Source organism: Parambassis ranga, chromosome 16 (assembly GCF_900634625.1).
Source record: "Parambassis ranga chromosome 16, fParRan2.1, whole genome shotgun sequence".
NCBI classification, from domain to species: Eukaryota; Metazoa; Chordata; class Actinopteri; family Ambassidae; genus Parambassis; species Parambassis ranga.
The window spans coordinates 14910669-15157164 of NC_041036.1; the positions used below are offsets into that span (position 1 = coordinate 14910669).

General features: G+C 43.3%; 23 protein-coding genes, 2 long non-coding RNA genes and 1 other non-coding gene across 40 annotated transcripts in view; 9 read left to right on the forward strand and 17 right to left on the reverse strand.

The window, feature by feature from the left end:
* The window catches only part of crabp2a (cellular retinoic acid binding protein 2, a), a 5770-nt gene extending 3140 nt beyond the window's left edge, over positions 1-2630 (forward strand). Inside the window, exons 2-4 of the mRNA XM_028425668.1 lie at positions 1-24; positions 583-699; positions 2005-2630. The exon at positions 1-24 is cut by the window's left edge and continues 155 nt beyond it. Coding sequence (XP_028281469.1) covers positions 1-24; positions 583-699; positions 2005-2055 — 192 coding nt within the window. The 3' untranslated portion in view covers positions 2056-2630. The remainder of the gene's footprint in view (positions 25-582; positions 700-2004) is intronic.
* An 8073-nt stretch (positions 2631-10703) lies between these two features.
* Positions 10704-30091, forward strand: itga10 (integrin, alpha 10). Its single transcript, XM_028424530.1, has 30 exons — positions 10704-11521; positions 15485-15596; positions 15679-15788; positions 15864-15952; positions 17706-17820; positions 17918-18045; positions 18633-18781; positions 22679-22829; positions 24529-24694; positions 25181-25254; positions 25333-25477; positions 25753-25901; positions 26049-26192; positions 26294-26500; positions 26582-26712; positions 26871-27037; positions 27161-27303; positions 27383-27493; positions 27585-27670; positions 27781-27922; positions 28009-28101; positions 28220-28296; positions 28371-28460; positions 28550-28634; positions 28729-28842; positions 28917-29024; positions 29120-29233; positions 29317-29412; positions 29495-29608; positions 29695-30091. The coding sequence occupies exons 1-30, from the start codon at positions 11470-11472 to the stop codon at positions 29746-29748; spliced, it is 3516 nt and encodes a 1171-aa protein (XP_028280331.1). The 5' UTR covers positions 10704-11469; the 3' UTR covers positions 29749-30091.
* An 18-nt stretch (positions 30092-30109) lies between these two features.
* On the reverse strand, positions 30110-34346 carry polr3c (polymerase (RNA) III (DNA directed) polypeptide C). The gene is made up of 13 exons (XM_028424531.1): positions 34221-34346; positions 33447-33593; positions 33038-33302; positions 32444-32745; positions 32236-32340; positions 31977-32150; positions 31834-31885; positions 31674-31734; positions 31445-31595; positions 30847-30948; positions 30706-30755; positions 30456-30605; positions 30110-30367 (listed from the first exon to the last, which is right to left on the reverse strand). The coding sequence occupies exons 2-13, from the start codon at positions 33591-33593 to the stop codon at positions 30283-30285; spliced, it is 1644 nt and encodes a 547-aa protein (XP_028280332.1). The 5' UTR covers positions 34221-34346; the 3' UTR covers positions 30110-30282.
* A 31-nt stretch (positions 34347-34377) lies between these two features.
* rnf115a (ring finger protein 115a) lies at positions 34378-39311 on the forward strand. Its single transcript, XM_028424533.1, has 9 exons — positions 34378-34534; positions 36361-36419; positions 36623-36677; positions 36900-37183; positions 37267-37335; positions 37422-37494; positions 37578-37671; positions 38203-38318; positions 38549-39311. Exons 1-9 carry the CDS (start codon positions 34457-34459, stop codon positions 38672-38674), a joined length of 954 nt encoding a protein of 317 aa, XP_028280334.1. The 5' UTR covers positions 34378-34456; the 3' UTR covers positions 38675-39311.
* A 385-nt stretch (positions 39312-39696) lies between these two features.
* On the reverse strand, positions 39697-44183 carry gba1 (glucosylceramidase beta 1). Its single transcript, XM_028424532.1, has 12 exons — positions 44072-44183; positions 43898-43976; positions 43631-43822; positions 43413-43559; positions 42533-42666; positions 42282-42454; positions 42098-42187; positions 41866-42013; positions 41259-41483; positions 40666-40829; positions 40472-40588; positions 39697-40215 (listed from the first exon to the last, which is right to left on the reverse strand). Exons 2-12 carry the CDS (start codon positions 43968-43970, stop codon positions 40110-40112), a joined length of 1569 nt encoding a protein of 522 aa, XP_028280333.1. The 5' UTR covers positions 43971-43976; positions 44072-44183; the 3' UTR covers positions 39697-40109.
* A 529-nt stretch (positions 44184-44712) lies between these two features.
* dap3 (death associated protein 3) lies at positions 44713-49311 on the reverse strand. Its single transcript, XM_028425245.1, has 13 exons — positions 48693-49311; positions 48405-48446; positions 48129-48251; positions 47623-47724; positions 47422-47530; positions 47238-47330; positions 47012-47142; positions 46805-46885; positions 46101-46265; positions 45939-45998; positions 45778-45867; positions 45014-45131; positions 44713-44938 (listed from the first exon to the last, which is right to left on the reverse strand). Exons 2-13 carry the CDS (start codon positions 48441-48443, stop codon positions 44853-44855), a joined length of 1197 nt encoding a protein of 398 aa, XP_028281046.1. The 5' UTR covers positions 48444-48446; positions 48693-49311; the 3' UTR covers positions 44713-44852.
* A 941-nt stretch (positions 49312-50252) lies between these two features.
* LOC114448334 (histone-lysine N-methyltransferase ASH1L-like) lies at positions 50253-65956 on the forward strand. Of its 7 annotated transcripts, XM_028425238.1 has the most exons (15): positions 50256-50678; positions 51807-51929; positions 53247-54066; positions 54868-58945; positions 60263-60614; positions 60774-60947; positions 61026-61120; positions 61203-61276; positions 61413-61476; positions 61569-61609; positions 61710-61780; positions 61876-62051; positions 62534-62625; positions 62742-62878; positions 62960-65956. In XM_028425238.1, exons 3-14 carry the CDS (start codon positions 53419-53421, stop codon positions 62862-62864), a joined length of 5988 nt encoding a protein of 1995 aa, XP_028281039.1. In that variant the 5' UTR covers positions 50256-50678; positions 51807-51929; positions 53247-53418; the 3' UTR covers positions 62865-62878; positions 62960-65956. The 7 variants fall into 7 exon arrangements, 5 of the variants coding, with proteins under 5 accessions (XP_028281041.1, XP_028281039.1, XP_028281038.1 ...); XM_028425237.1 differs by lacking the exon at positions 51807-51929; XM_028425239.1 differs by lacking the exon at positions 51807-51929 and having other exon boundaries at positions 61413-61458.
* A 413-nt stretch (positions 65957-66369) lies between these two features.
* On the reverse strand, positions 66370-80488 carry rusc1 (RUN and SH3 domain containing 1). Of its 2 annotated transcripts, none has more exons than XM_028425244.1 (12): positions 80389-80488; positions 75320-78648; positions 71986-72861; positions 70971-71093; positions 70809-70885; positions 70100-70274; positions 69703-69808; positions 69552-69598; positions 68999-69477; positions 68671-68912; positions 68409-68570; positions 66370-67678 (listed from the first exon to the last, which is right to left on the reverse strand). In XM_028425244.1, exons 2-12 carry the CDS (start codon positions 78522-78524, stop codon positions 67513-67515), a joined length of 5658 nt encoding a protein of 1885 aa, XP_028281045.1. In that variant the 5' UTR covers positions 78525-78648; positions 80389-80488; the 3' UTR covers positions 66370-67512. The 2 variants fall into 2 exon arrangements, with proteins under 2 accessions (XP_028281045.1, XP_028281044.1); XM_028425243.1 differs by having other exon boundaries at positions 71986-72864.
* A 369-nt stretch (positions 80489-80857) lies between these two features.
* On the reverse strand, positions 80858-84678 carry fdps (farnesyl diphosphate synthase (farnesyl pyrophosphate synthetase, dimethylallyltranstransferase, geranyltranstransferase)). Of its 2 annotated transcripts, XM_028425766.1 has the most exons (10): positions 84538-84678; positions 83944-84096; positions 83725-83865; positions 82996-83076; positions 82786-82908; positions 82576-82664; positions 82423-82495; positions 82192-82269; positions 81932-82066; positions 80858-81418 (listed from the first exon to the last, which is right to left on the reverse strand). In XM_028425766.1, the coding sequence occupies exons 1-10, from the start codon at positions 84538-84540 to the stop codon at positions 81218-81220; spliced, it is 1077 nt and encodes a 358-aa protein (XP_028281567.1). In that variant the 5' UTR covers positions 84541-84678; the 3' UTR covers positions 80858-81217. The 2 variants fall into 2 exon arrangements, with proteins under 2 accessions (XP_028281567.1, XP_028281566.1); XM_028425765.1 differs by lacking the exon at positions 84538-84678 and having other exon boundaries at positions 83944-84431.
* A 505-nt stretch (positions 84679-85183) lies between these two features.
* On the reverse strand, positions 85184-91782 carry fam189b (family with sequence similarity 189 member B). Its single transcript, XM_028426413.1, has 14 exons — positions 90723-91782; positions 90574-90630; positions 90015-90122; positions 89776-89889; positions 89568-89675; positions 89277-89437; positions 89079-89178; positions 88922-88994; positions 88198-88495; positions 87764-88113; positions 87640-87681; positions 87226-87401; positions 87014-87160; positions 85184-86921 (listed from the first exon to the last, which is right to left on the reverse strand). Exons 1-14 carry the CDS (start codon positions 90954-90956, stop codon positions 86676-86678), a joined length of 2214 nt encoding a protein of 737 aa, XP_028282214.1. The 5' UTR covers positions 90957-91782; the 3' UTR covers positions 85184-86675.
* An 869-nt stretch (positions 91783-92651) lies between these two features.
* On the reverse strand, positions 92652-96985 carry LOC114449069 (protein FAM189A1-like). The gene is made up of 6 exons (XM_028426414.1): positions 96151-96985; positions 96002-96058; positions 95443-95550; positions 95201-95317; positions 94993-95100; positions 92652-94862 (listed from the first exon to the last, which is right to left on the reverse strand). The coding sequence occupies exons 1-6, from the start codon at positions 96382-96384 to the stop codon at positions 94683-94685; spliced, it is 804 nt and encodes a 267-aa protein (XP_028282215.1). The 5' UTR covers positions 96385-96985; the 3' UTR covers positions 92652-94682.
* A 4851-nt stretch (positions 96986-101836) lies between these two features.
* Positions 101837-102884, reverse strand: LOC114448387 (protein FAM189A1-like). The gene is made up of 2 exons (XM_028425304.1): positions 102028-102884; positions 101837-101935 (listed from the first exon to the last, which is right to left on the reverse strand). The coding sequence occupies exons 1-2, from the start codon at positions 102259-102261 to the stop codon at positions 101837-101839; spliced, it is 333 nt and encodes a 110-aa protein (XP_028281105.1). The 5' UTR covers positions 102262-102884.
* Positions 102885-103929: 1045 nt separating this feature from the next.
* Positions 103930-112225, reverse strand: LOC114447866 (protein FAM189A1-like). The gene is made up of 6 exons (XM_028424365.1): positions 111166-112225; positions 111017-111073; positions 106717-106824; positions 106475-106591; positions 106267-106374; positions 103930-106136 (listed from the first exon to the last, which is right to left on the reverse strand). Exons 1-6 carry the CDS (start codon positions 111397-111399, stop codon positions 105957-105959), a joined length of 804 nt encoding a protein of 267 aa, XP_028280166.1. The 5' UTR covers positions 111400-112225; the 3' UTR covers positions 103930-105956.
* An 817-nt stretch (positions 112226-113042) lies between these two features.
* Positions 113043-118177, reverse strand: rab13 (RAB13, member RAS oncogene family). Of its 2 annotated transcripts, XM_028424367.1 has the most exons (9): positions 117683-118177; positions 117091-117151; positions 116756-116816; positions 116562-116639; positions 115677-115766; positions 115416-115481; positions 115243-115293; positions 115013-115119; positions 113043-114844 (listed from the first exon to the last, which is right to left on the reverse strand). In XM_028424367.1, the coding sequence occupies exons 1-8, from the start codon at positions 117804-117806 to the stop codon at positions 115048-115050; spliced, it is 603 nt and encodes a 200-aa protein (XP_028280168.1). In that variant the 5' UTR covers positions 117807-118177; the 3' UTR covers positions 113043-114844; positions 115013-115047. The 2 variants fall into 2 exon arrangements, with proteins under 2 accessions (XP_028280168.1, XP_028280167.1); XM_028424366.1 differs by having other exon boundaries at positions 113043-115119.
* A 1085-nt stretch (positions 118178-119262) lies between these two features.
* Positions 119263-121811, forward strand: rps27.2 (ribosomal protein S27, isoform 2). The gene is made up of 4 exons (XM_028424368.1): positions 119263-119390; positions 119943-120051; positions 120369-120479; positions 121541-121811. The coding sequence occupies exons 1-4, from the start codon at positions 119385-119387 to the stop codon at positions 121567-121569; spliced, it is 255 nt and encodes an 84-aa protein (XP_028280169.1). The 5' UTR covers positions 119263-119384; the 3' UTR covers positions 121570-121811.
* On the forward strand, positions 120739-120870 carry LOC114449182 (small nucleolar RNA SNORA13). The gene has a single exon (XR_003671956.1). It is a non-coding gene; the product is annotated as a small nucleolar RNA SNORA13 (small nucleolar RNA).
* Positions 121812-136060: 14249 nt separating the features above from the next.
* kcnn3 (potassium intermediate/small conductance calcium-activated channel, subfamily N, member 3) lies at positions 136061-178586 on the reverse strand. 2 transcript variants are annotated; one of them, XM_028426223.1, is made up of 10 exons: positions 178053-178586; positions 176273-177399; positions 166561-166656; positions 152933-153229; positions 151830-151951; positions 149512-149653; positions 144905-145015; positions 138834-138961; positions 137672-137741; positions 136061-136909 (listed from the first exon to the last, which is right to left on the reverse strand). In XM_028426223.1, exons 2-10 carry the CDS (start codon positions 177371-177373, stop codon positions 136493-136495), a joined length of 2484 nt encoding a protein of 827 aa, XP_028282024.1. In that variant the 5' UTR covers positions 177374-177399; positions 178053-178586; the 3' UTR covers positions 136061-136492. The 2 variants fall into 2 exon arrangements, with proteins under 2 accessions (XP_028282024.1, XP_028282025.1); XM_028426224.1 differs by having other exon boundaries at positions 136493-136909; positions 176273-177442.
* Positions 178587-186228: 7642 nt separating this feature from the next.
* On the reverse strand, positions 186229-198752 carry adar (adenosine deaminase RNA specific). Of its 4 annotated transcripts, none has more exons than XM_028424933.1 (16): positions 198637-198752; positions 194096-195941; positions 193074-193381; positions 192641-192809; positions 192269-192459; positions 191782-191917; positions 191399-191637; positions 191066-191222; positions 190522-190690; positions 190242-190335; positions 190000-190116; positions 189771-189898; positions 189469-189651; positions 189225-189337; positions 188620-188747; positions 186229-188200 (listed from the first exon to the last, which is right to left on the reverse strand). In XM_028424933.1, the coding sequence occupies exons 2-16, from the start codon at positions 195839-195841 to the stop codon at positions 187876-187878; spliced, it is 4203 nt and encodes a 1400-aa protein (XP_028280734.1). In that variant the 5' UTR covers positions 195842-195941; positions 198637-198752; the 3' UTR covers positions 186229-187875. The 4 variants fall into 4 exon arrangements, with proteins under 4 accessions (XP_028280734.1, XP_028280733.1, XP_028280735.1 ...); XM_028424932.1 differs by lacking the exon at positions 198637-198752 and adding an exon at positions 197227-197627; XM_028424934.1 differs by lacking the exon at positions 198637-198752 and adding an exon at positions 197132-197627.
* A 1357-nt stretch (positions 198753-200109) lies between these two features.
* Positions 200110-206996, forward strand: LOC114448493 (neuronal acetylcholine receptor subunit alpha-7-like). Its single transcript, XM_028425467.1, has 10 exons — positions 200110-200245; positions 201349-201488; positions 202577-202621; positions 202940-203049; positions 203131-203210; positions 203424-203591; positions 204407-204601; positions 204848-204934; positions 205047-205156; positions 205240-206996. Exons 1-10 carry the CDS (start codon positions 200194-200196, stop codon positions 206113-206115), a joined length of 1863 nt encoding a protein of 620 aa, XP_028281268.1. The 5' UTR covers positions 200110-200193; the 3' UTR covers positions 206116-206996.
* Positions 206997-209901: 2905 nt separating this feature from the next.
* On the reverse strand, positions 209902-218752 carry snx27b (sorting nexin 27b). 2 transcript variants are annotated; one of them, XM_028426328.1, is made up of 13 exons: positions 218286-218752; positions 215526-215757; positions 215250-215442; positions 215042-215106; positions 214839-214943; positions 214672-214750; positions 213684-213847; positions 213501-213590; positions 213077-213226; positions 212862-212990; positions 212492-212551; positions 212356-212404; positions 209902-212251 (listed from the first exon to the last, which is right to left on the reverse strand). In XM_028426328.1, the coding sequence occupies exons 1-13, from the start codon at positions 218615-218617 to the stop codon at positions 212184-212186; spliced, it is 1716 nt and encodes a 571-aa protein (XP_028282129.1). In that variant the 5' UTR covers positions 218618-218752; the 3' UTR covers positions 209902-212183. The 2 variants fall into 2 exon arrangements, with proteins under 2 accessions (XP_028282129.1, XP_028282130.1); XM_028426329.1 differs by having other exon boundaries at positions 212342-212404.
* Positions 218753-219163: 411 nt separating this feature from the next.
* LOC114448854 (protein S100-G-like) lies at positions 219164-220156 on the reverse strand. Its single transcript, XM_028426061.1, has 3 exons — positions 219997-220156; positions 219556-219695; positions 219164-219479 (listed from the first exon to the last, which is right to left on the reverse strand). Exons 2-3 carry the CDS (start codon positions 219688-219690, stop codon positions 219345-219347), a joined length of 270 nt encoding a protein of 89 aa, XP_028281862.1. The 5' UTR covers positions 219691-219695; positions 219997-220156; the 3' UTR covers positions 219164-219344.
* A 1754-nt stretch (positions 220157-221910) lies between these two features.
* LOC114448798 (protein S100-A6-like) lies at positions 221911-223534 on the reverse strand. Its single transcript, XM_028425982.1, has 3 exons — positions 223459-223534; positions 222401-222531; positions 221911-222300 (listed from the first exon to the last, which is right to left on the reverse strand). The coding sequence occupies exons 2-3, from the start codon at positions 222524-222526 to the stop codon at positions 222187-222189; spliced, it is 240 nt and encodes a 79-aa protein (XP_028281783.1). The 5' UTR covers positions 222527-222531; positions 223459-223534; the 3' UTR covers positions 221911-222186.
* Positions 223535-232308: 8774 nt separating this feature from the next.
* Positions 232309-236210, reverse strand: LOC114448724 (nucleoporin GLE1-like). The gene is made up of 15 exons (XM_028425858.1): positions 236027-236210; positions 235536-235775; positions 235295-235453; positions 235070-235209; positions 234926-234986; positions 234538-234801; positions 234239-234461; positions 234016-234128; positions 233707-233919; positions 233394-233584; positions 233184-233313; positions 232995-233099; positions 232828-232910; positions 232678-232741; positions 232309-232539 (listed from the first exon to the last, which is right to left on the reverse strand). Exons 1-15 carry the CDS (start codon positions 236123-236125, stop codon positions 232471-232473), a joined length of 2154 nt encoding a protein of 717 aa, XP_028281659.1. The 5' UTR covers positions 236126-236210; the 3' UTR covers positions 232309-232470.
* LOC114448725 (uncharacterized) lies at positions 232679-234581 on the forward strand. Its single transcript, XR_003671918.1, has 3 exons — positions 232679-233300; positions 233413-233554; positions 233701-234581. It is a non-coding gene; the product is annotated as an uncharacterized LOC114448725 (long non-coding RNA).
* Positions 236211-239746: 3536 nt separating the features above from the next.
* On the forward strand, positions 239747-241929 carry LOC114448739 (uncharacterized). Its single transcript, XR_003671920.1, has 3 exons — positions 239747-240648; positions 240761-240902; positions 241049-241929. It is a non-coding gene; the product is annotated as an uncharacterized LOC114448739 (long non-coding RNA).
* Positions 239747-243473, reverse strand: LOC114448738 (nucleoporin GLE1-like). The gene is made up of 15 exons (XM_028425878.1): positions 243375-243473; positions 242884-243123; positions 242643-242801; positions 242418-242557; positions 242274-242334; positions 241886-242149; positions 241587-241809; positions 241364-241476; positions 241055-241267; positions 240742-240932; positions 240532-240661; positions 240343-240447; positions 240176-240258; positions 240026-240089; positions 239747-239887 (listed from the first exon to the last, which is right to left on the reverse strand). The coding sequence occupies exons 1-15, from the start codon at positions 243471-243473 to the stop codon at positions 239819-239821; spliced, it is 2154 nt and encodes a 717-aa protein (XP_028281679.1). The 3' UTR covers positions 239747-239818.
* Between the last annotated feature and the right edge of the window lie 3023 nt (positions 243474-246496).

Consider the following 246496-nt stretch of genomic DNA (forward strand, 5'->3'; position numbering starts at 1 on the left):
ACAGTGGACGGACGTCCCTGCACGGTACACAACACATGGACATAAATACAATGCTAAATGTTCCCTCTGTTTGGTTTTCTCTGCACACACACACACCCAGCATACAGTACACACAGATGTAATGGGCCTATTGGGAGGGAGCTGTCCAGATTACATCAATCTATTTAATTTGGCTTTTCATCATATTTAGACTGATCCCCCTCCCTTGGTCTCTGTAGGCCTGTCATGCTGCAACTCCTTCATACTCCTTTCAACCTCCCGTCTCCCCTCCATTCCCCCTTCCTGCCCTTTCTTGCCCTCCGTCCCTCCCTAATTCTCCCTGTTCCTCTCCCCGTTTTCCCATAGATGGCCTCTGTTTGGCCGTCTCCAAAGCAAACACATGCAACAAGCCAGTGCTTCACTTCACTAACGATGAGCGCATCACAACTTATCACCTCTCAGTGATCACCCTGCTCCTGTGGTTTCTCTCCATTAGACACTCCCTCATTATGTCCCTTTCCCCGTTAAATGCATCATTAGTTATGGTGTTATAAATGTCCAAGGAATAATGTATTTGTTCCCTTCTTTTATTTCTGTCTCTAGAGTTTTCCACATTGGGAAACAGACAATAAGATCAGCTGTGAGCAGACTCTCCAGAAGGGAGAGGGGCCTAAGACATCCTGGACCCGAGAAATCACCAGTGATGGCAAACTGATCCTGGTAAGACACAAAAACTATTCACAAGAGATCACATTTCAGCAAGGTTGCACACACTGTGTAAAATATTTAGACTTTTTTCAAAGCAAAATAAATCTTATAAAACAATGTGTTTTTTTCCAACAACACATAAAAGAATGAATAGGTTCAACAGTCTCATTAAAATTCGACCACAACCATAGTTTTACTGCTAACACGAGCTTAATTTCAACTCGTTAGTTGACTTCATTAGTTCCCAGTGCTGCCAACCCCATAGCCTAGTCTTCAACAACAAACAGTTTACTTCGTTGTCGTGGAGATAGGTTAGCAGACATCATGACCTCAGTGTGAGACTTGAGTCACGCTACATCTGATGCTGATAGAGCAGATTTGTTGAGAAAAAAATAATGAGGCACTTTTAGTAAGATTTAAAGCAGAAAGCAGCCTAAGGCTTGTTGCAGTTTGAATTATGCGGACGTTTAATGTGTCATCTTCACTCACTTGTCTTGAACAGATCTTGGTTTGACTTTTATTGGGACACTATTTGTAACAGTAAATTGCACTGTAATTTGAAGGATATTTTCTATGTTGTGTTTAAATTGTGTAATTGTGCTTAGAGTACCATTACGCCAGTCTCATTATTCTCCTGGCAGAGGATGAAACGGTGTCTGTCAAGATTACAAGCACCAGCTTGAGTCATAAAAGCGAAAGTGTGAACGGCATCTGATCAAAAATCAAAACGAACAGGGCAGAACAGAAATCGGCGATGTCAGTCAGTTTTATGGTTTAGGCTGATAAGGCTGCTGTCAAACATGAGTTTTACATTTTAAAGTCTTCCTGTTCTGCTGTTGACAAATATCACAACACGGTTTATCGTTATTAGAACAAGCCGCTCCAGAAACCAATCTGACACCCCACCCAGCAGGCACTTCAGGTTGAATTAAACAAACTCTGTGAATTCAAACCAAGGTCTACCAGAAAACCTGTCCAACTGGAGATGGCACACACTTCCCTCACAGTCTTCTCTGGAATAAACTGTTTTTAATTTGAGCAAACCGTTAACGTAACAAACATTTTATGGGAGAGGCCTGCTTCAGGGCTGGCAGCAGATTCACATTTAAGACTCTACTGTGCTTTTTATTACCAACCCAACATGGATCCAGCAAACACTAACTGTGTATAAACAGTGTTCGGCACAGTCTGATTATGCTGTTGGAGACATTAAAACCCTAAATTAGGAGGTGTAGACATTGATGAGTGCCCTGAGAAATACATAACTTTAACTCATTCTTAACTGTAAATAACCGTCCTCTCTTTCTCTCTTTTCAGACTATGAAAGCAGATGATGTGGTATGCACCCGAATCTACGAACGACAATGAACAAGAGCACTTCTGACTTTTCGTCGTTCCAGCCGCCAAACCCCCCCCGACCTCCTTCTTTCCTGCATCACTGCTTGCATTGCTGCTCCTCTTTTATCAGTGCTGAGAGTTGACAGATTTTATATTTTTTTGTATTCCAATATCTCCCCGTTAGCGTCACTATGTAATAAGGGTGGTAACTGTACACTATACACTATAGTCTTAGCTCCTGTATTATCTCTAATTCCAGTCCCATCAAAACGTGACCAGCTGGAGTTTTAACCATGAAAATGTATGTTGCATTGTATGTTGCTAAGTGACAGCTCATGCATTTGGCAATGTGTGTGTATGTGTGTGAATGTTTGTGTGGCAGCAGATGAGGTGTGAGTCTATATTTGTAGATGTGTAAACCTATCTATGAGCTCTTCCATTTTCAGGTCAGTTCTGTAGCCCTGCCCCGCGACTTTAACCCTTTCTATCTCATGATGACATTTTATATTTATTACTACACTAGAATGGGTTTTTACATTGTATCTCTTTTATAGCAAATGTGATCATAGGAAACAACACATTCTATAGGGAAAAAAACAATAAACCATGACATTAACTCAGCTTGACATTGACTCTTGACTTTCCTGTGCTGAAAATCATTCGGTGCATAAAAACATTTAACAGTATGTGTGTTTTATGGTTTGTGAGTGTAGCTGGTAGAACGTGTGCACATTAGACGGCTCCATCTTATTTTGGGCTTTCTGTCAGCTGTCTGCAACTAGAATAACTTGTCTGTCCCCTCCCTTTCAGTCACTCTCGTTCCCTTCTCAGTTTTTCTGTCCTCCCATCTCTCCACTCCTTCTCTCTCTCTCTCTCTGTCAGTCATCTCTGTGCCACATGTCTGGTTATTCCTCTCTCACTACATTTTAAGCCTGCAAATTACCCAGTTCATGTGGACTTGCTCATCTCACAATTTTCCCTGGCAGCACTGGGAGCCAGGAGCAGTAATGCCTCTTCCATTTCCATTTTGTTTTGCCAGTTTGTTGGTTCATATTTTGAGACCTTAAAGCTTCCTGAGGAAAAAGAAGTCTTTATTTTTTTTAAGCTAAATACATATTATTCACACGAAGTTGCCATCTAGCACCAAGTGAAAGTATCACAATGGTGAGGACCAGCCAATAAAAAGTCCTTGAAGTTACAGAGAGGATAGGTGGAGAAAACCACAACAGTCTGTAACTCACCTGTCTGTATTATTCTCTGCTAGTTAAAGTTGCTATGCTCAAACAAACAAACAAAAAGAACCGTCAAAATGGAGGTGTGTCACTGGTGCCAGCTGCCAACTGACTTACAGTGTCATACAGGGGACACTTTACCACATCATATCACCAAAGATGTTGCCAAAGCAAACAGATTACAGTTCTGTTGTGTTCACACATGGCAGGATTGGTATGTCTGGTTTTTAACTGTCGGTCTATTCGATTAAACATTCTCATTTACAGAAACTCTGTTTTAATGGTAAGCAGAAAGGGTTAGAGCACAAATAGAGGTGAGCTTAACACCTTTTGACCCTCTTGACCAATCATCAAATGGTCAGACTGCAGGTCAGTGGGTGTGTTTCCAATGGCAGGAAATGCCAATTGGATTACAGGGTACAGCTGATTGACAGCAGATGTGTGTAACAACAAGTGGGTTGTTAAGGGACCTGGAAGTGAAACAGGGGCTGGGGGTAATAAAAGATGGATGACAGACTTAACACACACCTACACACCTACAGTTAGACAAGTAAAGACTCAATAGGGATGGTATTTTCTGAGAGAGGAATTTAGCGATGATAAAACTGTTTTTTTAAAGAAGTATCTCTTCTTTATTTCTCCTCCTGCCCTCCAGCTGTGTGTAGTTACAGAGTGACCCCAATAAAGTCCCCTCCTCTGCCTCCTGCCCTAATAAAAGAGGTAAATAACTGCCCCTCCCTCTCTGTTTATTACCCCCTGGGGCAGTAAAAGGCAGCTGTCTGGCCCCCTTCAAAACAGCCGGCTTGCACTGGACCCCTGTAAAAAAAAAAAAAAACACACACACACATTCACATGCCAAACTAAAAACACACATTCTGGGAACTGTTCACACATACCATCAAACACTCACACTGTACATGCAGCTCATAAACTCTGATGTGCTCACCCAACAGGCGAACAGACAAACTGTCCTCTGCATGAAAACCTGTGAAAACCTCACAAAGAACTAACGCACACCACCTCTGGTGTTGACATCATGACTGCATTATTCAGCAATAAAGCAAAGAAGACCTGAGTGATGATTAAAATATTGCAGATCATCCATCAGATGTAAGTAGAAAGCTGACACCATTTGAACATGTCTAACAAGGTAACCATAGGCAATGGATGGATATTCAAATATACACCCGACGTTGGAGCTACTGACATTTGTGGGAGAGCAGGTTAGTTTAGGTGCCCCAAGGCCATAGCTGACTCGGGTGCACACTTTGATAGATGACTGACGTACAGGGAGGAGCAGAGTGTGCGTGTCTGCATACTTGTCACAAAAGTCAAGACGAGTGATTTGTGATCTGGTTGAAGCAATTATCAGCAAAAGGGTCAAGTGCATTCTGGGTGAGATAGTAAAGGAGAGGGAGGCCTCATAGAAAAATGCCCTGCAGTTGGTTGAGCTGGAGAGCACATCTTCATTATAGTCACGCACACACACGTTCATGGAAAGCGTGTTCATGAGATGGTGTGATGACAGATGTGTTTCATTCATCACATACTGTACTATTGATTTACACCCATGCACACCTGCATGCCTGATATCTAACAGGCATAGGCAGAGGAAAAGTGCACCAATCTCCTGTGGCGAAAGCAACTGGACCACCCAAGAACCTTTGAGGTCTCTTGTCAAAAATACTGCATCTGAAGACATACCACACACACACACAGACAGACACACAGACAAATCTTATGGACATAGGAGTTAGTAACAGCAAAAGGAAAGAGATGAAACGGTGTGGAAAGCATGCAGTAAAGGGCACAGGAAGAAGTCCGGAAACCAAGAGTATATGGCTGCCACCATGGCCCACTGAGGCACACAAGACACTCAACCCAACAACCTTCTCTTCACTTTAATGCCTGGGCAGAGAATCCTTCCATGAGGGAAAATAAAATCAAAGAGAAGTGCAACCAAGAGACACGGAGACACTGAGTCACAGACTGCTGCAGGAATGAGGCAAGTATAAATGCCTCCTTTAACTTCCTATTCTAATGTTATAAAAGATGATTCACTCAGTTACGCAGAAAGCGGCCAAAGGTTTATTCATGTACTTTGCTCAGACATCTACAGATCTACTGTCAGGTCAGCGAGGGGAATCTCCATGCGCATCCTCAGCCATCTCCTCCTCTAAAGCAGGACAATGGTCTTACAGTATGCTGGAGGTGGACTGAATGAAGTCTTTGTAGAGATGAAGAATGTAATAACAAATCTGATTACAGGCTCTTGACGCTGAACTCTGGATAAACTGAGGGATACGGAGAAAATGGAAGATGGTGTTTGAAGAGTGAAATTTAGGAGAAGGCAAAGAGTCAGTCACATTTTACCAAGAACTGACTGCAGAACGGTTCTTTGCTTGATTTTTACTTTCACTTCAAGACAAGCAAGAACTGAATCCATTAAACGTCAAGTAATCCCTGAGGGCTCCTTGAAAGAATCAAAGACAGACGTGGAAGAACAGTTTTAATAAATAATAGCTGCAGTGGCATTTATAGAGGCATTAAGAGTCAGAGTTCTTCTTACACAAGGTTCAACTTATCACCTTTACTCCTTTCCTGTTTTTTGCTCCTTCCCTCCCTCACTTCATTTCTTTCCTCCTAGAGCAGCATGTCATAGCTGGACACAGCGTAATGCTGGTTGAGGTGTGCTGCGGTGTTATTTGATTGGTAGCAGACTAGCACTGTGCATTGGGAAACAGGGGCGGAGGAAACACACCTTGCGAAAAACCGAATGGCTGCTGCAATGCACCCAACATGAAAAACATGTGTGTGCACGAATATCCCAAAGCTGCTTCCAAAAAGCTGGTGCATGTGAGAGAGTTATCTCATGGGGTAACTGTTTCATGGGAATAAAAGAAAGAAAAACTCTGCATACTGACAGGTAATTGTGTGGGAAACCCACAGGTGTATAAAGTTGGCGTAGTTCCTGCCAAACCCAAGAGGAGTGACGTTTACGAAGCACCTGATGACAGAGAGGAAAACAGGCTTGTCTGCTAACACTACACTGTCACTACCGTCTAACATATCTACAAATCACAGCTACTGTACTGTACAGGGCAAAATGTAACACACTGGTGATATGGTCTCCTGCTGCCCTCCATCTATCCATCTATGGAGCCAGACTCAATGTCTGACATTGATTTACTGATCATCCAACAGGCAAAATATCCCATGGACATGCCAACTAATGCAATACACCCAGAGGACATTCCAGTTTCGCCTTATCCTGAAATGTGCATTTGTCTGGAGAAGAAAAAGTGTTTTAGATTTCTAATACACTTAAAAGTAAGCTGTCAAAATTCAGTATTGTGGTTTGTAATAGCCGTAAAAGTGATTTTCACTGCACTGATTTAAGTTGTGTTGTTACAGCAGCGTGACTCTGCAAAGTTGAATTTTATGCCTGACGTTAATGGGCTGCTGCATAGCTCCTGCTAGTGTGAAACAGTGTGTGTGTGTGTGTGTGTTGGCGCTCACACTTGTTCCACCTCAGTGCAGGAATCTGTCTTTGTGTAGTAGTGAGGTTTGGTTTGCGTGTGAGCGACTGCATCAGACTTAAAATGCTGCTGCCACTCAGCATGGCTATTCTGCCAGTCGAGTTACAGTAACCACTGCATGCCAACACTTCAGAAACAAAAACATGTCTGTGTCTCTTTGCATGGCTTGTCTTCAAATCCCTGCACAGCAATGTCACAGGAGTATTCAATGCTTTTCACTTGATATGAGAGCTACGACAACTAAGATCTAATGGGAAGAAGAAGGAGGCGGCAATAATCACAAGGACAAAGTCCAAAGTCAATTATGCAGTAACTGTAAGAGAAATGATGGAGAGTCTGAGGGCATTTTCCAATAATCATCATCTTTGCCCCTTCTGGACTCATGAATCAAAGCAAATGAAGTTCTTTCGTTTCAAGATGTGTTGGCCACTCACTCACTGCACTCACTTACTGAAATCCATCATGATGAGTCTCGACTGGGAAAGAAGACGAAAAAAAAGACATTCTTACAAATGTGAAAGGAGAAATTCAGCATAATGTGAATCCAATATCAGCTGACCATCAGGAGTCATTACACTGGCAGGAAGAAGACAAACTGGGTTTGGATGACCCGTGCAATTAACTGTAAAAAGAACCCCCCGACCCCGATAATTTAAGGGAGGCTGTTAAACCATGAATGCAACCCATGAGATGGCTCAGGAAAATACATTGGTTGGAAAAGGGCGCCATCATGTGGTGAGGAGTGAGTAGCAGTAGTATCTTGATCATAAATTCTGTTTCAGTCTGAGATACAAAAACAGTTAAAGCAAATGCTTTTCTAAAAATGTTACCAAGTCCAGTCACTGTAAAAGCTGATTGTGGCTCTGGTAGATCTGAACGGCATATGGTTACTCCACCCGACAATCACAACACAAAAATGACATGTCTTCACGAACAGTCTCTACTCTCACCTCTCCAGCTTTAACCTTAAGGCATATATAGCACTAACTGAAGGATCTGTTAATTCATATCATATACAATACAAATGCAGAAACAGACCAGAGGCTGCTGCCAGGTTCTGCCATTGGAGCTCTGTATCACAGCCGGCCAATGAATGAACAGCTGTTACTACGACACACTGTCCCAGTACCAACAAACAAAACCTGGCATGTGTTTTTATATTATGCCTTTGGTATACTGGTGCTCCAGTTTAAATGGAGATCACATTGTCTGGTGCTGTTTCAGCTCAGCAGAAAGCGTCATTAAAAAAAAGGGAAATAAGTTAAGATTTGACAAAAAAGGGCAAAAAGTGGAGAAGAACAGGGAGACAGGGAGAACATGGTGGCACATAGAGAGCAAAGTTATCATAAAGAAATCATTCACATCATATACAATACAGATATAAATATGAGCACCCTGTAAGGTTTCTTCTGTTCAACCACAAAACCTTTTAGCAGCACAATATTGGGGTAGTTTGCATAAAGAGGAAACAAACAGCAACATAAAATATTCCATTAAATGATTTTTTTCTAATAAGGTCACTAATTAAAGGCTGCAGGCAAATCATAAATGCTGTGACAGTGCATAAGGTTATTCAAATGACGATGACAATATTGCATGTGGTCAATTGAAATATTTTTCTTTTGCCAGTCAGCGAATAATTCAACATTAATTCATTAATTCATTTAATGTTAAAAAGGTGGAAGCTTCCACAGCTGGACAGCTACAGTCTATATTCTCACCTTTCTATCCTGGGCCGTGGCATGTAGCTCCAGCTGACCACTTCCTGGCGGTGGTTCTTGGAGACACTCTCACGTCCCTTCAAGAAACATAACAGAATGTTCTAAACAACCCAAAGACACCGTCACAAACTACAACTGAACTACAGATGGAGCACAATCCCACACGAGGATAAGGATGTCCACCAGATTCCTTCATCAAGCTTTTATTTTGGTACGTCCTCTGACTGACAGTATGAATATGCATGTTTGCCAAATATTTGGATTCAAACACCTTTTAATATTTAGGTTTAAGTAAGAGAAATGATGGAGAGTCTGAGGGCGGTTTAACATTTGGATTGATCATTTAGATTTTACATTTACATTGTAAGATTTATATGGTGAAGTTACCTTGTCATATTTAGAGTGAATCCTGGAGAGATGAGACCACTCTGGCTATGGAGGTGAGGCTTGAAGGCTTGAAGTGGGCTGAGGGGTTACAGGTACACTGCAGAGTTAGCATGGCTGCCACCATTACTTTAAAAAGTAAGCATGTCAGCAGGACTGCAGGGACCAGCTGGTTGTACAAGTGCAGCTGTTTGGAACCTAGTTAATCTGGATTAAAGGCCGCAATGGCCACGTGGGAGGCCGCAGGTGAGCCTGCAGGTGAGCATCTAGCTGTGATGGTGGAATAATGGTAAGAGCTCCAGTGGCTGATAATGAGAGAACCCCGGACCACCTCACTGCAGAGACACAAGGACACAGGGGAGCCTTAAATCAGAGGAGAGGAGAGGCGCTGATTGGACGGAGAAGACAAGCTGGTTGGCCCACAACGTGACCAAGAGGCAACATCGCGGGCTGAGAATTCAGATCAATGCGGAAGTGGCTTAAATGCATTACCGCCGTTGGCCTGTAGGGGCTGTAAAACAGGCTTTGAATAGATTGCAAGATATTAAATCAGCTCACGTGTATTTTTAGGAGATGAGAATCTTTGCGCCTGTACTCTGATCAACACAGCCATGTTTGGATGGTTTGAAGACTTCGCCTGTCCTCATCTGTCCTGTCCTGAGCCACAGGGTCCACGCTGGAGTGTCACCATATAATAAACGCCTTTGTTGTCATTACACAGAAGTGTAACGGAATGAATGGTTGTTTGGAGGAGGCTGGGAGGCTCTGAAACCCCCACACCGGAGTTAAATGTTCCTTATTTGAATTAAATGTTCTTTTCTGGTTTGTGAGTGTAAAGGTTTTTGAAACTTGAGTCCATATACACCACCAGGACAGACACCAAGCCCAGGACAGCTGACAGGAACCAATGTAAATAAATAAATACATTTTTATTGTACACTCCGTTCTTATCTCTGAAATAAAAGAAAAGAAAGAAAAACACTGAACTGCGCTCCACATCACTGCGTACCAGCAATAGGTACCACACGTCCCTAATCCACAAGACTGTCTCTTACTCCTCACGGCCTGTAGGTGGAGCCATTGTCGTCCTGGAAAAGATGCCCTTTCATTCAGCGTCAATCTGTGGGAGATTTCAGAGGAAGTCCCGTAATAAGGAACATAAATAGAACCTTCCTATGTGCTCTAGTTCTTTTTCATTCACATATAGCCTTAATCAGATTAACATTTGAAACTGTTTCAGGAGTTATAGCAGCACAGGTGGAGTTAATAAAACCAATGACAGCTGAAATGCAGCATGTAATATATTGTGGCATGTAGCCAGAGTTAGGACTGTGTTTGACAAATCAGTGGACCTAAGCATGCCGGAACAATGAGCCCTGCAGCATAAAGACAGAGGTCCATAATGCAGACCTGCACCAGACAGGAGAAGATGAATTTGTAATATGTTACAGATTAACTGAGGCATTAATAATATTATTATTAATAATAATCTTTGTGGGTTGGCAGTTTGAAGCAAACTCTCTTCCAAGATGTCTCTCACTGTTTGAACTATGAAGGAAAAATAAACTTGACTAATCAGGCTGAAAGGCCTCTATTAAAGTGAATTTTACTCGTGGCCAGCTTAGGCTTTAATACACCATATTTTCAGGACATGTCAAAAACAAAAAGCGGAGTCAAAAGTAGCAGAAACTGTAAGAGTGTTTTTGAAAAAAGTGAATCAGAGAAAGAGAGAGAGCGAGCGGGGGAGAGGGAGATGTGGGTTTGAGGTTTGTCAGTGTGAGCGCTCAGAGTGGAGCCTGGTGGATGGAGGGAGGGAAGCCGAGTGGATAAATGCGCTCTTTCATTACAACTTGAGAGAAATCCGTTACCAGAGGCACATATTCACACCGGCATAAACGCACGTTATTTTTTTGTGAGGAAAACAATCGGAGAGGATTATGGATAATAAACCTAGAGGGAGCGCGCACAGCAGTTGACCTTACACGCTGGGCTGGTGAGCGGAGTTTCTGTCCGCAGGAAAGTTTGATCTTCAAAGAGGCGCACCAGCGTCCGGGGGATAAAGCCTGCTGCTGACGGACTGTTTGAGAAGGTGTTCCACATTTGTAATGGTTAATGACTTTGGACTGCGGCCTCTGGTTGGATGAGACAGGTGCCGTGATTTTCACGGCTGACGCATGGGTCAGTGAGGTGTCAACCAAGTTCTACACAAGACATTTTGCCCACTAAAAGAATCAAATAGACTACAGACGGCACGACTCACATACAGGACTTAAACAGCTTAATTTCATCATTTAACCATATTTACCAACCAGAGTCTGCTTTTGTGCACTAACCTGTCCTAAAGTGAGCCCCACGCAACGTTAACAGAGACATGCCACTGCAACGTTTGCAACGAATTTACGCATCTCCTGTGAAAAGAGAGAGCTGAAAACGCGCGTTTATGTGTGTGTGTGGTGAACGTCGACGCACTCCATTTCCACCAGCTCAGGGGAGGCCACTTTGTAAACAAAGTTGGGGGGAAAAGAAAAAAAAATAGACAAGAGAGACTGCTTTCATTCGTGTTCATAAATGGAGCTGCGTAAATACCTGCTGTGCCTGGAGTTCATCCTCCTTCTTAAAGGTAAGAGGCACTTTAAAGTCTTATTTTGTTCATTTTTATTAAAAAAACAGATTATTGCAGTCTGAGGTATTCCTTCACTGATGCTTAAGCTATGAATTATTCATCTGAACCTGTGGCACACCTCTGTGCCCTGTGTGCAGGCCTCTGCTGCCCAGTTCCCCTCATGACTCCAGCCATGGCCTCACTCAACTTTTGCACTTTAACACACAACATGTGCGAGTAACCGTGCCACACACAGCCTCTCTGAGTCCCACAGAGCCTTTATCTTGTGTGACAGTAAATGCTGACCATGACATTCTACAAAAATATTGTGTACAAAGGAGAAAACATGAGTATTATAACACCTGGCCACGCTCCATTTGCCAAATAGATCAAAGTATAGGAGGTTATGCATGAGTTCTCAGTCTCCTTTAGTACATCTTTCAGTAGTCCTGAGGACATATTTCATTTTTGTTGGAGGCCCTCAGCTACCAGAGGAAGTTTGGAGCCATCAGAGATATTTGTATGTATCCTCCTATTTGAAAAGGTTACTGGTTCATCTCCTCTTACAGCTGACACCCTCTGGCAGCTGTGTAACACGACCTCCCCGGTCACATCAGCCATTTCCATCTCTTAGACTTGATGTCTAAAGTTCCCCCTATTAGGGTGCCAGTGCCATGTGTGTTTTCCTCATGGAGCATGAACATCAGCACATGTTCACTGTGGCAGAGCAGCCTCGCTCAGCTCATTGGGCCTTTTTCACTCCCCTGAAAGAAAGAAACAGACCATTGTTGTCTACCAAAACTGTGTGTTTGTGATGCTGATAAGCAGCCAGTTAGCTGCTGTTTAAAGCATGCAGCCATGAAGCAAAATTAGATCAATGGACTGAGAGATTGTGTGGCGCAGAGGATGTAGCCTTTGGAGTTAATCTACAGATTGAAATGCTGCTTGTTTTTACGTTGGTTCAGAAACAGAATGAACAAGGAGCACATGAGGCTGCACTCACAGGCACATACAGCATACCAAATGTTCTCTGTGGTTACACTCTATGCACTCCATTACCTGATACCTGTTTAAATCAAGCACAAACAGGCTATGTACTGTTTTTGCTGTAATTTGTACAGCAGCTTTTTGTGTTCAGGTTTGAGTCATAGGTGAGGGAGTATGTGTGTAATGTTAATGGTTTCAACAGAGCTCCCATGATGCAGGCAGCAGGCATCCCATGTCTGTTACACTCTGTTATGCTTTACTGAGATGTCAAACGCAGGTGTGTGTGTGTGTGTAATTCATTGGTCATTCATAAATTCTTGCTATTATTCTCCCAGCTATCTTCTTGTGTTTTTTTAATATTTTCCCATAATTCGCTGACTTTCATTCCTACTCCCCCTCATCTTCCACCCCCATTCCCCACGAGGGGGTGACAGAGATGAGAACAGAACACGATTGAGATAATGGAGAGAAAATCTGTGAAAGAGGTGAAGGAGAGAGTGGGAAACATTAAAGATGATAGAAACAGACACTCAAGAAAACATCTCTACTGCAGGCCATTCCACAGAGGTGCTACAAGACACAGTCCAATTAGAGCTACATACATACACACTATGTCAGTGCTGCCATGTCTCTATAGTATCCAGAACACTGTAGTGTCAAGTTCAGCTCCTTCCCCCCCAGCATGTATGCACACACACGTACGCTCACGCTACACAATCACAGCCACTCACATCATGCAGCAGTAGCGGCCAGAGCCGAGCGTGTGGTTGAGAGAATCTGGACCTAGTTTGGCTTCATAAATGTTTGCTGCTAGTTGTCATGGCAATGGGTGGTCAGACGGCCTGTGGTACAGTGTCATATATAAACCCCACTGGAAATGGAACCAGAGGAGGCAGGACAGGACAGGGGGAAAGCAGGGAACCATGGTATAGTTTTGTAAAAGCTGGAGGGGTAGAGAACAGAGAGGGGCCTTGTGGTGTTAGAGAAGAGAAGGCAAAAAATAAAAGCAGCAATTTATGGTTTATGAGAGAATAGGAAAATGAAGGAGAACATCAGTAGCAGGGCATGTTATCTGAGGGCTGCCTTGTTGTGGAAAGTAATTTGGAATTTCAGTGTGGGTGATGTTGCCACAAGAAAAGACTGAAACATTTTACTACAGTGTGTGTAAGAGCGGTGGTGGGAGCAAAGAGTTCAGAAAGATACGTTTAATTCTTTCTGGCAATTAAAAGGGACGTTTTAGTATTAAGGACTCCACTTTGCCTATGGATATTCTCACTGATGAAGTGTGTTATAGATGTTTAACTACATGCATACATCTCTTCATAGTCACTGGAGGTGTGGACGTAGAAATACCAGAAGCTTGCACAGGTCTGCAGAGCAGAAGAGTCTACAGCCATGCTTGTACATCTGCACTAATTATTGCTATATGATTGGTACAGTGGCCCCTGACCCTGTTCTCCAGATGAAAACACAAACATGCTGTTGCCAAGAGGGGCTACAGTAATGCTGAACAAGGACAGCTACCTGCTAGGATAGCCACTCATTTGCCACTGCTGGGCACACATTTGGATTAACCAGGAGTTGGGCACGCTCAGGAACTGCTAAGATGGTGATGGAGCCGCCACACTGAGCTGTACAAAATGTGCTAAAATGTACTAAATTAAAATGGCATGCAATGGTTGTTGAGATGTTTCCGTCTGCATCAGAGCTGTGAACAGACTGACAGACTAACATTGTCATTTCTAGAACCAAGGTCATAACATAAGTTATTCTTGGAACAGAGAATGTGACTGAAAATGCAATGAGGTTGCACAAAAACATCAGGAAAGAAGAGAAATGTGAAAGAGCAGGTAGAAGAAACAACAGTATGTGAGAAAAGCAGGAGATATGGAACAGAAACAGTGAAGATATCCAGTTTCCCTCTCAAAACCAAGTGGAATCCCCCTCTGATTGGCCTGGCTGCGATTACTGTCTTTTTGTGTGTCAGTGTGTATTTGTGGGGAAGTATCTGTATATAAGTGCGTGAGTAGCTGGTGCATAATCATAGCAGCGGCGTTCTGGTCTTGCTCCCTGTCCTGGAGTACTTTTCTTCAGTTGGATCACTGTGTTACAGTAGGAGAGACACAGTAGAGGCTTCAGGATGGCACTAAATTGCATGTCAATGCAAATGTATTTAGACAGCCCCTAGAGCACAGCATCAACACACCCTACAAATGACATACTGTAGACACACAAGTGGGACGAGCTAAGGACAGACAGTCAACAGACAGACAGGAATAGTGTTTCTGAGAAAATACTGCATGATGATGCTCTTTGATTTAGGTGTAACTGTAGGAACAGGTTACAAAAAAGGTAAAAAGGTTATCTGACAATTTTTACCTTGATTATACTGAACAACAATAATAAACAAATGTACTATTCCAAATAATATTATTCCATTCATCTTAACCTTGTATTAATGTATATTGTAATTATCAGAGCAGAAAAATGAGCTGTGTGTATCATTCTCAGTTTCACCAAAATATTGACTTTATGAACTGACGGCCATCTTGCTGCTCTCTGTCTCTCGCTCTATGTATGAAGGGCAGGCTTGTGTGTCATAACAGGGGGCTTACTATGCTTCATAGTTTTTCTAACCCACACCCTTCCCGGCTTTGCTTCTTCTCTTCCCTCTCCTCTAACGCTTTCCCCTCAGACTGAACTCCCTTTTTCCTCCGGGATCGCCTCTGGCTATCTCCACCCCTACTTCCCTCCTTCCAATCCCCTTCACTCATTGCAAAGACGTCAAAATAATAATCTGAACTAGGCAACAGTTACCTAACAGATTAATGCACTCTGGATGTCTAATAAATAACATTCAATTCAAAGTTGGTATCTTACAAATTTCTGGGTCTTGGTGTAAATTTGGTGTTGATCCCAAATTTCGCCTGCATAGCAAATAGTAAAACATCATGTTGTCATCTTTGTATACATCCTCTTTCATATGTCTTTCAGAGTTGTGTCAGTGTTTCAACATAGATGTAAAGAATCCACGCATCTTCAGTGGTCCAGAGGACGCTCTGTTCGGATTCTCCGTCTTACAGCATGAAGCAGATGGAGAGAAATCGTAAGTGTGTGAAAAACAAACACCTGATGATATGCTGACAATAGTCATAATGTCATATGTGTTTATGCATGCTCTGTTGAAGGATGCTAGTTGGTGCTCCCTGGGATGGCCCACCCAACAACAGAAAAGGAGATGTGTATAAATGTATGGTGGGAGAGCAGAAAAACTCAAACTGCATCAAAGTGAATCTAGGTGAAAGAAAACACCTCAACATTCAAGTCCAGATGTGTTACCTTGATGCTAAGCTGACCTGTCTGTCTCTCCCAGGGGAAACTGCTCTCCAGAATGTTTCTAAAAACCTGAGGAATTCTCACCTGGGAATGACCCTGACACCAGACTCACCTGATGGCTTCCTGGTAAGTTGAAACAACAGACAAAACACAGACTTCTATTTTTGCTATGTGGGCATTGGGCTGGTGTGTGGGAGAACTGTGTCTAGGATCATTCAAATCTGAACCCACATGACTTAAAAAGCAAATAATAACTGCAGATATGAGACCTCTATGAGGCTTTTTTCATTTCAAAATTATAGAAAAGAAGCAAAAGCTGTGAGCTACAATAATTCAGGCACTCTACTTGAGTCTGCTCAGTTACTGCAAACAGACAGTATGTATTTCTCTGATGATCTATATCATACCTCCCAGAACCTGGGAGATGCTGGAGTTCTAACACTTTCATGTAGTTCAACACATCACTAAACACAACAATCAAACCAACTCTCCTAAATCAAGGCTCCAGGTTTTTTTTATAACTAAAAAGGTTAATTAAAACATGGTAAAAAAAAAACAATACACAGAGCGTTACAGCTTCACTGACCTTTTAACCTTTCTGACAGAAGGGAAGTGTCACTCCCACTTCTTGCTCTGCTTATTCATTTTCTTGTGGGTAATTACAAGGTCAGAGTCTGCACAGATAACTATCTTCATATTCTGTAACTGCTGGATTGAATGATATAGCATATGGAGCTAAATGTGGATGATCTGTTGCATTCAAATCTAGGAAGTGAAGTCTGAGCAGTCCAGTGCAAGCCCTCACTTCCATCACAATCCTAGTCTACAGCTCTGATGCTCACATCTTCATGACTTGCTGCTGCTCTCCTAATGTCCTAATTTCTCCAGTTCTGAGGCTGCTGGCTCACAGACTAGCACACTGCTGCCCAGCCAGGCTGCAGCAGCGTGTTTGTTATGTGTGTGTTTTGGTGTCTGCCAGGTTTTTACGGGTGTGGAGTCGTGTACAGTTTGCAAACGTTAGCCAGCTTTAGCCACTTTAGTGTGTATTTGTGTGTGTGCATGTGTGTGTGTGTTTATCTTAACCCCAGTGGTCTGGTCTAAAACAGGATCGGAATGCGTCTCCGGCCCTTTGTTAATGACAGACCTACCAAAAGCCATAACACCTCTCTCGCTTTTCACCATCCTCTCCCTCCATCATTTCCTCTCATCTCTCTCTCTCTCTCCAGCTCTTCTTCTCTGCTCGTCTGTTTGCCTGAGGAGAAACCCGTCCATAATGACAGGCCGAGAAAAACCATGATGTTTCTTTTTCTCTCATTCTAAGTTTCACCCCACTTTCAGTCTCCCTCTTTTGTCTCTCCCTTCTGTATGCATGGATTTGTCTTTTATCTCCATTCTTCCCTCTTCCCCTTACTTTCCCCTTTATATAAGCCAAATAAACTGCATGCTTTGAAGACTGGAGTATTTTTATAGGATGACCCACCCACCCCCACCACCGAACCTACATTTAGCACAATCAGATTTAAATTGCTTTACTTGTCTAGTGTTCCAGCTCTGTTAAACCACTCATGACAACACTGACTGCCAACATGTCAACAATACTCTCTCTCTCTCTCTCTCTCTCTGCCTCTCCCCCATTTTTGTCCTCCAAACCACACTATTGTAGTTTTTCCATGACTTATCCCCGCTTATGACTTGTTTTCTTTTTGTTCCATCTGCCCTGATTTGGAGTATGTGTGTTTATACAGGGGTCACTCGGCTCGGTTTGTCTATGTGTTTAAACTCTTTGATACCAACATCCCACCTACACATCTTCTAAGCAGAAAACAAATACTCAGTTCAAATGAACTGTAGATGCTCCTAATGTGCTTCTATTTGGCAGGCATGTGCCCCTCTGTGGTCACAGGAGTGTGGTACGTCTATGTTCAGCAAGGGCATCTGTGCATCTGTAAGCGACAACCTAGAACCAAGGAAGACCATTGCTCCAACAGCGCAAAGTACTCACACACACACACACTTACATTGAGGTAAAAACGGCATGCTGCAGATGCCTGCATTACCCAACCAAATATGTTTATACTCCCTCTGTGGCAGGGTGCTCCACATACATGGACATTGTGATTGTGCTGGATGGCTCCAACAGCATCTACCCCTGGTATGAAGTCCAGAACTTCCTAAGCAACATCCTGAGCAAGTTCCACATTAGCTCGGACCAGATGCAGGTAAAACAGCCAAGCCGATGTGTATTTACACTGCCTATAAATATTATTTACATTAGTAATGGAAACTTGCGGCTTTGAATTTGTATGAGTCTCCTATTTAAACTTCTGGAGCCCCTTAACTGTTGCCCAGAACAGTAAGACGAGCTAGTCCCCTGAGTGAAAACATGCGCAGAGTGACATATAATGAACCAGTTTGGCAAATATGACCAGAATGAATTGGTTTTGTAATGTAAAGGGACATGAGCCCAGCTTGCTTGAGGTTGAGGAGGAATGGAAGTTGGAGAGAGGGGTCTGGGGACATTATTCTGAACTAAACAACATGAGGAGTGAGAGGGGGTTGGAGTTATGAAAGGGAAGGTTGGGGGTGGTAGGGGGAGCAGGCAATGTGAGGTGAAGAGGAAATACCTCTGGTTTTTGAATGAATTCAAAAATTCCCCAAGTGCACTGTTTGCTTTAAGAAGAGGATTGGTACTTAAAGAGATAGTTCACCCCAGAAACACAAGTCTCTGTTCCACAATTATGTGCCGGCACAACTATGAACATGTAGTATTGATGACATGCTTGTGTGTTTGTATGTGCATATTCAGGTTGGGATACTGCAGTATGGTGAGGTAGCAGTTCATGAGTGGTCTCTAAAAGACTACCAGACCACACAGGAAGTAGTGGAGGCTGCCAAGAACATCAGCCGCCAGGAGGGACGAGAGACACGCACTGCCTACGCCATCCACATGGCCTGGTAAGCCTGTCAGTCGGTGTTGCTGCCTCATCTTTCTCACTCAAAAACATTGTGTTTTGGCTGGCTGACTGGAAACTGTCTGACTGTTTTGATTTTGGTGTAACATTCTTCTGTGGTCTCTCTAAATATATCACTTTTTAATTTGTAGTTACAATGACAAACAATGTTTGTGTTCATCTAGAATGCTCTTCTTTGTAATGAGATGCTTGAGGCTATGTCAAATTTAAGGATGACTAAGCTTACAGATGATTAGATTAAGAATTCTCTTAACAATGGATGACTACATGTGACAAAACACCCCCAACAGTATGATTGATTGATAAATCCTGACTGATCGGGAGCAGTTTAGCATCTTTTAATTCATTGATTAGGTTTTTTCACCTTGATCTACTGTACACTATTTTCCCAGGACCATAACAGCTGAAAGTCACATTTTCCACACAGCTTGCTCAAAGAGTCTACCATTATATTTGACATGCTACAAAAGACACTGATGTTGTGACACCTCTGATTACTGAATGTGTAAATGTGGCAAATACATCGCTGCATTAAGGCCACATGACAACTTCAAGAGCCTGAGAAATGAGAAAACTGCAATTCCTTTAATAGCCACTTCAGACTGGCTCTGATCAGACCTCATATTAGAATGGTCAACTTTACAGCAGAATTAAATGTGTAAGCAAGAAGTGCTTCATGCCTACCAGCACCTCTTTGCCTATATTACCAGGTGTGATACTGATTCTGCTAGAATGATTATTTCTGTTGTAGTGAGAATATGTGAAATCACTAATTGTAATAGCAAAATAGCAGTTGGTAAACATAGTGGAGCATTTACAGGCCTTTTAACAGCTAAGTCCAAACAATCAATGAATGCGAGCAGAGTGTTTGCTTTTAACTAATTAATCATATGGTGCATGTGCATTCACTGGGCAGTTAAATAAAATCCAAATACCATCTAATAAAGAACTCTTATGGTATGTTTGATGGGGGTGGAGGGTTGTAATTGAAGTCTAAAGAATACAGCTCTATAGGCTGAGGGTCAGTGAAAAGTCTTAAAATACATCTTTCCTTTTCAAAATAAAATTCCTTCTTTATTAAAGACATACCCACATAGAGCACCACACCCAGACCTGATGTGTGGCCATGACTGCCATTTTTGGATGTGTGTCTTGGAGCAGTGTGCTGCACACACACACACACACAGCCAGGTAATTGGAGAGTTCCTGTTTTCTGGTACATTTAAAGGTAAACATTGGACAAGTTTAGAAGGAACATTTAAAAGGTAGTTAAAACGCGGTGACTGGAAATGGTACCTGTAAAAAGGCTTTAAAACGCCAGTGATGAGACATCCAGACATCACTATTACACACTGTCTCTCCACTCCTCACCCTTCACTGCTACTGTCACCATTCCCTCCCTGCTAGATGTGTGAGTCACTCACACACACACACACACGTTTTGATAGACAGATAGCAGCACTGGCACCGGGCAGTGACGGGGCAGAATAACAGTGAGATTAGCTGAGCTGGGCTCGCTGGCTGCTGGCTCAGCACGGCTGCAGGTGTGGCACGGCCTGACCCAGCCTGGTTTGCCAAGAAGTGCTCTAACAGCTGTAAAAATACACAGAGAGACATGTACAGTATATGCACACACATCACAGACTCTCACACATTACTCAGTCATTTCATAAAACGCCTTTTGACTGAATGTTTGAAGGGCCGACATTCACAGCATTCGTTCTTTCACCTCTTAACCCCAACTTTTAACCCTCTTCACTGCATGTTTGACCTTTAACCTAACCTTGTCCTTATTATAAATTTAACCCAGCACTCCTAAAACAGGAGAGGGCAATTCTCTCTCTCTCTCTCTCTCTCTTTGGAGGCTTTTAATATTCAGGCATTCATCCTCTGTGACTACAGACTTTAGTCAGACTAATGCAGCAGAACTGAGAAATTGTAAATAGACATCATGACTGATTTAGCCGAGACTTGCTCTTGCTTCTCTGGGAAGATGGCAGAACAAATGGTAGTTTATTCAAACAATTAATTAAAGTTTCACCCTCAATTTGGCATAAATAAATCCTCTAGAATCCAGTGTATATAACTCAGTAGACACGCTATAAAAATGGGAAAAACAAACAAATAAAATGCCAATATAAAGCTGAGCAAAGATTAATTGCACAAGAAGAGTTCCATAAACTCAATGTAAATGAAGATGAGGATGCCATAGTGAGAAAAAGTAGATGATATTGCGACATTGTGAACTGGGCTATTAGATGTGATGATCTTATTCAAAGACCAATATTCTCTCTCTTCATAGAACACTAACATCATCGATGTGTGTATGAGGGAAAATACTCAAATAAATAGAAAATGATGATAATATTGAAAGGTAGGTTGTGTTGTTGTCACTTAGCGTATTTGAACTTTCCCCTCAAAGATTTGACCTGATCTTGAACTCACTAAAGACCTAAAAGCATTTCTGTGGTTGCACACTGAACCTTCCTTACACTTGAAGTATTTTACTGTACACAGGCACCAAAAATAGTTACATATAGTTCCTTGTAGTCTAGGTCGCTTGATCGTCTGTAATGTTGACATAAAGATGACAGCAATATACTGCAGGCTACAATCTGAATGCAGACTAGATGACTGCTTCATTAACATGAAACAACCCTTCACAATTTGATTAGCCACCGATCTCTATAACGCTCCACCCGTCTGAGACACTCTCTCCCACCCACACTCACAAAAGTACACACACAGACCGCCATGCCGTGTCATTACCACACTGCTGTGACTCCATAAAATGGGTAGTAAATACAACCAGGCCTCCCAATTAGCTCCACTCACTTTCTCTTCTCTTTCATCTCCCCTTCCTTCTTCTTTTCCGTGTTTCTTTCATCGTACTGTTTCTGTACCGCCATCTTTTCTATTCTTTACCTGTTTTCACCTGCTCCTCATTTTTCCTGTTTTCTGTCTTCAGCTGACCTAATTTTTCTGCTACCACACAGAACATTTTCAGCCATTAAGAGTTTAACCTGTGTTTTACCACAACTTACTCAGCATTATGTTAGTTCTTTTATTTGGCATTAGTGATCTTTTTTCTCTGTTCTTTCCCTCGTCTGTAATTATTTTACTCATCTTTCACTGCTTTTGTAGTTCAGTTTTGCCCTTCATTCCTCATGTATGTGCTTTTTCTTTATTTTACTTCCACTCCTCTCTTCTGTTCCTCCTCTCCTTTTCTGCACCGTATGTAATTTGCAGACTGCATAGGGGAAATGGTTGTTTTTAACTCTGAGTTTCTTGTGGCTCACCACAATGTTATATTTAGGCAAGGGTTGGAGTTAGGTTGGCCTGAAAATGACTGAGTTCACCAGCAGTGACTGCTCTCCACCATTCACTGTGTGTGTGTGTGTGTGTGCATGCTTGCTGGTTCTGAGGCTTACCAACCCTATTCAAAAACTGAAGCAGGTCCCACTGAGAACAGGTTTCCTGCAGACAAACAGGGTGTGGCTAGAGTCTGTCCGTGTGTTTGTCATTTAGGGTTCCTCTTTGTATCATGGCACAACCGGATAGAAATGCACAGATGCGGTCAATGACAAATGCAAGCTGCATGTGATGACCACTTTAAGTCAACTGGCAGCTAATGAATGTGGGTCAAGCATGACTAATACAGTTCTCGAAAGGTCCCCTCCTGATTTGGTCCATTTATATTGTACTTAATGGGAAGGAACTCTAATCCAAAGTCATAGTGTTTTACTAGCTTTTCATTTTCCCAGACAGGCACTTGTTATTGTATTACTATTGTGTATTATTACAGAGTGTGTTTATTTAAGTTTAAGTGACTGGATACTCTACCCAGGATTTTTACTTGTCTCATTTTCTGTCTTGAAAGCACTGAGGCATTTAGTGCTGAACGTGGAGCGAGGGAAGGCGCCACCAAGGTGATGATTGTAGTAACGGACGGGGAGTCACATGATGGGGAGGAGCTACAAGATGCTTTGGGGGAGTGCGAGAACAGAAACATCACCAGATATGCCATCGCAGTGAGTACACTTCAAATCACCGTCATGTCTGGGTTTTACATGAGTTTTACTGCCACATGTTGCTCACATTGGTGAGTCAGGAGCTCTTTCTACCCTTACTGGTAAAGACTATAGTTGAAAACACACAAACAACTAACCTACGTTATCAGTGGGTGTGTGTAGCATCCCTGACATTCCTTTCACATTGCGTGTGTGCAAGTGGTATAGTGACTATATACACCCACAAGGAACCACACAGTATTACCACCACTCTCCCAAAAATAACATCTGCAAATTACCAAATGAACCCCTTGGGTCTCCTGAAATAGTCGACTGGGAACAAAAACTCTTCCTCTCCAGCCCCACCCGACCCCCTCAACACACAACGACACACTGAGGGGTGGCATCCTGAGCGATTAGTATCACAGGGGCAAACAGGCTTTACAGTGGCAGGTTCTTCTGTTCTAGAAGAGAGAAGCTAAGGAACCTTTAGACTTCACTGGAACCTCAGAAATTCTGTGAAATTTAAGGTTCGGACAGTGAGGCTGCAAACATGTATGTTATTTGTATAAATGCACAGAAACGTGTGGTACTGGGAGGTTTAGCTCCTGACTGTCCTAGTAAACTGCCTTAAAATGTGTTATTATGGCTGTATAACTATGTGCTAATGTAACCTGCTAAGTAAAGAAAAGTTTGATTTGAGGGAAGGAATCAGACAGCTAGAAACCTTGTACAGCCTACAACATCACTGCCCTAAAAAGGAACAAAGTGGATGAAGAAACAAGGAAAAATGAAGTCGGTGTGGTGGTTAAAGGTTTGGCCAAAATCAATGTGGTGACAAGTCATTACTGCTTGTAACAGCAGCCATGTTTTGATGTAGTTTTCGGCGCTCTGTGTGTTTAGTTTGTGTGTGCGCGCAGTGTAAATGGCTCACAAGGGGCGTCAGTGCAGAGTCTCAGCAGACTATGTTTTAGACATCAGTGCAGCACGCAGGGCAAAAAATGTGTTTTTTCAGCACCATGTTTGGACACATATATTTAAGCATATATTGTATTTCCAAAAAGCACTAAATGTAGCTTATAGACTTCTTTTCTTCTCTCTTATTCTCCTTTGTCTGTCCATGTAAAACCCAGCAGCAGCTGGCAGCCTGAGAGGAACTTCTAGGATCTTAATGTACATATTTGAATGTAGGCTCTGTACCCGCTCCATCCCCTACGCTTTGCAAACAGAGGATTTCCTTAGTTTGCTTGGCAGCAGAGTCACAGGGGGAGATTCTTGGGTTTGGTTTCTCTTATGGAATTTTCTCATTTGTACTTCAGGCGTTAAGCCATAGGTCGATGCTGCTACAGTATATCATCTGCATCAGTCATTTCTTCACCTCTCAGCTACGCCTGCACTCCGCATTTAGCTACAAATCTCTGGTGGCTGCCATTTCCTCCCATCTTATGTTTTCCAGTCGATTTTTTATCACTGGTTTGAATTATTGTTAAATTACACAGGCTGTGGCACATCTCCGAAGAATGCTTATTTTGATTTTGGACAGTTAAAGACAGTCGCTGCCAATCAGAAAAGTACTGTACATCATCTGTGTATGCGGTCTGTATCTCCCTTAACCTGCTTTTCTGCTTGTAGCTGAATTCATTTGTGTGTTTTGTTAAACTTGCTTATCTTTTACCACCTTCCCCTATGTGAAAACTCCTCTCCTTTGCTCTTTCTTTAGGTTCTGGGCCATTATATTCGTAGACAGCAGGACCCAGAGACCTTCATTAATGAGATCAAGTACATCGCCAGTGACCCTGATGACAAATATTTTTTTAATGTGACTGATGAAGCTGCCCTCAATGACATTGTGGATGCTCTGGGAGATCGCATCTTCACTCTGGAAGGTGGCTAAAGAGTCTAAAGTTTTTAATTCACTCAGGATCAGCAGTCATGTCATAACTGTGTTTTAAACTACAGGATTTGTTAGCACTGCAAATCAGTTAAAGCATGGAAACATAGCCAACTGTATAATGTAAATATAATTTTGACAGTCAAGAAAGTGGGAATACAAACATTAGGACTGGTAAGAAAGGGGTAGGCTAAGTGAGGATGTGAGGAAATCTACATTATTCCCCTATGAAAACAAGAGAGGGAAAAGGCTGAAGGATTTCACAGCTATCACAATAGTTATGGGGAACATGAGAGGGAGTCTGATGAAAAGTGATCCCACCTTTAAAGGGAGGAAAGGAAATGTCTGCCACCTGTAATCTTCAGGATGGGCGGAGATACTGATGGTCTGATCCTGAGAAGAAGAGGAAGGAAGAGGCAGGGAGGAGATGAGCAGAGTAACACAAGGAGGAAGAGGCACTGACTTGTCCTTCACCTTTTAGGTACACTGGGCTACAACCAGAGTTCGTTCCACATGGAGATGTCTCAGATCGGCTTCTCCACACACACACTGGATGTAAGTCCAACCAATTATAATTTTCAGTGCACTGGTTAGTGCAGCTGAGTTTTACCCATACGCTGCTCTATTCTATAGGATGGCATTCTGTTTGGGATGGTGGGCGCCTATGACTGGGATGGTGGAGTGTTGAAAGAAGGGACCAACGGGCAAATCATCCCACCCAGAGAGGCCTTCGAAAGTGAATTTCCCCTTGAACTCAAAAATCATGCTGCCTATCTAGGTACATTTCAAAACACCAAATATGCTATTATATCCTGTTGTTGTCGTATGTTTTGTCTTTGTATTGTTCACCCCAAAATATTGTGTTTAATAGCAATTCAAACAGTGAGTGTGGGTCTTTGCCTGGCTTATGAGAACGTCTTTTGCAGTCAGCTGCCACATGCTGGAGCAATTCTGCACATGATGCAGAAGTGACTAAATATGCCTGGGCTAATATGTGCCTGCAGTGAGTTTTCACAGTCAAAAGATGATCACCGTGTATTTCTGTGTTTCCAGGTTACACAGTGTCATCTGTGATCGTTGGGGACTGGAGGAGGCTGTATGTAGCTGGGGCTCCTCGCTTTAAACACAAAGGCAAAGTCATTCTGTTTGAACTCAGCGATGATGGGGACGTGAACATTGTACAAGCTCTCAATGGAGAACAGGTAAGGGACTTTTTGTATCTCCTCTGTCTTTAGTCATTTTTATGTATTTATTTCAACAGAAAACTGTAGGAATGTCTAGTTTCTTCAGAGTATAAAGCAAGAGCACCACCTACTGGCATTACACTGACACTACATGTCTGTTTCCAGATTGGATCTTACTATGGCAGTGAGGTGTGTGGGCTGGATATCGACCAGGATGGCATCACTGATGTCCTTCTGGTTGCTGCTCCAATGTACCTGGGCTCAGGAAACAAGGAAGTTGGTAGAGTCTACATCTATACCCTCAGTGGGGTAAGACAGCACTCACGATCATGGTGATTCTCTCTTTTTTTATGATTATACAGTCATTTACACTTATCTGTTTATCTTTCTCTTCTCTTTCTGTGTCCCAGGAGGAGGTGTTTATACCTAATGGCACACTGATATCTGAAGGAAAGTCCCAGGATGCTAGGTTTGGTTATGCACTAGCAGCTGCTCCAGATCTGAACCATGACGGCTTCACTGATCTGCTGGTGGGGGCCCCGCTGGAGGATGAACACCAGGGGGCTATCTATGTCTACCATGGAGACCGTATTTATATTAACCACAATTATAAACAGGTATTTGCAATATATTGCATAAGCTCATTGGTTTGTCTCAGGGTTCAGTCAAGCTAATGTCTACATCTCCCCTCCATACAGCGTATAGCAGGGTCATCAATTTCCCCCTCCCTGCAGTATTTTGGCCGCAGTGTGAGCGCTCGCTTGGACTTGGACGGAGATGACCTAATAGACTTGGCAATCGGAGCACATGGCAGTGCGATCCTACTCAGGTGGGTAGACACTGAGAAAGGAAAGGAAAAAGCATATCTATAAACAGCCGGTGTCCACATATACAAACAAATCTGCAAGTGGTCTACTGGCAGTGACATTTGTGCAATGTCTCAAAGCTAAATACTGCTTTTCCATTGGCTGTCACCCCTGTCTGCAGTTCCCGAAGCATCGTTCAGATCAATGTGAGCCTGTCCTTCCAGCCGCACTCTATCAATGTCATTCAGAAGACCTGCCAAAGGGGAGGCAGAGAGTCCGCCTGTCTGAACGCCACTGCCTGCTTCACAGCTGTCTCTCGCTCCCCTGGACCACACAGCAACAGCTTCGGTAAAAGCCTTTATTTTCCTCATTCTACTCCAATCTTGATCGCAGGCCAGGCATTCAGATTACCACCAGAATGGTAGTTTTCCAACATTCACCATCTGTCTCAATTACCTGCTCCCTCCTCAGATCTGTGGGTATCAGCCATGTTGGATGACAGGAAGTTTTCAGCACGGGCACTGTTTGATGACAGCTCCCACCGACAGACCCAGCTGGCAGTGCAAGTCCACACAGGACAGAATCTGTGTTACAAACTGCCCTTCCATGTCTATGTGAGGGTTTATTCACACAGCTTCCTTTTGAGAGACAAGCTGACACTTTGGTGTTGACATTTTTTTGTCATTCACACAGGACACAGCAGATTACATTCGACCAATCAGCTTCTCACTGCGGTTTAAGATCAATGACACAGATAGTGGTCCAGTGTTAGATGAAGGCTGGCCGACCACCGTCAAGAAATCTGTGAGTGGCATTAGTTAGTGTTACAAACTTTATTAGATCACATTTCCTTCCAGCATCCAAACATGCTCTCCCTTCAACTAACACCCACCAGATCCCATTCTTCAAAGACTGTGGCGAGGACGATGTATGTACAACAGACCTGGTGCTGCAGGCACACATGGACATCTCTGGGACAAGGTACAGATTTGAGACTGTCCCCTCCTCTGTTTTTCTACAGCAGTGTAACAATATCAGACATCTGCTCAGTTGTTTGGTCTGAGTGAGTTTTCTTTGTGTTCTCTCCACAGACAGAAGCCTTATGTGATTCGCAGCCATCGTAGGCGTCTGGCAGTGGAGGTGCAGCTTCAGAACAGACTGGAAAACGCCTACAATACCAGCCTGACGCTGCACTACTCACGCAACCTCCATTTCTCCAGCCTTAGCATCAGGGTAAACCACACAGACAGCTTAGCATGGAAGTCACCGCACATATTTATCCACACGCACTGTCTAACAAATCCTCTCTTTTACTGTAGGAGGATGCCCACTTCAAGATAGAGTGCACAGCACTTGGTGCCAACAGCCACTCATGTAATGTCAGTTATCCAGTGTTTCGCTCTCAATCAAAGGTACGCTCATGATAAGGAAACAGCTTCACCGCTCTCTGGTCTCAGCCCACTCATACTTCACTCCCCACAGGTGGAATGTGTCACCTCAGCAGCCTGTTCTTCTCTGTTCTGTTGGCAGGTTAACTTCATGCTGGAGTTTGAGTTCAGCTGCACATCTTTGCACAGCAGGGTTCAAATGAAGCTCAGTGCTGGCAGGTAGGTGACTCATGGCAATAAACATGTTTTAATAAACATGCAGAGCTTATGTAACTGTCTGTTTTTTCTTCCAGTGACAGTGTTGAGAGAGCAGATACATTAGAAGACAACAGTGTTCAGCTGCAGAGTTATGTTCAGTATGAACCAGACCTGTTTGTTAGCAGGTGTGTGTCCGTGTGTGTGCACAGTATAAAGATATAATAATTTTATTGTGAACTTCTCTGTAATAATATTCCTGCCCTTTTCTGTGCAGTGACTCTAATTTGAATCGCTATGAAGTCCACCCTACTCGGACAGCATCTGAAGCCATTGGTCCAGAATTCTACACACACCTCAGGGTAAAGATGTCCCACATGTCTGATGTATAAAAAGAACACGATGTGGCATCACTTTAAAAAAAAGGCAAAAATGAGTGTTTGTTGCTGTTTGCAGCTGCAGAATCTCGGCTGTTACTCTGTGAGTAATCTGGAGCTGCGGGTGCTTCTGCCCTCTGTGGCTGCAGAAGACAGAGTCTTCATGACTGTCACTGATATCTTCTCTTACAATGTGAGTAGTAGTTTGTTGTATGTTTTAATTAGCTTTTGGATGGTATCTGACAAATTTGGTATCTGACACTGCAGACAACAGGAGTGAACTGCAGCGTGGTGAGTGATCTATCCCAGCTCAAGGACAAACAGAGAGACGTTCGCCCTCTTCATCCTGAAGACATGATTCAGAATGACGTACTGGTGAGAACCCTTGCAGCCCAGCAGCTATCGAACAGTGGCGCTACAGCACAGCAGAATATAACAAGCTGTCTGTGTGTGTGTATTTGCATGTTTAGAATTGCAGCAGATCTTGGTGCACAGAGGTAGTGTGTGAAGTCCAGCAGCTTCTGAAAGGTCAGGCTGCCATCATCCGGGTCAGCCGCAGAGTTCATGATGACTTTTTCAGAAAAGTGAGTAACAGAACAGCACATAGATGCTCAGATTCTTGTCCCATGACACAAACGTTGACCGTCGCCTCTGTCTATTTCTGCAGGCCAAGTATAAGTCAGTGAGGATAATAGGTGCTTATCGCCTCACAGCTCAGGAGAGTAACCTCATCACTCTGGGTACAGGGACGGTCTGGAGAGAGGTGAGATTACTGAAGTATCCTGAGCAGCTGGAGAGGAGTAAGGTTAATTTTCCTTAATCTCTCCATTATCTCTCCTCTTTAGACTGTTCTGGAGGTGCTGAAAGGCAGAGCTATTCCTATCTCACTATGGATTCTGATTGGTAGCATCATTGGAGGTTTGCTGCTGCTGGCCCTCATTATTTTCATACTGTGGAAGGTATTTTGAGTTTACAATTAAGATTAATTAAAAGAAGATATCTGAATAAGTTAAGAACATTATTATAATGTCACTCTTCTTGTCAGCTTGGATTCTTCACACGCAAACAAAGAGGAGAGGACGAAAACCACGAGGACTAAGCCAGACTTTTGCTGCCATGACAGCAGCCATGATGACTACCAGATACGTAGAGTCTGACTCCAACCAGGCACAGAGGCAGTTCAAGGGGTGAGACTCGAGACGCAGCTGCAACAGGGGGGTCCTCCAGGACCAAAACAGAGTATCATGAGGGTCCAAGAGAAATGCACTACCCACTATTGTCAGGGTCGGGGGCACTTATGTAAATAATCTTTTTTGTTTTAAGAAAAGTGTATTAAACCACAGTTCTTCTATTTAACTCAGACATTGTCATGGTTTCATATTTCAAACAATCACTTGGTCCTGCAGTTTTTTTTTTGTACTTTATGAAATTAAAACTATTGAAAACAAATATGTTGGTCTTCTATTTATTCATAGGCGATTCATGGAAATTAAACAAGCAAAAAACTATCAAAACTATCTGAATCCATTTTAAACAAACACACCTGCATCTATAAACTATAAAACAGTCATACCTGACAGCAATCATACACCAACAGTAATAGAAACATTTCTTAAGAATTATGAAGTTTGACTCAGCTGGCAGACGTGGCAGTGGAGTTGATGTAGGACTCTAGAAGAAAGATGGTTTCATCCACTTGATTCTCTGCTGAATCTAACCTGGTGGAGAAACAGAATGAAAACAGAAACAGGTGATTGAGGCACTTCAAACCTGTAGAAAGAAACTTTAAAACCTTTGACTGCTTACTTGTTAATGTGAAGTCTTAAAGCATCCAGCTGTTGCTTCTCAGGAGCAGTGATCATTTCCTCAACCTCAGTCAGTTGTTCAGGTTCAGCCCCACTGGCCTGCAGAGATGCCAGGATGGCTTCAATTCGCTGGGATTTCTCCAGCAGTCGCCTGCAATCCAAACATAAAACCAATAAAGTTGTTCACCTGTGGTATAAAGTGTAAATAATACTTCATTAAAGATACGTGAAATGATTCATGAAAGGCTTACTTGCTGTCTTTGGTTTCAAACAGGCGTCGCTCCATTAGGTTTGCCACCGTCTACAGTGCGAAAAACATTGAGAGGTAAAACATCCCTTAAGATTGCCTAACAAAAAAACTCAGAGCCCTTAAGGGTAACATGATTTTTTACCTTGTAACAGTTCTGTAGCAGCATCCTTGCAGTAGAGAGTTGGTTGACAGTGTAAAGATAAAATGTGCGTGAAGGAGCGTAGTCAGGAGTCTTTGGGACTTCCTAAAGAATGAGAAAATGAGTCAGGTGAATAAAAGCTTGAGAAATATGGCTGCTCCCTTAACTCTTTAAACTCTAAGTCAAACTTCAGGCTCTGCGTTTCTGTCCACTGTTTATGTTTATGAGTTATTCAAATTATAGGTTGGTTTATCTGTAGATATGAATGTTTCTAAGATACACTGTTCCTTTTCCATCAGCATGTAATGTGAAGTCTTAAAGCATCCAGCTGTTGCTTCTCAGGAGCAGTCATGGGAGCGAGGCACCTACTGCAACAAGCATTTATGACATTAGTATTGAGCATGAAATAGGCAGCCTAAGAGCAATTTCCCCATCAAACTCCATTGTGTTAATGAAATAGATAGATAGATAGATAGATAGATAGATAGATAGATAGATAGATAGATAGATAGATAGATAGATAGATAGATAGACTAGAATAGAAAATACTAAATTTCAGAGTGGTAAGTAATTTACCACTTACAATCTATCCTCCACATACCTGTAGCTGGACTAGGTTTTGTGAGAGCAGTGTGTACAGCATGTCTTTAGCCTCCTTGGCTGGAATCATGGCAAAATCCTCCACCTGCTTCTGCTCCAGGTGACGTTTCCTTAGCAACAGGCGGAAGATGCGAGCTGATCTTGAGCCAAAGCTAATGGCAGATTAAAAGCCTAATTATTTAAGGCTGCACAAACATTTGTAAACACGTTTAAAACACACACTAGCTTACCGCTCCTGCACCACAGACTCAAGTGTGGCCCGTGCCAGATTGGTCAGAGCTTTGTGCATATCTGCGAGATGAGTTCAGAAAAGCAGCAGTGTTCATTAATTAACTGGTACAAACCAGTGGGTTGGTTCATGGCAGTATGATCTACATTTAAAAAGGATACTGACTACATACATCCCTCCTCCACTTTCTCCAGCCTTCCCCACAAATTCCATCTTTAAAAAGGTTAAAGAAGAAAACAAACATGAAGGTGTTTTTCGATGAAAACTATTAGGTTAGGAAATGTTATTCATCAGGAAGTCATACCGGGTCATCCACAAGCAGCGTAAGATACTGGTCTAAGATCGGTCTGGAGATGTTGTAGCCGGCTGGGAGGGACCTGAAGATTTCATTGGCTGAGAGGGGCTTTGTGCAGGTGGCTGAGGGCGAGGTTGTCACCTCACTCATCCTCAACATAGTCCTCACTATTTCACTGCTAGTCTGCATTGTAAATATTTAGAAAGATTAGAAACATGAGTGATTGTCAAAACATTAAACTCACCTTAATTAAAATGTGCAAGCTGACCTGGTCCAGCTTGTTGGCTACAGCGGTGATGATGGCCTGGTCTCTAAAGTGAAGATGAAACCGCTCAAAGTTCACCTGCCAGTAAATCCCCTCGTCACCATGTACCTTCACAACACAGATCCAGAGCGTCAGATGTTAAGGGACAGAAGAGGCAACAGGGGTTTATGCAGGAAATGAGTTTAAAGTAACCATAGTGTTCCAAACCGACCTCTGAATCCATCCTAGGCCTTTTTGCATTTCTTTGGTCCTCTCCATCCTCACTGGCGAGCTGGCGTTTGCCCCGCCCTATGAGTGTCACCTGAGGCACCTTGTAGCAGTCAGAGAAGCTCTCTGCTGTAGGTGGAGCGGTGCTGGCAGGAGCAGCAGGGGCAGCAGGAGTCACAGCATCAGCTGGAGCTGTGCCTTCTTTCATTGCTGCTCCCCCTAACTGAGGGCAGCGCTGAAGAAAATGGGTCTCCACCAGGCTGGAGAAGGCAGAGGACACTTCACTGTAATCCATGCTGCGGCCTTCTACAATACAATAACAAACCACATTGTTACTTTACTTTGAACACTCTGCAGGAATCCAATGTATTTCCAGCAACAACAATCAAACTACAGGACCAGAGTTGTCCAAAATTACGTCAAAGAAGAATCTGAAAAGAGTTTAGTTCAGTTTCAATATTCAAATATATTGAATTACATTTATTGCAACATAACATTTCAAATGAAATATATTTTATATATATTTATCTATATTAATTGCCAAACCAAAACCAGGGCTTAAAAACATTCATAATCATTTTTTCTGATTGACACTGACCCTCCATGTTCTGCGTGAGGCGGTCTGCAACTTTCTTAACAGTGCTGCTCATCGTCATATGGCCTCTCTGTAGTAACTCCTCTATGATCAGCTCTCCCGTGTCACCATACAGAGTTTTGGCAGTATAGATGTAACGTGGATAACGCAGAATTCTCAGAATCTGATCACAGCTGGCTCGATATTCAGTCGGGCTCCCAGGTCCTTTACGGCCTGATATGAACAAACAGGCCCCATGCTGCACAAGCACACACAGAGACTTCTTAACCTGGAGCGAAAAAGAGAACGATAAATCTCTTCCATATACCAACAAACACTTTTCAATCAACATGATGTTTAGCTTGTGAATATAATAGACCAAACAAATAAAATAGTCAGTTGGAAATACATAACTGCTCAAATATACACTTACCAAATCTACTGACATGCCAGTTTCATGAAGGATGGTTCTTAAATTTTGTGCTCCATTTTTGAGCATGAGTGTTCCCACTTTCTCCACCACCTCTCCAAAGTGCTCTTGCAGCAGAAGACCACACAGGCGCACCTCCTGAACAGTCATCTGCACAAAGAGGAACAAATCAAACAGATTTTCATTTGAAGGTCAGTATCAGCACATCATAACATCGTCGGCATGCCTCTAGATAAAGTATTTCTTAGCTGATCATTCCAGAGCATCTGATGGCAATAAAACGCCAAGTGCCTGCTAATTTAAAGATCAGAGGTCAGCATGAGAAAAAAATCTTTTTTTTCTTTTATAATACCTTTCACAAATTTGAAAATACATGAGAAAGTGTTTACTATGAAAACTGAGAGAATGTCTTTGAAAAATGAGAAATAAAAGCAATAAAGTATGCATCTCAAAAGTCCCTTAGAGGTCTCCTAAGCACAGTGGTTGATCTTGTTTAGGGTCAAAGTTACCCTGGAAAAACCTAGTCTCCACTCAACCTAGTTCCCAGATTTATCTCAATGCTGAGAAAACCTGACTTGTTCGTATTCCTGACTTATAGTTCTTCGTACTGTAAAGGAGTACATTAAACATTTGTCAGTAAACAAATACATGTCAGTAAGCTTGTGTTGTCTGTGACATAGCTAGTGAAAGTAAAGTTTGCTTCCTCGCTAACTTGAAAGATAACGATTATAACGTAGAACTAAACCGGTTAGGGTAAAATAACTGTTTTACACAAACCTTTCCCAAAGAGAGGTTTCTAGACAGGCGCAATTCTTCCTTTTAAGCATCCCACAGCCTGAAGCCTCTTCACATGCGGGTTCTCCTCGATGACAACACACGGTCACTTCCGCTCTTCGGCTTCGCTCGCTGGGATTTGCCAGCAGAGCCGCGGTGCATGCTGGGCTGGAGGCGGACAGCTGGCTACAGTTTGTGGAGGACCGACGTCAGTGTGTGTTTGTGCTGGTCTGGGGAAGATGGCGGAGGCTGCGGCTGTTCCCCCGCATCGGTTTTTCTGTCACTGTTGTAAGGGAGAAGTAAACCCTAAACTCCCGGTAAGCCGCACGTGTTTTTCTTCATCTCTTTTATTCGGCTGTATAACGCGCGGGGATGACAAGGCCGCCTTTCTGCAAATACCCGTTTCTTTCGCTTGCTTGCTACAGCTAAACCTTAGCTAGCCTGTTAGCAGTTAGCGGTGTTTGTTGTTGTTAACTCCACTAAATAAACTCGTGACAGCCTCTGTCTTCGTCGAAGAAACACACATTAAGAACAGTCATCTACACGTTTTGTTAGGCCTGTATGATTTAAAGGTTTTTGCCCAAACGCTGTGTGTGAAGCTGTGGTTTGACAGTTTGTGGATGTTGTATTTTACACAAAATAGCAGAAGCTCCTGAGAGAAAGATTTGTGTTACTGTTCTTTGTATTAAATGCCACACATTTAACAATGGTTCAGTGATAGTGGGATACTTGTGGTTTCATTTTCCCATTACAAAAAAAACAAACTTTTTTGGGAACATAGTTAAACATGGATTTGGTTTCAGTTTTGACTTTGCAAACGGGAGCATTACATTGCTGATGACATGCATCTTTACAGACTTAAACTAATTTTTGGATGTCTTATTTTCTGGCATTTTTTACACCTCTGATATTTTTCGTATTTACAGTCAGTTTATTATGAATCCCAGATCCATTATATTCATTTATCTGTGTTGCTTTTAACACTGTAGTCACATTGGAGGCAGTAGTTTGCAGCACTTATGTTGTCATACTATATACATCCTGTTTGGTTGTCAGAAAATTATTTAGCTACACTTTTTATTTCTGGGTGTTTTAAAAGCTGAGGTAATAATCTTTTACATGTCAGGCTTGTAACTCTTGTAAATGTAATATTTTTTAATTTAGTCTGTCAGATGGACAGAACAAACCCTTTAAAGAATGTCTTCTAATTTAGGAAACAGCAAGGGATTTGCATGTTTGATTATTATGTCAACCAAATGATAAATCAAAAAAGAAAGGATTAGTGAAGGCTTATAATGTGCACTTAGTCTACTTACTAGTTGCACAGAACAATGATGATGCTGGTACCTTGTGTTTATTGTTTGTGTAGTAGTCATTCACTTACTGTGTCGGTGAGTCCACCAGGTTGTCTTGTCTTTATTTATATGTTACTGTTGAGGGAACTTCCAGGCTGCCCATCACTGGTTCTAAACTGGCTTGCTTGTCTCAGGCACACTCAGTCCTGTGGCATGTCTTCACTGAGCCAGCTGACTGCAACACCCAAGATTATCACGCTGCAAACTACTACTACACTAGCACATCTATCGGTCACAAATCCATTTATACAACAGATAGGATAACCAAAAGACACCCAACTCACAGGCTGTTTTTTGCTTACTGCAGAGTTTCTTAACCACTTCTAACTATGAAACTGGTTTTAGATCCCCAAAATGTAAGACAAACAAGCTTTTAGTGCCTTATGAAAACAAGCATGGTGACATGATCCATCTGCATCAAGTGGCGGTAGAGTTTTCGTCATTCTGTTTCCTAACACGACACACTGTAGGTGTGGTTGGTAGACCAGCTCTACCTCCTTGGTTGCATTCATAAAACACAGCTTGGCCTTCATACCAATCTGACTGATATTATCCTGCTCTTTTCTTGTCCAAACCAGACAGTAAAAAGGATTAAAATCAATGTATGATTCCTGTGAAGGATCTTGAGTTCAGTGAAGTGAAGGATAATTTTGCAGATAAATACAATACATAAAATACATAATGCTTTGCCAAAACACAATGTTAGTCAGTGTGGCTTCTAGGAAAGTAAAATGAGCATTTCTCCCAGCCTGTTTATGTTTCAGTCTTTGTTGTGGCTCTCTTTCCAGGAGTACATCTGTCCAAGATGTGATTCAGGTTTCATAGAGGAAGTAACAGAAGACTCCAGGTAAGAGAGTTTTTATTATTATAGGCTGTTTCACTTCTCCAGGTGACACATGATGATGTTAAAGCTGGTTAGTGGTGGACTGGAGCTATACTAAGTGACATGACTGGAGATGTTTGCAGCCTAACGCTAATGCTAAATTTGCATGGGGTTCAGTACATATTTAAAATAATGTGTCTTTTGTCCCCTTGTGTTGTTTCTCTTAGTCTCCTAGAGGGTGGCGCAAACGGGATAGATGACACAGCCACACAGTTTGCAGAGGTATGAATTAATCTGAAGGGTAGTAGAAGAATGAGTACAGGATAAAGAGGTTTGATTAAAAAAATAATTGTATGTCTTTTTTTCTTTCCCTCACCTTTCCTTTGGTCCCTTTCCTTCTCTTTCTAATGGCATGCTGGCTTAATTTCTGCTGTCATTGCATTGCTTGCATTCTTTGTCCCCTTTCACAATATATCACCTGTCCAATCCCAAAATTCTCTTTAGCTATGGCACCTCCTGTTACTAGAGCGGCCATTTGCAACAGACAGTGACACCCCTGACTCAGAACCTCGGCTCCCTGGAGGACGCCTGGGGAGCTTCAGTGACTTGGGAGGGTTAGGAGGGGGACCAATTGGGGGGTCTGTTCCAGCAGGCCTAGGAGGACCTATGGGGGGCTTACTAGGAGCCGGGGAACAATGGGGACCGGGGCGTCCCCCTCGCCTGCACAGTCAGAGGAGGTACCGGTCTAGAGGCAGCAGTAGGCCAGACCGCTCGCCCGCTGTGGAAGGGTAAATGGCCACCTTCTTTCTCTCTGCTCTTTATTTTTCTTTTGGTTGATGACATTAACTGTTGTATATTTTCTATTTTCCAGGATTGTACAACAGTTTCTTGCTGGTCTTTTTGCCAACTCTGGAGTCCCTGGCTCACCCCCCCTGTCATGGTAATATGACATCAGAGTAGCAGTACTATAAAAATACTATTTAGATGTTATTTATCATCAGCCTGTTTTGTCCATGTCCCTTTCAGGACAGGAATGCTGCATTCTAACCCAGGGGATTACGCATGGGGGACAGGCGGGTTAGACGCTGTTATAACACAGGTAAACTAAACTTTATCCAAAATCTTATCAAGTTCATATCAGATTTTCATTGGTCTTGAGGGTAGGTGTGCGTGTGTGCGTAGTTACTAGGGCAGTTGGAGAACACAGGACCTCCTCCAGCAGAAAAAGAGAAGATCTCCTCTCTCCCAACTGTCAATATCTCTCAGGAACAAGCAGGTCAGTTTTTCTCATTCATACTTTACCACTTTATTTTTCATGTCTCTCTCACTTTGTCCATAACCAAACATTATAGCTTTATCAAAGTCATTCTGTCATAGTAGCAACTATGGCAAAGCTACCACCACTTAATTGTCTGAATTAAAACAGTAAGGCTAAGAGCAGTAATTTATGATTGAGGATAAAGAAATAAACTCATGGCTTCATTAAATAAGAGTTTATACCTCTACTGTAAAAAAAAATAAATTTGTATGTGCTGTCCTATTTTAACACTGAGCTTCAACTGTGGTTAGTTATGTAGCTTAGCTTTTGCACGACAAGCTGACCGTGTGTCTTTTTTAGGCTTTTGTCTCTGTGGTTTTATTCATCTGCGAAATCAAGTGCTGCTTTATTTTCTTTGCTGAGAAATTACATGATGCAAACACAGTTGGGGCTCCTACGATGTAATGCAGGTCTGCATAAGAAATGCAACTGACCAGAAATTGTAGGAATATTGATTCTAAAAACATATTTCCATCTTCGTTCTGACAGATTGCTGTATGGAATGTCCAGTGTGCAAAGAGGATTTTTCAGTGGGAGAGCCAGTCAGACAGCTACCCTGTAACCACTTCTTTCATTCAGACTGTATAGTACCATGGCTGGAAATGGTGAGTCACAACAAAGACCAAAGACCTTTGTACAGCAATATCATGTAATACAACATACTGAGTGATTCTAGCAGTAGGAAGGATCTGGTGGATATGTTGTGTAGCATTCTTGCCTGAGCATCACATACAACAGGACTGAAATACCCACTTGTTCAAGCTCTGCTCAAGACACTTGTGAGAATTCTCTTCTGAAACTAACACTGTTTGCATTTTATTTTGTGGCCACACAGCATGACACATGTCCAGTGTGTAGGAAGAGTTTGAATGGAGAAGACAGCAGCAGCCAGCCCCCATCAGAGTCCCCCTCTCCCTCCCTCTCCATGGACCCCCGCACACAGGAGAGATGGTCCTTCTGAGACACCCACATGTGTCTCATCCCAAACTCTTTTCACTCACTTTTCCTCTGTTGCAGTCATAATCATCTCAGTCTTTTTTGTATTATTTTAATGCCTTTCTCCTTCCACCATGCACCAATACAGACGTCTTAACTGTCCGCCGAGGTCTGTTTGATCTTTTTCTTTTCCTAATAGCAAATCAGCCTAAATGTTCGTCTACATCACCTCTCAAGCGACTCCTTTTTTACATTTTTCTTTAAATGTACTGCTGCAATACATTATGGTGGAGAAATGCCAGACTTAACTAAACTAAATCCTGCAACTGAGCCCTGTACGGCACATGAAAAGACAGTAGGGGGGACTTACAGAGGCAGGACATAACCACATGAACACCTGCAGCCCTGAAATAATGTGTATGAAGGGCACTGCGGTCCATTTTTGTTGATTGTGTCAGGAGGATGTTGATTGAACTTCATATAATGGTATTGTCTTTTTTTATGGGATTGCATTGTAAAGGTGTTCATGTTATTGTGTCTGTGCTCTGTAGTGTATTTCATTTAAAAAAAAAAAAAAAAGAAAGATTATTTTATAAATGATGCAGTTAGACCACAAACAGAAGCTGTTACTTCAGGGGATAGGAAGGAAGTACCTGCTCCTTCCAGGACTCTTCCAAAAAATAAACTTTGTACCAGTAAGGGAATTAAATAACAATCTCTGGAGCTCACTCGGCCCCCTATCTGATGCTATACTCCTCCTGGTGTACATATTATAAACAGATGGCATCCCTCTGGCATTTTATTTCCTCTGTTATGACTGTCTTTTGTTTAAAATTTTTATCAGTTTTTTTGATGTAAATAATTTTAGTCAACAACTTAAAAGGTTTGCAAAGAAAAAAAAACATTGAAAATTGAGGTGCAAATGTGAAATACCTGCTTATCAAACTGTATATTATATATGAAAAAAAAATGTCTATGATGTATTAATAAATTGACCAAAAAATGTTCAGAAGAGGTGTCATTTTATATATGAAAAATACAACTGTGAACAATATATGCTTTTTTTTATTATAAAATTAAATGGCAACTGAAAGAAATTTACAGAAATGTACATCTATTAAGTTGTTGATGAGATGGTGAGGACATTTTAAGCAAAATATTAACTGGAAATTAAGGTAATTTTGGTGAAATGATACATTCATTTGTAAGAAGTCAAAAAATTTTTTAAAAATTGACTCGTACATTTTACAGTCATCCCAATTCTCCTCTGTAATTTCTATTACAAATGCATGAAATTGCATTTTAAATTCAAGTGAACTGTGTTCAAGGTCTTGCAGGTTAGCTGACAATAATTTAAAGTGACCAGTGGTGTCAATAAGCAGTGCAGATCAGACAAACTGAAATGTTTCCTTTTAGCTTGTATACTGAGCTGTGTGGCGAACCCGTTAATACAAAAATGATCAGTGTGTGTTCCATGCCAGAGTGAGCAGGGAATGAGCTGGAGCAGCGGAGGGGATGTAACCCACAGCAGGATCCCACACTTCAAACTTGTGCACTGATGCAGACCTAACACACACACACACACACACACACACACACACACACACACACACACACACACACACACACACACACACACACACACACACACACACACACACACACACACACACACACACACACACACACACACACACACACACACACACACACACACACACACACACACACACACACACACACACACACACACACACACACACACCCAGTTGAGTATTTATGCCTCATTTCCACACACTGAAGCAAGCTGAATATACAGTACCTGTTAAGTACGATGAGCACCACGGAGCCATCTGGTCTGATGAAGGCAGAGAATTCCAGCTCTGTTTGTCCACTGGCAGACACACCCACTCTCTGAGACCCCTCCCACAGGAACTTACTGTGTAAAGACATCATGTATGAGCCACGCTGAAATAATGGCACAGGTAAAATAAGACATTAATGTAGGTAAGTTACCTGAAATGGGCCATGCTGTAGAAAGTTGGCTGCTTGTAGAAGACATCTCTCTTGGTGTCTACTATAACAGGGCTGTCCACAAAGTTTTTAACCCAGTTCGGCCCACCAGTTTGATCCAATGCCAGGTTCCAGTCAGTCCAGCCGACCACATAATGATTTAAGTCCTGCCAAGCAGAAAACACTGTATCTACTGCTTTGTGTGTGTTTTAAAACGTGTAGTGAGGCTGCTGAACTGAGGCTTAAATGTCACAAGGAGAGTCCATCTGCATAAACAAATCCCCCTGATTGTCAGCACAGACAAAGACCCTGAATGCACCCATGCAAAATAGATAGAATGGAGAGAATCCAATGTCCCTTGAGAGAGAGTGAAGAAAGAAGAAACAAAACACCAGTTCCAGCTTGCTCTGAAGGCCTGCGGGCAGTCTCTGTTGAGCATGTGCAACCAAGTGCAACTAGTAAACCTGCACTGCAGCAGGGAGAGGTGACTCACCTTCACAGAACAGCATGCAACGTGTCAACTGTCACCTTTGTTACAGCGGATCTGACTGAACAGGCAAAACTCTCAAAACCCACATGAGATAAGGGGATCTCACCTCGATAATATCATGCGCGTACTGTTCGGCCCTGTCCCAGCTTCCAAGCTTCACTCCTCTGTCGAAGGGGCTCCAGCCAGAACAGGCCTCTGTGCCAAACAGGTAATATTCTGGGTAGAGGTGATGAGTGACTCCCAGACTTATCTCAGCTGGGACCAAATGGTCCATGTACCAGTGGACCGCCACGCCATGAATGTACCTTCCTGCATGAACATCATTTAGGACCTAAAGAGACAGGAATAAAACTTTACCCACAAATAAGAATGCAGGATGTACAAACATCCTGTTTTTACACTAACCACTGTAATTATGAAATTGCCTTTAGTATAGCATTCCTGCATAAATCAGTTTTATACAGAGCCTTATTGAATTTTGTAGACTTTTTGTTTTGGGGCCATTCTAGAAACAACAAACATATCTCAGACAAACATCTTTCTCAGGGTTCCTATCAACAATATCATCAGTTTAAAACCCAAAGAGCCAAGAAGAAGAGACTTTTATTTTCTGGTACTCATTTGTGTTGAAATTCCTGACAGCTACCTGCAACACGAGGTAAAATAAAGTTATGCATGACCTTCCAAGCTATCACTCTGTCCTTGGAACTCACCACTTTGGCCCAGTGGGGCAGCAGCAGGCGGTTGTCATCCAGTATGAGGACGTGTGTGTGCGGGTATGACGAGGCATGCAGAGCTGGGCCCAGGTCCAGAGCCACCCAGTCCCTCTGCTCCTCAGGGGTAAAGCCCAGCGCCTGGAAACTGCAGTGAAACAAAAATGCTTCCTCAGTCGGTTCAACTCATTATTGTTGACATCATATAAAGAGATGTGAATACAGCACAGACCTGTAGTTTGTCATCTCTCCTGCAGTGGGCTCATTTCCTGTGGTCAGTGCCCAGAAGGTCAAGTTGTACTTGGCGTATTCATCCAGGAACCTGGGTGGAACCATCAAAGCAAATGAGTATTGTAACAGCAAGAATATGCTGTTACAATGTGTGAGTTCACTTTAAGGTAAAGCCACATATTTACCTGATATAGTACTGAGCCCATGTTTTATGCTCCTTCCCCCCTGGCAGTCCCTTCAGTGAGCCCTTTCCTGTGAGTGCACCATTAGTTTTCATCCAGGTGGGGGCACTCCAGGCACTGGCCAGCAGAGACAGAGGCTGATGAGACAGGGCCTGGGCACGCTGCAGGAGAGGGATCTGAGACAAAGAAGAAGAGGAGAGATGAGAGACATGCAGCCACAAACACGTCTGTAAGCGCTAAAGAAAGGTGGACACCTTCATATTGATGTCCTCGGCAGCCAGAGTGAAGTTTTCCAGGTCGTAGTCTCCAGGTGTGTCAGCATAGGTGTAGAGGCGGGTGGAGAAGTCACAGCTGGCCATGGGGACACGTACTACGCTGTAGCCGATACCTGACACAATATAACAATTACAACAAAGATGGAGGAGCAAGACTAACATTAACCAAAGTATGGAGGTCACACATTTATGTAGCATTGGTTGGAAACTTAGTTATACAGCTACAAAAGCTCTTATAAGGTGTATGTACCGTTTCAACTCTTCATGTTGGAAATATGTGTATCTGGAGACAATATAGTGAAAGTGATTATTATTATAAAATATGTCTTCAGGATAGATGTCAGTGTTATTGCCAAACACAAATGTTTGTTGTTGTTTTATATTAATATAATGCATATTTGTGTAATCAGGGTGCTAATAAAGCTTATGTTATGCAGAAACATTTACAGTTCATTATTCATCAGTGTGATTCTGCACACATTTTTAATATATCCTGAAATATCCAGGAAATACGATTGACACTGGACAACATGGGTAATAACTGCTGCGTGTATATGCACAAAACTTTCAGACTTTCAACTTTCAGAAAGAACACATCGTTTAAGGAAACAAGAAAAGTTCTGCCAAAAATGAATAATTAAAGAACTCAAAGTATCAGGCTAAAGTCATGGGTTTAAATTTGAAATGTTTACTTGCTTTTTTTTGCTCCTTAAAACTTTTTATAACATCATAAAAATCTTTTCTCCTCCTGTTTTTCCAGGTGTTGTTTTGTCCATGGCTGAGGTTTCTAACCTTTCTTTGCTTTCTGATAGTGCTTATCAATGGTGGCCACATTCTTTATCTCACACAGGGAGCGTACCTTCACTGGAGAAGTACTGTCGCAGCAGTTGCTCCTGTGTACCAGCAGACAGAGAGAGGATGTTGATGGCTGCTGCGTCTGTCATGGCCCCACCAAACCCCCTGATCTTCTGGTACTTCTGATAGGGTACGATAGTCAACCTGAGGTCTGAAAGAACAAATATCACTCTGCAGCTGCTCCGCACTCCACACACTGACTGATAAAATGCCTCCACTCACCTGCTCCGCTGCTCTTCACCTGTATCTGACCCTGGCTGGCTTCCAGCCTGCTGCCTGCCCTGCTGCTCAGGTAAGAGGAGTACTGGCCCCGTGGAGGCAGGGTGACCGACCCCACACTGTCACAGTAGGTGGAATTACACTCACACACCACAGAGTCATGGCCAAAGTTTCTGGCAACACATTGACTGCTTCCTGTGAGGATACAAAGATCATATGGGGACAGTTTTTCTATAAACATTATGCGTGTGTGTGTGTGTGTGTGCATACCTGTAGTGAGGATCACTTCTGCTGCGATGAAAACAAGCGCCAAAAGGACAGGTGATGGCAATGACAGCGCCATTTTTATCTGTAAACAAAGTACAGTGGATCCAAATGTGACACAAACACACACATATTTCACTGTCAGGTCACTCAGAACAATTTAGAATCGACAAATTTCACCTTGAACAAGTGTGTCAGCAGCGCAGCATGTCCTCAGTGCAACCTGTCCGCTGAGCTAGTGCGGTCTTCCTCACTTCTTGTTTCCCCAGCATTGTACTGTCGGTTTCACCGGTCATATGACTTTAATAAAGGTCACATGAGCAACCATGTAATAATTTGCAGCAGCCGCCAGGTGGTGCTGTTTAACCAAATTGTACTATCAGTATTAATCTGAATTATCTGTATTTTTTAAGTACAGCTGAACTGGTTGAGCAAAAATAGTTTGTTAATTTTTTTTTATTTTAATACAAATTATAATGACTCAATGTGGCATCATGATTGAATTGATAATGTGCAAATGGCGAGAAATGAATGGCACATTCAATTCGGCCATATGCTGCCAACTAGCAGAGATGCTCTGTCCTCTTGGCACAGATGTGAAGAAATCTGTAGGCAATTTGTCTCAAATGTGTTAACGTAAAAAGTGTTCTTGTGATCATGACCTTTGACCTTTTCTTACTAAATCTTGTTCCTTGAGTTCAGGTGGAGGTTTGTGCTCATTCCTAACACATTCCTATGCTAGTAATCAGCTCATCATTCACAAGAACAAGGACAGAGATAATTAAACTTCTCACTTCCCTTAATGAGAACGTCATCAGCACTTTTAGCTTTAACATTTTATTATCAAAGTAACACATGCATCATAATTTACAGAATACAGACATGGACAGTTGTATATTTAAGTATAAGCAGTTATATTTTGTGTGGTATGTGTGAGTGTGTGTATGTGTGATTTAAATCTTCATAGGAAGCTACAAATTCTGTCCAACATGGATGGATTCTTGTTGCTCAAAAAGATGATTTCTTTCTTCCCCTCTTCTGTTAGACCTAATGGAAACAAAAACAGTTAACAGAGCAGTATTGATTATACATGATTTATATGTCAGAATCCCAATCACTTACTCTGAGGATGCTGCAGCCAGCGGCGGTCCATAAAGTACTGATAACAGCCCTCAAACTCCTTCTCACTGTAGTTGGGCACTGACACTGGGATGAATGGATCCATGTTGTCAAAACCCGTCTGATGAGCAAAGGAGACAGGGTGTCAGACTACAGGACATTAAACATGCTGACCACAAAGCCACATGATAAATCACATCATATGAAACAGACTGCACTCCCTAAAACCTCTTTTATACAGAGTCCAAATGACGAGGGAAGAAATCAATAATGCATGTTTTTAAATATGAAGGTTCAAGTGCAGCCCACACAGTCAGTCTGCATCATAGAATGCCAGCATCCTATCTGGTGGGTTGTGACTGTTATATGACCATACTTTAAGTTTTATGGTTCAACCACTGTCCAGTGTAAAGGTATGAGGAGAGAGACGGTGATGGATTCATTGGTCCATTAGTAAATTGATCTTGTGACATGTAAACATCAGATAAATACAACTGTGATAAATTATATTAGAAATGACTCAGTCATGTGGCTGAGAGCAAAGTGGACACAGTGACTGTATCAAACACTGGAGGGACTGTGCGATGCAAAGAAACTGACGCATATGACAACATATTTCCTTGTAATATTTGTGGGACAAGAAACACAAAAAGTGCTTAGTTTGCAATTTCTACACAAACTGGCCAAAGTTAGAAATGAACAATCTGCTGTCACAGCAGAAGTGTCAGAGCTACAGATAATAAGGCACATTAAAACGAACCCCTGACCTCTCCAAGCAGCTCTTGAGGCAAGTAGGCAGATTTTGAAGTGTAGAGAGACCCCGTCTGAGCCAGAGTAGTGATAATGGCTCCTCCAGTCTGAAAACAAGAGAGTTACTGTTAATGCAATGTAATATTATAATGTTGCAGTCGCTGTGTTTTTTCCTCACCCAGTTGTTCTTCATGAGCTTCCTCAGATTATAAATCAAAGTGAGCTCTTCTGGATCCACCTGATAGCAGAAGGAGAGCGTGAAACATGAGACAGTTTCTATCTGTAGCAGCTGAGGAAGTAGTAGTATTAGCATGACAGGAGTGTGAACGTGTTTTCTCACAGCGCTCTTATCCTGCTTCTTGATGCTGGATCTTCCCCACAGGGCATTGACACCATCCACGGCCACGGCCAAGCGAAAGTCTGACCCTGGTTGTCCGCTTTGCAGCCTCAGCTCCTTCATCACCGCCCCCACCACATCAGTGCTGCTCTTAATACGAGATATACCCTACAGCAAAGGGAAGACCAGCAGGAGCCTAATGACCATGTGATATGGAGGGAGCTGTGTAACTCAGTAGTAGAATCTGAGCTAGGGGTTTACAGTCAAGCGTGGGTGGAGGGTTACAATGTATGCACAATTTCTTTAACTGTAAAGCCTGTAAACATCAAACTGTTTACCACAGATGCAACTTTAGTGAGAAACAAATTACCACAACTGTCAACTGTTAACAAATGCATCAGCACGTGAAACACCTCGTCTTAGAGAATATAATACAAGAGCAAGATGGCTGTCAGAAGGTGAGAACCTCACACATAAATCTGCAGCTCTTTTCTGGCCTTGTCAGTGTGTGTGTGTGTGGCACAAAAACATTGTGCTGATCCATCACCATGCATCAGCTATCGATCACTGCCAAACACAGGCAAGGTGAAAGATGAAACTTTAATGACCCTTGTAGGAGAACTGGCCAGGCAGAAATGAAGAACAGATGATGAGATTAAGCCTCATAAAACCTCTAATGAACTGACAGAAATGCTAGAGCGACTCACCTGATCCACCAGCTCTCCAAGTGGACGACCCTCGTCTGTGAACTCTCTCTTTGTCCACACATAGCGCTGCTTCGTCTTTATCTGGGAAGGAAACAGAACTGTTTTGTTGAGTTTCTTTCTCATAAAAGTTAAAACAAACGCACACAATGGCAGACTAAGCTGCTAAGGCTGTGTACCCTCAGAGTAATAAGGTGTAAATGGCCTCACCTTTGAAAGGAATTGTTCATTGGTGATTTTGAAATCGCGTAACCAGGCAGTGCTTTCTAATGGCTGATCGAAGCGAGAGGGATTATATGATGATGGCAGCAGCTCCTTGCAGTTCTTCACCCACTTGTGGGCTGTATGAGGCAGAGAAGATGAAGAAGACAGGGCATGTTGGCATGTACTGCAGGTCAATCATATAGTTTGTTATGTGCCTTCGTGTTTGTCTCACCATCAGGAATATGGAGCACCAGCCATCCCTGTGTGTAGCAGAAGTGGACTGTGTGACATAGAGACATCGTCTTCCCACTACCCTTCAACCCATCTGATCAACTTGATAAGGACAATAACACTTTTAGTCAGGATGTAAAATAGGAAGTGTGTATGTTAGTGAGGATGTGTGCGTTGAAGGATACAGAATATATATCGCAGAGCAGGCTGACTGTAGTCTGTATTCTTCAGGTAAGAGATGACCTCCAGGGCTGGCTGCCTCACCATGATGCAGGCTTCATTAAACGTCTTCACCTGAAAATCAAAACATAAACATTTATATTCATGCTATTCACAAATAATACATACTGTGATCCATTTCTTAAGTTACACATATGCCTGTGTACCTGTTGTTGATAGCGTTTGGGGAGGCTGTGAGGGAACAGAGTGCCAATGTGTCCAGGAGGCACAGTGTAGTACTGTCCAATGTGTCTCTCTGACTGACATGCCTAGAAAGAGACAAAGGTGAAGTTTGGGTTATGGGTCTGCCTGTTCTGGAACGCCACCTGCAGTTTTGGAGAGGCTCTGGCTTAGACCCAATTTTCAGCCATCATAAACGGGCCCTTTTCAACGCCACTCAGATCCTCTCAGTTAACCATTTCATTTACTTCCTACACACCTAACTTCAATAACAAAATGTTTACCTTCTGGTTAATATGTGCGATAGATGTCATTGTAACGTGATTATCACAGTGACTCAGTTAATTGTCAGTGGTTATAATGTTGGGACTAATCAATGCATAAATACTTAAAGTACAGTGTACACATCTGTCTCTGCTGGATGAAGGACTTCTGTCAGTGTACCACGCAGTAAGCCTTCTTAACCTAACTTCTAAAAAACGCAGGCTCTTACCGGATTGTGCTCCTGTGTTCTGAAGACTGAGAGTGGCTCAGGCTCCGAGCTGGTATCCACAGACTGTGGCTGCTGCTGCTGCTGTCCACATCCACTGGTGTGAAGGGACCTAACATGGGTTACCTGCAACATTGCCACAGTCTTTAATGTGATCTATACTTACAACATAACAACTTGACTATGTTAGCGATACAAAATTTAATTTTTGTAATACACTATTAATGATATGTAGCGTCTCTTAACTGCACGTAAGCGCAGCGTTAACCTCATCCTTACCGTTTGCCGTAGCCTGAAGGACAGTCTGTGAAGAGCCATGATCTGAAACACGCCGGACAAAGTGATATATTTCAAACTACAGCAACACAACCACAACCAATGATGTGTAAATGCACGCCGGTGTCCTATAACCTTGCATAAACAGTTAGCTAGCCGCTAGCTGTAGCATCCTGGATGAACTAGCAGCATGAACTGCGGATATATGTGAGCACAGACAGCTGCTCACCCGCAGCTCGGCTCATACAAACGAACCGATGACTGCTGAGGATGTTGTTTAATGTCACTTACTGGAAATCGTCCCGGATAACGAAGGCTACAAACTGCACGCCTCCAGTAGAAGTCAATGTGCCAGATCTGTCATGGACACCGCCATCATGCTGTGCAGAACAGGAAGTGACGTAACGACATGCTGAAGCCAATCAGATGCTCGACCCAGGCCACAACAAACGAGGAAAATGGAGTTTATCAGTTACGTTTCACCTCCAATAAGTATAAATACAGTTTGATATGACTGCGTCAGATACACGGTGTAGGTGATCAGCTCTTCATAATCTGACTGGAAGAAGAACAAAGCCTTTCAAGCCTTCAATGTGCCATTTTGTCAGAATAATAAAGCAGTGTCAGAAGTACCTATAACAGTTTGTAACTATAGGAAGCAAACATTTACAGGTCCCCTTTACAAAGCAGCCTATGTATGTCTTATATATTTACACCCAACAGTGCCATTTTCTGTTTATCTTTAGTCTCTGGTATTTATATATCATATTTAAAAAATACATCTTTGTGTTTCTTAATTTTAAGTTTATATTTAGTTACATTAATTTATATGTGTATGCTATATTATATACATATGTGTGTTATAAGTCTTTTGGTAGAAATCAAACTCTCAGTTGTTTAAATGACATCACAAAAAAAAGTTTAACTTTTTGTTTGTTTTCTACTTATTTCTGTTGGATCTATTTGCTTTGACTGAAAAATACACAGAGAATCAGTACAAGCACTGTTAAAAGTGTCTGTGTGCACTGCAGATTATAGATGAGTCCAATGTAGAGGTACAGTGTAATCTGCATGCCAGGCACCCAGCACCCAGCACCTGGTTCAGAATGTGTCATTGGATTTGTGGTAAATTACTTCTAAATCTTGGCCACCTGATGCTGCAATACCTCATCCTGAGGGTCTTGTGGTAACATATTTTTTGTAACTTTTTTTTTTAACTCCTATTAAGGAAATAGTAGTTGTTTGCGGTGGTGGTATTGTAGTCTGCATTGTGCATTAAATGGTTAATTGGTTACTGTGACATAATGTGCAGATGGGGGGCACCAGACGACCAACTCAAACATACAATGTTGTGATTGCTCAGATATGTTCTTATAGGCGTTTTAATTCACTTTCCTTATTGTGTTTAATACGCCCATTATAAACACGTGGCTTTGTACAGATTACGTGTTTTAGTTTTGTAATTTGTTTTGTTTGTTTTTTAACCCCTGTGTTGTGTTTGAGTGACGCACGATAAACAGCTCTCCCACATTAACTTTTCAGTAAGTGCTAACAGCACAGTTCGTCTCTCCCACTGAGCTCAATCCCATTTTACATGACGCCATGCAACTTTTTTTTTTAGCTGCTCCCCAAATCCTACCAGCAGCCTACTTTAGCCAAGTCGTCGCCATTTTATTAAGCGTCTAAATAGCCCTCCCCAATCGCCTATTATGAACCACAATGAGATCCTGTGCTGTATTCACCGTTTTATCTCCTCCTCTGGCCACATGAAAATGGCCACGCACTTGCATTCCCGCACATCCACCAACCCCTCTGCGCTGTCAGCCTGTACACACACACACACACACACTCACACACACTCACAGATAGCTGCAGCCTTCCCTACACGCTAACAGCTTGTGTGCATACGAGAGCACAATCAGAGCCATTATAACTGGCGGGAGCGATGTAACTTTCCCCGAGAGAAGTGGGCAAATAATCCGATCCGGTGTAACCAGTCCGCCACCTAGCTGCGGAGACGCGCCGACGGAGATCTGTCGACTGTATGATTATGAAAACACCCGCGCCAATGTTGTTGCACAGTAGGCTCCGCGCTCCGATGGGACTGTAACTCGGTTTTAGGAGGTGTTTTAACCTCCACTGGCCTTAGTTATGTAATCAAAGCAACATCTAATGCACCAGAAGCGGCGGATTTATGTTGGTGCGTGAGGAGAAGAGCAGGACAGCAACACCTTAACCTCCTGCCGAAACGCAGTTGGCTCCGGGACGCGCTCTCGGGTAAGTAGCCTACGTAGCCTTATTACAAATTGTCATGGCAGTCTGTGTTAATGTGTGCAGGCCTGTCATCATCAGCGGGCTCAGAGCAGCACAGTAGGTAACTGAGAATTTTGTGCATCCGCTTTGCGCTAATTTTATCCCTTGTTGCTGAGTGTGTTCTCTGCGCGGGGTGATATTTCTTATTTCAATGTTGCTGACACCAGCACAAGGACTGGCAGAGGACACGTAGAAGAGGGGAAAAAAGGTGGCTCGGGGGACTAATCCTCATTACAAACAACACCAGCAAGCACATTTTGTTGCTACGTAGCCTCTCACTTCCATGTTGAGTTTCAATTTTGCAGCCGTGTGCGGGGCTTTTTATTTATTTATTTTTTCCGGGGCGCTTAAATGCGCGACATGTATTTTTATTAGGCAAGATAGGAGTGACGACAACAACAACACGTGCATGTGTGTACCATTTGTAAGTGCGACAGCATCGGGCGGATAGTGATTTTCCGAGGTGCGCAAAGTCATTGTGGAGAAGGAAGCTCCTGTTGACGTCCTCAGTAAACCAGTGCGGTAACACCCCCACTGCCCATACTGTATCTACAGTAGCAACATCAGTCAGCCTACGCAGCTGCGACCTGGGTACACAATGTTCGACCAACACACTTCTGATACACTAACCAAGAGGGTAAAGTGTGTGTGTGTGTGTGTGAGGGAGGGAGAGAGGGAGACTCACGTGAGAAACTTCTCTGTGGATGTAGCTTCACGGTTCAATAATTTGAGATGCCATCACAGGAGCCCAATTTCCAGGCGGGCTGCTGTGCCCCTGCTGTTGTCAGGCAGATGATAATGGTGTTGTAGTTATTGATGATAACACTGTCATGGGATGGTGATGATGGCTGGAAATATGGTGGGCCATTATCATGATTTAATCGTCGCCTCAGCGCTCCCGAGGAACCACACTGACTACAGTGTCAAGTCCACCCATCATCCTGTCACTGCAAATAGCTGCTGGTCTAATGTTAGAATAATTCTGAGTTATGTTTGAGAGGTATAGCTCTGGAGAGTATAAAAAGCTATTAGTATGCACTCTGACTGATGCTGGATGGGCTTGCCCTTTTAAGTTTTGTTCTCTTCCTATAGTCGCTGCTCACAGCTCTCTCCTCCTCGTGCCCGGCAGGCTTCTGGGGCAGAGGTCACCACCAAGAAGTGGCTGCGGTTATTTCACAGGACCACCATCCATCTCTGTGCACATTTCACTTTATTGTAAGGGCCCCGAAAATGCTTTCCAAAACTGTTACATAACAGCAGTTACTGGAACAGATGTTGATTTGAGCTCAGTATGATTCAAGGAAAGGGGTTTGGGCGTGGAGGGACTGAGAGGCAGGAGAGATAGCCCACTGAGCTCTTAAATGAAAACATTATCTGAGATGCTCTTGTAAGTTTAAGGGGGCAGTTGAGAGACAGATGAGCTATTTCATAAGAGTCTCTCAGGAGAGAGCAGTACGAATGTTTGCCAGGGTGTGTTTTATTAGAAAATGGATGAGTGTCTCCTTTAATGAGAGGAGGAGAATAATGAAGGAAGCATGACAGAAGATGCTGCTTCCTCTTCGACACGTTGTAAGCTAAGAGAGCTGAGAGTGAAAGAAGTTTCTCTGGTGAAGGGGAATGTTTTTTTAGGGTGTGTTACTCCGCTGTAATGTCACATTAAAAGTCCATTTACAATGGGGTCAATGAAAAGCTTACTTGACTTAGAGGAAGCAATGGGAGGAGGAGGAATTTGCACTCCTTTCCAAAAATAAGTTTTACCCTTTCCTACGGATTTGTGTTACCACTACTGAAATGGGAGGAGGGGAACGGTCGGACTGTGAATGGAGGGATTTAGGCTGGAGAGGAGGAAAAGAACGACGTGGAGGAGGAAATATGGTTCTGATTAACATGGATACAGTGTACGAGTTGACCATTTTACTGTGTGGTCTACACAGAGAAGGAGAGAGAGAGAGAGAGAGAGAGAGAGAGAGTATGGGACTAATAGAGAATGCATGCAAAGCTTACTGCCAAACATGAAAAGGGGAGTTTCGGAGAGAAAAGAAAGTACAGCAGTGGGAAGGGTGGGAGGAGAAGAGCATGTGGGAGTAGCTGAGAACAGAAGGCGCAAAGACACAGGGGAGAGAAGGGGAGGAGACTGGATCAAGTGTTTGAATTAGTCAGGAGTTGATTGATTGATATATTGATCTGAGGGGATAAGGTGAAAGAGGCAGGTCTGCCAGATCCATCGTTATTTACAGGTTTGTTAGAGGAAACTAGCTGAGGTGGTTTTCTGGGGAGTGAGGGTGAGTCTTGCAGTGAGGGCTGACATTCTGGGAAACGACAACGTTGATTGGCCTCCTGGGTTTTCTGTATGATGAGATCATCTCTGTGGACACAGACTTTAGCACCTCTCTACGGCTGCCTGCATGAAGGGGACTTTCCCCTCAATTCCTGTACTGCTGCTATTTAGCATCTGAGCTCACTGAAATGACTAATCTGGCCTCTCTATCTCTCTGCCTGTCTCCTCTTTCTCCCTCCATCTCCATTTTAAAGCCTAATCGGACAACAGAGAGACGCCGGATGAAGCCACTCCACTGCATCTGGACTGTATATTAACCTTTGAGATCCACTCCTGCAGTCTGACCCCACCTACCCCACTGGGGTCATTTAAAACTGTTATACTGGGACAACCACAGCACCCTACATCTCCCCCCTGACTCCTCTGATGGACCAGAGAGTGAAGGGGGGAACCCCTCCTACCACATCCTCCACTGTGGACCCCACGTCTGCACCTGAAGACTCTGAGCAGGACCAAAAGAGGAGAGGCGAAGGGGTGAATGGTGATGTGGGGAAAAAGGAGGAGGAGAAAAGAGGAGCAGGAAGAAAGAGAGAAGGAGACAAGGGGGCAGTCCTGGAGCTGCTTATTGAGGGGCGATGTGGAAGCGTGGGTCAGCAGCAGCTTCAGATCTCAGGCAGAGAGGCGAGCTGCCCTGACGGGAATGTACGAGTCCGAATTGGACTGCAGGCCAAGCGCACCAAGAAGCCGCCCAAGATCTTGGAGAGTTACGTCTGCAAGCCCACCATCAGGACCTATCAGAGACACAGCAGGGGGGGACTGCTGAGGGGGGACGGAGAAGGAGGGGCGGGCCAGCAGGGTAAAACCAGCTCTACACCCGCTGAAGCAACCAGGGAGCCACACTCAGGCTTGGATGCTGTCCAAACCACATCCAAACAAACTGCATCTGCTGCTTCACCACCACTTACATCATCTTCATCGTCATCGTTGCAGTCACTGTCATTATCATCTACGACAGCTTCCACTCCAGCATCAGTCCCGGCAGTTACCAGCCAAGGGACCAAGTCTGCCAAACAGGTAAGAAGTACCTACACACACAAACAGCTTCCCTCACCCCCAACAGGAAATTGAAAGTATTCATGTGTTATTAATCACACATACGTCCTATAGCTCTTATTCAGTTTTAATAGTAAACTGCAGGGCTTTAATATGTGTTCAAAAACTCTCCCGGCTTTGCACTCAGTTGTAATATGGTCAAACAAGCTATTGTCTGAAACCTAAGCAGCACATTTGAATAAACAGACCTATAAATAGGACACCAGCACGGCAACCGCTTGGAGTTATTACAGACATTGGTCCATCAGTCCTTATGACAATCACCCAAGGGGAAGCTTATGGCTTTAGCTGCACAAACGCCACTCAAGCTGCAGCATACCAAAATTACAGAACAAGTATAAAATGTCAAGCCTTCTCATCTGTATTAGAGGCAATTTATAGCTACCAATAGCAGCGTTTTCTCTCTCTGCTTGGTTCTCTATATCTGTGCCTCTCTTCTATTTTTACATCCCCTCTTTTCTCTACCTGCTCTCATTTATCTTTCACTCCCCCTCTGTCCCACTCTCCTCCTCTCCCTTTCTCTGCCTTTGTATTTCTCCTTTCTGTGTCAACCCCATTCCTGTTTCCATCACCCCACTCTCTCCTTCTCCTCAGTATGCCCTTGTTTCTCTGCTTGATTGAGTCATTTTATCCTCGCTCTCTGTATCTTTTAATGGGCGGACAATAACAAAAGCATTTCACTTACTCTCCCTTTGCCATTGTCCTTTGCTGTTGTCAGTCTTAAACTTTCTGTGACAGAGATTCTGTGTTTGCAATCCCTAGGTTCCTATCAAGCTGGCCGATAAGACAGAGGTGAACTCAAATGGCTCATCAGAGAGAGTGAAGAAAGACAAGCTTCCAGGTGTCAATGGCCAGCCTGTCCCTGCTGGACCCTGCTTACCTACAACAGACCAGGCAGCTTCAACTACTCTCTCTGCCCCAAGCAACCAAACAGTCTCCACATTGGAACCCAGGAATGATGGAAACACCTCCAAGAAACATAATGGTTTGGTACAGACAACGAAACAGAAGGGACTATCAAATGGGAAAGGCTCTGCCAACGTGCTTGGCACTTCCATCTCATCAAAAAGCAAAGTTGGGAAACAGAGCAGTTCCTCTGTTTCGTCCATGGACTCCTCCACAAGACCACCAGTTTCCACCAGTTCCAATAAAGAACTTTCCAGTAAGAGTCGGCCAGACTCTCCATCCTATCCCTCTGTCACCTCCAAACCACAGTCTTCCCCCACAGTAGATCCCTCTGCTGCCCAGTCTCAAGGTCAGGATGACTCTCTAGAGAAAAAGAAGAAAGCAAAGAAGGAGAAACGGAAAGAGAAGAAATCAAAACGAGATAGACTGGAGGCTGAAAGCAGAGCAAAGAGTGAGAGCAGAAAGCAAGAAGTCAAGAAGAAGAAAAAGGAGAAGGGGAAGAATGCTAAGATCAGACATGGTAAAGAAAAGGATGAGAGATATAGGAGTGATGATATAAGGAGGGATGAAGTACAGACTGACAGAGGAAAGACTGAGAAAAAGAAGGATGATTTAAGCCCAGATAGACAAAGAACAGAGGAGAATAATTCAAAGTGTGGTGAAACGGCTGACAAAATAGATAAAGCCTCTAAAATAGCAAATCCAGGCCGAGCAGATGAGAAAGAAAAGACAGACGACAGTTGCAAGCCAGTTAAACAAGCCGAGCCAGCAACGACAACAGGTGACATCAGTAAATCAAAAGAACAGGACGTCTCAAGACATTCAACTGTGCCTCCAAGCCACCACTCTTCTGCTCCTCCCTCTCTGGCCATGCCTGCTGCCCATGCTCCGATTTCTCCCCCCTCCTCCCCCCAGGAGCAGGACAGCCGACCGCTCAAGAAACGTAAAGCCAGAAGGCCCAGCTGGACCAAGCTAGTGCACCGGGCTCAGAGGGCGGAAAATCAGGAAGCCCCTTCAGATTCCCAACATAATCCTTCACTAAGTTTTCCCCAGAATACCAAGACGCCCCTTCCTGCCAAAGCCACTATTCAGCAGAGTGATGAGTCACACCCAGCGCCCTCTAGCTCCTTAACCACCGGCTCCTCCCCCCTGTCTTCTGCAACCAAACCTTCAACCCCAAAGCAGATTCACCCCACGTCAGAGTCTAGTCCCATAAACGCTGTCCGAAAAAGGGGCCGCCCTAAATCCCACAGCACTAGTTTAGATGATCCTCCCCACCACCGGCTTTTACTAAACGATATCCCAAGTGAGCTGTCTCTCCTTGGGTGTGACGGAGTTCAGAAAGCCCCTGCGCTGGAGCCAAGTCCAATGCTGCAATGTGCGGCTCCTACTAAATCCAGCCCCAAGAAGCGTGGCCGCCCTCCCAAACGACCCCTCCCAGAGGACCAGAGTGGAGATGCACTGAATCATACAGAGAGGAGCGAAGAGTTTCAGCGTCCCGACAGGGGAAACAGGCAGCTAAAGATCAGGAGGCTGATTAATGAAATGAAGAAAAGAAAGAAGAGGAGACTTCACAAAGTAATGCTGTCAGGGTATGTAGGAAAGGAGGGAAGGGGAGGCGAGGCAGCAGATGGTGAGACGTCTCTGAGAATGTGTAAATCGATAGAGGCTACAACGGTACACACTCTCTCAGCCCTGTCCTCCTCCTTTGGGAGTAAGCTTGGCCCTCAGATCAATGTGAGCAAGAGAGGAACCATCTACATGGGCAAGAGGCGTGGACGCAAACCTAAATCCCAAACTGCTAACCTAAATTCCAACTCCCAGAACTCCACTCAGACGTCCTTGTTTACCAATCCCTCGGAAACATCTCTCTTCTCGTCTAACCCGCCCCAGGCTCCTCCCTCTCACCCTTTTCCCTCCCCCTCTCTTACTCACTCCAGCGGGGCTCAGAGCCCTTACAGCGAGGGGAGCCTCACAGAACCGACATCCTCCCTAGTTTTTCCTCACCCCTTCTCCCTCCCCTCCCCATCATCCTCCTGTACATCCCCTCGCCCTCCCTCCTCCTCATCCCTCTCTCCCTTTGTGAAGAAGAGCTGTCCATGTCAGGGAAGGCATCACTTCCCCTTTCACCAGTCTTCATGTAAGCTCTCCTGTCCCACCCCTCCTTTGCATCACGCACCTGGCTCTCCCGGCCACCTGAAAGAGGCCACGCCGTCCCCAAGGAGTGAATCCCACAGCGAAGAAACTCTGCCTAGTGACAGTGGGATTGGAACAGATAACAACAGCATCTCAGAGCGAGGGGAGATAAGGGGAGCTCGAGGCATGCTGAGGTTGGGGCAGGGCTCAGGTTTGATTCTGGGGGGTCAAAGACACCCGCCCTCTTTTGTGGACCGCCCTTCTCCAGTCTCTTCACCCCTCTCTCATATGGCCAGACATGCAAATCCTATAACCAACTCAAATGCTGCAGAGCGACACAGAGACAGACACCGGCACAGGCGCAGGGATTACGACTGTTCCCCTTCCTGTACTTGCATGTGTCCTTGCCCCTGCCCAGGTCACACCAAGTGCACTCACTCGGACTATTATCCTTGCCTTGGGCATAATGCACTGAAGAGACAGAAAAATAAACACAAGAAGAAGCACCAGCAGCTGCACATGCAGGATCCAGAGTTTCTGGCTGAGTTAGAGGAGCTGATTGGCCAGTTCAGCGAGGTCCATATTGGACGGCGGAGTTGGGCAAGGACAGGACTGGGACAGGGCTTTGATGGGAATCAGAGCGCTGCTGGAGGGAGACGACATCACTCATCCTCTCATTCCCTCCGCTCCAACATCTTCAGAATCAATCTAAATGGCTTCTACTCACCTCACCCTTCATCTTTCCCCACCAATCCCTCCTTCTCCTCACAGCCTTACTACCCCTGCCATTGTAACAGGAAGCCAGATCGCAGGCAATGTGGCTGCCCGTCAAAGTTCCAGGAGACCATTGAAAACATGGGCTTTTACAGCAGCTATCCTCCGCCACTTTACCACCACCTCCCCAGCTCCTACCCTCTTCCATCTCCTCACCAGTATGCCCCCCATCAGCCCCACCATGCCCACTTCCTACTCAACCCAGCTAGATTCCACAGGCGGAGGAGTAGGTTGCTAAGAGAAGGAGCATTAGGAGGAGAGGTTGAGGGAGATATAAGGGGAGGGAGTGGAGGAGGCCCACACCTCAGCTCAGGGTTCACATCCAGCTTTTCTTGTGGCTGTGGGAGGAACGAACACAAACACAAACATAAACATCGTCACAGACATTGTGAGCGAGACATGGATGAGGAGGAGGACTTACATGAGGACGAGGAGGAGGATGGATTGGAGAGAGAGGGCCTGGCCAGATCAAAGCCAAGGTCAGGGTTCATTCTGGGGCAAGGACAAGGAGGAAGAAAAGGGACACGAGGAATGGGGAGTATGCTGTCTAAAGAATCGCCTTGGTTATGTGACAGTAGGAACGATTCCTTTTCTGCTGCTGCTGCCTCCTCCTCATCTTCAGCAGAGAGATACAAACACACATCCCTCACCTCTCTGGGCCTGGGTTCCTCTCACCTGTCTTCTTTTGGAGGAGGATGGGGTGGCTTGGGCCAGAGCTGGACAAAGTTCGGTGGCCTGGGAAGTATGAGATTTGGAAACTCAAACCCCAGCTGGAGAGGCTTCTCTGGAGACCGGAATGCAGGCAGACTGACTGTGTCAGACGGAGAGGATGAAGAGGAAGGCGCAGAAGAGTCACATCTATACAGGACATCCCCATCGCCAACACACACTAACCTGTTCACTTCTGCTGCCATGGCAACAGGGGGGAGGGGTTTGAGGAGTGGATTGGCCAGTAGGAACCCAGGAAGTGGAGACAGGTCAGTGAGGAGAGATGAACCAGCATGGACAGAGAGGAGAGAAGCAGGTGAGAATGCATCAATGACTTGATCAATAAATGTGTGGAAGGAAGTGTGCTTCTGCTTGTGGGAGTTTCTCTTGCTGATGAATACCACAGAGAACCCTACTGACAGCATCACTTCTTGATTTGTGTGAATGCACGTTTGTTGTTGTTGTTTTTCTGGCAGAATATAACATCACGTCTATAATACATCGTCTATAACTTTCACTGAAATATGTCAAAAGATAACCGCATGATGAGGGAACGGGATTTATCCGAAGAGTCTATTTTAATTTGCACAGTGCAAAAGATTTGCACAATGTGGAGATGAAACTGTGGCACCAGTAGTGTGCCCGAAATAGTGGTGAGGCCACTTTTTCTCAGGTGTTGTGGAGAGACACATCAAAGCCTGGGCGGGTGTTTGAGAGGAAATCAGACTCCGTTCTTTTTATAGCCAGTTCAGACTGCTTGAGCAAGACACACACACACACACAGCCACTCAGCAACCACTCTCTGTTGGAATTTTTAAAGTGTTTTAGCAGGAGAGCTGCGTCTTGGTGGGAATCTGCCAGAAAATCTTTGAAATCATCCTGGTCTGGAGTGAACCACACGCTGTAGCGGCCCAGGGCTACCCAGTGAACACAGTCATTAGTTAACCACCACATTGGCTATTTAAAGCTTGGCCTATTCCTCACTGCTGGCCAACGAGGACTATTTGACTTGGAAAAATCCAATAAGGAAAGAGTGGTCAGTTTTGTCAGGGGCTGTGGAAAATGGAACAAAAAGATAGATGACCTCAGGAGAGGCTGATGAAGGACTAGCTTGAAGGTCAGAACAGGGGCAAAGACAGCCTGTGAGGCAAAATGTTGTTTTTGAAAGAAGTGGAACACACCATCTAACCAAACACATGTGTTGAACGTGCAAGACACTAGAATGGGTATAGTCTCACACACTTTTACCCTCTTTGTCTGCTCAGCTTGTGTTTTGCATTAGCTGAATGTAAAAAAAAAGAAGGAATTGTATGCAAGACTGCATACGTATGCAATGCTTTACTGTGTTTGTGTCCATTCCTGAATTTTTTTTGTCTGTGTGCATACATAAATCACTTTTTAATGCATTTCCCAGAAGTGATCTGGTCAGAGGAAATGTTGTGACTCACCTAATCTGCGGCCCATCCGCATGACTCAGCCCAGACTGGCCTCACCTCACACCTCCTGCTGGCTCAATCACAGATTCACATCTGTCTCATTTCCTCTCCGCCACTTACACCCCCCCCCACCCTCCCCCTCCTGCCTCCGTCTGCCTCACCCCCTCCCCTCCCTCTTTTTATTTCAATGACTGCAGGTTTACAAGGTGACACAAGGAGCCGGGGGCAGCAGAAAAGTGTGCCAACGCCAGACAGCTCGGCGGTGAAAAACAAAAGAAGGCCAGGACGGCCCAGGAAGCACCCACTGCCCTCCACTGTCTCCTCCCCCACACACTCATCTGCTACTCCGTCCATGTCATCGCCTGACCTCATGCCAGGATACAGCCACAGCAGAGATGGGAGAGAAGTGGGAGGGAGGAAAGAAGAAATAGTGCCAGAGAGAGGCAGAGGAGGAGGTGACACCGTGCAGCAGGTGACAGAGCTGGAGCTGCAGGCTAAGAGGAAGAGAGGAAGGAAGAGAAAACACGGTGACTCTCCATGTCATCAGAGGTAAACACTTGAGCTGGTTGACTTGAACATTCAAATACAACCACTCACCACTGTTATATTAACACATCGTTTTCAGCACTGTGTGCTAAACCAGTGCCTTTTCTCTCTTTCTTTTTCCTCTCTATCGTTCTATCTCTCTCTTCATACTTTCCTTTTTAGTGTCACTGAGGATACATTTGAGTGTGACAGCCTCCCTGAATGTTTTAGCCAATCAGATTTTGACCAGGCTCCGTCCCAACCAGCAGCCATCCAGAGTGAGGAGAGAGCTGATGGTCCGCCCAAGAAAAAGTTCCTGAGGGCAGGTCTTTACTCAGACGATTACAAAACGACAGAGTGAGTTAGCTAAAACAAACTATAATAATGTTTTATTGTTATCAGTGTTTTTACTTAAATACTATACGTCTTTCTCAGTCCTCCCTCCCATGCCCAGAAAAACTGCAGAGAGAGTATGGAGTACACACCAGGAGAGCATGAGTATAGCCTCCTCCCTGCTCCCATACATGTTGGTGAGTTGCTATGTTAGGCCTGTCACTCCTAGGAGCTTGTTTTTATTGTGATTGTCATCTAAGCTCTCTGTATCGTCTCCAGGGAAGTACCTGAGGCTAAAGCGAATCCATTTCCAGCTGCCCTATGATGTAATGTGGCTGTGGCAGCACAACCAGGTACAGTTGTTTACTGTCACATAAGAAGAGGAACTTACACTGTCAATAATCAGCAAATTTGGAGATTAAATAAATTTGGAGTGTAAATTAATTTGAACATAATTCTCATGTTACATGACATGTTGTCTCGTTACAGCTACAGCGGCAGCCTGCTGTCCCCCTGAAGAGGAAGCGGCGTTACTGTAAGTTGCCATTATTAGGTATGTTGTTGTCATGATTAACCAATGAGTTGATGAAAAGATTAGTATGCTCATACAGTATCAAGGTATATCTATGTCTGTTATTGAATCAGGCCGGCTGAAAGAGAGGACAGTATGCTCTCAGCAGACAGCGGTGAGTTTTATGCCTTTAGTTTGATTTATTCCAGTGAGGCTTCAATAAATTCTTATAAAACTAAACGCTCTCTGCTCTCTGTCTGCTTGTTGTGGTGCAGGAGGAGAGCTCTAGTGACATTACCAGCTTGTTCCCTCACCTCAACATGGAGCCTCTCACCAGCAGTGAGAGGTATGGAAAGCACACAGCTGTGCACATTTTTAAGTTAAACCACTGGATGTGCTGTTACTGAACTAGCATCGGCGGTTAATGTGTTCTCCTGCCAGGAGCTTTGTGGTGAAACATCACGTGTTCCTTGTGAGGAACTGGGAGCTTGTGAGAGACAGACAGATCCGAATGAGGATAGAGCGGGAGAGGGAGAGAGACGCAGAGGGCGAGGAGGGCGAGTTACTACATCTGTCCTGTGATGAAGCCAATGGGGACGACAGCCACATCAAGTCAGGTCCATGAAGCAAGTGTGTGTGTTAGTTTTTGTTTCTGTAGGTGTTTGTGTATGCATACCTGTTCGTGGTTGAACTCTAATTTTCATTTTTGCTCCACATCTGTGTCTTGGTGTCCTGTGTTGTGTCTTTTACTTTACGTGTGCATGTATGTGTGTGTGCGCTGCTTACAGCCCTCATATATTTGGCTCGTCTCTCCATATCATACTCAGCAGCACAAACTAAGTGGTTTTCCAACCACAGAATTTAGCCTGCAGAAATGTTTCCCCATTTCTGTCATCCACTGCTGGTGTCCAAGAACCCAGCAAGCATCAACTTTCCCCATTAGCAGTGAAACCACACAGTTTCCATCAAAGGCTGCCTGACTGATTGCAGATAGGAATCAAGGAGAAATAAGGACATATGCATAATCACAGATGTATCTAAAAAAAAACAATGCGCTGCCACCTTCACTAACATACACTGTTTGACCTTTGACCATCAGATCAGCTAGTGGGGGTGGAGGTGACCGTTACCAGCAGTGACCCCCACAACCAAAGTCAGGACACCTCCAGCTCACTCACTGCCAGCCCCTGTGTGAGTTCACAAATCTGCTTAGAGAGAGAGAAACATCTACAAACAATACACATTTCCAGAAGAAGGATACAAATCTGCTTTTTTTAACTTGGTTGTGCATACTTTGTTCACTTCAGCCCACCAACACCCAAAACAGACAAGAGGAGGAGGGAGAAAAACGAGGGGAAGGAGAGGTCTGCAGCAGAGAACAGAGGAGGAAGCGGCTGAATGATTTACTTTTGACCCTGCAGCATTCATAAGCTAACAGAGAGAGGTGAGTGGAGCATCAACTACACGAACAGAGCCAGGCATATGTGCATTGTTTTGCTGATAGTATCTTCTTCTTTTTATGTAGGTGGAGAGGGACCAGGCCCACCACTGGACAGATGGATGAGAACTGATGTCAAAGCACTGCTATTACCAGTAGCAGCACCGCTGGACAGCGAGAGAGGAAGAGACTGAGAGTTGATGAAAATGCAAGAAAGACATCTCACACACTGACAGATGAGTGTGTTGCACCTAGCGCTTTGAGGGCATCACACCAAGGATGAAACCATGGCAACACATCCTTTGTCCAAAGCAGCAATGGATGAGAAAAACAGAGACAGAGTGTCCTGGATAAAAGAAAGAAACAGACCAGCTGAAATGAATTTGCACTAGTGCTGGATGAACAAGCACACTAAAGACTGTATGTATGCTGAGTGGACACACTATAAACATACTTTGAATGCTCTTACTTCAGCACCTTAAGCAAATTGGGAAAGACAGATATTGCACGGGAGTTTGAAAGTGGACATATATGGTACTCAGAATTTTGGCTCTGAAGTTTCCAAGAGACGAGGAGCTCACAAGCTGCCCAGGGGGCGGGGAAGAAAAATGTAGCCTGGGCCCTAAGTAGGTCAAAATCGAACCCTCATTTACTTGTTAAGCTTTTCAAAGTCACATTGCACCTTTGGGAAAATGACATGAGGAGAAGTGAGCCAGTTAAAAGCTGTTGAGACAGTGTTAGGTTTTTTCTCCATTTTACCAAGACAGTGTCTGCTATGTACCAGTCAATAGGCAGGGGGAGGGGGTGGGCTTAGTGATAGGAATTTTGGCATCGCTGCAAGAGAATTTCTAATGAGGTTTTAAGAAAGAAGTTATTTTTTGACAAAAAAGAGAGACAGCCTGAGTGCTGTCTGCTAAAGAGATGGACGAAATATATTCATGATAGGAATGTTTATTGACTATTTTCAGTATTGCTTCCGAGGGAGACGTGTAAAAAAAAAAAAAAGTGTTTCTGTTTACTTCAGACTGCCTTGGAAAATGTTTCACTCTTTGCTTCAGAGCATTGACAATCAGAATGTCCTCGGTGGGAGGGAGGGAATGAAAACTAGAATTGATTCGCGCCCCAAAATGCTCTGTAGAAGTGCCATGTTGTCTTGTGTACGTACCTAAGCGAACTCATGCAGTCTTTAAAAGCAATATCTCCTCTGATAAGGACTATATAAGAACTTCCTTTGTTATTTTTTTAAGTTGTGAATATTTGAGGATCGGAGGTCATTTTTCTGTACAGATGCATAGTAGATTGTTCTCATCTATAGGAGCATTGGGCTGATCCACACAGTGGAAGTTAAGCGTTTAGTTTCATGTGAATGTACAGTCCATAGAGAGACCCGTTTTCCTTCCATCAGCAGTAGCGTGTACACTTAGTATTATACATGACAGTACTATCCGGATTATACATACAAGATTAATAACCGACTCTTTCATTTTACTAAGATGTTTTTAACAAATTATACAGCTGACCAATATATCAGACATTTCTCCTTACAACTGACTATGATTGTATATGAGTTTTTGTAGACTTTGTCTCTTTTTTTAGCGTACTTTTTGTTTTTGGTCAGACAATCAGTGACAGTGAATTTGTTTTTTTCCAGTGTTAAATTTCTGCTCTCTTTCAGTAGTGTGGCTTCTAATAACAAGCCAAGAAAGTGCAATTTCTTTGACTGTTTACATACTGTATGTATATTTTTTCCTCTTTCCTTTTTTTAACTAAGAGCACTACATTATTGCCAGTGGATGATTAACTTTATAGCAAAGGTACACATACAGAGTTATTTATCTAGTTTGCATGACTTGTAACCTTTGCCTGTTGCCTCCGATAATGTGCATCAAAAAAAAGTGATAAGTCAACTCGCCATAGAATGTCAGCTCAAACTTTTTGCCTCTATATCCATAATAATAAAAGCATTTTATGTCCACTAGAACTAAACCCTGTGAACTTGTGGTGCATCAGCTTCAAGGCGGCCTTCTTGTTGTTGTGTGCTGTGATGAGAGTACCGCAGTGATGCTAATCAGCTTGAGCTAACAGTGCTATCTAGTGGTGTTAGATTGTATATCTCACACTGTGTTGTCCTCCATAATGACCCACAATGGAGGACGCTATGAAAAGGAACACGGTTACAAGATGGTGGGGGTGGGCGGCAGCAGCTCACTCTGGAGATATTTTTTACTCTGTCTGTCCTTCAGAGGGCATCCTGGCATCTTTTGATCTGAGCAAATACGTGAGAGAAATCTCCCAGAGGATTGCCCGGGAGCTTAACTAAAGGGGATGAAGTGTGTGGATAGGTATTAGTGCTTTACAGAAGCCTAAACTGTGCTTTGCTTCCTCTGCAATCTAACACATGTAGCTTCCTGTCACAGTTCATTTCCTTTTTTCTTGATAAATACACAAATATGACTCAAAACACCTGAGCGGGTTTGGTTTATACATTTCATTTTATTTGGTGTATTTACAAACAAGCACATGCAGGAGGTGGAGGGTGACTGACACTAGAGGGGCACTTAACTATTTGCAACAGTAGGACAACACAGGGATGTCTACAGGCTACATGACACTGAGGGAGGGGGGGGTACAGAACTCACTGTTACACACTCACATAAGTGAAAGTGCAGAATCTGCAGACACACACTCTTCTCTGCTTTCACTGCCACACACACTGCCATGTGCACACACTTTATCTCTCACACACACACACATAAAGATCCCAGATAGAGAGACATTAGAGAGCCTTTCAGAAAACCTTGAGATCAATAAACAGTACATCCAATAAATTAACAAATGCATTTATAATCTCACATCTGAAAAGAAACAACTGTTTAATGTGGATATCTTTTGTAATCTGTTTCTAGGTATCATTTCCTGTCAACACCTATAATTTATCCATTTGATGGGATTACATCATGATCCTTACTTTAACTTAATGCTACTGGACTGTTGCCCTAGTGTCATGCCACATGACACCATAACTTTGTACGAGTTTTCCCTGATTTATCAACAGCTGAATTAAACAGAGGTTCTTTAGTGTCAGCCTTTTCCTGACCAGTCTCTTTTTTTTAATGTTTCACACGCCCACTTGTGTGATAACATCAAATTAAATCTTAAGCAAACAAAACACTGTTAGTTGCACATTTAACCATATGCATAGTCATCAATACAGAATCTAGAGAATAACTAGTAAATATATGACACAAAGCAACATGTGACAACCACTTCCACCACTACCACGATCATTAATATCAATGATTATGATCAGCAAACATGGCAGGTAAAGAGGGGAGGGTAAGATAAATACCAAAGCTGAGGTACCAGGTGAAGACCAGCCACCAAAACCTACAGACTTTATGAATTACTTTACATCCGAGATCTTTGTCACTGCATTAAATTTTAAGTTCAGATAGCCTTGAACAAGAGCTGAGCTGTGAGGTGTGTTTGCTCTGATGTTATGGACAAGTTGACAGGTGGAGCTACAGATTGCTGTTGTTGGGTATTATCTCTATAACTGTGTGGGATATATAGATGGCATTCATTCTAAGCATTCATGGCACATTACAATGCATACAGTGTTAAACGGTATGGGCTAAATCTAATAATGTTATGAATATGATGTCAGGACAATACATAAAGCGCACAAGAGGGAAGATACTGGATTTTATACTTAAAATAATTCTGCACGCATGACAACCACCTAACATGAAAGATGAGTTAATCCATTCATTTTTAATCCCTCAGTGTGGTCTTAAACTGCTGCTTGTGTTTTCACTTACTGCTTCACTTGTTCATCTATCCATCTTGGGAATCAATCTTAGTTTATATACCTATATATATATTTTTATGTATATTTATACAGTCAACTATAATAGCAGAAACACACATGAACCAGGCGAGAAAAATGAGAGGTCAATAAAAGTGAAAGGTCAATAGAACACAGATCTACACGGCTACAATTCACTACATTACACTACAGTATGCAACAGGAGCTACGGCCTGGTACTCTCATGTGCTTTCTCCACTCGACAACCTGCGAGCCACAACTTATCGAGACGTTAATGTGGCTTCAGCCAGGCTGTCGATCGCTGCCTCCTCTCAGCAGTCGGCTGCTGATCTGAGAGAATCTGCTAGATGATGATTGCACAGAATTTTCCCCTGTGATCCCTTTCAGATCAGTGGCTGACAGGGAAGGCAGATAATTAGGGGAAAAGACATTTAAAGGGATACTCCACTCAAAGATCAAAAGGTCTTTCTGGTCTAAATTTGAGTTGAGTCATTATTTTGTACCATCTGCTGGATTCCTGCTGTTTAAGTCTATTAGCTGAATGCTACCAAACTGTGGATGGATTAATGGGAAAACTCCCATATGTTCATAACAGGAGAGGGCCGCAGACTGATCCTGAAGCACGTAAAGCAGAGCAGATGGTGTTATGCACTCAACTCAAACTGTACGCAAGGCTGCATGAAATATCCCTTTCAGAGTATTGTAGCCTCACCAAAACCTCAACCCTCGCCTAAAATATATATTTATATATATTTTGTATTTATGTTATAATTTTTTTTATTGATTTAGTGCAGCAGCTATGGTGTCAAAGTCACATGATGAGGGAGGTGTAACCAATTGGTACCAGCCCCTCTCTGTCTCCCTGACGACAGCGGATCCAGTCCTGATCGACGCCTCCTAACACCACGAGTTCCTCCCCTTTGCAGAAGCTGAGCTCTGAACCGGTTCCAGAGTGGTCACACAGCGTTCGAACTGACCTGAGAGAGAAGAGGCGCTCTCAGCTGCAGCAATACATGTGCACACAGTAACCACTAACAAGGGCAGAATTTGATGTAGGACAGGATGAGTCACAATCAGGATCAGTCAAAGTCAGACTGGTGAGTCACCAATTACAGTCTGTCAAAAGACAGGAGCTATTCTGGTGTCTGTTACACCCACCAATGCTCTTGGGGAGGAAGAGAAGTCATTTTTATAAAACACATGCTACAACTGTTCGTAAATTAAGACTTATTTTAAATATCCAGCCTTAAATTGGATCCTTTCATGTCACACCCTAACCATGAATATGTATTATTTAAAATATGATGTATTTTTTCTTTTTGGTAAGTATATATTTTCACAATATGAAATTAAAGGGCCGTTTCACTTAAGTATCTTTAATGTTCCACCGATCCTGTGCCTTGTGTTTACGTTTTTTTACCTTTGTTTACAGTGCCACCATCTGGATTTCTCAATTTTGAGCTCAGATGTTGTGACTTAGAGACAAAGTGTAACATCAGTCCATTTAATATAAACTTGGAATCAGTGCTATCTATGACAATTCAGTCTTTGCAACTAGAGCAATGAATTGAAAAAAAAATACTGTTAGTTGTGTAGCTGCAGGCCTTATTTCCGGCATTTAAAAAGGACTTGAATGAGGGTGCTGAAAGTGCTTAAACTAAAGACACCCTCCATATAAATTCCTCCATCACTTTACATGTGTCGTACCTGAGTGGTCTGACTTTGTCCTTCATCTCCAGTGTGTCAACAGCTTTCTCTGGCCCACTTTCTCCCTCAGGCTCCAGGGACCTCCGTAGGGTCGGGGTGGAGCTGCTGCTCACCATTCGGGTCAGCGCAGTGACACCAGGAGCCAACCACTGAGAGGGCCGCCTGGAACAAGGGTGGACAGTATTAGAAGCACATAAACATTTTTACTTCAGCAGTTTATTCTTAAAAAAAGATAATAATACAAGAGCAACAACTAACTCACCTGGTTGGTGGTGTGTGACTTGTTGGGCTGCTGGGGCTTTTAGAAGCTCCAAACAGCCGGCCCAGCCCCCAGGGAACCTGAGCAGCACCACTGACTGGAGTGTAGTCACTTCCTGTCTGAGCCTGGAGATCTGGCAGGTCTGTCTTCATCTCCTCTTTCCTCACAGCAGAACTCATCTCAGCTAGGTTCTGGCTCAGTCGGCCTCCCCACCGCATCACAGCATCCCATCCCTGCTGGATCACCTATAATCAGAAGAAACACCTCAGCACAGCGAAGTTACACAATCAGAATAATTATAAAGACTGAGCAGATGAACAGGTGTGGCTACCTGTCCTGCCTGCTGAGAAAAACTGTCATCCTCGACATCAGGTGGAGGCAAAGCTTCAATTTCCTTTTCCTGCACCCACAGCAGCTGAGGACTTGTCTCCCCGAGAGTGACTGATGCCTTTACGGGTGCAGCTTCAGTATTTGCTGCTCCACTCTTTGGATTGACATCTTTAGCTGCCTTATGTTCTGAGCTTCCAAAGTCTACCTCTGAGAGGCTTTCAAAGTATCTGCTGCCTGTGACTTTGGATTGGGAGTGCTTGGTCGCTGACGGCTCAAACCCAGCATCATGGAAGGGAGGGCTGGGGATCTCTGGCCTGTGACTGTCTGGTTCCAAATGGTGGTGCTGGAAGAGCAGGTCCAGGTTAAAGGTCAGCAGGCTGAGAGGCTGCAGGACTAGGAGCAGCTCCTCAAACATAGGCTGGCAGGCCGTCAGTGACAGACGCATAAAAGAGGTGGGACGGTAATATATCTCCAGCACATCTGAGACAAAGAGAGCACTGTTATAGCATGTGTGCTCATAACCATGACATAGGTTCGAACTGAAAGAAATTTACCACTGCAAGACTGAAGGTGAGACAGCCAGGAATCCAGGAGCTTGGTACTGGAAGACAAAAGCAAAAAATATGGATATGGTGCTTTTAATCTCTTGTTTTGAACACTTTTTTTAAATGGTGGAGAACAGACAGAAAGAGAAACAGGGCTTACTTCAGAAGGCCAAGGAGGAATGCATTGAATCTGTGTTTGCTTTGTCTGAGTTGCGGTAGCTCGCAGACACGAACTTGCAGGTTGAACAAAGCTTGAGTTTTAGGACCTTGAAAAATTGGTTAAGAAGAAGATAAAATGAAGAGAAAAAAAGAGGGAGATCAATGCAGGAACTTACAGAGGTGAATGAAAAACTGCTGTGAAGCTTGGCACTCATCGGCCAATCAATATCTGCATCCTGTTGTTGACTTTATTCAGCATTTTGGACTATAAAATCAAGTATTGACTGTTGTGTGGGAAAATTAAAGACAGAGGAAGTGCAGGTTTTATCAACCAGTCCACACAGAAATGATAGTCTGACATCTAAAATCCCAGCCTGTGGTGCTAGTTGTGATGCTACCTGGCCTGGTTGAGGCTTGGACCAGACCCCAAGCGGTGTTTGGTCTCCTGCCCGCAATCAGGTCACTCTGGTGGGGTTTCAATCCATCGGTCAGCAGGCTGTGCAGGGCGGGGCAGAGGCACTGCAGCACTAGTCGGCCCAGGGAGGGATTTATGGTGCTGTCTCCTGATAAAGTCTGAGGAGAGGAGAAGAGAGGACGGGACGGGACAGGACAGGATAGGACAGGACGGGACAAGACAGGACAGGACGGGACAGGACAAATGGGACAGGATGAGGATGTGCAGTGATTGGGAAGAAAAATGGGACACATGAATTAGTTTGAGGCAAACATAGGTTGATGAGAGTGGGCATGATTCGGGAGGAAGGTAGGAGGAGAGAGTACAAAAATGAGTAAGAGCTTGGGTTATTTGAAATATATTCCAGTCGCTTGTTAACTGAGGGACACTGAAGAAAAACAGAACAAAATGTATACGAGTCACAATAAGAATGGATAAGAGCATTTTCAAAGCTGGACAAATGCAATGCACTGTGATATTATCCAAAATTTCATATTTATTTAAAATATTAGCTGTAGCCATTAGAGTTTTTTGCCTTCTGTAAAATGGAATGAGATGGCCCAGCTTTGATGCACAAATAAATAAAACTGGGAAAGAAAAATATGATTACTGGATCTGGGGTAGACAGAAACATGTCTTCAGGAGCCACTGACCTTCTGAACCACAGTCCGAGAAGAACTGAACTGGGCCAAGATGGCTTCCACTGCCACACTGACTGCGCTGACCAGGGCTGAAGATGACAAGAGTCAATAGTCAAAATCTACAACTACAGCTTGGGACAAGGTTTCAGAGGTTACAGCTAAACAAATGCACACCTCTCTTTTCTTGCAGGCACAGAGAGGACAGGCCGAGACCTCTCATGGGAAGCTTCACATCCTCGCCCATCCAGGGTGTCTCTGTTTTCTGTACGGAGCCGGCAAATGAGACACTGCGAACAGCTGACAGTAAAAGAGCAATTAGTATTTAAAAAACAAATTCAGCAGAAGCTAAATGAATCACCACAAACAGGACACATTAAACTAAAATATTAGTGTTATTAGTAAGAGCAATTTAGCAATGGAGAAGCAGATGGAAACAGATGGTGCTACTGACAGACAGTGTGTGAGTACATCCTGTAGCTTTACTGTGTCTACTGTCTGTCCACATCTGGAGCTGTCTACATGAGGGTAAAAACATGCATTAAATCACCTCACACTCATACAAATACTCATACACGTACTGTGCTTTAAGCATACACGGGAAAGAAACTGCAGCAACTGTAGCTAGCACCATAAATAGGTCAAATAAAATTACACACATTTGCAAAGGGCAGGTGTTGACGACAATCTGATGTTTATATAAATACTTTTATATAAACTAGGGTGCTGTGGGTCTTTATTTATTTAATAATTGCACATTCAGACATACACTATTGTCATCAAGCAGTTACTTGCTTCGCATGAGTTGCATGTGTCAGTTTTAAACACACCATGCAAAAACAAAAGCAGACTCCACAAGACTGACACAAAGACGGACAGACAGAGAAAGAGTGATGAGAGTGACTCTAGACACCCTGTGACAGGAACAGCTGTTCCCCTTCTGAAGGGCCTTTGCAGATTTGAAAGGACAGTGCAGATAAAATGGATCAGATGACCTACAGCGAGAAGCTTTCTAAAGGTATAAAACAGCTACGATTACTTTCAAATCTGTAAAAATCCCCACAGTAACACAAAGTGTGAAGACCACCACATCCAGAAAACTGACAGGAACAGAAAGACATGCATGTAAGCCAGATGTCACAAAGAGAGTGTAAGATGTAGGGAGAAAGAGAGAGAGAGAGAGAGATCTTACTCGCCACGCGTGACTGTGGAGGAGCCTGGTAGATTTTTGGGGGTAAGGGGGGCGCACTGGGTGGGACAGGAGTGTAGAGGTTGGGATAGTACAGGGGAGCAGCGAGGGCAGGCAAGGTGTGCGAGCGGGGAAAAAGCGGGGAGCTGAGACAGGTGCCCGCTGCACCTGGAGGGGGCGCTCCAGAGCGCTGAGGGGGGGAAAGGGCTCCGATAGGGGAGAGGCGAGGAGGGGCACCCTTGTGCAGAGGGCAGTTCTTTGGGTGGTACAGGTAGTAGGTGGGGAGAGGAGGGAGCTCCTTGGAGGTCCTGGCCTTGTTACTGTTATGGTCTGTGTGTGAGTGTGCGTGTTTTGCAGAATAAAGTGAGTCCATAGCACCGAGGCTGTTTGAATATGTCATAATGACATCAATATTCTTATAGGGTGTGGTGCAACCTGGTGCCTGGCTAACAGGCGTGTCAGGCTCAGCGTGGGCCTCGTTCTGCTTCTCTGAGTCGCTGTCGTAAAGAGAGTCGAAGTTACAGATAGAGTCAAATGCAAAGTCCCTGTCATTGATATATGGATATGCTGAGTGTGTGTTTTGCTTAAAGACACCCCCATCGTCATAAGGAGAGTCTACACCGAAATCAGCCAGGGATTCATATTTAAACCCAGAGCTTATAACAGAGCTGGAGGCATCCCTGTGGATACAAGCTGAGCTGGCAGCAGGAGACCACTGTGCGCTGCAGTGTTTGTCTGTGGATTCTTGTCCTACATGGCTGTGAGGCCTGGGATCTGCAAGAGGATGGGAGTTACAGTAGCCTGGATGGAAGGAAGGGAGAGCAGTGTGGAGGAAGTAGGGTTGGGAGGACTGGGCAAGGGAGAGCGGGGGTGAGGAAACTACTTAGTTCAAAAGCCAAAATTGGAAGGCGCAGGAGTCGGACGCATAAGCAGAATGATATGAGGGAGCAAATCAGAGCCGTGGACAAACAATGGAAACAACCAAATGGGATGGACAGGTGAGAATAAACAAGGAAGGTTAAAGAAAGAAAATGTGGCAGAGAAATGGGAAGGAGAGAGAGATGTAGAAAATGTTAGTGTCTGTTGAGAGAAAAATGTACATTCCTGCTGAAATCATCATCATGTTACACCATGCAGTAATGCAGGGTTTAAACAAGTCAAACAGCTGATTGACAGTTGACACGTTGAGAATGCATGGAAGTCAATGGAGCTGATTTATGAAGAGCGTAGTCTTTTATTTAGAAGTGGATTGACACAAGGAAATGATACTGTAGAGGCTATAAAAGAGTAATTGCTGAGCAGTCACTCACACACTGATTCATTTACCCAATCACAAATATTCACCATAAACCCCCAAAAATGATAAATACAGGAAGGAAAAAGCCTGTTAATAGTGCTACCTGTGCCTGTTTAGTGATCTGCAGATCAGCTCATACCTTTTACTTAGTAAATTTGAATGTTACAAACCAACCTGTGCCAGATCCATGACACTAAATTAGGATAAGCTACGGCACAGCTATCTGGCTTTGCAGAAGCTTTGTTTTCTTTGCAGAATTACATTATTTGTCCACTTTTGTGTCATGGCTACTAACTCTAATACTACAGCACACTAACCAACCAAACTCCTCCCACATAGTATACTGCTATAGTGACAGCTTTAGTGAGAGGCCTGCTAACCCATTGAGTAGGTCCATGAGCTAGGAAGCTAATAGGCTAATGGTTTTCTTTTACATGTTTGTGGAAACCATGCCTTCAAACACAAGGCCTTGTTTTCAAGTCAAATCTGTTTGCACATTACTGAGGATGAAAATAAATACACATACTTTAAATTCATACATATGGAATCTTTGAGTGTTCTTTATGACATCTAGTTTCAGTTTCTATTTCATACTTGCACTGAGAGTTATGTATATTAAATACACCTCAGCGAGTGCCCGTCCTCATGGTTTGTACTTTGCTGCAGTGCGTGCCATCATCACCTCTGGATCACCTTCTGTCTCTTTCTGTTCTCTGCCTTGGTTTCCAGCCTCTCTGGCTTCTTCCCCTCCCCTCTCCACCAGTACAGCAAACACTGTACTGCTGAGTCAGTCAACAGATAGCTGAGTTCTGTCTGTTCCTGCTCAATCACCCCGCCTGTCTCTCTGGAGACTCACAGAGTGGCACCACAACTTTCATTACACTCAATAACCTGCGACACACTGCTGGCTACGAGCTGAAAATACGAGGTAAAAAGGAACCATACCTTGGTTTGACTTGAGGTTTCTGTGAACTGTAACTAACACACGAGACTTCCTATTTTTCTGGCACTGGCTCTCACTTATTGGTTCATGTAGTAAGATCCACCCATTGGGCTCTTAAAGGTATACATACCTATTCATGGTTTGGTCTCTGCACTTTGTTGCAGTGATTTTAAGGGGAAACATCTGCAACATGTAACTTAAATAGTAATCTATTTTAGTTGTATAATCACACAGCAAAAGAAAACTGTGCAAAATTATATGGTAATATGGATTGCCATTGAGTTTATTATAACCCTACAGTATGGGCACAACCTAAAACCTAGTTTCAATCTAGCTTACTGCAGCGCTGCATGAGATGAGTAACTTGATCTGAGCTATCTGTGCCACTCTAGGGAGCCAGGCGGTGGGGTGGAGACAGCAGAGGCAGCAACTGAAGATCATATAAACAACACAAGCTGATTTAAAACCAGTAAAGAGGCAGAGAGAGGAGAACTATTTTAGGACACACAACAGAGAGGACAAGAAAACCTGAGTAAAAGAAGAAAGTGAAAGGTAGGATGGGGACTACATTATCCCAGTGCCCCCCTCCACCCCATCCCAGAGTGGATGAATAATTGAATAAGGCTGTGATGACATCACACTCGGTACAGGAAATACTGGCTGGAAAGTTTCCAACCTCCTATTTCTTCTCATATTACCCTCACTGTCTTTATCCTTCCATCTCTCGCTCATGTTCGCTCTCCAGCTTTGTTTATCCCTCATCATCATTTATCCATCATACTCTATCACGCTTTTGTGACTCATGTTCGTCCTCCATCTTGCTCCATTTGTCATTTCCTTAAATGAGTCTACATTAGTTTTCTCTTTCTTTTTTTTATTGTACTGTCCAAACATATTGTTTGTGCATCACAGAGGAAGTGAGTAAATTTGCCTTTTCCCATCTGTTCCTCTCCATCATCCGCCCATCCCAGATATGTTATGTTGTCCAATTTACTCTGAGATGCAGTGACGTGTTTATTTTCTTCTCTTGTCTGCTCTAACACACACACACAAATGTCAACATTTACCATTAGCGTCATCATTAAAGTCATGCTCACCCGAAGTTCTTGATTCAAATGTCCTTCCTCCATCAGCTCTCCCTCTCACCTCCACCTCTTCTTCCTTTCCTTTCTTTTCTTCCATCTTGATGTCCTCGCTCTCCCGCTCTCTGTCCATGGTCCACAGGCTGCTGTCACTGATAGAACAGCCAATCTTCTGTGATGGGCACAGCTCTGGTTGTCCACCCTCCTCATCAGCTCTCTGGAGCATTTCCTTCAGAGCAGCCATGGAGGTAAGGGCTGGCGGCGGCTGCATGAACAGGGCCTGAGCCTGAGAGGTGTACTCCCACTGGCTGCCATCGGTGCCTGCCTTCTCTCTCCTCCACCTTAAGTTGTAGAGTATGTCTGGATCTGGTGTGATTACTGTGGGGTCTGGGTCAGGATCGGTGATCACCTTTGTTGGAGGGGAGGCACTCTTGTTGCGGAAACGCAGCTCTTTGAAGGTTGTGACTTTCGGGGCTGACCCCGGTGATGAACCTGATGAACTGAGCTTCTTTTGGGTTTCTGGGTGAGACTTTTTCATTTCTAGGCCAGGGAGCTGTGGTGGGGCTTCGCATTCAGGTGTGAAGGCTATGAGCCAATCAAAACGCTCAGGTTGCTCAGAGTTGGCAGGCAGAGTGCTGACTTTAGGTGGTGGCAAAGAGGGAGGGATTGGGGGTAAGGGTCGAGGAGGAGGAGGAGGTGGAGGGGAATCTGGTAACTCAGTGGGATACTGGAAAGACTCAAAGGCCATAGACTTTGCTTTAGTTTCATGTGTATTGCTGAGACTGGTGCTGTAGTAATGGTCAGACACCAGGCCAGTGTTCCTCCTCCTTCTTCTTGCCATCTCAGTAAATGAAGTGATTCTTTGTGTATCCTTGCTTTCCTCTTTCTTTTTGCCTCCCTCAGCTATATCTGCCCTTCGATCTCCATCTAACTTGCGGCTCCATCCATCTCTCATTATCAACTCTGTTTCAGGTTCATTCTCTTCCTCATTGTCCTGTAGTCTGAACCCTTGTGACTCCACAGATTTTGATGTTATGAAATTATCTGCCTCACCCTCCAACTCACCAATGCAGACACCAAGCTCTGGGCTGAGTTTAAGGAGTTCGGCTTGGGTCAATCCAGCGAGCATGAGCAGCTTCCGAATTTCTACATCCAGTGCATGGAAGGAAGGGGGAGGGGGAAGCGCAGGTGGAGGTGGTATAGCAGGGGGTGAGAAGGAGGAGACAGAAATAACAGGTGGAGGAGGCAGAGGTGGAGGGCGTGTGGTTGGGGGTGGGAGGGACACGGGGGTCTTTTCCTGCTCGGCTTGTAGAGCAGCGAGGCGCTGTGCTTCCTTCCTGGCAAGGTGTCGCCTTCGAGGTGGAGGAATGGGAGGGGTTGGGGTGGGGAGAGCTGGAGGCGGAGAAGGAGTGGTGTAAAGGGTGAGGTAAGGGACTGGCTTTGAGGCAGGCAGAGGAGGAATGGATGGTGGAGATGGCGGTAACGCTTTCTCACATCTAAAGGTGGAGAATGTGGGGGATGAGGAGTTAGGGGAGAAGGTGGACATCGTAGGAGAGGTGGAGACAGCCATGGAGGTGGTCTCTCGGCTGATATTTATGTAGGTGTGGAGGTCTGAGCTCACACTGGCATGACGCGCTGGAGGTTTTGGGGGTCTTGGTGGAGGCTCGACAGGGGAAGGGGTGAGGGAATCTGGAACAAAGGGTTCATCGCAGTCTGAGGGAGCAGTGAGGTCCACTCCTGCATCTGAAAACTCCTGAGAGTCTCCCATCGATCCTCTGTGGGATTTATACAACTTCCAGGGAATGTCAATGTTGCCCATTTCATCCATAACATCTGAGAGGTCCTGCTCCTCCAGATCGCCAAGGTCGAATCCTTTCTCGTGAAGTCTAGCAACATAGACAAGTTTCACCTCCCTGTTCACCTTTTCCAAACGATCCAGGTGATCTAATCGATCCCGCAGAACATCCCAATGTTGTTCCCCCTCCAGATCCCAGCGAGCCACTTGAATCACCTGGCTGAAGCGCTCCATTTTCCCAAATTCCCCTACTGATTCTAGAAAATCAAGCAAGCCTAGTTTGGTGACTTCAGAGTCACCTTTGACTCCTAGGTAGTCAGGAGAAGGTGAGCCAAGTGCAGAGGGGTAGCCCTCATCTGGAGAGCAAGGTGCATTCGGGGAATGTGATGTTAGGGAGAAGGGATTTCGGTTAAAAGAGAGGGATGGAGGTGAACGGGTAGGAGGCTGACTTTCAGGGGCTGAGTCGTCTTTGGCGGACAAACCAATGGGTAGATTGTCTTGGTCATGGGACGAGCAGATGGAGGCGGCTTGATCTGCACAGTCAGACTCCAGATCAGAGCAGGAGCTGATGGAAGTGGAGGATGAGGAGGTAGAGGAAGAGAGCGAGAACTCCAGGAGGGATGGGGGGCAATCACAGCACGAGGGCACCAGGGTGTCATCATCATCGTCATCATCATCATTGTCAGCTTCCTCTTCATCATCATCAATATCAATATCTCCGCTGCTCTCTTCATCATCATCATCTTCCTCCACTTTTACTTTTTTCTTGTTGTCCAGATCATCACTTTCATCTGCAGTCTTCTCTTTATTTTCAGGCTCAGCAGCGGGGCAGGTAGAGGGCTCCAGCTGGGCCTGGGCCTGTGATGAAAGCTGCTCTTTGGCTCCTGTCCCATCCTGCCTCTGGGGCACTGGACCGGGAGGAGGCGGTAGCTGCATTTGCTGCCTGAGAGAGATGGTGTTGTTGTTGTTGTGGTTATGGTTGAACATACTGTTGTTGTCCTGTGGAGAACGGCCATCACAGCACAGACACGGGAGGCTCGGCTCATTGCAATTTGGGTCAAGAGGGAGGACAGAGGGAAGCGGTGGAGGAGGAAGAGCGGCCACGGGTGCAATCTGGGTTGCTCTTGATGCAGGAGCACTCTTCAGTTTGGCTTTTGCTGGTCTGGAGATGTTGGAACCCTGTTTTTGTGAGTTCAGCCTGGACTGACCTACTGGAACTCGAGGTTGCACCCCCACCCTGGTCCTGGAAGGAGCAGCGGGGCCTTTATTAGTGGGCCGCCGTGGAGAGGATGTGGTGATTGTATTCATGTTCTTATCCTCCTTGTGAAAAGCAGGACCACGAGACTTTGGTCCAGCTAACGTATTGGTCCGTCTGTTGACATCAAAATGTCGTGTTTTGGGAGGCTGAGAGGAGGACTGCATCATGGGAATGGGACTTTTTAAGATACAATGAAATTTCTGTTGCTATAGAAACAAGATTTGTAGAGGCTGGACAGATCCACACTATGACGCACCGTGACAGTCACATCTTGGCTTGACTCCCAAGATCCTGCAACATCAAAGAGGACACACAGTGAATAATGACCACGGGCATACCCGCCTCATTATACATCATTTCTTACTCTACACATGTTTTCTGAGTCTTTGAAGTTAACACATCATTTAAATCGACTATTCATTAACTGCTTTTGGGGGTTTCTGTCTTATAATTATCTCAGTCCTGAGAGGACACAAGCTGTTAGCATATTATCAAGCATCAATCCTCAAAATAACTACAGCTCAGTCTGTCATGAATTAGAAATTCAATCGGCTGCATTTTTCTTAATGATTAAAGTTAAAAAATGGCGTTCATTCCCTGATTTCAGCTCCTGAAATGATTCACTAATATGCTTGTTTTAATGGAAGTCACTGTTCATGCTGAGGGCTGCTTCTATTGTAACAGGGAATTTTAAACAGGCAGACTTTATAGCAGGAAAAGAAAACCACACAGACTGGCATGTGATGTGCTCGGCCCAGGACAGGAGCGCTCTGCAGCGAGTGATTACAGCTATCCAGTGCATCACTGGTACCCATAGCATCAGACGAGGTGTCTGCAAAGACAATGGCCTGTTCCACTCAGCCGAAGGTGACACACCTCTAGAGGCATCTGCACCAGACTTTAGAGCAATATCCCACACTCTGGCACAAACACAGATTTATTTTTGATTTTTTATTGATTAATTTATAATTTATAAATGTGACCTAATGGAGAACACAGGACACTGATTGGACAGCTGGGGAAACAGGCTTTTTTGATATTGTCCAGACAAAATAAGTACATAATCTGATTGCATTAGGATCGATACTGTAAAGCAGCAGGAGGTGGCTTTTACCTTCTCTACACTCTCTCCTCCTTATTTAATCTATCCTGTGCATTTCTTTGGTTTCAGATGACATCCAAGTATTTCATATTCAAACACACACCCACACACATGTAATCATCCCTCCTGATAATAATTGTCAGATAATTTATAGCCTAATAGCTGTCACTTCTCATCTGTCATGCTCACTGATATTCATGAGTTTACAGTAGTCAAGCTGCCTCCATCTGTGCCAGTCCATCCTAACAACCAGGCAGTAAGATCTCCATCTAAAAAAATGTCTTTTAGCAAAAACATCCACAGGATGACTGAACATAACGCACATCTAACTGGAGCATGAAATAATCAGTCAGCAGCACACAACAACACTGAGCCTGTCTTTTTTTTTAAAAGCCCATATCCTCCGTGGGCTATTGCTCATATATTCCTCCACAGTGCCCTTCACATCACTGAGGAATATAAATCACTTAAGTGCCTGTTTACACAGGGCCTTCATCGGAATGGCCACAAAAACCTTGGGATAAAAGAAAGAAAGGAGAAACAGCACGTGTAATCCAAGCCCGCCTGGTCACAGTGTATTTATCTCTTGCATTTATTGATCTGGGCTGATGGAGACAGGGGTGGATGGGTGGAGGAGGAGGAGGGAGGAGGGGGTACCTCGAACCGCATCGCTCTGTTACACAGGCCCGTACGACCCATTTAAACACACATTACACAAAATATTCACATTACAGTTAATACTATTAAAACGATATTTGCGTATTTATTCGTTCTGATCAATATCTGCGCTAAAAGCAGGGTGTTATTCTGCGCAGCCTCCGTGTGGTTACAGCAGATTTTTCTATCGCCCCGAGGCTCGTGCAGGATCGTTTCTAAAATAAAAACACACATTTATAGAAATAAGCTAATAAAAAATGGAGTCTACTCACGATCACATTCAGGTAAAGATGGATGCAGGTCTCCATCTCGTCGGGCTCTCACATCACAGTCCGTGTGGATGTGAATCTCGACGCTCACAGCCTCAGCATCTGTCTTCTCGCGAGCGTCCAGTGGAGACAAACCACACCCCTTCCCTTCCTTATCATCACATCCAGTCCATCTTCAGTCACTTTCTGCTGCCTTTATATTACAGTGTCAAGTGGTAAGAGGAAGAATCCAATATCCTGATTCAGACAGTTATTGAGCAGCCAGCGGCCAACTGTGTGCGCAACAGACTTAAATATTAAGAGTATTATTTGCTGCTGAGCACGTAAGATGTAAAATAAAAAAAACAGCCCGAAAGTATGCACGGTCAACAAAAGCAGCAAATTCTTGAATGGAATCTAATTTTGCATTGTGTAATTAATCATTTCTCTCTCACACACACACCAATATATAATATAAGATACTCATAATCAATGAATGATAATTATAAATCATTTATTAAAAGTAATAACAGCCAAGAGCAGTATAAAAAATATGGAATTAAGAAACCTCCTGTTGTTTCAATAGATCAAGCCATGTGTGATTCATTTTAAAATGATTCTCTACAATCCATTAGATTCTTTTGACTGCAAACGATGTACAGTACATTCAATAAATATCACAACACAAAAAAGAGACAAGCTATTTGGCAGCATTCACAACCAAATATCTACACAGACACGTCAAGACACTGCCTGCAGGATTTTAACTATCACAGTCCTGTTTCGGTCATGCTGCCAGAGTCAGAGCCCAGGCTGAATTTCTACGTCATGATAAAAGTCTTTTTTTAGACTCTCACTTTTTTCTCTTGTAGATTTTCTTGGCAAAGTTGAGGAAGACAGCGTGAGGAAGGTTTTGAGCATGAGTAGCGATGAGTTTCTGAAGCCGCTGGTAGCTCTCATCTTCATAATTGTGGTACAGGGTTGGTATCTGCAGGGTGTTGTAGAGTGCTTTGACCTTTTCCACACTGGCTTCATCATTACGGCCGTAACACGCCTGAGGAGGACATGAAAATACACACAGCTTGTAACAGTAGTGAGTGACTCTGGTGCCAAAATGTCCTGAAGGTGTAACCAGAGGGAGCCGTCTCACACTTGATATTAAGTTGGGCAACATGAAGTGCAATGTAAACCCTCTTCTAATGGGCTGAATCTAGAACCTGTCACACGCACTTCCACTAAAAATATACACTAGCTCAGCTCCAAAAAACTGCGCATGCTATCATCTGGTAAGTGCATAAGTTGCCCTATTTAATCTGAAAGAAAACAACCCTAAAACTCACACCGTATGAAAGTGACTAGTGTACTGCATGGAAATGGACACCTTGAATGCACAACAGTTTAATCACTAACATAAAAACTTGCACAAACCAATATTTCAATATGAAAGCTTTCTCTTCAATGCTATGTATTGATCATAAAAACGTGTTTCAAATCCAGATTCTGTATTCAAATCGCAGCCACACAAGGTCAGTACATGAACAGAAAGGGTTGCTGTGTGAAGCCCCACCTCCAGCTCTGCTCTCTGCTCAGGAGTCATGACTTCCAGCGCTGTCACTACCAGCCAGCTGCACTTATTATCCTGGATGTCTGTACCAATCTTTCCTGTCACAGCAGGGTCACCGTAACAGTCTAAGTAGTCATCCTAAAATGCAAATGTGAAAGTCATTTAGTCTACGGTATAATCAGTGCATTATTCAACATGTGCAGCTACTGAATGAGAAAATGAAGTCTAATATATTATGATAGGTAACAGAAAAAAGTAATCACCTGTATTTGGAAGAACTCCCCCATCTCAAGTAAAATGTGTTTGGCATTACTGTGCTCCTCTTCACTATCAATCCCTGCCTGTAAAAAAATATGGCAAAACATTTGTGAGAAAGTGACAAAACACCTTTAATTTTCCAGCCAAAATCAAGCCAGTGCAACCACTTGAAAACACCTTCGGCAATCATTATTATATGCACATCATGCCTCTGAGTTATAAATAAACACACTTACCATGTACATTGCAGCTGCCACTGGGAGGTAAAATGAGTAAAAGGCGGTCTTGTATTTTACAATGGCTTTATACCTAAAAGGCAGAGAAATGATTATCTGCTGGAATAAATAATACACCTCTCTGATCAGTCACATAACAGATCACTTTCTCACCTCTGCACGGTGAATCTGCTGAGGTCAATCTGACCAGGTGGAGCTGTCATAAGGTCCAGAGCCTGACCAAGCTCTGTCTGGAAAGAGGTCTAACACACACACACACACAGATAAGATTAAAACCTACACATGTGTATCCGTGCTAAAAGAGTTGACATTTAATTTGATAATGGAAAAAATGTAATATACACACAATCACTGCAGTCTCACCTCCACAAATAGCTCCAGTAGGTGAACATAGTAAGGCTGATCCCGACAATGCCTGCGCAGTAGTCTGTAAATTGACCCCTCTAAGAGAAATGAATCATTGATGGCATCCAGACCTATACCATCCTTGAAAACAAGCAACATTTACATGTAAATCTGAGCCCATAATACACAAAACAGGCATTTTGTTCTCTTGAATATATCGAGTCTCACCCTCTTATACCAGCAGGGCTGTCCCCTGCGAGTCACAGATCCATCCATAATATCATCCGCCACAAGGAAAAATGCCTGAAGCTGCGAGTAACAGGGACACAGTGGCAACACTTACATTAGAGAACGTAACACCTCTGCCAAGTGACATTACAGTCGTCAAGCTAGAGTCTGTGCTTGTGAACTGAAGTTTAATTGACACATTGGCTGAACAGTCAAGCCAAAAAAATCCTGTTCAGTAGTTCCATAGCTCCCTGTGGAGCCTAAAAAGTCAGAATTAAAATAAAATGTTGCAGCAGACTGGTATACAGCGATGATGCTGTTTTAACAGACTGTCTGTAAATGCTCCACAGTAGCAGCATCAATTTTAACTGCTCTGCAGTTTTAAAACAGTTGCCATCTCATACTGTGATGTATTTATAATTAAAAAGATGCTTCTGACAAAGTGACTTCAGATTGACTTCTGAGTCAAACAAATTGGAAATCACCATTGTCATGTCATTATATCTTTTCCAACTGGTCACACGTTAAAATGTATAACTACAGTTTGAACTAACAGCTGTAAGAAATGCCTGGGTAAAATTACTTTTTATCAATGAATCTGGTGGCTGGAGAGTATACTTTTAAGATTAAAGACAGAATTCTGAAAAATTTACATTTTTCCCAGTGATCCTTGTCACGTTTGATAAGAACCCGGAATGCATCCCTTTACATGCCAAAACAAATCCTCACCAATTCAATGCACCAGCCGACCAACAGAGCGCGCTGCACGGTGTCCTGTGTGAGCTCAGAGGGTGGGAGAAGCTCCCGCAGTGAACCAATCACAGACAGCCCTCTGTTCCTCTTTCCTCCAGGGGCATTATAGACCAAAACCTAGAACCAAAGATGTGATTTCGCCACATTACGTCTGGAAAACACACCAACAGACATGACTGCATGCAGCTCACATACCTCTCTCAGCCTGTTCAAAGCGTCGGCCAGCACAGGATCCGTGAAGTCTCTCTCCGTGAGCTCCGCCACTAGCTCGTCAAACTTGGCTTCAAACAGTGGAGGGTCTGACAGCAATGCTTTTTTGTTGTGCGTCCCATTGCAAACACTGTCTCCCTGGAAAGACGAGGTGCACATCATATGAGAGGGGCTTTTGAACCTTAGTGGGGAAACAGCTAGCCACATGGTCCGTATTATTGTAGGAGGATTAATGACCCAGCTCAGCAGGCGTCTCATTCCCGTCCAAGCGTCTAAATTTTACAACAACGAAAAACAACAAGCTAGGACTAAGCGTCCTCTCTATCCGCAACTACTTATTTACAGCACTTAAAGTTAGAAATTCGATCCGGTTAAGGATAGTTATATCCATGGTGTCATTGTTTACAGACCTCAGTGCGAGGATTATGGTTAAGCTAGTTAGCAAGTTCAGCTGACAGTAGAAGGAACGTTAGCTGACAGTAGCCTACTTCGTTTTTCTGCATTCAGCCTGTTACCTGAGCTAGCTATAGCATAACAAATAAAAATATTCATTTTAATCATTCATATGTATTTACATACCATAATGACGCTGTCTTCTTATTTCGGAATTCCTGATTTCATACAGCTAAAAAGCTTTTCTTCTGTTTCTAAATCTTGCTGTCAAACTGAAGTCTTTGAACGTCTCCTGGAATCAGGATGTGCAGATTGTAGTTTGCTGTTCCGCTGCTGTCCGTTTTATGATAAAGAAGCCGAACTAAAAGTCCCAGCATTCCTTGCGAGTGGTTCACGCGGGCGTGGATTTCGAAGACTCCATTTGACATTGAGCGCTCTGATTGGTTATTGTATCGAACCAGGATGAGCTTTTATGCTGGTTAACCAATAGGCTTTGAAAAGGGGCGGGGTTTGGGTGGAATGGCGAGATGGAACCAGAGAACTGTCACAACAACAGAGAAGGGAAAACCCTTAAAAAAATGAGAACACATTATAGTATGTGCTGATTTAAATAAGATAGGTATTTCTTTTGTTTTATCTATTATTTATTTCACATGTTGAAATACATTACTTGCATTGAAAGTTTTTGCTATTGACACTGCATTTGAATTTTGGAATAGGTGTCATATTTATAGATACATTTATTATTCAGGTTCCAAGGCTCTATCTTGTGAAGCCTGCCATACAGATACATTTTTTTAAATAAATAATGTTTTTTAATGCAAGACAGGAGGTAGAAACACAGCTTGGTGCTTTTATAAGGGAGTGTGTGTGAATGTGCCTGTATGTCTGCAGGCTGTATGTATGTGTAAATTGTAAAATTAGTTACATACATGTGGGTGTATCCAAAATGTGCCTTTACTGATATGGAGCCAGGACCATTATTTATAAGTGAGCACACCAAAAAGTCTTTCGAGAGAGAAACAAAAATTCCAATCTCATATAAATATATCAATACACATCAAAATTCTGTATCCAGTCCCACCATGTGTCATCAGGGTATGTGAAGGATATTTTTGTTCATTTAACTACCCATCACCTGCAAGCCCAAGAAGACATGTGCCAACACACAGTGTGAAGCCTGACAATAAATTTGTCTGTACATTTACTGCAAAGGACTCCAGAGTCTGTGATGTAATTTACACCTATTTATGTTACAGGATCGCTCTAAGTGTCACAGATATGTCCGAGCCCCCTTTTAAAATAAAATTAGAATGCAGAGACATGTTTGGAGCCACCTGGCAGAAAACCTTGCACATCTTTGTCCCCGACCTTTCCAATTTCAGCTATCTAATAAACAAATACATTTCAAATGGCTACTATCATAGATTTGGGTGCAAGAGGAAAAAAGAAGCATTGTCAAAACATGCAGATAAAGACATTCTGAGGACATGTTACTTAGTTACACAGACAGTCAGGATCTAATGCACAAGGTTCCTGCTGTTATCACGGCTGTAGCAAAACATGCACACACACACACATTAAACCACTGTGTCCAGGGGCCGCCCACAAAGAGTACATTTCACAGGCCGAGGATGTGTTTGTGGCGTGCATTAATGTCAGTGTTAGAGATGCTGGCTGTCTTTTTTTTCCCCCAGAGACCATTGTGTAGGTGGAGAGGCGTGGAGATGGTGGGAAATAAAATACAAAATAAGCAATAAGGTGTTGTTTGTGTGAGCGGATCAGTTTATCTTACACTCTGCTCAGCTGACTACGTTTGTTGAGATGCTATTTTTAATCAATGGAAGACAAAATAAGGGTTTTCATGATCACTTCACCTGAGTGACCCTGCAGATGAATAGCAATGTACAAAAGGGCCAGAAGCGTATTGCAGCCCGTAACTATGTATTAATGCGAACGTACATGTAAGTGATTGTTGAATGATAGCTTGAATGCTGTTTCCAGTCTTGAGGAAAAGATGAGTGTTAAGAGAGAGGAGGTTGAGGGTACAGCAGAAAAGACGCTTCTTGTTGGTTGGCCAATCATGGGTTTGCTCTGACCATACAAGTCTAAAATCTGCTGTTGATCAGAAGAGTAGGAGGGAGCTCTAAGCTGATGTTCCGATGATGAAGAGCACCACTAAATAAGGCCATTTGCAGAGTTGGCTTCAGTAAATGAAGGGACAAAGGAGGAAGACTTTCATAATCTCAGTATGTTTCCACATGACTAAATCTTGTCATCAACCCTGCCATCTTGCACACCTCCTGTTTTGCTCCTGCTCCTTGTTACAGTGCAGACTCTGAATAGAGAGCTCCTGATGACCCATGTGGTGCCACTAATCGACGTAGCGATGCTGAGGAGGAGGAGCTTAAATCTCCACAGCTGCGCAGGTGGATCCCCTCTGGTGCCCGGCTGCTGTGGTGCCGGTTGTGTCGACTGTCACTATGGGAATGGTGATGTCCACGGTGATGAGGATGATGGGAATGGTGGTTGGGGTGCCCTCGGCTGGCACTCCAGGGGGCCCGCAACATCTGATGATAATTTTAGAGGCAAAGGTTTGGACTAAGCAGAATGTTTCCCCACAGAAGCACTGAATGTAGTGAATCAGAACTTGTTGTCATACCTGCTCCAGAGGCAGGTGGTTGGTGGCAGCGCCGTCAGCTCCACTCCTCCTTTTAGGTCCCTGCACTGTGCTCCCAGCATGCTCAGAGGAGGGTGACAGATTGCGTTTGGAGCGCTGTAGGAAGCGAGCCACCAGAACTCGAGTAACCTAAAAGAAAAAGTAAAGCGATCAGTGAATGAGTTTGAAAGAGCAACATTTTATTCCTGACTTACCTTAAGGTCTCCAAGGGAACGGTGGCAATCTTTAGGTATATGTACTGGTGATGTTGGTGCAGGTTTGGACGGGATGTGCACTCCTGTGGCGGCTGTTTTCATACTGCCTTTCCTGGGCAGAGCTGCGACAGGTGGCAAAGAGGTGCGGGGCAACAGACACGCTTCAGAGGATGGAACTTTGAGAAGAAGGAATATAAGAGATAAATGTGTTTTTATTCACTTATTGCCACAAATAGAAGCTTACTGTGTGGTGATAAATGGCTGCCATTAGCTGCATATGTATTGAGATATATCTCATAAAAACAACCTAGATGTGTTTTAATTAAATAACAAATAGTTAAAAGACACAAAGGTGATAATAGGGTGATAATAATTTGCAGATCACATCTCAGAATCTCAGATAGAAGAGCTCACCTGTGTCTGTAGATGCTTTGCTCCCTCCAGAGCCAAAGTCAACTAGAGAACATTGGGTATGAAATCAGATGAGAGGTGTCACGCCAACGCAATGGATGTGTATTCATGTTGGTGTCTACCTCACCTGTATCTGTTGAGGAGCAGAGACCTGGCTCACTGTGTGACCGCACAAGCCGTAGGAAACCTTCACTGTCCTGTCTCATAGTCTCTCCATCTTTTTCATTTTTTCCTGCCTTTCGTCGAAGGTACAGGGGTTGACGTGCAAGGGGCGGCCCATTCCCGTGTTCAGTGGCAGGTGAGGAGGATGAAGTATTGGGAGCAGAGGAGGCCAGGACAGCTCCTTGGTTTGAGGGGGTGGAGGGGCGAACTCGAATCTCTGGGATGGAGGATTGTTGCTGGGAGGTGGAGCTCCCTATTGCTTCCAGCTGGGAACAGCTGCTGGCTAGCATGGCCTGGCGACGCAGTACTGGAGACCTGCTCAGCAGAGCACAACATCATTTCTGTGTGTGGTTTAACTACGTTCACCAAGCATAGTAGGTATTAGCTGTTTGTCCTCACCTGTACGTGGTGGTGGCTGTGCTGGGTGATGAGCAGGAGTTGGACCTCTCTCCTCTGAGGAATCGCCTGGCTCTCGGCCCTCCTGCCAGTGGACTCTCTGGGGTCTGAGAAGCTGGACCCCGAAAGCTGATGTAATCACCTCCATCTCCCCCATCTCTTCCTTCACTGCAGGTTCTGTTGCCCCTCTCCCCCTGGTTCCGTAGCCCAACCTCCATCAGACATGAGTCCTCAGAGGGGGAGGAATCATCAGGGATGTCCACAATCTCTGACATTAACAGGGATCCACTGTCCATAGACACTAAAGAGAGGGAGAAGACATTTATAACAGGGTGCAGATTGCAACCAAAACAGTAGTTCCTCCTGAAATACTTCTGCAGAACACCCAAAATCCAGCTGGATCATGTTCTGAGATACAACATGTTATCTCTGTGAAGGAGGACCTTCAGCCTGCATAAATATGAAGGTTCGTACCATATGCAAACATTAGCAACACAAGCAAATCTGCCTACATCATCAATTAGATTTGCTATTATGACTGGCTCGGAGCACAATATCTCACTACTTACTATGTACCATTTCTTAGTGAATCTGAATTGGTCCTCTCCAGAATCAAAAAATAATGTAGCCATGTAAAAATGAACCTGGTCCTTTCAAACATCCTGATTTTGATCCACTACAATATGACACCTGCCATGTTGAAAACATCATGTGATCGTTTTTGTACCTTCTCCACTGAAGGCAGTAGAGGTTCCTCTCTCTCCAGACAGCTCAGTGCCATGGGGGTCAAACATGGTTGCCTTGGTAGTCAAAAAGAAACAAGAATCAGCATGGAACATCACTCATGTCACAGACATCCTGACACAAACACACATATCGCTCACCTGACTGGCAGCTCTTTGTCCCATCACAGCTTCATAAGGAGGGGGGCAGTCAGTGGGGTAGAGAGGAACGGGGCTCTCCATGGAGCCATTATAAGTGATGCTGCAAGTTGATACAAACATATTATTTCCTTTAGGCGCATCATGAACATGAATGGTATGCAAATATGCAAAGAATACATTTAAATGCTTGCTTGGTACCTCTGAGCATCTGTCTCAGAGCTGCAGGTGTACTCAGGAGGGTAGTATGGGGGTGGAGGGATGGGTGGAACAAACTCCTCAAAGTCCATGATGTTGGTCAAGAAGGCATCCTGAGGAGTGGTGCATTCTGGATTGACTGAACGAGAGCGGTGTGGGGCGAGCTAGATGGGAACAGCAGGAGACACATTAACCTTGTGTCTCCTGCTAGCAGTGTTTCTAGTTTGTAAGGTACTTGTCATTGTAAAAAAAAGGCTGCAGGTTAAGTAGAAAATGTGCTGCGTTTGTACTCACCAGGTGAATGAGGTCCAGGGAGAATATATGGATACTGCAGGTCACAGTGGACAGCGTACAAATGATGGTGGAGAGAATGCTGAGACCACATGCACTGAACAAAAGGTCCTGCAGAGAAATACAAACGAGATGTTTTTGGCATTTTAGTTGTTGAAATATGTAAATTTCTATGTTCAAGTGTGATTACTAGTATGTATGAGACCCCCACCTTCAGCTGATGTCTGACTGAGTGGCAATCGGCATTCAGGGAGAGGACCAGGGTCTCCTCTGTGATGGAGCAGGGATGAGTGGGTGCACAACAAACACACTGACCATGCTCCACCTACACTCAGTGGATCAGTGAGCGAATCACACACACAAAAAAACAATATTCACAGTTATTCTTGGCATCTTCTCTGTGCAGCTGGCTAGCAGCGTGAAAGACAACATGTGCACAGTGTTGTGTACCTGGCAGGTGAGCATAGACTTCACCATCTGTGCATTCTGACAGGAGAGCATTGATCCAGCCAAACTGAGGATCACGCACACTGCAGACAGCAGCATGAACAGTGACACCTGTGGAGGTACACAGAGACGATGTTTGACTCACAGCAGGGTGTTCGAGCTTTAACCGAGGAGTACCATGAGTGTAAGACCATAGCAAACTGCAGAGAATACACTCATCATTAATGAATGAAAACTACAGTTTCAAGGCATGGTTGATAAGTTTATGGTTTATTGAGTGAATCTGGCCATCTCTGGCCATGTTCTCTGTCAAAGGGGCCAACCACTGAGGTCGTTCTAGTTGACTCATGTGACCATGCTGTGAGGTGGAGCTCTGCCACCACATCTATGAGACATGTTTACCCTGTTGAGACCATGATACTGGATGACAACAACTTTCCAAACAGAGGTGACATAATTGCATAATTAGGCATCTCTTTAGGGCCAGATCTTATCAATCACACCTCCAATCATTTTAACCTCAGATATTAAGCCAGCAAAGTCCTTCAATGTCTATACATACCACCAGTGTCAGAGGTTTCCTCCATGAGATTATTCCAACTATACCTGACGCCACCACCTGAAAACAGACAGCACATCCGACTATGACATGTCACCGATTTAATCCTTATGCTGTTAATGCTGCATACTGTCAGTTAAATTCATACTTACAAAGAAGCCAGCCCAGAACGGACAGGACTGCCTCACGCGGGCGGAAGAGGTGAAGGCCATGCTGGTGAAAGAGAAGGCCAGGACCATGGCTCCCAGGCCCAGGTGGCACAGCCCCAGGTAGAGGAGCAGACGGGCCCCACCAGGCCCCCGGCCTGACATGCCCCTACGGCTGTCCGACCAACCGCGAGACCCTGAGGCTGAAGCCACGCTGCTAGAGTCTGAAGGTGAAGGCATGGCTGGCTTGTCTGTGTGTGTATGGAGGAGGCTGGGAGAGGTTTCAAGCTCACACCTTGTGGGGGCTCTTATAAAAGTTGTGTGGGTAGAAGCACACTAGGGCAGATGAGGAAGAGTCATAAATGCTGGCTTCAGGGCTTTACTCATACAATTATGCACCAAACTCTGCACTGGCAGGTGCAATAGGTCCTGCGCAAGATCCCATGGTGCGCACTATAGTCCAGTCAGTGAGTCCAAGAACTTTGTCAGCAGAAAGTGGAGAACTGAGCAGCCACTACACAGTCACAGCCACCGTACTCACCCTATTTGGAGTTTCAGCCATGATTGCTTTAGTCGATACAGGCCGTGCAGTTCACAGAGTACAGTGTGTGCCATTCACCTGCGCTCTGCTTAAAAGCACACTGATGGAGCAATTTCCCTTTTCAGTCTTCACATTATTGCTTTACTCGTGTGCTTTTCACTGCCTCCTCCTCTCCATCTTCTATCTTCTACCTCTCCCTCCTTTCGCCCGTGGCATTGCGGTAACTGGAGACCTGAGCAGGCCGCAGATTCTGAAGCATCCCAAAGAAAGCAGCTGATCGCTCGTTGTTTCCCCACGCAGAGGTGACATGTGGCGGTCAGCCTGTGTGTCCACTCAGGAGGAACAACATCAGGACGCGTGCGCTTCCCTTCTCACGACCTTATGTCGTTAGGGCTTCATCCTGTCACAGAAAAGGAAAAGAAATGCGGCGCGGTGGAGATTCAAGCTCCGAGATCACATCGGTTCGCTCGGGAGGGAAATGAGACTAATTACCTCGACATGGAGAGGAAAAATATCTTTCATCGATTTTCAAACTGCGCCAAAAATAGCACTCAGGCTGGACCGAGTATTCCTCACAGGTTTCGTTCTTTAACAACATCACCTCGGGGGTTTTGCGGTGGTCCACACGCACCTACACCCCCCTCCTCCCCCTCCACCGCTTCTTTCCTCCCTGCAGTCACGCGGGCATCTCGTTTAGCTCGTGTGTTTGTGTTGGAGTGTATCCCGGACGTTTACCTCACTGCCTCCCGCCAGACCCCGCACGAACGTAACAGCATCGTCTAAATGTCCGGGTTAAAATCCATCCGAGTGTTATCTGTATTTCCTTCTTTCCGCTCGCCCCTCCCCTCCGCTGCCTGCTCGTCTTTTCTTCGGCACAGCTTTGACACTGGGTGAAGAACGTATCGTGTTTGCAAACTAAAACCTGCCCTGCGTGATGACAAGGCACGCTGAACGTGCAAGCAACTTGGAGATGCGGCAGAGCGCGCGCACACGCTCGTGGTGCTGATGCTGGGAAGGAGGGGTGGTTGCCTAGAGACAGGCTGCAGCTCCGGATGCTGCAGCAAGGGAAACAACGAAACCAGCGGCTGTATTGGCAGGATACTGGTTAAAAGGAGGCGGCAGGGGTTCCCAGGAAGTGAGAACAAACAAAAACAATCAATCATTGTTTGTTAAAGTTTGACTTTTTAAATTAAATTAAATTTAGTTTGGCTTATTTTAAGATGTCACTGTAAGTATTACATATAACTTTTAATACAGGTTTTACATGTATCCATCTCACATTTAAACATCTTTCTAGATCCCTATATAGATGACATTAAAGGTCTTTCAGTGCATTTTATAGGAAGACTTTACACAGATTATCACTGATTCCTTTTTTTATTGAACAAGCATCAGGTCTGGAAAGTATACATACAAAATCTTGTGGCGGTGCAGGAAGGCAAAGAGTGTGGAAGAAGCACAAAGGAAAGAAGATACAGGCAATTCAGTGAGAAAATAGCTGTCAGGATCACACAGATGCTACAAACACAGTCATTGTGAATGATCTGATAACTGCCCAAAGACGAACACTCAGACACAGTTAATGTGTGGTTTTCAGGTATTTACCAGGCACTTTAGAAAAAAGGCAAGACCCACTAAATCAATTCAAAATGAGGTGTGACGTATGAGTGCTGCTGCTTCCTAAACATTCACATCCTGTCCTATCACTTGCTTTGCCCATCCTTCTTTCATCTCCTTAATCATCTTCTCATATTGCACTTATCTCTGTTCCTATCCTTCCTATTTCTACATGCTCAATCCAATCATTTATTCAAACAAGGCTTGCCTACCACAGTGTTTGTTTCAGATTCAACACCAGGCGACCAGCATCAGTTCGATTCATTCAAGAGCCTTTTCTTATTTTCTCATTGGATGAAATAAGGGAGTGTCCATGTGATTGCTTTAGGATATTAAATAATTACTGACATCTGTTCCTGCCCATCTTTGTAAATGAATTATAATAATGCCGAGACAATCACAACAGTTTTCAAGGGATGAAAACAACTTAAATGTTTAAAGCTTGACTTTCAGTCATGAATCATCATCATAATCAGTCACAACATTAAAGCCACTGTGGCTGTGTATGTGTTCTAAAACAATGCTTAGGATGGTGGTATGTGTCACAGTAACATCCACATCCTGCAAACACTGGTCTTTTTTTAATCTGATCCAGGGCTGGAACTGTTATGTAGGGCTTCCTCACCATTAATTGGTTATTTTTTTTTTACTCTTGACTTTACTCTTGTTCTGTAAGAATTTATTTGATGTGGAAAATTAGAAGACGTCTACTAGGTCCTCCAGAGGCACCATACTCCTGTGAAATAACTGCTCATATGCTGTGAAACATCTACTGGCTAATCAGCAGAGTCTATTCTGAGGGCTGGAATTTAACACACACTCAATGATATGAGAAGGTTGCAGTAGTTCTTCTGTGGGATTTAAACACAAGGGCCAGCCTTTGTTTGTTATGCACACCCATGATGATGTCTGGCTGTCCATAATCCTGTTGCTGGTCTTTCTTTAATCACTTTTGGTACTTACCACTGAACAAGACCTGCTGTTTCAGAGACTCTCTGACCGAGCCCAGCCACCAGAGTTCCCTTATAAAAGTCACTCTGATTTGTGCTGCCTCAACTATCCCACACCACACAATCCTCACCAGTGAGTAGTTTTAATGATGTGACTGATCAGTGTATTTAACACAGAAGATGTGGGAATAAGAGGCCTTCTTCACTGTGGTTAGCGTATAAGACATTGATTTAGACTACAATTTGCGTGCATTATCTTTAAGATGCATGGGTCTCTTTTACTAAAAAATAAAAAAGGAATGACAAAACCTGAAGTCTACCATTGGTCAAAACATTTTTACATCAAACCTCTGCTCTGTGTGTGGGCTCCTAAAAGCTGCATGTGCTCACACATATGAAAAAAGACATGGTAACATTTAAAAAAGGAATTGTAGTGTGGTTATAAGCCAGAGAAATACAGTGTTGAAATAATATTAACAGGGATGATGGGGACCGAGTTTTGATATCCTGTCAGGCACATTGATTTTTCATGGCTTTAGCACTCTCACAGTAGATGTCACAGGAAAGACTTTCAGCTGCAAATACAGGCACTGGCTGAAATGACATAAATTATATGTGGGCACAGTGGATTTTCTTGTGGAACAACAGCTCAAAACTTAGAAAGGCAGTACACTGAAGTGTAGGCAGAGAGCACAGCTTTAGCACCTGTATGTGTGTTGTATGTTTGAGCCCACCAGATGGAGACAACGGGGCTCTCCATGGAGCCATTATAAGTGATGCTGCAAGTTGATACAAACATATTATTTCCTTTAGGCGCATCATGAACATGAATGGTATGCAAATATGCAAAGAATACATTTAAATGCTTGCTTGGTACCTCTGAGCATCTGTCTCAGAGCTGCAGGTGTACTCAGGAGGGTAGTATGGGGTTGGAGGGATGGGTGGAACAAACTCCTCAAAGTCCATGATGTTGGTCAAGAAGGCATCCTGAGGAGTGGTGCATTCTGGATTGACTGAACGAGAGCGGTGTGGGGCGAGCTAGATGGGAACAGCAGGAGACACATTAACCTTGTGTCTCCTGCTAGCAGTGTTTCTAGTTTGTAAGGTACTTGTCATTGTAAAAAAAAGGCTGCAGGTTAAGTAGAAAATGTGCTGCGTTTGTACTCACCAGGTGAATGAGGTCCAGGGAGAATATATGGATACTGCAGGTCACAGTGGACAGCGTACAAATGATGGTGGAGAGAATGCTGAGACCACATGCACTGAACAAAAGGTCCTGCAGAGAAATACAAACGAGATGTTTTTGGCATTTTAGTTGTTGAAATATGTAAATTTCTATGTTCAAGTGTGATTACTAGTATGTATGAGACCCCCACCTTCAGCTGATGTCTGACTGAGTGGCAATCGGCATTCAGGTAGAGGACCAGGGTCTCCTCCTCTGTGATGGAGCAGGGATGAGTGGGTGCACAACAAACACACAGACCATGCTCCACCTACACTCAGTGGATCAGTGAGTGAATCACACACACAAAAAAACAATATTCACAGTTATTCTTGGCATCTTCTCTGTGCAGCTGGCTAGCAGCGTGAAAGACAACACGTGCACAGTGTTGTGTACCTGGCAGGTGAGCATAGACTTCACCATCTGTGCATTCTGACAGGAGAGCATTGATCCAGCCAAACTGAGGATCACGCACACTGCAGACAGCAGCATGAACAGTGACACCTGTGGAGGTACACAGAGACGATGTTTGACTCACAGCAGGGTGTTCGAGCTTTAACCGAGGAGTACCATGAGTGTAAGACCATAGCAAACTGCAGAGAATACACTCATCATTAATGAATGAAAACTACAGTTTCAAGGCATGGTTGATAAGTTTATGGTTTATTGAGTGAATCTGGCCATCTCTGGCCATGTTCTCTGTCAAAGGGGCCAACCACTGAGGTCGTTATAGTTGACTCATGTGACCATGCTGTGAGGTGGAGCTCTGCCACCACATCTATGAGACATGTTTACCCTGTTGAGACCATGATACTGGATGACAACAACTTTCCAAACAGAGGTGACATAATTGCATAATTAGGCATCTCTTTAGGGCCAGATCTTATCAATCACACCTCCAATCATTTTAACCTCAGATATTAAGCCAGCAAAGTCCTTCAATGTCTATACATACCACCAGTGTCAGAGGTTTCCTCCATGAGATTATTCCAACTATACCTGACGCCACCACCTGAAAACAGACAGCACATCCGACTATGACATGTCACCGATTTAATCCTTATGCTGTTAATGCTGCATACTGTCAGTTAAATTCATACTTACAAAGAAGCCAGCCCAGAACGGACAGGACTGCCTCACGCGGGCGGAAGAGGTGAAGGCCATGCTGGTGAAAGAGAAGGCCAGGACCATGGCTCCCAGGCCCAGGTGGCACAGCCCCAGGTAGAGGAGCAGACGGGCCCCACCAGGCCCCCGGCCTGACATGCCCCTACGGCTGTCCGACCAACCGCGAGACCCTGAGGCTGAAGCCACGCTGCTAGAGTCTGAAGGTGAAGGCATGGCTGGCTTGTCTGTGTGTGTATGGAGGAGGCTGGGAGAGGTTTCAAGCTCACACCTTGTGGGGGCTCTTATAAAAGTTGTGTGGGTAGAAGCACACTAGATGAGGAAGAGTCATAAATGCTGGCTTCAGGGCTTTACTCACACAATTATGCACCAAACTCTGCACTGGCAGGTGCAATAGGTCCTGCGCAAGATCCCATGGTGCGCACTATAGTCCAGTCAGTGAGTCCAAGAACTTTGTCAGCAGAAAGTGGAGAACTGAGCAGCCACTACACAGTCACAGCCACCGTACTCACCCTATTTGGAGTTTCAGCCATGATTGCTTTAGTCGATACAGGCCGTGCAGTTCACAGAGTACAGTGTGTGCCATTCACCTGCGCTCTGCTTAAAAGCACACTGATGGAGCAATTTCCCTTTTCAGTCTTCACATTATTGCTTTACTCGTGTGCTTTTCACTGCCTCCTCCTCTCCATCTTCTATCTTCTACCTCTCCCTCCTTTCGCCCGTGGCATTGCGGTAACTGGAGACCTGAGCAGGCCGCAGATTCTGAAGCATCCCAAAGAAAGCAGCTGATCGCTCGTTGTTTCCCCACGCAGAGGTGACATGTGGCGGTCAGCCTGTGTGTCCACTCAGGAGGAACAACATCAGGACGCGTGCGCTTCCCTTCTCACGACTCTTATGTCGTTAGGGCTTCATCCTGTCACAGAAAAGGAAAAGAAATGCGGCGCGGTGGAGATTCAAGCTCCGAGATCACATCGGTTCGCTCGGGAGGGAAATGAGACTAATTACCTCGACATGGAGAGGAAAAATATCTTTCATCAATTTTCAAACTGCGCCAAAAATAGCACTCAGGCTGGACCGAGTATTCCTCACAGGTTTCGTTCTTTAACAACATCACCTCGGGGGTTTTGCGGTGGTCCACACGCACCTACACCCCCCTCCTCCCCCTCCACCGCTTCTTTCCTCCCTGCAGTCACGCGGGCATCTCGTTTAGCTCGTGTGTTTGTGTTGGAGTGTATCCCGGACGTTTACCTCACTGCCTCCCGCCAGACCCCGCACGAACGTAACAGCATCGTCTAAATGTCCGGGTTAAAATCCATCCGAGTGTTATCTGTATTTCCTTCTTTCCGCTCGCCCCTCCCCTCCGCTGCCTGCTCGTCTTTTCTTCGGCACAGCTTTGACACTGGGTGAAGAACGTATCGTGTTTCCAAACTAAAACCTGCCCTGCGTGATGACAAGGCACGCTGAACGTGCAAGCAACTTGGAGATGCGGCAGAGCGCGCGCACACGCTCGTGGTGCTGATGCTGGGAAGGAGGGGTGGTTGCCTAGAGACAGGCTGCAGCTCCGGATGCTGCAGCAAGGGAAACAACGAAACCAGCGGCTGTATTGGCAGGATACTGGTTAAAAGGAGGCGGCAGGGGTTCCCAGGAAGTGAGAACAAACAAAAACAATCAATCATTGTTTGTTAAAGTTTGACTTTTTAAATTAAATTAAATTTAGTTTGGCTTATTTTAAGATGTCACTGTAAGTATTACATATAACTTTTAATACAGGTTTTACATGTATCCATCTCACATTTAAACATCTAGACGACATTAAAGGTCTTTCAGTGCATTTTATAGGAAGACTTTACACAGATTATCACTGTTTCCTTTTTTTATTGAACAAGCATCAGGTCTGGAAAGTATACATACAAAATCTTGTGGCGGTGCAGGAAGGCAAAGAGTGTGGAAAAAGCACAAAGGAAAGAAGATACAGGCAATTCAGTGAGAAAATAGCTGTCAGGATCACACAGATGCTACAAACACAGTCATTGTGAATGATCTGATAACTGCCCAAAGACAACTTAGACACAGTTAATGTGTGGTTTTCAGGTATTTACCAGGCACTTTAGAAAAAAGGCAAGACCCACTAAATCAATTCAAAATGAGGTGTGACGTATGAGTGCTGCTGCTTCCTAAACATTCACATCCTGTCCTATCACTTGCTTTGCCCATCCTTCTTTCATCTCCTTAATCATCTTCTCATATTGCACTTATCTCTGTTCCTATCCTTCCTATTTCTACATGCTCAATCCAATCATTTATTCAAACAAGGCTTGCCTACCACAGTGTTTGTTTCAGATTCAACACCAGGCGACCAGCATCAGTTCGATTCATTCAAGAGCCTTTTCTTATTTTCTCATTGGATGAAATAAGGGAGTGTCCATGTGATTGCTTTAGGATATTAAATAATTACTGACATCTGTTCCTGCCGATCTTTGTAAATGAATTATAATAATGCCGAGACAATCACAACAGTTTTCAAGGGATGAAAACAACTTAAATGTTTAAAGCTTGACTTTCAGTCATGAATCATCATCATAATCAGTCACAACATTAAAGCCACTGTGGGTGGGTGTTTCTGTGCTGCCCCCAAGGATTTATCTGCTGAGCTTGTGGATTTTTTATACCTTGGAACATTTGCAGCATTGACACTGACTGTAGGAGTGTCCTTTCTGAACTCTAGAGGGTCTTCCACCCTGGGTTCCAGCCCAGGCCCTGATGAACCCTCAGCTCTGGGTCCCAGTCCTGATCCTGGTGGGGTTCCGTCCCCAGTCTCCTATCCTAGTCCTAGTGGGGTTCCGTCCCCGAGTTCCACTCCTCATGGGGTTCCGTCCCCAGTCTCCTGTCCTAGTCCTGGTGGGGTTCCGTCCCCAGCTTCCTGTCCCGACCCCGGTGGTCCACCGCTCCCGAGCCCCTGTTCCGACCCCGGTGGTCCACCGCTCCCGAGCCCCTGCTCCGACCCCGGTGGTCCACCGCTCCCGAGCCCCTGTTCCGACCCCGGTGGTCCATCGCTCCCGAGCCCCTGTTCCGACCCCGGTGGTCCATCGCTCCCGAGCCCCTGTTCCGACCCCGGTGGTCCATCGCTCCCGAGCCCCAGTCCCGACGCCGATGGTCCTTCGCCTCTGGTCTTCAGTCCCGACGCCGGTGGTCCTTCGCCTCTGGTCTTCAGTTCCGACGCCGGTGGTCCCTCGCCTCTGGTCTCCAGCCCTGACGCCGGTGGCCCTCCCTCAGTTCTGGTTTCCTGTCCGGACCCCGGAGGGTCCTCGGCTCTGGTTTCCTGTCCGGACCCCGGAGGGTCCTCGGCTCTGGTTTCCTGTCCGGACCCCGGAGGGTCCTCGGCTCTGGTTTCCTGTCGGGACCCCGGAGGGTCCTCTGCTCTGGTTTCCTGTCGGGACCCAGGAGGGTCCCCTGCTCTGGCTTCCAGTCTGGACCCTGGAGGGTCTTTTGCCTCGTCTTCGGCTCTGGCTTCCAGTCTGGACCCTGGAGGGTCTTTTGCCTCGTCTTCGGCTCTGGCTTCCTGTCTGGACCCTGGAGGGTCTTCTGCTCCAGCGACGGTCTCCAGTCTGGACGCTGGAGGGTCTTCTGTCTCGTCCTCGCCGGCTTTCTGCCCGGACCCTGGAGGGTCCGCAGCCTCGTCTCCGCCGACCTTCTGCCCTGACCCTGGTGGGTCAGCCTCATCGTCTCCGCCGACCTTCTGCACTGACCCTGGTGGGTCAGCCTCATCGTCTCCGCCGACCTTCTGCACTGACCCTGGTGGGTCAGCCTCATCGTCTCCGCCGACCTTCTGCCCTGACCCTGGTGGGTCAGCCTCATCGTCTCCGCCGACCTTCTGCCCTGACCCTGGTGGGTCAGCCTTATCGTCTCCGCCGACCTTCTGCCCGGACCCGGGAGGGTCCACAGCCTCGTCTCCGCCGACCTTCTGCCCTGACCCTGGAGGGTCAGCCTCCTCGTCTGGTGGGTCAGCCTCCTCATCTCCGCCGACCTTCTGCCCTGAACCTGGTGGGTCAGTCCCATCGTCTTCGCTGGTCTTCTGCCCGGACCCAGGAGGGTCCGCCTCGCCTTCCTCGCTGGTCTTCCGCCCGGACCCAGGAGGGTCCGTCGTCTCGTCCTCGCTGGTCTTCTGCCCGGACCCAGGAGGGTCCGCGTCTCCATCGCTGGTGGTCTTCCGCCCGGACCCAGGAGGGTCCGTCTCTCCATCGCTGGTGGTCTTCCGCCCGGACCCAGGAGGGTCCGTCGTCTCGTCATCGCTGGTGGTCTTCCGCCCGGACTCTGGAGGGTCCGCGTCTCCATCTCTGTTGTTTTTCCGCCCGGACCCTGGAGGGTCCGCGTCTCCATCTCTGTTGTTTTTCCGCCCGGACCCTGGAGGGGCCGCGTCTCCATCTCTGTTGTTCTTCCGCCCAGACCCTGGAGGGTCTGCAACCTCGTCTCTGGTGTTCCCCCGCCGTTTCTCTCGACCCTGGGAAATCTCGGCCTTCTCAGCCTCTGGCCTTGCTCTCTGAGCCCCCCAGACTTCGTCACGCTGGGTCTCTACCCAGTTTTCTGAGTTTTTGTTTTCTGGACCCTTATTAGACTGATTTTTTGCTCCCTGTATTTTTGTTCAGACTCATGGTTTCTAGTGGAACGTCTGGGAGCCGTTCCTTGAAGGGGGGGTACTGTCATGGTTTCAGCCAGGTCTTTTATTTTGTAGTTCATTTTCTGTTTGTATTAGTTCTAGTTTTACTAGTCACTTCCTGTTTTATTTTGAAACTCGATCTTCCCCCTGTGTTTCAGTTCTGTTTTCCTCATGTGTGCTCCCTTCCCCCACCTGTGATTACCTGCTCCGCCCTAATGTGCTTCACCTGTGTCCAATTGTCTTCCCGCCCTCCTGTGTATAAAGCCTGTGTGTTTCCTGCCCCTTGTTGCCAGTTCGTTTTGTGAGTTATCCTGCGACACAGCCGTCCAAGTAGCCTTCCGCTCTTGTGATTTCCCCAGTGAGTTTTCCGAGTGAGTTTTGGAGTTTCTGAGTGAGTTTTGGAGTCCCTTGTGAATGAACTATTTTGGATCTGACTACTGTTCGTTGCCTTCGCCCCTTTGTGATACCTTTGCCTCATGGACTGTACTCCTGTGTACTGATTACTGCTTTGGACTTTGACCACTGGTTTTTGCCTGTGCCCTTTTGGATACCTCTGCCTCGCGGACTGAACTTCTGTGTACCGAACCTTGCCTGTATTAAAACACTGAGAATTGCCTGATACTTCCGGCTCAGCTGCATTTGTGTCCTCCACCTTATATTAACCCTGACACCATGAGTGTAAGACCATAGCAAACTGCAGAGAATACACTCATCATTAATGAATGAAAACTACAGTTTCAAGGCATGGTTGATAAGTTTATGGTTTATTGAGTGAATCTGGCCATCTCTGGCCATGTTCTCTGTCAAAGGGGCCAACCACTGAGGTCGTTCTAGTTGACTCATGTGACCATGCTGTGAGGTGGAGCTCTGCCACCACATCTATGAGACATGTTTACCCTGTTGAGACCATGATACTGGATGACAACAACTTTCCAAACAGAGGTGACATAATTGCATAATTAGGCATCTCTTTAGGGCCAGATCTTATCAATCACACCTCCAATCATTTTAACCTCAGATATTAAGCCAGCAAAGTCCTTCAATGTCTATACATACCACCAGTGTCAGAGGTTTCCTCCATGAGATTATTCCAACTATACCTGACGCCACCACCTGAAAACAGACAGCACATCCGACTATGACATGTCACCGATTTAATCCTTATGCTGTTAATGCTGCATACTGTCAGTTAAATTCATACTTACAAAGAAGCCAGCCCAGAACGGACAGGACTGCCTCACGCGGGCGGAAGAGGTGAAGGCCATGCTGGTGAAAGAGAAGGCCAGGACCATGGCTCCCAGGCCCAGGTGGCACAGCCCCAGGTAGAGGAGCAGACGGGCCCCACCAGGCCCCCGGCCTGACATGCCCCTACGGCTGTCAGACCAACCGCGAGACCCTGAGGCTGAAGCCACGCTGCTAGAGTCTGAAGGTGAAGGCATGGCTGGCTTGTCTGTGTGTGTATGGAGGAGGCTGGGAGAGGTTTCAAGCTCACACCTTGTGGGGGCTCTTATAAAAGTTGTGTGGGTAGAAGCACACTAGGGCAGATGAGGAAGAGTCATAAATGCTGGCTTCAGGGCTTTACTCACACAATTATGCACCAAACTCTGCACTGGCAGGTGCAATAGGTCCTGCGCAAGATCCCATGGTGCGCACTATAGTCCAGTCAGTGAGTCCAAGAACTTTGTCAGCAGAAAGTGGAGAACTGAGCAGCCACTACACAGTCACAGCCACCGTACTCACCCTATTTGGAGTTTCAGCCATGATTGCTTTAGTCGATACAGGCCGTGCAGTTCACAGAGTACAGTGTGTGCCATTCACCTGCGCTCTGCTTAAAAGCACACTGATGGAGCAATTTCCCTTTTCAGTCTTCACATTATTGCTTTACTCGTGTGCTTTTCACTGCCTCCTCCTCTCCATCTTCTATCTTCTACCTCTCCCTCCTTTCGCCCGTGGCATTGCGGTAACTGGAGACCTGAGCAGGCCGCAGATTCTGAAGCATCCCAAAGAAAGCAGCTGATCGCTCGTTGTTTCCCCACGCAGAGGTGACATGTGGCGGTCAGCCTGTGTGTCCACTCAGGAGGAACAACATCAGGACGCGTGCGCTTCCCTTCTCATGACCTTATGTCGTTAGGGCTTCATCCTGTCACAGAAAAGGAAAAGAAATGCGGCGCGGTGGAGATTCAAGCTCCGAGATCACATCGGTTCGCTCGGGAGGGAAATGAGACTAATTACCTCGACATGGAGAGGAAAAATATCTTTCATCGATTTTCAAACTGCGCCAAAAATAGCACTCAGGCTGGACCGAGTATTCCTCACAGGTTTCGTTCTTTAACAACATCACCTCGGGGGTTTTGCGGTGGTCCACACGCACCTACACCCCCCTCCTCCCCCTCCACCGCTTCTTTCCTCCCTGCAGTCACGCGGGCATCTCGTTTAGCTCGTGTGTTTGTGTTGGAGTGTATCCCGGACGTTTACCTCACTGCCTCCCGCCAGACCCCGCACGAACGTAACAGCATCGTCTAAATGTCCGGGTTAAAATCCATCCGAGTGTTATCTGTATTTCCTTCTTTCCGCTCGCCCCTCCCCTCCGCTGCCTGCTCGTCTTTTCTTTGACACTGGGTGAAGAACGTATCGTGTTTGCAAACTAAAACCTGCCCTGCGTGATGACAAGGCACGCTGAACGTGCAAGCAACTTGGAGATGCGGCAGAGCGCGCGCACACGCTCGTGGTGCTGATGCTGGGAAGGAGGGGTGGTTGCCTAGAGACAGGCTGCAGCTCCGGATGCTGCAGCAAGGGAAACAACGAAACCAGCGGCTGTATTGGCAGGATACTGGTTAAAAGGAGGCGGCAGGGGTTCCCAGGAAGTGAGAACAAACAAAAACAATCAATCATTGTTTGTTAAAGTTTGACTTTTTAAATTAAATTAAATTTAGTTTGGCTTATTTTAAGATGTCACTGTAAGTATTACATATAACTTTTAATACAGGTTTTACATGTATCCATCTCACATTTAAACATCTAGACGACATTAAAGGTCTTTCAGTGCATTTTATAGGAAGACTTTACACAGATTATCACTGTTTCCTTTTTTTATTGAACAAGCATCAGGTCTGGAAAGTATACATACAAAATCTTGTGGCGGTGCAGGAAGGCAAAGAGTGTGGAAAAAGCACAAAGGAAAGAAGATACAGGCAATTCAGTGAGAAAATAGCTGTCAGGATCACACAGATGCTACAAACACAGTCATTGTGAATGATCTGATAACTGCCCAAAGACAACTCAGACACAGTTAATGTGTGGTTTTCAGGTATTTACCAGGCACTTTAGAAAAAAGGCAAGACCCACTAAATCAATTCAAAATGAGGTGTGACGTATGAGTGCTGCTGCTTCCTAAACATTCACATCCTGTCCTATCACTTGCTTTGCCCATCCTTCTTTCATCTCCTTAATCATCTTCTCATATTGCACTTATCTCTGTTCCTATCCTTCCTATTTCTACATGCTCAATCCAATCATTTATTCAAACAAGGCTTGCCTACCACAGTGTTTGTTTCAGATTCAACACCAGGCGACCAGCATCAGTTCGATTCATTCAAGAGCCTTTTCTTATTTTCTCATTGGATGAAATAAGGGAGTGTCCATGTGATTGCTTTAGGATATTAAATAATTACTGACATCTGTTCCTGCCCATCTTTGTAAATGAATTATAATAATGCCGAGACAATCACAACAGTTTTCAAGGGATGAAAACAACTTAAATGTTTAAAGCTTGACTTTCAGTCATGAATCATCATCATAATCAGTCACAACATTAAAGCCACTGTGGCTGTGTATGTGTTCTAAAACAATGCTTAGGATGGTGGTATGTGTCACAGTAACATCCACATCCTGCAAACACTGGTCTTTTTTTAATCTGATCCAGGGCTGGAACTGTTATGTAGGGCTTCCTCACCATTAATTGGTTATTTTTTTTTACTCTTGACTTTACTCTTGTTCTGTAAGAATTTATTTGATGTGGAAAATTAGAAGACGTCTACTAGGTCCTCCAGAGGCACCATACTCCTGTGAAATAACTGCTCATATGCTGTGAAACATCTACTGGCTAATCAGCAGAGTCTATTCTGAGGGCTGGAATTTAACACACACTCAATGATATGAGAAGGTTGCAGTAGTTCTTCTGTGGGATTTAAACACAAGGGCCAGCCTTTGTTTGTTATGCACACCCATGATGATGTCTGGCTGTCCATAATCCTGTTGCTGGTCTTTCTTTAATCACCTTTGGTACTTACCACTGAACAAGACCTGCTGTTTCAGAGACTCTCTGACCGAGCCCAGCCACCAGAGTTCCCTTATAAAAGTCACTCTGATTTGTGCTGCCTCAACTATCCCACACCACACAATACTCACCAGTGAGTAGTTTTAATGATGTGACTGATCAGTGTATTTAACACAGAAGATGTGGGAATAAGAGGCCTTCTTCACTGTGGTTAGCGTATAAGACATTGATTTAGACTACAATTTGCGTGCATTATCTTTAAGATGCATGGGTCTCTTTTACTAAAAAATAAAAAAAGAATGACAAAACCTGAAGTCTACCATTGGTCAAAACATTTTTACATCAAACCTCTGCTCTGTGTGTGGGCTCCTAAAAGCTGCATGTGCTCACACATATGAAAAAAGACATGGTAACATTTAAAAAAGGAATTGTAGTGTGGTTATAAGCCAGAGAAATACAGTGTTGAAATAATATTAACAGGGATGATGGGGACCGAGTTTTGATATCCTGTCAGGCACATTGATTTTTCATGGCTTTAGCACTCTCACAGTAGATGTCACAGGAAAGACTTTCAGCTGCAAATACAGGCACTGGCTGAAATGACATAAATTATATGTGGGCACAGTGGATTTTCTTGTGGAACAACAGCTCAAAACTTAGAAAGGCAGTACACTGAAGTGTAGGCAGAGAGCACAGCTTTAGCACCTGTATGTGTGTTGTATGTTTCAGCCCACCAGATGGAGACAACGGGGCTCTCCATGGAGCCATTATAAGTGATGCTGCAAGTTGATACAAACATATTATTTCCTTTAGGCACATCATGAACATGAATGGTATGCAAATATGCAAAGAATACATTTAAATGCTTGCTTGGTACCTCTGAGCATCTGTCTCAGAGCTGCAGGTGTACTCAGGAGGGTAGTATGGGGTTGGAGGGATGGGTGGAACAAACTCCTCAAAGTCCATGATGTTGGTCAAGAAGGCATCCTGAGGAGTGGTGCATTCTGGATTGACTGAACGAGAGCGGTGTGGGGCGAGCTAGATGGGAACAGCAGGAGACACATTAACCTTGTGTCTCCTGCTAGCAGTGTTTCTAGTTTGTAAGGTACTTGTCATTGTAAAAAAAAGGCTGCAGGTTAAGTAGAAAATGTGCTGCGTTTGTACTCACCAGGTGAATGAGGTCCAGGGAGAATATATGGATACTGCAGGTCACAGTGGACAGCGTACAAATGATGGTGGAGAGAATGCTGAGACCACATGCACTGAACAAAAGGTCCTGCAGAGAAATACAAACGAGATGTTTTTGGCATTTTAGTTGTTGAAATATGTAAATTTCTATGTTCAAGTGTGATTACTAGTATGTATGAGACCCCCACCTTCAGCTGATGTCTGACTGAGTGGCAATCGGCATTCAGGTAGAGGACCAGGGTCTCCTCCTCTGTGATGGAGCAGGGATGAGTGGGTGCACAACAAACACACAGACCATGCTCCACCTACACTCAGTGGATCAGTGAGTGAATCACACACACAAAAAAACAATATTCACAGTTATTCTTGGCATCTTCTCTGTGCAGCTGGCTAGCAGCGTGAAAGACAACACGTGCACAGTGTTGTGTACCTGGCAGGTGAGCATAGACTTCACCATCTGTGCATTCTGACAGGAGAGCATTGATCCAGCCAAACTGAGGTTCACGCACACTGCAGACAGCAGCATGAACAGTGACACCTGTGGAGGTACACAGAGACGATGTTTGACTCACAGCAGGGTGTTCGAGCTTTAACCGAGGAGTACCATGTGTCATGGTTTCAGCCAGGTCTTTTATTTTGTAGTTCATTTTCTGTTTGTATTAGTTCTAGTTTTACTAGTCACTTCCTGTTTTATTTTGAAACTCGATCTTCCCCCTGTGTTTCAGTTCTGTTTTCCTCATGTGTGCTCCCTTCCCCCACCTGTGATTACCTGCTCCGCCCTAATGTGCTTCACCTGTGTCCAATTGTCTTCCCGCCCTCCTGTGTATAAAGCCTGTGTGTTTCCTGCCCCTTGTTGCCAGTTCGTTTTGTGAGTTATCCTGCGACACAGCCGTCCAAGTAGCCTTCCGCTCTTGTGATTTCCCCAGTGAGTTTTCCGAGTGAGTTTTGGAGTTTCTGAGTGAGTTTTGGAGTCCCTTGTGAATGAACTATTTTGGATCTGACTACTGTTCGTTGCCTTCGCCCCTTTGTGATACCTTTGCCTCATGGACTGTACTCCTGTGTACTGATTACTGCTTTGGACTTTGACCACTGGTTTTTGCCTGTGCCCTTTTGGATACCTCTGCCTCGCGGACTGAACTTCTGTGTACCGAACCTTGCCTGTATTAAAACACTGAGAATTGCCAGATACTTCCAGCTCAGCTGCATTTGTGTCCTCCACCTTATATTAACCCTGACATTACGAACTGGCCATAACTGGACGCAGCAGACTGAGCAGCTATGGAGGATCCAGTGGAGGTAATATTTTTATGGGAAGGAATTTCTGAAGAGAAAGCCCAGCTCCAACAGGCTGTGGACTGCATAGACCACATGTCCTCTCCTCCTCTGGAAAAGACAGAGGTTCGGCGGTTGTGTTCCCACAATATCTGTCTGGTGGTCCATCCCCTACTGTGATCTTCAGTCCTGACCCCAGTGGTCCTTCGCCTCTGGTCTCCAGCCCCGACACCAGGGGCGGACTCCAGACGACGTCACTCCTCCCCGCTCCGTCAGAGGGCGGACTCCAGATGACGTCGCCTTCTCCTGCACCACCCGAGGGTGGGTGTTTCTGTGCTGCCCCCAAGGATTTATCTGCTGAGCTTGTGGATTTTTTATACCTTGGAACATTTGCAGCATTGACACTGACTGTAGGAGTGTCCTTTCTGAACTCTAGAGGGTCTTCCACCCTGGGTTCCAGCCCAGGCCCTGATGAACCCTCAGCTCTGGGTCCCAGTCCTGATCCTGGTGGGGTTCCGTCCCCAGTCTCCTATCCTAGTCCTAGTGGGGTTCCGTCCCCGAGTTCCACTCCTCATGGGGTTCCGTCCCCAGTCTCCTGTCCTAGTCCTGGTGGGGTTCCGTCCCCAGCTTCCTGTCCCGACCCCGGTGGTCCACCGCTCCCGAGCCCCTGTTCCGACCCCGGTGGTCCACCGCTCCCGAGCCCCTGCTCCGACCCCGGTGGTCCACCGCTCCCGAGCCCCTGTTCCGACCCCGGTGGTCCATCGCTCCCGAGCCCCTGTTCCGACCCCGGTGGTCCATCGCTCCCGAGCCCCTGTTCCGACCCCGGTGGTCCATCGCTCCCGAGCCCCAGTCCCGACGCCGATGGTCCTTCGCCTCTGGTCTTCAGTCCCGACGCCGGTGGTCCTTCGCCTCTGGTCTTCAGTTCCGACGCCGGTGGTCCCTCGCCTCTGGTCTCCAGCCCTGACGCCGGTGGCCCTCCCTCAGTTCTGGTTTCCTGTCCGGACCCCGGAGGGTCCTCGGCTCTGGTTTCCTGTCCGGACCCCGGAGGGTCCTCGGCTCTGGTTTCCTGTCCGGACCCCGGAGGGTCCTCGGCTCTGGTTTCCTGTCCGGACCCCGGAGGGTCCTCGGCTCTGGTTTCCTGTCGGGACCCCGGAGGGTCCTCTGCTCTGGTTTCCTGTCGGGACCCAGGAGGGTCCCCTGCTCTGGCTTCCAGTCTGGACCCTGGAGGGTCTTTTGCCTCGTCTTCGGCTCTGGCTTCCAGTCTGGACCCTGGAGGGTCTTTTGCCTCGTCTTCGGCTCTGGCTTCCTGTCTGGACCCTGGAGGGTCTTCTGCTCCAGCGACGGTCTCCAGTCTGGACGCTGGAGGGTCTTCTGTCTCGTCCTCGCCGGCTTTCTGCCCGGACCCTGGAGGGTCCGCAGCCTCGTCTCCGCCGACCTTCTGCCCTGACCCTGGTGGGTCAGCCTCATCGTCTCCGCCGACCTTCTGCACTGACCCTGGTGGGTCAGCCTCATCGTCTCCGCCGACCTTCTGCACTGACCCTGGTGGGTCAGCCTCATCGTCTCCGCCGACCTTCTGCCCTGACCCTGGTGGGTCAGCCTCATCGTCTCCGCCGACCTTCTGCCCTGACCCTGGTGGGTCAGCCTCATCGTCTCCGCCGACCTTCTGCCCGGACCCGGGAGGGTCCACAGCCTCGTCTCCGCCGACCTTCTGCCCTGACCCTGGAGGGTCAGCCTCCTCGTCTGGTGGGTCAGCCTCCTCATCTCCGCCGACCTTCTGCCCTGAACCTGGTGGGTCAGTCCCATCGTCTTCGCTGGTCTTCTGCCCGGACCCAGGAGGGTCCGCCTCGCCTTCCTCGCTGGTCTTCCGCCCGGACCCAGGAGGGTCCGTCGTCTCGTCCTCGCTGGTCTTCTGCCCGGACCCAGGAGGGTCCGCGTCTCCATCGCTGGTGGTCTTCCGCCCGGACCCAGGAGGGTCCGTCTCTCCATCGCTGGTGGTCTTCCGCCCGGACCCAGGAGGGTCCGTCGTCTCGTCATCGCTGGTGGTCTTCCGCCCGGACTCTGGAGGGTCCGCGTCTCCATCTCTGTTGTTTTTCCGCCCGGACCCTGGAGGGTCCGCGTCTCCATCTCTGTTGTTTTTCCGCCCGGACCCTGGAGGGGCCGCGTCTCCATCTCTGTTGTTCTTCCGCCCAGACCCTGGAGGGTCTGCAACCTCGTCTCTGGTGTTCCCCCGCCGTTTCTCTCGACCCTGGGAAATCTCGGCCTTCTCAGCCTCTGGCCTTGCTCTCTGAGCCCCCCCAGACTTCGTCACGCTGGGTCTCTACCCAGTTTTCTGAGTTTTTGTTTTCTGGACCCTTATTAGACTGATTTTTTGCTCCCTGTATTTTTGTTCAGACTCATGGTTTCTAGTGGAACGTCTGGGAGCCGTTCCTTGAAGGGGGGGTACTGTCATGGTTTCAGCCAGGTCTTTTATTTTGTAGTTCATTTTCTGTTTGTATTAGTTCTAGTTTTACTAGTCACTTCCTGTTTTATTTTGAAACTCGATCTTCCCCCTGTGTTTCAGTTCTGTTTTCCTCATGTGTGCTCCCTTCCCCCACCTGTGATTACCTGCTCCGCCCTAATGTGCTTCACCTGTGTCCAATTGTCTTCCCGCCCTCCTGTGTATAAAGCCTGTGTGTTTCCTGCCCCTTGTTGCCAGTTCGTTTTGTGAGTTATCCTGCGACACAGCCGTCCAAGTAGCCTTCCGCTCTTGTGATTTCCCCAGTGAGTTTTCCGAGTGAGTTTTGGAGTTTCTGAGTGAGTTTTGGAGTCCCTTGTGAATGAACTATTTTGGATCTGACTACTGTTCGTTGCCTTCGCCCCTTTGTGATACCTTTGCCTCATGGACTGTACTCCTGTGTACTGATTACTGCTTTGGACTTTGACCACTGGTTTTTGCCTGTGCCCTTTTGGATACCTCTGCCTCGCGGACTGAACTTCTGTGTACCGAACCTTGCCTGTATTAAAACACTGAGAATTGCCTGATACTTCCGGCTCAGCTGCATTTGTGTCCTCCACCTTATATTAACCCTGACACCATGAGTGTAAGACCATAGCAAACTGCAGAGAATACACTCATCATTAATGAATGAAAACTACAGTTTCAAGGCATGGTTGATAAGTTTATGGTTTATTGAGTGAATCTGGCCATCTCTGGCCATGTTCTCTGTCAAAGGGGCCAACCACTGAGGTCGTTCTAGTTGACTCATGTGACCATGCTGTGAGGTGGAGCTCTGCCACCACATCTATGAGACATGTTTACCCTGTTGAGACCATGATACTGGATGACAACAACTTTCCAAACAGAGGTGACATAATTGCATAATTAGGCATCTCTTTAGGGCCAGATCTTATCAATCACACCTCCAATCATTTTAACCTCAGATATTAAGCCAGCAAAGTCCTTCAATGTCTATACATACCACCAGTGTCAGAGGTTTCCTCCATGAGATTATTCCAACTATACCTGACGCCACCACCTGAAAACAGACAGCACATCCGACTATGACATGTCACCGATTTAATCCTTATGCTGTTAATGCTGCATACTGTCAGTTAAATTCATACTTACAAAGAAGCCAGCCCAGAACGGACAGGACTGCCTCACGCGGGCGGAAGAGGTGAAGGCCATGCTGGTGAAAGAGAAGGCCAGGACCATGGCTCCCAGGCCCAGGTGGCACAGCCCCAGGTAGAGGAGCAGACGGGCCCCACCAGGCCCCCGGCCTGACATGCCCCTACGGCTGTCAGACCAACCGCGAGACCCTGAGGCTGAAGCCACGCTGCTAGAGTCTGAAGGTGAAGGCATGGCTGGCTTGTCTGTGTGTGTATGGAGGAGGCTGGGAGAGGTTTCAAGCTCACACCTTGTGGGGGCTCTTATAAAAGTTGTGTGGGTAGAAGCACACTAGGGCAGATGAGGAAGAGTCATAAATGCTGGCTTCAGGGCTTTACTCACACAATTATGCACCAAACTCTGCACTGGCAGGTGCAATAGGTCCTGCGCAAGATCCCATGGTGCGCACTATAGTCCAGTCAGTGAGTCCAAGAACTTTGTCAGCAGAAAGTGGAGAACTGAGCAGCCACTACACAGTCACAGCCACCGTACTCACCCTATTTGGAGTTTCAGCCATGATTGCTTTAGTCGATACAGGCCGTGCAGTTCACAGAGTACAGTGTGTGCCATTCACCTGCGCTCTGCTTAAAAGCACACTGATGGAGCAATTTCCCTTTTCAGTCTTCACATTATTGCTTTACTCGTGTGCTTTTCACTGCCTCCTCCTCTCCATCTTCTATCTTCTACCTCTCCCTCCTTTCGCCCGTGGCATTGCGGTAACTGGAGACCTGAGCAGGCCGCAGATTCTGAAGCATCCCAAAGAAAGCAGCTGATCGCTCGTTGTTTCCCCACGCAGAGGTGACATGTGGCGGTCAGCCTGTGTGTCCACTCAGGAGGAACAACATCAGGACGCGTGCGCTTCCCTTCTCACGACCTTATGTCGTTAGGGCTTCATCCTGTCACAGAAAAGGAAAAGAAATGCGGCGCGGTGGAGATTCAAGCTCCGAGATCACATCGGTTCGCTCGGGAGGGAAATGAGACTAATTACCTCGACATGGAGAGGAAAAATATCTTTCATCGATTTTCAAACTGCGCCAAAAATAGCACTCAGGCTGGACCGAGTATTCCTCACAGGTTTCGTTCTTTAACAACATCACCTCGGGGGTTTTGCGGTGGTCCACACGCACCTACACCCCCCTCCTCCCCCTCCACCGCTTCTTTCCTCCCTGCAGTCACGCGGGCATCTCGTTTAGCTCGTGTGTTTGTGTTGGAGTGTATCCCGGACGTTTACCTCACTGCCTCCCGCCAGACCCCGCACGAACGTAACAGCATCGTCTAAATGTCCGGGTTAAAATCCATCCGAGTGTTATCTGTATTTCCTTCTTTCCGCTCGCCCCTCCCCTCCGCTGCCTGCTCGTCTTTTCTTCGGCACAGCTTTGACACTGGGTGAAGAACGTATCGTGTTTGCAAACTAAAACCTGCCCTGCGTGATGACAAGGCACGCTGAACGTGCAAGCAACTTGGAGATGCGGCAGAGCGCGCGCACACGCTCGTGGTGCTGATGCTGGGAAGGAGGGGTGGTTGCCTAGAGACAGGCTGCAGCTCCGGATGCTGCAGCAAGGGAAACAACGAAACCAGCGGCTGTATTGGCAGGATACTGGTTAAAAGGAGGCGGCAGGGGTTCCCAGGAAGTGAGAACAAACAAAAACAATCAATCATTGTTTGTTAAAGTTTGACTTTTTAAATTAAATTAAATTTAGTTTGGCTTATTTTAAGATGTCACTGTAAGTATTACATATAACTTTTAATACAGGTTTTACATGTATCCATCTCACATTTAAACATCTAGACGACATTAAAGGTCTTTCAGTGCATTTTATAGGAAGACTTTACACAGATTATCACTGATTCCTTTTTTTATTGAACAAGCATCAGGTCTGGAAAGTATACATACAAAATCTTGTGGCGGTGCAGGAAGGCAAAGAGTGTGGAAAAAGCACAAAGGAAAGAAGATACAGGCAATTCAGTGAGAAAATAGCTGTCAGGATCACACAGATGCTACAAACACAGTCATTGTGAATGATCTGATAACTGCCCAAAGACAACTCAGACACAGTTAATGTGTGGTTTTCAGGTATTTACCAGGCACTTTAGAAAAAAGGCAAGACCCACTAAATCAATTCAAAATGAGGTGTGACGTATGAGTGCTGCTGCTTCCTAAACATTCACATCCTGTCCTATCACTTGCTTTGCCCATCCTTCTTTCATCTCCTTAATCATCTTCTCATATTGCACTTATCTCTGTTCCTATCCTTCCTATTTCTACATGCTCAATCCAATCATTTATTCAAACAAGGCTTGCCTACCACAGTGTTTGTTTCAGATTCAACACCAGGCGACCAGCATCAGTTCGATTCATTCAAGAGCCTTTTCTTATTTTCTCATTGGATGAAATAAGGGAGTGTCCATGTGATTGCTTTAGGATATTAAATAATTACTGACATCTGTTCCTGCCCATCTTTGTAAATGAATTATAATAATGCCGAGACAATCACAACAGTTTTCAAGGGATGAAAACAACTTAAATGTTTAAAGCTTGACTTTCAGTCATGAATCATCATCATAATCAGTCACAACATTAAAGCCACTGTGGCTGTGTATGTGTTCTAAAACAATGCTTAGGATGGTGGTATGTGTCACAGTAACATCCACATCCTGCAAACACTGGTCTTTTTTTAATCTGATCCAGGGCTGGAACTGTTATGTAGGGCTTCCTCACCATTAATTGCTCTTTTTTTTACTCTTGACTTTACTCTTGTTCTGTAAGAATTTCTTTGATGTGGAAAATTAGAAGATGTCTACTACGTCCTCCAGAGGCACCATACTCCTGTGAAATAACTGCTCATATGCTGTGAAACATCTACTGGCTAATCAGCAGAGTCTATTCTGAGGGCTGGAATTTAACACACACTCAATGATATGAGAAGGTTGCAGTAGTTCTTCTGTGGGATTTAAACACAAGGGCCAGCCTTTGTTTGTTATGCACACCCATGATGATGTCTGGCTGTCCATAATCCTGTTGCTGGTCTTTCTTTAATCACTTTTGGTACTTACCACTGAACAAGACCTGCTGTTTCAGAGACTCTCTGACCGAGCCCAGCCACCAGAGTTTGGTCCCTTATAAAAGTCACTCTGATTTGTGCTGCCTCAACTATCCCACACCACACAATACTCACCAGTGAGTAGTTTTAATGATGTGACTGATCAGTGTATTTAACACAGAAGATGTGGGAATAAGAGGCCTTCTTCACTGTGGTTAGCGTATAAGACATTGATTTAGACTACAATTTGCGTGCATTATCTTTAAGATGCATGGGTCTCTTTTACTAAAAAATAAAAAAGGAATGACAAAACCTGAAGTCTACCATTGGTCAAAACATTTTTACATCAAACCTCTGCTCTGTGTGTGGGCTCCTAAAAGCTGCATGTGCTCACACATATGAAAAAAAGACATGGTAACATTTAAAAAAGGAATTGTAGTGTGGTTATAAGCCAGAGAAATACAGTGTTGAAATAATATTAACAGGGATGATGGGGACCGAGTTTTGATATCCTGTCAGGCACATTGATTTTTCATGGCTTTAGCACTCTCACAGTAGATGTCACAGGAAAGACTTTCAGCTGCAAATACAGGCACTGGCTGAAATGACATAAATTATATGTGGGCACGGTGGATTTTCTTGTGGAACAACAGCTCAAAACTTAGAAAGGCAGTACACTGAAGTGTAGGCGGAGAGCACAGCTTTAGCACCTGTATGTGTGTTGTATGTTTGAGCCCACCAGATGGAGACAAAAAACTTTTTCTTACTAACACTGATGCGCTCCTCAGTTTGCATGTGCAGTCTAAAGAAGAACACACTTGGAGGATTTTTTCTCTGTGTTGCTGGTGATCTTCACCTCTCGACCGGTTGGGCTCTGTGAAACAAGGAAAGACAGACAAAGGATTAGCACATGTTGAAAATGCAGCAACAGCCTAATATTCTTTGTTGTTTCTTTCTTTCTTTCTTTCTTCTTGACATCTTCTCTGTCGTCACTTACTGGCTTCTTGTTGGATTTTTGTAGAATGTCTCGAGCCAAAGCCAGAAAAGACTGCAGGATGAATTGAAAGACAGGCTGAGAGTTTGCAGCTTTTGCAGCAGATTAACACAAAACAAGCTTAGTGTGTCAGGGTCAGTGAGGTGTGAAGACACTGTGGTGTTGTTACGCCTCACCTCCTCGACGTTAATGCTGGACTTTGCACTGGTCTCAAAGAACCTGATGCCGTGATCTTTTGCCAGCTGTCAACAACAGACACAGGCGCAGCAGGTCAGGATGAGGGCAATAATCACCTCCTGGTTCTTATCTAATGTAAATGTACAGCTGGTACATCCGTCTCAATCCCTTACACAGTAATCCATTGCTCTAAAATGTAATCACCTAATATTACATACTACTTTAACTACTATTAACATACACCTATACAGTCAGCTCACCTTTTCTCCAGTCTCCTTGGAAACTTTCCTCTTTGCCTCAATGTCACACTTATTCCCTAGTAACATCCGACTGACTCCTGCAGATGCATTCTGGGAAACAGGGAGTGCAATAAAGTGACTGATACAGTTCGGCTGTATCCGAGAACATTTACATATAAAAGCTGGATCTTAAGTAGGGATGTCCCGATCAGGTTTTTTTTGCCCTCGAGTCCGAGGCTGAGTCATTTGATTTTGAGTATCTGCCGATACCGAGTCCCAATCCGAGTGTGTGTGTGTCGCCACACTGGGAGATTTCACACACGCAGCTCATCAAGGTCTCGAACCAGGACCTCTCACACCAAAAGCAACTGTCATACCCCTACACTACAAGACACAGAGCCACCCTGCATAGAAGGCATGAACTTTCCCAGCCCTAATAAATATATATCCGAGTCCTGATCGGGAGGTAATGTCCGATTCCGATCGAGTCTGAAATCACGTAATCGGGCCCGATTTCCGATCACGTGATCGGATCGGGACATCCCTAATCTTAAGTGTGCATTTTAAACAGGCAGTGACAGCAGCTCACTAAAAACATTCAAAAATTATTTTCATTGACCTTTTTCTGCAATTTTCTGTCTTTCTGTCATTAAACCTTTCTTTACATTGCTCAGTACATAAAAACAATGAAATACTGTAGGATACAAGACACAAGCATAGAAATAATTGCTGTTAGATTAATAAAAGTAGCATTATTTTGCCACAGTGGTTGAGTTTTTAAAGGTTTTTGTTTGGTTCCTGGTGAACTTTGTTTCTGTGAGTCTGGACTAAGAACTTGTCTTAAGTTATTTTAAGTTGTTTTAAGTCGATAGTCATCTTTATCTTGGTTGAGTAGAAATGTCTCACTTCTTTGATGCTCTTCATCCAGTTCTGGATGTTTTCGAAGGACTTCTCGTCTGTGATGTCATACACCAGGATGATGCCCTGACACACAGAGAGCAGAGAGGCATTTAAGGACAAAGGTACAAAGCGAGCACAAAGAGCCAGTGATGTCAGACTGATTTTCCAGTCTGCTTGTCCTGCAGGCGTCCCGTGCTCACCATGGCTCCTCTGTAGTAGGCCGTTGTAATGGTCTTGAACCTCTCCTGCCCTGCCGTGTCCCTGCACAAATACACACACACACACGTATTCAAAGTAAAATATAAACACATGAATAAACTTGCACCGATGCATGCAGGGTGAACACATGAAGTGGCTCTCTGTGACAATAAACTGTGTCATAAAGTCCTGATTTGGAGAACAAGAGGGAGGTTCCTCTTTCCTCTCAGGAAAAAGTCAGAGGACAGAGGAAGATAACTGAGTGCATCAGTCTTATCTGCTGCAACAGATCACAAAACTAAACTATTTACAGACAAGCAGCCCATGGCCTTCTTACCACACTTGAAGTTTCACTTTCTTCCCGTCCACGTCAATAGTCTTTACTTTGAAGTCGATGCCTGAGAGACGAGAGTTAACAATAGAGAGGACAGAGAAAGGGAGGAAAGAGTTAAATATTCCCACGTTGCACAATATACATGTCATCCTCACTCAGATCAGTCATTTCCATTGTGATTGTGACCCCCCCACAGTGAACTCCCATCCACAAACTGGAGTTTTGTTGTAGATAGACAGACAGACAGACAGATAGAGGAGGGAGGGGGCTGTCCTGTGCAAAGCTATGCATGCCAGAAAGCCAGCCATTCTTCTGGGAACGTAGAGATGGTAAAAGAGATAGGAATGAGGGTGGGTGGACCTTCAGAGAGCCAAGTGAGGGGAATGAGATCTGAGGGAGAGATGGGGGAGAGGGTCAGGGAAGAGGCAGCAGACACATCTAACAAGAAGCAGAGAGAGAATAAAAATGAACGAGCACAGACTAGTTGAGACATGAAAGCAGCAACAGTCTGAGAAACCTGTCTGCTCAAAGCCAGGAAGACTGGATCTTAAAACGTCGCAGCATGATTCACGACATTATTACACTATCAACGTACCGATGGTGGAAATGTATGTGGAGTTGAAATTGTCCTCAGCAAAACGAATGATCAGACATGTTTTGCCCACTCCGCTGTCTCCGATGAGTAACAGTTTGAAAAGGAAATCATACTTTTTCGCCATGACAGGGAGAAAAACTGGAGGAGTCTCCTTTTCATCGACCGGACGCTTTAAATCTTCCGCTTTAGTGTTTCAAAACCTTCCTGAAAATGGGTCCGTTTTTCCTCTCAGGCTTGTCACCGGTAAATTCCGATCCCCCTCAGTGCCTCAGTGCTGTGTTTGGATAAAGAAATACACTCCATCCAAAAGTTCCAGAGTCTGGCTCAGGTCATCTCTTATGAACAAATCTATTAAAGATTCACTCCTCGGTCCTCCCTGAGTCTCTATCAGTCAGTTTACAAACATACCGTGGTGCCTACGTGTTTTTTTCAGCCTGCAAAAAACTTGCTGTCGGCCCAAATCCCACATCGGCTGAAACGCTACGTATTGTGGGAGTGTTTTTAATGGGAGTGAACGGATCCCACCTGCAGCTGCTCTGTGCGGCCACTAGGTGGCACTATGTCCCCGGAAAACACGCTATCAACACGGATGTAGGGGTTTTTCTGGTTCAAACGTAGGTTATCACATTAAACAGCGCCAAAGATTCTCCAATAGCTACTCTTACTCTAAAATATTCGAGATTAATTAATGTGTGTGTCCTTAAACAGAAAACCGCAATTAATTATTTGTTTATTTAAATGTTTCTAGGTGTTGTTAAATTTACAATTACATAAATTTCTTCATTTATACATTTTCATAAACGAAAAACATATTTCAAATGTAGTTGTTATAAAAACTATATATAGACTTTTTTTTATAACAAATATATATTATATAATGTTATATATATTTAGTTATTTTGTTATAAGAAGTCTTTATATTTCATTATATCTGTGGATGCTCTCATTCATCCAGGTCATAGTCATTTCCAAGAGTTTAAATCGAGGCAACTGGACTCAAGGATTGTTTTTTGAAGATGTTCGCCACTCCCCAAAGTGGCTTCTTCAGTTCTGCTACTTTTCTGGTTGGGAATCTGAGTTTTATGTGTTCAGGACCTCTGTGGGTGGATCTTGCAGGAGCTCACATGACTAAGATCCCTGTAGTTGGTTAATGGCCAGTTAACGACCAGAAACTGTGGGATGAAGGGACAGGGATGTGAACGGGTGAGAGCTGTTGTCTCACTAGTTGACGGCCCCCCTGTTCAGAGAGGGTTTTTCCAATTTCACATAGATGGCTTCTTTGACTCCTCTTTCATACCATCTTTCCTCCCTGTCTAGGATTTGGACATTATTATCCTCAAGGGAATGGCCACTGTCTTTGAGGTGGAGGTTCTGCTGAGTCTTGTCCTGAGGAGGTGGCTCTCCTGTGCTGCGCCATCCTTCTGTGGAGTGGTTGTTTGGTTTCACCAATATAATAATATAGAGATCAGAGCACTCCTCCCTGCATAGATCACATTGCTCTGTCTGTCCCTGGGGGTTTTGTCCTTGGGGTGGACCAGGGATACTGGGGTACTGGGATCTGATGTGCATAGAAACTCCTGATGTATATACATTTATATTTCATTAACCTTCCGCCGCTGCGCTTCCTCCCAGTCAACTGACAGCTTCCGGTGCGCGTGCAGAGCACAGAGGCTGTTTCCGGCGAGAGTCCAAACACGCAGACATGCCTGTAAGTAACAAAACCGTCTCTTATAGTTGTAATCGCTCGGTAAAGGTCGCTATTGCCGCACGGTTAGACCGTGACACAGTGTAAAGCAGCGTTTAGTTTGTGCTGGCTCAGCGCTTTGCTGATATTATTGTGAAGTAAACACAAAAATCTGAACGAACGCAATATGGCGAGACACGTGCTCGAGGAAGCTGCCCACGCGGCACCCTCTAAAAATGAGCAAATATCTTCTGTTTTTGTTTCTTTAGCATTTAGTGTCTTTAAAATATGTATAATCTAAATACAAGTTTTAAAGCGTTTAGCTTGTGCAGTGGTTAAACAATTTCAGTTTCAGTTTTTCAAAGATGAAAGCGCTCTGTTAGCACTTTGAGAACATTCTGCTTTTACTCTGTCGTGTTTCCTTATGTGAAATCACACACAACACGTTTGGACCTTTGTCCTTCCGTCATGCTGTAAAAGCCTGTGACGACATCAGATGATCACACTGCAGTATTATTATTCTTTGGCTGATTTCTTTTATTTGGAGTAGAACATAAATGTTTGTTTTTCTTTCAGCTTGCAAAAGATTTGTTGCACCCCAGCTCTGAGGAGGAGAAGAGGAGACACAAGAAAAAACGGCTTGTTCAGAGTCCTAACTCCTATTTTATGGATGTCAAATGTCCAGGTCAGTTTACATAATGTGCTCAGCTTCCAGTATGTAATCTGAATTCAAGTTAAACAGCGACTCAGATGAAGTCTAGTCTATGAGTACTCCCCCCTTTTGCCTTTATGTGTTGCCCCTTCATGTGTCCGTGGTGATCGGGGTGTCAGATAAGGCGCACAGTGACAGTTGCGGCTGTCTGTGAAATGAGTTTCAAGTGACTCCTTTACACACACAACTGCAAGGACAATAGTGTGTGTGGCTGTGTCATTACTGTACAGTGTGTGTCTGCCTCAGTGTTTCATGGGTGTCCCTTTAAATGATATGTGTGTATTTTGCAGGATGCTACAAGATCACCACAGTGTTCAGTCACGCTCAGACTGTAGTGCTGTGTGTTGGCTGTTCTACAGTCCTCTGCCAGCCCACAGGAGGCAAAGCACGCCTGACAGAAGGTACGTGTGGATCAGTTCTGTTCGTCTGCATGGAGCACTGCACGTCTTCATAAAATGATTTATACCAGCAGATACTATAGGTTTATATTGAACTGAAAGTAGATTAAAACACTATCACATCTAGTGTGATATGGATGAGAGAGGCGTATTAATCATAACACTTCCTGGTCAGGAAACCTACAAGCTTTGAAAACAGATTCTCTTAAAGTTTTTATTGGTTGTTGTGTGCGTGTAGGTTGTGTGCATCTTATAGGACATTTGCCTTTGTGTTGCCCTTTCATTGTGTTCTTCATGAACAGGGTGTCTACTAAGGCATACAGAAACACTTGCAGTTGTTGGAAGAATTCATCATCACTGATCAATTTCTACACAATTGATTGCAAGTACAAATAGACAGCGCTGTTAATAATTAGACCAGGTTTCTATAGAATAGCCCCTCTGTTCCATCTAAGAGAAGAAAAAGAATCACGTCACTGTCAGAGCACTTTGGAAAAGGTACCATCCTCTGTATGCTGCTGAGTTGGTGGAGGTCAAGGTTTGTTTTTACTGACGCTCTCACTGTCCCACCCACTTTATACTGTGCTCTGCTGCCGTGGTAACCAAGGGCTTCTCAATGTGCTCTGCTCTGGGTTACTATGAGTAAAGCTTCCACCCTTGGCACTAAAAAACACACTTGTTGGGAAGTGATTCAGGCTCTGAATAAGCAAACAGCAACATGAATTTCAGTGTTCTCCTGTCTCTTATCATCTTGTCAGCGAGACAGTGGATCTAGCATCTCTGATGCACTGTCAGGCACACTCCAGAGAATGTTGTCTGATTAATCTGTTGGTTGTGTAACTTCTTTTAAGTTCTTCCTTAACCTAAAAACTGAGCTACTATAAAAGTAGTAGTGCACTTATTAGTGGCATCCTCAGCCATGTTGATTCTTTATGTCCATTTAGGAGTCAGTAGTAGTACAATAACAATAATAAATGCTGATGTTATTATAGGTTAGTGTTGATAGCTGAGAAAATATATGTTACTCCCAGTCTGAATTGCTGTCTCTTTCCCTTTCTATCCAGGATGCTCATTCAGGAGGAAACAGCACTAGATTGACAAGGCATGGTGAGAAGATTGAGGAGGAGCTTGAGAACTTGATGGACATCAAGTCCCACTGCCAGAGAAGTGATGCAGGGAGGAAGAAATGGAGAGCGGGAATGCAAATCATGTAATATAAGAAGTCTATCTACAGAATATGCACAGATAATTGCCTGCCCTTTTTTGAAACCCCACCTTCCCACACTGATATTAATTCTGTTTAAATAAAAGTCAGGGTTTTTGATCAAAATAACATTTCATGTTATCCAGTTTCTTTCTTTAATCTCTTGAGGGTTTTTAGATGTCATCTGTCTGGTAAAAGACGGTTTTATACCCTTTCAAGATAAAAAGATAATTAACATTTGTAGGCTGTGATCAGGGCTTTTGTTTGCACCATTCATTGATTAAGCACACATTTATAGACAGGTGGGGGGTCAAAGGTGACTTATGTGGCACCATGGATTGATGCAATAGTCTATTTTAAAGCACTACACCAGATCTAGGAAAGGAGACTCACTGTAGCTGAGGGAGAAATTACATCTAAAAACCTTAACTCTAGCTCTGCTATGTCAAAACCGCACTATGCATAATTAAATATTGATTGCATGTGTGTAACAAAGGCATTAATACATACTACAGTGAAGTCAGCTTTGTGTGTAAGATAGACAATGACGTCATCATGCCTCAAGCAGTGCTGTCGGTGCAGGGGCTCCTCTCAATGCTGGTTGATTCAGGGAACTGCTTCTAAAACAAATGTACACAAAGATATGACATTAAATAACATCGTAATGAACAGTGTAGTTACAAGTCTTTGTGCTTGCAAAGCTTCCTGTGGGATGAATTCTTGTGAATTTGAAAACAAACCTCAATAGCTTGAGATGAGAAGGCAGGGATAATTTTAAGATTTGTGACCTACAGTCACGCACACCTTTTATTTGAGCTTGTGGGCATGTCGGCTGTTTGCACAGTTTTGCTAGTGTGACAGCAACGAGCTTTACAGTGAATAAAGAAAAGTCGAGAGAGGAGACTGATTCAATAAAATTTTGTTGTTGCTATGGTTACATTTTTTACTTGTGTCTTGCTTGTATATTGGACACTTCTTGCAAATAAAATCAAGGTTAACAGGAAAACTGACTGGTGTGGTTAATTGAACAATAACATTTCTTATGTATTATCTTTACATTTGTATCATTGTCCTTTTGATTGATGTCATATTTGTTGTCCAAACATAAGATGGGGAATATATTCAGCTATGGGCTATATTTAGGAAATGTAAAATAACTAACAGTGAAGCCAGCTGTATAAATCCAGACAGATGAGTTGAAACCCCAGGAAGTAAAAAGTGTTTCTTCAACCAAAACAAGCTGTCTCACCTGGACACACACACTAATGATTGCTTTGCTGCCTGTTACAATGTCCTGAACCTCTGAACCGGACCAGTGGACATGCACTGTCATGAGGTCGTGGACTATTTTGATGTGTGTCTGCTCTGTGTAATTACAGTGGTGGAGTGGAGACAGGTGTCTGAACTCTGTGCATTGAGGTGGTGACAGGGAGCATTATTGAGAGGTCTAGCTGTCACAGCACAGTCATGTCCAAACATGAAAACAAACCTGTCAAGCAAGAGCTGAAATCGAATAATTGCTTTGGATTGTTCAAATTTAACACAGAATGTCAATATTAGCACCATATAGTTTTATATAAATACAATGAGGTGGTTAAGAGCAGTCAGGATACCCCATAATCGCAGTGTCACCAAACTCCAGCCAGGATCATTTGTTGCTCATCATACATCTGGACACAAAATTATTAGCTCTGCTATGAACCAGGTTCAATACTAATATTATTATTTAGCCTTTTTGTTTAGTACGAACCACTGGTATGCAATGATACTCTGTAGTCGATGCTTCAACTTGTTGAAAATGTTTGAAAGGACTAAACTAATGAGATAAAAGAGCCAAGAACAACTGCAAAGACACTAGTAAATGATTAAGCCAAGTCTGAACTGAAGTGTCAGAGAAGACCGTCAACAATGACCTGCCAGGCTACAGACCAAGGAGGTCACAGACCACTTCTGCAGAAAAGACACCTGCAAACCACCCAGAAATATGCTAGGGACACTACACCTGGGTGGAGGACGATTGCACATACTGGAAGTGTCATTTGATCAGAGAAAGGAGGAGAAGAGAGGCATGTGACCCAAACAACCAGTCTTTATTGTACATTTTTACCTATCTATACTTAAGTAAAAATAATAGTGCATACTTTAGACGTTCACTCCATTGTATTGTGCTATTATCTATACTTCCTACTCTGCTACATTTCTACAAAGTTTGTTGTTACTTTGTTGTTACAAAATTTTACCTCGATCCACACAAAAATATGGATTGTGTATCTCCAAAGTTTAAACCAATCAGGTGGCTCTCTAAGATCCAATAATAGCAGAGCTTGTGTTTGGCAGCAGCACAACAGTAGACTAGACTGTCACCGGCCTCCTGTCCTTTGCAGCTAACCTTATCATTGAACATGGAGCCACCTGGGGGTGTGATGTTTGATATTTAGAGGCCCCAAAAACAACAGGTGGATATACAAGTGCATGTCAGCCTTAAGGAAAGAGTTGCTGGCAGGAATTCACTAGTAGTGACTTGTGTAGCAGTAGAAGTATTACCAGGAACTATATCTGCATTCTTTATCAAAATGCCACCACCTAGATGTTGAAAGACAACTCATCACATCAGTACTTTTACTTTTAATATTATTAATACATTTAGAAGGAGGTACTTCACACTTCCACTTAAGTAGGATTGTTGATGTAGCACTTATACTTTTTAAATTGTACTATGGTAATTGTCCTTTTACCTAACTACCATGCATTAGTACGTCCTCCACCACTGCAGACAACCTGCGATGAGAGCAAAGTGCACGTTTTTGATTGGCCTGCACAAAGTCCTGCCTTAAATCCTATTTAAAATCTGTGTTGTATTAAAGCCCAGGGTCCATGCCAGGAGACCATCAAATGTAGAGAAGCTTGAAAGATTTACTAAAGATGAAAGGGCAGACGTCTGATAAAGTCTGAATTATTTCATATCATAGCAGTAGCATAGTCACACAGTGAGAACTCACACACTCTGTGTCCTAGCACAGAGTTTAAAATATTTTTCTGCGAATGTTTGTGTGAGACACACCTTGGGGTGCGACAGCACGTCCTTAATGCCCATCACAGTGAACTGTCAAAACAGGGCCAACACGGAGCAGTGGGACGCCAGCAGGTAGGGCAGTGTCTTTGGGACCACTAAGAGCAGCTGTAACAGAGAGGGGACTGACCTCGCAAAGACCCTCAAACAGAATTTGTGAGAGGGGCAATCAGGAGCAGCTGGTATCAGGCCTCTCCTGAGAACAGACAGAAACTCGACATCTGTACACACCTGCAGAGGATGAAAGGCAGAGGGCAGAGAACATTTTGTTAGCACAGTCAAAGCTGAACAAGCCAAGGATTATAAAAGGCTGCAATGTTTTCTGTGCAGACTGTAAAATGTTAAGTTGTAGGTAGGGGGTGCTGAAGTGTAACATCTGACAGAGCAGCCTTACTTACCTCTTTAAGAATGTGCCTTGAGCTGATAAACCAACGTTACTCATAATGAGAAGATAAATGCAAATGTTAAATTATGCTAGTCCTCACATATATAATATAAGTGTAATATGTGTCTGCACAAAGACCTCAGTTGCAGCTCTATGGGTTAAAGAATAGTTGTGTAGTCAAGGAATATTCTCCAGAGGTGGAGGAGATCCACTTTACTCTGCAAACAGAAGATACCCACAAATATAATGGTAAACCACCACTAACTATTCATGTTTATAAGCCTTCCAAAGATCCTCCAGCCCTAAAATACCTGGTTAAACATCTTATCTGAGTGATATATTAGGTCTGTGCTCACATGGCTATCTGGAAAGCAGATTCTCCTGTCTGAATGGAAACATCAGAAACAAATTGGGTTGTATAGTGACTGAGGGAGGGATTCATTGGTCCCTACTAAAAATCTTCATCCCACCGATGTAGGACAAAAACATTTTACTGTAAATGTCTGTCAAAATCTGAAGCCATCTGTGCTGAGTCCTCTCTGAGTGGGAGACACAGAGGAAGATCAATAAGAGAGGGCAGAAAAATCATTCAGCAACATGACAGATGATTTTTTACAGTATTGATCTGAGCAGTTTGCATTCTTTCAGCATGATACCTGGTAGAATAAGGGCTGTAAAATAAAAAAAGTGAAATGAAAGACTTAATGAGAAACCAGAACCAGAAAACCAGTCAGAGAAGCCCTGGCACAGATGACCTAATATTTTAACCGTTTTTCCGTTTTTATTGTCCAGACTTTGTGGGACACAGACAGGCTGACGGGCCATCCCACACTGCACAGGCGCACAAAGCACACTGCTGAGACAATTACACACATATGTCTTTGTCTCCATTTCTCCTTTGCCAAGAACATCATTACACATCATTAGTATCCTGTGCATAATTAACTGACCTGAACACTGATGTGCAGGGTCTGGCTGACCCCACATGTCTCCATGGCAACAACCTCCAGCAGAGCATAGCCAGTGTCTGGGCCACTTGTCAGAACCCACCGGGAGTCCACCATGACATGACAAGCCACGTCCTGTCACACTCTGACACCAGAGCGCAGTCCACGGGGCAGATGGCATCTCTGGTACACAAGACAACAACACACAGTGGTTGTGTCAAGCACACTTGTTTTTTTTTTTGCAAAGCTAAAATTTACTGAATCCTAAAAGGAAAAGTTTTTCTTGTTATTTTAGAACCACTCCACAACTACAAAATGGCAACATGTATAAGTGACACTTCAGCAGGTGCTGGTTATATAAAACTCACAATTCAATGAGATGTAACAACAATACCTTCCAACTCTGAATTTTGTTGCCTACTTTGATATCCTAACACACATAACATGCACACACATAGAATATGGGTGTTTACTTACTGTAAAATAAAAAACACACAATTAGCTGCACTCTGTGTAAATAACTGCTGTATTATTGTAGCAGCAAAAGCTTTGATGACTCTAGTTTTATGCAGTGCAGGCTGTTTATCTTCACTTACACTCTATTATGCTGTACTGCCTTTGCTATAGCACAACATCCAATTTAATGTGTCTTTCACTGCAACAGGAAACAGCCGTTGTGCATTTGAACAGAACCTGAATGAATATTTATGTGACAGATTTTATACTGTCCATGTCAAGGTAAAAAAAAAGGCAGATAAATATGATGAAATATGAGTGTAACCGTGTGTCCCTGATGGGTTGGAGAGGCTGCAGTGGTTTGGGTTGCTCTTATTTCCTGTGTATCTTTCACTATCTCACAGACAAATGGCCTCTGAACTTGAAAAAAAGCATTGATAAATTAGCAAACATTAGTAAACACTATGCTTAAAAGCGTATACACAAACATCTGCACCATGCATGCACATAGAAACAGCCTGGAACATGCATACATAAGCTACACACAACTCTACAAGAGTGAGGGTCACTGTGATGGATGCTATTCCTGAATGGCCATGAGCATTATAAGCTTGGTAACCTGGTGAAAACAATCAGTCATGTCAGGTTGTCAGAGCTTGAAATTAATCATTTCCGTGTCCGTGATCATTTCCTGCTTTAATTATTCTCACCGCGTAGCCTAAATGTGTGAATGTCTCTGCCTAGCACTGTGTGTGAAGGAGCACTTAGGGAGATGTGTCTAAGGAGTCACTGAGAAGGATTGGAGACTGTCAAACTGTACCGCCCTCTGGTCACACTCTGCTAACTGCAGCTCCTTCACTACATGATGCTGAGAAGAAAACGAGAGGAGAAAACTACAGGACAGTTTGTCGTGGAGCTGTTTTTCTTCAGGAAAATAAAAAAATGTGTCAAGTGCCAGAATATTTGTTCAGATTACTTAGCAAAACAGTGAGCAGAGAGTGTGAGATATGAAGGAAGAAAAACAGGGTGGCAGAGAAAAGATGTAAACACAGGCTGTTCCAGCCACTGAGAATGTTTGAGCACACTGCTTGTGTTGGCTAATTGCAGGCTAGCTCCTAATGGAAGAGACAGATAGTGTGTTAGTACTGTTGACAGTTGTTAACATGAGGGAGAGGCTCAGAAAATGTAAATATATATTCACCAGCCAGATGCCACTTGTTTTTTTTTTTGGGTAGCCAAGTCATTACCAAGTACATTTGCACAAAGACATCTGATGGCTTATTTCCTCTTTCAGAAAGGTTTTGCTGTCAGAAAATATGCATTTGTTGAGTATATTCATGCATATTCTGTGTTTAACAGAAACAAAAGTGAACGTGATGACACATCCTACACAACAAAGGATGCTCTTTTCTCAAGATGACACAAAGTTTTCATTATTGTTTAGCTGCACATTATCATTGTGCTGTACTCACCATACATTCTAATCTCTGGGATCTTTCAGTGAAATCCAGGGGACACACAAACATCACAACAAAAGGCAATTTACAGTCTCCAGTTCACCTGACCTACATTCCTCTGAGCACCAAACTAGCGGATATGGACAGAGACAATCGTATCAGGAAGCATGCAAACTGTAAACTGAGAAGCTGATCAGCTCAGCACTGTTCCTCATTTATACCAGTCAGTAAACATTTGTCAGACGCAAATATGCTAATGTTGTTCACTGTGATAACAGATAAAATATATGCATGTTTTTATTCTAAAAACAAAACTCCTATCATTAAACCCACAATACAGCCTAAAAAACCAGAAGAGGTGATTCAATCTACAATCTACACACTACAGCCTTGTTCTGTTGGAATCACCCAGCCATTTTTTCTGAGCTCATTAAAAATAAACACTCAGTGTGAAGGACACGGTGATTGCTAATCAACAGTTTTACAAACACATAAATGTGAGTGTTTTGTGGCTCCCCCATGCTTAGCAGCCTTTGTAGTCTCTGTGAGGAAACTCCCCTGTAATACAGACATGGGCGGTTGCTATAGAAACCGACATCACTTTTCAGGCAAGTAAGCTGGGGAGGGATGGGAGGAAGAGAGGGGTGGGTTGGGAGGGCAGTTCAAATGAATATAAAATTCTAACGTAATCCTGCCTGCCTGTATATGCTGTATGTGTGTGCGCTCATGCACGTACCACAGTGTGTGTGAGTGCACAAGTGTGATACGTGGAGACACTGGCAGCAGGGAGGCAAGATAGAAAAGAGCAGAGGAAATTAAACTGAATGACGGAACTTGCTTGTGGGGCTGAGGGCAGGGCGGGGTGGGACAGAGGAGGGGAGATCTGAGAAGAAGGGGCAGGATGGACTACTTTGAGTCCCTTCTCCTCCCTCTGGTGGGAGTTGATTAGTTTTAACCCTGATACACCAGCTACAGGACATACACACATCCATAAATTAATATTCAGTTAAACCTAGAGCAGTGATGTCAAGAGACAACTGCTGAGTAGGGCTATGATACTAAAAATGCTATTTGAACTAAATACCAGAATACCACCCAGAAACTGAGCAAAGTGAGTAACAGTGCTGACCATTCCTAGGCTCTAATTGCTGTCTTCAACACCAAAGGGACCAGAGGCCATCTTGTGATCTGCCTTATATATAGTGAGCTGATACCCAGAAACCTAGAGAGATAAAAAGAAAGAGTTAATTTAGGTGTATGAGTGGCACCAAGTCCTGACTGTGTGAGTATAATATGTAGAGAGGTTACAGGTAGCCCAGTTGTGTCAGTGGAAGTCCTATGAAGTCCCCTGTGGCATCATTAAAAATCCCATCGCCTCTCCCTTCATCCCCATTCAAATGAACAGCCTGAAAAATAGGTCAATCAACAACCTCTACTTTCGTATGTCCCCTCTCACTCACATACACATACAGGCACGTCCCTGATGCCTGAGGGGAGTGTGGGCGGCCAGCGTTGCCATGGAGCCAATATTGTACCAGTCCGCTTCTGTGGTGATGATAGTATGGCTGGCAGTAGAGCCAGCCATACTATCGGAGGGCACAACCATGATCAAAACGGTTCCCACACACACACACACACACACACATTATAATTTTAGCTTTTTTCACCACACATTGGGGATTTACACAGAAAGCTGACTAAAGATCACACGAGTAGTATTTCAGTGACATCAACAGTCTCCATGAAAGATAATCTCTTGTTATTCGGTATCTGGCAGAAAATACACAGTGTGTACTCTCAATATTACTGTATACATTTCTGCTTGGGTGCAGGCCAACCTTCCTTTGTCTTAGCATGATTATTACATAAAACATTTATAAAACTAACAAAACATAAAAGCTACACAGTACAGTTGGGGTGTGTTAACGTTCAGGAAAGCTGACTGCACACTAAACTAAAGCTTGAAAGGATCAGGTACCAGACCAACAAAAAGCACACACATCAATGATTTAAAAACATTACGTCCAAGTGTTTGAGTATGTATTGCAGAACCCGGTGATCCAGTTGTATCTCTAATGGGCTTAGCATGAGAAATGTTAATGGAACAGAATAAAAAGGCTAAAAGCATTTTTCTCTTTATTTTGTGCATCTATGGAAAATGAAAATATCTATGGAGGTCTCTGAAGATGTAAAGATGTGGAGATGTGGGGCCAACACTGACCCAGCGAAAAAGCATGAAACATACAGACATGAACACCAAGGCACATGGAGTCTGTAATGCATACAGCATAAATGAATTGGAACAGTTCGTAGGTAAATGTCTTTCTGCTTTCATGCGTGTGCAGCACTTATTATTGTGGCATTTTCTGAATTGCTGTCTTGCCTTCTATTCTTACCATTATAGTGATTCTCCTTTCATTATGGCAAAGTACACATGGATACATGTGACTGTAATACTAGCTCCACAAACAGACCTGTGTATACTGGTATGATGCATATGGAAACAGGGACACACTTGCATCTGACCTTCATATAAACTGTGGCAGGCTGGGTCATCTGAAGGGTTTTCTGTCATGACAATGAAAAAGCGTAAACAGCAGTGTGTCCACGTGTGTGTGCTGTCAACTTGCATGCTATTTAGTTTGTAGAATAAATAGCTCAGCAAAGAGCAGCTCCAGACAAATGTTGTGGTCAGAAGTCCTCCTGCTGACGGAGCCTGGCTGACTACAAAAATTGATGACAATACGTTTGACACGTGTACCACATGACCACTGACCGCACAGATACGTGATAATGGCCTCCATCTGCCTGACTCCTCTTGCTGCTGCTGCCTGAATTATGTTTATGACGACACTGTAGCAAATGAATATTCTCAGCCATCCTGGTCATTTTCATTCAACTGTTGAACTGATGAAGCTGCTTAGAGGAGCATGTAACATCTATAAATACTGAATATTCCACTATGTGGTTGGTCTGCCCATAATCTCTGTCTTTAGACTCCATTGGCAGTCCGTGCACTTCACTGTGTGCACACATTTTTCCTTCTCCAGGCTTCACTGATTCTACTGACCACCGGCACCCTGCTGCTCTGTCAGAGAGATGGAGACCAACTGCCTCATTAAAACGAAAAACAGTCACCTAATCCCACATCCCAGAATCAGAGGGGACGGCTAATATTTTTGTGCATGACAGGGAAATCGGTTTCTTCTTTACACACCACAAAGGGAATCACTAATCATGCACAAATAATCGAAGAAGCATAAATTGGCCGTCAGACTCCTATGGACTGTTTTTACTCTAAGCAAAAAGGAGGCGGCATGACAAATGAGGTAAGTGACAAAGAGGTTTTATAAATAAATATATAAATGATAATATAACATAATATCATAAACATAACATAAATTAGCAACATTTTAATATTTGTTTAATCATTTTGGCCACAGTTAGACAGGTCAAACAGAATTAGCCAAACTAAAGTGTGTTTTCATTCAACAGTACAAACACTGGCCTATTTATTCCTTTATAAGTACAAGAGCTAAAGAGCTAAAGCTGCTGCAGGCATGTGAAACAGCAGTACGATGGCAGCACGCCATTATGAACGACACTAATCATCAGGTGTCAACGCCATTTGAGGTTCAGTGTCTTACTCAAGATATGGAGGAGGGTGGGAGTATCCTGCCCACTGATTAAACCTACTTCATTTTGGAAAATTGTCAGCAGTAATATTATGTTTTTACATAATAAGTAATTTAAAACCTGAATAATGTGAGTTTATTTCACAGTGTTTTCACCTTTTTGGCAATTTCTAGCTGTTGCTTTTAGTAGAATGTGTCAGTGTACAGTATATATTTCTATCACTATATTAAGACTACACTAATATAAGAAAAAACATACCCCAATTTACATTTTCTTTATATTCTCTATTCTCCTCGGCTCAGACAGCAAATCTGAAGGAGTAAATGGATTTCCTGAAAAATGGAGAGGCAGAGAGACCGGTGGAGAGGGAAAGAGAGAATCTGCCTAGACTGTGGACATTATCTTGGCCTTAAAATTGTAGAACACAATCATGAGAATTCATGTAGCCGGAGAGAGATGATGAAAGCCCTGGGGGCAGTAGAGCCTGCCAGTAAATAACACAGATAACAAGCTCATCACATCTGAGTTTGTGCTGTGCCCTGGGCTGAGTACTGCCTCAGGCTGCCTCTGGCTGTAACACCTCTGTTATTCTGTTTTATTTTCACTCTGGGCTAAATACCCTAGAGGCTGGTTTTATATGAAGTCTGTTTCATGGACCAAAAAAAAAATCAATTTCATATGTCACAAATTGCATAAATGCAGCGACTGTGCTGTGATACTCAAGTGAATTTTATACACGTTATAAGCCATAAGAGTGGTGTGTGGACGCCTGCGGGACAAGCCTTTGTGTGAACTATTGAGAAGTTGCTCAGATTTCATCAACACTCTTGAGCAGTTATGGAAAATGTTTAATCTGTAAAATCTGTACAATACACCGTTCATGGAAATATTAAAATTACTGATGCTATATGCCAATCTTTATTTTACAGACTATCCTAACGTGGCCCTAAACTTACTCATTTATTTGCAGTCAAGCAATAATTCCGTGACAAATCCACAAAAAGTTGCATTGTACAAAGTCAAATTTGTTCAGGAGTGAAGGTTTTCTGTCTGTGAGCAGCATTATTCACTGCAAAAACTTCTCTCCTACACTTTGCTGGGCCTGCAGCAGCGAGATTATAAACCTAACAAAGGATTACACCCAATTAGGAAGAATACATCAGACATACAATATGCAAATCCCAAAACAAACAATCTTGTGTTGTAAACTGCATCTTCCTGCAGCAAGAAACGCTTCCACACCCAATCTGAATAACAGAAAAATGAACAGTATGACTGAGTGAGCGTCCTGAATGGGTCTCACCACACTTATTTTCAGTGATTCAGCAAAGTTCTAATTACAGTAGAAATCAACTCTGTGGTCACAGCCACAGTAAGCAGTAAGGTGGATTTGTTCATCATTATTTCCACAAATGAAATAATTCTTGCTGGTTGTCTGGTGATAAATGCCATTTTATATTTGATTTGAGTCCTAATTTTCTGCACCAGCACAGAGTGCTGTGTTATTGTGCTTTATATTCAGTGTTGTCTGGTAAACCTCACAGCCTCATTTATTGTTTGGCTGTATGCAAATGCAATGAAGACTAAATGTGGATGCTACCTTCATCCCTGTTTAGACTGTTCTGCATATTGGCTGTAATAAAATGTGCTACATGCGAATAAGATGGCTGACATGCACCTGTCCAACATATCTACCTCTCACCACAGCATCATGAGGGTTTGATGTTGTAGGTACAGAACAGAGATGTGCTTCAACATGAGCACAGACACACACCAACACACACACTGACCTGTCATTGTACAAAAAGTAAGCCTACACACAGTTAAGAGTAATTCCAGCTCGCATTACATAATAAAAACTTAATGAGCACGCACCGTGTACATATTGCCCTTCGCTACTTCCGGCTCCCATTGAGTGTTAGCAACATTAGCATATTAGCAGCGCATTTTTGCTAGTTAGCTAAACATTTTTTTAGCATTTCAAGCTACTCGACATTGCACTTGGTTAAAATTATGTGCAATTACTTTTTGTTATCGATGTATAATATACGACGACACTTACGTAATTATCAAGAAACTCACCATTTATCTTGTTTTCGTCTTAAACGTATTTTTCCACTTCTGTTAGCTGTCAGCATTCTCCGAGTCGCTCTTCACGCTGTCTTCACAAAATGATTTTATTCTGGAAAGTCACAAAATAATCATAAAATGCTCTTATCATATCATCAAAGGCGCCTAACAATGAAACAATGCTCTATAATCGGAACCGTTTTTATTGTAGCGTGAAGCTGGACGTAAGACAAAACAAGAAAAAAAACTGCAACTTAGAAAACATGGAAGCTGTAATGTTATAGATATATACTTTATTAATTCTCTCTGATAAAATAAAATTACAAAATAATTTCAACCTCAAACGGCACTTTCCTTGATCATAATTATTTAACGTATTGATAATACATATATCATAATTGTCATGACGAATGAGAAGAATACTATAGTTTAATTAATAATGTAAGATATCACCTAGAACTGCGTTTAATCATAATGGTAAAAAAGACTAAGCAATACAAAGCTAGATTTTGTTAACAGCATACTGTACAATATTCCAAGCGTATGTAATTCAGTATTCCGGCCACAGCGTGTCGCTATAAGATAGTTTTCAATATTGTCTTCAATGCAAAGATATGCTTGTCTCTTTTCCCATCACACCGTTTAATTCCTCTCAGAAATATCTCAGGAGTCTTTCACTATATGTTTTATTTATTTCTTGAACAGCTGTTCCTTCATGGCCATTTATCCTTTTGTAAGGTATGTTTGTGTTCCCTTGTGTTCATCCGTAGTCCACCCCGTTTCTGAGCAGTCCGTGTACAGCACTGTAACAAGTCCATGCCCAGATTTTCACAGTTATTCCCTCAGAAATATTGTCAAGATATCTGCAGCGCCTCCTGGTATCTTTTGTCCCCAGTGACAGCAGCGTTCACTGCCTCTTATTGAAGTCCATTTAAGAGAGAGAGCACTTTGGTTGTTGAGATGTGTGTATGTGTTTATATATATCAGTGTGTATAATGTGTGTGTGTGTCTGTTCTTATGTCTGCATGGCAGTTTAAGTGATCAAGCAAGCGAGAGTGTTTGAGTGGAGCTCATCACACAGAATACATTCATGATAACAGTGAGCTGTTTTGGGAAGCTGCAAGCTTGACAAAGAATGGCAGTAAAGAAAGGTCTTCTTGCCTTCATGACGGGGTCATGGACACAACCATGCACTGAAAAAACATTCATTATAATGAAACAGCTATACCAGTTATCAGACTTGAAAACAAGAATCAATTAAAACTACCACAGTAAAATCAGTATTTTGGTAAAAAGCAACATTTCTTTTCAGAAAATGAAAGCAAAAGCACCTAAATCAATCTACCTCTGCTGGCTTCAGTAAAGTAAAAGAATAAGCAAATCATCTGTTATTGTTGGACAAAGTTTGGATTATTATGTTAGCTTCATGTGGTAGACTCCAGCAAATGTAATAACATAAAATAAAAACTCACTCTGAATGTGGAGTTTGTGCAAAGCGCGGATTTGTACATGTTTATGTCTGGAATTTTCTACTAACAACCACCCCAGTATAAATGCACTTGAAACAAAAATTTGTTTTTTTCTGCTTCTGTCAAAAATGTTCACAGAAATTAAACAAGTCTCATTTCAGTATGGCAAACGACAAGTAAACATCAGTTCAGTCAATGCAGTAATTAAGTCCTGTGTAGTGTGTGTTTGTTTTACTATCCTGTCTTCACCATCATGAACAGACATGATGAATTACACCTCAGTACCTTATTACTATATTTCTACCTCATCTGTAATTTATGAAGTTCAGGGAATGCTTACAATTTCCCCAACTGAGTCGTTAAAATGTCACAACTACACGTAAGACTAAACTACTGCATTAGCTCGCACCCAAATGATGTAACAGTGTGTCTACATTGCTTGGCAGTGCTATATGGAGATTGACAGTGCATCAAGTGCTTGGCAGTATAGGCTTTAGTATTATCTGGTGGGCTAGTGCATTAATAGTTTGTGTGAGTGTAAATAGGGCCTGCATTGTGAGTTTTATGCTTGTGCTGTGTTAACGTGTGTGTGTGTGTATGTATGTGTGCGTGCGCGGTGCATGCCGCTGTTTTTTTTTTTTTTAATCATGGTCGTATTGATCGAACCTTCTGTTAAAGGGATGCTCGTTAACACACAATTAGCATTCAGATAGAAAATACATCATAAGGATAAAAAGTCATGGTCATTAATTCCTGATTAAGGGAGTGAGAGATTAGGAGAGGGGGACAGAAACAGAGAGAGAGAGAGAGAGAGAGAGGGAGGGTGGGTAAGAAAGAGAGAGAGAGAGCAAGAGAAAGAGAGAGAATAAAAGGCCTTTTTCAGTAATTGGAGTGGATTCCATTTAGGAGTTCATGTAATTATTCCTCGTTATTTCTCCTCCCCTCTCCTTCCACTTCCTCGTTCTCTCTACCACCATTTCTCACCCCTTTGACATCCTTCCTCCCCCTCACACCTTTCAGAGTCTCCATTTCATCTCCATTTTTCTTCTTCTTCCATACAGTCAAGGAAGGCGCCCCAAAGTTCCTAACATGTCCCATTACTCATACTGGCTCTCCATCTTAATCCCATTATTTCTCCTCATGGTCCCAGCTTCATCCCTCCCTCATCGAGCGTTAGTTTCAGAGGTTCACCACACATTTCTCTCTCTCCTCCTCCTCCTCTCTCATTTCTCTACTGTAAGTCAGAGGACTAACGCAGCCCCCTCCTCCTCTCTCCCCGTTTTGTTCCCATGCTTGTCCTCTTGAAATCCTCAGAGCTGTCTTCAGCAACTAGAGGTGCAGGTGTTGGGATTGGAACTGGCCTCCAGGCTCCCCTCTGGGCTCAGAGGTGGGGGCGACAGAGGGGACTCCAAGGCCAAGGTAGAGACTGGGGCTGGAGGTGTTATAGGAGCAGTGACCTGGACTGGAGAAACAGAAACTGGCGCAGTGGTTGAAGAGGCAGCTGGGGACAGTGGGACCACAGTACCACCTCCTCCTCTACCATCCCTTGCATCCCTCTCCTGGAGCAGGTGAACCAGGGCGGCATGCTGGGCGCTGAGGGTTGCAGAGAGGTGCGCAGGCAGGGCATTAAAGCCTGCAGTGAGCTGCTCCACCCGCTGCTCCAGGGACAGCATCTGACGCTCCAAGTCCTCGCTGCGGTCGTTGAGCTCCGACATGAGCTCATACATGACACTCTGCATCTGTAGGAGGAGAGGAGAGGAGATGACTCGTGCCCGCAGAGTACTTTAAGGAAGAGAGACAGACTGCAAATACGTAAACAGGTCGATTTATTTAAGCTTGTTTAAAAGAATCTTTGTGAATGAATAGTAGGAGAAAGTAAAAGCGACTACAGAGTGAATTCAAAATATAGTAAGTAAGACACCAAGCAAAAGAAAAAAATATTCAAGCGGGAACAGAAGTTGAAGGCTGGGTATTATAACACTGTGAAGGAGTAAGAATCATAGAGCGAGAGTGTCCCTGCCTCGCACATCCTGGTCTCTGTAACCATGGTAAATGCACAAGTGGCCAATTCAGATAGAGTCACTGAGATGGCATAATTACAAAATATTTGGTGCTAAAGGCATTGCCTCTCATAAAGACACACACACTGAATCTTTGTCGTCCTCCTATTCAAGTCAGTATCTTACTCACTCTCCCCAATGTGTGTGTGTGTGTGTGTGTCTCTTTCACAATCACGCACACGTGTGTGCTCACATTCTCACTCAAACACCCACACAGCAACAGAAAAACATGAGCACACCCCTCCCTCCTCTCATTTCCTCCTCGCTCTCTCACTCACTCAGTCATCCCTGTTTTAACACTTGTTCTGGTTGCTAGGAGACGCAAAGCCACAGAAATGGGCAGGTCAGCACGGAAATGGAGGAATGGTGTGGTTTATGTTGTGGTTTTTTTTTTGTGGGGGGTAAAGGCATGTTCCTAGCCTGTTCGTGTGTTCAGCTCACCTTTGAGAGGTCCACTAGTGTGTTGGCCTGATCACTGAGTTTCCTCTGCTCCATTTTCACACTGCGTAATCTGCAAACAGATACACACATACAACCATAAAATATATAACACACACAGACACACACACAAGAAGAGAGAGAAAGAGACACAGAGAGAGTTGAAATCCAGTAAATACGCAGTGGTCAGTCCAGAGAGTTAATCCCTCTGGGTCCAGACAACAACACTCTGGAGCGGTCACCTTGCCCAGTTCAGCATCATTTCTACCTGCAGTGAGCCCCAGGATTTAAATGCACAAACACAGCAAACACAGCAAAGACACTTGGTCATAGAGGTGAAAATATATATTCTATAGTTGCTGCAAATGCAAAATCAGACCAAATAAGATTGTAATAATAGGACTACAAGGAAATAAACTAAAGAAACAAAATTAAATGACCACTGTACTTCTTCCAATTAAAAATAGAACCCGTCTAACTGTCAAAACATGATTATTAAACTGAAAGTCTGACCTGTGTTTTCATAAAACAAACCCAGAGGCTTCCTCCATTATAATGAAGTGCAGACTAATTTCGTGAAGCCGCACCAGCAGATGAAGGTGTCTCCCTAACAGCAAATGTTCCCACATTCCCATGAAAATACCCCATTACAGTAGCGTGATGTGATTAAGTACATTCACAGTCATGCCACTTTCTATTCCGAGAGGGAAGTGTTGTAATTTTTACCTTAATACCTTTATCTGTACACCATATTACCCACAAAATTCATTTAACAACTATCATAACTAATAATCATAACATCTTGAAGTTGTAACACTCATGCATTGTAGGGTGATAATAGGACTGTGGTCTATATATAGGTAGAGGAAAACCTTGTACTTTATTTTCATATCATAGTTCACTTCACACAGAGCCGTTCACCAAAAAATACCCCACAGTAGTGATTACATCATCATCACTGTGGTGACCACTGGGCTCCTTCTTCATTTTGAGGAAAATATAGCAGGGATTCATGCATTTTATCTGATTATCAGCATTGATTCAACCTGTGGGTGGATACAAAGTACAGCTGGTTTTAAAGGCTTCATCAGCTCAGTAGCACAGTTGCATCCATGAGCCTGAGAGTGAGTGAGTGTGTGTGTGTGTGTGTAAAGTCTGGTCTCACTGATGTATCGCCTGGAGGAACTTCCGCTGATGTTTGCGGACTCTGGCGTGGTCAATCTTCTTCATCAGCTTGGTGTGTTTGTAGATGAGCCAGGTCTCCCTTAGCACGTTAGCAGCTGCATTCTTTATCTGCTCGCAGACAATAAACACACAGATACACACATATTGTTAGCAACAGGTAGCCCTTGGCAACTGAAGAAGAAGCAGGCAACAGGTTTGCCTAACCCTGCTTTTTTCTCTTCTTTATCTCTATTGTCTCTATGCAAAGAAAAAAAAAACTAAACCATCATTCTCTTCTTAGAGGCTGCCCTCATTCTCTCTGTCTCCCTCTACACATACCAGCTCGCCTGCCAATGCTTTTCATGTACGCATAAACAGCTCTCTCCTTAGGGAGATTGGCAATGAGAATCCTCTCTCTCTCTCTCTCTCTCTCACACACACTGAGTTGAGTTGGCCTGTCTACATGCCACATTACATCTTAGAGAAACTCAAACAGGTCATATTATAGATGAGGTAATTCAGCACAGTATAACTGCAGTTCATTAACACCACTGAGCTTCTATTTAATTATGACAATTGAAAGAAACAAGTGTTGTTGCTCTTACACTTGCTGTCAAAGAAACATCAGTGAAATGTAGAGCCATGTGTAATGATACTGAGTTATGGGAAGGCCCGGTTACTGCTCTGACATAAACTTCAGCTGCTTTCAGTTTGGGCCATCCAAACATGAGATGACTGTGATTTAATCAAATAAATAAATGTCAGAACCAGCTGGAGGTCACATTGAACAGACATCCGTTTATATTCATATCTGCCCCTGTACATTTCATATATGGTATGTCTGTATATGTTGCTATGTAATTACAACGCAGGGGTCTGACACCCAGTGCAGAAAAAAAAAAGGCGAGGGTGGATACCATAGTGAAGGGAGAAAGGAGAGAGAATCTGTAAGGACATAAATTGAATGAGAGACTTCAAAGAGATGCTGAGCACTGAACAAAGAACAATTATACCCCCGTCTGAGGAGCACAAAAGACCCCGGCAGCTTGGCTAATCAGCACCCATCCACCGCAGTCAAGGACTGCTCACTCACATACACGCCTACACATACACACATGAAGACGTACACACACTATTGGCTACAGATGAAGAGAGTAGGAGGCCGTGGGCCTTGCAGATGTGCTTTCAATGACACAGAGGACGACAAACTGTAAAGAGCTACTGTAACATACTGTATGTAATGTATAAGGTGTCTGTCATCCAGCTAATACTTCATGTTACCACTCAAGTCTCAATGACAGCCTTACACACGTATTCATTCTTACCTTGTTTACTGTTAAAATATTCAAATACAATATGCACACATTATAAAAATAATAAATCCCAACAGACATAAGCTTCAGCTGATGTATATTTATTTTAAATTTGCATGCCATGATATGATTTGGATGCAAATGCAGGGCTGGAGGATGGAGGTGAAACCTGCTATGCCATGTTTCCCTCTCTTCCATATTTCACTCACATCTGTGTACACAGGCACCAACAGGGCTGTGAAGATGCTAAAGAAGCGTCAACGCCACGACATGTTATTTGTAAGGCTGCTGCATTAATACCAGAGACAGTATTATATAACAGTTTAAATAAAATAGGTGGAATAGTTTTAATCACAGCCCAGGTTACCAAAGAGGACATTCAACACTGTGCATTCCTGCGGGCCTATTGGTAAACTGATATGTCAAATCCTATCTATCAGCTGATTCATCACTGCAGGGTGAGTGAAATATGATGAATGGTGGCATCTTGTCTCTGTGTCGAAGGCTTCACACAAACTTCCAAGTCTTTTACACAGCTTTCATGTAGACGTTTAACCTGCTCTGCTGACTGATAATACCAGACTCTGTTTGTACCACCACACTCTTTCTTTTACGTTCTCCCTCCTCCTGGGAAATAATGCAGAAACTGAGGCAGATACGGCGACTCCATTATCAAAACTAAAAAGAGCAGCAGCCATTCCTGCACCATATGGCCTGTACTTGGGCAACAATGTTAGAGCCATATGGCGTGGTTTGGGTCAAAGATCTGTTCTGGTTGCTCCCCTACAAAGCACACCTTATGGTAGGTACATGTGAAATCTGTTAAGGCAAGGGGTTCCCACATGTCAGCATGTTAATGACATATTGTGGAGAATAAATCAATCAGTGCAAACTAAAATATTTCATTATAGACAATACTTCTAGCAATGATTACAAGGAACAGGCTTTGGAAAATAATGGGTTGCTTGGAGGGGAAAAAGGGATATCCCGGACTGTTTACTCATCAACTTTTGCTGTCGCCAGAGAAAAAGTGGACCTGCTCGACCCTGCTAACCTAAGAAAGTCTTAATGACCTGTGCATGCAAATAATAATTAGGTGCTGCTGTGCTAGAGACACAATGGTGTATTCGAGGAGAGCAGGAAACATAAACAAACAGGCCAATTACCTTGGCAACAACCTCATCCATGTGCCACAGCGACACGTGGCCTTACCTGATGACCTTCCCTTCATGGACATGGTAACAAAGGGAAGAGACAAGTCACACTCTCTGAGGCAGACACACAAACACAGCAGCACATTCATGCGAAAGGACAATGTCTCCCATGCAAAAGCAGAAGGATGTTCAATTCAAAGGTCAAACATATGAATAAAATGTCACGCAATGTTTAATTATGATTAAAATCATAATTGAATCATACTGGTGGATAATTTCTAGACACAAATGAAAGGAAGTGCACACACAGGGTCAACTGGAAAAAAACAAAAAAAAAATCACAAAGTGTCAAATTAATCATTTGCCACTGTCACAATATGTCTGCACTAATAATGATCCATCTGGCCCGCAGAAAGAAGAGTTATTTTTACTGTGTGGAGTGGAAGCTAGCTTAGTAGGAATCTTCGGGGGTTAGATTGCTCCCATTTGGCTAGTGGTGTAAACATTGGGAGGCACTGCTGCACCTCCCAGAGTGCACTCTGAATATTCAGAGAGGACGAAGCACTGAATATGCCACAGGGACTTCTAAAAGTGCTCTGAATTAACTGATGGTCCAGCGTGGCAGCAGAACACACATTTAGAGTGCAAATTTATAGAAAGACTTAACATCTTTAACTTTACATTTAAAAAGCCTGAATTGAAAGCACTGACCTCAGACACAGTCGGCCATTTACTTCACTGAATTGGCTTATTGGTTCAATTTAATTGACACCGTTGTACCATCAAAAGGAAGGAGCCACTGCTGCACTGACTGCAGCCTGCAGAAAGCCTGTCTTTATCAGTGGTGACTGAGCTCTGTGGATGTTCCTGACCAGATAGGCTTCCAGCAGTGCTCTGAATTAAGCATTACTTCGGCCTTTTAAACACACCTTCAACATCAAGAAAACATGCCCTGACATCAAGCACCAATACTTGACACCTCACTCACATGGTCTACTCTGGGACTGTGTTAACTGTTATTTAATTAATGTTTTGTTAATCCTATCAAAGCACCGAGAGTCTGCTTCACTGAACCCTGCATGAAAATTAACCCTGCACACCAAACTTTGAATGATGTTTCTTAAGCACATCCTCCTCTCTGATAAGACCTCAGCACCCTATCTGCACTACACAAGATTTTGAGATTTCAGCTTGGTTCCTGACGGCCGATGTTAAAAGTCTGATCCGAGGATGAAAGCGGAGAACACTCAAGTGATGCAAAGTGAAAATATTTTTTGAAGTATATGTCAGAAAGCGTCAAAAATGTACCACACACATTTTAACTAAAAACATCTGTTTGGTACATAGATGTCTAAGGAAAAGTTATTTTTCCACTGTCTGCTAAATATAGGGGTATAGCTCATTTTGATACTGGTAGACAACCACACCCTTATTCAGATCAGCTAGGGGCCTCACTCTCTTTGGCATTTAATTGACATTCTTGTTAATCCTTCAAAGGGAAAGAGACAGCATTTCACTGAGGTAGAAAGCCTGTGTGTGCGCTTGTCTATCCGTGTGTGCGTGCACATGTGATGATGGCAGGATGTAGAATCTATTGTTGCATTATTCATTATAAAGCTTTGACTGACTGTATTCTCTTGTTACGATGATGTGGCAGAGAATTGCCCCAGCCATGTAAATCAATGTGGATACAACAGCTTCAATCATTGGTCTCTCAGTAATAGAGGGCAGGAGACAATTACCACTGCATAAACTGAAGACCCTTTGAAGCAAATGTCACCAAGCAGCATGCTGCATTGTTGAATGAAACTGCTGTATGACACCTCACTCACTCGATGAGTGCCTTTGTTAAGAGTGTGATTTACTGGTTTGAGAAGGTATCATTAATATCCATTTAGAAAGGGATTTCTGAAAAAGATCTACCAGAACAATAATCTAGGCATCTAAAGCATGGTGAGGCTGTGCTTGAGCTAAATGCTTTCCTTATCATGAACTTGTAATAATTATTGTACATTCTGCATATGATGATATCAACAATATTTACTATGGTCAGCACCTTATCGCAATAAGAAGCTAACACTGACAGGTGTGAATTGTAAATAAAGTTAACAAGCAAAAGATGTCAACCTGTTGGGGGTACTGGAGAGAGAGGTTCACCACACATTTCAGCTATTTGTTTTGATCACCTTAATTGCTGCAGTTAATACAAACTGAATACTGCCAGTATTTAACATAAAAGCATTTCAAAAACATTTGTTTGATTACCAGAGGCAAGGGTGGATATAAAGTACGACAAGTGGATCCGAATTAACTGATCAAACACCATCACTCTATCATCACTGAAGCGTGAACACAGCAGGTGTTCAACAACAAAGTGTATAATCAAGAAAAGATGGCAGTTGGAGTTTAGTCACCACTTCTTATCCCAGAGTTGGCTTACAGACTGATTTGATCATACTTGTCATTCAACTGCAGTAAAAATTCAGGCAACCAATGGCCTGCAACACCCTTTTAGTCTGTGGGACTTCCGCTGGGGAATATAAATATGTGCAGGACAGGACAGTTTATGTACAGCAATAACAGCAATAATGTGTCCTGACATTTTTCCGACTCTAAAATCTGAATTCCATAATCACAGTCCTCTGGAGAAATAAATAATTACAGTGGCCCAAATTATACTGTATATCCATATACATATTGCAGCAGAAAATGCTGGGACCCTAGGCTTTGAATGGTCAGATTATAAATAATATATATATATACAAACACTTACACAAACACACAGTCAAGTAGCAGGTGGTTAAGGCTGTTACAACATCTTGTGAAAACAGACTCTGGCTGACCTGACTGGAGACAGCAGGAAGATGAGGTGAGAGCCTGGTTCCATTACAGTGTGTTCATCTCCTTTGTCGATACTTTATCCACATTTATTGATCACTGTACGCCATTCAGTCACCAAGATAACCCTGCTGCCATAATGTACCCTACATATTTGATATGGGAGCTATTTTTAAAACTTGGGTCTTTCAACTGTATGAAAAATTGAAAAGGACCGGAGGAGGGGAGGAAGTGAAAGATAGAGTGAAGGAGGCGGGGAGGGGGGATGAAAAGGAGAGAGCAAGGGAGCGAAGGTGATAGATAGAGAGAAAAGGATTTACTGTAAGAGAGACAAATGTCAGAGAAGAGGGGAGGTGGAGGGATGGTCATGTGGGAGGAAAAAGATCGGAGATGGAACAAAAAGAAAGAGAGAGAGAGGGAGAGAGACACTAAGTGAGAGAGCAGAACAGAGTGAGCGAGATAGAGATGACCTTTTATTGCCTTCACTCACTCAAATAACATGGCACTTTGTCACAACAATACAGGGTGATGGTGTGATGTAGGAGACGGGGAGGGCGAAGGAGTAGCAGTGAAAAAACAAGTCGTTTAGCCGGACTCTGAACCCCAAAGAAATCCTAAAACACAGCGCAAAGCCCCCTAAAGAACAAAGACACATAAAAACTGCACTTTTATAGATTACAGCTGCAGCTCTGTAAGAACTGAGAGTTTTGCTTCACTTCTGTAAAACATACTCATTCACACCACTGACTCCACACAAGCCTACACACCCTCTTGGTGAGTTGCGTGTCCATCATGAAGTTGTGTACGTGTTTCTCGGCCTTAGTCAGCTCCAGCTTCCTGGCTACCACGGCAACCACCAGAGCTGTACATCCCGCACCCTGAGAGAGAGAGAGAGAGAGAGACAGGGAGGAGGGAAGGAGGAGAAAACAGAGTACCAAGTCAGTCAGTACAGAGGAGGAACTGAACTAAATCGGTGGCTTTTGGATGGGGAATTAGCTCCGATGATTGAAGGGAGCAAGGACAAATATGAGGAAGTGAGTCGAATGACAGAAGGAGAAGTGAATGGGAGAGAGGAGAGGATTAGGAGGGATAGCTCTGTTCCAGATCCACATTTCCTCATGTCGAGAGGGAAGCCAAGTCTATTTTCACATGCAATCCATCTGGTGTGAGATTCCTTCTATATCGCCTCTATATGTAGCTAAAAAAAATGCCCCTTATAGATTAAAAAACATCAATGACTGACACCACCTAATTTCATTTAATTAGATGCTGTCAATCTGAATTACATGGTGTCAGTCTTTTCCTGTCACTGAAGGCTTGAGGCCTGCAGGATGTGTAAAAGTGTAAAACACAGACCAGTTTTGTCTGTATTCCAGCTCAACCCACATGGGACATACGGCAAATTCATTTGGGAAAGAGTGACAGAAGTCTCTCAACCAGAAAGACATGCTTGAGAGGAGAAGAGGAGCAGGAACACAGGGAGGAAGACAGACTTAATTAACTTTCAGATTAGACACTGTTTTCAATGGGGCTGTTGAGTGCTCACAGGTTCCTCTGAAGGGGCAGGCACCTATAGGAGAGAAAAAGGGAGAAGGGAGGAGAAGATAAAGAGAGTGAAGAGCTATGAGTAAATATAAATGGGAAAGGAAGGAAACATGGAGGGCAGGAGGAAAGCATGAGGCAGGGGTGTGTGGATAGAATAGGAGGAGAGAAAGATGGAGAAGAAAGTAATGTTAATGAGGTCACATATCTCCTGATAAGTAATGAATTAAGATTAAGAGTGTTTAATGAAAATGTAAAGAGTGTTCCTGGTTTTGAGTGTGTGCATCACACACAAAGTGAGAAAGCATAAAAGAGATATATGAAGAGAAACATAGTGAGTTTGAGAGCGAGGGAGCATGTAGGTAATAGCCAAGATTCATTCGTGCACACTCTCCAACGACAAGACAGGTTTGCCAAAAATAACTTTGGCTGGCTTCAGTGAAATGTAACGCACAAACAGGCATTAGTGCCCACGTCTATACACTCATCCACTCTATTTGTGTTTATTCAAAAACTATGAATAAAATATGATGAGGGCCAATGGAAAACCCTTAAAGCATTCATACATGTCTGCGCTATGGGGAAAAGAAAACTCAGCGAGTGAACAGTACAATATGTACAGCACAGTGTGTGTACAATAACAACTGTGTCTATGAGTCTGAAAATTGTCCTCCTCGGTCAGAAACAGTAGGGGGCTGATTGGCTCGTCAGGGGCAGGCTTTGCGTGAGTGTGTGTGTGTGTATGAGAGTTTGTTTGTATATACGCCTGCATCCATTTGATTCCAGCAGGGTTCCCTGTGCAATCTCCACAGAGTGACACGGCTGATGATGGCTGTGCTGCTGTGATTTGTTTCATGCGCCAGGGTGTTTCCCTCACTTCCTCCAGTAACAGCGCCAGCCGTCTACCTTCGCTGTCAGAAAAATGGGGGAATCACCCATCTGTGTTTTCTGTGCAACATCCACGCACTCCAGGTAAAATGTGGAAGAAGTAGTTTTCTAAACAGGTCAGCAGGCACACACAGTGAAGAGGTAAGTTCAACGCATTGAAACATTAATTTGCCCCATTAGTGTGCACTTAGAGGCAGAAAAAAAGGTGTGAAATTGTAGCAATTCTGCATGCCTTCAACCTGATCGAAAAACACACCCCCAATTAGCATTTATATGCAGTGTAGAAACAGCATAAAAAACCTTATAATGAAGTCATCGTAGCAGAACATAAAGTGCTGCAGTTGTCATAAACTTAAAAATGTGTGTATTGTCCTGCTTAGTACAGTAACTTCTTACTGAAGAAATCAATAATTTTATGTATTTAACTTCTTTGGCCAATTTGCAAATTATGCTCTCAGGGATCAGAATGGCCAGAAATGCTAGTTTTTAGATTTATGCTGCATATGTGTGTATGTGTGGAACTACACTCTCATTTATCACACCAGGCAATTCCATTTAAAACAGTTAAAGCCATCTACAATAGCTTGTTTTACATCTGTCATCTGTTTACAAAACAATAAAAATAATACCTCCATGTATTTACACAATTTGTGGTATTTGTCATACTCTAGCACCGCTCACCCACCTGCAACAACACACGACCACACATGTACACAGGCACACCTGGCACACCCCCAGGGAGCCTGAGGGCAGTGGTATATTCCAACACGGTTGGCCTTCATGTGTTGTCATAGTAACAACATTGAGAATTTCTCCTATAGAACGTCATTACAATAATTCTCAACCAAGAAAAAAACCTCACATCCTGTTTTCTGCCTCAACCTGTCACCCCTGCCCCCTCCATCCCTCCTCTTCTCTTTGTGACTTTGTGTTTTTTATCTTCTTTTCACTTCCACATGTTTTTCCACGACCTGCTGCGCCAGCTCGCTCTCGGTAAGCTGCACCTCTCTCTCTTTGTAACAGTGCATCCTCACTCCTTCTCTGATGAACAACAAAAATAAAACACTCGGACCACTCTGAAGAGTGTAATGAGAGTGTGTTTGTGTGCGACAGGACAGGAGAAAGTGTGTGTTATGTGTGGGAGTCATACTAAGATGTCAAGTTCTGTGTCAGTGTTGTGTTGTGGAGGATGCAGTCTGTACCAGTGGGCTCGGGACAAGCTGTATCCACCCCCCTGCTTTGTGTCTGTCTTTGTGCGTGCATTACAGTAAGAGTTGTACTCCATCTCAAACACCCATTGGATGATTCACCCAGCAAATGGGGGTCTGTGTGTGCTTATTCACACATTTAATGGACTATACAATGGAAAAGTAGGTGAGCTGGCAAACACAGGCTGGTTGGACACAGTGAAAATGAAAGAACACACATGAAGGTTTTTGGGAGTGGGGATGAGAAATCCTCCTGACTCATCTGTCTCAACCTAACTGGTAATTTTCAAAAGTCTGCAAGTGCACATACCAGAAGGTAAAACATGAATGGAGGTTTGATTTTGACAGTTATTTTAGGCTCTCTTTATGTCGTTCTCTTGATTTTTTTTAACCATCATCCGGGAGTCATTAAACTGCATCTTAAGGCAGTTCTTGACTGGTTGCAATGTGATGGTTGTTGCCTGACTTTGGTGTGCAAAACACACTCATGCAATCTTCTGAATAGAATACAAAACAGGCTTTTTTAGCAGCCTTTCTTATTGACTTGATTTTTGTTTTTGTTCCTTCACATTCATTAATTTATAGTTCAAGCATGCTACTGGAGTTATTTCTTTGGGTAAAATAATATAATGAAATGATTCGTAGACAATTTAGAAGCTCATCAAAGCGTCCTCCTTTTATTTGTGTGGAAACCATTTTGAGAAACATTTTTAAGAATGTACTTGCTAGATGTGCAATCTGTCTATGAGCGTCTGTAATCTATAAAAAGGAAACAGCTTTTCCTCAAACTCAGGTGGGCACCCACTGTGGAGTGACTATCAGCTTTTTATCTGCTCACAGTCCACTGTCACTCACTGCACTGCGAGCAACATGAAACACTAAACCACAGCATGTCTTATGATAAAAGTATTTTAAGGCACCGTTATTTTCCAGTCGCATTTCTCCTGTTGTTGACCTTATCAAGAAAAGCTACCGTAGTTATTAGAACATTTAATTTGAGTTGATGTGACATTTATCTTGCAGAGCTATTACGAAAAGACTCCAATTTCCTCTAATCAGTCAGAACAGTGTTAAAGTGTTAAAACCATGAGCAGTGTGCATATCAAATGACTAAATCATTTCTTTAGTTGGATCAATTTTTAAAATGTGCATTTAAACAAGTCAGCCAGAAATGAAGAAAAAATGACAGATAGCAAGCAAGAGAGAGTGAAGGGAGTATTTGGAAAGGAACACCTGTGAAGTGAAGCAAATAGAGGAGCAGTCGGCAGCTTAAACACTGATACTAACAGATGGACGGTAGATAGAAATAAACACATGGCCTCAGGGAAGGGGAGACGGACAGAGAGAGGAAAAAAAGATGGAGGGAGAAATAGAGAGGTAGATAGTGGTAAAGAAAAGGAGAAACTGACAGAGAGTGAGAGTGAGAGTGGGAGGACATGGCACACTGGAAGGTAGGACCTTCATTATGCAATGAGGACAGACAAGGGAATAACACACACGCACAAACTCACACACAAACCACTAACATGCTCTTGTTTGCACGCCTACACACCCAAAACACACAGAAGCACAGATGCAGGCTAATTCAGAGAGGATTGCCCAAATTATATAAATGGCAGAATTTCTCTCGCAAATGACAGCATGCTCTCTAATCTGCTGACCTTTGAACGAGGCGAGGACAGCGACAGCCACGGGGAGTGAGTGAGACAGGAAGGGAGGAGAGGAAGTGTACTGACCATGATGCCTGTGAGCAGACAGACTCCTTTGCCACAGTAGGTGTGAGGAACCATGTCTCCGTAGCCAATGGACAAGAAGGTGATGGAGATAAGCCACATGGCTCCCAGGAAGTTACTGGTCACGTCCTGGGCATCATGATACCTAAAAGGAAACACAGCGTGTGTTCAGGGGATAAAGTCAGTCAATAGTAAAAGATATAAATAATGAAAAACAAAAACATAACTGGCCCACTGGTCCTGTCTGCAAATGTGGGCGTCAGAAACCTAAAACACGTGTCCTGCAGTTCTGCCTCACACAGAACAAACCACATAACTGCTTCTGCTGCCTCCATCATTCCTGCCTTACGCGCAACACTGTTACCATAGCAACCTAACCTGGTGAAAGTTGTTCTTTACAAAAACTTAAAATTTAGCCTTGGATGTCAGTATTATTAATGGATATATTTACCTTTTTCTCTAGCATAAAGAGAGAGAGTTTGTAATGTTTCAGATTTTCACCTTATTGATATATTGATTCTTTTTCCTTCTTTAATTAATTTAATTTAGAGAGAAGACGAAATGCATGAATTAAAATTGGATGTGGACCAAACAAGGGTTTCCCAGGAGCTGGGCAGGGATGCATTTAATCAAGCATTAACCAGCTGACTTTTCTCATATTTCATTGATTGTGATCAAAAGCATCAGATGAGAGAGTCACTTTCTGCCCTCCACTCGATGGTGCATCAATAACACATTACATAACATATAAAATTAGATCATCAGTCCTTAAATATAACAGCACAATTTGATTAAGAGTTTCGGTGCTCTGTAACAACAGAGAGAAATATGTTCGTGGGCTAATGTTTGAGATATATATCTTATCATTCTTCACATACTGAACATAGATGACAAAACAGGGATATATTTCAGCTCTTCTCTGTAAATGATGCTCCACAATGATGACATTTTGGGGAGCAGAAGTATAAAGCAAACATCTTTATGTACACATAACCAGCAGTTTTGAATTTGCCCTGTAAAAAAATCTCCTCTTAGGGTGACATCAAATTGATTGCTTAGTCTCATTTAGACACTATCTTTTTAAGACAGGAGCTTAAAAACCTACCAGCGGGGTATTTGATGAATATTTTTTGTCACAGAATAAAAGTCTTTCGAGTGTGATTTAACCATAGACTTCACTGAAAAACACTTCAGGACAAAGTTTTAAGATCCTTCAGCACTCAGCTGAGAGTTTATTTTAAACCCAAGTGATCACACACACACACACAGTGATAATGGCATCTTAAAATATAATTTGAAAAAACCTACATCCTTGTATTTGTGACCGGAAATGGGGAATTACATTAATTTGCTCACCTATAATTAGAGGAGCAGACTGCTTCCACTCTACCTTCAGTGTCATTAATAAAAAGCTACAACAAGAAGACTGTCTGCTTAGCTTAGCATACAAACAGGGCCAAACAACCAGCTTGGCTTTGTCTAAATAGGCAACAAAATCCAGATCACTTTTTGCTTTGTTACGCAACGCCTTCCTGGAATTACTGTTGGTTGCCTAGCAACTTTTTACAGTGACGTCAGGGGATCACTGCATCCAGTCAAGAAACAGTCCCACCATAAAATCCCACAACTTATTTTATCACCCAGGGTTCAATTTTCAGTAGTAACAATAACTGAAGATAGTAGCCTTGTATTTACGAGACAGAAACTACAAAGGTCAAGAATAAACCTTCAAACATGTTAGCAAGTCCTGTTTGGACATGCCTGTGATGAGGGCAACATTTATAAATGAATCTAATGTATCATGACATACTACACTGTAATTTTAACAATGTTATACCAACTTATTAATTATTCATTCACCTGTTTATGCACCAATTATGAACATATTACAGTAGAAAGTATAACTGTTGACAGATGATTAAATATTAATGTCCTTACAGCTGCTTAAAACTACATTACAGAATGAAATAACACAATTAAATAAGTCGTGCTTGGAAAGTCTGAATGGGAAGGTCCAAAGTATAACACTCTTATATCAATATAAGAGTGTTATACTTTTTGTTATCAATGATAACATTTTTCATTCTTGTGTGGATGAAAGAGACAAACGAAGTAACAACTCCATTGTCTGAATCAAATTATAACTGCTGAGAAAGCTTTATAAACTGAAGTCTAAAGGCGGATTATGTTGCACAGATGTCCTAGATTACATTTCCTGCCAATTGAATTTAATTGCCCAGTTGAGTTTCTTGTTCACTCACTGTTCAACAACACTATCTTGTGTACACACAATGAACACAAACGACAGCTTCAGCACTAACCTCTCACACACTCGTACGGTCCAGGCAGCGATGATCCACAGAGAGATGCTGAAGACCAGCAGCACCGTCCCAGGGCAGATAGTCATGAGGGTTTTCATTACAAACCGTGTGTTAAAATGGACCTGAAGAACAAACACACACTCAGTTATGCTGATACTGTATTGCAAATTTTCTCAAGAGCTCAACCAGTACACTGTCTCCCACACACACTTGATGTTTTACTAATTAGTCTTGTGAGTAGCTTTTGATAGCGGCAGCACTCAGAGAATCTCCACTGTAATTGGAGTCAAGATCAGGGCTTGCCCTCTGACTTGGGTCACGCCACACAGTGTCTCTGAGTAATTGGCCTCTTTCAGTGTAGTTTTTATCTGGGGTTCATTTGTCAATAAGAGGCACACCATCAATTTCAGGCAGATGGATCATTTGATGGTTGGGCCCTGGAAGGGTAAAGCAACTGATAAATGAGTTGTCATATCGGAGCTGCGCTTCGATGGCAGCTTCACCTCCTCCCTTCATCACTGTAGCCTGAGGGTCAGCAGAGTGCCATCGCAGATACACTAGCAACCTGCTAAATTACTCATCTTAAATCTGCTCCATCTCTCCAGTCGCCCCCCTCTCATCCACCTAGTCTGCATATTTCCATGGTCTCTCTACTGCCTGATCTTACTGTAATGTTTACCATTTAAAGCCATTACAAACCTGGCACCAATCACTTATTGTATGACTTGTACACATTTCTCCACACTCACTGCAATCTCAATCTCATCCTTTCTTTTCATGGCCCATTTGAGCCGCATGCAATATCTTGTTCCCATTTCACGCTCTCATCTCATATTGTATTATGAAAGATCCACCATAGCTTAAGTCTCTATGCACAGTGATAACAAAAAAGGAGAGGAAGGGGATTTGGCCTGGTAGATGAAAAGGAACAGGAAGAACTTGAGATAGAAAGATAGAAGCCAGGGATAGAAGGGACAGCACGGACATAGATTTATTTCAGAGAAGAGAGCTCTTGACCTTAACGCCTTTACAACTCCCTTGCTCCTCTCCAGCCAAACCTTTGAAAATCACACTCGCACCTGCAAGCACAAAACCTTTCTGACCTTATTTAGGGCACCTATACTCCTGGAGGAGGCATCGGTGAAGAGTTTGCTGTGCAGAAGCATGACTCTGGCGATGAGGTAGAGGCGCAGGAACATGGGCACACTCAGCACCATGTCCAGGTCAGCCTCGGCCTGCGAAGGTGCGTACGAGAAGGCCAGCCGTGCCCGCCACTGAAACTTAAAGTCCCCAGGCACTGGATGGACCGCAGACACCAGCAGCTCCAGGGCGATCAGCAGAACCCTCTCCATCGTCATGGCGATGCGCCAGTCGTCCGCGCCGTTGTCGATGACAAACAGCTGCAGAGACAGGAAGGACATGAGGAGTCACACTTCTGTTAATGTGTCACTGTGAAAACTTTTCATCATGATCTGGCACAGTCCTCTCATCAGAGCAGTTGACTGATCTGATGATTAAAGAAACCAGCAGCAATTCAGAGCAAATGGCTTTCCCGAGATGTAAAACACCATCCATTTAATCAGTATCTATTCAGTCTCTCCACACAGTGCTTTGGCTCATTTTCATATAACCTGCAATTCCTGCCGTACTAAAATTAAACCTAAGATGCTGAGTCATCTGGAGCAGCAGTAGCTCTTAAGCAAAACAGGGTTCTAATTATCACAATCAAAATATTGTTTTTTTAAATAAAGGCCACTACGCTGCTATTGCTGCCAGCCTCATGGGCATGTGCCCAACTATATTACTTTAATTGCAGTTTTCTCTCTATGTATGTTGATGTTCAGTGTTTGTAATTGCTGTGGTTACACTTGATATTGTCACCAAAGCCGTCGTTATAAGGAAGTGGTAAGAGCAGGTTTCATTACAAGGCGCCCTCCTCCAGACGGTGCTGACAGGAGCTGAGGGTGAGGGAGGCGCTGGCGGTGGGGCTGATGAGAGGAGAGGGCGGTGGAAGGAGATGGATGAAGTGCAGAGGAAATGAAGAGATAAAGATAGTAGCGAGGGAATATCAGGGAAAGGAGGGCACTGCAAAAAGGCTCCCTCTTTTTTGATGTTTGAAGAAAATTACACATTGTGCAGTTCTCTCTGAGGCATGTTGAGAACCGATTGTAAACTAAACCACCCTGACAGGAGATTTTTGCTGCAGACCGAAAAGGTTAAAGAGAGAGAGAGAAACAGAAAGGTCGTGGCACAGGGAGAGAAAGAGGAACTCCCTGCTGTAAATCAGCTGAGTTTACCAGATGCTGCACTGCCCGGAGAAACAGCCAGTGCTAACAATCGCTCTCTACCACATGATTCATCTCAAGGGCTTTTAGCCCACACAAACATTTATTCAGGAAAACAAAACAAATACAACAACGGGTCAAACGTCGGAGCGAGCAGGCATGACAGCTTAGTGTCATAGCCCACTGGTCACTGCCGTGACTGAAGCTCTGCCACTTGCTTTAGCCTCGTACGGACACACACACACACACACACACTGGGAATTTATCATTATCTATATCAGGCACAGCAGGGTGAGTGTGTTTTCCTTGTTCTGGTGTCGCACACATGTTGCCTACATGTGCACATGCATAGACACATACATGGCCTACACACACACACCTGAGTCATTGTGTAAGCTATCATTTGAGCCAAGGGTCAAACGCTGGCTGGATTCTTTAATGATTTCAGAGAGCATGTGTGTGTGTGTGTATACTGTACTTGTGTATATTTGTGTATGCCTGAGCGAGTTTGAGAGTGTGCAGACCCAGCCTCGTCATGGTGACTGTTGCCAAGGCGACAACATCAAAGAGCAGCCAAGCTTAATTAGGATCCCCAGTGAGAGAGAGAGAGAGAGAGAGAGAGGGAGAGGGAGAGAGGAAAAGACAAGGAGGAAAAGAAGATACAAGAAAAAAGAGGGAGGTGTGTGTGAGTGTGTGTGTGACAGCAAGTGAAGAGGTACAGGGAGAAAAATACAGACAGGTTGTCTAACACTCATGTTCATTGGTGAGGTTTGTGCGTGTGTGCGATTACTCACATTTTGGTGACAAAAATTGTTTTACACTTTCACATTATGGGGACTCACCAAAAAGCCTAAATTATTGCATTTCAGAGTTGTGACTCATGTTCTGTCTTAGGTTAGGGTTAGGAATGGAGTGCATGTTAGTGTGTGTCATTGCTGTGTCCTGTTTCTGTGTGTTTGCTACGCACCAATAGTTTCATAAAAACTGAATACTTTCTGTCCACAAACCCAGTCATCATTCATTTTTGTTCTCCCGGTGTGTGTGTGCCTATTTCCCCTCTCTCACTGAATGACATTTCTCCAAATCAAAACCGAGGTGATCCAGTTTCTTGCCACAGGAGGAAATGAGCGCCTCTGCCTTCGTCTTTTCTCTGCACCCTCCCCTCCGCTCCCCCTGCCCTGTCCTCCTGCACACTCCTGCTGTTGGTCTTTTCCTGGCTAAATCGCCACGAGGAAGGGATAAATAATTAAATTCCATTAGGAAAGTAATCTGTCAATGGCGGTGAGTGAGTGGCACTGCCCCTACATGACCAGGACAGAAGGGAGGGGAAAGGTAGCGGTTGCTTATTTACTGTATGTGTGTGTTTGTGAGCCATCAGGTGATAAAAAGATAGGGAAGATGAGAAAACAGTTAAATTGGTCATAAAGAACAAGCCCATAGGGGGGGATAGGAACACGATCACAGAGGAAAAATAAATATGTCCCATAATTTTAACAAACTGTGGCATCCTAGTGCAGAGGGCAGGGGGCGAGAGAAGGCAATGGAAAGCAGATAAGACAGAAGGAGGGCAGAGTAAGAGAGAGAAAAAACAAACAGCGAACAGTGGAAAAACACAAAAAGTAGAAATGTGTGAAAATGACAGCACTCTACACAGGTGAAGGTGTGAGGTCTGAGAGGACACTTTTCACCCTCGAGCATCAATCTCTGGGTTTGTGACCCTTCCATCTTTCTTCGTCGAGCCATCCATCTATCCATGCCATGACCCCTTCTGGTTCCCCCGAGGCCATCGTACCTTTGTAATAGTGTTAAATCTCTGATTGCAGATGTCTCTCATCACGGAACCAGACACAGCGCTGGCCAGACTCAGCAAGGAAGACATGCAGGGATAATTCTGCACACATGCACACACTCCTATGTTCATGCACACATCCAGACAGCCCTGTCAAATGCAGCACCCACTCTGAAAAAGAGGTAGATGGAGCCCCATAGTCTCATTAAGGAGGCAAAGACTAAACCTCAGTCTGGGACAGAGACAGGCCTAATCACTGAGGGAGACGCTGACGGAGAGAACACTACACATACTTTCACACGCAGCGTCGCAACTCTGGGGAATGTCTGGGTCCTACAGCATGGAAATCCCTGGAACAGGCAGAAAATAAGTGGGGCGAGCCAAACAGACACACACACACACAGAAGCACATCTTCACACACCGTACCGTGATATATGTGAATATTCAGAGAGGATAACACGCTTTCCCTGACTGTAATTGCAGCTCTGAGGGAACACCCCTGTGGCTGTTTCTACGCAGACGAGAGAGGAAAAGAAGGGGGAGAGGGTTCATCCAAGTGAAAAGGAAGTGTTGGAAAAGTGTGAGATATGAGGACAGGTTCACGTATGCAGTGTGTGCATGTGTGATTCTGCCTACTTTGCCACTAGAAAGTCTAAAAACAGAAACAAGGAGAGAAAAAGAAGGATTCCACTGGTGGTGTCTAGAGACCAGGAATTTCCTCCATTCAGTGCAATTATGAGAGATGCACTGTGTTACTAAAAATTGCCAGAGGCTAGTGAGACACAAATGGCATCTGATAAATTAACATTTCTTGGAAATATGTGGGTGAAATGCTTCTTTCATGTTGAGCGTCTAAAGTGGACGCTGTGGTTTACATCCCTCTTACTTCCCCTTCCATTATAGTTCCCAGGGCGGATGTACATTATGCAGAACATGACATCATAAAGTGACTGTCCAAGTATTAGACAACTTAGGACTGCAGCCCTTTTTGGAAGACTAGCGCTCGCTTTATTATCCTAATGCCATCCTCCCTGCTTTTGAGTGGCTGTGAGTGCCAAGCTGGTGTCTTCTTGATCAATGGACTGCTTCTGAAAATTCTGCAAAAGTAACTGAATAACACAGTTCACTAATGCTTAAAGTGCACTAATGGACTGGAGAAACATCCCATTCTTACACCTCTCCTCAAGTTCCTGTTTGATTCAATTCAACAACTCAATTTTTTGCCTTTCACGTCTGTACTTATTTCAAGTTTATCAGCTAAAATGAATCAGTTCGTTTTTGAGAGTTATATGTTTTTTTTGTTGCTGGGTATGCAAAAGTGTGTGTGTGTGTTCTAAAGGAAAGACAGGGATGGCAACTGGTGAGCAGGCATGTTAGTGAGTCACTCAATAGACCAGAACATTTCAAATACATGGAAAGTGCATGTGGATGTCCCTGGGTGCAACATGTAAAAGGACAGATAAGGTGTAAGCTTCCAAAATATTATTCTTTAATAGTTTTTAAAGCAAAATATTCAACCCAGTCTGGTTTTGGCCTTTTGAATCATGTTTAAGATTAGCCTAAAGGCCACTTGGAAAGTGTGATTCATAATAAAAGGCATCTTTGTGGGAGTTTTTTCTTGATTCATCATTAGCAAGACCAACGGCATTCCAATCCTCAGCCACCATTATTTCTGACCAATCTCAGCCAATGGGGCTCACTGTTAACTCAGACTAATGGCATGTGGTTGCAAAGTCAATCGCAGCACTCTAAAAGCGTCTCCTGAGTTTATGTCAGTCATAATAATTCCTCATCAAATACTAACTACATGTTCACCTATAATTTTACAATTCGTGCATGTTTGTGGAATCAGTTCAGGCAATGGGCATAAATACATTTTTCTAATATTACTTAGCTGTTGTGTTAGCTACAAAAAACAAACCCAGATTCCTTCAGATGATACAATATAAATATGACGTGAATATGAGCACAAATGACATACTCTCTATCATTAACCCCTTCTTTATCATCTATAGGTGTAAACAAAAGAAAGCACACTTTTCCTTTGGTGTCTTGAATACACCTACCATTGTACATGCATGATAGACATTGAGTTTTTTCTTTTTACAATACACAGTTGTAGCAGTACCAACAATAGTTTGAACCAAGCAGCATCTTGTGAGCAACTACGGGCAGCTATGACCCATCAAGTGTGACGTCAGTCCGCAGTGAAGGCAGCACAAAACAACCTTTGGGTTGAATGTAGTCATTAAAGCAGATGTATATTTCATTCAATGTGATATTCCACCATGAAAGTGTTTGCTGTTTTCAAAGCTGACTTTACCTAAGGTGAAGAGTGTTATGATTCTTTATACATAAACTGCACACATCTACGCGAGTAGAAGCACATTTGTAGGAACAAACTGTTCTTTTAAGAGCTTAAGTTGTTTATTCTAGACTGCTTTCAGATTAAATGTCATAACTTTTTTTTACCACGCCACAGCCAGCAGGGTCTGATGGCCTGCACTCACAGTCCAATCCACTGCTTTTATGCAAATCACAGAGCAAAGCTGCAAATACCAGACGTGACACATCACCAATAGCCGACTGAACAGGCACTTGAGAACTGCACATTTTTGCCAAGACACTATCGGGACACAGAGAGGTTATTTTCCTCCAGTGAGGGAATCCAAGAGAAGAGCAAAAAGTGGCCTAGATTTCTATTTAGTTTATTGCAACACTTTGACGATTAGTTCTAAAAGCCAATATAAATATATGGAATGATAAAGGCTGATATTTATAGATATAGGCCATCTGTCCTGCAGATCAGTAAAACCCTCAAATTTTTCATTTTTATAATATTTCTGATGTTTATTTGTTCAATGCGAGAACAATCACAAGAACATAAGAGAGAGAATTTGGTAAGAATCAGAAGCCATCTTTGTTAAATGTTGGAACATGATTGATGAGTGTGAAAATAAAACATTTGGGTATTTTAACAGCCAATATAACTGTTGGAGGATGTTTGGTGGCTGATTTGTACTTCCCTGCTTTAATCCAAAATGCACATAAACTAATAAAAGTTCCAACACCAGCAGCTTTTATTTAAAGTTTGTCTTTTTTTGGCCAGGATTCTAATGTTTACACAAAAAAACACACCCAGCGAGGCACAGCTGACTGAGCACAAAACTGAAATGTTCTTGCTTTAAATCAAACATTTCTCACGTCAGCTCCTCGTCTCTTTTCCCTGTCACTTTTCAGCGTAACGCCAGAATGATGACACACACACACGCACACACTGTTTTGTGTCATGTCTGTCCCCAGGGCAAAAATGTCAGCCTGGGCCCTTATTTACCCCAACATGGAAGTTTCATTATTTCCTCAGTCAGCTAGAAAACAACACAAAAAGGTCAAAAGATGGACTGACACCAGCCCATCAAATGTAAAGGTGTTCTAGTTTCCCAGGTTTTGTGTCACAAAGCAATAATTCTGATGTAGTTCTGATAAAACAAATTAAAGAGACTTTAAAATGGTACGATCTATATGAAAATAACTATTATTTGCATCATTACAGTACAGAGTTTTTTTCTGTTGTCAGAAATTAAAGTAATTCTCTTTACTCTCTCTCTTTACTCCTTGCTTGCCATAGCTATATGCCATAATGTCCACTGCACATTTATGGAAACTCAGACCTCACCCGGCAACAAAACTGATTGGCTGATAGGTCGCAAATTGCAGACAGCTGTGTGAGCGCATAGTATGCCGACTGACTCATATATGAATGTCTGTGCGGGAACTAATAATTTCTCTGCGTGAGAAACGCAAGGTGTGGCGTGAGACTGTGAGAACTTGCATGAGTCTCATTCTCATTGCATGAGACTTGAAAGACCTGATTAATCACTTTGAAGAGAGTTGCCTTTGTCAATGTGCACAGAGCTTCAAACTATGGCCACAGCTATGTACTGAAAACACTAGCACAAACAGATGTCACTGCTGATGCACACCTTATTGTAACAGTGGCACTGTTACGCTGTTAAAAGGGGGTTAAATGTGGAAGGGGACTTGATAATAAATGCAAGCTAGCAGCAGAGCACTGGAATAATGTTTACAACATTTTAGGGTAATACAACCTCAGACAACAATGTGTGCGGTGGTAGAGTGACATGTGTGTCTTGCACTGAGGAGAGGCTTCCACTCTGACATAAAGCCCCAACTGGTGGAGGGCTGCAGTGATCTTTGGGTTCTTCTGTACCTCTCTCACTAAGGCTCTTCTCCCCCGATATCTCAGTTTGGCTGGACGGCCAGCTCTAGGGAGGGTTCAGGTCATCCCATATGTCTTCATTTTTAAGGATTATGGAGGCCACTGTGCTCTTAGGAACCTTATGTGCAGAAATGTTTTTGTAACCTTGGCCAGATCTGTGCCACAATTCTGTCTCTGAGCTCTTCAGGCAGTTCCTTTGACCTCATGATCCTCATTGGCTCTAACATGCACTGTGAGCTGTAAGGTCTTATATAGACAGGTGTGTGGCTTTCCTCATCAAGTCCAATCAGTATCATCAAACACAGCTGGACTCATATGAAGGTGTAGAACCATCTCAAGGATGATCAGAAGAAATGGACGCACCTGAGTTCTGGTTCTGAATACTTAGACCATGTTATATTTCAGTTTTTCTTTTTTTAAAAATCTGCAAAAATGTCAACAATTCTGTGTTTTTCTGTCAATATGGGGTGCTGTTTTTCTTTCCATATCCACTGTAAGTTTGTCTTCTGTGGTTAATGGAAAACCGTAATATTTCTCCAAGTATTCGTTTTCCTAAACCAAACCAAGCAGCAAGTGAACACAACAGCAACACAAAGCTAAAGTAAACAGGATATGAAAACAAAGCTAAACAAGGACACAAGTGTTATGGTTCATCATGGGAATCAAACTTGAGTTGCAAACATTCTGTGACAGAGGAGTCCACCACCATCCTGCAGCTTCCCTAGGGCAACAAGGTTACAGCCTTAACAACCACACACACACAAACACACACACACATCATGTCGTCCACTGGAAGGAGCAGGATTTCACCTGTGTATAGTATTGGATGGAGTACACCTCAGGCTTTTTGGGGCCTTGCTTCATGCTCATGCCATGTTCCTGTTTTGCTCTGATTACCACTTTTTCCTAACAAGATTATTACTATCAGTAGCTAATAAGAGCAGAGATGCGTTGATGGCATGTGAGTAAGGGAAATATTTGTAATTTGTGACTCCCTATAAATTACACTGTAGCCTAGATGGATGGCTTGTCCTTGCTTCATGCTGAGAACAATTAATTTGGGCTGTCCCCCGACAGATTAGACAAGACAATGAAAGAGAGAGAAGAGGAAGAGGGGAGAAAACTTCCAAAATTCAAGGAAATTACAGCAAAGAAACAAAGGGAGAAAATAAGGGAAAAGGGGAAAAGGTAAAAAAAAAAGAGAAGGGTTTTTAGAAGGAGAGAAAAGAGGATGTGTTAAAGTACAACAGGAGACGGGTGAATAGGTGAGAAGTTGAATGCTGTGTAACAAGGGAGAAGAGCAGAGTCTGGAATAAAGGATGTGAGACTCAACAACAAAATTGAATTGAAGCCCAGTGGAGGAGAAGGGAGACAGATCTAATCTGATAATGACGGAGAAGCAACGGGAGAAAGCAGGAAAAAAGAAAGACAAAGAGAAGCATACTGATGGTGGTAAACAAAAGTACTGTGAGATAAAAGACTGGAGGAGAGAGAGAGAGGATGGAGATCAGAGAAAGAAGGAAAGAGAAGAGGGGTATAAATGGCAGCTAAACCCGATAACATCATTCTGATCTCCAGCGTCTTGGCCTCACTGGTGCATCTGTATATGCATGTGTGTGTGTATGTGCGTGTAATATCCTGTTACATGCTGGGCAAAATGCTCCAGCAGAGTGTGTCATAATCTCAGAATGAGATCTTTGTTGAACAATGCCTTTCATTTTGCACGACATTACTTCTCATGATGTGTGTGTTTGTGTGTGTGTTTGAACCTTCCAACAATAAAAACCAGGGACAAAAGAGAACATTTTAAGCTGTTCATGCACATCAGCAAACAGGCTTGGCCCCAGCAGGCAGGTGATCAATGATGAAACATAGTATGAATTTAATGAAGCATGTAAAGTTTCAGGTGTGGTCTACAACAATGAGATTTCCCCTAAAACCACCAAATGTTTCATGTTTTATATTTTTCTTTCAACAGGGGCTAAGATAGCTACTGATTCCAAGCTATCCATGCTAACTCCAACTCCAAATAATCAGTATATCATCAACTTTACCGTTACTACATTGATTAGCTCATTACTAAGGATGCACCGAATATTTGGTAACCGAATATATTCAGCCGAATATTGCAAAAAAAGCCACATTCGGCCTTCGGTTTTGTGAGTTTAAAGCAAGGCCGAATAGTGGCGTGTGATGCAATCACGCAATGTACAGTGACACTGTTACCTGGCGCCAGTTAACATGTCGGCGGTGTGGAGATATTTTAAAGTGCATGAGAGCAATAACAGGATTGCAGTTTGGTTCCTCCACATGGAACTTTAGCACTACTACATCACACTTGTCACCTAAAAGCCAAACATCCCAAACAGCATGCTGAGTATGAGAGAGAGAGACGCCCACTCCGTCTGTGGCCGACGTCTTTGACAAGAAGAAAAAGTTTGCAAAGGACAGTGCCAAAGCAAACAGAATCACAAAGAAGGTAATGGAGTACATGGCTTTGGATGAACAACCGTTTAGTGTCGTGGAGGACATTGGCTTTCGGAGGCTTGTGGAGCACATAGAGGCCCTTTACACCATACCTAGCAGACGGTATTTCTCGGATGTGTGCTTACCGGAGATGTATGACTGTAATAATATAATAATAACAATAATAATAATAATATAATAGACTATTTATGCAATATCAAGAAAACTGTGAAAAACTTTGATGTTCGGTACTATTCAGCTAAGCTTTTAATTTTCTATTCAGCTTCGGCCACAATTTTTCATTTCGGTGCATCCCTACTGATTACCTAAAAGTTAACTGGTGAACTGGCCAACTCCGACTCAGGATCATAGAAACCAAAACACATTTGTTGATGAAGATTCTCAGTTTGCTAAATACTGCAATTCCATCAGTGGCCACTTGAGGCTGTCTTGATGGCCATGTGATTTGATACACACAAAACTATATAGAAGGTCACTGTAGGAAGCTGTTTAAGGACTGACCTTTTAAAAAATGCTAAGTAAATGGATGAATGATCCAACGCTGTCTATCATGAGACAATTCATCACATCAACTAACCCCCATTGGCTGACATCACACATGCAACTTTCTCACAGCATGAAGAAACACCTGTGCTTCACCACAAGTATATAGCTTGAAAGCAAAGATGGCTTTGTGTGATTTTGTAATTTTTTTCTGACATCAACCGCCATTCGTTGCCTACACGGCGATGGTTGGAGCCACTGTGCAGGAAAGCTTCTGTATGGGCAATGCCACAAAGGGTTGGCCTGTCCTTACTAGATGAGATATTACCAGCATTACAAATGCTAACCTCTGGGTTTACTTTCTAGCAAGGTGTTTTTGAGTTGGCTAAACTGTTTGTTTTGTTTTGAGCATGTCTAATAATCCAACTGCAATGTCACTGTGCTCCCTCAGCGGTTTTAGTGAGTGCAGTGTTATCACAACCAATATAAATAAAGGCCAAACCAATGAAAATAATTCTCAGGTTGTAATCCAGAACTATCCTTCAAGCTGTCAGCTGCTGTACAGTAAAAACATCTATAAATTATCACCATACAAACTCACGTTATTATCAGAAGTAATTTTAGGTTAAATCCCCACATCGCCTCCCCCTAACCGACAACACAGCAGTGTCCTCCCCTCACTCCAAACTTCATTTAATCAAAAGGAATTATTTCTCAGGTAGATTAATGGAAGAGCATTTTCTCTCTCTCTCTCTGTCAGAATACAGTAGCTATTCCCTATCTCTTCTTCTCTTGTCAGTATTAGCATGCATGTCACGTGCAGCAGTCACAGTGTGCATGGGCGGATGACTGACTCCGTATGTGAATGTGACATCAAGCTCTTTTATCAATGAATGCTAAACAAAATACGCACAAAAATGCACGCGTAGCACATATGCGCACTGAACCAAGCCCTTTTCACCATGAATTTTAATACACAGCGGCTTCCTATTAGAGACTGATAACAGTCAATCAGTCCCTGTGTATGACAGTGAATTAGCAATCACCATCAGCTTATTGATCCGCCGACTGAGCATGAACTTCAGAGCAGAATGCAAAAGAAAAAGAGACCTGCTTGAACTTTAATAGACATTTCCAGCAACATCCGAGTTGTGATGTAATGAAAAAAAAATCACAGCATTAAACTAATATGTAGTTAGATGGATGAGTGTGGCTCTGTGGTTTAGCTGGTGGGAGTAATAGCTAGTGTGGGGGCACTCTTTGCGTCTGATTCCCGCAAGGCTCCCATAAATAGTCAATGTGCATCAATTGCAAATGGCTTCAGATGAAATCCCTGGCTAAATGACCATGCTACCATTGTATTAGTGAAATGACAGACAGCATAACAGATATCATGAAGCATGAAAGCATTTCTGATTGATATTTTCAGCCTAACAACAGTAGAAGGCGGTGTGTGTGTTTGTGTGCACAAGGGTTGTTTTTGTGTTCTCCGTGTATCTGTTGAAGGACATGATTGTTATTGGCTGAATGTGCATTTAACACACAGCGTGTATCTACTTGATGCAAAGCCATGCAGACTGTTTTGTCGATCCCGTTAAGACTTTCATTTATGTCATTAATTGGCTTGAGTCGACACACACCTGGTCCCCTGGTCTATATCAGGAGCCTGAGGGACAACAACACAATATGTACACTGTGGAGAGAGCTCATGTGGGCCTCTGCTTTTATACCAATCCTAAACAAAAAGTCAAACAGAAATATAATAGGTGCGGTTTAAGCAAGTTTCTTGCCAGGAGGGTTATGGACCCTCCAAGTGTTCTATTAGCATAATAAACTAGCTTCTCAAAGAGGAATTCCTCTATGTCACATACATTGTTTTTTATACTGAAATCATAATGACACAAAGACACACACTACAGTGGTCTTCTACAGGTCCATTGAATATTCTGACCCTCAGGGTCATCAGAAGCTGCAAAATGTTTCTTCAAAAATTTTTACTGAAGTAGATTCCATTTCCTGCATTCTGGTGGATTTCAACAGAATGCAAACACAAATTTTACCTACAGAAGTAAAGGTTTAACTTAATAACTATTGCTGAGAGATTCAATAATAACTCCTTATTAATTTTAAGCAATGATGACAAATACAAAACAACATACGAAAATGAAATGTTTTTTTCAACCTTAACAGCCCCAAGTCAGCACTCTAACCACTAGAGTGTTGAGCCTAATCAGGCTCAAACCTCTTTCAGGATACCTGAAAGAACGCTGTGAACCTGCACAACAGGTAACTTAGTTCACCACGAGTCTGTGCTGAACTGTTTGGTCTGCTTGTCTTGATCAGCAATTGGCCGCAAGCAGTTCAAATAAAGTGACTGAAAAATAGAAGGGAAACGCCGCTCTTTACTCCTTGCTTGCCACAGCTATATGCCATAATGTCCGCTGCACGTTTATGGAAACTCAGACCTCACCTGGCGACAAGAGCCGGGTGAGGTCTGTGTGAGTGCGTAGATGCTGTCTGACTCGTTTATAGGACGGTCTATAAGAATTTCTGTGTGGTGAAGTAATAAATAATAAAAATAATTTCTCCGTGTGAGAAACGCAAGGTGTGGTGTGAGACTGTGAGAACTTGCATGAGTCTCATTCTCATTGCATGAGACTTGAAAGACCTGATTAATCACATTGAAGAGAGTTGCCTTTGTCAATGTGCACAGAGCTTCAAACTATGGCCACATCTATGTACTAACAACACTAGGACAAACAGATGTCACTGCTGATGCACACCTTATTGTAACAGTGGCACTGTTGACAGGGGCTTAAATGTGGAAGGGGACTTGATAATAAATGCAAGCTAGCAGCAGAGCACTGGAATAATGTTTACAACATTTTAGGGTAATACAACCTCAGACAACAATGTGTGCAGTGGTAGTGGCAGAGTGTTTTTTCTTTGCTTGTTGAAATAAATTTTACTGCCTGAACAGGAAGTTAAGAGAGGCACTGCAGAAGCAGTCATTATGTTGTAATGAATGAAGACTGTTCTTTGTTGCATCTGTTGGCCTTCAGTAAGCATTTAGTAGGTTTGTTCCTGACATTTATTTATTCAGCTGTGTGGATACAGGTGAACTGAGAGACAATAGTCATGTTCTGTAGCAAATCAGCACTATAACTTTATCTTAAGAGGATTTGTTCAGTATATTAGCCACATTAATTTTTTTCCCAACTCCTAGTCTGACATCAGTTCTGATGTGTCCGTACCCACCACTTCAACAAGTGTCATTTGGTTCTCCATCAGAAAATCCACAGAAGAGGGGTGTTTAACTTCTATCACTAGACTTTGATTCATTCTTTAATAAACACACTCTCATATATTCTGACTACCCTTGTAAATGTAAAGAAAGGTATATGTGGTAGCATGGTGTGAAAAGGATGCATGTGCATGTGTTTTACCTGGACCTCCCGTGCATGATAGGCTATGATGAGCCCCAGCAGGATGATTGTGGACAAGCTGATCAGACACTTAAGGGCCAGAGAATACATGGAACTCTGTGGAGAGGAAAATGACACAATTATTATTACAGACAAGCAGCACATTTCTGGATTCTACATGTCTAAAATGACTACAATGCCACAATGACTGGCTTACTAACACCCCAAATGTCCCTCTGTCACTTTTCTGCAATAATCCATGTGTACCATAGCTGCACTGCCTAAGCTCAGACAAAAATCATAAAAAAAAAACCATGAGTTTCAAAGGCTGAGCAGAAGTCAAATGATAGTATTCCACCCATCAATATCACTCTGCAGTCAAGCTTTAAGTCCTTTGCTTGTCTGGTTTCATAGGGCTTATAATCAATGCACTGGGGGAAGTTCGGATCAATACAACTCATAGCACTTCAGTGGCTTCTTTAACCCCCTCACCTCGCACGCTCAACGCTTTCTTGAGTCGTCATGTGCTTGGGCGCACACATATAAGCACATTAACACAGTTAATCACACACCTGATTTAGACAAAGAGATTAAAAGGAAAAGTGCATTAGATTGATTTGTGAGCCGTTCTCTGGTGAGGATACGTCTTCACTTAGGAAGTGCATTTACTGGTAAATGCATGACAGAACAATGGTCATATTTCTATGACTACATACCTTTTCTACAGGGCGAAGAGATATACAGTATACTTATGTCTGACCTGTGGTAAGATGTCCATTAAACCCTTAATTCTGTTCTAGCCAATGGTTTAATCACTTTTACAGCTGTGAACAGGGTACAATAAACTGTAGGTCACTATGGCAACAACACTGAAGCCTCACTTTTTCAGGTAACTTGCAGGTACCAGCTGTCTAATACACAAAAGCATGTTTAAGATTTTAATGCAGTTTCAGTGTCGGTTGGTCGCCCACTGTGGTCTAGACTAACAAAATCATTCTGGATCGACTGCCATAAAATTCTGTGATGACATTCATGGCCGCAAGAGGATTAAATCAGATTTTTCATCATCACTAAGTTGTCACATTGAATTTTTGTGTAGCACCACCACCAGGCAGATATTTTTGCCTGAGAGTAAAATGTGACCTCTCCGAGAGGTTCGGCGGTAATCTCCACGTGTTTATCTCTTACTGATAGATACTGATGAAGAGTCAATTTAATTTTAATTACTCTGAATAGGATTATCCAGTCTGTGCAGTCTTATTATTTGTATATATGTAGAATGTGATTGTCATAAATACTAGATACTTGGATGATACTTATAAATAATATTTAAAAAAAATACATAGTACAGTCACCAGGGAGGTAAAGTATTATATGGTGCAGTAAATACCCTTTCCTACTACGTCTGTGCGCTAACCTCAAGTGTCCCTACTGAAGATGTAAAAGTCATTTCTTATACAAAAACAAAAAAATATCAAAGACCCTGGTGTTAAAATGTCCATCATCACTATTTGATCCATGATGTAGAAAATAAATAAATGCCTGTCAGACCCTCATTGGTCTGCTGATGATAAACTTAACTTTGTCAGAATAGTTCACTAGGTTTAAATTTATAATGTACCAACACTTAGTTTTTAAGGCTTTTCCAACATACCCAATACTGCCAAATAAAATGATACACGCTGACGCAAAGTGCTCTGAATTTCAAACAAACCAGTTTGACTAATTTTCTAAGTCTTAGAAATGAAGCTGGCTGCATTCTGTCCTCTGGTTTCTAAAAGCCACCCTCGCTAAACTGATTCATTTGTCCACATCAGCTCAAGGACTATGTTTTGAATTGCAAAGTATGAAAAACAAACACCCAAAGTACATTTATTCAGCAAGGTTACATGATGAGCACAACAGTCCAAGGGAGAGTTGAGTCACCTTAAGACTTGAGATCAGGTATGTCAGCAGTTAAGTAGGATGCTGCTAAACATTCATCATCAAACACTCTTAATCTGAGACTGCACTGAGTGGAGACACATATTACTCAGCTTTTCCTCCATGGTGTTATTAAGTAGAATCCACATTGCATTTTGGGTTCATGAATATATATTGCAAGTCAGCCTGCTGGAAAATAGAGTGTGTTAGTGTGTTATTGTGTTTATTTAGGGTCTCTGTGGATGCTTCATGGCCTTAATGGTATTAATTTAACATCAAACACACACACACACAGAGTCTAGTTTGTAAATCCTCACTGACACCCTCCTCAGTGGAGTATTTATTTTCCCATTAATTATGAAAATCTGAGATGACTGGATACTAGCCTTTCCACCATTGGTATAATACAAAAATCCACAAATGCATATAGACACAATCACATTTGTTGCTTATATCAGTGTGGTTATGGGCCACTGCACAACACTACAAAATAGCATCCAGCTTTGGATTCTCACTGTTTTGCTCCATCAGCTTGCCCAAAGCTCTGCCTTTTTGCTTCTCCAGTCTCCATCTCTCCCTCTCTTCTACTAACATCTCATTTGTACTCACTGAAGCAAACGAGGTGCAAAAGAAGCCAACACTGTTGTGCTAATAGGAAAAATGCAGGCTTCAGCTTTGGCTTTCAGCATCTGTTTAAACAGTCACAGTGGTGACTTGGAGTTTACATCCTCTCTCATTTACCCTCAGCCGTCTGCTGGCCGTTTAGATGTTTTTACAGTTCTGTCCATTACTCTGTCAAGATCATTTTGCTTCTGCCTGTTTTCACGTCACTTATTCTGCCACAGCCATAAGAGAAACATATACCTGCAGGCTCTGTTCATTTTTAACTGTTTTTTTTTTTTTTTTTGCACCAAGAAGACAGAAACGGTAACAGACGTGGACAGCTACATACACACACCACCACAGACCTTACATTATGTCCACTAATGCACAAACATTTTCAGACTTGGGCAGATGGTGAACCTCACCTGTCTTGAACCTCCAAAAGAAGCATAACATGGGGTTTTAATTAAAAAGCTCATAATCTGTGACAGGTTTGCAGCCAGTTATAGAAGTTGGGAAATATGCTTATTTCCCAATATTTTGCTGAGAGAGGAGGTGATTAACTGAGCTTAAAACAGGAAACAATGGGAAATGGCTGGTATGCTCTGTCCAAAGATCAAAACCCCTGCAACCACAACCACCCCTTAAACTCACTAATTAATGACAACTTGTGGTTTCACAGGTGGATTATGTGCAGAAAGATTTCTCAGCTAGTGAGTTCTTTTTTTCTCCAATTTGTTTAATCCTTCAATATATACCATGGGACTATATTAAACCCAGTCTAATTAATTTATTCAATTCAATTAAACCTTAGTCTTTCTCAAATCTCCAAACTATTTTATGTTCTTGTGAATGTGCATTAGGATAATAGACAGTGTCTTTATTCTTCTTGAAAAGTTACGGTACTATACAATTAGGTACCTGTGTTATAGTTACTGTATTTTAACAGCATATAAGTTAGTTAAATCTTTGCATCATTGCTGCCACTTTAAAATGATGGTCTGGGGGGATCATTACTGATGGATAATGAATCATTTTAAAAGGCAAACGGGAGCCGTACTTGAAGTAAGTCATGTGGAATTTGTTTGTCCTACTTAAGAATCAGAGAATGTCTCCCACAAAAACACTGGAGATGCTACAGGTCTTCCCACATACCATTTTCGAAATTATAGTAGCTACTCTGGGGTACATACCATTAAGGAAAACTATTCACATGCTATCTCTGATGTGTTGTTTATGTTTGTGGACATGTTACATCTCTTTTTTTCCCTTTTTGCCCAGCTGTGTGTAAGTGTGCATAAGTGTGCAATTACTGTGTATTGATCACTGACTCAGTAGACTGCATACGGAGATAATGAGCTTTTTGATCTTCTTTAGTTCAATTAGATTGCAGACAATGACACACACACACACACACACACACACAGAGGTAGTTTCTAGAGGGTTTCCCCAAATTGTCCTCACCGCTATTGACAAAGATGAGAGAACACATGTCGCTTACCAACACATTACTCTCATAGTGATAATTCACTCAATACCTCTGTTGGTTAATAAATAACAATGAATATGAGTGTGTGTGTGTGCTGTAATAGTTTTGCCTTGGGGGTCTCTCGCTGTCAGTGTGATGCTTTCTTGCAATCAGTCTCCAGGGAAACAGGCAGTAGACAGAGGAGCGATGTCACCTTACCAGGATAAACACATACACACACCACATATACACACTTGACTGCACATTGGCATATGCTAAAATGACCATACACACTCAATTAAATCCAGACAAAGGGAGATGTGAACGTACACATGACAGTCCACACGCAAGCACACACACACACACACATATATTTGCAGGTGCATCCATGGGCACTAATGTGACAAAGTTGAATGACGTAGCATATACAAAGAAAACAACATACACATTGTGATGTGAATGTGTATGTTAGTCGCACATGATGCAAGTTCTAACAGCCATAGTACCCATGCTTACCAACACAACCACACATACTGTCAGAGGTAGCCTAGCCTTGTTACACCGCAGGAATTAGAATATTTGTACCTGTTAATAGCAAGACCTTTGGGATCCACAGTCCCTTAGAAGCTTCTGATCTACAAGATGAAGGGAGCGTGGAGTGGAGTGGAGGAAAAGCAGGAGGAAGAAGAAGAGGAGGAGGGGGAGTAGGGGGGCTGCAGAAGTGCTGAGATGGCTGATAGCTCCTTTAGAGAATATGGTTGCAGTTGGTGGGTTTAATTCCCTGATCATCCTCATATACTGTCTGAAAAGCAGCATGCAGTCACTGTAAGTGGCATAGCAAGAGAAAGGTCTAGAAAGGTCTAGCAGTAAATGTCTGCGAGAAATGTCAGATAGGGGAGTGCAGGCGGGAGAGGAGAGGGGGACAGTAGAGCACAGGGAATGAGAGAGCTGTTGTAAGCCTGCTGAGATGGCAATGACCCCCTTGGGGAAATAGAGACATATTTAAGACTTGCCCTGGGAGGGACATAAACACTTACTGTCAATGAGAAGAAGGAAGGAGGGAAGAAAAGAAGGGGAGAATGGGAGAGAGCACTGCTGCTAATCAATGGAATCACTAATGCTTAGGGTGAGACAGAGACGATAAGTAGTCTCACACTCACACTCACGGACACACACACACGTCAAATGTGTGCATGAACAGCCTGACAGGTGAAGCTGACAACAGCTGTGCATTGCCTCAAAATAGCTGTGTGGTTCATCACAGGCCTATAATGCAGTGTGGCCCTGAGGAGCCACATGGGCCTCTGTGATCTATTGATCTGACGCAGTGACAGGTCACATGCTAGGTCCGGAAGTGTGTAAGAGCGTCAGTTATTCTCAGATAGACACATGTCAGAGGGGGACCCCTGTTCCTAATAAAATCAATAATAGAAGTGTTGTAAGAGAAACCGTCCTCATGCTGCTGTTAACATTTGAAGGTGTCAAGGTCCCGGGTCAGTGGTGTTGAACTGGTGACACTGATCATTAAGAGGACACACAGAATACGCAGGGGTTACAAACGCCCAACACCCTGCACATGTACAGTAGGAAAGATAAGTTACAATAGCAATTTAAAAAGCTCAGCTGTGCTTTTAGCTTTGAATTTTTTTTGTGTGAAAGTCGGCATTCTGCCTACGAGCAAATTAAATTATTTCACATTCATGAATTATTTCATCATCCAATATTCCCTCTGCATAATCTGTTTAAACTCAACAGCTGTGACTGAATATTTACAGTACAGGAATTTACTGCTGCTGAATACTGTACAAGAGAACTGCAACCCAATGTGTCCTTCATCATGGTCTTGAACTATGATGGACTGCATACAAGTCAAAGAAAAATGAATGGAAAAACTCAACAGTGTGCACTATGCTGGGGTTTAAATCTGTTGCTGGACATGAATATACATATGCTTACTCACTATACCCACAGTCACGAACAACATGTCCTCATGTGTTAACCTCTCTGTCTTTATCCTTCCTAACACACACGCAGAGACAATCCAACCCACCCTGTTTAGTTCCATTCTTATTCTTCATCTCTATTTTTGGGAGCAACACAGAGCAGCTGGACCTCCTGGAAAAAGTGCTTTGGTAGACACAATGGATACATACAGTGACATTTGGTCAAATACAGGAGGTATTACAGACGTTAACAGGATATGTATACATGTATGTATTTAAACCATAAAAATCTTTACCTAAGCTTTCACACCGCCTCTCAAGGACAGCTGCCATGGCGCCTCTGAAAGGCAGCATCCATTTTCAGTGTGCGAGTTTGTATGGTATGTGCATTGCGGTGGCTTACAGTTCATGTGTGGGTGGAGTGATTATCAATAATCAATAAAAGAAATCGTTTAAAGCTTTCTCCACAACCCCCCCCCCTCTCCAACCTCCCCCAGACTGGTTTAACACACCGCCTGAGCCTCTCCAGCTTTCTGTGCGCTGCCTCCCATTCATCTCGTTTTCTGATCGCTCTTTCATCCTCATGATCTCTATCCATTTTTCACAACAACCAGCAGGCGTTATCCACCTCAATTATCTAAGTGAGGGTTCGAGCTGTCAGATGGGACTACGTCTTTATCTGCCGAAGTCAATCTAAATCTGCAACTATAAAAAGAGGAAAAGAGAAAATTACAGTTGGCATCTATGTAGAATCCTAGAGGACAAGGAGCTCCTGAGATGTTTCACATAATCTTACTTCCTGTTCCTGATCAGACATCATCACCATGATCATTAATATAGTGAGAGCACTGACAAGCATATTGATCACCCTGCTCAAATTAACAAGTGTCCGTCAATTCTTATTGATAGACAATGCTGCTGGTTTCAGATGAGAACCGTATTGATCGTAACATAAGAACCTAAATCAGACTTTTCATTATCGCCTTTCCTTTTTTTTCCCTTCCCTTCCACAGTCTCTCATTCTCGCCCAGACACTTCTCTCTTCCGATCACACTCCCCCAGTTTGACGCCCACTGAAAGAGCGGAGGAGCAGAGGGAGAGAGAAAGTGAGGGGGAAAGAAAAATGAAAGAAAAAAAAGGAATAGAGACAGTCAAAATAAAAATAGAAAACTTAAAAGTGCCGGCTAGCTCCTTTGAGAAGGTCAATGGGAAGAAAGAAAAGAGACTAGGAGGGATTGAAAGAGAAATTCAGAGCGTGCACTTTCTTTAATAAAAAAGACTGTGCCTCTAAAACTGTGATTTTCATAAAGTAGTGAGTGGGAGAGAGATAAAGGAAAGAGACAAAACAGGACTAGCAGATTCTCCTAACAATGACAATGACATAAAGTATATCAGCTGGAGAGTACAAAAACAGAAACACGGAGACACACCCAGCTGGCCTATTCTAATAGACTACCTGTAAATCTGTGCATTCACATGATCTCACACACTCTTTCACATGATCAATGATCCATATATGACAAGCTGCATGAGTGGAAGTAATGTTTCCACCTTATTAGCTACAGAAACCCAACCTTCTGTGATATGTCAAGGCTAAAAAAGAAGGTTGCAGCCAGCACAGGAACATCTTTGAACTCAAAAAGGTGAGCTGAGAAGCTCCGAGGCCTACTATCACACACACACACAACCAAAATAAACAGACAAAAGCAGCCAGGGGCCAATTCAGCTTATTACACTCCCCATTACACAGACAAATGAGATCCTGGCCTCCTACTGATAATCTGCCCCCCATGTCCTCTGCATAGTTGCATTACATCACCCAGAAGCAGCAACTGTCAAGTATGGCCATTACAACACACAACTCCCTCTGCCCCATCCACCCTAACAACAATAGCAACGACACAGGCATGAGAGTGGGGTTTAGCAGTTATGAAATCAGTGACTAACAGGTGAATCGGCCAACCACCCGTGCCCTTGTGAACAGAAAGGGTAGTCAGTGGGAGGGGCTACTTAACATTCCTGGTTCAAATCCAGCCTGTGACCTTTGTTAGTTGTCAAATTAGAAAAATCAAAGCTGAGATACGATTACTGTTAGTCTGTAGCAAGGTATCACTGGCTCCTGCACGTGCCGCAACAAGAGGAGGCCTACATCACATGACTATCACCCCGACACATTTCACCTCAAATTCCAGAAGGTGGGAAAAAATTAAAACGTATGGCCATGTTTAGAACTGCAGCTTAAAGTTATGGTGCTGTCAGCTGTGATGCTTTGGTGTGTGTTATCTTTCTAGATACGTATTTTCATAGTCCCACAGTATTTATTATGATAAAATGCACCTTTTGTAAGCTAAAATAAAGTTCTAAATTGCCCACCAGAAGATTCTGGGGTTTACTTCCAGTTTAGAAGCTTCCCACTTAGTAAATTATCACTATAAACTGTCTGTAACAATTATTTTTTCACAAGAGACACATTTGCAGAGCAAACTCAAGGGAAGGGCCACTTTTATGACAATAAACCACGTCACCCACACAGATGAGCATTTCTACATATAAACCGGTCATTCCATAACAAAGACGTACCACAGCCAATACATTTTCAATTAAGACCATATTTTCCTTAATACTAAAAAGATACCTGTTAAACGCTCTGCAGTAGAGGCTGTCCTGTGGATAGGATATAGTAAGCTGTGCTATGTCTCTCTTTCCAAGCTCTCTGCTAGGAGGATAACTTTATTACGTTTTGGATGCGCGGTTTTTAAATGGCGCTCCTAGTTGCTTCCATTAAACAGGCAAGGGTTGGTTTGGACATTAAGCACAGAAGGTTCATGCGATAAAGAATAAATAATTCTTGTGATCATTACTCTTGAAATTAGATGTCTCCTGCGCTCACCCTGTATGCTTCGTACCTTTGGTTTTTTACTTGGAACACCTGTCGTTTGCCTGCTCCTCTCCTCTGCGGCGGCTCCATGTTGACTTTCATTCGCGGCTTCCTCATTAGCATTATTACTTCCTGCGCTGTGTGTCTTTTCTGTATTTATTAGAAAATTAGCAATTTTTGATGCGTGTCACGCTGGCTAGTAAAGCTAGTTAAGCTAACCTATAAGCGTGCAGTGCGGTCGGTGTTGTAAACAATGCCGTAAGCGTGCTGCGTTGCCAGGTTTGACGGTTACCCCCCTTTTAGAAACAACTTTAATTGACGTGAAAGGAGACATATAATGCCTGTTTGTAGTCTGTTGTTCATTCTATATTTATGTAGCACATTCATAAAATGTATTGGCTGTGTTATCATTGTTATAAACTACCATCTGTGAGCTACCAATTAAAGCTTGATGAGCTGCGCGAATGGTATGACTGCCATGTCGGCAACACAGTAGACTACCTGAACTCCCAATACAGACAAAGAGGTGGAGCATGAGTGGAGCAGGAAGCTCATGCTGAGTCAGTACCTGCCTGTCACTCAAAGCCCATACATTTAAGTTAGTAAAGCTAAAAGCTGTTATTTTCTTTCTTTTATTGGACCAATCTGTGAATATGTTTATTTCTGATGCAATTTTAACACACAGGTCTACTGGCTTTCAGCCCCCAGAGGCTGTGGGAAGAACTGCAGGTTTTTTTTTACACTATAGCATGGGCTTCATTCCTTAGCCCCAGAGTTTGCTGCTTGTTTTCCACTCACACACACACACACACATTTAAAAATGTAAGCTTCATAGTTGTTCATGCCTGAGCTAACTGTGTTCACCATCATGACATGTAAAGTGATCTTTTAAATAATATTCCTGGTACATCCTCTCACCTTGGAGTAAACGCCCCACGACAGCTCTGTTTCAATCACCATGACGACGATGCCAAACATCCCGAAGATGAGAGCATAGTCACTCAGCCTCTTCCTCTTCTCAAACAGCGCCCTGCGGTGACCCAGTTTATAGCCAATGTTTTGGTTCTTTCTTTTAGGGGCCTTGGAGGTGCTACCCCTGGCCCCGGTGCCCACTGCCCCAGCCGTTCCCTGCCTGCTCCCCCTCCCTGACTGTGCCCGCCTGCTCTCCACTAGTGCGTGGTTCTGGTGGTAGATGGACATCTGATTGGATGTGGAGTCGGTGATGTCATACCCTCCTCGAGGGTATGGGGAGTCTTCTTTGGATGAAATCACAATTTCTGGGGGACTCTGTATTGGTGGTTGATGGGTGGAGGACTGGGTTATTGAGCAGGTGGGAGGGGCCTCTCGCTGTCGGTCATGCCCCCCAGCGGCTGTTGCCCCAGCAACAGCAGAAACGCCACCCTCTTTGGTTTCGCTGCTGCTGTCGGATTCAATAAGGTTCCTACGGGAGGCGCTGAGGCGACTCAGGGGCTTCATGACCCCACCTGTGTATTTACAGGAGCTCATGGCGATTTCTGTGAAGGGGTTACTGTCCCTACGGTGAACTAGAGGGCTGGCCTGTCTGTGTTTGCAGCCCCTCTCCCGGTCTCTGTCTCTGTCCCGGTCTCTGTCCCTCTCTCGTTCCATGGAAGGTGAGTGGGACGAATAAAAGAGGGCGTTGTAGACCGGAGAGTTGTCCCCACTCAGGCTGTGCTGTGACCCCAGGCAGGAGGACAGTGGGGTGCTGGTGGGGTGCAGGGCATTGGGGATGGGCGGGGGCAGAGGCTGGGCTCCTGAAGAGGACAGGGGCAACTTGGGAAGCGATGTTGGAGGCAGGTTGGGCGTGGCAGGGGATGGAGATGGGGTGCTGCCATTAAGACGATCAAGGCTTGATCCTCCCATGTGGTTGGAGTGGTTTGATCCTGGCTGGTTGCCAGTGGTCGAGGGATGGGATATGCTACCCAGGGGAAGGAGGAAGCGCTGGTCCTCGTCCTCGCTCCCTCCTAGCAGAGCCAGGCTTAGAGAAGGGGGAGGCTCCATGGTCACAGCTGTGGCCACGCACCTGTCTGCAGTCAAACACACACAGAGAAGAAGAAGCGTAAAGAAAGGCTGAAGGGAAAATGATGAGAGAAATGAAGAACACAGAGACAGAGCGAGAGAGAGGGAGAGAGGATGGAGGGAGGAGTGTGAGAACGCTGTGATGAATAACAGTTTAAACAAATGAGGGACATCACTGGACTCCAAAAGCTTTAGGGGTGCACCAAAGAGGGGAAACCGTGTAAGAAAAAGTGCTGGTAATACGGGAATATGTTATTTCTTGAGTCACATTAGACTCAGCTGCTCAGTCAGCCTCTCTCAGCGCTCCCCTCTCTGTCTCCCAGTGTCTTCTTGTTCTCTCACATCCCACAATGCTTCCAGCAATCTATTCCATAAAATGTCATCTGTGTTACACTGTTGTTAGCCAGGAGGAGGGTGCAAATCCTCTGGCTTTACACCATGGAAATGAGATCAGGCTCAGAGACTAAAGGATAATAATTCCACATCAGTCAATTTTGATTCAGCAGGAGCAGGAGTGTGGCTATGTGGACGCCCCTTAGTTCACCATAAATTGGCTGCATTTGGCTGCCTTTGATTGATCCAAAACAATAACCTACTTTCAGTATGATATAACCAGACACCTTCACGGCCCCTCTTCCTCCCCGTCTGTTTGTCTACCTACCTCCAACCTCTTCTCTCTCGGTTCCTGTCCCCCAGGTTAGTTGTGTTGAATCACTGGCTGGATAAAAACAGACCACCACACTTTTTCTTTTTCATGTTGTCACGGCCATCCCATCATCCTTTCGCCTCGTCTCCTCTCATATAGCTCCTCCACAGGTCCTCGCTCGTTTCTCGAAAATGTGCGTCGCTCCCCACAGATGTTGCCTCCGTCTGCGCTCACTTGATGTGATCAGTTTGTTTCCTCCTCAATCATCGGCGATGTATCGATTGTGCCCATTTTTTTATTATTTTGTGATCCACTCAGAGGTAACCGACACGAGATGATGGTGAAGATGAGGAATAATCCATGGTGACTGGATTAAAATCGGTCAACCTGTGGCTGCACGTCATAAACCGGCAACACACACACACACACGCACAATAAGCAAAAGATGCACGCATGAACGTCAAGTAACAGTCCTTAGATGAGCAGTAAAGTCTGCGATTTAATATGTGACTCCAACGACTAACACTCAATCTACAGCTCACTGTCTCTCCGAATCAGTCTCTCACTCTCTCCTCCAACTTCTCTGCCTCTTTTCTCCGCCTCCAGACCGCCGCTCCGCTCCCATTGGACGCGATCGGGAGAGGCGAAATAAGCGGTGAAAACAGGTGGCAGGATTTGGGAGATGGGGTCGCCAAACGGATGCTATAATGTATTATTGCACCAGGGTTATTTCGGGGTTATTATTTTTACTGTAGCCGCAAAAAACATCCACGTGGAATTTGTGGCTGCTGTATGCGTAATAAAGACTATATGACCCATTTGGTCGTTTATGGCACCTGTTGAAGAAGCCTGAAGGGCGCAGGCACTGACTGAAAGTCAAAAATACGAGCAGGGAATCATTTAAACACTACAATAACAAATACAGCATACAGAAATGTACATGTGCAACTAATATTGACTTCAGATGTATAAAAATAAGGCTTGAAAATGTATGGCGTAAACACTCATGGTGGATGCGCATATGTGAGCATTAGTATTGTCTGATTTTATTGCTATAAAATAATCAATTTATAATTATAACTCCCCACAGCATAATCCCACATAATTAGACTATTCTACCTGGCCTAATCGGTTTAATATCATGGCTCTCTGCGTGCATTTGCGCACCTTAATCGGATGAGAGCAGACATGGAATTGTGTGGGAGCGGATTAGACCGTTTCCTTATAACAGGTCAACCTATCCTCTGATTATGCAACCTGACAGACATCGATAAAGCAAATAATGCAGGTGGAGGATATGAGTCCGCCCATGTACACATCACCGGCCATATGCCAAGGCCTTACTCGCACAGCGGGGGTCCATGTATGTTGTAATGAGCTGGCTGTAATTGTTTGAATGTTTTGTCAGATTCACATGTAGATCAGGGTTTTAGCCTTTTGTTTCTCTTGAGTTGCAATAAAAACAGTAATGTTGTATATATATGATATAAGGCCCCGGGAAAGGTCATCTATCTATCTATCTATCTATGCATGTATTCTGGTTATAACTGGATTTTCCATGATTTGTTGATTGATGATACTTTGAAACCTGGATACAGAATGCTGTAGTAAAAACCAGGATGCTGTTCAATGTAAAGATCTGAGTCAGGTTTCTGAAACATCATCTGCTGGTAAGGAACACAGTGGCTGAAATGTGAGATCAAAATACAACCGATGGTGGCAAAGAAAACTCAACAAATTGAAAGACTGGAACCAACACTGAGCAGAACTAAAATATTACAAGAAGACACCAAAAAGAGATGAACCAGCCAAGCTGATGAACAAAAGGTAAAAGAATTACAATCAGGATGTCAAAGATCACAAAGCATTAAGTCAGCCTCGGTTTGTCAGTGCGCTGGAAACATTTGTGCAGATCTTTGACATCTGTGTTGAGAATCGTTTGGTATGCTCTCATTTGTTTTTTTGTTTTTTTTTTTCTCACCTCATCAAATAAAAAGTCCCAGTTAAATTACGGAAGAGAATAATAAAATTGGCTGAACTTTACTGTTCTGGCAGTCTTTTTTTTAATAAAGGTGTTCGGTCAGTAGATCACAGATGAGAGAAAACAAGCAAAGGAGAGTTTGACAAACACAATACAGGCTCGGTAAATGGAGAACAGGGGAGCCGGGGGGGCCCATGGGGAGATCAGAACTGACAGAAAATAAGAATGGTGGTAGGCTGCACTACATCCTTCACAAGTCTTAATATTGTCACCAGAGGTTATAGGGGGCAGCAGGGAAAGATGGAGAGTTTAGAGCAATGAAAGCAGAAAGGGGTGACAGAGGAGATGTATGGGCGCTTTGAATGCAAAGGTTAGTCCACACTCCTGCCCTGCAGCCTATATGTCAGACGTATGAGAAATACGTCAACCAGAAAGTGAATAATGGAATAAAGAGGGAATAATAAAGTGGCAGTGTGTGACAGTTGCTATGCCAACGCTCTATAGTATACAGATGAGTTCTCCCTCCACCTGATCTATCTCTCTTTGTGGTCTCCCTCTTTGAGTTTAAGGCCACATAAAAGCCTGAATGCAGGAAATGATACAGTATAAATCATATAAATCACAGAACAGGCAGGTGGGTGGAAAAGGAAATGGAGGGAGAGAGAGAGAGTAATGTGCATTGGGTAGAAGAGGAAGGAGAGGTGGAGGAAATGTAAGAATTTGGAGAAGGAGGCTCATGAGTGAAAGGAAATACACACAAAACCAGCAGTCATCAACACACTTCCTCACTCTGTTACACCTGTTTACAGTTGTTATTACATATTTTGTTCTCTGATACTGAATTATTCATGTTTATCCATTCAGATGACTGCTTAGCATTTCATACCATCTTCTGTTCTGTCATTAAGTCTCCTCTTGAACAACACGAGGAGAGGAATAAGTGAAGACGTAGTCAAGTCCTTTACTTAAAAGGAAGATTAGACCTCAAAAATCAATACCACTCTCATGTTTCTTCACTAATTAAACTACTCACGTGGAAAAAACGACTTAAAAAATGGGAGAAACGGCTCAAAGGAAGCAACAGCTGCTAACCACTGTTCCAATACTAACATGATAAATAGCAGATTGACGTTTCAATGCAAAGTTATGTGCTCAAAAATAGCAACGTCCTGTAGTGCTCCTGACACACACAGTATAACCATCCGTATAAGCACAGTATGGCATTGACATGATTCATGATTAACATACAAGATACATGTTAAATGCTGTGCTGATGGAAAATGTGACACATGTAATGTGCTTCAACATAAATAACACTGCAACAGTTTGTGTCAGTGTATGACACCTCAAAGCCTAAAGGTTACATTATCATCTACAGCTGCTCCTGCATGCTGGCTCCAACAGGACAGACTCTTCTGTTTCACATGCAGCTCTCAGCACAACCAGATTTGTTCTGATTTGAACTGTCCTGCAGTGACAGCCATGTTTGAGAGCGGACTAGACCCAGCAGGCAGGGACGGTTCAGGTGGTTTATCCAACAAGACAAAGAAGGCAACATCCAGGTTGACAGGCCAGCTGATGACAAAAAAAGAGGGACAACCAAGGCAATGCATGAGTGTTTGAGGGTCTGGCAACATGGCAGGTACTGAGGCTGATTGGGGAATTGGTAAAACAGGTGATGCGGGTGTGGCAGTCATGTGACAGGAACAGATGGTGAATGGATGTGCCAGAGAGAAACAAGCAAGACAGGGCGAAGTACAGCTCCTCTTTGTAGAATTCCTCATTACTTGTAATAGCTGACATAGAAGTACAGTGGATAATGTTTTGAAGGATGTAACCCCACTCTGACCCCACTAAAAGGCCAATCATTGACAGAAGGGAAATGGGGAAGCAGATTTTTCCTCTTCCCTCCAAATCAAACACCTGTTGTTGACCACATTTATGATAAATGTCAGAGAAGTGATGAGTAAGCGCACTGGACAGCTGCGTGGCTCTTCTTAATAGACCACTGGGCCAGCCCCACTCGATCAGACATGCTCTAATCGCTGCCCTACACCAACTCCATTGTATCCTAATGGCTTAGATTGCACTTTGGGGCCTGGAAGCTGTGCAGTCTAGCCCGCTGTCTAAGACCCACTGCTGTATGCAGATGGATTTCTGCACAGCAAACACCACTCTGATCCTACTGCCTGAGAGAGACTAATCAAATCCAGAGAACGGGAGGCTACAGGGGGTAAAAGATACAAGAGAGTAGTGGAGCTTGCAGAAAGCTGTAATGTGTCCGCTCTCCCGTTTAAGTGTCAAGCAATCAGTGCAGAACATCTCGCCTCCAAACAACTGTGCCCTTTTAATGAAAGAACTGACACACATGCAGGCGCGCTAACACATGCACACACTGCATATATGGACACAACTTTATTAGACTGTCAGAAAATTTATCAACATGAAACTAAATGGTCACCGCGTCAGGTTTAGCAAGATCTGAGACTTGACACAGCCCTGACTGAGGAGCTCACAAGTGTGCACAGCTGTCATGTTTCCAATGCTTGGAAGTGTCTGAAGAGTTCAGAGGCTAACTACAGTTTCACAGTGTCAGCATGATGGCAAAGTGTAGGCTGGTGATGCTGATGTGTGTTTGTGTCAGCTGTCTGCTGACTAAAAAAAAAAAAAATCTCCACTCAGCAGACTAGGAGCACTGCTGGATTTCTACTGATACACACTCTTCCTCGGGGACATGGGTTTCCTCTCCTGTTTAATGGATGGCTCTTTAGGGAGGAGGTTGGAGGTGACACAAACAGGTGATCAGCCACTGTGCAGTTGAAAAGATGATGGGAAGATGGCAAAAACACATTCCTGCGTGCTCGTTAAATCTGCACAGTTTCTGTTGAACGAAATCCAAAACAAGACTTTACCGGGTGTGGCTCGATGTTCTTATTTGTGTGTGAGAGTGCTTTGTTTCTGCTGCAGTATGTGCTGAAAGGATTTGATTCAGTGTTTCGACCAATCAGGATTGATTACATTCCCATCACCGTGATTGAGGACATGAGCTGTGTTGTTGTTATTCTTCTTAACTCCTGGTTAATCCAAATACCAGCAAAGACAGGCAGCTCCAGATCTGCGACAGCACTGACATGTCAATCAAAGTGTTCCCACGGTAATTGTGCCTAACATGAAGCTTTAATGTAATTTAAAAGGACGACTTGAATGAAAGTGTACGCTGTGAAGTCAACAGTGGGGTCAGTTTGGAGATGGCCTCATGTTACCATGGGAGGAAGTTCATTCATTTGTTAGCAGCTGCTCAGTACAGCTTCGTAGCCATGCTTGTAACCAGTGTTCATTCATTCATGCTTTAGTTAGGAGAGAGAGAGAGAGAGAGAGAGAGGAAAGATGATTAAGCCATACCTGGAAGTTTGCTGGCCATGGTTGGTTGCCTCGAAGCTTCCTACCAGGTTATGTAGGAACTGAAATTGTTACCCTAACCAGCAGTCACAGTCAAATTTAGGCCCTGTTTGACGAGCAGGTAGCACGGAGTCAAGGCCTTACACCAAAGGGAATGCTTTAATGTATGTTATGTGTCAGCTTTGATTGAAGAGGCAATTCACTAAAGTATGCCAGCATGTGCACCTGTCCTGACACTAACATTTAGAAACATTAAAGCAGTTCAGAAGTCAGGCGCCGGTTTAAAGTGTCAGCACGGCACTAAAAGTTTGTGCAGGGCTGCTGTTTGTGTTTCTCTGAGATGAGTGCAGTCCTCCTGAGTCAGCTGTCTCCTATTCCTCAGCTAAGTGACACTGCTTGATTTTTGCCTGAGTTTTTGTGACACTGTCTTAAAAAAAAAAAACGAAGAAACCATCGTGCAGTAAAATCACTTTCAGGTACTTTGCCATCATGATCACTGTACTTCCAGTGTTCACCTGTAGAGTTAACATGGCAGTCATTGCCTAAGACTGCATTATGTAAGCACAACATAATGTCAGAACAACCAATAAAATTCCAAACAGCAGTGTATAGTACATAGATAGAGGTGGTGTTAGTTCCTCAGCACTTAAATAACATCATCTTTGTCAGTGATGGAGGTTTTCCTAATTACCAGGCTCATTTTTCTGCCTCCCTGACTTCAGCCTCCAAATAGGCTCCACATTTCCGCCTGCACAGCCTGATAATGGAGTAAATGAAATATATTCCTAATTAGCATTACACTGTAGCACTCGCACATGAACTGCCCTAATATGTACTGTTGACTTCTACTTATTTGCCTTACATCGTCTTACATTCTTATTACCTATAACACTGTGAATAAAGCAGACTCAATCATCACTGGAGTGTTGTGCTAAAAACACATTCTCTGAGAGTCCAAACTCTAAAGGTCACAATAAAAGCCAAGAGTCCAAACCGATGACACTTAGTGATATGGTTTACATCTCTTACAAGACAATATGGACAAGTAACCTGTTGTACAGTGTGGCATTCACTAACAAACAAAACATGGACACAAAACTACAGCGACTGTAACATTTTGTACCCTTGCAGCCACATCATCAGTTTCTGAGGCACAGTGTTTGATGTATTACCACAGTATTTTGTACCACGCCAGGCAAACTGGCAGAACAATTTTTGTGCAATTTTTTAAAACTACTGCACTACTGCATGCACAGTACCAGGGTGTTTTTCCCGGTTACCACTTTTCCTCTCTGATGCGTCAACGATACGAAGCTCCATCCTGTCGCCATGTTGTGATTTTTTTTTTTTTTTAAGCTTATAGCTTCTAAGCCATTCTTCTTCCCACTCAGCCTTCATGTATTCCCTCCTTCCCCACTCTCATTTATTTCCATTGGAGAGCATCGATTGGCTTGTTTAAGCCCTTCGGTCTGAACTAATATTTCACTTCATGCAGTCTCATTGCACTCGTTCATCCTTCCCTCCATCATGCTTTGCTCCTCTCCCTCTTATCATTAGTCGTCCTCTTCCACCATCCAAATACTTGACTGGGGAAAGATGGCATGAATCCAACTTGATAGGTCGAGATCCTGATTGAAACAGGCCAGTGCTATTAGACAAACCCTTAGAAGAGCTCAGACATCCACCTCTCTGTGTACCTCATGTTTATAGTGCTACTGGCCACATCAGCTGTATTATCAAGATAGAAGAATTACAAGTCATTTTCTAGAAGTTGTTGAGGTCCCACCAGGTACCTATTACTGTTTTGGAGGGACATTATCAATAACACTATTTATGAGGCATTACACTGATTGACCAGGAATATTGCTGCCATCATCCCCTGCCACAAACAGATATTGCTGAAAGGGAAGACTATCCCTGCTACAGAGAGCGGTTTGTTCCCAGTGAGACGTCACACAGCTCTAAATTGGCTTCTTCAAATGTTATTGCATCTTGTTAAGACTACTAGAACAGAGTGGAGCATCTTTTATTATGATTTTACAAGACATAACTAACAATGAGAATACAAACATCCTTCCCCAATCATTTATTACTATTATTTCTGGATCAATTATGACAAAAGACAGACACACAAACCGGGCGGTGCTTGTCGTGTGGGACCTGAATGGCTAGAAACCCCTGGGCAACACATGATTGGTTTTAGGAATGTGCACTGGTCCCAGAACTCCTGCTAAAGATTTATATCAGCGGCTTTATTTGCTCACTTAAACTGCAATCTTGTCATTGTCGAGTGAGACTTATCCACCCTGGAAAAAAAAGACAAATTTATTTCCAAAATGACCTAAACATGCACGAATATTGTAACATACCCATCTGTGCAAGCACTTCACTGAGCATAATAAGGATATCTACCCACTGATATTGTCTCAAATCTGCCATGAATATCCGGCCATCCCTGGTTGATTTCATGTACCCTTTCCCTCACTCATGCATTACAAACACGGCCTGCAGGTGTGCACAGGTTTCCATCTGCTGATCCTTTAGAGCACTGCAATATAGCTATTTTGATGCATAACACTACTCTGAGTAAAGGTAAAGAGTCATTGCTAGCAAAATAGCATCTGTTCCTCACTTTGAATTTTCAGCCAAGAAAATTTCTGAGTGCAATTCACAGCTTTGACATGAATGAAGAGTAAAGTCAATTTTAGTCCTCGGCAGCTCTTGCACAATACATATTTATATGTCTCTGTATCATTCAGACACCTGAGCCTCTGCCTGAAGGAAGAATGAAATAAAATGAATAATATAACAGACCGCTACTGATTTTATTCAGTTTATCTCATTGGTAGAAAAAACCCCCAGCAGATTCCATATTAATTTGTTTAAAGCATCAGGAAAAAAAAAGAAAAGCAATTAAACCTACACATATACATACACACACAAACTATGTATACTCAAATACCTTTTAATGTGTACAGTGGGGTCCAGAAGTCTGAATCCACTACCCAGACCTGAAGATTTTAAACAATTAGAACAAAAGACATAAAGCTGGCATGAAAGTAAAGAAAAGAAGAAATCCAGCAAATACCACAAGTATTTATTGCTATATTAATATGTTTTGTATAATATAATCAAATATTGCAACCATACTGGAACTTGGATCAATGTTCCAATTACAGCATAGATCACAGTACGACAGACACAAAAAGAAGCATATTAGGAAAAAAAAGAATCCATACATGCAAAGAACCTCAAACCGTTTGTAAGTCCTGCCTTGCATAGCTTTTCTTCTCATGAGTTAACATATGAAACTAACCTGTCTCTGAACACAACATTTTTTCTGAAGCCAGCTTTTGGATCCCACTGCACTGTGTGTTCATGTATCTGTATATACCTGATGTATATATTGCATCATCCACCCAAATCAAAAACATAATCTCCCTAAAGAAGTAGGCTCACTGTTAAAAAAACAGCTGAGGCTTCAAAAACCCAGCTACTGATGAACAGACCGACAGAAGAAATACAGTAAAAACACACAAGCAGTAAAAACAGAAATAATATATTTGTTGTTTTTGACATCTGTAATCCTTTATAAAAACCGAAAAGCAGAGAAACATTTTTGGAAGCAAGTTAGGCTGTGCAAAGGGAAACCAAAGCTTTAATGCTGGACAGTCACGCTGATCAGTGAAACTTAGTGATGTCCTTATGTACAGTAAAGTTTTGAATGTACACTGATGGCTGGGGCTGTATGCGGTCAGACAAATAACTAAGGTCACAAAAGTTCCACAACACCAAGAATGCTCAAAGTGTCCCATTTATACCGGCTTGCTGTCCGAAGAGCTACCACAATAAAACGCAGGGAACAGAAACAAATAAGCACTAAATGACTAAATCAGTCCCAATTACAAACACCGCCGCAATGTTGGCTCACACTAGGTTGCTCTCGTCTTCTAGAATCAGGAATCAAACTGTAGAGTAAACAGGGCACATCATAAGGGTCAACTGGTTTTAATGTAGCAGAGTGGAAAAATAATGATGAAACCTGCCAAATACCACAAAGGAAAAGAATTAACCAACCCAATTAACAGCAGGATGCAAACTAATGCAACCAGGATTGGCAGCAGTGCTTGTCATGGCGATTTGCTGACTAATTCCTTTTTCATGTAGTGTTTACAATATTCTGTACACCCTGTGGATTTCTCCCCAGCTCTGTCTTGTCAACCGCGACCTCATTCATCCTTCAGGCTTCGCCCTTGACCTATTCTGTCCCTTTCCATCATTCTTTTTCTGCAGCCGCTAACTATGTTCCATTGGAAGATACAGTTGTGGCTTCTGGCTTTGCATTTTTTGATTGTCCTTTTTCCTTTATGACATCCAACTCTTCTAGTTTCCTTTGTGCTTTTCTCCCCTCATATACAGCATTTATATTCTGAATTTAATAAGCACCCTGTACTGTCTCTATGCCTCATCCTGCTTTGGCTCCATCGCTCCTCCATTTCTACTGTTTTCGTATCCCACAGGGACACATGCTCCGTTGTTTCTGAATCCCTCGCTTTCCTCAAAACTTTTTTCTTCCAGAGGTTTGCTGATCCAGGCTCCGTAACCGTGAACACTAAGAGCTCGGAAAAACTGCTGCTTAGCTTGTTGAAATGATGTGGCCGACATCTTGGCCTGGGCGTATGAAGTCAGGGAGAGGAGGTCAGTGCGGCCAAACTGCTGGCACAGTAAGTGGAACAGACAAAACAGGTTGGACTTGGACACTCGGGACACAGCCAGTTTGTTCCTGAAAGGAAAACATTTTGAGGGACTTTTAGTGTTGAAAAAAACAGGTTTGACAGCTGGAAAACCTCATGGATGCAGACACAATGTTTCTTCTTATCATTAAGTGTTTCCAGTTTAGTTTACTTCACTGCCAGCTGCTCACAGTTTTGGGTAATTTAATTAAAGCTGAATGGAGCCTCTGATAATTTGACAGTTTTTACAGAATAAAACCATCCAAGGCTGTACGATTTACAGTGATATATATTAGTGTTAGAATATCTGAAGTCTACTTTATCTTCTAGTCTAATAATGAACTATCAATTTAAAAGGCAAAGACCTGCAGATAAAAGAAAAAATCTCTGAGAAGCTGAACGAACAATTTAAAAAAAGTTATCAACTAATCAAACTGTAGTATTTAAAGTAACACTTTATTCTACATACCCATCTAGTTTTCCTTTGGTCCCATCCAGCACCTCCACACAGTGCTGGTCTCGTAAGCTCCAGTTCACACTGGACTCCTTGGTCTTGCCCGTGTGACGTGTGGAGTCGTACACACTCACCCTGCCCACCTACAGTCCAACCAGGTGGTGTGTGGGAGAGAGAGAGACCACATTTTGTTCAATTTAGCTGCCCAACATAAGTCAGCACTTTTGAAAAGGGCAAGTAAAATCCGTTAGCGTGTAACACATGGATCAGTGATGTGAAGCAGCAATCATGACAGTGTGAATTAGGGATGGTAGATTGAACCAGATACACCAATGTGTAAATAAAAGCTACAGAGGTGTTACAGTACAGTGAACAAGATGAATGGTGTGTAGCTGCCAGATGCTGTATTCCTCTCATTTTTCATCATTGTGTAATAGTGATCCACCTGTTTCTTTTTAATTGATGGATGAGTCAAATTTAAACAAGACGAGGGATGAAAAAAACAGCAGTGCAGGGTCAAATAGGAGTGTTGGCAGCCTAATTGATGAATTTAGTGAGAATGGCCTCGATATTCTTGATTAATGTCCAAGTGTGACATTGCCAGAAATTTGCATGGTTACCTCAGGGTGGTTCAGCTGGAACGGAGGTGGGAGACTTTGGCTGAATCCTTCACCGTCTTTGGCCAGCCGACAGCAAACAGCACGTGTTAGGTGACCGTGGCTGTACAGATAGCCTAAAAGTCAGGGCAGTAAATACAAGGTGTTAAACAAATCTGACCCAAGAGGTATCATAAAAGTTGGAGTCATGCCAGTTTCACTGACTGCAACTCATAAATAATGGTCTTTAGCTAATAGTATGTTTTACCAAGTGTGATGGACTTCAGGTAGATGGGATCCAGGAAATGGGATAGCAGTGCCCCCTGCAGGCCTAGCACGTTCCAGCGCAGGATCTTATCACTGCAGCTCATGGTTCGCAGCCTTTCACCGTGCTGGATGCCGTCCCAGGTTGGTACTATGTCACTAGACTCCACTGGGATGGTGCCCTCACCTAGAAAGAACACACACATGAACTCACAATGGTCAAATCTCTGTCTTATAGAATAATTTGCTTTCATAAACATTTTGTGATAGGTGTGTAATAGAACAGTTTTGAGTTGTATACTTCACCGTTTTCCACTTTAGTGCGAAGCTTGCCCTGTTTAGCATTCTCAAAAAGAGGCTGATGGCCCTCCCCCTCATCTCCTGCCTCACTGCATGACTTATCGAACAGAGCACCGTCCCCACAAGGTGCCGTGCTGATGAGAAAAAAAGAGGACACACAGGGTATTGACATGACTCACATGATCATCAAAACATCATCAAACGAGAAAGGACGGGAGCAAAAAGAAACTTCCACCTGATGTAGAGGTGAAAGGTGATGTCAGATTTTATCCGCAGTTTGTTTCTCTCCGCTGGCTCGAATATAGTGTCATCTGTGCCCTCATGGTGCTTGAGCAGCTCACTGTACAGAAACCTGAGAGCAAAGGAGACGGAGAGTTAGACTTTATAAATAATGTCCAGTAGACTAAGACTGAGAGAGACAGAGTATTTTTAGAACTTGCAGAGAAGGATTGATAAGGGAGGAAGATATCAATTTACCGAACAAATCCTCTTCTAGAGATAATTTCAGCATGGCAATCATTAACAGTCTCCCCTTTGAGGCTCAGCTCCTCTCCTTTAACGCAGCGGTTTCCTGACAAGAAAAAAGAGACACAGTCAATGTCAAAGAACAAGACAATGACAACGCCTCTTGGTTCTGCAGTGACCTAGTTCTGCTTAGCTTGGTGACAGGAGTTGCCTGTAAGCATAGAACTCTATACAACTAATGTTTAGGCACCTTGCTTGTTTCACTGGTTATATACTAAAAGTAATAGCTTACCAGTTCCGAGGCTGACAACAGTCCCAAGGCCCTCCCCCCTCCTCATGATGATGGTGGCCAGAATTTTACGTCCCAGAAGGCAGTGCTGGATACGTGTGGTCAGGGAGTTGAAGCGCTGGTGACTCAACATCGCTATCTGGTCATGCAACGTGCTGCCGCTCACTGGTAGCTACAGAACAGGACAGGAGAAACAGAAAAGAGACAAGAAATATTTCATTTTTGAATTCATGTTTTATTTTCTATGCATATTTGCTTTGGCTGACAAAAAGTGAAAATGCAATCCTGCTGGGGAAAAAAAGATTTACTGTATTGACAGTACACTGTCAATTCTATTAGACTTTCCTAAGACAGTTTAGTAGAAGATACGTTTAAGCCTAATCTTTCAGCACAGGTAATCCAGCTAAGTAAAACTAGCAGATAAGCTTTGCTATTTCTCACATTCCATCAAGCACTGCCTTAATCCATGTTGAGCCAGAGGAAGTGCCTCTGAAGCTAGTACATATTCAACTGTCAAAACGAAACATGTGAGTTATAAAGTTTGTACCTCAGCAGGGATGAGCTCCCCTGTGCGTGCAGCCCTCTCAGCTTCTCCAATCAGAATCCGGAGAGCAGCATCTGCTGCTTCATGCTTCCCTTGCTTTTTGTTGGATGCACAGACTGGAGGGAACCAGCGTCCACCAAGCTTGGCCTGGTAGGTGAACCTGAGCAGGAGACAAAGGGAAATGTGGAGGATTTGCCAGGATTTTATAATCAATTAAAAGACCAATGAACAACACACATCTAAATTAATAAAACGCCATAACTTAGATAGTCAGAGGTTTTTCTTTTTCATCTGGTGTATGTGGTAATTTTGTGTTTCAAAGAAGCGTACACATACTTTGGCTCATGTGCTGGTCCAGACTGGCCCACCAGGCGGATCTCAGCTGCAAAGCCCCGGGCTCTAGCATATTCCAAGAGACCCGACACGGCATTGTTGTTCAGGTGGTTGATGAGGTCGCCAACCCCTGCCTCATGAGCTGCTCGCAACTCATCCGCTGTTAGAGAAGGCAAAGAGTGGCATGTTGTCCCAGAAGTACATCCATCGCTATCACTGGAAGGCCCCAGGGGTAATTGAGGCTGGAAGTGAGAGATGAGAATCAATGTGGAGTAAAAGGGAGACTCCCGAATGACTGAGAATGCTTTTTTAAATAACTTCACACATTTTGGAGAAAATCATTGTCCTAAATGATGAAATCCAATTATTCTCTGCTCACTACACACCTTGTTGAGCTGCAGTCTTCCATCAGCCATTAATTCCTTGACAGCTTCCTCTGCTGCCAGCTGCCGAGCTGCCTTCTTGCTTGGAGCTGAGGCTTCTGCAAACAAATTCTCTCCAACCTTCACCCTGTACATGAACCTGAGCACAGGACAGAGAAGGTGAAAATTAATAGGGAATATAGGGTTTGTACCCCAGGTCACTCTAACACCAGTAATTATGGTTTAAAACAGCAGATACTGTACATGCCAAGTTTGTGCTGTAAAGCAGTAGGCTGCCCAAAAAGGATGGATTGAACAGTAATAAAGAGGCAATGGACAGAGATGGTATTGTGTCATTGTCAGATGACTATGACTGCAGATGGGACAGAAATAGCTGATTCTCTGAGGCAAAAACCTTATGACCACAAAAGAACTTTATCCAGGAACATGCAGTGTGGGGGAGTGCAACAACCAGAAAGACAGACTCCAAAGGAGGTGATGGAACCAATACCTTGGGTCATGTGGTGGGCCTGCCTGTCCAGTGATGATGAATTCAATGGAGTTCCCACTGCGCTGGCTGTACTCCATCAGCACAGACACTGGATTCTTCCCACCAGGCAGGGAGCGGGACAGGGGCTGGTGAGGCCCCTCCACTGCTCCTTCTACACTACTGGAAGTTCCCCCCATGTTTTCAAGTGTCCCCTGATAGAGGGAAGACAAAAACAACATTTCATACCATATATAGTGACAATTTTAATACAGCAAAATAATTAGTCTGTGGTGAATCAAAAATAAAGCACTCGCTTCTGAAAGTGTCCAATCACAAAGGGTACATATTTCACATCTTAAAGAAATAGCTACGGTATGTAAGAAAGAAAGTTACTTGAGCCACACTGCCAGTATTTCCCTGGTCTCCTGGTCCTGCCCCTCCCTGCATCTCATCAATGAGAATGCGAAGAGTGGCTGCAGCAGCATCTTTTTTTGCGACCTTCTTACTAGAAGCTTCTGCGATTGGAAACAGCCTCCCATTGAGCATCACCTGCATCCTAAATCTAACAAAAGAAAAAAAAGGGAGACAATGAAATTATTTATTCAAGTTACAATTTACCTAAACTATGCCACATAACAAGTAATTTGCATTTTGGCTTGGCTTCAAGGCACATTTAGGCTCCATATGCTTAATAACAGGTGCTTTACAGAGAATAACAAACATGTAGGTGGACAATAACACTGACGTTACTTTAGTACTTTAGTAAAGTAAACATGCACCCTGGAGCAATGGACAATATTTTCACAAAGCAGATAAAGCTACTAACCTCGGCTCATGGGATGGTCCTGACTGGTCGAGGAGCAAGAACTCACAGTTCTGGCCCAGATACTGGGCATACTCCATGAGGCCACTGACAGGGTTCTTTAGGGTCACCTCCTGTAATTTGCCCCACAGATTCTGGGGAGGCGGGGCAGCCAGTGACACAGCAACAGTTCCTATGGAATTGGCCTTCTCTGCTGCCATTTTTTCTGCATCTGTCTCTCTGCGGATGGCATTGAGGAATTCTGGGATGTCATCTGTGGTCCACTGTCCCTCAGTGGTCTGTCCTTCTTTAGATGAGGTACGCAAAGGGCGCTAAAGGGATTGAAGCGGTTAACATAATCAGTATATCTCCTCTAGGCTGGTAACAGAAAACAAATCCATATACTATAAATGAGGTTGATTAAGAAGACTTGTTTGGTAAATGTAGGTCTACAGCTACAATTTTAAACATTGAAAAATTAACACATAGATGGGGAAAATATTATAAAGTACCAAGAACTTGTTTGTATGCAGTGAAGTAGGCTTACCCTTAGTTATATTAAGCTATGTTACGAACATCCAAATACACATTGGAACATATTTGCTTCTCCAGCAGGTGACTGCTGTGAAAGAATGTTGTTTCTTATTTCTGATGTCTTTTTTGTATTTCTCCTTCAGAATGTTAAAGAACAACATTGGTCATTTGTTACAGGTAACTGTACAAAGACCAGTGTCAGTTTGCTTCATGTGATGAGTCCTGTGAAGTGTGTGAACATCTATTTCCAGAGTGGCGGAGATGCCATCAGCAGGATTAAACCTCTTCACAACACGGCATAATCAGAACACATGGATGTCACAGGGTGTGCCTTCAGATAACTTCTCTGGGTATAAATAGTTGTATGTCAGTTGTATGTTCTCTTGATTTTCCTGACATTTTTCATCCCTGGCAGATTCCAACAATTGTCATGCCATGGTTAAAGTATATTTCTCTATTCATAACAAGTACCCACCATCATGTACATTCAAAATCACATGCACACTACCTACCTCTTCACTATGACTTTGTGTTCCCATCTGACCTTCTGTTTGTGGCAGTGGCGATGGTGAGAATGGGACTCCTCTTCTCTCCCCATCTCTACAGGCTTCCTCTTTAATCATCTTCATCATGTGATCACCTAAACCTGGGATGCTATGTGCAGCTGTCATACCCTCTAGAAAAGGCAGTGAATCAAAGCCTGGTAGTGGTGGTAGTGGGGACGGTAAATAGACTGCCCCGTCTCGCTGCTCAGCTGTAAGAGCTTCTTCCTCCATTGGACAACTAGACATCTGGGTGCTCTGCGCAGCTTTGAGGCTCCTCTCCATTCTCTCTCTGCGGCGGGTGGACAGCTCCCATGTGGGAGGATTAACTTCACTATTTTTGATGACCTCTCCTTGCTTCTCTAGGGCATAGAGGGTGGGATTGACCTGCTTGGCATTCCTAAGGCCTAGATTTTTTGCCATGACAAGAGCAGTTGCCTCCTGTGAATCCAGCAGGTATTGCAAGATTTGCTCCTTTAGGTCTGCCATCATACTAACCTGAAACTCTGGATCAGGGGAGCTAGTAGTGCTGGGATGTGATGTGCTGTAATGTTGCTGACCAGTTAATAGGGAATGGAATTCTTCGACGTCAGATGACTCTGAAGTGGAGGAGTAAGAAGAACTGGATTCTGTGTCGGAGCCCTCTTCTTTGACCTGTGCACACCTTTTTGTGTCCGTTTCAAACTTGGCTTCAGGTTTCTGAGGACTAACAGGCAGAGGGGAAGGTGCACTTTGTTCTTTAGTGTGTTGATTTCCCTCACTGCTAGGAGGTTCTCTGTACAGAGTCCACTCCGGAGGGAGGAGTCCTTGCTTGGAGGCTTTTTGTGAGCGCTCCAATGAATAAAGAGCCTTGTTGACAATTTTTTTGGGCAGGTGCAGTTTTTTGGCTAATGTTTTAGCAGAAATAGTCTCAGTGGGTTTCAAACCAGTCAAAGCCCTGTATACCCGGTCCTGTATGTCAGGTGTGAGAGAGATGTTCGTTTTAGTAAAGTTCAAATTTAATGAGCTGCTAGAGGAAGAATGTCCATCAAATCTTTCCCCTCTTCTGTTGGGCTTGTACAGAGACAAACTCTGAAAACTGTCACGCAAAGAATCTGTTACGACACCCTGTTGTCTATTGGGGTATTGGTGGAAATTCTTGCCTTGAAACTGGCTTGGATGTAGGTGTCGAGGGCCTGGACTGCCTCGTGGGGTTCCTGCTCCAGGTCGATATGCAACACTCTGGTCTTGATTATAACCAATGTGACCCCTGGGGCTTCTGTTGGGATTTGAATATCTACTATACCCTGGCAGGTGGTGATATGAAGAACCAGAGGGCCTGCTGGGTTCTCCTCCTCCTCCTCCTCCTCCTCGAGCACTGGCTACAAATTGTGGTGCATCAGAGATTTGTCCCCTCAGGAACTCAGCTTGTTTATACTGAAAGGAATTAGGTGGTAGACCGGCACTGTAGCTTTGGTTCTGTGAGGTGCTAGGGGCTGCAGATTTAGAGATGTGGTTAGGTGCGAGTGGAGCAGAAGGGATGAGAGGAGACGGGTGTTGTGAAGGCCCTATGGAATGGGCATGGCTGTTGTAATACCCTAAGTGTGGGCTCTGCGGCGGGCCAGCTCTCAGAAAGGGGGAAGGTGGGCCAGGTCTATAGTAATTCTTTGATGGCAAGTGGGGTGGTGGATGCCTGTAATAGTGTTCTTGATAAGGCCCTCCTCTACCTCTGCTCATAGCGCAGGGGTTGAGCACGCAGGGGGCCGATGCAGCTGGCTGTGCAGCTTCTGTATTAGTATGCCCTCTAGCACGAACAGAATACCCAAACAGAGAGCACCTGAAATACAAAAAAGGGCATAGTAAGGAGCATATTGATAAAGATAAATAACAGTAAGATAATTTACTTGAGAAAAATGAGGCACAGCAGTGAGGTAAAGAGAAACATCATTCCAGAAATAAACACAAGTTCAGGCCCTCCTGGCATCAATCCAACCAAGTGTCCTTGGACAAGTCAGTGAATCTATACCAGCCCCAATGACAGTTTTAGCATCACCTTTAACTTCTGCTTTCCTGGAATGCAGCATACAACAGAGTGGACAGTCAAAGACGTGGCCATTATGTAACGATTATATTAAAGAGAACGAGCTCTTACAACTGCAACATTTGTAGTGTTACTGAGCATTTCTTTAAGTAATAACATAGTGTGTCTGCAAGGATATTGCAGGGTGACACACTACCTCTCACAGTCACACTGAAACTTAATCCCAGGCTGAAAGGAAGGTAATTAATAATTCATAATTCAGACATTCTTGCAACTATTCTGTATTATTTCTGGACTTAAATTATTGCTGGATCTGGCAGAAGGGAAAAGTGAGACAGTGGTATAAGACCAGAAGGGCAGTACCAAGGACACAAGAATATAAAAGGCTGTCGGTAACAGTGAAGTTGAGGACAGAGACCCCTGCAGTGGCAGGCAGACACTTCTAGGTATCATTTGTGGAGTGCTAGGGTAATTTCCTTCTGCCAAATCAAACATATCACATATTGAAATATGCAGCGAAGAATACCAGAATATCAATATCCTTCTATGGTAGAAACAAACATTGATTCTTGCTCAAATGTCATATCTGACAACACTCAATAATGTCTATAGCACTGACACTGACAACAAGACGACACCCAATACTGAGTCAGGTTACACTCCCTCCAGCCCAGTCAGCATCACTGACTGTATGTCACATAGAGCTGAGCAGGCCCGAACAACGCCACATTAATAAAGAACACCATAGTGTTGGTTCATCACAGTAATAGGGGCCGACAGGGCCGGCAACCCGGGGGCCAAACACGGCTGGAGCTGACTCATTTTGACCCTCATGCAAGGCAACATTTGACAGCCGAAACAACAAACTGTGTTTTTCCAGGATCTACTGTCATTATATTCCTTATTTATGTGAGCCTGGACGGAGGAGTGGAGAAGACTTTATGGAGTCGATCAAAACACAACCAACGTCACTGCCTTCTACATACCTGACACCTGTTTACACAGTACTGCAGAAATGAAACCTGGTGTACATTCACTCACAGGGCTGCTCCGACACTTCGGAGAACAGAATATTTCTCACCTACAAGTGCTTTAAATTAAAGTAGCGGTGGAAAAATGTCCGCAGCTTCCCAAACGATCAGATGATCTGAACCCAAAATAAAAAAAGCAACGTGGGTCTATATCGTAAGCACGGATGTGGTCGTGGAGTACAAAGTTAGAAAACGGCTTAATTTGTGAAAATATCTACTTTCCAGCGCGCGGAGTCTTCCAAACAGTTTAAGACAAGGCCCTGTCCGCAGAGTCCACAAATAAAAACACATGTAGGGTACCTCGATTATAAACGCTGCGTGTACTCGGACAGAAATGAAAAGGGAAAATCCACAACTTGAAAAAAGCTAAAACGGGCATAGGTTAGGTTTCGTTTTCTTTTCTCCTGCAACCGAGTGTCTGTTCTGAGTCACGTGACCAGGAACTGCGCACTGAAGTCAGTCTATAAAATATTAAAGCTAATAATAACAGTAAAAACAAACGTGTGTGTTCCTATTTGTGTCGGTTATTTCCCCTTGTTTAAAGAGGCCGCTCTGAGGTGCAGCAGAAACCATCAGACTGCCCCTGCACCTACAAGGGCATCCTCTCCTGAAAGCACGCTGTAAACACTACACTGAGGAGGAGGAGACCTCAGATCACATCACATTAAAAATAAAACAAGGGAAGAAAACAATGAGTCTGGGAGTAATAGAATACATTTCCAGAGATACAAATATTACACCAAAGCGTGATAGTATAATAATCATTAATAATACACACGTATCTAATAATAGGACTGTGATAAGATGGGAAAATGATGATCCGACACACATTTCATGAAACCATGGACATGATTATTAGAAATCTAAATGATTAAAATAATTTTTTTGTTTTGATGTATTATTTTGATTAAATATAAAAAAATACGTCTTCTGTTTCATCTAGTTAAAATTGGTGGGGGTCTGTTTAGAGTTCTTCAAGAACTTTGGCCATTATTAGACAACAAGTAGCTGTTTGACAATACATTGCTTTCAATAAATGTACTACAACATATTGTTGGCCGTTTGGTTGAGACTATTTTAGGAGTTAACAGATTGACCGTCCTCGCAGACGATGGACTAACAGCTTCAAAAAGCAATGACTTAGGTACAGGTTAAAGACATATGTATTTTAACGCCATAACACAAAAGCTCTGAAGTATAACTTTACAAACGAGTCATTAAAACTACATTATTGACCCAGATGTGTTGCAAACAGCAGCTGAACATCGTATCTCCTCCAGCTAGCTTAGCTAGCCTGCTAGCTCCTAACAGACAACAGTACACCGCACTGGCACTGCACCATTTCTAACTATCGCCTGCAGCACAGCCAGTTCACAGCCTGTTACCGCAAAACAACACGCTACTCTTCACTAAAACTCCAACAAATGATTTAAAGGCAAGCTACAGCTGGAAACATTTACCCGATTCGCAGCGTCCTCCCGCTGTGGCTTCTTGTTGCGGTGTAATATTTTAATGCGCTGATAGAAACAATCAAAAAACTGGTGCACGAAGTGACGTAATTGCTGGTGCGACCGACATAAACAGGTACGAGTCGCACTCAAATGACGCAGACACATGGGCAAGGTTCCGATTATTTTCAAGGCATTTCCTTCTCAGATATTCAACAAAAATGATTTTACATCGATCATATTACACGGAATGTTCTGTTATATGTGCGTGAAGGCTTTAAAATCAAATGTTTATAATACATAAATAAACAATAACTATATTTGGCCTCCTGTACTATGCTTATTGTTTCCAATATGACAAGCTGAAACACCTTTATTATAATACACTGGGTAATGTGTTGGTAATGAAAGGATGCAGTTTGTATGACCCCCATGTGCTTGTATGTGTACAAGTAAATGGACTGTCAAAATATTTTTGCATTGAAATTCATAATCTCTGTTATAAAGTATGTTATAAACATTATTTTCACATTGCATTTTATCAGCTAATAAACAACAGGCATAATATTTGTTTGTCATTTACAATAAATTGATTTATTAAAGGGATATAATAAACGCATGTGATAGTCACAGATAAAGACAGGTAGGTTTAATTGTAATTTTCCTCAGGGGGCCTGCAGCTTTGGGGCCCCCTGGTGGTATTATTACTGGGTCTCTGGAAACACATTTAAATCTGTGGACTATAGCTCCGTTATTACATTATAAATAAAAATTGCAGTTATGTGAATTACAATGCACTGACTTTTTTTTGTTGGCAACATAACAAATGATGTTAATCGATACAACTTGTAATTCATGATTCCTCATGTTCAGTATGCTGCACTTTAATAACATATCCTTTGGGTGTCAGCATTACCCTGTGGATGCACTGATGTCATATTTGACTGGTTCAAAAGCAAAATAGCTTTAAATTATTCCTGATGGGTCTGAGCGCTGTACTAACAACATAACCATACAATCTTTAATATGCTATAATATCTGAAATTCAATGAAAACCCCCAGATGACAGCTACAATAAAATCCTATTCCTTGGATGTGTCACTAGCTACTCTTGAGGTCTGTAAACTGAGTATATCTGTGACTGAGTCTGACATAGAATGATTGAGGATGACAGACATATAGTGACAGATGAGTGCTTATCATGAGGTCTGCAGGAATTAATGAGCAGAGAATCATGAGTGATGAGTTTGAGTGTAGGCTGGGCTATACACATCTCTCAGAATCTGATTGACTCCATCACACAGTATCTCCCTCTTTAGCGGAGTATTTGTTTGACTGCATTTCTTTCTCACCCACTCTGCTGCTCTCCCTCTCTCTCTCTCGCCCCCCCCCCTTTTTTTGCCTCCTGCCCCTGATCTGCCTCTCCTGCTGTTCAGCTCCTTACACTTATTTTCTACAGCTGGTCCATCTTTGTTTAGACCCCTGTTCTTACCTTACTCCTCTTATTTTCACCTTCTCCTCATCGTCTCCCTCTGCTACTCTTTCTGCGCTGATACAGAGGAATGCAGAATGAGGCAAGCTGTGGCTCTTTGGCTGTTGATACTTGCGACTCTGCTACGGGGTGAGTGACTTTCGTCGGTGCTTTGAGTGAGAGACTGCGCTTGAACAAGTGTGTTTTCTACATGTGCTTGTACTGTATACTGTGTGATATGCTCTGTTAGGAGGTCTGATTGTAATAACAATAGCACATATAGCAGCCCACTGAGACCAGGAAAGTGTCCACCAGTGAGCCGCCACACAGAAAAAAATAGATTTATTTTTATGATGAGCCAGCAAAACTATGATGTGTAATCATGTTTGCTGCAAACTATTGCTGAGCTGTACATTTATTGCTATAGATAGATAGATAGATAGATAGATAGATAGACAGACAGATAAAGGTGTTTATGAGGCTACTACTGGCTAATTTATTATAGCTGGACTTATGGACACTAAGAGCCTATTAAACTGAATTATTATCATGCCATCTGTGGACTCATTGATATTAATTAAAGGCTAGTTAGTGAATATAAATTAGACAGTGAGTGTATTCATCTTACTGTGGAAAGTTGCATTCACTGTCTGTTAGGACAGTGGTTATTTGGAAATGTTTTCAGTGTTTTCATGATATCTCCCTCCAAATTGAGGGGCTTGTCCTGTGGAGAATGAAACAGGAGTGATTTGAAGCCTGCTGGCTGAGTTTTAGGTGCAATGAGAGAAACTTGCCTGTTCTCATTGTTGTGAGTGCTGTGTGTGTCTGTCTGGGGTGTTTCGGTGTTTAATGGCCTCACTATTTCCTCCTTGGAATGAAACTGACATTTTTACAGCAGAGGAAAGACTCTGACTATGTGCTGGTGATCAATCAGAGACATAATTGATTAGGAAGAGCTGGAATCTTTCTCTCTCCACTCTCCTCCTCTTTCTCAACCACTTTATCTTTTGTATCATTTTTGCTCTCCTGCCCATTATAAAACATTACTTCTCACCTGCTGTAAGCCCATCTTTAGTGTCACTTTATGTCCACTGGTATTCTGTTTTTTTGTCTTTCTCCTAGTTTTGACTAATACATCTTTCTTCTTGTCTTTCACCTTTTTTCTATTTCTCTTCTATTGTATTTTGACTCTCTCCCATGTTTCCATCATCTCCTCTTCCCGCTCTTAAACTGCCTCCCTGTTTCCTCCTCAGTATCAGTGCAAGGACCTCACCAACGCTTCCTGCTCAGGGAGCTGCTGAGGGACTACAACCCCATGGAGAGGCCGGTGGCCAACGACTCCCAGACCCTCACCGTTCAGTTCTCCTTTACTTTAATGCAGGTCATGGATGTGGTATGCAAAGACACAATATCTTAATACTAATATAATTATAAAAAAATGATTATACTGCTCTGCACTCCTGTTCCTCTTTGAATTGAATTCTCTTAGAAATTCGATTCAACTCAGTTTTATTTATATAGCGCATATTATAATCAGAAATTGTCTCAAAGCGCTTCACAGGAACCCCCCTAAGAGCACTGTGGCAAGGAAAAACTCACTTTAAGAGGAAGAAACCTTGAGCAGGACCCGTCAGCTTAAGGGGGAACCAGTCCTGCTGCTAGTCAGAGAGGATGAAGGAGAGAGAGAGAGAGAGGAGAGAGAGAGAGACAGGATGAAGGAGAGAGATAGAGAGCGAGAGAGAGAGAGAGAGAGAGAGAGAGAAGCAAAAATGATACAAACATGATACAGTACAGAGCAAACATGACAGCAAGATGAAACAGTCATTATATTGCAATAGATATCTATATATATCGTAAGTCCATAAGTAGTAATAGTAATTTGATAGCAAAGATGAGCAGCAGGGGCTAGTGAAGTCGATGAGCACAGGAGAGATCAGGGGCCGGACTGCAGTCTTGAGATCAGTATGAGCCAGACTGCATATAAATGCATATTTACACAATGAATGTGGAATTATTATATGAATGATTGGTAAGTTAGCGGGAAATGGTAGAAGGAAACCACAAACTGGATAAGATATCTCTTAGATTATCAACATGTGCAGAATCAGGACCCTGTGAGCTGACACCTTGGTCACGTAGAGCTTGTTGTGGACATAGTTCTGGGACATTTGTGCCAATGTCCTGTTGTGATCCTGTAATTGCTCCCCTGTGTGGTCGTGGTGTCAGCCATTAAGGAAGGTCACAAAAGTTATTGACTTCAAACTTTGTGCATACAAGAGCTGTAAAACGGATCTCCTTCTATCTCAGGCCACAGAGTTATTGATCACCTTTCATACATCGGAACTGCTTTAGGGATAAGAGGAACAACCAGTGTAATTATAGGCCCGAGTGTATTATGTTAGGACAGATGTGGAAAAAGTGTTATCCTCTCCTGTAAATCATTATTCTCTTGTTTGCTTGTGTCAATTTGTGTCATACAAGGATGAAAAGAACCAGATCCTCACCACGAACGCCTGGCTTCAGATGGTGACTATAATGAATAACATTAATAACGTGATATTGATCTGTTTACTGGAAATCTTTTTGCATGCTCTGGTTTCTTGCAGAATTATTCAGATGGTTTGGGTTCAATATCATGCTAATGGGTATCTCTGCAGGCTGACAGCTTTTCACTCTCACTACTACTCCTCTCTTTTACTGCCCCAAACATACCCTTATTAATAATACCATTAAACTACACGAGATACTCAGATCAAGGGATAAGACCCAAGGATGAAAAATAGAAAATAAGGTAGTCAAAATTATGATCTTATATACAACCAAAATTGTGGCTGTGTCTTCCAGCAGTGGTACGACCACTACCTCCAGTGGAACCAATCAGAGTATCCTGGAGTTAAGAACCTTCGTTTTACCCCCGACCAGGTTTGGACACCTGACATATTGCTTTACAACAGGTGTGTGACATACAAACACACACATACACACAATATGTGCTGCTATCTGTTACTAACATATTGTTGTAAAACTCTCTTTAGTGCTCATGATAAATTTGATGCCACCTTTAAGACCAATGTGCTGGTCAACTCCAGCGGCTTCTGTGAGTATCTGCCACCAGGTACGTCTGATCAGTCAGAGTCTCAGTCATTCTGCATAAATACTGTATAATTATTCATGCTGCAGCAGATTAACACTAAACAAAATCATCTTCCTTTACTTGCAGATGGCTGCACCAAACAGTTTTATTCAATGTTTTCCTCCCATTGCATCCTTGGATGATTTCACTTGTGATATTTACTCTACTTACTTACTGTTATTTCTGCATTTCAAGGAATATTTGTCAGCACATGTAATGTAGATGTGAGATGGTTTCCATTTGACATCCAGCGCTGTGAGCTGAAGTTTGGCTCCTGGACTTTTGATGGCTGGCTGCTGGATATCCAAATGAAGGAGGCCGATGTGTCAGGATACATGCCTAACGGAGAGTGGGACCTACTGGGTAAGAATGAGAGAAAGCTGTTGCTTAGTAACACTACTTACATTGCAGTCATGCAATAGTATACTGTTTCTGTAAAAACTGTAAAGATTTTATATTTAGATGTGTAATAAGCAGCCGCATAATTAGCATAGCTGCTGGAATGGAACTATGGCAAATGGCTAGTGGTGCTCAAAGAGTAAAAAAAATAGGCAATATCCTCTAATGATATCTCTTACAAGAAATCATGATCTAGTTATATGAGGAAATCCACAAACTTTATTTCACTGTCAAGTTGGAACTATTTTCTATCAGACTACTCCTGACAACCACATCACCTAGCAGAAAGCAGTGTGCATCCACCCCTGACAAATGTCACAGTTCCACCGAGGAGGACGTCATCAATGGTTACATCAAGTCATACTGTCACGAGCACATTCTGTCATTGTGATAATGCTGCTTTCTGTGTAGTTGTGTGGGGAAAAAGTGACATTTTTGGCCTGTGGATTTTCTTAATTGAGTCTTGATGTATGAATAGCACTGCAAGCCACATGAAAACATCCATTTTTGATTCTGATATGAAAAATCCCTCACAGTAATTCTGCAAACTGTCTTTTTTCATCTCTTTTTAACAACTTGCTTGAATAGTGATAGCCAGAGATTTAGTCTTATAGCTCTACACATCCTATTTTTATTAGTAAAAAGCATTCTGTGATTGTATGCCTGATTATCAATAACGGGTCATATTGAGATTCTTTGTTTTGTTTTCCTCACCCATGTCCTTTGCATTACAATGTGACTCTTGCTACATCATTGTGTTCCTGTCATCATCTTCTCAGAGGTTCCGGGAGGTCGTCATGAGGTTTTCTATGATTGCTGTGCAGAGCCTTACCCTGACGTTACATTTGTGGTGACGTTACGGAGGAGGACTCTGTTCTATGCTCTCAACCTTCTCATCCCCTGTGTGCTCCTCTCCTCCATGACCCTGCTGGTCTTCCTGCTCCCTGCCAACTCCGGGGAGAAAATCAGCCTCGGTGAGGAATACTAAGAAGACAAAGAGGAGGAACAATAAAGCATATAAGACAATATGAGATGTCGACATTACTAAAAAACAGAGCTTTTGTATAGTGTCAGAAAGACAGATAATGGTGGCAAGTCAAGTGCAGCATACCAAATGTACTGCTCCACTAAGGGTAGTCATGTATATTTTTCTCCTAAGGGTTGTCTCAACCTTTTACTTTGCAACCCACAACTCCCCTGTGTTCTTTGTCTGCTTCCAGGCATCACAGTTCTGCTTTCTCTGACTGTCTTCATGCTCATGGTTGCGGAGATTATGCCGGCCACTTCAGATTCGGTTCCACTTATTGGTCAGTATGTTTCTTTCTGTGCACGTATATGTGTGTCTGAATCTTAGCAGCAAGAGTTATGACAGTGTTTGTAAGCAGACAGAGTGTAAGCACAGCCTCATGTATGTCTCAGGTCAGTACTTTGCCAGCACCATGGTGATTGTAGGGATGTCAGTGGTTGCCACAGTCATTGTCCTCCAGTTCCACCACCACAACCCTGACAGTGGACACATGCCGCACTGGGTAAGTTATAACTATGAACAACCAACATCAGACATAATTATACACTCTCTTATGTGCTTATTCTGTGTCTCCTTCTATGTCAGGTGCACCTGATTCTGCTGCAGTGGGTCCCTTGGTTTCTGCGGATGAAGCGTCCAGGTGAGGGAGCAGAGCCAGCTTTGTCCAACAGCCAGACAGACTCTCAGAGCAAGACCCTGTCCTCTCCTACCACTACTACCACCACCACCACCATCCCCACCCCACTGCCCTCTGTCCTCCCACAGAGCCTCAGCTCCCTGCAGGCCAGCCTGGTACAGCTCAACCATACTCTATCACACCAACTCCCTCACCGGTCCAACTCCCAGGCTGTCATCCCCTCGAACCCCAGCCACAGAGATCCCAGCCCTAGTTCACACCCCCAACCTAACGGCCATCTGCCTTACATGGGCTTCCAGACCTTCCAAAGCACTGCTGAAGTGGAACCAGTGCAGAGGAACAGAACCACCAGTCATGGGAAGAGTAACAGTGGACTAGGTGGAGGAGAGGGACCCGCAGCAGGAGCGGGAGGACCAGTTGGTGATATAACAATACATCACCACCTCCCATCTTCAAAGTTTGGGAGCCCTCCACAGGAACCGCTTGTGTGCCCAGACCCTGACTCATCCACTACAAACTCTGGACCCTGCGTCATGGACTCTGGGGCTGGGAGGTCTGCTGGAACACATACCTACAGCAGCATCGTTTGTTCTACCGCAGTGGACAACCAGCTGCAGGCTCTTCTGGTGGAGGTGCAGTTCTTAGTGGAACGAGTTCGTGAGCAGGACCGTCAGCTGAGTTTGGCGGAGCAGTGGCAGTTTGCTGCGGCTGTCATCGACCGCCTGTGTCTGGTTGGATTCAGTGTTTTCAACATCATCTGTACCATTGCTATCCTCATGGCTGCCCCTAACTTTGGAGAGGCGCTGTCAAAAGACTTTCTCTGAAAGGCGGATAAAGAGAGGAGTGTTTAAACAGATACAGGACGTGGAAGCACAATAGCTGTCAATAAAACTGCTTAGTAAGCCCAAGTGGACTGCGGCACAGGTGTGTGTGAGTCAAGTATGACTCTGAAACTGTGTGGTTCCTTCCCCCTTTTCACTGACACTTGTGTGGTTTTAATTCATTTTAATTGGGTTTAATCATTTGTGGACTAACTACCACAATCAAAACTAAATATTTACCATAACAAACAGCTAACAGCCTAAAAAAAACTGCATTATTACTGCTGCCACAAGACACCACAGGCTGAGCAACTGGACACTGATGCTGTCAAAAAAACTTTGTTCACTAAAACCAACAGCCTAAGTTTAAAGTTACTCAAACTGAGATGCGAGCACTGACTGTCAGGGGAAATTGTCTTTCTTTGCTCTTGTGTTTTCTGTTTTGAGTTTAATTCCCTCAAGGTTTTAATTTAATAGAATGAACGAATATGGCAACACATCATTACAAAAAAAACACCACATTCAGATGATAACACATATGATCAGTGTTTGACTACATAGATATCCCCCTCTCTGAGGCTAAAAAAAGAGAAGAGCTTCTATCTCATAACCTGGAGGCATGTTGATACTGAGAATTAAATTCTGTATCACCTTTAAAAGTCATGTTTGCTTTATATTATTATACAAGAGTGGTCACTATATTACAGAAAGTAATACTAATGTCAGAGAAAAAAAATCAAGGAACTCTGCCATGATATCACACAGGAAAACGACAGGAATCTGAAGACAGATTTAACGGCCATATTGAATTACCTGCAAGCATTGTGAGATGAGCTCAGTATAATTGAATTCTACCCTTTAAGGCTATCGAAGACATTAGAAGCTTGTCGAGTTACCGTAAAACAATTAAACATATTTCTTAATTATGAAGTAGTGCACTGTATCTATGTGCAAATAAGCTTCATGATTTTTATTTGAACACTGATGTGTATGCAGAAAAGTCCCCATGACTGAATGTAAACAAATGTAAGTGTTGGACACCTGAATACAGACAAACTGAGCTGTAAATGTGAAATAAACTTGTCTTGTTCTTTCTACTTGCTGGACATGCATCAGATTGAATGTCTTGAAGACTCACATACAAAGAGAGGACAGGGGAGTAAGGGGGCAGAGAAAGAGGCAGAGAGGAGAGGCAGGACAGAGGTAATGAAGCACAGCCATAAAGAGGGCAAATGGAGGAAGGAGAGTTGGAAGGGAGGGCTCTGCAGGGGCACGCAGGCAGAAAGGATGCGGGATGAAAGAAAAAGGCGGATGCATGGTTTGGTTGAGAGAAACAGAGGAGTGAGGAATAAAGTGCTGAAAAAGCACATAGGGACCAGTAAAGTTTTTAACTGATTGCTCGTTAATGAGAGAGGAAAAGAAGGAAGGAGGGGGGGAGGCGAGGGAATCTTGATGCTGCTAAGCAGTACTTAGACCAGCATTTAAGGGTGACTGGACACTAGAACAGGATGTCTTTATCAGGATTTATGTGAAGAACCTTGGCAATCATTTTCATTTAAAATGATTGACTATGAAATAATGCAAACACTTTATGATGATTGAATTTGCTTAATTGCTGTCTTGGCATGGCCGTACCCGTACCTCAAGGCCATTAACTTAACTTTCAAGTTTTCATTGAAGGTACAATGAGTGTGGAGAGGGTAGTTTGCTATTGGAGAAATTCACAGTGCATTCTAATGGCCTACTGAACTCCTTTTGTCTTTAAGACCAGTGCGACTGCTGAGAGATGCAATACAGCACAGGTAATAAATCTGAGATTCTCTCCTCCTCCTCCTCCTACTCCTCCTCCTCCACAGACTCAGTCATCCTCCTGCTCTGTGTCGACAGCTCATGCAGAGAGCAGTTTGTTCAGAGGAGAAGCAAACTGAGTCATATAAAGCAGGACGAAGACGATGCAGCAGGAGAGTGGGATGCAGAAACTGTGTCTCTGGTATCAAGGGGCCACTGCAATCTGTGGCTGCAGTTATTGCAAAACTGTGCACACACATCCACAGACACAAGGAGCAGTGCAACATGAATTGAGGACCCTGCTGCAGATCTAATGCAGCACACGTCTGAGGCTGTGTCTTTTTGTCGCACCACTCCTCATTCACACAGACAGTTCACTTACCGCTCCTTGAGCGGTGCTGTCAGTTCTGTGTTGTGTTATGGAAATATGTAAAATAAGGACTGGGAAAAAATATGAGAAGAGGGAGCAGCAGCTGAAATTATATAGGAGCTAAATTGATTAAAATGGTCAAAGAAGAGATAAAATACAACTCTAAGTGTTGGGAGAGTTAGATTACATTCAACTTAGTCTTTACTGAATAAATATAATGTATTACTGCATGCAGCACTGTGAATTCACTCACACTCTGATGAGAAGTAAAAATGAATGAAGAACTATTTTCTCTTCTGTTTTCCACAGCATACGGTGAGAGTGGAAGGCAGATCATTGATGACCTTTTTTGAAGGCCAAATTAGAATTCACCTGTCAGAGGTTTTCAATGGGAAATGTCAGTTTTACTTTCAACAGCGATCCATCAAAGTTTGATCCTAGACGTGTTTTTAGAAGCGTACAATGGCAGTCATGTATAAGAACCTATCCTATCTGTTAAACATGCTTGTATGATGTAATTCTGAATTATACCAGTGATTTCAAAATGCCTGACAGCAGTCTGTGAGTTTAAGACAAAGTGGGCAAGCAACAATAACCTCACAAGTTGTTTTACAAAAGAATAGTCAGGAAAAAGAAGAACAAAGTTAAAGTGAGGAAACCATCCAACATCTCAGACTGTAGCTGTTCTGTACTCAATAAATGGCTAAAACTCCTCCAGTTCATTCTGGGTGACTGATCAGCAACAGAACTCTCTAGTTGTTGGTGCTGGTGGTCACAGATGATATACTTAAAGTAAGGGTTCACATATATTTTCCAAAAATATAAAAAAATATGATTGAAGGTTTCCTTTTTAATTGGGTTCTCTTCTCTTTTTCTACTTTCAGGACCTTTATCCCTTTATACTTACATTCTTTCTTAACATGAAACTTTTTCAGCGTTCAAACTTCAGCTTGTCATCAAATATCTATTATCGCAGACAGGCTGTCGGTCAATAATTGCAAGTTTTTCTTAGTAGGAGGAAAGAAACCCACCAGTACACACAAAAATTCAATCAGTTGTCCCACTGTCTGCTTATTGTGTCTATAATTTATTAATAAAATCTACTTCTTTTAATGATTGTTATATTCTGAATCAAATTACACTTAGCTACCCTCCTTTCTTCATATATAACCTGGTCAGCACTGTAGCCTCATCACTTCCTTGTGGTCCCTCGGGACATGTCCCCTGGCTCAGAGATGTTAGCTTTTCAAAATTCAGATGTTCCAAGATAATATCCCACCCCACCAACAGTCAATAGCTATTAATTACTGGGTGCAGAGACTCAATGCGGGTCGATACAGAATGGCCATTCGGCTGCCTGTTGGGTAATTGTCTCCCAGATCTCATTAAAATGAGTTGAAACTGGGGGAGAAAAGAAGAGGGCAATGAGAAGAGAGTGTGAAAGAAAACAGATGTGGGTACAAAAAGGGAGAGTGAGAGGGCGAGTGTAAAATCCACCTTACAGGATAAACTCACTCAGCACACTGAGGGATTGTGCCTAACTTCAGGATTTTGGCAGTTCTTAACTCTCACCTCCCACCTACTCCATTCTTCTCCAGAATGTAAAACAACCTCAAACTTTGCATCAATAAATCAGTTTATTTAAAAGAATATGTTACAATTTATTACAGTAAGCGGTGTAACCAAACATTTCAATTTTACATTTCCACATGTCAGGATCAGCAGGTCAGGATCTGTCAATCTCCATCTTAGTGTGACTTGTTGAAAGGTTGTCAGCTGACTTCAACATTGGATCCTACTGAAATAAATATTGTACATAATATTTCACTTTAGTCAGAATGGAAGAGCGCAAGAGAGACAGAGAAGGGTGAGCCTGAAGAGAGCGCACACTTGAAGGTGGGCGGATCAGACAATGTCAGACAATCGACTACATCAGACATGGTTCAGTAAACAGACAAGAATCCTGGGAAATGTGTTCGGCCTTTAGGACTGCACATTCAATCTCTCAATTCAAGCCTCAACACATTCAATTAAGCCCCCTTTACACAGTCTCAAAGGTCTGTTGAAGCTCATTAATCACCCGAAATGGCTTGTGTGAACAGCACCGTCATTATAACAAGCACTCTTGGTAAGAACCACTGATGTAAATCTAGGACTTTTTTACTTTTTGATACCAAACATTCTGTTAATAGTCTTATTACAAGCTTAAGAGGTATTATGACTGAATGCAGCTATTTAATGATGCAATATTTTGCTTATAAAACCTGTGTTAATGTTTTTTGTAAGCTGCAATCATAACCTAAGAAAAGGTCCTTACTTTGTGCGTCTCTATTTTACATATGATTTTGGTTAAATTATTATGCTATAGATTTCATACTCTAAGTACTACAATGATGATCAACCAATACCATGGATCTCATGTTGTAGCAACTGATAGGAATCATTTTAAAATGTGAGGAAAAATGATTTAATATTGAAATATCATTTAGATTTGATAACATCTCAGCAGAGTGTTATGTTTTAATGATGTAATAACCTGCAATTCCAGCCTCTGTTTATCAGACCAATGTTAGGACTATATCAGATCATTTGGTTGTTATATAACTTTTTTTTAATCATATCATTCTTAATTTGAACCACAGCAGGGCTTATTTAAGAAGAATAATAAACACTCTTTATTGATTTTGTTACACTATAGTTATGTACTACACGTATGGGATTTGTTGCTTTTATTTATCACTGACAGATGGAACCATTCCATGTTTTTTTAATCCTTATCCCACTTAACCTGAATCTGCAGTGCATGAGTAGTTTAATGGTACTGCGAAGTACCAGCTACACAGATAAATAGTGCTGCATGGTAAGGCCATTTAAATTACAGGCCCATTATAAATCCTCTGGGAGCTCTCAGAAACAAAGTAATCACTGCGCGCCACAGAGCAGGCAGGAAGAGCAGGACCCCTGCTGTCTAGTCTCGGTAGTGCGCATTAAAAACACCACTTGGCTAAACAGTGCTCCACATTGCTGCGGGTCCACAGGGGCCTAAAACATCTGCACGGAGTGTCCACACAACACTACAAATACATAAAGGTTTAATGCCTAGCACTGCACATACCATTTGCAGGTGCAGTATATAATCAGTCATGTACACATGTCCAAGTCTGTTCCAGTTTTATGCCCATTTGTCTGCTTTCTAGGTTACATTTGGAGGCTGTTAATACTGTTAGATAAAGTGCAACAAAGTTTAACATGAGCTCTGCACCAAAACAAAGAACATGACTTCCAATCCTGAAAGATGGCTTCCTCTCTCCTGTCTCTCATTTGCCACATTACAATGTTTTCTCATAAATGTTGTGCCGTCAGATGAAAATGGATGTATGTGGCATGATTCAGTTGTGACGTACATTCTAGGAGTCACAGCACTCACAACAGACACTGCCGCTCTGATTTTCCAAATAAAGACGCTGTGCATCTTCCTGCCCTCAACATTGCGGATTACTGTTATCCGTTCACCTTTGTGAACACCAACAGCTTCCACTTCCCCTTATCAGTGCACCAATATTCACTTCAGGTTTGTTTTTCAAGTAGGACTATTGAAAGGAGGCTCAAGACCTCCTGATTTGTATGTCACATTCCCTGCCAATAAGAAGAAGGGCTGCATAAACCCATCACTTCCAGTCTGTAGATGCCTCAATTCTTTTCAGCAGAGCTCTGCTTAATGCATGAATATGATGTGCTCTATTCAAGATTTCTGGTTCATGGGCCTGTAGCTTTGTATGCTTCCGTTTGTTTGATGTGTTCATCAGAAGATGCTTGTTGGTTTGCATGTCGTTGTTTGTGTAGCTAATAGCTGAGTATTGCTGGGTTCTAGGGCTAGGTCAGGGACGAAAACTGAGCTGAGTCGATGGTGTAGTTAAGAGGTAACAATCTCCCTTCCTACGTTCCCCCATCCCTTCTGTGCCTCAGCAGCTGGAAAATATTCTGCAAGAGAAACAGCAATCAGAACCAAAACACAGACTCACTCAGGCATTAACTGGACTCAAGTATAGACACAGGCAGGCAAAGCCTTACCTTGCCACACATACCGTCTTTACTGCAGTTCTTATTGTCCTTGTCTGTAGCCTCCTCTTCCACCTGCAGGCACATAACAGCAGTGAGAAAGGGACACAAGTAAATGGCTTGTAAAGCAGATCAGTCGGTAGGAAAGTCAATGGGCCTTACCTCCTTCCTCCACTTCAGCTCACAGAACACCCTCTCAAAGCATTCATGCATGTAGTTAAACTAAATGTTGTCCATGGCAAACACAAAGAGAACACAGACAGATTTTAGAATTTTAGACTTGTATGCATCAAGCCAGCTACACTGTAGAAACACCTATTGTAATGTTTAGTGCACTACATTTGACTGCCGGGTTTTAATTCATTTTTTAAACCCTACAGTCGAATGAAAAGCACATTAAAATAAAATGATCTTAAACATCTATGCATCAGTAATATTCATCCAAAAACATAAACCATCTCTCTAGATTATTTTAAGTAGAAACATTGAACATTGACAAATTAACATGAAATGGTTCATATGATTTTCTTACATATGGTGTAAATATCTTGACCCAGCGAGGATTCTTTTCTCCTCGTGCATATTCAAAGCAGAAGGCCATGCCCTCTTCATCCGTGTCCCACCTTTGCATCTCTTCCCATTCGAAAGCAATCACCTGGTTCTGGAACATTACAGAGGCTTTAACAGACTCACGGGCAGTAATTGTTTGTAAAGGAGATACACACACTAACAAACAGTGGGCCTTGCCTCTAGTGTCCCCTCCTCGGTGCAGGCGTGGAGCTTGAAGTGGTGAATACTGATGGCTGTGATCACGTGGCCTTTACGTCGTGAGTCACAGGAGCAGTGAGGGAAGATGATCTCGTTGTAGCCCTCACAGCCCCTCAATAAACTCAGGTACTAAGGAAGAAATAGAAGAAATTAAGGATATCATATTTGCAATGCAAAAAAAGGATGTGTGGAACAAATCTATCCTGCAATTTCCTTGCAGTATAAATGTAGCCTTAAACTACCTCCACATTCAGAGGATTCTGTACTTTCCCCACATTGTTATATCACACAGTGAAAAAATGTAGAACTGATATGAAAAGGAGAATTACATAAGACAGACTGAATGATAATGAGGATCTATCTGTCTCTATGTGCATGTTGTGTCTACAGGTGACAGACTGACCATGGACATCTTCTTCTGTTCTGCCAGCTTTTGTAGCTGATAGGACTTCTGCTCTGCTTTGATGAAGCCTTTCTTCACATCATCCACAGCCTGCACAGGTGACAGATGGGGGGCATTATTAAGCACCGAAAACATGAACACACCAGAAAAAAAACGGCAGACAAAGAAAAAGTATGTACACACCTGGTAAAAGAAATAGTTGACAGCTAGCTGGTTGTCATTGAGGAGGATTTCTTCTTCTGTGGTGAAGAGCCACTTGCGCAGTGTGAGGCAGGTCCCTGGGATGGCTGAGGTATAGTTCTGTACATACAATTTGTGGGGGAACTCATTTGGGGCAAGCTTACGCACTAAAGAAAGAAAGAGAGAAAATAAGGGTAGGGGGTTTGAGACTTGCCTCGCCTCTGTGAGGACAATATCCTATAAGTCCTATATTTAAACAAGATTCACAAGAAACCTGTTGTCCTCTACATTAGGATAATTATGGTCACAAAATGTATTTAGTGAGGTGACATCGGAGTGGACAGATAGACAGTAGGAATAACCACAAACACAACACATCCACTGTCTTTTTGAAAGCATAACAATAGATATGTTACCATCTAAGGACACTTTTCTCAAACACACGGTACAGTTCAGTCTAAGCTACTGTATAAGAATAAACAACAGCCCACTAGCTTTGGAAAGAGGTTTATATCTGCATTTTAAAACAGTCTACAGATGCATTAGGAGATAAAAGGTCAGTAACAAAATTTAATCAGTCGATTCAATTGAAATTACGTTGAGTCAATCATTCAACTAAAAGCTCTACGCTGAGGGATTAAATAAATGATTCATTTCCCATTTATTCTCCGCCTGAAAGTTTGAACTTCTGAGACCTGCAGGAAAAACTAAACTGCACTCAATAAATAATTTTATGCATTTACTGTGACTATACATGTAGTTCTGTCTTTGCAGGAGCACAAAGCATACATAAAGAATAAACTCAGTGACGCTGCATGGGCTGAAAAGTAGTACTTCTGCTATAGTTTTATTAGTTGCTTCCTTTGTCAAGCAGTTTTTTTGAGAAGTGTTTTTTGAGAAGAAGACAAAGTGATGTCATTTAAAATGTTTTCTACTTCTCTGTGCAAGCACAGACACTCATCCATAAACACACACACACGTTCTTACTAACCAAAGGTGTGGTTGATGACCTCAAACAGAGCAAAGTAGCTAGCTGTTACACTGTCCATTCCCAGTTTCATAACCACAGCCTGAGAGAGAGAAGCATTGAGACAAAATGAAACAGGCAGTAAAACACAAACGACTGTAATGAGGATCGTGACTACAACCGACTTTTACCTGATAGACCTGATCTGTAGTAGAGTTTTTGCGAACTCTAACAGTGAGTGTAGTTTTATCAGGCATGGCTATTCTCAGCTCCACATCTGACACTCCATTATAATTCTAGGCCATGAAAAAGAGAGAAGGAACCAGATGAGTTAGGGGACAGAAAAAAAACACAAGTAGGTTCTTCCTACTTGTTTTGTGTTTGTTTGTTTTACCTCGTCTGATTCAGACAGGAACTCCTGCATAATGTCACTTTCTCCAATTACCCGTACAGAGCACACTGCAAATCAAAGACACATATTAGTACAGAAGGACTTGATTGAATGTGAAATTAACATTATACAATGACAAAAAAAACTTAGTTGCTAAATATGGAGTCTGCAGTAATTATACCCAATCCCCAAAGCAAGAAATCTTCATCACCTTTCTCCAGGTATTCTTCCAGGCCTCTGCGGCGTGCATCTAGCTGCTGCTCTGACAGGGAAAAAGGCCATTTCCCAGGCAGCTTGGGGAATGTGAAGTTGGAAAATTCCCTTTTCAGGTTTTGGTGTAGAATCACAAATTCCCGGTAACGCTTTGCACACAGCTGTCTACCCGCCATATACACGTTATACACCTGAAAAAAGAGAAGATGATGCATAAAACTTTGTTTACACTCTTTCTTCCCCTGACCTATCATACTATCAAGAGTGTACCTACCACAAACTTTTCATGATTGAGCTCAGTGTGTTTGTAGCTGGGAACAGAGATGGGCACAGCCTGCTTGTCAGAGTAGTCATAGCAAGACTGGGCTGATCCATCATCTCCAGGATCCAAGCAGTCGGCCTCCTGGGGCGGGACAGACAGGACAGCCAGCACCAGCTCTTTCTCACCTGCCCGGATCAGATCCACCACTTGCTTATGTGTGGCCCCTTCTACGTTTACCCCATTGCTGTAGAATGAAGAAGAAAGATGTAAAGGGGACATGGATTTAATGCGTTTAATTTATCTCCCCAGCAGTACTTGCTTTTTCACACATTTAGTATATATTTTTGACTGTATAATTTTTATCTCTAAAACTCATCCAGGCTTGCACATCTAGTTAGTTTTGATGAACACTGGGTCATGTGTCAGAGTCATGATAATACACATAACAGAGCTATAGCAACCTCACATAGAGTTAACCTCCAGCTGTTTCTGACACTTGAACACATTCAAAATGTTCAGAGCAGCAACTGAAGTCAGTATATTTGTACAAAATCTGAATAAAAGTATTGAGTTTTGTATAAGCTGGCCAAATGTCTATTTGAACATTTCACAAAGGCTTACAGAACCCAGCAATGCCACATACACAATGAATACAACCCAGTGAATGCTTGAGGTTAATCAAATATTCAGTGACATAAAGTCGTCACCCAAGAATGGGATCTGATCTTCTAATTAGATGGATTCATCTTTCTGTACAGGCCAGAAATCACTAATGTACAACCTCACACAGCAGAAATCTGAGTGTTATTTTTGGTAGAGGATTATATTAATAGCATTAACAACTGTGTTATAGTCAGCAGACAACAGGAGAACAGATGTGTGGCATTAGATGAATTGGTTCACCCGGCCCCAAGTTAAGCATTTGTAATTTCCCTGTGGCCTACATTGCTATTTATCAGTCTGGGTATTTTTGATGTGAGTTATGTAATACGTCAGCAGTACAGTAATTTGTGTGTTCTTTCTAATATATTGTGGCTCTCATAGCCACATAAATCATGACCTGACAGTAATGCCTCTTTGTCTACAGAACTGTCTCCCAGCAATTTCATGAGGGAGCTTTTTTGTTTTTACTGATTGACACCTGATAGTTATGTTGTAAAAGAATCCCCACAAATCTAATCTTACTGATCAATGATGGATAATGAAACATTTATCAATCCTATTGACAGATCAAATCACTGTCACTGCAAAAACTACCAATCAATTACCAGCTCTGAAATAAACCAAACAACCCAGGACAGGAAATGCTTAATTCTTAAATTAACTCTTACGTCATGGCAGAGCGTGTGTTGGCAGTCTAACACAGGGCTAAACATTCCGTGGATACAAGCTCTCTAATGCTTATGGATGCACTAGTTAGCTACACATGGCCATCTAATTAAGTCAAGGCACAGCCTCTAATCCAGTGCACACATAATGAAGCTGCAAGTGGTGCTGATGAGGAATGATGATTGTGCAGACAGAAGTAAGCAAAGACTTAAAGGGGAGCCAGAAATACATACATATTGTAAGTTTAGTGAGAGAAACAGCATCCCTCTCCACTACTACAACAAAAAAATGCAGACTAAGCAGTTTGTTTGCCCTTTCCTTCCTGCAGCTCCATGATGATATAATAAGCACCTGACATAGTGGCCTTTGCACCGGCACAGTCAGCACGTCTGACTGTGATAAACAGTTTATAGAATGGACACCACATGTGTCATATTTTTACTTTGTCTGCTTAGGTAATAATTGACGAGTTGTTCATTTGTAGCAGAACAAAAGGTTAAGAGGATGGATGGATGTGAAACTCTATATGAGCCATTTTTCACAATACAGGACCTGTAGATAGTCCCAGTCAGGAGAGTGTAGCATTAATATCTGGAGTGTACACTGAGGGAGCATAAAAAGCAGGAAATGGAGTGCATGCAAATCATCAGAACAAATACAGACGAGTTAGTAAGCGAAAACAAAATGAACATATGCACCCACGTGTTTGCATGCAGAAATAATGGGGTCAACAAACTGCCAGGTTACTGCAGGCCATCCATTAACAAAGCAGTGTGCAAAATCCAGCCAATCAGACAGTGAAGTTTAGAGAGCAAAGCCAATCAGAAAGGAACTGAATTCATTCCTCCCTTTCTGCATCATCTTATTCTCTGCACACAGACACACTGAAGCAACAGCACTGATATCTGCCTCTGTGCTGTGTGTTCTTCTCCATAGCAACAGAGTCTAACATCAGCAAGCTGTCTCCACGCATACTAACACGCAGTGATTTAGGCAAACCACTAGCCAGAGGTGGTACCATCCCATCTGTGAGCTGATAATAAGAACCTGACTTGTGCAAACAAAAATGGTGAAGGTAAACAAACTGGATGAAACTTGGCATCAACAAATATTCTACATTGCGTCTGGTCGGGATGATTTAAGAATATTTGGCATGCTGCTGATGAGAGGAATAGATATCAGTGTGAGGAGAATTTGTAATGATCCCTGGACTTTTCTCTCTGACAGACACAAACCCTTCTTTCATTAGGATGAACGCCTATTCTGCCATGCAAGCCCAGAATGATGCATGCAGGGACCGGTGGTCAGTGGTCCCGGTGAGCGGAACATGATGCTGAAATGTCACTGCTAACATTCACACGGTCACCCACATGTAGTAGGCTTATTAGTGCATTACTGGACATAATCATCTGATCAGAAGTAAGCGAAACAGTAAGCACTTACACTTCAAGAATCCGGTCCCCCTTCGAAATACCGGCTCTGTCGGCGGCACCTCCCGGAAGGACAGCGCTTACGTGCTGCAGTGGAGCGTACAGTTCCCCGTTAATGCTCCGCAGCTGCCCTCCTTCACTTACTTGTCCCCGAACATTGAAACCATATCCCGAGTCAGACTTCACTATTCGAACTAGCCGTGGGCCTGAAGTAACGGTGGTTGCCGTCTGGCAGCTGCCGCCGGTGCCCGGTGTAACGTTGCCGCTACCGGAGCCGTTACGGGAGGACGTGTGAGGCAACGGAGGGACAGAGGAACAAATCCCTTGTCCCTCAACGTCCGACATTTTTCTACACTGCCTGTATCATTCACTCGGATTCAGCTAGCGTTAGATATCGCACAAACATTAGCTTGAAGTAGCAGGCCAATCGGCTTGGCTAGCTTACTGATTTAGGTACGCCGCCGAACAAAGCCGAGAGTGTCCGATGATTCGCGAGTCCGTCCCAGGATACGGAGGACGCGTTCCATGTGGCTTTCTCCAGACTCCTTTTGGAGTGCTGATTGGTATTCTCCCGGGTAGACTACATTCACAGTGGAAGCTTTTTATCAGGCTAATTTAAGTATAGAAAATAATCTGCCACTGCCCCAATAAACCACGAAGCCAGCAGGGTCCCAGAGGTTGTTGAGAAAATTATTTAAACAACAACAGGAGAGAGATCATTTATTAATTTAGCCTAAATTTAACAGTGTGTCATTTTCTTCAGAACATTTGAAAAATATAGACTTGTTGGTCAACAACTATACGCTGCAGTGAAACTAGAATAACAAAAGGGGGCAGCATTGAAACTACAGCCTGTTTGTATTTTATATAAAAAACAACATACAGACAAAACATGTTAAAGTGGGACGTTTATTTTAGTTTCTTTATGAGACGTGTAAAAATTAAATCTGTGATAAACAGTCAGCACAACCTTTCTTTCTTAGAATGAGTCATGACACATTACATAGACCTGAGCGCTGGTGCACATTGGAGCACCTAGCTTTGTCATTTAAACATTCATTACTTTGTTGTCTTAAGAGGACTTGAGTATTCCTTCATAGATCTCGCAGAAGGCAAATAGAAGCATGGCAAACTCCTCAAACTGAAGAACACCATCACCATCTTCATCCAGTTGGCTGAAAAACTCATCTGATTCTTTGGTGGTGTCCTAATAAAAGACAGGCAGCAAGATTTTACTCATATGGTCTCTGTTACCATAGTACTGGAGCGTCTTTTATACTTACGATGTCTCCTATGTCTTCTCTGAGAAATTCAGCGAATTCTTTCTTGGACATAGTGTCCTTGTCTTTGTCTGTCCCAGCGTACTTCTTAAAAGTTTCCTTCAAAAGAATTGCTGCTGCCATAACATCAGTGGCCATGGTGGCTAAAAGAAGAAAAAATTGTTGAATCAGTGTGTACACTAGAAATTGTTATTTATTATTTCTTCATGCATTCATGCAGCCTTAATGTATCAAATCCAAACTACCTGACTGTATTTAGTTTTAAACTAAAACAAAAATGTTGTGAACATTATTAGTAGACTCTTCGATTGTCTGTGGTTACACCCGGTCATAATCAGCTCCACAATCATACAGAAGCTACACCAAGCATACGCCGACATACAGCATCAAAGACATGAAAATGTATTTTAAATAAAAATATGAAGTAAATTTCCACCTACTTACCAAGATTGTTTCAGAGTTGTTTAGCTTGAGAGGAGAGATGAGACGGCTCGAAGAGGGACAGCTGAGTCCATGCAACTGGCCCTTTTATGATAGACTGACACACCTTCTTTTCATGGACACCCCCCCTTCTTTCTGTCTGTGTTAACGTGCTTAAATGTGTCAAATTTTTTCTCTATATGAAAGCCTGCCTGCTAAACCAGTCTAGACTAGATTCTTGGACAAAGCCTGTACTACCTTCACTGGAAGTTTCTTTGTAAGTTGAACTTTGTGATTGCACAGATGCAGGGTGTATACACTTCAGTGATTTTGTTTGTACAAAAAACTCAAACACTTTGGTCATGGCAACATACTGTGCAAACATAAACTGGTCTGACCACATTCAAACAATGCAGGCCATGTTCTTGGTAATCTACATTTTACAAGGCTAAACTTCATCATTACATTCGATTGATAACCAACTACTCCAGACACAACACTTCTGGCCCTGTGGTTGAAGAAATTTGGCTATGGACTAAAACACATACTTGTAAAGGCAATAACATAAACTTAAAATGTTTTCTCCATGTTGCATGGAGTCATGCACTGTGTAAATTGTAGTCACAGTGACTGAGAACTACACCTGTTATTTATGCTTTCTGGGACATTCCATGTGAAGTACAGCCCTTTGAAATTTCATCTATTTTTTGTAGTTTTTGGTGCATTTGCTAAAAGTTGAAACTTTTATTGCATGGCCTCTGTTGCATGCAGGAATCTGATGTTTGCTGCATAGGGTTAACTTCTCACATACAACCAGAAAATGTAATGTAAATTCATATATGTAAATGTTTCTTATCTCAAACAATTTGGGCATAATAGATGCCTAAAAATGGCCCAAAAATAAATGCATCTAACCCTAACTTATACATCACCTGTCTGTAAAAAAGGCAATGGAAAGTTTATCTCTACCAGCTTATTTATATACCTCCATTATATTTAGTATTTTCCTATGTCGTCTTTTTATTTTTATTAAAATGTGCTATTTCAAAGCCATATTTGACCATGTTGACAGTGATTCAGCTTCTTCATATTTTTACCACATGATCTCATATACCTCAGCATGATGCGGCATAAATATGGTTTTAGGTTGTGATTTTTTTCCAGTGTAGTAACATTTTCCCGTATTTTTTACAGCTGTCATCATCAAAACCTAACAATGACTCTGTGCATTTACCCAAAGACTCGAGTGTTAGCTGCCCCTTTTTACACATTCTTACATATCTCGGCATTATGTTGCATGATCATGATTTCAAAGTGATTTTACATGGAATGACCCTTCTGCTGTACACCATGATAACCAGCCATATCAGAGTGTTCTTACTTTATTTCCTGCAAAATCGACTTTACATGAGCAGCTTCAGCTTTGCAGACACTGGTGCTGAGAGCAGTACTGTTGCTGCATGCTTATACTCGCTGCCTCTTTCATAGGTCTCATTCATTGGTCTCTGCTTTCCATAGATTTGGTGATTCTCTTTTTCTATGGAACATATGCAAATATAACCATGGTGTCATCCTTGACGATGACCTAACCTTTGAGCAGAAGATCAACACATCACAAGGACAGCTTCCTTTCTTCTGCCTGCCTCTTTGCCAGTCACTCACCTTTACTGGTGCCAAAACTCTCATCCATGCCATGTTCACCTACCAAAATGACTACTGCAAAGTCTTCTATGGTTCTTCATCTGAAGTTCTAAATAAACTTTAGTACATCCAGATTTGTGTTGTCCTCACCTTTACTCACCCACACACACCTGTGACCACATGCTTCAAAACCTCCACCAGCTTCCTGTTCCCCAGTGCATATAGTTCAATGTCCTCTATCGGTGTTCCCACCCTCTGGAACACATTATGTGACTGTACAGAAGTTTTCAAACCCCATCTTTTCAAAAAGGCTTTTAATTCATTGTTTGTTTCATTACACATTCTGTTTTATATTTGAATGTTCTTCTCTTAATCTCATTTACTGTTTTATTACCGTTGTAATAACATATTTGAGTATCTATATATCAAACATTTCTGTTTAAAGGCACAGAAAAAGCATTTTTAAAAGAGTGATTTGTTTTGGTTTTATTTGTTAGCCACATCTTACTCGATGTGTTTTTCAGGACACATTTATTCCTCAGACCACATCTGACCATGCTGCTGCCAAAGTATTCAAATCTTAAGATACACACTGAGTGTTGCAACAAAAGTGGCATACTCCTGGAAATTAACAACACCATCTTGGTCTTCATCCAGCATCTGGAAAAATGTTTCCACTTCAGCGGTCTAATGAAAGACAGACAGGATGATTTTTTAATGGATCTGAGACATGCATCACATGCTCCTTGTTGCCATAATGTATTTTTTTTCTACTTACGTCTGGCACAGAGAGCTCATTGCGGAGCAATTCAGTAAGTTCTTTCTTGGTCAAAGTGTGTTTATCTCCTTCCTTCCCAGCGTACTTATCGAAGGTAGTCCTGAGGAGAATAATTGCCTGTTTGATTCCTGACATGGTGCCTGCAACAAGACAAAATGGCTGCCTATCATGTTGACCAGTAATCATACATTATTATTTATTTATTTTACACAGGGTGCATGTGTTAATATGTTGTACACTAAAAGAAAATCAATTGATTATCAATAGTTCTACAAGTAGAGGAATGTTTCTGCTTACAGTGTTATGGTGCAGTATGGTGTTCACTTTTGTTGCTATTTCTATGGTTGACTAGAAGCCTCTCTCTGTGTGAGGGCTTTTCTACAATGGTGTGTTTGTTTCTTTTCAGATGCAGTGGCCAAACACGTCCGCACCAAGAAAATGCCACATCTGGTTTTTAATAGGCTACATTAACCCCCCCCCCCCAACCACTACACACACACAACCCCAAGGCAGGACACATGGTTCTGCTTATATTGTAAGGCCGAAAACAACCGAAAAAGTCAGAGTAATTATGTAATCGGGGGCTTGTGGTGACATGAGGGTTTGCCTTCACTGCTGCACACACCGTGCACTGTTTTGTTTCTATTCCGGGGTGGTGTTAAAAACACGGGCTAAAAGTTAGCCGTTTAAAACTTCGAATCGTGGCTTGTCTTTAAACAAACGTTTGATCTGTAATATTTAACAAGGAAAAATGATCCCCTCTGCGGTCGCCATTTTAGGTTACCATGGCGACGAGTCCTGCTATTATAAACGCAGAGATACGTCCGGAGGAAAAAAAAAAAAAATTCCCATTACAAAGACTGAAATGTCGTATGACGCTTCCCTGGTGAGGATGAGCTGGCTCAGTGCTGCCACACACAGAAACTACCCCAGAGTGTCCTCTGTTCTGAAGGGATGATCATTCCACAGAACACAAGAGAAGCTATGCATCACATGTCCCATGTCCAACATAACGGTATCAGCAACTAATAAAACACAAAGTTTTAAAGCTTCCTTCAGTTACTTACCAATGGGATGAGAAGGCTGCTTGACTTGCAAAAAATGATGAGAAGAATAATGTGAGACGAGTGTTCTGACCCCAGCCTTTTTATACCACAGAATGACACGACACACCTATTTCCCTCTTCCAAATACCCTCCCATCTTTTTCTTTTTCTTTCTTTGATGACAGTTTATATTCGAGGGAGTGGTCCTCTATGGCGTGCAGTTCAGTGCAGCAGGTGCAAACAAAGAAAAGATCCTAACCTATTTCATTTCATGTGTAGCTTATGTACTGTAACACTGCAACTAGGAAAAAAAATAAATAAATAAACAACATAAAATAAAAAGTGCCTGTTGGTGTATTTGAATCAGCAGGCTGATAACTTTAAACACCACACTGGCACCACATTAACAAACACCACACCTATTGTGTAAAGTCACAGTTACACTTAATTGCCAGCAGTGTTTGCTCATCTGCCTTCACACGCACATGAACTTAAGTAACATCCCATTCTTAATCCATAGGGTTTAACATGATGTCAGCCCACCCTTTGCAGCTGTAACAGCTTCAACTCTTTTGGGAAGGCTTTCCACCAGGTTTAAGGGAATTTTTTTGTCCATTCCACCAGGAGCGCATTTGTGAGGTCAGACACGGATGTTGGATGAGAAGGCCTGGCTGACTCGCAGTCTTCGCTTTAATTCATCCCAAAGGTGTTCTATCGGGTTGAGGTCAAGACAAACCAAACTCACTCATCCATGTCTTTATGGACCTTGCTTTGTGCACTGTTGCAGAGTCATGTTGGAACAGGAAGAGGCCGCCCCCCAACTCCACAAAGTTGGCAGCATGGCAGTTCCTTTCTGGAACTAACTCACTCCACTGCACTTTGCTATAACACCACAGACAGCAGACTGTGGAATATTTAGTAGCAAAGAGATTTCAGGACTGGACTTGTTGCACAGGTGCCATCCTATCACAGTAATAATAATAAAATCATATCAGCACACCTAATTATAAAACTTTATGATTTGAAATTTGTATTATATCTACTGTATATTTGACACTTTTAAAATAAAGGCTTTGTTTAATTGAATATTTGCATAAATCATTAAGATTTGTCCACACTGATCACCTCGTCTAGTTCATCCTTAAGTATGAGTGGACATTTGTGCCAAGTACGTTGATCCTACCCAGATATCACATTTACAAGAGGGGGGTGGACAAACAAGTCAGACAATGCAAATACCTCCAGCCATTGTTTTACATAGGCAGATTTGAATTCAGTTCTAGTCTTTCCTTAGTTTACATGTTCTCTCTGTGCCTTCCTGCTGACTCCAGCTTCCTCCAGCATACCCCCCCCCCCCCCCCCCCGGGGTAAGGCAGTGGTGGAAGAGGGTCATATGTCAGTGCAGAAAGTCTTTCTCAACAGAAACTGTGGCAAAATCTGACTTAAAATCTGGTTTAACCGAGGAACAGTTGCCCCCAGGTAGATGATGTTATGTAGTAGGAATGGGAAGACAAAAAGACATTCTCCAGCTTGAAGTCATGCCTAAACCTAATATCTCATCACCTGATTTTTTGTAGTAGTAGTTTGTTTAGGTGGGTTTTGTCCCTTGTAATGTTTATTTTCTATGGCTACAGTTTGTGTTCCATACAGACATACTTTATGACACATAGCAGGCATAATGACAGGACACAGAGAGAGGTTTACATGTAACCTGAACACACACTGCTATAAAACAAGCGTTCACTCAACTTATTGTTTTGTGTTCTATTGTTACCTCGGGGTAATTATATGTTTTTGCAGAGGAGAACAGGCATTAGGCATTACTCAAAGAACTTCAGGCGTGCCTTTGTGTCTGCAGCCAGAAATTTGAGTCCATTGAAAGCCATTTTTTCACCTCAGCCCAGAGGCCCGGTGCAATTCAGTTTTAGGTATCAGAAAGAAGGCAGAATGGTTCCTCCTGACAATCCACAGGTGAGCTATGGCTGTCATGTAGGGCGAGGACACAAGCTTTGACTGAACTCTGTTAACTCAGAAATTCATAACAAGAAAACAACTGTTTCATTTTCGTCAACACTGACTGCAGCTGCTTGCAATGATATATTCATTTCTCCTGTGTGAGTGTCTGGATCCCTTTACCTTTATTTCAAAACATAAAACACTTGCACCGATACCTTTTTTCTGACATAGTTTACTAATACACATTAAACATGAAGTAACATTCTGGCACTTTAGAAGTTTCTCATACATTAGTCCCTTTTATGTATATATATACTGTATGAGCTAGTCCCAGGATAGTAGTGGCTCATCCTGCTGTTGTGTCCATCAGCAGTAAAAATTTATGGAACAACTTAAACTGTACACTTATGCTGATGGTAATCCTTTAACTTGCAAAGGTTGTAAAAAGTAGCGGACTGGAAGGACCAGCCATTCTTTAAGAGAATCTAATTGAGATATATTCAACAGAAAACTGTCAAATTTGATTACCGTAGTTAGATAAGATAATCCTTTAATAGTCCCCACAGGAGAAATTCGCAATTATTTCCCTCTACTGCAATTAATACACAGGCATAGACAAACAAGTCCAGGCCAGTTGTAACTTAAGAATTGTTAGTTATTTGTCCAGTATTAGATGAAGAACAGGCTTCACCTAAGAAAAAAGTTAGGTGCACCAGTGCAAAAAGTTAGTCCAGAACCCTGGCTGTGACCTCCAGTTAATATGAATAAAAAGTTGACAGTTACACTTATCACAGTTATTATGAGAGAAATTATATTTTTTATTGTATTATTTTATTCTTTAATTAATATTATTTTATTAAACAGCTATTTGTTTTCTAAATAATTTAGTATGAATAAAAGAAGAAGTAGAAGAAGATTTTTTTAGAACTGCTTGGCAAACTGTGAGAAGAAGTTCTTCGTAGCGCTGACTTCTATAAACTTCTATAAAGAGTGCAAATTCGATATTTGCACTCTTTGATCAGGCTCTTATAAACCAGCTTGCTAAGACCCCTGAAATTTTCTGGAGGAATAATAATATGTTCCTCTTCCAGTAAATCCCAAATTTGGTCATAAAGCCGGATATGGATGTCTTGACACTGCTGCAAGGTCAATGTTGTCCCTAACTTTCTATTCACTCGAATAATTAGAGCAAAAAGAAATCTGCCCAAGTCATTTTTTTCCAGCTTAGCCTCAATGTCAACAACAACAATCTCAGGTGACACTGTTTCATCACGTTCAGAGTCATCCTTCTCTGACCCCGAAGACTCCACAGAGATGACCTCGGCTGTCTGCTGCAGAGGCACAATGTTGACACTTTCATCACTTTCAGTACTGGATGGCAAGGACCAGTTGTTCCTCAACTGCCTATGCTTTCTAGGAGGCCTGGATAGTTGTCTTTCCTAAAGCCTTTCTCCACCCCAGGGTTTTCCTGCTTTGGCACAAAATCCTTCACCAGGATGACTTCAGGTAACTTCATCTGTGGCACATATACCTTCACTGGAGTCACCTCATGTGACTTCTGAAGTCTCTGCTCAGACTTTGTGGGGTCCTCTTCTGCATCCCGCTCTGGTACGGAAACCTCCGCTGGAGTGACCTTATTGGGTGTTACTCCTGTTGACTTGGGTGAAGAAGCTTTTCTCTTCTCTACCACAAAAGTGTCCACTGGACAGGTCACTACCTTAGGTGACTCCTGCGTGGGCATAGAGGGAGAGATCCTGCGTAACACACCAAAAAACTTCCTCAATCTCTGAAGTATCCCCATTTTGGCTGGTAGAGTAAAAACTTCTGAACGCTTTCCTGAACCTTTCTCGACCATTTCACTGTCAGGCTTTCCTAAAATCAATCTGGCCCACTGTTCTTGACTTTTTCCATTATAACATGCATTTATATTGGGATGAACTTCCTCTTTGGCAACTATGGTGAGTTTATCAGCAGACAAATTTCTGTCCATTGCGTCGTCTGTGTCCTTTCAAACCTTCTTGAATCATCCTAAACTGCCGACTGAACTTGCATCCAACTTGCTAAAATGTTTTGAAATGACAAAAATAGAGTTAATAGAGTTTTCTCCAGCTGTACCTTCTAGCTAGGGATGTCCCGATCAGGTTTTTTTGCCTTTGAGTCCGAGTCATTTGATTTTGAGTATCTGCCGATACCAAGTCCCGATCCGATACTTTCAAGATTCTCTATAAAGACACGCAGCAGCTCATCGAGACCTCGCACCAAAAGCAACTGTCATACCTAGGCCTGTCATGATAACAGATTTTGCTGGGTGATTAATAGCCAAGAGAAATTATTGCGATATTATTGTCGTTTTGAGACTATGTTCAACTAATATAATGATAATGACATACAATGCAAGTACACCCTTTCAAAGATCAATAAACTTTCATTTCTAAAGAACATTTAACACTGGAAAGGCCCTCAATCATCAACATTATTGTTATTATTAATGATATTAATATTAATGTTAATATTATTATTATTATGAGTAGTGGTAGGCCTATTACCATAGCTTATCTAAGCATAGTCAATGGAGTTAAGTCAAACCAACTAGCACGTCATGAGCAACAGAGCCAAACAACACGCACTCTCTGGGAGTGGGCTCACCTGTATGCACATGTGCTTGTGTGCGCACGCGTTTGCGTTTGCATGTGTGTATGCGCATCAGGCCGCTGCAGACAGCTGCAGTGAATTTTACAAACGCCACCATGTAGACAGAAACACATAGAAACTGATAGCAGAGATGGCACCAGAGGACTGGGCAAGAGAACTAGAATGGGTGGCGCTGCAGCGAGTGCCGCCAGTGAGAAGGCAGAGAACTTCACTCGTACAACGCAGACTCTCTCTGATAGCAGGTTCTAAACATGAGCATGTTTAGTGTCGTGGTGAATTGTGGCAAAGTGTTGAAACGGTGAGCAGTTTCACAGCTCTCTGTGTTGCTGTAACGTCCAAGCCCTGCAGCGCTGTGACGCACCGTGGCGACGCAGACAGCGAGCTGACCGTGGTCTGCTCAGAACATACCGTAAACGTTACACAATGAGTTAAAAAAATAAAAACTACCTGTTGATTTGACACATTTTAAGACAGAAGCCGCGGGCCATATAAAGTCCGACGGCCTTTATACGCTACGACGCACCGGAGTGACGCCTTTTGTCATCCAGTCTCTTTGGCAGCGAGAGGGAGAGAGAGAGAAAGAGAGGAAAACAAACCAGCATGCAAATGTAATTTATCGCGGCCGAAAAACTTAACTTATCGTGCAATTAATTGATTTATTGTTTATCGCGACAGGCCTAGTCATACCCCTACGCTACAGGACACAGAGCCACCCTGCACAGAAGGCGTTAACTTTGAGAGCCCTAATAAATATATATCCGAGTCCTGATCAGGAGGTAACATCCGATTCCGATCGAGTCTGAAATCACGTAATCGGGCCCGATTTCCGATCACGTGATCAGATCGGGACATCCCTACTCCTAGCTGTATCGTTTAAGTGCTGCCATGGCAAACACAGACCACACCAACTTGGTTCTACCGTTTCCACTGCAATGGGGCAACATAGAATGTGGTGAAGTGTGGTGCAGGTACTTGGTCCTGGTATTTGGTGCAGACATACAAATACAGAATTTAAATACGTGCAAAAATCTATAAAACTATCAAGTGTGTGGATCTAAGTAATAAAGCAGCTATACACTGAAATATATTTGGAGTGACATTTACTTAGAAAAACTGTTGCAAGTTTTTTGCACTCAAAAAATGCTTGTAATCTTTCCTTAAGTAACGTTTACTTAGTAGAACCAATTATTTTTAGGACAAATACCCAAGTAAATTTCTCTGGCAATACTTCCTTATATTGTATTTTGTTACAATAATCTGTTAGCGTACAGTACATTAGCCGTCTCTCACTTTAATCTCAGGGTTGTCAATTTATTTCTCCAACAGCTTCTTGATCTCATCCTTGTTTAGCTTGCCATCCTCATCAGCATATTCAGCAGACATGTCCACCATGGTATTAATGACATGTAAATGTGCACAAAGAAACAGGTGGACTGGAAATGTAGCCCACTCCTTGTAAACCAGCTTCACTAGTCTTATTGTGACATACCTTGAGAAGCTGCAAGGTGGAGTATATGGTGAAGATACATGACTTGGCAAACAAATGTTGTAGTGTAGAGGTCAGAGCCATCATATTGTGTGTGTGTATGTTATACCTACTTGATTTCTGCTCCTTCTTTTTGATTACATATACAGATCCACATGTAAATTAGCTGATGTGTTTGGTAGCTATGCAAATCAATCTACAATGCTAACAATGCTAACAGGTGGATCTACAGTCAGCTAGCACATTAGCAGAGTTAGCAGACCAGCAAATGTTTACCTGAACTGCAACCAAATTGTGAATAATACAGAATAATACTGTGTGTGTATGTATCTGGATTATAATGACCATTCATCAATTTGTTTTGATGCATGCTGCACATGCTCTCCTTATTCACTCTCTTCCTTTCTGTCCTGTCTCTGGTTCAGCTCCAAGGTTTTCTTTGCTTCTGGGTTTTCTTTGCAAACATTAAATTATCTATGTACTCAGAGATCACACCAGGGTCTGTGTGCCTGCTAAGATGGTTCTGAAGTTGTTATAAATTGAATTGTTAAAATTCCCTTATTCATGTATTAATGCAACATTTTGAGTGTTTTCTTTATTTTCTGTAATATTAAGATACATTTTACAAACATCCAAACACAACCTATACCTGCTTAGTTACTTTCTTTTTCACCTCCCTCTCCAAAACAATGTGGTAGATGCCTTTGGCAATCACAGACACACCTTTTGGATTAGTGGTCAAATGTCTTTAGGAGATTCAAACAAGTTTAGGCTCACCACAGCGCACAGATGCAGTGCAGCTTTGGATGTTAGCCTGTTGATGGATAGATGCCAGTGTCTCCAAGGTCTCTTCTGATGTGTGTGTGCGTACCTTTATTTTTCACCTCACCATTTGAAGTTGAAAGAGTTCATTTATTTGTTCATGCTTGTCTTTTAACTGCCTCTCCACAGTTCATCCAACAGCATTTTAATCACATTAATTAGACAGTAAAATTAAACCTTTGAGTTGAGCACCCATTTCTGTTGATCATAATGAGATATCTGTAATCAATCAACTTGTATGACTGAGATGTTTGCATACAAAATTTGGAAGCCATAGCAAGACACGCTTCTTTTTATCTTTTGTCAGGCTTTGCTTATAATTTATAATTTTACCATTTTGACTAATTTGTTTTTTAAATAACGACTTTACTTCATTTCTCTCTCTTTAATATGAAAATGAGCTCCTATGAGGAATGAGCAGAGGGACTTAGGTTTTGCAAATGACACACTGTGTTGCCTCCAGCATTGTTTTGGGTAAGTAGCTTTTGTCACGCACCGGAAAACCTGCAGAACCCGTGCAGGCCACAGCTGCAACATAAGCACCATACAGTTGTTTCTTTCTGTTTCAGCAGCAGTCCACATGAGCAAACAAGTACAAAACTGGATTTAAGAAATGATTGAAATGATTTGTTCAGCACTAGATACCATTTCAAATTTCTGATCATTTATGTTAGAAATTTAGACTTTATTCACTTTCATTATCCACTTATTTGTATGAGTTTGGTAAAGAATACTGCAACTTGTATAAGTCCATCATAAATGCTCCAAAAAGTGTCAAGATTTACAGACCCGACCCGGAACGTGTGCATTCTCGCATGAGTTGTCTCGACAGCGCCCCCTACTGTAAATAGGAGGTTACTGCATACTAACATTGGATGGATGGAAAAACATATCTGCATGTGTCTGTGTATTAATGAACACAAGAATATGGTGATAACTGAGTTATGCTCACAGTTTAAAAGAAACATACATTTCTCCTATGGAAGGGTAACCTTACTGAAACAATACGGAAAAGTGTTAATGCTCCCATGACTAAACTTTGTATAGGAGACAAACGTATGTTCGTTTTTTTACAGAAAGTCACTGAAAAAGATCATGGCCTTATTTTCACAATAGATTCTGAATAGATTCTGAGAATAAGGTCAGTATTCTGAGATTCTAAGAAAAAGCCAAACTATGCTGTCTTCACACCTAGACAGTCAGACAAACAAACTAAAAGTGGAAACCTTTCCATGACTGTGTCCACCTGGTGTGGGTTGAATATGGCTTGCAGCTTCTTGCGAAGCTCTGACCTTTGAGGGTCAAATGCAGCAGGAGATGGCGGTTGTTGCCCCCAGCAATGGTACTGATGGCTGTTGTAAGAACAGCAAGAGTTGTGTGAGTGTGCGCAGTGTATTGAAGAGGGGAGGCTACTTGATGCCCTGGTTTGAGGTCGCCCCTGAAAGGGATCTGACCAGTAACTTTGCTGAGGGTGTGGCGCAACATTATAATAGTAAGGGTTGGAGAGGCTGTGCTGGTGGGGCATGTTGGATGGGAACATATGAGGAGGGTAGGTGCTATAGTTGGAGTCCATGTGACTGTGATGTTGGTGGGTTGTTGAAGGGACTGAAGGGGGGCAGCACCTGCAGGGCTGGCTGCTGCATGGAGGCATGGAAACTGCATGCATTGAGACATGTTTGGGTCCAGGAAGGGCACTCTGATGCTGAGGCTGGAGTCTGTGGGAGTTGCTGAGGGAATGGGACATGTCAGAGTACAACAACCGAACACAGTAAACAGCTGGTTGTGGTTTGTAGTTTAGATTTTTGCACAATTCATTTTACAACCTGTTTGTCCAACAACACAACTGTGCTCTGCTGCAAGAAACACTCACAGTTTTAGAACAAAACAATTTAATTATTTACAGTAAATTAGCTTTAACAGCCTATCAAAGCACAAATCTGTTTTCTTGGTGGATCCAGAAATCATGAATATAAATATAATGTATAAATATATATATATATAAATATGTAAAACACAATCATCAAGAGATGAGCTCTTTGATGTGTGAATAAAAAAAGTCCAGCAGCTCCACGTTTTCTGGCAGGTACTGAAGTTTCTCCGCTACACTCCACAGCTCTGTCACGTTCTCCAGAAGCGGGAGCTGAGCTGGCCTTTTGGTGGGCTGATCTGTTGGTTCTGCAGTGCCGTCTGTGTGCGAGAGGCAGACTGATGTAGCTTTTATCTATCAAAATGTGTAACTATCTGATAGACATCATATCATGGCCGTGCAGATAAGCTCAATGCATAAATCAGTGTAATCTCATGTCCGATCCAACGGTAACAAACCTCTAGAAACTCCTGCAGTCTGCTGACCGAGCCCATCTGTCCGCTGCTTGTCACCGCTTCGATTCTGGAGACAACACAAACGCACATTTGAGCCATCAGACGTGATGACATCTGCTCATAAAACATTTTGAATGTGAAGCCAGCGTGTACCTGGGTAAGTATTCCTCTTTCAGGTAGAGCATGAGTTTAAAGAACTGACCCTGGTACTGCTTCATCAGAGCATTTCCACAAACCTGAAAGAGACCCACAAAATGATCAACAACTCACAGAGCTCCTCTGATCCTCCAGATGACTCTGGAACAACCATCAGAACTCACTTCTAGAAAATCCAGCAGCAGTGTTGCTGTGATGTCAGCCAGCGGCTCCATGTTGAGCATCTGAGCCAGCCAGCGCCAGCCGTGGTTCAGACCGTGAGGAAGAGACTGAAACACAACAAGTGGCGAGTGTGAGTTATATTCTACAAACCCACCATGTGACCCTGAACAGGAAGTGAGGCGTATTCTTACCCCCTGTTTGGAGATGTAGGGCCACCTCATCTGGATGATGGCAGCGTAGAGACGGATCATCCCGGACATCCTCTTCAGGAAACTGTCCTGGTCTTCCACTCCAGATTCGCCCACACGGTAACCGAGAATCCTGTTGAAGGGGGGAGGGACAGGACCTGAACTCTGTGTTCAGACATTATGTGAGCAGCGATGCCTTTTTGAGTCTCTCACTTCTGATACTCCTCCACAGGCGTGCCGTCCTTCATTGGAGGATAGTGCGGCACAGCGTAAGGGCACTTCTTGTGCAGGCAGGCGAGGATGAGGTCTCCCACCCGAGGGTGCAGCTCCCAGATGCCAGAGGCCACCACAGCAATGGGGAAGGCGGCCTCGTGGTGAGACGCCACCTCCTCCTCTCCTTGTTTCTGTGTGGGGACAAGAAGTTATTTAGATGTGGCTCTTTCTCTCCTGAAAATGTTAGATCTCAAAGTTCTGATTTGGAGTTAATTGATTTCCTCATATTTTCATATCTTGACGGCAGACTCACCACAAACTTCTCAGCCAGTTTGTAGCTGACAAAGTCCAGACCCTGTGGATGCTGCGAGACAGAGACAGACTTCCCACCGGACACCACTGCTCCTCCTGACAGCAGTTTGTCGATCTTGTCAAAGATTTCTCGAAGCTGAGAACCCGAGTTGCTGGAGATTTGACTGACAGGGATGGTGGCTGCTTTCTGGAGCTCCTGCTTCAGTTTCTTTGTCTGAGTCATAAAAAAGTATGGCTCATGAAATCTACCTGGTGTTGATTGGTGCTCCACAAATAAATAAATCGGAAACATTGCTCAAAAAAGTCCAACCTGAGCATCCTTTGTGGTGCTGAGTTGTTCGATGGCCTGAGCACACTGAGCGGCCGTCTGCTGCAGCTCCTTGTACCATTTGAGCGTGCTGTCTTCAGCAGTGTTCTGCAGCCCTGTGCAATAATTCTTTTAAGCATTTAGCTGGTAACAGCCCAACAGCACAGACTTTCTGCCCTAAACATGTAATCATCAAGCATTTAGTGGTCTTGCAGTGGCCACACACCTTTCTTCATCGCCTTCTGTTGGGCTGACTGCGCCGCCTTCTTCTGCACGTCCTGTTGTGCCTGCAGCGCTGCCATCTTCCTGCACTTCTCTTCCTGCTCCTGCTCCTCCTTCTTCCACTCATGAGCCTTGACCACCTCCTCCTGCATCAGTTGGATCAGCGCCCTCATCTCGTGGAGGGCTTGCTCAGCCATGGTCATGTCCTCCACGCTGGGGAACTGTCCCTGTAAAGACAGTGAGGTGAGTTTTTCCGCTATGTTCCCACAAGTGTCCTACAGAATGTGCAGTGTTTTAACTGACCTCGGCTGTCTTTCTCACCACCACTGACACCTGGGAGCACAGCTGGTTCCCACGGGTGCTGTAGGAACTGATGCTGGTTGGTGGGAGGTCGGTCTTTGTCTGACTGGATGGCCTCAGCAGCTGGTTGAGCTGCAGGATTTCTACCTGGATGGTGTGGAGGTTTTGCAGTCTTTCCCTGCCATCCACTTGCGTCTGCCTCTCAAGCTCCGCCTCCCAAAGTTGCTGCTGCTCTGGCTCAGCAACTTTTTGGCTCAGGTTCAGATTCTGATTGACAGAAAGATTAGGAGAAATGTCCAAGTGTTTAAATCAGCAGGACCTGAAATGATGTAGTTTTCTGCAAATTTAAAGGTGTCATTCTCGCTCACAGTATCTTTTCATATCATCATACCTTCATTCGGTGTCGCTGCTCTTCCTTCAGCTTTTCATAGCGGACCATGCTCTCTTTAGTTCTACAGTGCAGGAAGTGGAAAAGCAGTTGATGACACAGCATTTCAGAAATGTTACAATAATTTTACTCCTCGTTGTGTCTTACTCTCTGTCCCTCATGTCTCTCATACTCTGGTCTTCCTGCTTCTGCTTCAGCTCCATCAGTTCCTCGAAGCGTTTCAGCTGCTCTGATGCTGCGTCAGCCACCGCCACCACCAGCTTCTCCTGCCGCAGTCTGAGCGCTGACTAAGACCAGAGATTTAAGACATCAGTCAGGTAGAACTACAGAGTCCTTAATAATCAAATGCGTCGAAACAGAGCACAGCCCGACCTTGGCCTTTTCCTGATGTTTCTTCTCAATTCTGTCAATACAACCAGCCGTCTGCATGGCTTTGGATGACAGCAGGGAAATGGCGGGTAGTGACACAGGACTGGAAACCTTGCTGACATCAGCCTCTGGAGTTTCACTATTCATTTCATCACTAACAGCCTAAAACACAGATTCAGCACACAATTAATTAAAAGTGTTTTTATTGTGAATCTGAGTGCCACCTCATCCAATCTGAATTTACCTTGCAGGAAAGGGGACTTGCCAGATGCCGCCGCTTGTTCTTTAAAGGTGTGGCTGCAGAAAATGTAGTGTTGATGGTGTTGATGTCAGAAACGGATCCTGCAGAGGAGTCAGGGCTGCAGCCTCCAGAGCTGGAGCAAAGAAAGGAGGACTTCTTCAGGGGCCTCGAGCTGAGGCGGTCCATTACGCCCGCACAGTTAGGAGACAAGCCGAGGTCCCCTTTGTATCCTTCTAAAATATGCTGCAAAAACACAGGAGTGCGTTAATCACAGAGTGCCTGAACACACAACACGGCTTCATAAAACAGAAGACACGATACACAAATGGTCTGGTAATTAATTGTGTAACGATATTTCACATCTACTGCTTAAAATGCCGCTAAGGAATTGTAGCTAGTGTCCTCTGACATGTACGGGCGTTAAATGTAATGCATTTTCACGCTAAATACTGGTAAACTAGCTGGCTAGCTAATGTTAGCTAACAAACACTCACCTCGCCTCTTTCCGCCCAGTACGGGTCGAACTTGATTTTTCCTTTTTTTGACATTTTTAAACCTTGTAAAGTTTCCCTTAGTAGATTTTTGGAAGCCATCTTGACAAAGTCGAGACTACAATAACAGCAGTGGAGATGGCCCAAGTGATGCAGACACTCCAAAACAAGCTTTGACTTTCAGCATTTGTCTGGAAACACTGCTTCAACGCGTCCTTTGATACGTCAGAAGCAGTTGAATCGCGCGAGTGCTTTAAACAACGCGTTACCATGGCAACCCAAGAAGACAGAGAAGCGTCTTTCTTAAAATACCTCGTACGGTTTTTACACCGTTCGTCATTAGTTGGTCATTACGGCGTTTTTTTTTTACAAAAAAAACAAAAAACAACACCGTTAAATGCGCCGTTCTTTAAGTTAGTCACAGCAGCGTTTGTAGTCTGTGATAATGATCCTCTCTTGGTTTTCTTTCTGAATTTTACTGCTTGTGGCCAATTTCTGATCAACACAATCAGACCAAATCAATTCAGCACAGATTAGTGACTGAGTTACCTGTTGTGTAGTTTCAACTTATGATCTTACAGCATGAAGCTGATTAGGGTTGATAATGTAGTGGTTTGGGTGATGAGCTATGGATATTTTGTCTTTTTTGTTTAAGAAATTATTGAAATGATTTGTTCAGCACTAGATACCATTTCAAATTTCTGATAATTTATGTTAGAAATTTAGACTTTATTCACTTTCATTATCCACTTATTTGTATGAGTTTGGTAAAGAATACTGCAACTTGTATAAGTCCATCATAAATGCTCCAAAAAGTGTCAAGATTTACAGACCCGACCCTGAACGTGTGCATTCTCGCATGAGTTGTCTCGACAGCGCCCCCTACTGTAAATAGGAGGTTACTGCATACTAACATTGGATGGATGGAAAAACATATCTGCATGTGTCTGTGTATTAATGAACACAAGAATATGGTGATAACTGAGTTATGCTCACAGTTTAAAAGAAACATACATTTCTCCTATGGAAGGGTAACCTTACTGAAACAATACGGAAAAGTGTTAATGCTCCCATGACTAAACTTTGTATAGGAGACAAACGTATGTTCGTTTTTTTACAGAAAGTCACTGAAAAAGGTCATGGCCTTATTTTCACAATAGATTCTGAATAGATTCTGAGAATAAGGTCAGTATTCTGAGATTCTAAGAAAAAGCCAAACTATGCTGTCTTCACACCTAGACAGTCAGACAAACAAACTAAAAGAAAAAAAGATCTCCAACAACAACAACTCATGTCCAAGTGCTTTCTGAATACATCAGTACTCACAAAGACGAACCTGGATGAGCTGCATTCCCTGAGCAACTTGTGTGGGTTGTAGACTCCGCCTCATGCTACCTCTAGGGGTGAGAGCACTGACAAAATGCAATAGTGATCAAACATCAGGCAGAAAGGATGAGAGCAGAGAAATGGTCTGTGGTCAGCACCTGCAGAACCTCTCCTTTAAAGGGCTTGTCTTGATAACTGCCTCTTATTTCCACCTGTTGTCTGTTCCATTTGCACAACAGCAGCTGAAACTGATCCACAATCAGTGTTGCTTCCTAACTGGACAGGCTGATTTCACAGAAGTGTGACTGACTTGGAGTTACATTGTGTTGTTGAAGTGTTCCCTTTATTGTTTTGAGCAGTGTAGTTAAAACAAGTCAGAAACACCGTTTAAACATAGACTTACACAGAAACATCATTTTGGGTAATAACATCTGTGTAGTGCTGCTTGACAGCAGTGAGAATTTTGCTGCTGGAAGTTGGTGATTCCAAATCTATGACCCACACACACTCACACACTCAGGCTGACATTTTCTCTCAATCCTCAGAACACTGCACATTTAAAACACACAAGTGAAATACAAGGATTCAGTAGGTACGTAGTTTTAAAAAAAAGTGAAAAAATACTCTTACAAGACAAAGTCCCTAGTGATCAAGTATGAAGACAAAAGAGTTGAAGGGGTTAAATCTTTAACAACGTGTTGAACTTTAAAAAGTTCACTGTCACTGTAGTAACAATGAAGAACACAGATCATAAAAGCTTAACCTGGCACATATATACATTATACCATTATACATGTGTTATCTTAGTAAATACAGGCTTACAATGATTTCTTATCTTACAGTAATTGTTCACAATGAGTAATTAAATAAGAATATACAAATCTAAATGTTTTTAAGAACTTAATTCCATATTTTGTGCCTTTTTCATGATCATACAGCGCATACACACATTTTATTGTTATTAGAACTTTTGTCTGGGTTTTGGTTCATGAAACTGACGCTCATTTTCAGGAAACAGATGATGACACATCAGCGCATTCCTTTTACTGGAATCATTGCGTTAAGTTATCGCAGCTTCCAGATTAAGAGGTACTGTTTTGATGCCTTGGTCCTCTGCAGGATTCACACTAACTACAGGTGACCACAGTATATTTAAATACATATCTGACAAGAGATAATACTGAACAGCAGACTGTTCTGAAGAACTGTATTGAAAGAACACTTTTACAGCCGTTCCTTTTACATAGAAACCTGAAACAGATCATAGGCTATTGGATACAATATGCATCAACAGTCAAAAGTCTTGAAGCTTAACCATAAAATGTTTTGTTTAGAGGCACCTTTGATCCATATACATGGATGACCAGTGACATTTGACCGCAATGTCATACAAATAAGAGATTCTCTTTTATTATTGCACATAAAGAAACATCATCTGTATGACCACACATTAAACTTTGACAAGAAGCTGGGACAAAATGTCCTAACTGAGCTCACACAAACAAATCAGAATATCTGAGCCTTCAGGTTAAGTATCTCTGCAGCCAGCTTCTCAGCATCCATCAGATGCGGAAACCTTTCCATGACTGTGTCCACCTGGTGTGGGTTGAATATGGCTTGCAGCTTCTTGCGAAGCTCTGACCTTTGAGGGTCAAATGCAGCAGGAGATGGCGGTTGTTGCCCCCAGCAATGGTACTGATGGCTGTTGTAAGAACAGCAAGAGTTGTGTGAGTGTGCGCAGTGTATTGAAGAGGGGAGGCTACTTGATGCCCTGGTTTGAGGTCGCCCCTGAAAGGGATCTGACCAGTAACTTTGCTGAGGGTGTGGCGCAACATTATAATAGTAAGGGTTGGAGAGGCTGTGCTGGTGGGGCATGTTGGATGGGAACATATGAGGAGGGTAGGTGCTATAGTTGGAGTCCATGTGACTGTGATGTTGGTGGGTTGTTGAAGGGACTGAAGGGGGGCAGCACCTGCAGGGCTGGCTGCTGCATGGAGGCATGGAAACTGCATGCATTGAGACATGTTTGGGTCCAGGAAGGGCACTCTGATGCTGAGGCTGGAGTCTGTGGGAGTTGCTGAGGGAATGGGACATGTCAGAGTACAACAACCGAACACAGTAAACAGCTGGTTGTGGTTTGTAGTTTAGATTTTTGCACAATTCATTTTACAACCTGTTTGTCCAACAACACAACTGTGCTCTGCTGCAAGAAACACTCACAGTTTTAGAACAAAACAATTTAATTATTTACAGTAAATTTAGCTTAAACAGCCTATCAAAGCACAAATCTGTTTTCTTGGTGGATCCAGAAATCATGAATATAAATATAATGTATAAATATATATATATATAAATATGTAAAACACAATCATCAAGAGATGAGCTCTTTGATGTGTGAATAAAAAAAGTCCAGCAGCTCCACGTTTTCTGGCAGGTACTGAAGTTTCTCCGCTACACTCCACAGCTCTGTCACGTTCTCCAGAAGCGGGAGCTGAGCTGGCCTTTTGGTGGGCTGATCTGTTGGTTCTGCAGTGCCGTCTGTGTGCGAGAGGCAGACTGATGTAGCTTTTATCTATCAAAATGTGTAACTATCTGACAGACATCATATCATGGCCGTGCAGATAAGCTCAATGCATAAATCAGTGTAATCTCATGTCCGATCCAACGGTAACAAACCTCTAGAAACTCCTGCAGTCTGCTGACCGAGCCCATCTGTCCGCTGCTTGTCACCGCTTCGATTCTGGAGACAACACAAACGCACATTTGAGCCATCAGACGTGATGACATCTGCTCATAAAACATTTTGAATGTGAAGCCAGCGTGTACCTGGGTAAGTATTCCTCTTTCAGGTAGAGCATGAGTTTAAAGAACTGACCCTGGTACTGCTTCATCAGAGCATTTCCACAAACCTGAAAGAGACCCACAAAATGATCAACAACTCACAGAGCTCCTCTGATCCTCCAGATGACTCTGGAACAACCATCAGAACTCACTTCTAGAAAATCCAGCAGCAGTGTTGCTGTGATGTCAGCCAGCGGCTCCATGTTGAGCATCTGAGCCAGCCAGCGCCAGCCGTGGTTCAGACCGTGAGGAAGAGACTGAAACACAACAAGTGGCGAGTGTGAGTTATATTCTACAAACCCACCATGTGACCCTGAACAGGAAGTGAGGCGTATTCTTACCCCCTGTTTGGAGATGTAGGGCCACCTCATCTGGATGATGGCAGCGTAGAGACGGATCATCCCGGACATCCTCTTCAGGAAACTGTCCTGGTCTTCCACTCCAGATTCGCCCACACGGTAACCGAGAATCCTGTTGAAGGGGGGAGGGACAGGACCTGAACTCTGTGTTCAGACATTATGTGAGCAGCGATGCCTTTTTGAGTCTCTCACTTCTGATACTCCTCCACAGGCGTGCCGTCCTTCATTGGAGGATAGTGCGGCACAGCGTAAGGGCACTTCTTGTGCAGGCAGGCGAGGATGAGGTCTCCCACCCGAGGGTGCAGCTCCCAGATGCCAGAGGCCACCACAGCAATGGGGAAGGCGGCCTCGTGGTGAGACGCCACCTCCTCCTCTCCTTGTTTCTGTGTGGGGACAAGAAGTTATTTAGATGTGGCTCTTTCTCTCCTGAAAATGTTAGATCTCAAAGTTCTGATTTGGAGTTAATTGATTTCCTCATATTTTCATATCTTGACGGCAGACTCACCACAAACTTCTCAGCCAGTTTGTAGCTGACAAAGTCCAGACCCTGTGGATGCTGCGAGACAGAGACAGACTTCCCACCGGACACCACTGCTCCTCCTGACAGCAGTTTGTCGATCTTGTCAAAGATTTCTCGAAGCTGAGAACCCGAGTTGCTGGAGATTTGACTGACAGGGATGGTGGCTGCTTTCTGGAGCTCCTGCTTCAGTTTCTTTGTCTGAGTCATAAAAAAGTATGGCTCATGAAATCTACCTGGTGTTGATTGGTGCTCCACAAATAAATAAATCGGAAACATTGCTCAAAAAAGTCCAACCTGAGCATCCTTTGTGGTGCTGAGTTGTTCGATGGCCTGAGCACACTGAGCGGCCGTCTGCTGCAGCTCCTTGTACCATTTGAGCGTGCTGTCTTCAGCAGTGTTCTGCAGCCCTGTGCAATAATTCTTTTAAGCATTTAGCTGGTAACAGCCCAACAGCACAGACTTTCTGCCCTAAACATGTAATCATCAAGCATTTAGTGGTCTTGCAGTGGCCACACACCTTTCTTCATCGCCTTCTGTTGGGCTGACTGCGCCGCCTTCTTCTGCACGTCCTGTTGTGCCTGCAGCGCTGCCATCTTCCTGCACTTCTCTTCCTGCTCCTGCTCCTCCTTCTTCCACTCATGAGCCTTGACCACCTCCTCCTGCATCAGTTGGATCAGCGCCCTCATCTCGTGGAGGGCTTGCTCAGCCATGGTCATGTCCTCCACGCTGGGGAACTGTCCCTGTAAAGACAGTGAGGTGAGTTTTTCCGCTATGTTCCCACAAGTGTCCTACAGAATGTGCAGTGTTTTAACTGACCTCGGCTGTCTTTCTCACCACCACTGACACCTGGGAGCACAGCTGGTTCCCACGGGTGCTGTAGGAACTGATGCTGGTTGGTGGGAGGTCGGTCTTTGTCTGACTGGATGGCCTCAGCAGCTGGTTGAGCTGCAGGATTTCTACCTGGATGGTGTGGAGGTTTTGCAGTCTTTCCCTGCCATCCACTTGCGTCTGCCTCTCAAGCTCCGCCTCCCAAAGTTGCTGCTGCTCTGGCTCAGCAACTTTTTGGCTCAGGTTCAGATTCTGATTGACAGAAAGATTAGGAGAAATGTCCAAGTGTTTAAATCAGCAGGACCTGAAATGATGTAGTTTTCTGCAAATTTAAAGGTGTCATTCTCGCTCACAGTATCTTTTCATATCATCATACCTTCATTCGGTGTCGCTGCTCTTCCTTCAGCTTTTCATAGCGGACCATGCTCTCTTTAGTTCTACAGTGCAGGAAGTGGAAAAGCAGTTGATGACACAGCATTTCAGAAATGTTACAATAATTTTACTCCTCGTTGTGTCTTACTCTCTGTCCCTCATGTCTCTCATACTCTGGTCTTCCTGCTTCTGCTTCAGCTCCATCAGTTCCTCGAAGCGTTTCAGCTGCTCTGATGCTGCGTCAGCCACCGCCACCACCAGCTTCTCCTGCCGCAGTCTGAGCGCTGACTAAGACCAGAGATTTAAGACATCAGTCAGGTAGAACTACAGAGTCCTTAATAATCAAATGCGTCGAAACAGAGCACAGCCCGACCTTGGCCTTTTCCTGATGTTTCTTCTCAATTCTGTCAATACAACCAGCCGTCTGCATGGCTTTGGATGACAGCAGGGAAATGGCGGGTAGTGACACAGGACTGGAAACCTTGCTGACATCAGCCTCTGGAGTTTCACTATTCATTTCATCACTAACAGCCTAAAACACAGATTCAGCACACAATTAATTAAAAGTGTTTTTATTGTGAATCTGAGTGCCACCTCATCCAATCTGAATTTACCTTGCAGGAAAGGGGACTTGCCAGATGCCGCCGCTTGTTCTTTAAAGGTGTGGCTGCAGAAAATGTAGTGTTGATGGTGTTGATGTCAGAAACGGATCCTGCAGAGGAGTCAGGGCTGCAGCCTCCAGAGCTGGAGCAAAGAAAGGAGGACTTCTTCAGGGGCCTCGAGCTGAGGCGGTCCATTACGCCCGCACAGTTAGGAGACAAGCCGAGGTCCCCTTTGTATCCTTCTAAAATATGCTGCAAAAACACAGGAGTGCGTTAATCACAGAGTGCCTGAACACACAACATGGCTTCATAAAACAGAAGACACGATACACAAATGGTCTGGTAATTAATTGTGTAACGATATTTCACATCTACTGCTTAAAATGCCGCTAAGGAATTGTAGCTAGTGTCCTCTGACATGTACGGGCGTTAAATGTAATGCATTTTCACGCTAAATACTGGTAAACTAGCTGGCTAGCTAATGTTAGCTAACAAACACTCACCTCGCCTCTTTCCGCCCAGTACGGGTCGAACTTGATTTTTCCTTTTTTTGACATTTTTAAACCTTGTAAAGTTTCACTTAGTAGATTTTTGGAAGCCATCTTGACAAAGTCGAGACTACAATAACAGCAGTGGAGATGGCCCAAGTGATGCAGACACTCCAAAACAAGCTTTGACTTTCAGCATTTGTCTGGAAACACTGCTTCAACGCGTCCTTTGATACGTCAGAAGCAGTTGAATCGCGCGAGTGCTTTAAACAACGCGTTACCATGGCAACCCAAGAAGACAGAGAAGCGTCTTTCTTAAAATACCTCGTACGGTTTTTACACCGTTCGTCATTAGTTGGTCATTACGGCGTTTTTTAAATGCGCCGTTCTTTAAGTTAGTCACAGCAGCGTTTGTAGTCTGTGATAATGATCCTCTCTTGGTTTTCTTTCTGAATTTTACTGCTTGTGGCCAATTTCTGATCAACACAATCAGACCAAATCAATTCAGCACAGATTAGTGACTGAGTTACCTGTTGTGTAGTTTCAACTTATGATCTTACAGCATGAAGCTGATTAGGGTTGATAATGTAGTGGTTTGGGTGATGAGCTATGGATATTTTGTCTTTTTTGTTTAAGAAATTATTGAAATGATTTGTTCAGCACTAGATACCATTTCAAATTTCTGATAATTTATGTTAGAAATTTAGACTTTATTCACTTTCATTATCCACTTATTTGTATGAGTTTGGTAAAGAATACTGCAACTTGTATAAGTCCATCATAAATGCTCCAAAAAGTGTCAAGATTTACAGACCCGACCCGGAACGTGTGCATTCTCGCATGAGTTGTCTCGACAGCGCCCCCTACTGTAAATAGGAGGTTACTGCATACTAACATTGGATGGATGGAAAAACATATCTGCATGTGTCTGTGTATTAATGAACACAAGAATATGGTGATAACTGAGTTATGCTCACAGTTTAAAAGAAACATACATTTCTCCTATGGAAGGGTAACCTTACTGAAACAATACGGAAAAGTGTTAATGCTCCCATGACTAAACTTTGTATAGGAGACAAACGTATGTTCGGTTTTTTACAGAAAGTCACTGAAAAAGGTCATGGCCTTATTTTCACAATAGATTCTGAGAATAAGGTCAGTATTCTGAGATTCTAAGAAAAAGCCAAACTATGCTGTCTTCACACCTAGACAGTCAGACAAACAAACTAAAAGAAAAAAAGATCTCCAACAACAACAACTCATGTCCAAGTGCTTTCTGAATACATCAGTACTCACAAAGACGAACCTGGATGAGCTGCATTCCCTGAGCAACTTGTGTGGGTTGTAGACTCCGCCTCATGCTACCTCTAGGGGTGAGAGCACTGACAAAATGCAATAGTGATCAAACATCAGGCAGAAAGGATGAGAGCAGAGAAATGGTCTGTGGTCAGCACCTGCAGAACCTCTCCTTTAAAGGGCTTGTCTTGATAACTGCCTCTTATTTCCACCTGTTGTCTGTTCCATTTGCACAACAGCAGCTGAAACTGATCCACAATCAGTGTTGATCCTAACTGGACAGGCTGATTTCACAGAAGTGTGACTGACTTGGAGTTACATTGTGTTGTTGAAGTGTTCCCTTTATTGTTTTGAGCAGTGTAGTTAAAACAAGTCAGAAACACCGTTTAAACATAGACTTACACAGAAACATCATTTTGGGTAATAACATCTGTGTAGTGCTGCTTGACAGCAGTGAGAATTTTGCTGCTGGAAGTTGGTGATTCCAAATCTATGACCCACACACACTCACACACTCAGGCTGACATTTTCTCTCAATCCTCAGAACACTGCACATTTAAAACACACAAGTGAAATACAAGGATTCAGTAGGTACGTAGTTTTAAAAAAAAGTGAAAAAATACTCTTACAAGACAAAGTCCCTAGTGATCAAGTATGAAGACAAAAGAGTTGAAGGGGTTAAATCTTTAACAACGTGTTGAACTTTAAAAAGTTCACTGTCACTGTAGTAACAATGAAGAACACAGATCATAAAAGCTTAACCTGGCACATATATACATTATACCATTATACATGTGTTATCTTAGTAAATACAGGCTTACAATGATTTCTTATCTTACAGTAATTGTTCACAATGAGTAATTAAATAAGAATATACAAATCTAAATGTTTTTAAGAACTTAATTCCATATTTTGTGCCTTTTTCATCATCATACAGCGCATACACACATTTTATTGTTATGAGAACTTTTGTCTGGGTTTTGGTTCATGAAACTGACGCTCATTTACAGGAAACAGATGATGACACATCAGCACATTCCTTTTACTGGAATCATTGCGTTAAGTTATCGCAGCTTCCAGATTAAGAGGTACTGTTTTGATGCCTTGGTCCTCTGCAGGATTCACACTAACTACAGGTGACCACAGTATATTTAAATACATATCTGACAAGAGATAATACTGAACAGCAGACTGTTCTGAAGAACTGTATTGAAAGAACACTTTTACAGCCGTTCCTTTTACATAGAAACCTGAAACAGATCATAGGCTATTGGATACAATATGCATCAACAGTCAAAAGTCTTGAAGCTTAACCATAAAATGTTTTGTTTAGAGGCACCTTTGATCCATATACATGGATGACCAGTGACATTTGACCGCAATGTCATACAAATAAGAGATTCTCTTTTATTATTGCACATAAAGAAACATCATCTGTATGACCACACATTAAACTTTGACAAGAAGCTGGGACAAAATGTCCTAACTGAGCTCACACAAACAAATCAGAATATCTGAGCCTTCAGGTTAAGTATCTCTGCAGCCAGCTTCTCAGCATCCATCAGATGCGGAAACCTTTCCATGACTGTGTCCACCTGGTGTGGGTTGAATATGGCTTGCAGCTTCTTGCGAAGCTCTGACCTTTGAGGGTCAAATGCAGCAGGAGATGGCGGTTGTTGCCCCCAGCAATGGTACTGATGGCTGTTGTAAGAACAGCAAGAGTTGTGTGAGTGTGCGCAGTGTATTGAAGAGGGGAGGCTACTTGATGCCCTGGTTTGAGGTCGCCCCTGAAAGGGATCTGACCAGTAACTTTGCTGAGGGTGTGGCGCAACATTATAATA

Bases quoted from the DNA above. Each gene is read 5' to 3' on its own strand.
- itga10 (XM_028424530.1), top strand. From the start codon at position 11,470: ATGGAGCTGCGTAAATACCTGCTGTGCCTGGAGTTCATCCTCCTTCTT. The intron at 18,782-22,678 runs GTAAGCCTGTCA...CTGTCTTGAAAG, and splicing joins TACGCCATCCACATGGCCTG to CACTGAGGCATTTAGTGCTG. The intron at 28,635-28,728 runs GTAAAGATGTCC...TGCTGTTTGCAG, and splicing joins AATTCTACACACACCTCAGG to CTGCAGAATCTCGGCTGTTA.
- polr3c (XM_028424531.1), bottom strand. From the start codon at position 33,593: ATGACTGTTCAGGAGGTGCGCCTGTGTGGTCTTCTGCTGCAAGAGCAC. The intron at 31,886-31,976 runs GTATGACTTCCT...ACCTTTTTAAAG, and splicing joins CGCTGCTTGTGGATGACCCG to ATGGAATTTGTGGGGAAGGC. The intron at 30,949-31,444 runs GTATGTGGAGGA...CTCATTCTTTAG, and splicing joins AAAACCTAGTCCAGCTACAG to GAAGTCCCAAAGACTCCTGA.
- rnf115a (XM_028424533.1), top strand. From the start codon at position 34,457: ATGGCGGAGGCTGCGGCTGTTCCCCCGCATCGGTTTTTCTGTCACTGT. The intron at 37,336-37,421 runs GTAATATGACAT...TGTCCCTTTCAG, and splicing joins GGCTCACCCCCCCTGTCATG to GACAGGAATGCTGCATTCTA. The intron at 37,672-38,202 runs GTCAGTTTTTCT...TCGTTCTGACAG, and splicing joins TATCTCTCAGGAACAAGCAG to ATTGCTGTATGGAATGTCCA.
- gba1 (XM_028424532.1), bottom strand. From the start codon at position 43,970: ATGGCGCTGTCATTGCCATCACCTGTCCTTTTGGCGCTTGTTTTCATC. The intron at 42,667-43,412 runs GTACGCTCCCTG...ATATTGTGTCAG, and splicing joins ACAGTACTTCTCCAGTGAAG to GTATCGGCTACAGCGTAGTA. The intron at 42,455-42,532 runs GTGTCCACCTTT...TCTTTGTCTCAG, and splicing joins CCGAGGACATCAATATGAAG to ATCCCTCTCCTGCAGCGTGC.
- dap3 (XM_028425245.1), bottom strand. From the start codon at position 48,443: ATGGCTCTTCACAGACTGTCCTTCAGGCTACGGCAAACG. The intron at 47,531-47,622 runs GTACACAGGCAT...TTTGATTTTCAG, and splicing joins CCAAACGCTATCAACAACAG to GTGAAGACGTTTAATGAAGC. The intron at 44,939-45,013 runs GTAAGTGATTGG...TGTTTCCATTAG, and splicing joins CTGGCTGCAGCATCCTCAGA to GTCTAACAGAAGAGGGGAAG.
- LOC114448334 (XM_028425238.1), top strand. From the start codon at position 53,419: ATGGACCAGAGAGTGAAGGGGGGAACCCCTCCTACCACATCCTCCACT. The intron at 61,477-61,568 runs GTATGTTGTTGT...TTATTGAATCAG, and splicing joins CTGTAAGTTGCCATTATTAG to GCCGGCTGAAAGAGAGGACA. The intron at 62,052-62,533 runs GTCCATGAAGCA...TTTGACCATCAG, and splicing joins CGACAGCCACATCAAGTCAG to ATCAGCTAGTGGGGGTGGAG.
- rusc1 (XM_028425243.1), bottom strand. From the start codon at position 78,524: ATGATGCAGTCCTCCTCTCAGCCTCCCAAAACACGACATTTTGATGTC. The intron at 70,275-70,808 runs GTCAGTGGCTCC...TCCTCTCCTCAG, and splicing joins CTCGGACTGTGGTTCAGAAG to ACTTTATCAGGAGACAGCAC. The intron at 69,599-69,702 runs GTAAGCCCTGTT...TTTGTCTTCCAG, and splicing joins TTCCTCCTTGGCCTTCTGAA to TACCAAGCTCCTGGATTCCT.
- fdps (XM_028425765.1), bottom strand. From the start codon at position 84,216: ATGAGACGCCTGCTGAGCTGGGTCATTAATCCTCCTACAATAATACGG. The intron at 82,909-82,995 runs GTGAGACTCGAT...CTTGTTTTCAAG, and splicing joins AGCCCTGCTGGTATAAGAGG to GATGGTATAGGTCTGGATGC. The intron at 81,419-81,931 runs GTGGGGCTTCAC...TGTCCTCCTCAG, and splicing joins AGCAGAGAGCAGAGCTGGAG to GCGTGTTACGGCCGTAATGA.
- fam189b (XM_028426413.1), bottom strand. From the start codon at position 90,956: ATGCCTTCACCTTCAGACTCTAGCAGCGTGGCTTCAGCCTCAGGGTCT. The intron at 89,438-89,567 runs GTGAGTACAAAC...GTTCCCATCTAG, and splicing joins CCCTGGACCTCATTCACCTG to CTCGCCCCACACCGCTCTCG. The intron at 89,179-89,276 runs GTACCAAGCAAG...ATCAACTTGCAG, and splicing joins TCTGAGACAGATGCTCAGAG to CATCACTTATAATGGCTCCA.
- LOC114449069 (XM_028426414.1), bottom strand. From the start codon at position 96,384: ATGCCTTCACCTTCAGACTCTAGCAGCGTGGCTTCAGCCTCAGGGTCT. The intron at 95,551-96,001 runs GTATGTATAGAC...GTACCTCCACAG, and splicing joins GGAAACCTCTGACACTGGTG to GTGTCACTGTTCATGCTGCT. The intron at 95,318-95,442 runs GTACACAACACT...CACTGAGTGTAG, and splicing joins AGTCTATGCTCACCTGCCAG to GTGGAGCATGGTCTGTGTGT.
- LOC114448387 (XM_028425304.1), bottom strand. From the start codon at position 102,261: ATGCCTTCACCTTCAGACTCTAGCAGCGTGGCTTCAGCCTCAGGGTCT. The intron at 101,936-102,027 runs GTAAGTATGAAT...GTCTGTTTTCAG, and splicing joins CGTTCTGGGCTGGCTTCTTT to GTGGTGGCGTCAGGTATAGT.
- LOC114447866 (XM_028424365.1), bottom strand. From the start codon at position 111,399: ATGCCTTCACCTTCAGACTCTAGCAGCGTGGCTTCAGCCTCAGGGTCT. The intron at 106,825-111,016 runs GTATGTATAGAC...GTACCTCCACAG, and splicing joins GGAAACCTCTGACACTGGTG to GTGTCACTGTTCATGCTGCT. The intron at 106,592-106,716 runs GTACACAACACT...CACTGAGTGTAG, and splicing joins AGTCTATGCTCACCTGCCAG to GTGGAGCATGGTCTGTGTGT.
- rab13 (XM_028424367.1), bottom strand. From the start codon at position 117,806: ATGGCGAAAAAGTATGATTTCCTTTTCAAACTGTTACTCATCGGAGAC. The intron at 117,152-117,682 runs GTACGTTGATAG...CTCGTCTCTCAG, and splicing joins CACATACATTTCCACCATCG to GCATCGACTTCAAAGTAAAG. The intron at 116,817-117,090 runs GTAAGAAGGCCA...GTATTTGTGCAG, and splicing joins AAAGTGAAACTTCAAGTGTG to GGACACGGCAGGGCAGGAGA.
- rps27.2 (XM_028424368.1), top strand. The intron at 120,052-120,368 runs GTCAGTTTACAT...TGTATTTTGCAG, and splicing joins TATGGATGTCAAATGTCCAG to GATGCTACAAGATCACCACA. The intron at 120,480-121,540 runs GTACGTGTGGAT...CTTTCTATCCAG, and splicing joins CAAAGCACGCCTGACAGAAG to GATGCTCATTCAGGAGGAAA.
- kcnn3 (XM_028426223.1), bottom strand. From the start codon at position 177,373: ATGGAGCCTCCCCCTTCTCTAAGCCTGGCTCTGCTAGGAGGGAGCGAG. The intron at 149,654-151,829 runs GTTAGTGCTGAA...GTTTCCTTTTAG, and splicing joins ACCGTACGAGTGTGTGAGAG to GTATCATGATGCCCAGGACG. The intron at 136,910-137,671 runs GTGAGCTGAACA...CTCCTCCTACAG, and splicing joins CACTAGTGGACCTCTCAAAG to ATGCAGAGTGTCATGTATGA.
- adar (XM_028424933.1), bottom strand. From the start codon at position 195,841: ATGAGCAGAGGTAGAGGAGGGCCTTATCAAGAACACTATTACAGGCAT. The intron at 191,638-191,781 runs GTGTGTAGTGAG...TCTCACTTCCAG, and splicing joins GAAGACTGCAGCTCAACAAG to CCTCAATTACCCCTGGGGCC. The intron at 188,748-189,224 runs GTAACCATGCAA...GTTGGACTGTAG, and splicing joins TCCAGCTGAACCACCCTGAG to GTGGGCAGGGTGAGTGTGTA.
- LOC114448493 (XM_028425467.1), top strand. From the start codon at position 200,194: ATGAGGCAAGCTGTGGCTCTTTGGCTGTTGATACTTGCGACTCTGCTA. The intron at 201,489-202,576 runs GTATGCAAAGAC...GTGTCATACAAG, and splicing joins TAATGCAGGTCATGGATGTG to GATGAAAAGAACCAGATCCT. The intron at 202,622-202,939 runs GTGACTATAATG...TGTGTCTTCCAG, and splicing joins CGAACGCCTGGCTTCAGATG to CAGTGGTACGACCACTACCT.
- snx27b (XM_028426328.1), bottom strand. From the start codon at position 218,617: ATGTCGGACGTTGAGGGACAAGGGATTTGTTCCTCTGTCCCTCCGTTG. The intron at 213,848-214,671 runs GTTAGTAAGAAC...TTCTTTCTTTAG, and splicing joins GGTCATCAACCACACCTTTG to TGCGTAAGCTTGCCCCAAAT. The intron at 213,591-213,683 runs GTGTGTACATAC...TCACCTGTGCAG, and splicing joins TCAACTATTTCTTTTACCAG to GCTGTGGATGATGTGAAGAA.
- LOC114448854 (XM_028426061.1), bottom strand. From the start codon at position 219,690: ATGGCCACTGATGTTATGGCAGCAGCAATTCTTTTGAAGGAAACTTTT. The intron at 219,480-219,555 runs GTAAGTATAAAA...GTCTTTTATTAG, and splicing joins GAGAAGACATAGGAGACATC to GACACCACCAAAGAATCAGA.
- LOC114448798 (XM_028425982.1), bottom strand. From the start codon at position 222,526: ATGTCAGGAATCAAACAGGCAATTATTCTCCTCAGGACTACCTTCGAT. The intron at 222,301-222,400 runs GTGCCAGACGTA...GTCTTTCATTAG, and splicing joins TGCTCCGCAATGAGCTCTCT to ACCGCTGAAGTGGAAACATT.
- LOC114448724 (XM_028425858.1), bottom strand. From the start codon at position 236,125: ATGGCTTCCAAAAATCTACTAAGGGAAACTTTACAAGGTTTAAAAATG. The intron at 233,100-233,183 runs GTAAGAATACGC...GTTGTGTTTCAG, and splicing joins CCTACATCTCCAAACAGGGG to TCTCTTCCTCACGGTCTGAA. The intron at 232,540-232,677 runs GTTTGTTACCGT...TCTCGCACACAG, and splicing joins GACTGCAGGAGTTTCTAGAG to ACGGCACTGCAGAACCAACA.
- LOC114448738 (XM_028425878.1), bottom strand. From the start codon at position 243,473: ATGGCTTCCAAAAATCTACTAAGTGAAACTTTACAAGGTTTAAAAATG. The intron at 242,335-242,417 runs GTAAGACACAAC...CCTGCACTGTAG, and splicing joins AGAGACATGAGGGACAGAGA to AACTAAAGAGAGCATGGTCC. The intron at 241,477-241,586 runs GTGTGTGGCCAC...ATTATTGCACAG, and splicing joins ACAGAAGGCGATGAAGAAAG to GGCTGCAGAACACTGCTGAA.